The sequence below is a fragment of the Tamandua tetradactyla genome, chromosome 20 (assembly GCF_023851605.1).
Source record: "Tamandua tetradactyla isolate mTamTet1 chromosome 20, mTamTet1.pri, whole genome shotgun sequence".
Taxonomy (NCBI): domain Eukaryota; kingdom Metazoa; phylum Chordata; class Mammalia; order Pilosa; family Myrmecophagidae; genus Tamandua; species Tamandua tetradactyla.
In genome coordinates this window covers 30,695,517-30,979,490 of record NC_135346.1, presented here as the reverse complement: position 1 = coordinate 30,979,490, position 283,974 = coordinate 30,695,517, and the positions used below count along the sequence as shown (strand labels likewise).

The following is a 283,974-nucleotide window of genomic DNA, read 5'->3' as shown; positions in this document are numbered from 1 at the left end:
CGTCTTGTGTACCCAGAGCCAGGTTGGTTTCTTCAGAGCTCCGCAGCGCTCTTGCCCTCACCCACCACAGCCTATTCATCACACACACACACCTGCTATGAGAACCCTCCACTCCCAACCCTGCACCTCTCCCTAGAGTTGATCTGTGGCCTTGCTCTGCTCGGCCCACACCAACCGCATTCTTGGTAAGAATGCGGTTGGCTTCTCCAAGAGGCTAAGGTTCTCAAAGCGGGGTTTAGGCTTCCATGGAACCTGACACTGTATGCAAAACATTATGCTGATATGTATGTTTCTAGTTCACTAGAGGCCACAGCCAAGCTGTAGACCTTCCAGGGCCAAGCCAGGCCAGATTTGATTGTTTTCTGGATCCTCTATCTCCAGCCCCAGCTTGAGGCTTGCCACCCAGCTGGTACCCAGGGAACACATGCTTTCTTGGGACTCAAACCATCTTTGCTTTTGACTCCGTCTGGTTCTGTGATTATGGGGAAAGGAAAGGAGAAGCATAAAATCACTATGGGCAAAGCAGCATTGACTGTTCCTGATAAGAAGCTGGAATACCTCTTAGCATATGGGTGGCAGCAGGGTATGATGGCACCTGAAGGGTCAGTCCATTTCTGAGGCATCACAACATCCCAGCCTTTGGTAAAACTCTTTGGGTGACAGGGAACTCACTACCTCACAAGGCAGTTTATTGCACTGCTTGGAAGTGCCCTTAGGAGTTTCCTTTTTCATGGAGCTCAAACAGCAATTGACAGGTGATCATCAGTTTGATCTGTGGGCGCTATCCAACACCCTGAGCTCAGAGCTCCCACATAGACTGCCCCAGCGACAGCTTACATAGTCAGCCATGCCTGTCCACTGAACCCCTGCCAGGCGGAAGTCTTCTCGCTGGGGACAAGCTTGCCCTGCCTCAGATCTTTGTAGCCACCATCTGTCCTTACCACTGGGTGGGGGGAGTGGTTAGAACATCATTCAGGCCTGCCAGCCTCTCACACTAGGATGCAGCAGCTCTGTGAGCTGCTGGTTACAACACACGCAAGGACTTTGTATGAGGCCCTGTGCTAAGCACAATTCTGAGACAGGTTAGAGTGTTTTATTCCCAGTTGACAAATGAGGAGACTGAAGTTCAGAGCTCAGTCATTTGCCTGAGGTCTTACTGCTTGGAAGTAGTTAAGCTGAAACCCAACTGTCTGAAAACAAAACCTTCTACTAGACCCGAGTCACAGCTGATGGCTGGCCCTCCAGCCCAGAATATTCCAGAGGGTATGTTCAATGGGATGCTAGTAAGGGGTTGCTGGGTAGAGAAATGTGGGGAATGCTAGATTAAAGAAAATTCAAGGGGTTTCTTTGCTCTAGGACTTGTCAGAGCCTTTGATGTGCTAATGTACCACTGTAACTCTCACAGGAGTAGGGTCTGCAGGGTTCTCCAAACTTACTTGATCACAGCTATTTCTTCCTAGTAGGCAAATTCACTAGTTTGCCTGATTGGGAAACAGAGGCCCAGAGGGGTCAAGCAGTTCCTAGGGGTCACACAGCAAATGTGTTTTAAGATTAGAAAACTATATTCACTGGGCATGAGCCACCCTTCCATCAGCCCCTCTCCATCTGCTCTTGTTACCCCGGTCTCTTCCTCTGATATCATCTGGGCCCCATGCCTTAGTGAAGGTAAAGCCACAGGTGTCTCCAGCCACCAGCGGGAGAGAACCACCTGCTCTTCAGGGGCTGACGCTGGGACTGGATCCACCTCGTGTGCTGTTGTCATGTGCCCTAAGAGCAAAGGGCAGTGGCAGGTAGGCTGTGCATACTTTTTATGGCCTGGCCACCTCCCAGAACAGTAAACAGAGGGGCCAAGCAGCTGGCATGGCAGCCCTCCTGGGAGAGAAGGCCCTAGGGCAGACTCCTGCCCACCTCTAGAAGGGAATTAAGGACAGCAGCTTTAAAAAATTGTATTTACGTTCTTGTTGCTCTTTTTTTTTTTTTCCAATTTTTTTTAACCTTTCCTCCGTTCTTGGTTGAGAAGCACCTACCAGTCTTTTAAGTTCCAATTCAAACAGCACCTCCCCCAGGAGGCCTGCTGGACCCTTCAACATGAGCCAGGAGCTGGTTCTGTACTCCCCTGGTGCCCATAGCAGGGCTCTGATTGTCCTTAATCCTGTTGGGTTGGTGTCATCGTGGACAGGAATCTTCTCCACTTTGCCAGGGCTTAGGGGGGACACAGACTGTGTCACATGGGGGTGCCCAGTGAATGTTGTTGGAAGAAAAACCTGAAAATCTATGAAAACTTCAGAGGATTGAGATACATGAAGTCTGCTGACGCCTCTTACAAGATGGATTCAAAATTTTACATAGTCTCAAAGACTTACTCTAACAATATCCTGCTTTAAGCTTTGATCTTTCAAATGCATTTTAAAGATGACCTTGTTGTAGGCCTACAAAGACAGGAAGGGAATGAGCAGTTCTTAGGGCAGGGGGAGGGTGACTTATTCTTCAACATGTTCTTTAATGCTGCAAATAATGATTTTTATACACTTTTTCAAAGAAAGAAAAAAAATTTATTCTTGAAGCTGCATCAGAGAAAATATTCTGCTCTATGTACAATATTTGCCCAGCTGTGAGTTCTACTTGGTCCAGAGAAAGTCCTCCAATGGCCAGCCTGGTGGGAGACAAAGCTGGCAGGGTTGGCTCTGCTCACTTTCCTCCCTCCAGGACCCTCCCTCCCTATCTGGAAGCCCCATTGAGAACACTGGGGAGGGGGAGATGGTTTTGCAACCCAAAGAATGTGGCCCATAGAGCCTCTCCCTCTGGCCCAATCCCGTGGACCTTGTGCTCAGCATCCTGCCTAGAGAGGCTTCAGGGCACGTTAGGATGGGGTGAGTGGAGATGGGGCTGCAGAAAGGGGCAGGTGTGAGCTGACCACTTTCTTCCCCCCTCAGGTGATGGTCTGCAAGCATTCCATCTCCTCTCAGCTCCATCTGATTTCTCCAGGGTCTGTCTGATCCCTTGGGTGGCCTTCTACCCCACCCCTTGAACCTGTGGAGCAGAAAGGAGGGCCTGGGGCCTTGTCTTGGCCCCTCACCCAGCCCTCTGAGGCTTGAGATGTCTTCAGGAGACTGAGGTTCCCTTACCCCTCCCCTCCCACCCACTCCCCTGCCAAGAAGAGCTCCTTATCCAACAGGCTCACTGCACAGATGGGCCTAGGGGAGGCAGGCAGTGGACGGGTGGCTTGTCCTAGGTCATCCAGGAGATCAGAGGCAGGGATGGGACTCAGACCAGGCCTCCTGGACTCCCAACAGGCTGGGCAGAGAGCTATGGTAGATACTCCTCCTTGACAGGCAAAGGCGAGGAGGTGCCCAGAAGGTTGGCAGAGCTGGGACATAGGCCCCCCAGAGGAGGCCCCGCTGAGGCAGGGGTGACGTTGTGGGTTGGCAGTGGTGGCTGCTGCTGCTGCTGCTGCTTCTTCTTGTTCACTTTGCGCTCCTTTGCCCGCCGGTTTTGGAACCAGATCTTCACCTGTTGGATCCGAGAACAGAGATGGAATGGGGAGATGGAGTTCAATTGAAAGAGGAAGGGAAGGAAGTTGTTGAGACTCATATTCTTCGATGTGGCTTTCTAGGCCTCCCTCCTGTTCTATCTCCCCTAACCTCATGGACCCCGAACATGGATTCCCCCTCTGGACCTTTCTCCCCTACCCTTCAGACACCCTTCTCTGTAACCTTCCCTTCTATTTCTATGGCCATGTCCTCCCCATCTTCCAAGGCCATGCTCTAACATCCACTCTTCCAGGAAGCCTTCCCTGTTCTCCTTGTGATCGCCCTGCCCTCCAAATTCAAACAGCACACATACCTCCTACAGCACTCATTATAGTCTACCGTAGCCTAAAGCTTATCAGACCCCCTTATCCTCCTGTTTGTAGGGTAGGGATACTGGGTTTAGTGGGGGAGGGAGGGTGGCTAACAGCCCAGTTTCTGCTGGGCTGTGTGGCCATAGCTAGGAGGCTCAGCCTCTCTGTTCTCCTCCTTTGACACGCCATAATCTGCCTGGGAGTCTGGAAGCCAGATCTCCAAGTGATCCTGTGGCTGGGGTGAGCATCTCACACACCTGCCGTTCAGTGAGCCCCAGATTGGCTGCCAGTTCTGATTTCCGCCGGATGGTGATGTAACGGCTGTAATGGAACTCCTTCTCCAGCTCCAGGCGCTGATGGTCAGTATAGACCACACGGTACTTGTCCTTGGTCCGCGTCTTACCTGAAAAGCAGAGGGGTCCAGGATGGGAGATAAGTGAAGAGGAAGAGGCTGGAAAAACGCCCAGACACGGCTCCTCTTAGGTAAAACAATCCAGGCACCACTGAAGGAGGAACCCAAGGTAGGCAGGGAAATATACCCCAGCCTGGGTCATTTCTCCAGGCTCAGGTCATATAACCTGGGAAGTACCACCCTCGTGCCCATTTTATGGAAGGCGGGGCAGAGGCTCAGAGAGGATAAGGGTAGGTAACTTTGCTCCTAAGTTGCTGATGGAACTGGGCCTTCAGGCCAGTATTCCTGACCCGAAGCCCTGCTCTGCTGCCCAGCTCCACCAGCTTTAAACCAGCAGTTCTCGAAGGCAGTTGCACATTGGCTCCCTTGGGGAACTTGTGAAAAAACACAGCTTCCGGGGCATCCCTGGCCAGATTTTAATTAGAAAGCCTGGGAGAAGAGTTGGGAATCTGCATATTTAGCAAGCTCCCCTCGTGGTTCTGATTTGGGGTTTCTCAGACTACAAGTTTGAACACCAGTGCCGTAGAGGGGACTTCTGGTAGGCAAGGGTAGATTCAGACTAATGAGACATCAGCTGTCCCTTCTCCTGTGCGTGGGGAGAGCAGGGAAGAACGACTGCACACAGAGGTGGAAGTAGAAAGACTGCAGGAACTGTCCTGACAGGGAAGGACTGGGGTTGCTGGTAGATCCCAGGACCTGTTGGGAGCCTCAAGAGGCCCTGGCTCTGGCCATCACCCCCAGAGTTGGGCCTGTACCAGAGGCTGGGGATTAGTCTGCACCCACTTTCTGCCATCAGCCTCTTGCCTAGGTCCTGGGGGAACCCGAGAGTCCCAGAGCAGGAGAAACTCAGTTCATTCTACCAATATTTACTGAGCTCCTACTGTGAGCTAAGTACTGGGGTATGGCAGTGAGCAAAATACAAATCCCTGCCCTTATGAAGCTTAGTTCCAGTGAAGGCAGACCACCACCACCACCACCAATATATATATATATATTTATGTATCTGTGTAAATACATATATATATATGTATGTATGTTCATTGATTAGTATTTCAGAGAAAAATAAAGCAAGGAAGGAGTACTGAAAATTTAGGGAAGGGGTTGCAATTTCAAGTTGAGTGCTCAGTGAAGGCCATACTGAATTGAGCAAAGATCTAAAGGAGGCAAAGGAGACCCATGCGGATATGTGGGAAGGGAATTCCAGGCAGAGGGAACAGTCAGTGCGAAGGCCCCGAGTGTGGGAGCTTGTTTGACATCTGACATGTTTGCAAAACAGCAAGGGGACTGGTGCAGCTGGGGTACAGTGAGCAAGGGGGCCAGAGGGTTAGGTTGTAAAGGGCTTTGCTGACCAACGAGAGGACAGGTTTTGACTCTGGGTTGGGAGTCATTGTAGGGTTCTGAGCAGAGAAGGGAGGAGGTTTTAATATCACTCTGGCTGCTGGGTGGGGAGCAGACTGGCCAGAGGCAGAGCGAAACCCACCGGCAGCAACCCTGGGGAGAGGCGGAGGTTTGGCTTCTCTCTAGGCTTCAGCCTGGGGCCAGGAATTGGGTTTAAGGATCATCTGGGGTTAATGTGAGGGCTTTCTTTGGGGCTGGGATCAGAGGTCTGTCTGGAGAGAATATTAAGAGTCATGCTTGGCCTGGGCCGGTGTGGGGGCCTGGCTGAAAACCAGTTTCCTTTGTAGAAGCTGCGCATGTGGTTATGAATAAGAGGCACCCGCAAGCACTTCCAGACCCACGAAGGCAGGGCGCATCTCAGAGTAACCATCAACCCCGTTCCACCCGGAGAGAGAGAGTTTCCATGGCAGCTTGGCCCTCACCTCCCTGGGCCACGGCTCTGGGCCGGCCTGTCCCTCAGTTCCCCTGTATCAGCCCTCACTCCCCTTTCCCCAATTCTAGTCCCTGCCTATCCCCCAAGCCCACGCAACTTGGCAGGACAGCCACTGGGCTTCCCTGAGCCAAATGGTTTTGTGGAGAGTGGGAGACAGCAGATGTTCTTGGGCTGCTTTTCTCCAGGGTTTCTGCCAGAGTGGCAGAACCAAACTGGACGCTTCTATACCAACTGCCCGCAGCCCAGCTGCCCAGTGCAGCACGGGACAGCCTCAGCCCCTGGCCAGGCCTGGCCCCAGCCAAGGGCCAAGGAAGTGGTTGCCGAGGCCTTTGCTCCACTCTGGGCCCCTCCTTGGCTTAGAAAATTTAACATCAGCTCAAAAATAGTTTTACCTAATGCCACCACCCTCAAAACCCGGAAGGGCTCTGAACCCACAGCTCACTCAGTTCACTAGGCTAGAGCCTTAGGGGTCATGGGAGTTGAATCTCCTTCCTTTTTACAGATGAAGAGACAGTAGTTCAGAATGGTTACATGGCAGCTTGAGGTCCAAATAAGAGATGACCTGTGAGTCCATCTCATTCAGCCTCCTCGGGGTCACTGATGCCCTAGGCAGGACTTGCCCAAGGCTCTGGGATTGGGTCCACAGCTCTTCATCCCATTACGTGTTGGACTCACAGAGCTCACATGGCAGACCCACGTCCCCACTTCTACTTCTGGGAAAGGGGAGCCAGCTTATAGTGAAAGCAGCCTGAGAGCTCCGACTGGAGCTAGGGCTGGATGTCTGGCAGGCTGGAGGAATCCAGGTGGCTCCCTGCCCACCCAAACCTCAGCCTGAGAGTTATAACCAGGGCTGAAGAGACCCCCTTTCTTTCAGGCATTCAGCTTTCACTCCCATCTTTTATGATGCACAAGCATGGCCCCCATGACAGCCATTTCAGGGATGGTGGTCACTTGAGGCTCGGGAAAGATGGGCACTTGCTGAGGGGTCTCCTGCCTGCTGGATGGATGAACAAGAACTCAGGTTTTTCCCCTCCAGCCTGGCTCTTCCCAGAGCAGAGCTGGGATCAACAGAGGAGGTTGGGCTTTCACTGCACAATGACTCCTCTGTCCTAATAACCAGGCCACCAGTGCAGACCCAGCTAGTGGGCCCACCTCCCCTTCTCCAGGCCCTGGGGAGGGATTGGGGGGCTCAGCAACTCACTCTGGTGGAGTTGTTTGAAGCATACAGTTTTATTGCTAAGAAAATGGCACTGCCAAAGAATCAATGTTTGATATTGCATTGCGTGGCCTGGGAACCAGGGAATCCCATATACTGTTCAGGGAGAGATAACTGGTACATCCTTCCTGGAGCGATATTGAGCCCCATTTAAAATGTATATACCCTTCCACCCATGAGTTCCACTCTCAGGAACAGACCGCAAAGATAAATGCCCAGAGCTGTAACTGTTTCAAGACCAAAAACAATGTAAATGTCTACACATAGGGAAGTAGTTAAGGAAGTGACAGCACATCAACGGAGAAAAGCATTATGAAGTGATCATAAAGGAACTAGAAGGCCCTATAGCCACCAATAGGGAGCAACTTCTAAGATATATCAGTAAGTGAAAAAAAAAAAGCAAGAAATAAAATGGTATGAATAGCATGTTACCATTTTTGTGTAAAACCAGGAGGGGGTAGATATGTATACACATGCATTTGTACACCCATAGTGGGTTGTTTTTTTTTTTCCTGACGAAGACGAACCAATAAGATCAGCTGCCTCTGAGGAAGGGAACGGAGCCTGGGGGGCCAGAGGTAGAAGGGGACTGTGGGAGGTTTAAATTTTTATCATATACAGTTGTGACTTTGTATTTTTAATGACTGTCAGGAGCCCTGGACTCCAATCCCGGCCCTGGGCCAGAGCTCCCACCTGCCGCAGGCTGCCCTCCCCTTCCTGTCCCAGGAGCACCCGCTACCTTGGGAGCCAGAGAGGGAGTGGGTAGGGAGGTGCGTGAGATTGTGGGGCAGGGAGAGGGACTGTGATGAATGATTTACAGGCCCCCAGCATGCTGTGGCTAAGGGGGAAGTCCAGGCTCCTGTAAAACAGCTGTGTGATGAGGGGCCAGCCACTCCCAGCTCCTGATGAGTAACCCTCTGGGCCAGGTGCCAGGGCGAGTGGGTGGGAGTGGGAGGGAGTCCCCTAGCTCTTCAGAAAGGAGCTCAGAGTGGAAGAGCCTCGGATAACTCACCCAAAGGAGACACTTTCCTCTGCTCTGGCTTGGGTATGTGTGGAATGGCCCATCTACCTCTATCAGGCTGCATCCCCTAAAACATGCACAGCAGAGGCCCTGGGAAGCCACAGGCTAGAGGCTCCAAAGGCCTTTACCAACAGCCTCAAAACTGCTGGGGGAGTTTTTTTTTAAAGTCCAGATATCTGGCCTCAGAAACTCAGATTCAGTGGTACTAAAATGGGGCTCAGGGATTTGGTATCTGACCGGTTTTCCAGATGACCCTGAGGTGTGGTGATTTGGGCTGGCGGACCTCTGGGATTGTGCAATGCAGCGTCTCACCGACCCGGTGGCCCGGGTCAGTCACCTCACCTCCCTCTTGCCTCATTTTCTCCCATCTATAAAATGAGGATAGTTGTTATTATAATAATGGCTAACAGGCATGCTTCTCTCAACAATCCCTGAGGTTGTGCAACATTTTACAGATGAGGAAACTGAGACAGAGAGTTTCACACATCTGGCAAGTGGGATTCAAATCCAGCCTCAGAAACAGAGGTGAAACCCATCATGTAGCCCTAGGGGTTCAGGGTATCAGTTAAGATAGGTGGGCATGGCCAAGCACTGGGAAAGCAGATCTTCTGCAGTCCCATTTGTGGCAGCATGACCAGCTGGCAAGAATGCTGGGAAATAGATCTGTGCACTGGGGAGTGTGTTGGAAGAGACCGTTTATTTATAAGGGCCTTCCAACTTGGAAACAGAAATCTCCCAATGTTTGTTGATTGTCTGATTGTGTTTGTTATTGTTGCTGAAATAATTCTAAGACCGACATCCCAGTCGGAGAGTCTCAACACAGGGCCTGCCCGGCTGGAGGATGGGGGCCAGGAACCATGGTGGCCGCAGACGGGCCTCCGCATCGGAGTGTGAGGACAGAGAGTGGCCTCTGCCCCGGGGTGCGGTGGCAGCTCCAGGAAAATCAAATGGCCTCTGGGGTCAGCACTTCCTTTGTCCTCTTCCTCCTGGGTTTGTGGCCCGAAGAGATGACACCGCCAGCTGTGGCCCTTAGGACTGGAACATAAATCCAGCTCCAAATCTCCCTGAATTCTCCCTGGGTGGTCCAGCCCCCAATCGGCTGTGTCTCAAAATCCCCCACTCCCTGCCCTCCCAACACGCAAGCATGCATGCACGCACGCATGGGCAAGCTTGTTAAATATGCATATTCCCAGGCTCCACCGAGATGTACCGCAACCTAGCCACCCTGCTGCCTTTAACAAGCCCCCCAGGAGATTCTACTGCACCAGCTGGAGCAGTAGAACTTAGTCCCAGTTCAGTACCATGTAGCTGTGTAGCTCTGACTAAATCCCTTCCTCTCTCTGGGCCTCAGGTTCCCCTTGTGCACCAGGAGTGGGCTGGGGTGCTAGCTCTGAGGGCCCTTTAGTCTCTGATGTTCTGTGCATCTCTTGAGTCTTCTCTTAAGGGACAGACCCCTCGCTGCCCACTGCCCCCCACACAGTGTGGGCCTGTTCCTGCATATCCTCCAGCCCAATATCTCAGAGACCATGTTGGTGGGGCAGGAGGTGATGGGGAGCTCATCCATGGCTATAGTGCCAGACTAGGGGTGACAAAAAGAAGAGCAAGCAATGAGGTCTTTGGCAGGAGGGGGGCCCAAGGAAGGGAACGGAATAGGGTGGCCATAGATTCCTCCTGCAAAGTGCCCCTGCTTTTCCAGAAGAGGAAACAGGTCCAGAGTGGTTGTTATGACACTTACTGAGTATAGCTGAAGAGCCAGTAGGCAAAGGGAAATAGTGGGACAGACACGGGGGGCTTGGGCAGTGCAAGGAGGATGGTCTCCTCCCTCTACCTGGGATGAGGTACATTTTGTCCAGTACCTCCCCAGGGCATGGTAGAGGCTGGAGGAGAGCCCTGGGGGGAAAACACCCCAGCCTTGATTTCTTATCTCAGCCCTGCCCCCCTACCCCCCCACCCCCGGCTCTAGGGTGTAATCTTAGCTAGCCCTTTCCCTGCTCTGGGTGTCTCAGCACCCCACTCCCACCCCCATCCCTACCATTGAATGGAGAACATGACCCCTGTTCTGGCCTGCTGTGAGCAGACAAAAATACAAAGAAATGAGTGGGGAAGGAAATGGAAATGTACGTGATTGAAAGGATGGTGGACTTTTTTTTTTTAGGATATTTAATGATGAAAGAATTGCAGATATGTTGAGCATACAAATAACTTTGATATAAAATACATGAGGAGGGCAGGCCACAGTGGCTCAGCAGGCAGAGTTCTCACCTGCCATGCCGGAGACCTGGGTTTGATTCCCGGTACCTACCCATGCAAAAAAACAGAAACAAAACAAAATAAAATACATGAGGTGTTACCCCATAACATATGTGACAGGGCTGAGGAGTGGCAGCGAGTGGGGCAGTTCTGAGGGGGTAGGACTTCTCATGATGGACTTGAGCCTATCAGCTTGAAACTCTGCTGAGATTTGGAAAAGGTTGGAATGAGTTCTCAGACCTTTCCTGGAAGCAGAGACCTGGTGAATGGTCCATTCTGGCCATTCTTAGCTGGAGAACTTGACTGAACTTCCCTTCCCCCAGTGATCACAATGGATGTGAAAACGATTTGTAAGGGGCAAAGAGCTATAGAGACCCAAAGGAGAACTGAGCTATTTGCAGAAGCGGACGTTGGACGGATCCCTTGGGAGAGGGAGGAATGTCGCCTGATGGGGAGCCACAGAGGAAAGAACACGCTGGCTTGGGAGTGGGGAGATCTGGCCTGGCCACCAGCTGGACATGTGATCTCCAGTCTGGGCCTGTCTCCCCATCTGCACTACCAGGGGTTGGGACCTTGGCTGCAGCAGCCCTGACCTCACCATTCCATGGTGGGTGGATACGCTCTACCCTTCCAGGGCCTGAGGCTTTCTGCAGGGCCCACCAGTGGATCCTCACCCTGGCTGATTCACCCTTCCCTGGGCCCCAACCCAAGCTGCTCAACCTTGGCTCCTCACCTGAGGTCTGGAGCTGGCATGAGGCTGGCATGGGGGGAACGTGGTGGCCCTGTAGCTGCTTCTCCCCACCATCATCCTCAGTCATCGGTGCACCCTCCTCCTCCTCCTGGGTCCCCTTTGTATCATCCCCTGCCCCGTCTTCTTCATCAGGGTCAACAATCTGACCTGCCTTTGGGAGGCGGTGAAGACGAGGATTTTAGAGTCAGATAGCCCTGGTGGTTCTCAGCCAGCCGGGCTGTGTGCCCACCGTGTGACCCTGGCAAGTCACTGAACCTCTATGAACCCCAGATTCTTCATCTGTAAAATGAAGGCATGAATGCTTCCTTTTTATGGTTGTATGGAGATTAGATGAGATCCTCTATTTAACAATAAAAGCTAGCTTGACAAGGAAGAGGATAGTGGTGGTGAAGATGGCTGACGAAAAGAGGGAGCCAAAAGAGGCGGGAGAGATTCCTCGGAGAAGAATAAGGAGCCCATCCAGAATGGACTGACCATCTTAGCAACTCTTGAGCGGGATTTCCTGCACTGTTCCCTCTGATAGCCACCAGCCACATGCGGCTATTGAATTTCAATTAAAATTAAATAAATCTTAAAATTCAGTTATTTGGTTGCGCAAGAGAATGCTGCTAGCAGCTGGCCTGCTGGACAGCTCAGACATAGAGCATTTCCATCGTCAGAGAGTTCTCGTCTCAGTGCTGCTACACCAAACTCCTGCCAAGGCGGGGGCATACCCTACCAGACCGTGCTGGACTATCTTCAAAGCAGACATTTTTGCATCCACCACCCGTTTATATTCTTCCTATGTTTTTCCACAGGGACCCTTGGTCCAGGACAGCATTTCTGAAACTTGTAGATAACAATCGCTCTGAGTCTTCTCCCAAATTGAACAATTCAGGGCTCCTCTGAGCTGTCTCATGGGGGAGCGTCCAGGCCCCTGCTGCATCCTGGTAGAGTCCTCCTCCGATCTGGAAGTGAAGCCCCTGCCTAATCCTCTGCAGTCATGGGTCCTGAAGTCTCACATTCAGAGAGGATGTGCAGGGAGGGGCCCTTTTCTACACCCTAGCCTGCTGTGACCCTGGCCATCACACTCCCCTCAGGCCTGGTTCCTGGTGTGTTCCTGAGGGTGGGGCCCATGCCATTTTGCTTACCACTGTGCCTGGCACACAGTAAGTCCTTGATGAATCCTTGCTGAATACACAACACAAACCTGCAGCTTCCTCGTCTTCCTCATCTCAGTACACAGCACCTCCATCCTCAGCCACTAGGGCTGAAAGCGTAGGTGGCACCACGGAGTCCTCTCTTCCTTGCCCCCCATGACCAATCCATCAGTCTGGTCATTTCCCAACCTCCAAAGGACATCCTGTCCACCTCCACTGCTTCCATAGACTTAATCCAAGCCACTAATCTAATGAGGAAATGCACTAGGGTCAGGTTTTGGTTTAAATGCTGCCTCCTCCAGGAGATTGCCCTAAAGCTAAGTGGATTCCCCTTCCCTTCATACTATGTCTACCGCTCAGCGCCTTGCTCACTTTTCTTCAAATTATTAATCACAATTTTTAATTATTGCATTTGTTTGTTTTAATCTGACCCCCCTCCAGTGAAAAGGGAAATGAACTACCCTAGGGTCGTTCATGGGAGGTTGGGAATCTAGGGTCAGAAATACCTGTATCTGATAAAATGCTGAGCACATGCACATGCTCAGTAGATGTTAGTTCATATTACTATTACTACAGTAGAAGCTCAGTACTTATATGTTAGGGTAGTTCATTTCCCTTTTCACTGGAGGGGGGTCAGATTAAAACAAACAAATGCAATAATTAAAAATTGTGATTAATAATTTGAAGAAAAGTGAGCAAGGCGCTGAGCGGTAGACATAGTATGAAGGGAAGGGGAATCCACTTAGCTTTAGGGCAATCTCCTGGAGGAGGCAGCATTTAAACCAAAACCTGAAGGTTTAGAAGGAAGATTCCATGTCAAGAATTCAGGAGAATATTCTAGAAAGCAAAAATAGTATGTGCAAAGGCCCTGAGGCAGGGAGAAGCATAGAGAGGCAGAGAGTTCCAATTCCCTAGGAGCAGATCTCTTCTGCTTTGTCCAGGCTGTTTCTACAACACCTACAAGAGCATTTGGCATAAAGAGAGACTCAGAGAATATCACTGCCTGCCTGTCTTCCTGCCTGCCTGCCTGCCTGAATGAATGAATGAATGAATGAGAGATACACAAGATGAGGTTAGAGGCCAGGAAGGCCTCGAGTGTTGCAGTGACGAGTTTGGAGTTGACTCCAGGAGCAAAGGGAAATCAGTGGAGGGTGTTGAGCAAGAGCAGCAACCTGGGCTTTCACTAATGCCTGCGCCCTCTCTGCTGATGCAGGGGGATCATGTGGGGTGCCCTCTACAAGCCTGAGAGGTTCAATGTGGTATGGGGAGGGTTTAGCATGTTACCATGGAGATGGACCTCACTCCAGATATAAATGTTGTTTTGAAATCTAAAAAGCAACCAGACATAAACTTGAGAGGCCACCCTATTAAGATAACTTCCCACAGATGAGCCAGTGCTGCTAACAAAGCCATTTTGGACCCTCAAAATTATTCCCTAAGCTCTAAGCAGCAATATCTGCCAAAGCAGAGGAGAGAAAAAAACACCCAACCAAAAAAAGCCTCCTGCCACTTTCTAACTGGGTCATTCTCCTTCCCAGCTACATCTGAGAGATGAGGTGTCAAATGTGTCTTCTGCCTTGAGAGCTCTTTTAAACAACCTGGACCCTGCTGTCTCCCACCCCATCCACCCTTCCCCCTCTCCCAGCCTCTTATAGCCCATCCCTGACTGGCTTCCTTTTCCTCCCCCTCCTGCTGGGATGCACCATGGGGTGGGGGATGGGGGGTCTCAGGTTCCTGTTCCTGAGCATGTTGCTTTTGGGCTGTAGGGTCTGTGTTTGAACCCTGCCCTGTGCTGCCACATCCTAGCTGTGTGTTTAGGCAAGCCACCTTACCCTCTCTGAGCCTCATTAACCTTATCTGTAAAACGAGGCTAATAATAGATGCTAACATTTCTCAGGGTTGTTATGGCACTAAATGAGATCACACATGCAGAGCGCATGGCACAGTACCTGGTAAGGATTCAGCCCATGCCAGTTATTAGCTTTATCCTGAACTCCCACTATGTGCAAAGCATAGTGAGAAAGATGGGACTGATTAAAACTGGTCCTTGAGGGGATAATGGATGGTAGGTGGTGGGGATAAACAGGTGATGAAAGAAGTCAGTCAGTGATCTGTGTCAATAAAACAGTGCTTGGAGGGGAAGGGATCTAGGAGTGCTACCTGGAGGAGGCAGCCTTGGAGAAGGAGCAGCATTTGAATTGGTGAAGATACAGGAGAGGGAAGGGAGGGCAATGCAGACGAGGGACCCACAGTAGAGAGGCAGGGAGTATGGGGGTGCATGCTGGCATGTATTGCCAAGGCCCCAGCAGAAATGGTCATAGGCACCAAAGTGCTGGCCACCTAGGTGTACTGAGTGCTGGGCTGGGCTTTACAGGCACCAATGCTTCAAGGTACAATTCTGTTATGATGAACCTAATGTTACAGTGGCAGAAACGGAGGGTCAGGGAAATGATCCAAGTTAACTTGCCTGGGGCACCACAACTTGAGACAGGAATGCAATTCCAGACCTAAGAATCGGGAGCCTGGGCTCTTAACAGTCCTCAGTGATAAAATCTCTCCATGCAGGCAAACTAGTGGGTGAATGGCTGCAAATAGTGGGCTGTTGACATTCAGAGTCAAAAGGCTCTGAATGCCACAGAAGTGGGACTGGATTTTATTTTACGGCAACAAGGAGTCATGGAATGCTCTTGAACAGAGGGCATGCCTTGACAAGGTAAAACTGGCAGTGGTTTAGAAGACAACTAGGGCAGCAGAAAGAGGTTGAAGGTGAGAGGCCAGATTGGTGACTGCAGCAGTGGGCCAAGGGAAAGGACCTGAGCTGTGGTGGAGAGAGGGTTCAGCTCCTCCTTGGGCCTGTTTCCTGAAGGGGTTGGGCCAACATCTAAACCCTAGTGCAATAGTCTCATCATCTGAGTGAACGTCTCCCTTGTCCTGTGGGACCTCAGCCACCCCAATAGGCACTTAACGGTGAAGCAATGTTTATTCACATGGAATTGGAGGCTGAACCTTTGATAGGATGATTTATAACCCTCCTAGTGAAAATGCTGATATTTATAGATGCAAAAAGGAAAGACTGAAAAAACCAGAATCCCTTGTAGTCATTTCTTATCCTGGTCACAGTCAAATGATACTCACTTGGAACTGATTAATATTTTGTTTATGGATTGTAGCCCAATAGCCTGTCCCTTATTTTCTCCAATTTCATCACCCCCCTCCTTAGAACAGAGCTGGAGTCTTAGTCTTGGGCCTTAGCTTGTGACTAAAGAGATGCTGTATCTCATACAGGGTTATGGTAAGGGTCATATAGGGGGAATTCTACTCCAATTCCCTATATGAGTCCAGAGAATATCCAAATACCGGAGGAGGAGGCAGGTCCCCTCCATTGGCATGAACTGCTTGTCTGGACATTCTTGAGTCCCAGGGCCTCAGAAACTTGGATCAAAGCCTCCCCTCTTCTGCTAGAGTTGTCTTACATCCCAAACACTTCCTCTGTTCATTCCTTCAGTAAAATTTATTGAGCATCTACTAAATGCCATACATTGAGCTATGCTAAGGATGGAGTGATGGATAAAATAGACATGCCTCTGGATTGCATGGGCATTTGCCTCTGGGGATAGGTGGGAATAGACAACAAGTAAGAAAACACACAAGAAAGTAAGTGAGTAAACTGAAATGGAGGTTAGTGCTCTGAAAGAAACAGAGACAATTGTTACCGATGGGTATGGAAGGAGGCCAGTTAGGGAAATCATGGAGGTCTCTCTGAGGAGATGACCATTAAGGTAAGTCCTGAAGGGTAAGAAAGAGCCAGGCTTTCAAAGAGTCAGGGGAAAGAACTTTCGGGAAGAGGGAAAAGCATGTGCACAAGATCTTAAGTAGGATTTGGCAGGGCTGAGGAAGTGAGAGAAGGCTGGAGTAGCTAGAGCTGTGAGGCTAATGGGCAAGGGGAAATCAAAGAGGCAGGCAATGCTCAGATGCTGTTCAGTCTTGTCGAACTCAGGAAGGAGAGTAGATTTTATCCTAAGTGTGATGGAAAACCATAAGAAACATTTAAACAAACTCATCCAGTGTCTATTTCAACTCATGCAAAATTGGAACACTCCTTACTGTCATTAGGTTTCAGTTTTCCCACCTGTATGTCTGGTCTCTAACTATCCAGTTCAGATATTCCTGGAAGGCTGGAGGTTCAAAAGGGAGCAGAAGGGGCTGGCTGAGAAGGGTGTCAAGCTGAATATATCCCATAAGCCTTAGAGGGGTGCAGGCACTGATCTAACCTCTGCTGTCCCAGACAACAGCATTATCAGGAAACACCCTTGGAGATCTGTGCCTTCATTGCTCAGATGGAGAAACTGAGATCAAAAAGGGGAGAGGCTTTGCCTCCCTTTCAAAGAAGGCCCCTACACTCACCCCAAAAGCACGGCTGGTTAGAGTCAATTGCTTCAGCAGATAGGCAGAGGCTTCCAGAAGGCCAAGGCTTCTGCATCCTAGGCAAAACCTGTCTAACCTGGCTACTGGGGTAACCCTCTCTCTGGGGCCTTTGGGACCCCCAAATCTCCCTTGACCTTTCCCTCTTTTTTCTATAGGAAAAGGAGAAAGGATTTTGCCTTTGAGCAGAGTCATTTGGAGGTCCCCTGTCTGTCTGGGGAAAACAGTTTACTAAGGACTTTAGAGACCAGAGGCTGAGCTGGGTTCAGCAGTTCTAGTGCCCAGAGAGGCCAGGTGATTTGCCTGACATCACACAGCTTGGAAACTCCCACAGGGCTGAAGGTAATCCTCTATCCCCATTGGCCCAGCCCTTCCCCTTCACAGTGATGGCCTCTTTCCAAGTCCCTGCCCATAGGGAATGTTCCTATCCACTTCCAAAGCTGAGTGATCAGCACGAAGGAGCACCTGGAATAGAGGAGCAGGAAAAGCAGGCTTCCTTCTCCAGAGCCCCCCCCACATGGAACTATGGGATCCTGAGGGTCAGGGACCCTGGACACCTCCTCTTATATAATCTACTACTGGGCTTTTAACCCAGGGTTTATAGAGAAAGCTTCTGGGAGTCTCCTAAACCCCTGAAACTGTTACCCAATTATGCAGGGTGAAGATGTGTACTTTCCATTAGATTTCTGAATGGGGTCCTTTTGTAACCTAAACAAGGATACAAACCACTTCAAAACTTCCCTCTCCTCTTATTTCACAGATGGTAGAACTGAGACCAGAAAAGATTTAAGAGAAGCTGTTGCATAAGAGGATTAGAGCCCAGGATCTATGTTAAGTCTCGCAGGGTTCAAATCCCAGCCCCACCACTTACCAGATTTGTAGCCTTGGGCAAGTTATTTAACCTCTAACCTCTCTATGCCATAGTTTCATCATCTTAAGTGGATTGTTACAAGCATTTAATAGTTAATACATGCAAGATCTTATATCAGTGCCTGGTCCATAAACGTTAGCTCCTATTATTTTGTCAAGGTCATAAGCAAGTGGCAGAGCTGAGGCATAAACCCTAGTTCTCTGAGATCTGGTCTCTTATATCTTCCTGCAGGCAGATAGGAGTTTTGTGTTCCTGGGACTCCCAAGAAGGGGGTCGATTACAGCCAGTACCTGCAGCTACTGGTCAACCTCTCCCCAGCATCTGACCCAGGGTGGGCTGGGTGGGTGTGGGAGCTGGGGGCTGAAGAGAGAGAGAGGAGGTGGGGGAAGTTCCAGGCTCACTCCCAGCTGGGGGAAGGGGAGGAGGGGCCGGACATCAAAGGGTGGGCAGGCCAGCTTCCCGCCCCCAAGGCCAGGTGGCCTTTGTCAGGACAGGCCAAACACAGTTGGGACAATGGGATGGCGTGTTCACTTTCCGGCCAACAGGAGTCACTATCGAGGCAAAGCACAGTCTGTTACATGACAAAGGGGGTCCCATAAAGGAGGTCAGGCGGCCCCTCATTAAAGCTGGGCCTTTGTCCTGTCCCCTCCCCAGCCTTTGAAGAGGGTGGATCAGAGGCCTGCCTGGGGGCAGGAGGTTCTCAGGCTCAGGAGCCAAACAGTAACCACCTTCCCAACTGCTCCTGCCTTCCCCTCCCCCAGGGTCAAGAGTTCAGGGAGGGCCTGGGGAGGTAAGGTATCTAACCAAAGAAGATTCTTCTTGAATCCAAAGGATATGATGACCCTTCAGTCTCTTCACTGTGCACATGGGGAGACTGAGTTTTGAAAGGAAAGCAACCTGCGGCCTGCCAGTCTTCACACAGGGGCAAAGGATCACCCCTTCTCGGGCAGGTTTGCAGTTTCTGCTTGGAGCAGGGATAAGCAGTGGAAGAAACAACCAAGAGAACCAGGGCCTGAGTTGCTAAAAGAGCCCCAGGATGAAAGTCTGGGGACCTGCATCCTACTTCCGGCTCTGCCACACAACCACAAGATGGGCCTCTTCACTTCTCCAGGTCTCAGTTTCCCTATTTTTACAGAATGCGAGCCCAGGCAGACTGAGATTCGGAAGGGACGGAGCCCCCTGGGAAAGGGGGAAACGGAGAGAACAGTCCTCCAGGGCCAGCGTGGAAAGGAGGGTCCCATCTCAGGAACTGAAATAGGACGAGAGCAGACAGGGGGCGCCCATGGCCGCGCCCTAGCACCTGCCGGTGGCCAGGGGAGCCGTCCGGAGACACAGGGCGAGGGAAGGGTCCTTACCGCTGCCACCGCCGCCTCCGGCCGCCACGCTGCGCCGCATCCACTCGTAAGGCGTCCGCCTTTGCGCTTCGGGCGAGGACGGTGCGCCCGGGCCGCCGAGGGGCTGCGCCAGGAGGCCCGGGCCGGGTCCAGGGGGCGCGGGCACCGGGCTAAAGTCCGGAGGGGGCCCGAATGCCAGCGGTGCTGGGCTGGCGGCGGGGGCCGCGGGGCCCGGGCCATAGGTGGCGGCCCAGTCGTCCTTGGGCGCAGGGAAGGGTGCGCTCCAGGCCGCGGGGGGAGCGGGGACTGGCTCCACGTGAGGATAGCCGGTGAAGTCGGGGTACTGCGGGGGCGCGGGGGGCGGCGGCGGGGGGCCGTAGGCTTGCGGGCCCAGGCCGAGACTCGCGGGCCTGGCGGGGCCGGGGTACATGGGCGAATCCTTGTCCAGCACATAGCCCACGTACATGGTGGCCGCGGGGCCCCCCGCGCATGCTGGGCCCTGGAGCCGCCGCCGCCGGCCGCCCCGACGAGCAACTGCTCACCTGAACCCGCCGGCCGTGCAGCCGCGCCCGCCCCACCCAGGCCTTTTATAGCTCCCGGCCCGCGGCCGCCCCAGCCGAAGCGGGTTTGCATTTCAAAGCGGGGGGAAGCCTCCGGGCCGCGAATCAAAGGGGGAAGCCCGTCGGGGGCGGGGGGTTCAAAAGGAGACAAATTGCTGCCCCAAGCGGGAGGTGGACGCGCCGGGGCCTGGAGGGGGTGGGGGGCGTGGAGGGCGAGGCCCGGGCGAGGGGCGAGGCGCCGCTACGTGAGGGGATCTCCTGGGAGGCGGGCGGCCTGGCAGCCCCAACGTCTCGTCTCTGCCGTGGCGTCGTGGGTAGGCCCGTGACCCCATTTCGCAGGTGGCCGAGAGGACGGGAATCCGAGGCAGCGTGATACAGCCAAACCCGGCCTGTGGCACACGCCGCAGCGACCAGCCTGCGTGCGACAGGGTAACGCTGACTTCAAACAGGGTCCCGTGTGTAGGGTAGCGGTAGCGGGTCCTTAATCTTTAGGGGGGAGGGGGTCACGACCCCACCGTGTCTCTGATGAAAGCTATGGTTGCTTTCCCCGGAAAATGCACATATGCACATACACGAGTCTGCATGCAATTGAGGGGCTCAGGGATGGCCCGAGGTGGCTCTGGAGAAAAAGTTCTTAAAGAGTGGGGTTGGGACATATCCTGGGAATGTTCTGGGAGAACTTTCCTCAAATTCACATAACGACCCCTTAGCCCCCGCCCCCTTTTAATGAGAAGCCTCAAACACACACACACACACACACACACAAATTGTTACTCAGTACCCATCACCCAGCTTGAACAATTACCACACTTGTCTCATCTACTTCCCCTTTTTTTGCTAAAGCATTTAAAACAAATTTCAGACATTGTCACTATATCCCTGCATCCTTCAGCACGCAGCTCTAAAACACATGGACATTTTCTTACATAATATGCCATTATCATATCTTACAAAATTAACACTAATTCTTTGTTATTATCTACCACACAACTCATATTTGAAGTACTCCAATTCAAAAACATCATTTTAACAGTTGGTTCGTTTAACTCAGGATCCCAAGGGCCTGATCCATTTATTATACCTGGGGACTGGCAAATATTTCATAGCTATGCAACGCGGGGTGGGGGGCGGGTGGGGATAGCCAGTTGAGGGGGTCAGTGAACTGGGAGGAGAATTTGAAGAAGCCTTGATGAAGGACGGGCTCTGGGTCAGGAAGCCTGGAGGCCTCGTTCCCTTTACGCCCCCTCCCCCCCCCCCCCCAGTATGCACGAGACGGGGCAGAACCTGCACCGGCCGCCCTCCCTCCCGGGCCACATGAGCAAAGGCAGGCCAGCTGCAGCTCTAGGCTGGAGGCAGCTAGGCAGATGTGTTGGGATCAAATGCGAGGACCCTTGCATAATTCTCAAAAATTATTAAGAATGTCAAGATGGCGACAGCAGAGCACTCATTCTCCAGGGCACAAGGCCCTTCTAAGCACTGACCCCTGTGTGACAGCTGCACAGTCTCCACGCCATGAGGCTGGTCCTTATCACAATCTTGTCCTTCTGGGACACTGATGGAGACTGAAATAGAGCAGGGCAAGCAGTAAGCCCAGGGCTTCCCTTCCTGTCCCAAGGAACCTCTTCCATTGTACAGGTGGAAGCACTGAGACCCAGGAAGGGAAGGGGCTGCACCAGGTTTATGCAGCAAAAAGAGGGCTTTTTCCTTGTAGGAAAGGGCAGAGAAAGGAGGCTGCCCTGGTCTTCAGTGACCCTGATGAGCACATGGCCGCCTTAGCACTTCCTAGGCCAGGAGGTAGACATATTCATAGAATTTTACTTTCTGAGTCACTTGGAGCTCAGGACCTAGCCTTAAAGGGGTCAGTGAAAAACTGGGGAGTGTACAGCAGAGGGATAAGAGGCTCCAGAGGACTGGACTCTACTCTGAGCTGAAGTAACTGGGGCTGCTCAGTGTGGATGGAGAGAAGACCTGGGGTGGGACTTGAAAGTCTGAGTTTGGGGTGTGGGGACAAGGCAGAACTGGGACTTGAGGGAGGTAGCTGCAGACACAGACACAGATTTCAAGCCACCCATACTAACATGCTCTTTAAAGGGACATCCGTCATGAAATGGGCTGTCATGAGAGAGCGTGAGCTCCCCATCACAGGAGATATGCAAGTAGCTGTTGGAGGTCCCTGGGCAGGGATATTGCAAAAAGGACATCTCTCTTGGGAAGTAGGAAGGTAGGTGCCCTCTCACTCCCCCTGAATTCCAAAAGTATGTTCAACAGACCTAAATGATAGATTTAAAGTTTGGAAATCGGTATAGGAATTCATTCATTCATTTGACAAATACGTATTAACGCACCTTCTTTGTGCTAACCCTCTGTTAGGTGCTGGGTGAGGCCCTTCCCTCAAGGTGCTTAAAGTCTGGAGGGGGCAGGAAAAGCAGGTATGAATCAAATAGTCACACAAAGATAAAATTACATCTTGGAGAGGGCAAGGAAGAGGGAGGAGTCAGGGAAGACGTGCAGGAGGAAGTGACTGTGAATCAAGGCCTAGAAGGAGTGAGGAAGGACATTCTGGCACAGGGACAGCATGAACAGAGGCCCCACGGGGACATGCAGGACTTGGAGAACAAAAGACCAGTCTGGAGCTCAGTGATGGGGGCACAGCAGGAGACGTGTCTGGTGAGGGTGGTGGGGCCACCGGCCTGATGAGGGGTTGGGGAAGTTATCAAGGGTTGAGAGCGGTAGAGAGGAGGGCAGTGGACAGATGGCCGTGACTTATGTGGAGAGAATGAGCTGGTGGAAAGGCTGGAGCCCAAAAGCAGAGAGGAAGCTGGGCAAGGGTGCAGGAGGGATGGAGATGGTGAGCAGGACTTGGGTAGTGGCCTGAGATAGGGCCTATCTCAGCTGCAGGAAACTTTTTTGCGCAAAGCAGAGACTGTTTCCCTGACTGGGGAGAAGGCAGAGCCATAGAGGCCTGAAACCCAGGGAAGGCATCCCAGCTGCCCTGTGGCTCCAAGATTCTCCATCCCATGGCCCAGCCCCTCAGCACTGTGCTCTCCCAGGGTAGGAGTTGGATGTGCCTCCCACTCTGCAGACACGGGGTGGCCTCCACCTTTCCTACATTCCCCACCCACCTTGGCCCCCTCTTCCCTGGACCCTGGGTGTGGTGAAGGATGGGTGAACCATCCTCATTTGCTGGATGAAGAAAGGAGACACAGAGGTCAAAGTGCCCGGGCAAGGTCTCACAGGTTCAGGGCTGGGGAGATAAACTGAGTCTCCTGACAGCACTGGCTCTGCTTGTGGCCCTGTCCAAGCCCCAAGGGACCTCAACCCAGCCCTGCTGACCAACTAACTATCACCCCTGGTCCAGCAAGAGTAGAGGATCACAGATTTTGTAGCATCCTGACTACAGAAGACCATTAGTGAGCCAACCTATTCATTTTACAGATAGGGAAACCGAGGTACAGGGGCTTGAGGAAAGAAAGGATTTTCCCAAGTTTCCATAGCAGTTCAGAGTGGCAGCACTGGAAAAAACCCAGGTCTCCTGGCTCCCACCTAAGTGCCCTCTGACTACATCCTTCTGAAGTTGCAAGCCCTGGTCCCTCACTTGGTGCTGGATGGGTAACAATAGCAATATCACTGCTTTTTATTGAATATTTACTAACTTCCAGGCACATGTTAAGCTCTTTTTTTGTTATCTCAGTTTACCCCACAACACCAAAGTGAGGCAATGTCTACTGTTATCCCCTGCAGATGAGGCTGCTGGAGCTCAGAGAGGGAGAGTCACGTGCCTGAAATCACACAGCAAGTCAATGGCCTTTCAGGAAATTTTCTTTCCTCTATAGCTGAGACCTCCTGTTGGGAAAGTGAGCCTGTATGTGCCTCACCTGTTAACTGGGGTTTCACTTAAACAAATAACTGTTCCTCTTCTGCCTTCCTTCCTTTCCTTTATGTAAAAGAGCCTCAGCTCTCCCCTTCACCCTCACCCCTAAGTGGGCCCTCCAAGCAGAGTCCTAAGCCAGCCCTGAAGTGACACTACAACCTACATTAAAAACCCCGGTCCAGGAATCTGAAATTGTAGGTCCTCCCGTACCTCGGCCTCTGACATGCAATGTGACCCTGAGCCTCTGCCTCTCTGTTCTCAGTCTCCCCATCTCCCCACCGCCCACTAGGGACTGGTTGCTCAGACAGCAGTCCAGTGGTGACGCTCTGATGTGTGTGTGTGTGCGCGCGCGCGCGCGTGTGTGTGTGTGTGTGTGTGTGTGCGTGCGTGCGTGTGTGTGTGTGTGTGTGTGTGTGTGTGTGTAGAAGCCCCCATCCAGTGTGGCAGCACAGCCTCTTCCTCTCTCAACAGCCCCTTATCTCTGGGAGTGGTTGTTTATTGGACGCCTCCTTTTCTCCGGCTCTGCGGGTGGGCCCCTTTCCCCCTAGAAGCCCTCCCTCCCCGTAGCTCTCACACACTGGGCTAGGGCCTCCCGGGGTGGGGTACAGAGGGTGATGGCCTCATAAAGATCTTGGTGATAACTTGGTTTTTGAGTCAGGTTTATGGCCCTGGAAGAGAAAGGGTTCTGAGCTCAGCTTTCCATTGGAAATGGTTTGCTTAGGAGAAGCCTGGGGGGGGGCACCAGGGCCAGAATCAGACCTGCGGTGCCCCCACCTTCAGCCCCCTGAATCACCCAGTCCAAGGGTTTTGGATGGGGGCCAGGCCCAGCCGTACCCAATCTTGCTCTTTAACCTTGGGCAGGTAACTCCCCCTCTCTCAGTTCCTGCTTCTGAGGCATGGTAGTTCCTGCCCTGCCCACCTTTAGGGTACAGGCGTGAGGCTTACCTATGGGTGACGCCTCTTTGCCTTCCAGATACCTTGCCCCTCCTCTCATCTCTGCACCCTTCCTTTTCCCCTCCTGCCCCCCTCCAGGAGCAGCGGCGCCACCTGCTGGCATTCAAGGGTACTGGAAGACGCACTGGCGTCCAATGTTGCCTAATCTCAGTAGTCAGGATGCCACCATTCTCCCCATGGGGACACGGAGGCATGCGGAGAGAGTTCCCCAGTACACAGCTCACTTAGGGTGCAGAGGGTATGCTAGAACCAGGGAGCCAGGGACACAGAATGTCCTCATCAGAAGGAGCACTGCATCTGGCCCATTGTGCAGAGGCTAGGGAAGGAATGATCGGTTGCCCTGTGAGTCATTGGGAAGGCCTGGACTGGAACCCAGAAGCCTCAGCTCCCTGTTGGCATGGCGATTCTTCAGCTGCTCAGATGGGTGAAGAGTCAAGGGCAGAGGATGGGGTGGGGGGAGGGCAGTCAGCCACGGTCGACTACAGCCACCTCCATATTAGCCCCCTGGCCCACCACCCACCCCTCCCTGGCCTGTCTTCCATACTGTACTGCAGTGACCTGATCTCATCAACTCCCTGCTTAAAATGCTGCAGTGACCCCTCCTGACCCTCAGGATAAAAGCCAGAATCCTCTCTGGAGTCCACAAGGCCCTGACACCTGGCCCCTGATTGCCTCCATCCAGCTTTCTACTCCACCATGTCCCTTCCCTTCCTTCTTTCCTTTCTGTTCAATACACCAAGCTCTCTCGGGTCTCCGAGCTTTTGCACATGCTGTTCCCTCTGCCTCCGTACCCCACCCCCCACACATGGTGTGTGGCCTCTCGACCTACAGGTTTCAGTGGAAATGTTTCTTCCCCAGAGAAGCCTTTCTCTACCTAGACAGGACCCCTCTCCACCAAGCCCTTATTCCCTATGTCTCATTCCTCACACTTTAATATTACTAATCTCGGTGTTTGTATGTGAGCTCTGTGAGGCAGGGTACAAAGTAGGTGCTCAATTAACTTCTGTTGCCTAGATGAGCTGTTGGGAGTCAGAGGTCCCAGCCCAGCACTGCTATACATCCTCGAGCACGTTCTGGCCCTCCTGGGCCTTAGTGTGTCCAATGAGGAGGAGACGTGTGGCCTCTGGGCCCTGCTGTGCTAAGGATCCTTGAGCCATCTGTGTGTACCAGAAGGACTTGCCCCAGTTCCTTGTGGTCCTGGAGCACCGAAGTGGAGGCCACCTAAGAGGCTGGGGAGAGGCTTAGGTGGGCAGTGTCTCAAAGCCCTTACCTCCTGCAACCCTCGCAGGCCTTGGTGGCTGCCGTCTGTCCACTAAGGGCAGCCCTGGGAACCTAAGGTGGGAATATGGCCTGAGGTCTCCAAGGACTAAGGCCCCATCCAGCCTGCAGTGTCAGTGTCCAGGCAGTGGGCACCGATGCTGTGTGATATATATCCCCATGGAAACTTTTTTCCTGTTTGGAGTCTTTTTGTGCCACAGGTCTTTGTTGTAGACAGTGGACTCTTAAGTTGCTCAATTAAATGACCATTAAAGCTCCGAGTTTTAAAAAAAGAAAAGAAAAGAAAAAGCTGAGTATCCAGGGGATAAGAAGGAGGGTAGCTTCCACTTTGTGCCTTTTGTGGCGGTAGGCTGCAGGCACAGGGGTGTACCTGCACGGGGCATGAAAGGATGAAAAGACATTGAGCTGGAGTCAGGAGTCCTGCATTCCAGGTCTCTTTCTCCCTGCTAATTTCCGGCAGGTTCTTTCCATGCTCGGGACCTCAATGCCCACGCCTGTGCAGTGGCTGTGCTCTTGGAGCACTTGAGGCCCTGGCATCCAAGGTGACGGCACTGATGCCTGGGACATATGTGTTGCTTCCTTGGCCCGTGCCTGGGGAGTGTGGGTGCGGTGGGGGTGGGGCCGCGTCTGGGAGCGTGGGAGAGCCAGATGTGGTGGCCGCTGGCCCTGCCGGAGTGAGCGCTGAGCCGGCCTGGTGGGAATTCTCCCACTCAGGCTCCCTTTCCGGACACCCTCCTCCCCCTGCCCCACTGAGAGCTGTGGCTTCCGGCTCTGACAAGCGTGGGTGGGGGTCTGAGGAGGGGAGTCAGTTGAGCCCTGTTCCCTCCTTCAGGGAAAAGCTTGGGCCTCAGAGTTTAGGCAAAAGCTGTGGTTCCAGGCTCGGTTTTGCCAGTGACACATTGTAGGGCCTTGCAAAATTGCTTCGTTGGGCCTCAGTCATCCTGGCTGTAAAATGAGCGGGTTGAACACGTTCCCCTCCAGCCCTGGTAGTGGACTTCTGTGACAGCCGCTCCTGGTGACCCCTGAGAATCAGGCACCGCTGGTGGAGTTTTCTCACTCTGCTCTAGTCCTCTGTTCACACGCCTTCTGGATGTGGCTTATTCAGGTCTCTTAACAGCCCTGTAAAGTAGGCACATTTATCTCCACTTTACAGGTAAGGAAACTGAGGTTCAGAGAGCTCAGATAATATCAGTGGCCAGGGTCACACAATTAGGAAGTGGCAGAGCTGGGTTGGAACTCAACCTTTGAGCAGTACCAGGGTGCTGCGGGGAGGGGAGATGCTGAACCCAAGGCCCAGGGCTCCTCTCCCCTGTACCTCTCTCCCCATCATGTTCCCAGCATGGAACAGGGTTCCCGTGCTCCACACTCTGCCCACCCACTCTCAGCCCAGCCCTCCCCAGGCCAGTCTTGTCTGAAGCCATCAGCTGGGTGGGCTGGGCTCCCAGCATCTGGGCAGGCAGGGGAATGCTTGTGGCTCGTCCTGTCCGCAATGGGGCTGAGCCTATGCTGACCACCCTGGCATGTCAGTGCTGAGCTCCCCTTGTGGCAACCATGTAGCCCTCTCAGAGTACACAAGGGGAAACTGAGGCCCAGAGAAGAGAGGGCTCAGCCTAGGCACACACAGTAATTGGTGGCAATTCAAATGAGGGAAATTCACTATTTCAATAATTATACTTCCAGGCACTGTACTAAACCCTTTTAAGTGCAGTGCTAATTTGCAAGGGTTTTATGAGTCAGTCCTTGGATTCTCTCCATTTACCAGATAAGGAAACTGAGGCTCAGGAATTTAAGTGATATAGCTCAGATGTGGAGAAGTTGGGATTTGATCCCAGGTCTGTCTCTGGCCCCAAAGCCTGCCTTCTTATGACCCTTCGGCATCAACTGTCCAGCTCTCAGCAAGTGCCCTGTGGTGCTCCATGTGGCTTAGCACCAACCCCTTCTCAGCTGAGAGGAGGCCCCATAGCCCTAGTGCCCACCAAGGGTTAATGGTGGTAGGGGCTAAATGATTCCAGATGGGCCAGCGGAAGGCTGGGCTGGCCGGAAACTGTCGGCCGCCAGCTTCCCTAGGGAGCCACCACCAGCCGCCCCCTCCCCTCTGCGCTACATATCTGGCCCCCAGCTGTCCCCCTGCCCGGGGCTCATCAGCCGCCTCTCCCTAGCCAGAGTCCAGCTCTTAGGGAAATTGCAGCAGAGCAAACCTAGGGCTTTCAGGTATAGCGAGTTCACCTCTGTTATGTACAGATGATGAAATTTAGGCTCAGGAACGACAAGCGACCTCTCCAAGGTCAACTAACAGATACGTGAATGGGTCTCCTGACTCCCAGGCCAGCTTTTATGGGGACTAGGAAGTTGAAATGCCTCCTTAAACCCCCTCAGCTGTCTTGGTCCCAGCAGTTGGGCCAAGGATTCAGAGATGAATGGTTAGGCAAGTTCCAGAAGGGGAGCCGCAAATTCCTCAGAGAGTTTTTGGGCATAAAGAGTCCTGTGTGGGTCTAACACTGTGATCTCTGGGGTCCCCCTACATTCCCCTAAAATTCTGCTGCCACCAAGCCCTGGGCTTTGGGAGGTTCTCATGGCCTCCCCACCCCACGGCATGGGGCCAGCCTGAGGACTCTTCTCTCTCCGTGCAGCCCAGTCCAGATGCTAGGCCAGGCAATCCCTACTGGGATAGGACCAAGAATGATCACAAGACAGATTACCATCATTGGCGTGGAATCCCAGCTCAAACAAAACCCTGCCCTGGGAACAGGGGGCTGGGTGGGAGAAAGGAGGAGAAGGGGGTGGGCAGAGGTACAGAGGGCAGAGGGGAAGGAGCCCTGGGTTATATCAGCTCTACCTGTGTGACCTGGGATTCCTTTCTTCCCTTCTCTGGGACTCAGTTTCCCCATGTGCACAAATAGTGGGGGCAAAAATGGGCTCAATGCAATGCTCTTAAACTGTTAGCCCTTTAGCATCTAAGGGCTAGGAGGGAGTGATTAGAGACATCGTCAGGGCAAGGAGGCCAAGGTAAAAGAAGAGTGTGGGAGGTGAGAGGCCTAGCCAGGGGACCCAGGGAGCCTCAGCAGTCCCTGGTAGGGAAGCTGGAAGTAGAGCATACCAGCTACTTAAAAATATCTGTTAATTTTGACTGAATTAAAGAGAGACAGGGAGGGGGTAACCTAGGAAGAAGGCAGAGCAGGAGAACTGTTCTACTCTGAAATGTATGTTAGGATCAGATAACCTATGCCCCTTCAATCACATGGCTCATCAGACCAGTTCTGCTCCAGTTCTGCTGTTGCTGTGTGAGCTTGGGCAGCTCATTTTCTTCCTCTAGGCTTCAGTTTCCTCATCTGTAAAATGGGACAAATAGTCTTTTACTGCCCCTCCCCCCAGAGGCTTTGAAATGATAGGAAGAATACATCTGGAGATCTGAAGATGTGTGCTTTCCCTCTCTGCTCCAAGTTAGCTCTGGGCCTTGATTTCTTCTTCTGATAAGTGACTTATAATCCAAGCCATCTCTTCTCAGAAGTACTCCCCGATTCCCGGAGGCCCCATTTAGGTGCCCTCTTAGCTCCCTGTCCTCCCGGGGATACCTGCTTGATCACTGTGTGTCTCCCCATCAGCCTGTGTCTTACTTGCAATCTCATCCCTTGCTCCCCGCCTGGCTCATTAGTGCTCAGTAATACTTGTTTGCAGAATCACCCACATGGCTCACCAGAGCTCCGTTTACAGAGGGGGAACTGAGGCACAGAGAATGTGCCTCCCTGCCTCCACGTGCCATGGCAAGAGGAGCCACCACCGTGACAGGCAATAGGCAAGTGGGGCTGGGCCACTCTTTAATAAAAGTGACTCAGCGGCTGGCTGGTGTGGGCTGCGGAATTTCTAAACATCCCTTCACATCCTGAGAGAGAGTGAGATGGGAGGGAGCAAGCAGAGGGGAAAAGAGGAAGAAAAACAAGAAACTTGGGGGAAAAGAAAGAGAGAGAGAAAAAAACGTGAAATTGAAAACAGACGCACGCGTCCGCCCTCCCTGCCCTGCCTCCCCCCTTCTCCCAGCTGGGCCAATCGGAGGCCGCCCTGCAGCCTTTCCCCTAAAGTGGGGGGGCAGGGAAGCCCACAGTGGTGTGAGCTCCTGGGGCTGCCAGTGGCCCGGCAGTCCCTGCCCGCCCTGTCTGGGACGTGGGATTGCTCCGGGAGCAACTTAGAGCCACAGAGGACAACAACGAGAAAGAGTGAGCCTGGCCCCTTCGGACCAGCCGCCAGACAGCAGCCTGCACCGTGCCCAGTGCAAACAGCCAGACCCAGGGCGGCCCCTCTTGGCAGCTCGGCCCCTCCCGAAGGATGCTTTGGGAGTGAGGTGAAGCTGGGCTGCTCTGCACCCCTGCAGCCCTCCCACTCCTTCATTGTCCAGAGGCTCCTGGATCCTGCAGCCGCCCTGCCTGCCTTTCTGCCCACCCATTGCCCTGTCTCCACTCTACCAGTCTTCCTAATAAGAGGGAGAGGGCACTGAGGACTTCCTGGAGGCGGTGGCAGCCCAGAACCTGGGACTCTGTCCACACCAGAAGGCATTGAGAGCCAGGTAAGTGCTGAGACGGGGTAGCCGTAGCCCCTTACCCTGTCCCCTTGCTCCATCCTGCACCTCCTTGTAGGTCAGAAAAAGAAAAATATTTTTAACAAAACCAGATGGGAGGAGGCTGAGAGATTGCAGGTGATGTCAGGGCTGGAGGAGCCCGTTATCTCCTTTCCCGGCTCAGGCCGCTTCCGGGGTGGGCTCTGCCTCCGCAACTCTGCTGCCCCTTCCTCAACAACAACCTCCAGTGGTTTCTGGTGGGATGCAGCTTGGGGCCTCCAAAACACAGCATCATCTGTGGGGGGTAGGGAGAGCTGGGAGGGGCGTGAGAGGGGAATTGGGGGATGGCAAACAGGGTACATGGACCTCAGGCACCCAGCCCCTACCCCCAGGCCCAAGCCTTGTCCCTAAGAATGGGACTGGCTCTCTTCCAGCCGGCCGCCAGGCAACCTCTGGGGATTTAAATGGATTTGCAAATTTTCCGGATTCCTAAGATGTCCTTCCAAACCCCCAGGGGCTGGGAAAGTGCGAGGGCAGGGTAGCAAAGGGGGCCCCAGCCTACTGTTTGCGTGGCTGGGACTGGGGGCTGGGGCTTGGCTGTCGGATCTGGGGGTCCCCGTGTGAAGAGGGGGTTGATTGGCAAAACCCTTCCTCCCGTGCCAGTCGGCTGCTCAGGCCTACTCGCCGTCTGCCTCCTGAGCTCCGCTCCTTCTCCGCTCCGTTCTAAGACATAAATCTGATCCCTCCAGCTTCCTGCTCAGAATCCTTCTGTGGCTCCCCAGGGCCTGTAGAAAACCCCAGCCCCTAATAACAGCTGCCACTGATTGATACTTGGGGTATGCCAGGCACTGTGCTGAGGGCTTTATGAAAATGATCTTGTGCAACACTCAGCCCCCAGAAGCAGGAGCTGTTTTTAAACTCCCCTTTACACATGAGGAAATGAGGCTCACAGCAGCCACATAACTATAGCCACACATGAGCTAGTGATGGTGGAGAGTGGAGAGGTGGTAGCCCCCTCACTACTCTGAATCTGGGCCTTTTGTTCCTGCCAAGCAGATCACAGGCTCCCCAGAAAGAATTTATACCATCCTGCCTGTGGGCATTTGCTCTCCCCTTTCCCCCTACCTGGAAGGCCTTTACTCATCACCTTCACTTTTCCTTCAAGGCCACTCCCTACACCTTCCTCCTCCATGCAGCCTTCCTGGCTTTTTCGGTCCCTGGGTCACTCTCAGCTCTGAACTCCCAAGCAACTGTCTTGTACTTTGTGCTGGAACCCTGTTGCTTGGCTTTCTCTCTCTCTCTTTTATTTTTCTTTAGATGGGCAGGCACTGGGAATCTAACTCGGGTCTCCGGCATGGCAGGCAAGAACTCTGCCGGCTGAGCCACCGTGGACCACCCGCTTGGCCCTCTCTTGTTTGTGTTCAGTTCATAACAAAGAGAAAGTGCCAGCCTCAGGTCTCCCCATCTTGTGCCCAGCCCTGGGCAGAAGTGGGGCTGGGAAAACGTGCTGTTGAAAGAGAGGAGGGACTGGCTGCAGATCTTCTGTTCCCAAGTGGGAGACCAGAACCCAGGCCTCCTGCCTTCCCTTAAGTGTCCAGCACGTAATTCCTATATGCCACATTTCCCCATTGCAAGGAGGGAGGGGTGTCCTTGCCCACGCCTGTGAGCCCCAGAGCGCACAAGGCCTCCCTCCAAAGAGCTCTTCATAGCCCTCCCCTTCCTCGGAGCAGGAGGCAGGAGCATCTGTGGACATATCAGGCGTGTTGGTTTCATCATGGAGCACTCACGCCGTGCCAGGCATAGAGTCTGGTACCTCACAGGCCTCAATCCTCACAGCAGGCCTGTGAGGATTTTGAGATCAGTGTTGATTTTAGCCCTGTTTTGTAGGTAAGGATACCGAGCTCAGAGAAGCTAAGTGACTTGCCCAGGGTCACACACCTAGCAGGGTTGGTATTTAAGCTGTGGTCTACCCGAATCCAAAGCCCCATGCTATGCAGGGAGGCCCCGGCCAGAGGGAGAGAGTCTCCATCCTCCCGCAACTTCAGTCTTGTCTCAGGTCTGACCTTCTGCTCCAAGACCCGCCTGGGCCCTGGCTTGCTCCTGAGTGGGGAAGAAGCCCATCTGGACAGGCCGCTCCTCTCACAACCGTGGTTATCAGGCAGGCCTCCCTCCTCTGGGGATGACAGCCATTTCTTGGGAGGACGAGCTGGGACTTGTAATTACCCACAGATGTAGGGCAGTGGAAAGCACCGCGGATTCAGAGTCAGGAGGCTCGGCTGCTGCCCTGGCTCTGCTTACACCCTCTGTGTGCTCAGCCTCAGGCCCCACGTCTCCGCTCTGGGCTTCCTCCTCTTCTGGGAGCCAGTGGGCAGGGGGTAGAAACCCCAGGCTTGGCTGACTCCCACTTCTACCTCCGTGGAAGACCGACAGTATGACCCTGGGCAATTGCTTTGCCTCTCTGGACCGTGGTCATCTCTTCTGGGCTCAGCAGGGCTGGTATGCGGCCCCGCGATGCGACAGCGGGGAGGGCACCTAGCACAGGCACCTGTGCACTTCTCGGCCCCATACCTGGTGCTGTGGCTGAGAGAGGGCCGCTGTGCTCCTGTCTCCTGCATAGGATGACCAGTCTGTGACATTGGTCTCCACGTGTGTCCTAAAGGCCCACTTTCACCCTCTGTGCACAGTCCACAGTCTGCTTCTGAGAACACCTGCCTTCCTGGCTGAAAGTACAGACTCTGCACATTTTACTCTGGACACCCCAAAATGCCCAGAATCACCCCACCCCATTTCTTGCACTTGGCTTAAAACCCTGTTATGTTAAAAAACAAACAAACCCTGTTGCAGTGGAATTGGAGGAGCTCTTTCTCCAGGCTTTTCTACAATCCCCTCGGGAGGCGGGGACAGGAGGAGTATTGAGTGCCTCCCCAGGGTCAAAGCTTATGGCATTGTAGCTAGAAAGCGGTGTGGGCAGGATAATTGCAACAGTGACTGACAACTTTCTGTGTGCACTTGCATTGTGCTTTGCGTCCCCTGCCTGGTAGTGTGCTCTATTCCGTAGCATGCAGAATGTGCCTGGGATTCTGTAAGTGCTTAATCGATATTTGCTGAATTAATTTAGGCATCACAACAACCTTGAGGAGTAACTATAAACTCTTCCCATTTTATAGACACAGCAGTGCCGGAGAGGTTAAGTCAGTTGCCCAAAGTCCCACCCTAGGAAGTAGTGGAGCTAGGGAGTGAAACGGGTGTTTCTGACTCTAAAGCCAGTGATGAGAGGCTGGATGGGGCTGCGAATATGCCTCAGCTGTGGGGGTCCCTCAGCCAGGCCTTCTCTTGGCCTCAGTTTCCCCCATCAGTGAAAGGAGGAGATGGAGTCAGATGATCTCTAGGCCTCCTCCCAACCCTAAAACAATTCCAGGATTCCAAGCTATGCCAGGTTGGATTGGCAACTGCACAGCCCTGCTGTGTACTCAGGGATCATGCATATTTAACTTCACAATAAAAAGGATTTTTTTTTCCCTACCTTTTAAAATCTGCTACAGAAAGAGGTCAGGATCGATGACCACTAATGGAAAACTTTTGCCTGCAATACCTGGGAGGAGCTTTCTAACAATTAGAGGGGCCTGTTAATGGACTCAGTTCCTCAGCTGAGCCCACATGCCCATTTTCCTGGGATACTGAGGAAGGAAGTTTGGGAGGTGCGCCCGCTGGGTGAGGGAGCATGCAGGGGTGACCCTTTGGGAGCCTCCCAGTGTTAAGTTTTCCACGCCTCATATGCTTGATTTCAAGATGAATGAGCCTAAGAATATATGGGGAAACTGGTCTATGAGGAAGCAAGGCTTTGACCCAATGGTAGATAAATGGTAGGTCCCAAGGCAAGGGGAGGATTGAGCACAGAACCCGCCTCTGGTGGAGGGGTGTGGCATTCATACACTTGGGACTTCCCATGTAGAAGTCCACCTCACACCCCTCCCAAGTCTTCAGGGCCGGAGCTCCCAGGCAGAACAGCTTCCCAAACCCCTTCCTGAGCCTAGTGACTGGGCACCCCCCCTCCCAGATGCATTCTGGAGCATCCAACCCCAGCCTGGGGCAGGCAGTTGAAAATCAAAGTCTACTGCTTTACCTGCAATTAATACCCTCTCTTCTCCTCACTCCAGATCAGGGCTATTTGATGTATCAATTGCCCAGAACCTTTCATCTGCCAGAGATGCCAGCTTCTCCGCCCTGTGATGGAAAGTGCTGTCCCTTGGGAGGTGGGAGTAGCAGGGCCAAGGGGGCCAGAAAGTTCTTGAAGGCTAGAGATGAAAGGCCTTTTGGGATTACCTGGTTCAACCTCCTTATTGTATGGGTGGGAACTGAGGTGCAGAGAAGGGAAGGGGTATTTCCTGGACAGGTGGTCGGTCGGTCGTGAGGGGTCCAGCCTGGGTCACCTTAGCTCTGCACAGGCATTACATCTTCACTGCCTCTTTACAGGCCTGGAGAGGCCCCGTTCCACCTCTGTCCCCCAAGGTTCAGCCTCGAGTCTCTCTGAAAAGTTTTGGCTGATGGGGTGAGGCCAGGGGGCAGGGTATGGACTGATGTGGAGCAGATTCCATCCTAATGAGGGATGGGAAGCCCCCAGGTAGTTTCCTGGACTGTGGAGCCAGTGGTCTGGTCACTTCTCCATCCAGACCACAGTTTCTTCTGTGTGAAAGGCGGGGGAGGCTGAGAGCACACTCAGCGACCTGTAGGTTCCACCCCCCACCTGCCAGACTTCTCCAGACTGTTTCACCATATCCTCCTTCCTGCCCTAGTAACTTCTCTTCCTGGAAAGATGAACCCCAAGCACTGTGACCCCCACCAGCTTCTCCACTCCTGAGGCCGAGCCTTAGTGGACACGAGGGGAGGGGAAGGTGATTTCCAGGGTCAGCGCCAGAGAGGTAGCGCTCAGCTTCATGAACATGTGGCAGAAGCCTTGGCCCCTCCTGACCCAGAGCTTGAGACTAAAGACCCAGGTTTGACCCGGTGGGCTTTACTCTCAAGTAAAGAGGGCTACTCCTATCTTGTGTTTGCGTCCTTGACAGCTCCCAGCCCAGGCCTGCCTGGATAGTCAAACAATGAATAGATGATTACATGGAGAGAAGGACACATGGATTAGTGGGTGGGTGGGTGGACAGATGCCCCACCCCAGCCCGCCTTTAGTCTGGGGAGCACAGATGACTGCATGAGTATGGAACCTGTGCGGTCACAGAGGTCTCCATGCTTAGACCGATGTTGTGCTTGGTTTAATGCTCTGTAGTCACCGTCTTGAAGTTCTTGATGATTTTTGAACAAGCGGCCCTGCATTTACCTGTTCCCTGGTTCTTCCAGGGAGTTCGGGCTGGGTTTGGTAAGGCTTCACTCCCAAAGCTGGTCTTGCTGCCTCCTCCGTCTCCGTCCTAATCCATGCCCTCCCACAGAATGCCAACTGCTGGCATCTCTCTCCTGCGTGGAGCTCCCCATGCCCAATAGTGCTGGGACATAAACCATCATCTGCCCAGCTGGCAGCTGCCCACCATCGCGGTCAACAAACACCCTAAAAAGTTGGCTTCCCAGTGCCTCCAGGACAAAGCTCAAGTCCTCACCAAGTACCCTGAGCCTTTCCCAAAGTGACCTCTGTCTTCCTGCCCATCACCTACCTTTTTGCCGAAAGCCACCATTTCTAGCCCAAAAGATCTCCCTACCATTTCCCTAATATGACTTGTGATCTAATTTTGCTCATGCAGAGCCCCTGCGGATTACCCTTCCCTAGCACTGCTCACCAAGGAACCCAGCTAAACCCTGGTGACCTCCTTCAAGAAGTCCTTCCCCCCAAACCCTGGAATAATCATATAATCAGAATGGTTGGCCTTTACTGAGCATGTGCTATGTATCATGTGCTTTTTATCATCATCTCTACCCTTCAGAGCAATGAAAAGGGAGGCCTCCTGCTGTTTTCCAGGAAATTGTGAACAAAGAAGTAAAGTTCAGAGAAGTCACATAGCTGTGGAAGTAGTAGAAGTGAGACTTGGACCCACATTAAATGGCTTCAAGCTGGCACCACTGCCCCTGGCCTGGCTGGGCTCCCATGTGCTTTCCCGGCCCCGAGTGGCCTCAGACACAACCTGCGGGAGGCAGAGCCCTGTGGGTCTCCTCTGCCCCCCACCAGCCCATCCCCATCGCCAACCTGAACAGAAAGGGTCACGACCACCCGTTCATTCCAGCTTCCCAGCCGAGCGAGCCCTGTGATACTGGGGGCAGCCGAGGACCGGCAGAGTGGACCCTACACAGCCATTTGCTCTCTCAGGCCATCTAAGCATCTACTGAGCACCTAATCCCATATTAGAAATTTGGAGAGATCCCCAATAATTGTTAAATAGGTTTCCTGATCTTGTGGGCAGTCAAATTAAGGGACTAAGACCAAGCAACAGGAAAAGACGAGCTGACAGAAAGTGGACTGGGCATCGTCAGACTTGGCCACTAAGTCCCTCAGAAGGCTGGGATGAGCCATGCCCCTGCCGCAGCCCCCGTGTGCTCATCTCTCAGATGACCGACGCTGATGGCATGAGCTGCTGCCCCTTTCCTGAGGGGCCCTTCGGGGGCGAGGCTCCCTCACGCATTCTCCCTTCCCCAGGCTCCCCTTTGCTGACACAGCCGAGCGCCGCGCAGCGTGGACTCAGAGCTGAGTGAGTGAGTAACGGACTGACTTATTCCCCTGTGAATGGATGAATAATAATAACAACACAGACGCTGACCTCTGCAAAGGGCAGCGCGCCCGGTCCTGTCCTAAGCGTCTGCTTGTACTAACTCATTTGATAGCCTCAGTGACTCCAGATGAGCCCTCATTTACACACGAGGCACAGAGAGGCTCAGCAACAGTGGGAGAAAAGGAGGTGGATGAATGGAGGCAGGGTTGGCAGGCAGATGCTGAGAGTGAGAGGGTGAATGAAACGTGGGAGTTTTCTTCCCTCCTGCTCTGCTGCCCGGGAGGGGTCTGAGGGGAATCTCAATGCCCCGTAATTGGGGTGACTGGTGGGCTCTCTCATTAGCTAGGCTCTGGGCTGGTGGGCGCGGGGGGGGGGGGTGGTGTTTGCGGGGGAAGCTACGGCAACCTGCCTGTCCCCTGCTCACTTGGCTCTAAAGCCCCATTCTATTTGCAGCCTCCACCCCAACCCAGGGCTGATCCTCAGCTGGCAGCAGTCTGGGGAACAGAAGTTTTGCTTGTTTCTGCCGGCGGCACCCCCCACTTCCCCAGCCTCAGCCTGGGACCCCTCTCAGGGGCTCCTTTGGCAGCCAGGGCCTGGCGCTCTCCGTTGCCATGACACTGGCCGGAGATGAGGCTTTGGGGGGGTGGCGTGGGGTGGGAGAGCAGCCACAGCATGGTGGAGGCTGCAGCTGCAGAAGCCCTGGCCCCCTGTGAACAGTGGAAGGGGGTGCTGGGTCTTGGTGGGGCAAGCCTGGTCCCAGGACATGCACTGAGCTCGACTCCATCTCAGAAGCCCTTGGGACAGGTCTCAAGGCAACCCAGAGCCCCTGCTCAGGCACTGCCCCTGCCAGACCCAGGCTTTCCTCAGCAAGGACCCCCTCCCTGACACTTTTTGCAGTGAATTTTCAGAAAGGTTACAAGTTCCATCCTTAGCTTAACTCTCAAATAATGGGGTGACCTGGGGCAGGCCTCCTGCATATTCTGCACCTCTGCAGCCCCTTCCATCCTGAGAGTCTGGATTCTTTATGGACCCTGTGCTGGTTTGAAGCTGTTATGTACCCCAGAAAAGCCATGTTTTAATCCTGATCCAATCTTGAGGGGGCAGCTATTTCTTTTAATCCTGATTCAATAGTGTAGGGTGGAAACTTTTGATTAGATTATCTTCAAGATGTGGTGTCCCCAATTGTGGGTGTGAACTTTTGATTAGATGGAGTTGTGACTCCACCCATCCCAGGTGGATCTTGATTAGTTTACTGGAGTCCTTTGGAAGAGGAGACATTTTGGAGAGAGCAGAGCTGACATAGATGCAGACTCCTGGAACACAGAAGTGACAGATCTGACAGAGCCCAGACAGCGAGAGACTTTTGGAGATGAAGAAAGATAACGCCTCCAGGAAAGCCTTTTGAAATGAGAGGACTGGACAGAAATTTAGCAGACACTGCCATGTGCCATCTCAGCTGATGGAGGTGTTCCAGATGGCATCAGCCTTTCCTGAGTGAAGGTAGCCTCTTGTTAGTGCCTTAATTTGGACATTTTCATGGCCATAGAACTATAAATTTGTAACTATTAAACCCCCTTTTTAAAAGTCATTCCATTTCTGGTATATTGCATTCTGGCAGCTTGACAAACTAAAACAGATTTTGGTACCAGAGAAGTGGGGTGCTGCTGCAGTTTGCAAATACCAAAGCATGTTGGAACAGCTTGTTAAATGGAAAAAGGGAAGATTCTCGAAGAGTTATTAGGATCTTGATAGAGAGGGCCTAGAATGCTTTGAAGAGACTGTTAGTGAAAATTGGACTCTAGTATTGCTTCTGATAAGGCTTTAGACAAAAATGATGAACACGTGGTTGCAACCCGGAAGGAAGGCATTCTTCGTGGGTGGAAGACTTTCTAAAGCCTCGACAGTAAATGACTCTCAGACTCTGAAATCCAGTTGGGTTTGCCCTGCAGATTTTTTGAACTGATTTGGTCTGGTGATCCCTGTTTACCCTTCAGTTTCTTCCTTTGGCAGTGGAAACATGTGTCTTATGACTGTCCCTCCTTTGTATGTTGGCAGCAGATGATTTATTCTGTTTTTCACAGGTCTGGAGCCAGAGGACAATTTTTGCCTTAGAACAGACCACGCCTATAGCTGACTTTGATGATATTTTGTACTGGTTTTGACTTTGTATGGTATTTGTATTGTTACTGAAATAGTTTTGGGTTTTTGTGATATTGTGATGGGGTGAATGTATTTTGTGTATGGAAAAAAACATGTCTTTGAGGAGGTCCAGAGAGTGGAATGTGCCGGTTTGAAGCTGTTATTAAGACAGAAAAGCCATGTCTTAATCCTGATCCTGTTTGGTGGGGGCAGCCATTTCTTTTAATCCTAAGTCAACCTTGTAGGGGGGAATCTTTTGATTATATCATCTCCACAGAGAATGTGGTGCCCCTATTGTAGGTGTGGCCTTTTGATTAGAGGGAGATGTGACTCTGCCCGCTCCAGGTAGGTCTTGATTAGTTTACTGGAGCCCTTTAAAAGAGGAAACCTTTTGGAGAGAGCAGAGCTGACACAGATGCAGAAGCCTGGAACGCAGAAGTGACAGAGCCGACAGAGTCCAGGCAGCCAGACACCTCTGGAGATGAAGATAGATAACGCCCCCCAGGGAAGCCTTTTGAAACGAGAGGACTGGAGAGAAAGCTAGCAGACATTGCCGTGTGCCTTCCCAGCTGACAGAAGTGTTCCAGAAGCCTTTCTTGAGTGAAAGTAACCTCTTGTTGACACCTTAATTTGAACATTTTCACAGCCTTAGAACTGTAAACTTGTAACTATTAAGTCCCCCTTTAAAAAGCCATTCCATTTCTGGTATATTGCATTCTGGCAGCTTAACACACTAATGCAGATCTCATGAAGGTGACTCCGTGTAGGAATGTTTCTCTGTGAACAGACCCGTGTCTCGGTGGTGGCATGGGGGTTAAGGGTACAGGTTTTGGAGTCAGCAGGCCTGAGTTTGTATCCCATTTCCATCACCTGTTGGCTGTGTGACCTTGGGCAAGTTACTAAACCTACCTGAGACTCAGTCTCCTCCTCTGTTTTATAGAAACAATGATTGTACCTCCCACACTGGGGTGTTGTGATAAAACAAAAACTCCTCAGATTGTCTTATTTAGCAGAGTAACTGGTTTACAGCAAGTGCTCCAGATTAGTAAGGGGGCTGGGGGCCTTTGTTTGTTTTCACATTAGGAGGCATCAGAACAATGAATGGGAGGAAAACTGTTTTGAACTCCGGGCAGGGGCAGGGTAGAAGCAGGACCAATGGGTAGAGGATACAATGAGACATCCTTTCATGTAATGACAATTTTTCTAATAGTTTGACCTCTGGGGATCCTGAGCTTTCTAAGAATGGAAGGGTCACCAGGTGGAGGGTGAGATCCTCGACATAGCACATGCTAAGTTGTAGGCTGGATAAACCCTTTGCTTGGAGAGAGGCTGGAGGAGACGGGAATAGGGAATATTTTCATCTATCCAGTAAGATCATAGACTCTGAAAGACGGCACAACTATCCACTCCTGTCAAGCAGTCAGCCTCAGGTTCACCCATCCAAAAAAAGAGCAGAAAAGAATGAAAGAAGTCTGGAAACAGGGCCTGAAGGAAAACCCTGGTAGCTAACTTGTGAATGTGTTTTGAGCTCATCCTGTGTGCCAGGTACCAGGCTGTTGTCGGAGGGTGGGGATTGGGGGGTCATCATTTCCTCTTGACTTACAAAAGCTGTCACATGGGTATTGAGCCAGCCTGCCCAGGACTGAATGCTGGCTCCACCACTGACAAGCTTTGTGACCTTGGGCAAATGTTTTGACCTCTCTGTGCCTCAGTTTCCTCACCTGTAAAAAGAGGGAGTGGCATGAGGTCATTGCTTGTTCTGAGAACTGGGCAAGATCATTCACATAAGGAGTTTAGCCAGGAGATGGGTGAGAAGTACTAAATTGGAGGTGGCTAGAATTATTCTAGTTTTCAAGGCCTTCTGAGTCCCCATTTGTTTTGTTTTGTTTTTTTAAACATTTTTTATTATGAAATATATATATGAAAAAGCAATACATTTCGAAGTATATTGTAACAAGTAGTTATAGGACAGATTTCAGAGTTTGGTATGGGTTACTGTTCTACAATTTTAGGTTGTTCCTTCTAGCTGCTCCAAGACACTTGAAACTAAAAGAAATATCAATATTATGATTCAGCAGGTATACTCATTTGTTAAATCTTTTCTTCTGTTATAGCTTCTCCTTCTCCTTTGATCCTTTTCCTAATCTTTAGGGGTGTTTGGGCTCTGCCCTTTCTAACTTTTTTATGTTGGAACGGGCTGTCAGTAATATGAGATAAGGGGATGGAACTAGTTGATGTTCTGGAGAGGCTGACCCCTCTGGGTTTCAGGACTAACTTGGCTTAGGAACCCATTTGGAGATTGTAGGTTTCTGGAAAGTAATCATAGTGCATGGAACCTTTGTAGAATCTCAGATAGAGCCCCAAGTGTTATGTAGATTTGGAAGGAATGGTTTTGGTTGGGAGTTGGCAAATCATGGTAAATAGCAATATCTAGCTGAAGCTTATGAAAAAACAGCCTCCAGAATTAGTCTCTAGACTCCATTTGAACTCTCCTAGCCACTGATATCTTATTTTGTTACATTTCTCCCCCCACCATTTTTTTTAAGATTTAAAATTCTTTATTCTTTAATGCAGTGCATGATTACATTAATTTTCATCATATAGCTGTGCATTTATCATCACAATCAATTTTTCCCCTTTTTTGTGAAAAATGACATATATACAAAAAAGCAATAAATTTCAAAGCACCTCACAACAATTAGTTGTAGAAGTGATTTCAGAATTTGATTATGGGTTACAATTCCACGATTTTAGGATTTTACTTCCAGTGGCTCTAAGATACTAGAGGCTAAAAGAAATATCAATATAATGATTCAGCAATCATACCAATTTGTTAAACCCTACCTACTCTGTGTAACTCCACCATCACCTTTGATCTTTCTTCCACTCTTTAGGGGTATTTGGGCTATTCTAACTTTTTCATACTGGAAGGGGCTGTCAATAATGTGGGACGGGGGATGGAAATAGTTGATGTTCTAGAAAGGCTGACCTCTCTGCATCTCAGGACTTATCTGGTTCAGGGACCCATCTGGAGGTTGTAGGTTTCTGGAAAGTTACCCTAGTGCATGGAACCTTTGTAGAATCATATATAATGCCCTAGGTGTTCTTTAGGATTGGCAGGAATGATTTTGGTTGGGGGTTGGCAGGCTATGATAGGTAGCAATGTCTAACTGAAGCTTACGTTAACAGTGACCTCCAGAGTAGCCTCTCAACTCTATTTGAACTGTCTCAGCCACTGATGCCTTATTAGTTACACTTCTTTTCCCTCTCTTGGTCAGGATGGCACTGGTGATCCCTCGGTGCCATGACCACGTTCATTGCTGGGAGTCATCTCCCACACTGCCAGGGAGACCTTCACTCCTGGATGTCATGTCCTATGTAGTGGGGAGGGCAATGGCTTCACTTGCAGAGTTTGGGCTTAAGAGAGAGAGAGGCCACATCTGAGCAACAAAAGAGTTACTCCGGAATTAACTCTTAGGCATAACTATAGATGGGTTAAGCTTCTCCACCACATACCCAAGCTCAAGCTCACAAGAGCAAGTCTCAAGATCAAGGGCTCGGCCTATTGATTTGGATGTCCCTAATGTTTGATACAGTATCAGGGGTTTCCCTGGTGGTAAAGTTTAATAGTTCCATATTTTTTCTGTCGTCCCTCAAGGAACTTTGCCATTACTTTTTTCTTTTCTTTTTTTGGCATGGGCAGGCACCAGGAATCGAACCCGGGTCTCTGGCATGGTAGGCTAGAATTTTGCCAATGAGCCGTTGCTCTGCCCTGCCAATACTTTTTGATTATCTGCTTACTATACTCTTGGATTTATCTAGGCTACATTAAGCTATACAGGATTAAATCCTCTCATTCTTATTCTGGGTTCCCTGTGTTTGGATTGTTTAAATGATCTATCCAGAGAAGTTGAGTTATATTATGTGCTACAGAAAATTTAAGTTCTGCACAAAATAAATGTTTCTTCCTTTGGTCTCAAAGAGTAGATGAGGTTCTAAAATACAGACAATGCCTTCCTTACCCCTGTATTCTGAATTACCTTAATTGTGCCCTGATCAGCTTCATTCTTATCTCTAAATACCAGGTTATACATACATAAAACAGCTACAGCTCTCAAAATCCAGAAATAACAATTACTGTTCTGGACTGCATATGACTGCTGTATGAGTTTACAGTCCAGGCCCTTGTTTCCTCACAAGTATTTCCTAAATGAGACCTTGCAATATTTGCTCTTCTGTTTCTGGCCTATTTTGCTTCACCAAAAGTCCTACAGGTTCATTCACGATGTTGCATGCCTCATAACTTCACTCCTTTCTGTAGCAACACCGTATTCAATCATAGGTATACACTATCGCTCACCAATCTCCTTCTCAGTCGGGGCATCCTTTAGCCACCTCCATTCAGTGGGCATCATGCACAATGTCCAAAGTCACCAATCCATCAACACTCTCAATTCCAGACAACTCCATTAGTCCCCAGAGAAGGATAACCAATACACACACCCTCACCAAATAGAAATTCCAAACCTCCCCTTACCGCTTGTCCCTTCCCCCATTATTTACCCCTGGTGTTGCTGTGATATGGTTGATGTTTTCCTGTTAAACATAGCCCATTGCATGCAACAGCAGTTTTCCCCTCTATACCCTGAACTTATACACTCTTTGTACAAGATTCATACCTTTGCAGAAGTTCATGCAAGAACTTATTTCTCTTTGTAGCATTAACCGGTGGGACACGTAGGTCTATACAACCCCTTTCAATCATGTTCACCTTCAATGTGGTAATACTACTTATAAACTCACTAGAGAACGGCCTTTACTTCTGTCTATTCCTTTATGTTTGAGTCTAACCTTGTTAGCTAACCGTTCACCCATCTCTGGTTTCCATGTATCTCTAGGTGCCCTATATTCTGTAGTGTAGGATTTTACCTTCACCATGGTCATAAAAGCGGAATCATACAGTATTTATTCTTTTGTGTCTGGCTTATTCCCATCTGTTTTTGAAGAGGCTGTTGGGGGCCCAGATGGGATCCAGAGGTCCCTCACTCAGGGTCCCGCTGGGCCTGGGCAGCGCCAGGCCATGGGCAGGGAGGGTGGCTGTGGGGCCCAGGCAGGGGAGGCAGGAAGTGCTTGCTCAGCAGGCGAGGGGACAGGGCACGCAGCGGCCTCCCTCTCTCCCTGGCCTCCTTTTCAGGCGGGTTCCCAGCCTGCGTCGGGACCCAGACCCCCTCCCCTGAGCCCCAAGAGCGGCCAGCCGGCCGTGAGGCACACACTGAGTGCTTTCCCACGAACCCTTCCAAGTATCTGGACCCGCCTGGCTCCTCCCGCCCCCCAGCACACACATTCTGGCGGGTGAGGGGGTGTGCGCTGCGGGAGGGGGGCTCAGCTGGGGGGAGCAGGACGTTCTTTATCAACCTGGCTCTAGTCCAGACAGATGTTTCATTTTATTTTGAACTTCCAGAAGATAGGTCATTTCTTTCCATTGCATCCCTGGGGAGGCCGCATGGGGAGCAGAGCTGAGTGAGTGACGAGTTTGAGGGCCCGACTGGACCCTGAGGAGCTGGAAGGCATCGGCCTTCCTGCCTGAGTCACCATGGAGCTGTCAGGGGTGAAGGTTCTTAAAGGTCCAGAATCTAAGAAGCCAGGCTTTATCTAAGGGCGATGCGGAAACACGGAGGGGGTCAGGGGAGGGACATGCCAGCGTTTAGGAAGGTTTCCTTGGCTAGGTGTGGGAACCGGTTGGTGGGGGCAGAGTGGAGGCCAGGAGACCAGAGAGGAGGGGGTGCAGAGGGGCAGGCCAGAGTAAGAAGCTTGTGCCGGAGGGAGCAGGGGTAGGGGGATCAGAGTGACTTTCTATGGGATTGACATTGTTCTCCCACCCACTTAGGCATCCAGAGCCCACACCTGGCTTCAACTTAGTTGATTTCTGCTACTTTGCTCACGGGGGCCTTGTAGGTTTCTGGAAAACACGCTGAGTCTAGAGGCAGCATGGCATAGAGACTTGGGGCTGGACGATCAAGCTCATTACTGTGTGTCTTGAGCCAGGCTGCTTGCCCTCTCTGGTCCTCAGTGTGATCCTCAGGCTGGGGAGAACAGTTGCAAAGGGGTGGAGTGCTGAGCGTTCAGCGACAAGTGGAAGCAGAGTATAGGATTGAGGGGGCAGGTGGAAGCCCCTTAGCCTCAGCTCCTTCCCAGTTTCTCCCTAGTACATCTAGTGACCCCCCTACATTATGGACCCTGTTCCCCTCCCTGGCTTCTAGAATGGGGTTCTGCCATCCGTGCTGCAACATCATATCACTCCCAGCTCTCGTCCCTACAGCCATCTCAGCCCCACCCAGACCCTCTGCCAGGCCTAGCCCGAGCTGCTGTTGCTCTTGCACTCTCCGAGTTGCCAGTGGATCTATCCCTGGATCCAGATGCCTCTTGTCCCCACACACTCCCAAGCCTGGAGCTGGCTGCCTTCTCTGAGCTGAGTCATGACTTCCCAACTGGGGTCCCTCCCCAGCAGCCCAACCTCATCCCAGCATTCCAACTCAGCACAGTTGCCTTCCAGAGCAGGGTCCCAGAGCCATGACGTGTCAGCCCTGTAAGTGCTTCTCGGACAGCCCTGCCCAGCCCATGGTACAGATGGGGAAACTGAGGCCCAGGGAGGGGAACAGGATTGCTCTTCCAGTCTTGGCAAAGCTAGGTCTAGAACCCAGGTCCCCTAACTCCCAGGCAGGGATCTGTTTCCTGCGTTGTGTCCCAGGGGCTGTATAGGGCCCCTGGCACGGAGGAAAGAGCACTGGGCTGTGAGTCAGGAGGCTGGGGTTTGTGCCCACCTCTGCCAGCAACTTAGCAAGTTACCTCTGAGTCTCGGTCCCCAATCCTTACCTGGCTGAGACAAGTACAGGAAAGGTGGTGAGCTTGATACAAAGATCTGTGTGTGCCCGGGAAGGGGGTTGTCCTTTGGGGAGCAAGGGGGTAACAGCTATAGTTTGAAGCCCTGGGGGCTAGAGCCCCTTGCTCAGGAGCCACGCCTGGAGGCACAGGACTGCCCAGTCAGGAGGGCTTTAATTCACAGCTCACTGGTCATCTGAGATCATCTTGCCTAGGCTGAAACAGTGGGACCTGTCCCTCTCTTTTTTAGGCTTCAGTTTCCCCATCTGTACTATGGGGCACAGCAAGGGGGCCAGAGCAGATAAATGGTCCCTGAGAGCTGTGGAGCGCTGACATTCCAAGACTCTGACCTCATGGCCAGCCTCCATCCTCCCTCCCTCAGGCATCTTGTTTATTCAGCACATCTCTGGCCTGAGGCTGCCTGCCCCAAGCACCCCATCTTCCCTGCAGCACGGCTTTCTTCCAGCCTCTTCTGCCCAGGCTCACCCCCATCTCCAGTCTGAGTATCCCACTGTCCACTCAGGGCTCCCATGGAGACCCTCCACATCCCAAAACACACACACACACTCCTGCCCCCCAGTGCCCCAAGCAAAGACCAGAGGTAAAGGTCATCTATGATGCATCCCTCTCCAGCCAACCAACATCCGGTCACCAAGTCCTGTTGCTTCTCGGCCAAAGAAAACTCAAATCCATCTATTTCTATCCATCCCCACCAGCCTCTCTCCCCAGTCCAAACCAAGTGCTGTGTCAATCAGAGAGGTGGTAGAACAGGCTGTGTAGACACAAACGCTAGTAGGGTCACACTGTCTCTGATCGAATCTCTGCTCTGTCCTTACTGACTCTGTGCTCCTAGGCAAGTCATTCAAGTACTCTCTACCTCAGTTTCCCCACCTGAAAATGGGAAAGCTCATGGTCCCTACCTCATACACTTGATGGAGGACAAGTGGGTCAACGCCTGCCAAGTGATCAGAACAGTCCCTGGCGCGTGATAAATGCACATACAACTTGGCTTTATGGCTTGTGTGCACACCTAGGGAGGTGTGTGACAGTGAGCCTGGGGTCCTGTGTGCACCTGCTGTGTGTGTGTCGCATGTGCAGAGCTATGTTTGGGACTGAGTTCACATGAGATTTGTTGTACATGTGGGCAGCTTAGATGGGCACATGGGAGAGCACCCAGGCGGCAGTCTGTGCTGTGTGCACATGCGCTGGGCCCAGGTGGAGGCTGTGTGCATGTGCATTTTGTGTGGGTGTGCTGGGCACACTCATGGCCTGTTGCACATACATGTTGTTTCAAAGGAGCAAGTGAGCGAGTGCGTAGGCAGGAGTCTGGGCTGCTTGCACGTGCTTACTGCGTGCAGGCCCCCCTCTCCAGGCCTGCCTGTGTCGTGGGAGCCTCAGGACCCCGAGGGAAAGAAGCTGCCGCTGCCGGATGTGGCCAAGATGGACCAGATTTATTTAGATTAAGGCGGTGGGAAAGGAGCGGAGATGCGTGTGTATGTGCGGGAAGGAGGGGAGGCTGGGGCTCTAAAAATGACTCCTCAAGCATGCCTGCTGCCTTCCTCTGGGTCCTTCCTCTGCTCCACTAAACTGGCCGAGGTGGGGGGGAGCTCAGGAGGGCTTCCTGGCCCACTGCACTGTCCTCATGAGCAAAGCAAGGGGCTCCCTGGAGCTGCCTTACCTCTCTCTGCTCCAGCAGCCTCCCTGGGAAGGAACGTGTGGCTGGTGGGGGTGGGGGAAGGCTGCTCCCAGACTGTGGTGCCCTCTTGTCCCAGGTGGTTCCTCTCCAGAGCCCAGCCCTTTCCTTGAAAAAGGGAAGATGTCACAGGGAAGTCTACCAACTGCAAGTCAGACACCCGAGCCTCTCTGGGCTTACTGGAAGCTACAGCAGTCTTGGGGAAGTACAAAGAGGCCCATAGGTGCTGGGGCTGAGGGACAGCTGGGGGTGTCAGGGAGTCACTGGAGATGGCCCTGGAGGTCATGCCTGGATGTTCTGAGCCCCCATCTGGTCCTTCCTGGTCTTCGGCTTGTTACCTCCGCCGCCCTTCCCCCTGCCTCCTCCGGGAGCTTCATGCCACCAGTTCATTTGGCTGAAGTCACCTGAAGACCACCGTCTAGCCCCTATGTGTTAGATGGGGAAACTGAGGTCCAGAGAGGAAAAACAGTAGCGGGGAGGCGTAGTCCATTCCTGGGATGATATGCATTATGGCTTCTCATGGGATTCCCACCTGAGGAATGTAACCCTCTCTCCCCAGCACACCCCCACTCCCAAACAACCCCAGTGAGAATAATTGTGACTTAGAACCTTCTTTCTGGCTAGCCAAACAAACAGGGAGAGTTTTAGAACAGGCATGGCTCTTTTGAGATGGCCCATCCAAAACTCTGTGTGTGGATCAGGAAACAGCGTCTCAGAGAGAGCTTAGAGATTTGCTCCGTCTCTCAGTGAGCCAGAGGCCCCTGTGATGGGACAGAAACCCTTGTCTCACAGAGGTGTCTGCACTCTCCCTCAGCTCCTATGCCCAGCTTGGCTTTTCCCCCCTAGGCTGAATCTGCCTTTTTGCTGTGTGACTGGGGCATGATTCTGTCCCTCTCTGGGCTTCTGCTGCCTATTCAAGGAAGGTCCCTCTCAGCACAGAGTCTCAAGGGTTCTAAATCACCGGCAGCCCCAGGCCCAGCAGGAGGGAGTCTGCAGTGAGGACTCGCGCCACACTGGAGCCGGGTCAGGGGCTACCCACCCGGAGGGCCCAGCCCACACAGCCAGGCCTTACAAGCCAGGAGGAGCCCCAGTGGCAGTGACCTCCTGTCTCCTGGCCAGCTGGTCGAATTCCTCCTTTAGAATAATAAACAGTGTAGCCAGCCAGGGCGGCTGGGAGGGGAGGGACAGGGAGGCCCCCTCCCCCAGCCTAGGCTGCTAATGATTTTCCTTGGCTGAGATCTCTGGCAGGAAAGGGGGAGTGAGAAGGGGCACCCATCGAGGGGCAGATGGGCCTCTGTGGGGGCTGCTGGCTCTGTCTTGGCGCTGCTCCCTCCTGCCCGAGGAAGCTTGGTGTCCAGCTGGGCGGGCTGGGGCAGGAGGAATGGGCGTGGAGGCTCCTGTGGAAGGGGCTGTTGGAAAAGCTGGGCTTTGGGTCTGGAGCAATTAAGAGAGGGGAGAGGGGAGAAGTGGGAAGGGACCCTTAGGTGGGTGGGTCTGAAGGAAAGGAGAAAAGAAGGAGGAGAAGAGCAGATTTGTTTAGAAAGCTTCTGGGGGCAGAGGGTTCACAGGTCCGGGGCCTTCCTTCTGTCCCACCACTAATGAGTAAATGTGGTCCGGATGGGGGTACATGCATTAACATTCCATTTTGAGAGAGAGATCGAGGTCACCAAGATAACGATGGCACAGGAGGTAATAGGAGCTCAAACCAGGCCCCCCAGCCCTAGATTGGAAACTAAGAAAGGGTAGAGCACTGGAGGGGGCAATTTTCTAGTGGCCTTAAGATCTGGCTCAGACTGGGGAGCTACTGAGGGATGTCTGCAGCCCCACGGCATCAGGAGGTTCCTTGCTGCCTTATCACGTGGTTACTTCCCACATTTAGTGCTCTGTGACCCCCATGCATTTCTGGGCTCCTTCCTGCTGACACTGCAGAAAGTGTCCTTGGCATATCTGAACTTTTTGGTTAGATGGAGATGTGAGTTCACCCATTCAGGATAGGTCTTGATTCATGTATTGGAGTCTTTTAAAAGTGGAAGCATTTTGGAGAAAGCAGAGAGCAGATGCAGACACTCGGAGAGCAGTTGCTTCAGAGCTGACAGAGGCACGGATGTTTGGAGATGCTTGAAGGCCCACAGACACTTAGAGAAGAAACCACTGGCATCAGAAGCTGGAAGCAACGTAACCGGGAACAAGGACCAGCAGACACCAACCACGTGCCTTCCCAGATTGCCCTTCCTTGAGCCAAGGCATCTTCCTCTGGTTGCCTTAGTTAGAGAGCTGTAAACCTGCAACGTATTAAATTCCCTTTTTAAAGCTGTTCCATTTCTGGTATGTTGCTTTCCGGTAGCATTAACAAACTAATAGAGATTTTGGTACTGGAGAAGTGGAGTGCTGCTGCAGTTTGCAGATGCCAAGCAGGTTGGAATGGCTTTTTAAATGGATAAGGGGAGATTCTGGAAGAGAAGAGTTATGACGAGCTTGACAGAGAAGACCTAGAATACTCTGAAGAGAGTGCTGATAGAAATCTGAACTCTAAGGATGCTTCTGATAAGGTTTTAGACAGAAATGATGAAGACATTATTGCAAACAGGAAGGAAGGCATTCTTTGTGGATGGAAGTTTGAATTTCAGTGTGATGAACTTGGATATTTGTTTTTATTTTTTTTAATTTTTATTAATAAAACCAATCAACATACAATATGAACATTCTTTTTTTTCCCATCACATACTTGTGTATTCATCATCATGATCATTTCTTAAAACATTTGCATCAGTTTAGAAAAAGAAATGAAAACAGGAAAAAATTCATACATACCATACCCCTTACCCATCCCTTTCATTGATCACTAGCATTTCAATCTACTAAATTTATTTTAACATTTGTTCCCCCTATTATTTATTTATTTTTAATCCATATGTTTTACTCATTTGCCCATAAGGTAGATAAAAGAAGCATCAAGCATAAGGTTTTCACAATCACACAGTCACACTGCGAAAGCTATATCATTATAAAATTATCTTCAAGAAACATGACTACTGGAACACCACTCTACATTTTCAGGCATGAACTTGGATATTTAACAGAAGAAATTTCCAAACTAACTGTGGAAAATTCAGTCTGGCTGCTCCTTGCAGCTTATAGTAAAATACAAGAGGAAAGAGATAGATTGAGAACTGAACTCTTGTGTACAAAGAAAACAGAAATTGGTGGTCTGGAAGATTCTGGGCTTCCAGAAAGTGAGACCCCAGTGAATAGTGCCCCACATGAAGATTTATCCAAACTTGGAAGCAGTCAGCCATTACAAGACAAGTGAGGACTAGAGACAGAGTTATCCAGAAAGGATTTGTGGAAAGTCCTACTGTCTAATGGTTATGACCCCAGTATACTACATAGAAAACCAACAAGAGTGTTGTGGGATCTGTATAAATGGAACCACTGCCAGTCTGGAATAAAAGAGACAGCAAAGGGACAAATAGGAAAAATGATTTCAGAGGCAGAGCGATGGAAGCTACCGTCTGGAGCCAGGAAATCTTAGGCCAGGAGAGTGGACCCACCCACACATGTGGAGAGGGTGACTTTGCCCTGGAAGCAAAGGGTGGGACTTCCACCTAGATGTTCTGGAAGAGTTATGGTGCCCCAGACCTCAGAGAGAGTGGAGCACCTTCCCTGGGGTTTGGGGAGAACCTGACTGCCACCCCTTTGCTCTGGAGGGGTTGAGCATATGCCCAGGAGATGTCAGAGATACCGGGTGCTGCCCCAAAGCTTGGAGAGGTGGAACCCAGAAAAAGGTGGTCTCCCCAATGTCCCTCAAGTTTGCAACCAACACCCAAGCATTTCTGGAGAGCCAGGCCATGGCATAGGCCCTTGGAAAGGTTAGGACTGCTGCTTTCTAAAGCCCAAAGGATAAAAGACTCTCAGACTTTGAAATCTAATTGAGTTTACCCTGCTGGTTTTGGAACTGTTTGGGTCCAGTGATCCCTGTTTACCTTTCAATTTCTCCCTATGACAGTGGAAACATATATCCTATGACTCCCTCCTTTGTATATTGGCAGTAGATAACTTGTTCTGAGTGTCACAGGTCCAGAGTCAGAGGACATTTTTTTGCCTTAGAACACACCATTCTTATAGCTGACTTTAAGCTGACTTTTTTGATGAGATTTTCTACTGTTTTGACTTTGACTTTGAAGTGGTTTAAGACTTTTGTGATATTGTGATGGAGTGAATGTACTTTGTATATGGAAGGAACATGTCCTTTTGAGGGTCCAGAGGGTTTGAAAGTGCTGTGTGCCCTAGGAAAGCCAGGTCCTTTAGTCCTGATTCAATATTGTAGGGTGGAAACCCTTTTGATTAGATTAGCTCCATGGAGGCGTAGTGCTCTCAGCTGTGGGTGTGGCCACTTGAAGAGATTATCTCATGAAGATGAGGCATGAACAACTGTGGGTGAAGCCTTTTAGTTAGATGGGGATGTGACTTTACCCATTCAGGGTGTGTCTTGATTAGTTTACCGGAGTCCTTTAAAAGAGGAAACATTTTGGAGAAAGTAGAGGGCAGATAGATGCAGATGCTTAAAGAACAGCTGATTCGGAGCTGACAGAGGCACGGATGTTTGCAGAGGCTTGAAGGCCCACAGACACTTAGAGAGGAAACCACTGGCCTCAGAAGCTGGAAGCAACAGAACTGGAATAAAGGACCAGCAGATGCCAGCCATCTGCCTTCCCAGATTACCCTTACTTGAGCCAAGATATCTTTCTCTGGATGGCCTTAGAAATATAAGCTTCTAACTTATTAAATTCCCTTTTTAAAAAGCCATTCTATTTCTGGTATATTGCTTTCCGTTAGCACTAACAAACGAATAGGAGTGTACTTTGAAAATCACTGCTTTTATTTCTTTTCTTTGTATATATGTTGTATTTAACAATAAAAACGTTAAAACAAAACAAAACAAAAACAAACAAACACACCTGGATACGGGTGGTGGTTTGGAATTCTCCATGGGGCTACCAGGGACAGAGCAAAGACCAACTCCATCGGATCTCCGTCTGTGCCCGCTCCTGTCTCTCTCTGCCTCCATCACTGTGATTCTAGGCATCTCCTCTCTGTCCCTCTGTCTTTGTCTTTCTCTGCCTCTATCATTCCAGGCAGTTTGCCCTTCCAGACAGACTCTGCTGTGTAACTTTGAGCAAACTTCTTTTCCTCTCAGAACCTCAGTTTCCCCATCTGGACCCACCGGGGATGAAGTAGGGGGCTTGGAGTCAATGGTCTCCAAGGAGCTCGGCAGCCTTGCTGTTCCACGGGGCCTCTCCTGGCCCAGCCCCTGGCCCCTCTCCCCCTGAGCCTCTCTGTGCTGCTCTGAGCTAAGTAAAGGGGGCCAGGCATGGGGGTGGCCTCCCCACCACATTCCACAACCCTGACTCCCCCGCTTCCCTTCCCACAGCCGCCTCCATTTCCTGTTGTGCTTTTGGAGCTGTGAGAGTTCTCTGGGTTCTGGCTTACCCCCTCCTTCTCCCCCAGGCCTTTCATCACACTTTCCCAAATATTTGTCCTGGCAGATAAGAGCCTGGTATTGGAAACTGTCACCAGAGGATGGTCTGTCAGAGCTGGCAGGCGCCTGGACAGTGTCCAACCTCAGTTCTCCCAACCCCACCTTACATACAGGGAAATTAAGGCACAGAGAGGGGGGCAAGAAACTCAGCCAAGGTCACATGAGAGTTAGAGACACAGCCGAAGCACGGCACAGGCAGCAGGAGGCTGAGCCCAGCGGGCTGGGGCGGGACCTGTGCTCATGAGTGTCTTTCAGCCTTGGGATCTGGGTGACCTTTGACTCCAGCCCCATGGGAATGGAGACTGGGTGGCCCAGGCTGGGGCTTACTCTCCAGGACCCTGATGCAGAGAAGGCCCCTGATTCCCCATCTGCCTGCTCTGGGCGCTGACACCTGTTTAATTTTGCAGGACACCATGTGGCCTCCAGGTGCGATGCTGGCTCTGGTCCCCAGAGGTAGGTTGGCTGGGGCGAGGGAGGGGCCCCCAGGGCTCGCTAAGCAGGACCCTGGAGCTGGCAGGGGCGGTGCATGCTGGCACCAGGTCATGGGAAGGCAGGAGCACTGCTCTGCTCCTGAGTCTCAGTACCCTGTATTTTGAATGAGTTTCAGCAGGCGTCCTTTAACTGCCCACCCCTCGGCCCCGGGACCTTCAGTGGACTCCTGCGTGTTTAGAGCCATCAGCCTGTCCTTTGTGTGGCCCTCCAGACCCCATGCTCCCTCACCAACTGTCCCCACCCCACCCACTAACTCCAGCTTCTCATCTCCATTCAGCACTCGCTGGCCAGACTGGTCTGGTCCCAGCCTGGTTGTAGACCTCTGCCCCAGCATTCTCCTACACAGACCCCTCCCTAGGCCAGGGGCCTAAGGGCAGCTGCAGAGAAGAGGCTTGAAAGTGACCTGGGAAGTAATGCAGGCCCTAGAGGACGGGGAATTGCTTCCCAAGGATTTCCTGATGCCTTTTCCTGCTCACGGCCCGAACACAGCACTGCTGAAAGATTCAGAGGCTGGGGGTCTGAAAGAACTGAGATCAGGAGGCCAGAAAGATCTCTGGGGGCCTGGCACTGGGAGAAGTTTCCAATTTTTGTGTGGATAAGGGAGGTGTGTTCTTCTAGGAGTGGGGGGCTGTGCATATATGTCCCCTCCCCCAAGGTCAGCTCTGAGGCCCTTGTGCCTTGACCTCTGATCCTGCTTCTCCTAAGGTCCGCTGCTGTTGCTGCTCCTGCTGTTGCTGCTGGGACCACAGGCCCCCCAGGGCCTGGTCATCATTCCCCCGGAGCCGGAGCTGGTCCTCAATGTCTCCAGTACCTTCGTTCTGACCTGCCTGGGTTCAGCTCCGGTGGTGTGGGAACAGATATCCCAGGACCTCGTGCAGGAAATGCAGGAGAACCAGGACGGCACCTTCTCTAGCACGCTGACGCTGACTGATGTCACTGGGCTGGACACAGGCGAGTACTTCTGTACCTACAAGAGCTCCCATGGGCTGGAGCCCAGAGAGCGAAAACGACTCTACATCTTTGTGCCAGGTAAGGTCCTCCAGCCCACTTCCTCACTCCTCTTCTCAATCGCAGGCATCTGGGGGTGGGGAGCACAGAGAGCGATTCTGTGACATGGTGAAATGCAGTGATTTTTTTTTTTTTTTACTGTTAATTACATCCAACAATTTTATGCTACTGTCACCACCATCCATTACCAAAACATTTCCATCATTCTACATAGAAACCCTGTACATTGTAAGCCTTATTTTCCCTTTCCCTACCCCACCCTGTCCCCTTATAACTATATTCTATATTCTGACTCTATGAGTTTGCTTGTACTAATTGTTTCAAATCAGTGAGATAATACAATATTTGTCCTTTGCGTCTAGTTATTTCAGTCAACATAATGTCTTCAAGATTCATCCATGTTGTCACATATGTCTGAACTTCGCTCCTTTGTATGGTGAATAATATTCCATTGTATGCATAACACATTTTATTTGCCCATTCTTCAGTTGATGGACACTTGGATTGATTCCATCTTTCAACAATTGTAACTAATTATTTAAATACCAGGGTAGAAACAACCATTTGAATCCTCCTTTCAATTCTTTGGAATATATATTCCACAGCGGGACTGCCAGGTCATATGGTAGTTGTATACTTAGCTTTCTGAGGAACCAAAAACTGTCTTCCATAGAAGCTACTCCAAATGAAAATTTCAGCATCAATGAATAAATATTTCTGTTAATAATAAATATTTCTGTATCTGCTCCACCATTTGTTTTCTTTTTTTATTAGCAGCCATTCTCATGAGTGTGATATGGTATCTCATTGTGCTTTTGATTTGTGTTTCACACATGGCTAATGAGGTTGAGCATCTTTCCACGGCCATTTGTTTATCTTCTTTGGAGTGATGTCTATTCAAGTCTTTTGCCCATTTTTGTTGAAGGATTTCTTTATATAATTTGGATATATTAAACCTTTATTGGCTAAGTAGTTTCCAAATATTTTTCCCATTGTGTATGTTTGTCATTTCACTTTCATAATAAAGACTTTGAAGAAGAAAGGTTATTAATTTTGACGAGGTCCCCTTTATCAATTTTTTCTTTTATTACTTGTGTTTGGGGTATGAAGTCTGAGAAACCTTTGGCTAACACAGTCCTGAAGATGCTTTCCTACATTTTTATTTTAGGAGTTTGATATTTCAAGCTCTTATATTAAGGTTTTTGATACATTTTGAGTTGGTTTTTGTATATGGTATGAGATAGAGGTCCTAGTTATTTATTTTGCAAATGTAGGTCCAGTTTTCTTAGCAGAATTTTTTTTTGAAGAGACTACTGTTTCCAAATTGAATTGTCCTTGCCACCTTGTTAAAAAATTAGTTGGCTGTAAATGTGAGGGTTGACTTTTGAGCTCTCAATTCTATTCCATTTGTCTATATATCTATCTGTCTGTGTGCAGTAGCATGCTGCTCTGATTACTTTGTGATAAGTTTTTTTTATTAATTAAAAAAAATCTTTTAAATACCAAAAAACACCAAATGCAAACATTTGTAACTTTTGATCATTCCGTTCTACATATATAATCAGTAATTCACAATATCATCACATAGTTGCATATTCATCATCATGATCATTTCTTCGAACATTTGCATCTATTCAGAAAAAGAAATAAAAAGAAAACAGAAAAAAAATTCCCCCCACCCCTCCTCCTCACTGATCACCAGCATTTCACTCTAAATTTATTTTAACATTTGTTCCCCCTATTATTCATCTTTAATCCATGTTTTTCTCATCTGTTGATAAGGTAGATAAAAGGAGCATCAGACACAAGGTTTTCACAATCACACAGTCACATTGTGAAAGCTATATCATTATATAGTCATCTTCAAGAAACATGGCTACTGAAACACAGCTCTACATTTTCAGGCAGTTCCCTCCAGCCTCTCCACTACATCTTGACTAACAAGGTGATACCTACTTAATGTGTAAGAATAACCTCCAGGATAACCTCTCGACTCTGTTTGGGATCTCTCAGCCATTGACACTTTATTTTGTCTCAAAATGCAGTGATCTTAGAAGCACAGATGAATCGTGGCATCCAGCCTGGTTCAGTTGGGAGTGTGCTCGCTCCCACCCCTTGGTCTGGGAACTTGTCTGCATCCCTCCAGCCCACTTCATTCCTTGCTCGCAGGAGATCTATATTCTCACCTGGTTCCTCTCTGCTCCCCTTTGGGCCCACATCCCGCCTTCTCCATTCTCTAAGCACCAGGCACCAGCTACCCTTCAACTTGCAGCCTGTCTTCTTTCTTACCCTGCCATTGTCAACTTCAAAGGCGAGAGGTGGGCGGGACCCCTAAAAGCATCCTTATTCTGTAATGGGGAGGTAGAGGGCCAGAGATGAAGAGGGATCAAGGTCACCCAGTGATTCAGCTTCCCTGACCCTCAGTCTTGGCCTCACCCCGGCAGATCCCACTGTGGGCTTTCTCCCTGCCGACTCCGAGGATCTGTTCATCTTCCTCGCGGAAATAACTGAGGCCACAATTCCATGCCGAGTGACGGACCCGCAGCTGGTGGTGACGCTGCATGAGAAGGAAGTGGACGTCCCGCTGCCCGTCCCCTACGATCCCCAACATGGCTTCTTTGGTATCTTTGAGGACACGTCTTACATCTGCAAAACCACCATTGGGGACAAGGAAGTGGAGTCTGAGCCCTACTACGTGTACATCCTCCAGGGTGAGTCCCCTTTCTGGCCTGATGCTCACCAGGGCCAAGTAGGCCTTTTTACAGAGGTACAGCCTTTTATGGTTTACCAAGTGTGCAAACTCAGGCTTCCTATGATAGCTTTGGAAGGCAGGTTGTGTTTCCCCTATTCTATAGATGAAGAAACTGAGGTTCAGAGAGACAGTGTGTTTCCCAAGGTCATGCATTATGTCTGTGGCAGAACTGGGCTTTACAATGCGGTGGGCAAAGACCCAGGCTCTGGAGCCAGTAGTGTCTGAATCCCAGCTCCTCCATCTGCCATCCGAGTGACTTCACACAAGGCACACAATCTCTGACATTGCTTCTTCCTCTGTAAAATGGGGGATGACCACGGCTGCTTACCTCATGGGATTATTGTGAAGATTAAATAAAACAAAAGACGGGAGGTACCTGGCAATGGTATGTGCTCAAGGAAATTTTCCCGTATTTAGATCTGTAGAGAGTACTCTGATTGTCAGCCATACAAGGGCAGGGATTTTGTTCACTGTGATCACGCTGTAGCCCCAGTGCCTGGAATGGTACTCAACACAGTGTTTACCTAGTCAATATTTGTTGAATGAATGAATGCATCCTCCACATCTGCCGTCCCTTCTCCCCCCACCCCATCCCCAAGCTGGAGGGCTGGTGGCTGGTGGCAACTTCCGCAGCCCTCACCCTGCCTTGTCCTCCCAGTGTCATCCATGAACGTCTCGATGAACGCCGTGCAGACTGTGGTCCGCCAGGGTGAGAACATCACCATCATGTGCATTGTGACTGGGATTGAGGTGGCCAACTTCAAGTGGACGTACCCCCGCATGGAGGTAACGCTGGGCCAGGAGCTGGAGGAGGGGTCTGGCAGGATGGACAGCTGGGCTTACAGCCTGACTTCTCGCCAACCCCTCCTGACTTGGGGGGCCCTGTCCTCCCTGTCCCTGCAGAGCGGGCTACTGGTGGAGCCAGTGACCGACTTCCCTTTCGAAGCGTCCTTCCATATCCGCTCCACCCTGCACATCTCCAGCGCTGAGCTGGGTGACTCAGGGATCTACATCTGCAACGTGACTAATAGTGTGAGCGACCATTGGGATGAAAAGGCCATCAACATCACCGTGGTCGGTGTGTGCCTTGGGCTCAGCCCCAAACCCCATCTGAGGTGGACCCAGTCCCAGTCACAGCCCTGGACTGACGTCAGCCATGCCCCAGTCCAGCCCTGGTCAACCAAAGTCCCATTTCAGGCCTAAGCCCAAACCAAAGCCCAGGGTCTGCACAATCTCCATCCTTAATCCCAACCTAGATGCACCACCTACTCTGAACCCCAGCCCCAGCCCAATTTCCCATTCCAGCCACCAGCACCCTGGCAGCCCCACCCTCAAGTTCAACCTCAGCTGAAATCCCAGGCTCCAACTCACCTCAGCTACAATCCCAAGCTAGAACATGCCCAGGGAGAACTCCAACTCCAGTCCCAACCTCAAACCCAGGACCGCCACCAACATCAGACCCCCAGAGTTGGCCCCACTCTAATCTAGTCCTAACTTCAGCCACAGCTGGTATAACTCCACTGCTGGTTCGGTTCCTAAAGCCCAAAGTCCCACCCCCAGAAGACTGTCTCCTCGGGCAGTTGACGCTACACCTCCAGGAGCCCCAGCCCCCAGAGGCCCTGCCCCGTTGGGTACTGGGCATGGCCCTGCCTCCGAGACCCCCACTTCTGACAGCCACAACCTTGCAGAGAGCGGCTTCGTGCGACTGCTCGAAAGGCTGGACACCAAACAATTTGCTGAGCTGCACCGGAGCCGGACATGGCAGGTGGTGTTTGAGGCGTACCCACCACCCACTGTCACGTGGCTCAAGGACAACCGTAGCCTGGGTGACCCCAATGCTGGCGAGTTCATCCTGTCCACGCGCAATTTGTCTGAGACCCGGTGAGCAGCTGCCTGCCCACTTCTTTCTTGAAACCACCCCTCTTTGTAGCCACTGCACAGCCTGGGGCCTTTAGCCACTGTGAAGTCCTAGGCCCGCCTTTCTTGAGAGCCTCCTGTGTGTCAGGGGCTGGGGGTGCCTCAGAAACTAAAGCAGATACAATTCCATGCCTCCTACAGTTTCCCGTCTAGTGGGGTATGAAATCGGTATGGGTCAGATGGTTGCCCAGCTGTTTGGTTATCCTTGTGATGGGTATAGCCAGCAGCAGGTAGCCAGGGAAGAGGATGCCAGGCAGGCCACCCCTTTCTGAATGGGTGGGGCGAGAGGTGTCGGGGAAGGGAAAGGGTGCCCTCCCACCCTTGGCACAGTGCAGCTGCTGGCGGTTAGGAATTCAGGAGACTGGCTTTGAGTCCTGGCTCTGCTACTGATACCTATGTGACTTTGGCAAGTGCCTTCCCCTTCCTGGGCCTCAGTTTACCTATCTGTGCAATGAGGGTAGGAGGGCTATAAGGGCTCTCCCAGCTCTGATAGCCAGGTCTCCTGGCCTGTCTTGCTCCCCAGGTATGTGTCAGAACTAACACTCGTTCGAGTGAAGGTGGCCGAGGCTGGCAACTACACCATGGTGGCCTTCCATGAGGATGATGAGGACAAGCTCTCCTTCCAGCTGCAGGTCAATGGTGAGGATCCCCCAACCCCACTTCCCTTCCCTTGCCCCTCTCTTTCTGCACAGTCTAGCCTCCTACCCACACCCCCCCCCCACCCGCCCCCATAGGAGGAGCAGGAGAGGGAGCTTGGAACATAGGAGGCTGGGTTCCAAACCAAGTTCTGACACTGACCCACTGCGTGAGAACTTGGCGTGTCCCCTCTCTGAGCCTCAGTGTCCCCACATGTACAAGGAGGCAACTGGACTAGATTGGTGTTTCTAAAACCTCAGGCGTTTTTACCATCCCACATACTACTTACACTACTTCCTATTAATCCAGTAGATGTTTGGAAAGCAACTACAATATTCTAGTCCTGATCAAGTTCTTGAGACCCTGTCCTTGTGCAGCTTGCATCCTAGTGGGGAAAGACAAACTTTGCTTAAAGTTTGTTTAAGGTTTACCTCTACTGTTTAGTAGAGGTAAAAATCAGCAAGTTATATAAAAGATGAGAAAATAGCCAGTGCTGTGAAATGAAATTGAAAAAGCGGGGTGGGGCGGGTTAAAGGTGCTGGGGGCAGGAAGGTGGTGAGGGCTGCAGTTTTAAATAGGGTGGTCAGGACTGGTCTTGTGGAGAAGGTGACACACGAGTGAAGGCCTGACAGGGGAGAGGACATTAGCTAAGTGGGTATTTGGGGCAGGACACCCCAGGGAATGCAAAGGCAGGAGCAACCGAGAAGGGGTGGGGGGGTAGAAGAGCAGAGCTTGTAGGATCTTGTGGGCCATTTTAGGGACTTTGGCTTTTCCTTTGAATGAAATGAGTAAGAGGGTTTTGAGTGGAGGAGGGCCATGATAATGACTTAATATTCTGTCCAATGACTTTCTAAAAATGAATCCATTTTGAAAGAAAACATTGGATCTCTCAATCGTTGATGGAAAATCAGCATCACATGTCCTAAATACGACAAGCACTAAAATAAACACAGAGGAAACAAAGCAATGTTATTAAATGCTAGCTCCAGGCCCTTTCCTGCCCTGGGCTCTGGGTTTGAGGCCTGCTTGCTCTTTGTTAAAAGGGAAGATTAACAAGTCTCAGAGAGGTGTTAAAGACAGACTAGCACCCTACTGAGGCTTTCCCTTTGAAGTAGAGAGAAGAGTTGAAAGAAAGTGAAGAAGGGAATCCATCCGTTTTCGCACTGTGATTCCTGGTATTTAATGTTCACCTGCAGACGGCAGCCCTCTGCCCCCCAGGGGTGACCCTGGGTCAGGTCCTCCGTGAGGGCCTTTCCCACTGACAGTCTACCTCCCCTTCCTCCCTGCCTGACCCTGTGCCCTTTCCATGCAGTCCCTGTCCGTGTGCTGGAGCTCAGCGAGAGCCACCCTGCCAGCGGGGAGCAGACAGTCCGCTGTCGTGGCCGAGGCATGCCCCAGCCGCAGCTCACCTGGTCCACCTGCAGCGACCTCAAGAGGTGAGCAGACCCTGGGCTTCAGTCTCCCAGGCCACCTGCAGCTAGCAGGAAGGACCCAGAGAAGGTCATCTAGTCCAGTCCTTTCCTCTGGGTGCATTCTCCCAGGCTAGACCAAACATCCTAGACCAGCCCATCCCCACCATGGAAAGGCTCTGCATCATCTAAATTCTCCCTTTTCCTGTAAGGAAAAGCCCCCTGGGCTGTCCTCTGTCCAGCACAGTGCAGGGTCTGTGCCTACAGAAACCTCACCAACCCACTTGATCTGCTCAAGTTCTCTGGCCAGGGCTGATTCTAGTGTAGTGGACTAGAATCCTGAGGCTGGGTTGAGTTTGGGTTCTGCCTCTACCCTTAACACACTGCGTGACCCTGAGCAAGATGCTCTGGGTCCCACCCAGTCTCCAAGTCAAGCAAATGAAGGGAGTTGATTTTGAAATCCCGGGTCCTCAGTTGCAGAGTGAGTGCGCCCCCAGCTGGTCAGTCGAGGGACCACGGGAGGAACCAGCTCAGAACCAGGCAGTGGGCAGTAGCAGGGACTGGGCACGCCCTACCTCTTCCAACCACCACCAACCCGCAGTGCTGCCAGCTTTTGGCCCCCCTTTTCCTGGTCTGCCCAGGGAAGGTGCTGGAAGCTGACCAGGCTGGCTTGGCTGGCAGGTGTCCTCGCGAGCTGCCGCCCACGCCGCTGGGGAACAGTTCCGAGGAGAGCCTGCTGGAGACCAACGTGACGTACTGGGCGGAGGAGCAGGAGTTCGAGGTGGTGAGCACGCTGCGCCTGCGCCACATTGAGCAGCCACTGTCGGTGCGCTGCACACTGCGCAACCTGCTGGGCTACGACGCGCAGGAGGTCACTGTGCTGCCACTTTGTGAGTTCCCCAGCCTCAGTGGCCCCGGATGACTCCTCCTCCCCCTTCCTCACCCCCAACCCTTGCCATACCCCTGCATACCTGGGACGTGCCATGTGCCCACAGCAGACTGAGACAGTCAGCTTGTCCATGGGCGCACAGGAGCATGTGAAACCCACCAGAATATGTCTCTGAGCACGTACACAAGCATGCACAATAGTGGCAGAAGTGTCCATTCACGGGTATATGTCTATAAACCACATATAAGAAGAGCACTGCTCCCTTTTGTGTAGTGTTTGCACACTGCATGTATGCTGTAAGCCATGTCCATGAGTGTGCCTGGCCCTTCATACATGCAGAAACTGTCTGTAAGCATGTCCTCAGGGATGCACGATCCCTGTCCATGTGTGTAAACCTGTCACATGTATGTTGTAAATCATGTGCTGAGCAAGCCCAGTTCCCAGACATGTATAAATCCAGAGTGCACGTCTGCATGTAGGTTTGGGTACATTATCCCCAAACGTGTGCAAACAATACTGGGCTCTGTTTGGTTGTATGTGTGCATGTCCAATTCTTATGCATGTATACAAATTGGTACAGTGTGTGTCTGTAAGTATGTGGTTGCAGCACACTTGTCTGTGAAAGTGTGCAAGCACATCCTTATACACATAGGCAATACATGCTTGGTAGTAGGTCTATGTACATGAATAATTCTTGTGCATATGAGCAGTGCCTGCCAGTGCCTACGTGCTTTTGCATCTCTGGTATGCATGTACTAAATTTATTCATCTGTATCTTCATTCAATAAATAGTTACAGGGGCCCAACTTCTCACTGAGGGTACAGAAGCCAAAAGGTCCAGCCCTGCCTGCTTTCCTCGTGCTCACAGTCCACTGAGAGAAAGCAGACAAGGAACCAGGAAATCCCACTCTGGGGATCAGCACCTGTGGGAAAAGCTTGAAGGAAAGAGAGGCTCCTGTATCCAGCTGTAGGATTCAGGATAGTGTCCCAGAAAAAAAAAAGGAGACTTTATGCCAAAATTTGAAAGATAACTAAGAGTTAGCCTGGTAAGGAATAGTGTTCCTGTCAGAGGGGATGGCCCATGCAAAGACGGAAAGGCAAGGCAGGTACAGAGAAATGATTTAGTCTGGCAGAAGCAGAGTCTAAGTGTGTTTTGGCATGTGAAGAAGGGATAAAGGGGACGGGAGGGGTGAGGCATGGGGCCAGACCAAGCAGGGCCCCAAAGCCCTCGTGAATCATTTTGGACACACTTATGTGCACACTCAGGCAGGGCCATGTGCTTATATGCACACATACACACCTATATGCACATCACTGTGCCTGGAGCTCTCTGTACACAGACCTGCCCCCTGCCCTGTGGTGGGATGGGGTGAGGTTTTTAAATACCCTTTTATCACCCATACTCCCACACATACCCGTGAGCAAGTGGGCATCTGGGCAGACACGGGGCAACCTGACCCCCAGTCAGCTCCGACCAAAGGCAGAAATAAAGCTTCCGTATGACACGTGATGGGGAGACCTTGGGGTTGGAGGAGATTCAGAGCTGGGGGCCCTGTGGTTACCCCTTTTCCCTGGAGGATCTACTTTATAACCACCTTTACTATCCCCAGGTGGGGACTTGAGGTGAAACTGGGAAGGAAATGGGCCCCTTTCTGTAGTCAGGAGTCATCACATATTGGGAGGTCTCACTGATTAGTCACTCAGTCCACTGGCCGGTTGGTCAGGCATGGAACAGAGCTCTGTCCTTGCTGGGATAGCCCCAGTGAGGGCATGGATTCAGAGAAGGGACCACAGCATTCTTGACAGCTCCTGGCCTAATGAGGGGTCCAGAGAATGAATAGGAACATAGAAGAAGAATTTTTGCATCTAATCCAAAGCTGGGGCTGATAGGCCACTTCTGACCCTAGCTAGGGCAGAGGGGATATGGAGGTGATCTGAGCCAGGGGGCAGTTGTCAAGGGACACGGGGTACTTGCAGGAGGGGCTGAAGGGGTAGCCCAAAAGGAGAGGCTGAGGGTTTGCAGGGACTGTTTTAGGGTGGCGGATGGGCAGAGAGGGATTTGTGGTGCCAGAGCTGGGGTGGCAGGAGGCAGCTGCCAGTCTGCCCTGTTGGCTGATGCTTGCTCTCGCCCCTGCTTCCAGCCCTGCCCTTCAAGGTGGTGGTGGTCTCGGCCATCCTGGCTCTGGTGGTCCTCACGGTCATCTCCCTCATCATCCTTATCATCCTTTGGCAGAAGGTAAGCCCTGCCCTCACCTGATGGGTGCCTACTGGCACACTGTTTGCAGGGAACCTGAGCCCTTCTCAAAAAACTGCATGCCTGAGCCTGTCACAGAGCTCAGGTATGAACTGATGCAGAGTCATGCGGTGTCCCAGCTTCTCCCACCACCCGAGCCTGGGCTGACAGGGGTCTGGTCCCGCCATCCAGGGTGCCCCCCATCCCCTGCCCAGACATCGTCCTGGCCTTATCCCAGCCACAGGGCACAGGACCTTTTGTGTGGGCTAGGTGGGCTCCAGGATTCTTTCAACTCTTACACACAGGCACTCCTGTGGCGCCACTGAAATGCATTCTGAGCCTATTGATCTGTAATTTCAATGTCCTGTTCTGAGATTTTTCAGTTTTATGATTCCAACATTTTAAGATTACAGACTTGTGATTACAGAACCCCATCATTCTAGGGCTCCAGTCTTGTGATTCCAACCTCCCATGCTTTTAACATTCTTAGGTTACGTCTTTTCTGAGCGTCCTCCAGTGACTCTGCCCCAGCCTGGGGAGGCGCCACCCACACCTGCCATAGTGCCCCTGCCTCGTGTCACTTTCCTGGGCCACCCGTGCCCCTGAGAGGAGGTGGTGAGGAGGTTCTGATGAGCTGTGCTCTCGACCATCAGCTGCTCCTCAGCCCCCAAAGTCCTGAAGGTTCCTCTGCCACCCCCCAGCTGGGACCCCCTTGGTGCCCGTCCCCCCGAGCCCATGAAGGCCTTGGCTCTGTCCTCACTTGCTGTGTGACCTCAGACATGCCCCTTCTGACTCTCCCTCCTTGGTTTGGGGCCTGCAGAAGCCACGTTATGAAATCCGCTGGAAGGTGATTGAGTCCGTGAGCTCTGATGGGCATGAGTACATCTACGTGGACCCCATGCAGCTGCCCTATGACTCCACCTGGGAGCTGCCACGGGACCAGCTCGTGCTCGGTCAGTCCAGGCCCCACGTGGCAGCTGGGGTGGGGAGGCCATCTGGGACCTGGTTCTAGCCTCACCTGTGACCTCAGGCTGGTGACTTGCCTTCTGTGGGCCTCAGACTTCCCACTGGGAGTAGATCCCCCTAGAATCTCTGCATTAAGTTCCCATGATCCTGTGACTCTGTCAGACAGTATCCCTTCGGTGAGAAAAGTAAGAATTAATTGAGGACAGATTGAGTGTCAAGCCTGGGCTTGATCGAGCTGAGGAGCCTGAGGAGCTGCAGAGATGCTGTGCTCTTGTCTGGGGAGAAAGGAAGGCTTTCAGGGACTAATGTTGGGGCAGAAAGCAGGCCAGACTTAAGTGAGACACCAGGAAGGACTGGGAAGCATTATGATTTCAGGAGCTCTCTTGGGCATGTATTTGAAGTCCAGGGTGGTTTGAGAGTTGTCTTGATTGACTTCAGAGAGTGGCTCTTCTTATTCTTGGGTGGGTTGAATAGAGGTTACAGCGTCTTGATGGGCTGGGAGTTGAGATTCCACGTCTACCTTAGGACGCACCCTCGGATCCGGGGCCTTTGGGCAGGTTGTGGAGGCCACAGCACATGGCCTGAGCCATTCCCAGGCCACAATGAAGGTGGCCGTGAAGATGCTGAAATGTGAGTCCTGGGGCACCCCCTCTTTCCTCACTCCCTGGATGCTTTTCCCCGACCCCCACCCCAACCACCAGCTCTGCTTCCCAAACATTCAGGCACTCCCAGAGCAGGCCAGCCTTCCGATATTCCCGGTGCTAGAAGTGCCTTCATGCTGTAGCTGCCACAGGTCCTAATTCTGGTTTGGGAAAGACGATTCCTCACCCTGGCCTCCTCGGCCTCTCCCCCTTTCCCCTGCATGCTTCCCCTCCCCCTTTATCCCATCCTCTTTCCCACACCCCATGCGGGAGTCCTCACTGTCCTAGGCCAGCTGGGCCTTGCAGCATAGGGTGGGGCCAAAGAGCCAGCATAGTGGAGCCTCCCCTCCCCAGCCTGGGACCTCAGTGGCTGGCCTAACCTGAGACCCTCTCTCGCCCCGCCGCTCAGCCACAGCCCGCAGCAGCGAGAAGCAGGCCCTCATGTCGGAGCTGAAGATCATGAGTCACCTCGGGCCCCACCTGAATGTAGTCAACCTGCTGGGGGCCTGCACCAAAGGAGGTACCACACCCCCCACCCTGGGAAAATGTGTGGGGGGTCATGGTGGGCCCCCCCCCCCCCACAGTTCCCTGGACAAAGGGACACTCCAGCTGCAGGCTCTGCACCCATCCGGTCCAGTGCCCTCATTTTGCAGCCGACGCGGATGCAGAATTTAGAAACTAAAAAAATCACAACACCTTAGGGCCAAAAGACTGTTCGGGTCATCAGTCCCAGTGGCTTTTGAATTTTCCTTAGCCAGCGAGCCCCTGATATTTTTTAATTTTTGCGATATATTTAAAAACCTGTAATAAAAGATAGTGCACGGGAACCTGAGCTGACCTGTCCAGCAAGGGCCAGCATGTGGGAACTGCCAGCATGCCAACTTGGGACCTGCTTTTGCTCAGATCACAGAAGATAGTTTCTCCTGCCAACTGTGTATATTCGAAGAGTAACTTGATTGCAAGTCAGACTGCAAGAACTGTTCTTGCCATTTACAGCTGCTTGTTGTGTGATAGGGGATTTTCCTCCGTATTGTGCAACTAAAACAAAATACAGAAGTATATTGCCCATTTGTGACTATGCTGATCCCCGATTTCAAAATTTTTGTTTTCACGCATAACCTTGAGCTCTCACTCACTGAGTTCAAGTAAACACATTGTATTTGAATTTAAACAGTAAACTGCTGATGATAAATTGTTGCCTTTATCTGCTCTATATATTGGACTCCAAAATAAGCTTTAGTTTGAAAAGATATCAGTCACAGCAAAGATTGTGTGCTCGCTGTGTGCCAGGCCCTGGGCTGGGCCGGCAAAGGCGTTTTCTCATTCGTCCTCACGTCCCGGTGAGGTGGGTGTCATCAGCCTACTTATCAGATGGGGAAAGTGAGGCTCAGGGACGAAGTCCTTCGCTGACAGAGGCAAAGACTGGAAAGGAACCCGGGTTTGTCTGGCGCCTCCTTCACTGTCCTACCAAATGGCCTGTTAGGCGCTGTGTGGCCCTGCAGGGTGGCCCGAGGCCTCCCCGGGAGTGTCCCTGAGCCTGTCCCTCTGCAGGGCCCATCTACATCATCACCGAGTACTGCCGCTACGGCGACCTGGTGGACTACCTGCACCGCAACAAGCACACCTTCCTGCAGCACTGCTCCAGCAAGCGCCGCCCTCCCAGCGCCGAGCTCTACAGCAACGCCCTGCCTGCGGGGCTCCCCGCGCCCAGGTACCGGGAGGCAGGCTGGGGCCCTGAAGTGGTGGGGGGCCCAAAGAGCGCCTGCTGCCCCCCACCCCCACCCCGTGGTCCAGGAGAGGAAGCCGAGGCCAGGGAGGGAAGGAGCCGCTCCGCCGGAATCCGACTGCTTCATGAGTCCTCCCACCCCAGGCTAGTGACTGCGCGCTGATAAGGGCAACACCTAGTGGCCGCCTGGTGTGCCAGGCCTGGGCTAAGCACTTTGCAGGCACAGCCTCTTTGAACCCTCACCCCATCCCTGTGTCCCGGATATCACCCTCCCCTTTGCAGTGAGCACCTGAGGCCCTCTTGTCCCCAGGCACGCGGGAGGCAGAAGCAGTGATGGGAGGAGAGCAGGGTCTCCTGACTCCTGTTCCAGTGCTCCATGCTACACTTCTCACTGCACTTCCACCACTCCCTCCCCTCACCAGCCTCTCCAGTGGCCCCCCACCCTGAGCCCCTCTGGCTGCTCAGTTCCTCTCTTCCTCTTTTTCAGAAGAAACATTTCTTACTTCTTTTGCTGGTACAAAAGCAACATGTGTTTATTGCAGAGACAAAAGAAACAATAAAACTCACCCCATCCTCCCCAGTAGTTCAGGCCTATTTCCTTCCAGTCTTTTCTTCTACCCATAGAACCCAAGGGCCACCACGCCACTCTTTGGGGCACTGCTGCTGGGCCAGGGACGTTAAAGCAATTCATTGTTGACCAAGCTGGGTGGTGACTGAGCCCTTGCAGGGCCTCAGAAAGGTGCACTGGTGCACGCCCATCTCACGGCACGCTGTGACGTGGGTGTGAGCTCTCTGGGTCCTACGTCATCCAGGCTGAGCAGGGGGCAGGATGGAGCAGGGAAGGCAGTAACGCTCCTTGATGCCCCTTTCCCCCCAGCCACGTCTCCTTGACCAGGGACAGTGACGGGGGCTACATGGACATGAGCAAGGATGAATCAGTGGACTACGTGCCGATGCTGGACATGAAAGGGGACGTCAAGTATGCAGACATCGAGTCCTCCAGCTACATGGCTCCTTATGATAACTACGTCCCCCCCGGTGGGTGCATATGGTGTCCTCACAGCTGCATGGGCCCCCACACCTGGGTAGTGATGCATTCTTTTCAGAGCCTTTCATGTGCCCAGACTTGAAATAGCCTTGGAGGAAGGTGGCCTTGAGCCTATTTCAGAGATGTGGAAACTGAGGCTAGCACCTGCCCAAAGCTGCTACATAGTAGAGCCCAGATAGGAACCCGTTTATGGGCCTTGGGTCCAGAGGGGTGCACTCAGCCCACAAGGAGGGGAAGAGCTGGGTGGGGGGACCACCCGGCCCCCTGCTTAGAGAAGGCCCAGACTGATCCAGCATCCCTGAGGGACAGGCAGGCCAGGCTAAGCAAAAGGAGCCCCAGGGCTAATTCCAAAAGATTTTCTGGCCATGGAAGGCTCTGATCAAGTAGGAGAATCATTCTCCTTTTTGGGGAGATTTAGAGGATCAGTAGCCACCTGTCTTAGTCATTCAGCTTTCCATGAGCCAAAGGGCAGAGGTCCTGCAGGCCATGGAGAAACACAAGGCTGTGGTGACCCTTGGCTCCCCTCTAGCTCCTGAGAGGATGTGTCGAGCGACTTTGATCAATGAGTCCCCAGTGCTGAGCTACACGGACCTTGTGGGCTTCAGCTACCAGGTGGCCAACGGCATGGAGTTCCTGGCCTCCAAGAACGTAGGTGCTGTCGGCAGGGGGACAGGGTGGAGAGGATGGGGAGGTGGGCCCTCCAAATACCCAGGCCCCATACGATGACCACGTTCCCCCCAGGGCTGGGGACTGTGAGCGCCTTCACTCTGCCCCTCACACCTGTGCAGTGACGCCTTTTTCCCAAAGCCCCTTACACGGACGGTCTTCCTCCCAATTGCTGCCAAACCCTCACCTCCTGTCTCCCACCTGCAGTGCGTCCACCGGGACCTGGCGGCCAGGAACGTGCTGATCTGCGAGGGCAAGCTGGTTAAGATCTGCGACTTTGGCCTGGCCCGGGACATCATGCGGGACTCAAACTACATCTCCAAAGGCAGCGTGAGTACCTTCCCTGGTGCTGCAGGGTGTGGTCCGTGCGTCCAGCCCTGGCCACAGATTCCCTCCTTGTCAGCACGGCTGAAGCTCAGACGACAGGACCGAGCTCCCCTGTGCCCTGACCCACCCGGTGGCGATGGGCTGGGCCTGCCTGGCTGTGTGTGGAGGGGCAGGAGGGAAAGCCCCTGAGCTGTGCATGGAGCGGGAGGAGGCAAAGACACCCAGGCTCGGAAGGGGTGGGCGGCAGGCTCAGATTGTTGGACAGGACAGGGGTCAAGGGACCTGCTGTAATGGGTCTAGGGCTGGGTGGGAAGGGGGAACCAGTCAAATGTGTTCCAGGGAGTGGTGGGGGGCTGCCCCGTGTCTGGGTGTGGCTGAGGGGGAAGCCCGACCACAGGCTCAGACGGATGCGCAGGTCACCAGCAGTAGCTGGGATCGAGGTGGTTATCATGTGGCTATCCTGGCCTCCCACACCTCTCCCCACTTTCTCGATGCAGACTAAACTCAGGGGACCCAGAGATCTACGGCAGCCAGGATGAGAACTGGGCATGTCCCTGGTCCCCCACCCCTCTGCACACCCAACCAGGGGCATGCGATGAGGTTTTGGAAAGGGACCTGCTCCATGAGGAACTTCAGACCCTGGGGCCTTTTCCCAGGGAGCAGGGGCTGCCATATCCCAGCTAGTGAGAAAAGAAGGGCCCTCCTTCCTCTGGCCAGCACTGGGTTGGGTGTGGGAACTGTATGCCAGCAGGGATGGGGTCCTCACAGACACTGGGGAGAGAGAAGAAATGAGAAGTGGGAACTTCCGGGTCCCCTGTGCTGCCCCAGGCGCAGGGTGGGTCTGGGGCCCAGGCTGCCTCCCCTCTCCTTGCACTCAGGCCCCTGTTGACCTCCCCACAGACCTTCCTGCCCCTGAAGTGGATGGCCCCGGAGAGCATCTTCAACAGCCTCTACACCACCCTGAGCGACGTGTGGTCCTTTGGGATCCTACTCTGGGAGATCTTCACCCTGGGTACGTGTGCTTCTTTCCCCAGCCCTCAGTGGCATGGCCTGGGCCCCCCACCCCACCCTGACCACTCACACCTCTGCCCTCCAACCCAGTGGGGCTGTGGAATGGGCGCTGGGACAGGGGTCAGGGTTCTGGTTCAAGTTCCAGCTCTGCTCCTTTCTCACTGCTGTGTGACCTTGGCAAGTCCCTTGCCCTCTCTGGGTCTCTTTTCCCACCTGAGTGCAGAGGGGTTGAACAGTGAAATTAAAAAGCCAGTTTAGCTCTGGTATTGGCTAGTGCTCTGATTCTGGGAAGGACTGAAGTCTCTGTCTGTTGCCCGTGAGGGAACCCACATTTCCCAATGGCCAGGACTACTGCCCCCTCATGCCGTGTCAGGGCTGGGGTACCTCTCCCTGTCCTGAGCCTGTGTATCTTTTGAATCTGCTCCCCCACAGGTGGCACCCCTTACCCAGAGCTGCCCATGAATGAGCAGTTCTACAACGCCATCAAGCGGGGCTACCGCATGGCCCAGCCTGCCCACGCCTCAGACGAGATGTGAGTGAAGCCTCATGTGTTTGGGAGGATTTTAGGGATGCAAACTACAGATATCCAACTCTAACTGGTTTAAACTGAAGATAGAGAGATCTTCAGAGATCTGGAGAAATCTAGGTAGAGCTGTGTCCTGGTATTTAAGTGTCCCCAGAAACCTTTTTTCTACCCCTGGATTCTGCTCTCCTCTGTGCTGACTGCATGTTTAGGCTGGCACTGCTCAGATTCCAGGCTGGCACCATACTCTGGCCTCTTTCACAGTAGTTCCAGCAAAGTCCTAGAGCCAACTTTTATGGGCTCAGCTGAAACCCATGGCCCATCCACAAGCAATCACTGAGCCAAAGGCATTAAATCTCCTGTTGGCTTAACCAGGGTCATGTGCTCACCAAGGTGTGGTCAACCCCAGTGGAGCCATGGGGACTTAGGGTACAGGGAGGAGATGCCTAAGGAAACATTCTGGTGCAATAATAAGAGAAAAAAGCCATACTTTCCCATAACCCCTCCCAATTCCTTCCTGCCACTCACATTGTTCTGATGAAAAGTGACAGCCTCCAGCTCTCCCATCCCAGTCCAGTCCCCTGCACCCTGAAACAGACCGGTTCCCCTCATCCCTCTTCCACCCCTCCCCAGCTATGAGATCATGCAGAAGTGCTGGGAAGAGAAGTTTGAGATTCGACCCCCCTTCTCCCAGCTGGTGCTGCTTCTTGAGAGACTACTGGGGGAGGGTTACAAAAAGGTATGTTGACACAGCATGGGGGCGGGGAACAATTCTGTCCCTGATATGCTGGGTATGGGGGCTGTCCTTTACCCTCTCTGGTCCTCAGTTTCCCTGCTGGTACTAGGAAGAGATAGACTGAGGCTATGCTTTTGTATTACTTGAGCAGCACAGAGCTTCTTTGAAATGAAATGCTAGGTGAGAACAGGGGAGGGGATCCAGCCCGGTCTCTCGGGGATCCTCCCCCATGCCTTTGCACCATATCATGGTCTGGAGCTTCTCAGAAAGTCTGAACAGCTCCAGGCTGATGACCAGTAAGGTCCTGGCCACGTGGCCTCTGTTGCTGGCTCCCACAAGGCAAATGGAGACCTTAAAACCCTCTCCTGTCCAACAGCAGGAGTTAGAGTGAGGAGGAGGGTGCAGACACAGCCCAGCCCAGCTCCATTCCTTACCCCTGCTGCCACCCCCTGTCTGGCTGGGGCTCAGGGACCAACAGATGGAGTCATCACCATTTCATACCAAGGGAAACCGGGGTCCCACCGGAAGGAGTTGAGGCAGGATGAGAGCCCGCGCTTGTCCTCTCTGAAGTGGGGGAAATGTTAGGGTCTCGGGTGCTGGCCGGCCGACCGCCCCCTCCCTGGGTGATCGGAGGGCAGCTCAGCTGTGCGGGCTTGGGCAACTCACCAGGGCCATATTTATACGGGGGCTAGGGCGGGTTTGACTCTAACCGCAAAATGATACCCAAAGGCATTTCTGGTTCTGGCCGTCAATGTTTCTCTGGTTCTCCCTGCCCTGCGGAGCAGAAGTACCAGCAGGTGGACGAGGAGTTTCTGAGGAGCGACCACCCAGCCATCCTTCGGTCCCAAGCCCGCTTGCCCGGGTTCCACGGCCTCCGGTGCCCCCTGGACGCCAGATCTGTCCTCTACACTGCTGTGCAGCCCAACGAGGGTGACAACGACTACATCATCCCCCTGCCTGACCCCAAGCCTGAGGCTGCTGATGAGGGCCCAATGGAAGGTTCGCCCAGCCTGGCCAGGTAGCCCCTGGGGCCTGGGGCCAGGGGATTAGTATGCAGAATATCTGTGTTTCTCTGTGTGCTGTGTCAGGCTCGCCTCAGAACTAACCAGTTACAGTGGGCGAGTACTTATTCCTGCCATAGAAATGATGGGCAAATTCAACTCAGGTGGTCTTTGATGGCTTCAGGTGGAAAGGGCAAGCTGATAAAGGGAAAGAATGGACTGGGATTTGCTTGCAAGGTAACTGTTTCCTTTATGGGAGCTCCCACATCTGTTCTCTCCTCCTGTCTAGGCTCTGTCCTAGCCCAAGGGGAAGGGACAAAATCGACTTAGCAGCCCTACAACCCAGTTGTTACTCTGGGGTCATAGCCAGCCCCAGGCCTGCGGTCTGTCCCTCAGCACCATGTCCCAAAGGCTCCAGGGAGCCTGATGCGGTTAGAGGAGCCAGAGGGTCCTCCAAGAGCTCAGATCCCAATTCAGCCTGGAAAGATTCGTGCTCTTATTTTGCCGTGGGATGTGCTGAAGTTACAGTGTGGAGAGGGCTTTGGAAGAAGGCGTGGCTGGTGTCTGCGCTTGTCTTCTGGCATCTCCCCTCAGCTGGGGAGAAGGGTTCCCGCATGAGGCCAGACCCACTCTCCAAGCAGGACTCGCCCCTCAGTGAAGTAGCAGGAATCCCAGGCTCTTTCTTGTCCCAGCTCTGCCACTAGCTGCTGTGAGTCCTCGGAAGGCAACTTCTCCTCTGTGAGCCTCAGTTTCCCCATATGTGCTAGGAGTGCACGGGACTTAGAAGGCCCCCTGCAGCCCCCCCCCCCGCCTGGCTGCCTCAGACTTCGGGTAGGCAGTGTGCAGGGAAGTTAAGCTCACAGTTCAGACAGCCTGAGGTGAGAATGCTGGCCCTGTCTTGGCCCTTGGCTAAGCTAATTCACCTCTCTGAACCTGTCTCCTTTCGTGTAAAATGGAAACAATTAGTATTTCTATAGGGGATTATTATGAGAATGAAATGAGATGATGCATGCCTTCAGGAGCATGCAGTTGAAAATGCTGGTTAGTGAGGAATGGGCTTTGGATACTGCTGGACCTGCGCTGAAGTCCCAGCCCCTATACAAGTTACCCCCCAGTGATCTGGGGCAGTTATGTAAACTCTCTGTTATGTAAACTCTTGCTTTGCATGGTATTTAAAAGGATTAAATGAGCTCAAGTGTGCATGGTGCAAGGTCAGACACATAGGCAGCTCTTAATTAATGCTAATATTTTATTGTGGTTCCCACCCAGCCCCTCACTCATTTACCTTCTCCCTCCAGCTCCACCTTGAATGAAGTCAACACCTCCTCTACCATCTCCTGTGACAGCCCCATGGAGCCCCAAGAGGAACCAGAGCCTGAGCCCCAGTCCCAGCCCCAGGAGATGCCCGAGATGGAGCTGGAACAGCCGCAGGACCCAGGCTGCCCCGGGCCTCGGGCCGAGATGGAAGACAGCTTCCTGTAGGGAGCTGGCCCCCACCCTGCCCTGCTGGAAGCGCCCCTCAACCTCCTGGCATCCAGTGCCTCCTGGCCTGGCCCCTTGGCCACGCTGTCTCCATCAGCTGTCCCCTTCTGGCAGGCTTCTGCCCCCGGCATGTTGCGTCCCCACCCCTGGGGCTTAGGAAGCCAGAGAACTGCAGGAGTCATGACCAGTCCCCTGCCCCTGAGCAGGCTGTGTGACTCTGAGTGAGGGTCCTCTCCAGGAGACTCAGTTTCCCCATCTCTAAGACGGGAGAGTTGAGCTTGGTGACTCACAGTCTGGGATTCTCTCCCTGGCTGGCAGGTGGGGAGATTGGAATCCCTAGAAATCTCCTTGGGCTTAATGAGGTCAATGAGCCTTTTTCTCTTCAGCCAGACACCTGACAAGGGGCTGCAGCTCTCTCCTTGCACTTTCACCTTCCCCAAGAGCCGAGGAAGAGACCCTGGTATCCCTGGCTCCTGGCTGAGCTGGGGCCGGCCTTGGACAGCGTTGCCTCACCCAGAAGCCACCTCCTACAATGCCAGTCTCCTTTCCCCAAGCCCCAGCTGGCCTGGGGCCCATCCGTGCTTAATGAATGCTGTTGATAACGCTGGGGGGCCTAGACAAGTACAGGACACCTGAGCCCATAGCCCTGCCCAGAGCCTTGGGGCACATGCTTGCCATAGAGAGCGCCTGGACCTTTCTAGCCCCATGTCAGGGGGACTTTCTCCGCATCATCCTCAGTCTTACTCAACCCTCCGATGTCTCCAGGGCTACACGGCCTGCGTCTGTGATGAGCGTGTCGATGTGCTTGCAGAAAGTGTCCACGTGTGGCCAATAGGTGGCCCTGACTCTGCATCAGACCCGCTGAGACCTTGGAAACACCCCTTGCCCTCTGCGGGCCTCATTTCACCCTTTGAAAAATGGGCAAATTGGACTCATTGACTCTCAGTGCCTCGTCGGCACTAACATTCTAGAATATGCCAGGGGGTTGCACACTTGCCCAGATGAAGCAGGTCCAAACACCCTAGATCTCCATCCTGAGGGGGTGGGTGCAGCTGGGGCCTGGGGAGATTGCGGACCACACACCACACTCCAGGGGTTCAGGAACTGCGCCCCCTCCCCAGACCCCCGGCACGTCCTGAGAACTCGGCTGCCCAGGCCTTGACTTGGAGTGACAGCCAGTGTCCTGGAAAGCCCGGGCAGCTGCCCCAGGAGCGTGGGAAGACCATGGGACCCCTGTCAGCACCCACAATGACCTCTGGAGCTATTTGGACAGAGGTGGCAGAAACAGCAACCAGCCCACCTTCTGCAGCCCACCTCCCTAGCACCTGCTGCCCAGGTCTGTGCTGCAGACATTTGGATGGTGAAGGATCCCAGAGGCCCCTCTAAAGGACTGGAAGCCTCGGATGGGCCCCCTGAGAAGGAGTGCAGGAGGCAGGGCAGCATGGATACTCATCAGTCTTGGAGGCTCAGTGTTTCTGGAACTGTTGTCTTAAGCATTTGGGGGGCTGCCTTCTTACCTGCCAGCTTCCCCTACCCAAAGCAGCATCCCATGAGGATATGGCTGTGCTGCCGTCACCTCACTTTCTCTGCCAGCCACACTCCTGGCCCCATGGGCATTTGCAGTGCCCAGCGGAGTGAGGCCAAGACTGCTGGGAAGGGAGAGTTGGGGAAAGCTCAGTCCCTCTGGGTGCCAGCCCCCCCCACCCTGCCGGCTGGTTGCGCTTCCGTTCTCCGAGGCCCCAAAGCATGGTCCGAGATGGGGGGTGGGGGGAGTGGGCTCTCACTACGGTACCAAAGATGTAATCACCTAGGTTTACAAGTATTTTTAGAACTCACTTTAACTCACATTTATACAACAGAAGTGCTATTTTGTATGCTGCCAAGTTTTCATACCTGTATACTTTATTTTAAGGGAAAGATTTTAATATTAAACCTGGTGCTTCTCACTCACAGACTTTGTGTTCTCCAGTGGGTCTGATTCCCTGGGCCTGGCTACGGGGCCATCCCTCAGGGAGGTGGCGGGCAGGGACAGGGCAGACGGGCTGACCCCAGCCGTGGGCACTCAGACAGGTCCCCTGCGCCCTGGGCCTCATTTCCCTCTTCTCTAATACGGGGCTTTTTATACTCCCCACACTCCTGGCTGGAAGCCGGGGGACCTAGGCAAACCTCTTCCTCGCCTGGGGCCTTGGATTCCTGGGTTGCATCGAGAAAGCTTAGCTCTGGGCTGTGGAGTGGAGGCGGGGCTGGGCTGGGTGGGGCGGGGCTCTGGTGTGGATGAGCCTGAGCCCCTCCTGCTGCCCCCACCCCTCAGCATGTGCTTTGGCTTTGGCTTTGGCTATTAAGCTGAGACGTCCTCCCTCCAGGCCACCCTCCGGCCCAGATTGAGGATGGTGTGGCTGGCAGGAGGCATCCGCTTGGACTCGGTTCCTAGACCCAGGTGAGTGGCAGTCAGCTCCCAGGGAGGAGCAGGGCAGAGAGAGAGAGAAGGGGGATTGGAAGTGTGGTCAGGGGAAGGGATGGAGGCCCAGCCTGGGCAGAGGGGTACAGACCTGACAGGCCCCAGGCCCCTTGTGGCTGCAGCAGCTCAGTGGCTGTGGGGCTAGCAGGAGCTGGACGTCCTGGGGCCTGCCGGTGACAGGTCCTCTACCAAGCCCAGGCCTGGGGGACGCTGACAGCAGCGCAGGGCCAAGGGCAGCCGGTGTGAGCAATAGAGATTTCAGGGATGCGGCTGGGGCTCCTGGCCCCCATGTGGCCCCTTTGGGAGGGGCACTTGAGGTGGAACCAGATCCAGCTAGGGACCTGTCACCACCTCGCTGTGTGATCTTGGGACAGTCCCTTGCTTGCTCTGAGCTGGGGAAGGTGTGTCTCACTTTGGATCTGGGGGAGGGACACCTTGTTTGGGAGTCACAGGCCCTCTTGGACTGCATCCAGGAGCCTGGGGCCATGGCCATCGGAGGGGAGAGGAACAGAGCTGCGGGGCAGCACTGACTCACCGGCCCAGCCACCAACTCACGGGCAGCTGAGCCACACCAAGGGAAACCCCCGCCTGCTGCAGGGCCTGGCCTCAAAAAGCCCACCCTCCTGTGGGTCCTGTCTTTAGAGAATATCCCGAGCCCATGGCCCGTTCACTCCTGGCTGTGGCAGGAATTGAATAAGCTAATACCCAGATCTGCCCCTAAACAGAATAAACAACCCACATTCCAGACAGGGATCATCCCTGCTCATGGGAAAAACTACTGTCTGGAGGTCAGGAGACCTCAGCTACCTCCATCGCAAGCCTGCTCCTTGCCTCAGTTTCCCCAACTGTAATTGGGGCAAATGATCCCACAGAGAGATAAAGGGTGATAAAATAGTGGCTTCCATTTATTGAACAGTTCCTGTGTGCCAGGCTGTCCTGCTGCTTCACGTGCATTTTCTCATTTAACAACAAACCCTGTAAACCGGGTGCCACTGTTATTCCTGCAAAGAGGTTGTGAAGTGATGAGGCTGGGCTGACTCCCAAGGCAGCACTCAGGCAGGGAAAAGCTCTGCCCAAGGCTGCAGAGCCAGGGAGCAGGGAAGGTGGGCTCTAGGTCAGCCCGTACAGAGGGTCACCAAAGGAAGTGCTGGGTAGGAGGACAGAGCTAAGTCCATCAGAGGGCGAAATGCAAAGAATAAGGAAGAGTACGGTGGAGAGCTTGGGCGCAGCAGCCCCCCAGCAGGGGCGCGGGAGCCGGGGGGTAACTGTGGGTCAGCCCCCACCAGGCTCCTGCCTCCCAGCCTCTCTGTTCAGCCTGGCCTGGGGAAACAAGTGAGCCAGAATTTTCCTCCCAGACAGATGAGCCACTTGGACTAGACAATTCTTCCACCACACAACTCACAGCCAGGGTCCTTGTTCCTGGAAAATAGGGAAAGACTGAAAGGGGCTGTCCCTGCTGGCCCTGACCTTCGGCTGATGAGCTGCCTCCAGGACCCCTTTAATACCCCTTCTTTGAATTAGGGCACCATCGGTAAAAGGCCTCTGTGATTTTGGTTTATTGTTCAGATTTAAAACACTCAAAAAAAATCTTTCTAAAAGTATTCCATAACATCTGCCTGTATTTTTTAAAATCTATTACGAAAATACACAATATAAAAATAGAAAGTCTTGTAATTCTGCCTCTCACTGTTAATAGTTTAGTCATCTTCTTCTACAGTGTTTTTCTTTCCTAATTGCATCTTACCATTTGTATTTTGTATCTGTACCTGTCTATAAAAACGTATTATTGTAACCTTAAACAAAACTACTGCAGTTACTATTTTGCAACTTTGACTTTTTCACTTAATACATACTGGACATAAAGGTCTGTGGTACATTCAGATCTCATTCATTCATCTTGAGAGCTGCACATGATTTGAAAGTATGCCTGTGCCATAAATTATTTAACCAATCTCTTATTGGTGAACCAAACACCCTATTTGGGGTGTTCCCCGTTTTTCAGAGTTATGAACTGTGCTGCCATGACCACTGTTTGTTAAATATACTCATACACATACATACACATTTTTTTATTTATTAAGTTTTAAAAAATATAACAAACATAAACATTCTTAACATATGATCATTCTGTTCTACATATATAATCAGCAATTCACAATATCATCACATAGTTGTATATTCAACATCATGATCATTTCTTAGAACATTTGCATCAATTTGGAAAAAAGAAATGAAAAGAAAACAGAAAAAAAATGCATACATACCAAATCCCTTACCACTCTGTTTCATTGATCACTAGCATTTCAATCTACTAAATTTATTTTAACATTTGTTCCCCCTATTATTTATTTTTATTCCTTGTGTTTTACTCGTCTGTCGATAAGGTAGATAAAAGGAGCATCAGACACAAGGTTTTCACAATCACACAGTCACATTGTGAAAGCTATATTATTATACAATTATCTTCAAGAAACATGGCTACTGGAACACAGCTCTACATTTTCAGGCAGTTCCCTCCAGCCTCTCCCTTACACCTTAACTAACAAGGTACACACACATTTTTGAAGTATTTGTTTCCATAGAATACATCCCTAGACATGGAGTTGCTGAGTAAAGGGCATAAACATTTGAAGTGTTACTAAGGTCTGAAAGTTCCCTTTAAGACACACAAAATCACAGTGCTTTGGGGAGACTAAGAAAATCAAACATAAAAACAATGAAGATGGCATTACTTAATTTCAGGTGCCCAGGTTGGCTTGGAGAAGCCTGGGCCTTTTGTTGGTTTAAAAGCGTGATAAACAGTGCTGAACAAGTGACAGATGACAGTCACAGCGAGACGTGTTCGGTGTCGCCCCCGGAGGGTTGCGAGGACTCGGCAGGCAGGAACTTCCCCACGATGCCAATGTGGGCCACCTGACGCTGTGTCCGAGGCCCACATCCCATGGCCTGGGAAGCAAAGCCTCCCCTGGCTGCCCTGGCCCAGATCTCCTCATGCAGAGTGTGGTCCCTCCATCCCACAGGTGGTCCCCCATGAGGGTCAGGCCCATCTTACTGATGAGGACGTTGAGGCTCAGAGCCCAGTGTCGCCCACAGGCAGGCCCTTGCTTGGCAGTCTGGTGTCCCTGATACCACCTTCCTTGGGCAATGTTTCAGTCTATCTCCTGGACTTGGACTGAGCAGCGGGATGGGCCCTTCCTTGCATGCTTTGGGGGCACCTCTGGCAGCAGTAGGACTCCCCCAGTCTCATGCCATGACTACCTCAGGGGCCTGGCGAGGAAGCCCCAGCTTAGGGTAGGGCTCTGGCTCTTCTCAGCATCTGGCATGGGATTTGGGGGCATCAGAGAAACCAGACTGTCTCCCTGGGACCTTCTCTGGGTGGCTCGGCCCCGGCCCTTTCCTGTGTGCGCCCGCTGGCCTGCATGCCGGTGCTCCCTGCTCCCTGCATGCCAGTGCCCCGCTCCGGGCTCCTTGTCTTCTGTGACAGGCTCCGGAGCAGCTGCCCGTGCCTGGCTCCCTTTGCTCTGCCATTCCAGTGTCATTTTGGTTTTGTGTTTCTTGGAAAATCACTGCAAGGAACTAGGAAAGTTAGAAACATGGGGAAGTGGTTGAACTTCTGGAAAATCACAGAATTCTCAGTGTCCTTGTTCCCCCTCTGAAGAGACAAAATGGACGCTTCCATGCTTGAAAGTTTCTCTTCCTCATTGTGGACCTTCCTGAAGCACAGCTTTGACTGTGGCTCTCCCCTGCTCAGACACCTTCGATGGCTTCCCTCGGCCCAGCAAACAAACTCCAGACTCCTGAGTGTGGTCTTCAAGGCCTGGCTTGGCCCAGCTCCCGTCTCCCACGGCCTTTCCTCCGTCTCTCCTGGCCCCGTGCAGGTTGCCAGCTTCCCTCCTCCGCGCCTTTGCTGGTGCTGCCCCCCCCACCCGGTGTGCACAGGCTGCTCTCGCTGAAAGTCTGTCTTGCTCAAACTTCCAGCCTAGCCCCAAGCCATTGCCTCCAGGAAGGGATGTCTCTCCCCCTGCTTCCAGTCCAGGCCTGGGCCCCTGTGGGCTCTTACTGTTTACTCAGCACCCTCGGGTCTCCGAGGTGTGCAGTCTGTTGTCTCCAGATCTTTACCTGTGTACTTTCCCCTGCCCTGAACCTTCCCTGCTCCTTTCCATACCTCCCTGCCTGGCCCAACTCCTTCTCATCCTTGGGTCTCAGTTGAAGTGGAGACTTCCTCAGCCCTCCTCTTCTGTGCTCCCAGGATGCCCTGCAGCTCCCCCAATGGCCTGGTTCCTCTCCTGGCTTGGCAGGGGTGATTGATAATGCTCCCATGAGACAACAGGGCAGGGGAAAATGCATTTATCAAGCGTGTGCTCTGCACTAGCACCAGGGACGCAGTGGTGAAGGCGGCGGGCACAGTCCCTCCCTCTGTGAAGTCTGCAAGCTGTTCCCTTCTCCCCTCAACCATATTTGGAGCCCCGATGCTGCGGAAGGCAGTGGCTAAAGACATGGGCTGTGGAGCCAGGTACCTGAGTCCAAATCCCAGCTCTGCCAACTTACCAGCTGTGTGACCCTAGGCAGGTCAGTTAGCATCTCTGAGTCTGCTTTTCCTCATCGTAACATGGGAAAATGATAACTACCTCATAAGGTGTTTGTGAGGATTAAATATGATGATCCGTGCAAAGGGCTTAGTCCAGAGACCGGTATGAGAAAGCGTGCAATAGACAGAGCAACTCAGAACAGCCTGGGTCAGTGTTCCTGCTTTAGTGCAACTCGCTTTCTCTGTCAGAGTGGCCCCAATTGGATGACAAATCATATCAGTATCAACAGACACCAGTTGTTATCACCTGCATTGTAGAAACAGCCCTTGGTACTTGTCTTTCCTCCTGCCAGGTGAGAGCTCTGTGTCTTCCTTCCTCAGCCAGAACCAGGCCTGACACAGGGCGCATTTGCCGGATGGCCTGGCCCTGAGATCACACAGCTCTTCCACTCTCTCTCCCTTCCTCCACTGGTTTGCTCACGTATTCAGGCGTCTGACGTCGACTGAGCACCCACAATCTGCCAGGCCCAGACCAAGTGCAGAGTGTCTAGGGAATACCAAGGAGACACAGGGCCCTGCCAGGGAGTGCGTGCTCGGGGCCAGGGAGGGGACACAGCTATGTGTGTGCGTGTGGGGGAGGGGGTGGATGTACAAGCAAAGATAGGAGGGTACGTGCACGACAGCCAGAGGCAAGAGCGTGGTGAATGGGGAGGAGATGATGGGGAGTTTGAGGGCTGAGAGAAGAGCATTTGGCACAGCCGGGAGGGTGGATGGAGACAGAAGAGCAGGTAGAGTCAGCAGTGAACAGGTTGTCAAGACCTGCTTGGACTTGACATTCACTACTGGGCCGGAGCAGCAGATGGGAACACTACCCCAGGGTGCCCTACTCATCCCATCCTCTGCCTTGGGGGAGGTGTGGTCAGAGCTTTCTGGCCCGGGCTCAAAACTGGACCAGCAGCCAAATCGCCACGCTGCTGGGCCCGGGGCTCCTGGCTTGGCCCCCTCCACTCCCTGGGAGGAACTGCCGGGTCCCCACACCTGCACTGGGTTGGGGTGTGCGGGCAGGACAGTGGGGGCCGGGCTGTCCCTGCTGTGGGGCCTGAGCCAGGTCCCGGGGGGCCAGGCAGGGAGCTAAGAACCAGGGCCCACAGTAAGTGGGGCCGCATGACACGGCACGCACATTCCCCTCAGGATTTCATAATCCCCGGCTGAGACGCAAGCCCTTCTCGAAGTTCCGCTGCCACAGGAAGGGAGCTATTCATCTGGGGTTCCTACTTATCATCCCCCCTGCCAACAGCACTGCAGTGGCCCCAGCTGGGGCTCCCCGACTGAGCCCCAGGCCACTACCGCCCTGTGTCCACCGGCAGAGAGCACACTGTTCACAGGGTCCCCTGCGCACAGAGTGGTCATTAGCACAGGCTCTGCAGCCAGGCTGCCCAGTTCCAATCCCAGCTCTGTCATCCCCTGGCTCTGGGACCCTGGGTAAAGGGCCTCCCATCTCTGAGCCCCAATTTCCTCATCTGCCAAGTGAGGACAATTGGTAAAACCAGCCTTGTGTGTTGAGAGGATTAAATGAGATACATTTGCGAAGAGCTTGGCCTGATGTCTGCCACATAACCAACATCCAGGAAATGGCCCTCCAAATGCCAAATTCCAAGCAGGGTAGAGAACCTTTCTGCTTGTGGGGCTTCTGGACACAACATTCACTCACTGATTCATTCATTCTTTAGATATCTAAAGGCAGTGATGCAGAATGTTTACATATGCCACTGGTTCAGGAAGCAGAAATCTCCTCACCAGCTGTGTGACCTTGGGAAGATGACTCAATTGCTCTGAACCTTGGTTTCCTCTTTGGTAAAATAGGGATAATAACCACACTTACCTCTAAGGCTGAGGATTTAATGAGAAAACCCTAGAGAGCACTGGGCACAGTTCCTGACCCACACTGAGCATCTGGTAAAACTTTGAAGCCTGCTAAATGAGGAAAGTTCTAGAATGTGGTGGCCCAGGAGACTTGGGATGCAAAGGAAGGATACATGCCCATCTGGCCGGGACAGGGAAGGCTTCCTGCGGTAGGAAGTCTGAAGGAGGTGTAGGAGTTTGTAGGGAGGACAGAAATGACCAAGCAATGGTCTCTGATCCTGAGGACAGAGATCAGTTCAGCCAAAATGGCTGGGCCACCTCTCAGGGCTGCCGTGGCCTCTACTCCTTTTGGCAGCTACATCCCTCCTCCACCAAATCACGCTGCAGGTCTCTGCCAGCCTGGCTGAAAGCCGGGCTCCCTGTCCTGAGGTCAGGCACAAGCTTTCTAGATGTGTTAGAGGCTCTCAGGCTGCATGGACACTGTCCATGGGCCTTTGAGGGCAGTGACCTTAAATGTGCACGAGTATCAGAATCCCCCGGAAATCTACAGGTTTCCACCCTCCACCTCAATACAGGCCTGGGATTGCCCTAGAACCTGCATTTTAATAGACACCTCTGCAATTCCGAGACTGGGGTCCCTGAACTGTATTTGGAGGTACAGCCCCCCTCTCCTGAGAGGTCACCAGGCCATTAAGAACCCATATCATACAGGATAAAGCTCAGGCTCCCCGGCCTAGATATCAGGCCCTTTGCACTGGACCTTGTCCCCTTTCCGCTTCTGTCTCTGCGGTGTTCCTTCCACTCTGGTCAGCTGCACAGAGCCTTGAGTTTTCAGCCTCTGTGCCCCACACTATTCCCTCTCCTGGAATTCCCTCTCCGCTTGGTGGACTCCTGCGGTTTCCCCAAGGCCCAGCCCAAACACCACTGTGTCTAGAATCTTCACAGACTCTCCGTCCTGGGTTCCCACTGCGCTTAGGGGCTCACCTCCAAGTGCCTTGGACTTTAAAAAGTTAATGTCACGCCAATAACCCGGCACAGCTGTGGAAGATCTGATGGGCAGGAGCTTGGAGACCACGTCCTAGTAGGAGCCCAAGTAACCAAGTGCCCAACTGAAAAGCAGTGCCTCTGGGGACCACTACTGGAGGCCCACTGGGAGCTGAGGAACAGCTCCCCAGAGGCCAAGATGCAGCACCAGGGGCCTCAGAGAGAACTGCAGGGAGGCAGATGCAGCGACCGCGGCAGTGGCGGTGACCCATCAGGAATGCTGAGGGACGCGGGGATGGCATTGGGCAGACAACCTGTGCAGCAGGGAGTGGTGGTCCAGCTCAGGCCACCTGGGCCTGAGACCCAGGAAAACCCGAATCTGACCCTGAGTCTTCTTCCCAAACTGTGTGACCCGAGATAAGAACTTACCCTCCCCGACCTTCCTGTTCCTTATCTGTAAAGTGGAGATAATATGCACTCCACCGAGTCCCTGTGACCCAGGCCTGTATGAGAAAATGGAAATGAAAGTGCCTTGTAAACAATAAATGGCTCAGTCCTCCTAAGCAAAACATGAAACCCAGAAGCCAGAAATGAAGAGACCATCAGATTTGACAGTAAAAATTTCTGGGTTATTAGAGACAGCAACGGGAAGGTTAAAAGAGAAAAAGCAGAATAATGGGAAACATTTTCAACAAATACAATAACAGAATTAGTACTCATAATGCAGAATACAACAAATTTATAATACACACACACACACACACAAAAAACAAATAGAAAAGTAGAATATCAATTGCAATACACAACTGAAAAAACCAAAAAGGACAACTTCAGTATTCACCAGGGGAATAATATTAAAACTTCAATGAAATAACATTTTTCTGTGTTTTGAAGATCAGTGATATCCAGTGTCATCAAGGAAAGAGCCTTTTCTAGGGAGGCAATTTAACAATATCTCCACATTTTAACGTACATCGTCTTTGACCCAGCAGCCCCTCCCCTGGGAATCCTGCTCCTATCACTGCACACACGCACAGAGACTCCTGTGCAGGGATAGTCACTGCAGCATTGCTCATGACGGAGAATATTCAGTAGAAATCGAAGCGTCTGTCCGTTAAAGGAACAGTGAAAGGCATTATACCCCTTTGATCCCATGGAACACCACACAGCAATTTAAAAACGAGGTCAATCTTTACGTCTCCTCGTGGGAAAATCTCTAAGCCGTGTCGCCACATGATAAAATCCAAGCTCCAGAGCAATAAACAGTGTGTGATGCTCTGAAGTGCAGAGGGCTTCACGGATGAGTGCGTGTGCCTGGGCAAACATCCAAAAGGAAATACGCACAACTCTTACAAGTGGTCGCCTCTGGGAAAGAGACGATTCGGAGGAGGAGGTTTTGGGGGGACCTCCATTTGGGGAGCTATAGTCTTCTTTATGTGTCTCTTACATGTGTATAAGAAAGGTGAGGGAAAGCAAACAGGGCTATGGAATGGGGCTGGAGTGGGGAGTATTTTCCCCAGCACCCTTCTCCCCTCTGTCTGGAACCTGTGACGGTGGCAGCAGCAGACCAGCGGGCTCACTGGCGTCTTTGCTGCTCATTTCTTCCCAGAAGTGCTTCCTCTTCTCCCCTATCTCTGCCTGGCATAATCCGACCTGCCCCAGGCCTGGCACTGACCCCAGCTCACAAAGGGCCATTCATAAGAGCCTGTGTCTGAGAAGCTTTCCTGGCAGCCACACCCTTTGCTCTCACTCCTAGCAGGTCGTGCCCTTTTTGGGTGATGTGCAGCTTTACCTGTCAGTCCACAGGGGTGAAGATCAGGGCCCTGGGAGCAGACAGGTGAGGATTTGAGTTGTGGCCACTCTACCAGGGACTGCTGGTGTGTTCTTGGCTAAGTCACAGTGCCCTGAATCTCTGCTTCCTCCTCTGGAAAACGGGGATGATGCTTGGCCTGACTTTGGGGGTGAATAGACTAAGTATCACTATTGTTATTATTATTATTATCTATCAGTCTCGGAAGCTCCAGCATGGGGCTGGGCTTTACTGAACTTTGCACACCTCGCAGCCCAGGCACCGACAGGAGCAGAGGTAAATGCAGTGGCAGGCAGTGAAGCCGGCAGGCAATGTGGCCTTATTGTTCTCAGACTTTAGCATGCATCAAAATCACCTGATGGGGGTGGGCCACAGTGGCTCAGCAGGTAGAGTCCTCACCTGCTGTGCTGGAGACCTGGTTCAATTCCCAGTGCCTGCCTATGCAAAAGAAAAAAAAAAATCACCTGATGGCTTGTTAAAACACTGATACTGGGCCCTTCCTCAGAGTATCTGATTTAACAGGTGGGGTGGGGGCTCAGGATTTGCATTTCTAATAAGTTCCCAGGTGGGGCTGATACTGCTAAGCCAGGGATCACGTTTTGAGAACCACTGACTGGCGTCCAAACCCAAATGTCCACAGGGGAATGCCCGCAGGGGTGAGGCAGATAATATGCATGTGTGCGATGGAATGGGGTGAATTGTCTACTGCTCAGCATGGAGCAATTATTGGCCCAGGGTTAGGAATTGAGGCAGGCAATTCTCATAGTCACCAAAGCTCAAAGGAATTTGGAGTTTGTGAAACCTGGGCTCCAGTTGCAACAGCACCTTTTAGGAACCTCAGTTCCTTGGACAAATTACTTAAGATCTGGGAGCCTCAGTTTCCTTGTCTGTAAAATGGAGATAATAATGAAGGAGCAGCAAAGGGCTTAAAGTACTTGGCGCACAGTAAGCACTTAATATGTGCCAGTTATTATAATGCATGTTCCAAACGAATGTCAGTCTGCGCTTTCACTGTCTCTGGGCCTGGAGGACGATTGCCAAGATCCTCAGTTCCTGGCTGTCAGGAAACACCACTGATGTTTGTCTACACTAGTTGCTCATGGGTTGGAGGAAGCAAGCGCAGGAGAGGGCAAAGCTCCTCCTGGGCCCTGACCTGCGGATGTGCGCAGCTTCCCCAATGCGGAGGGGCCCTGGGGAGCTTCCTCCTAGTGGGGTCTACAGGAAGCCCCCGGTGGCTGGGAGGAGCCGCAGTGGAGGATGCGGTGCCTGGAGTTCACGTTCGCGTGCCTGTGTCACTGGTCTGCTCTCTTCCGTGGTTCCTGGGGATCAGATCCCTGCTGCCAGACCCCAGCTTCCTGACCCTCCCCCGGGTGATCAGTTCCTGACCCTGGGGAGTGGGTGGCAAAGGTGCCAAGGCACATGAAAGGAAGACCCCTTTCTCACTGTGGATACATTGTCAAAATGCGGTTTGCACTGTGTGATGATACTGTGAGCCGTGATTGTAAACCATGTATGGAATGTTTGTATGTTAAGAATGTTTGTGTTTGTGTGCTGTTTGGCTTGTCAGTTAAAAAAAAATGCAATTTGCTTCTTTCTCCCCCTGATTATACATGCTCATATATCTGCTCAGGCAGGCGATAGTGGCTCGGTGGCAGAGTTCTCACCTGCCATGCCAAAAACCCGGGTTCAGTTCCCAGTGCCTGCCCATGTGGGAAAAAAAAGGGATACATGCTCACTGTATAACGTTTAGAAAATAAAGAAAAAGAACACAGATAAAAACAAAATATGCTCATCAAAGCTAAGCTAAGGGACTTTAAAAACTGGAAGACCGTGGAGTTTTTAGAGAGATTTAGACTGACCTACATGCACTGATATAGAAAGATTTTCAAAAAATAATTTTTGGTGATAAAAGTACAGAACAGCATCTATAGTACGACCCCTTAGTATACATTTGTAAGAATGTATGTATTTTGGGGGCACTGGATGGGGTCACTTAAAAAAAGAGTATAGACAGAGAAGAGGAGACTCGGGACTGAGCCCCCGGCACCCCCAAATTTACAGATGGAACGTTTAGCACAGGATCTTAGGACAAGAAGCCATCAAGATGGGAGGAAAACTAGGAGAGTGTGATAATGATGGAAGGCCAGGGAAGAGAGCATTTTAAGGAGAAAAGAGTGACTAACTATCTTGACTACTGCTGAAATGTCAAAAAAAAATGATGAGAGGAAAGTGTCTATTGGATTCCTTTCTACAATAATAGATGGGAAATACATGACATGATTAGTTTCAAAAGCATGAACTTGGAAGATCAGAAGGAGGAGAGGGCATGATTCAGTGAGAATTGGCTAAGTTATACTGTTAAATAACCCCAAGGCATATGAATGACTTAAAACACCAAAAATTTATTTTGTATTCAAGCTACATAGCTATCATGGGTCAGTTGGAGTCTCTGCTTTGGGACTGTTCCTTCAGGACGCCTGCTGATGGAGCTTCTGTCATCTAGAGCGTCTCAGTTTGTCTTAGCAAGAGGAAGTGACGGAACAAACACACGTTGACTCTTAAGGCAATTCCACGTAGAAATGACCCATTACTTCTGCTTACAATTTCACTGGCTAAAGCGAGTCAGGTGGTCTTGGCTAACTGCTAGGACAAGGGTCCTGTGTTCTGAAGAAGAAACAGGATATTTGTGCATGGTTCTAATCGTCATTACAGGGTACTTCAGACTGATGTTCAGGGACGACTTCCTGGAGGAGGAGACAGGAACTGAGATTTGAATTGTGGACAAGATGGATAGAGATGAAAAGTCATTGGTGGAAGAGAAATAAATAGGGATAGAGGTGGTAGAGTTGTCTTCCTCATTCCTTTCCAGATGGCCTGAACCCATCAGATAAGTTTTGAGTGGCTTTGTGTAGAAAAGCCAGGTCAGGGCTCAAACCTCCCACTATCCCATTCCTCCACCCACAGCGTCATACAGGCCAAAAAACAGCCTGTTCCCATGGATAGCCCTCTATCGATACGTGGAAGACCTGAATGTAAGGCAGTTCAGACCAACTGGCTTCCTATCCCCTCCAAGTTAACTTTCTGCTCCCAAATAGACTTAGTTCTGAAGAATCTCTAACCTCATCATCCAACAGGTCAATTTTCTAGAAATAAATGAATTTTCAAAATTGATCAAGAAGATATTTTAAAAACACTAGACCAATAACCACAAAAGAATTTATGATTCAATGATACCTGCCTAAAAAAGGCAATTGACCTAGTATTTAAGGTGAGTTAAAAAAAATTTTGAAGAGCTGTTCATTTGGATTTATAAAAGCTCCCTAAATTCTCACATTTATGCTTAATTGATTTTCGACAAGGTTGTCAACATAATTCAATGGGGGAAAGAAGAGTCTTTTCAACAAATGGTGGTGGGACAATGGATATCCACATACAAAAGAATGAAGTTGGATTGCTGGAACCAAGAAGTTAGGATTTAAAAAATGATTATGATTACTGAATCATTATGTAGCTATTTATTATTACTTTCTAGTGTATTAGAATAGCCAGAGGGAAATATCTGAAACTGATGAACTGTACTACAGTTGCCTTGATCTCTGATGATTGCCTTTATCTTGTGATTGTAAAAACCTTGTGACACACCCTCACTTGTACCCCCTTATCCTGTCTTTGAACTTTAGAGTTTTATGATCACTAAAGACAGCCCCTAGAAATGAAGGGCCTTGAGTCAGCCCAGAACTAACCCACCCCAATTCCCAGACTATCTTGCTAAACAGGGCTGGAGCTAACCAAATTTGACCCACCTGGCATGCATATAGCTTAAACTTTAACCTATAAGTGCTTTTTAATAATAAAAATCAAATCCACCGTCATACTAAGGATGCCATTTTCTCACATATATCCTGTGACTAATTATGTAATTAATCTGTGCATGCTCAATCATTAGATCATCTCTAACCTTTTTATTTCCAGCCATTGTGCTCATTATCCTAAAACCAGCTTATGTTTTGATGCTATAAAACTATCAGAGTTTCTGTAGTTTCAGGAGACAGATTTTTAGGCCAAGAGGCTAGCTGATCCTCTTTGTGTTTAGCAACAAGCTCCTTCTGTCTTTAGAACCTCAGAGGCTCAGAAATTGGTCATTTGAGTGTGTCAGGTAAAGAACCCACTGCTTTTGATTGGTATCACTTTGGTGACTCGGGTAGGACAAAGTTTTCTGAGAAGTAAGGAGTCGACTGCCTGAGGTTCTAGGGTCCCAGCAGGACAGACAAGCATGGTAATCAAACATTTTCAGCTACTGGACGCTTAGTCTCCAGGCCCAGCAACTGGGTTTTTCTCTGCTCTGCCAGCACTCCAGACCGTCAGCGCCTTATAAAGCTTCAAAGCGAGAAGCAGTTTCCAATTCCAAGTTCAGACATCAGACTGTGTAAGTAGGTCATCTAAGCAAAAGTGGGTCAAGAAGTTAGATGATTCAAGTCTCCTGGACCTGGTTTTGAGACCCAGTCATCACTTCCAGAACGATTCCCCTTTTCTCTGACCTCTATACCTTCCTGTTTTCTGGGTACCATTATGTTTGGGGTGCGAAGCCTTGACCTGACTTTGTCAGTTGAATATACTCCTGGAAAATAAGTAATGGAACAATTAATAGGTATTTAATGAAATTAAGTCAGTGTATGATGCCTGTTTAACTGTTATTTGGTATGTTTGGTCTAGTTATTAATTGGTATATTACTTAAATATAAAATATTAAGTGTCTGTTTAAATTTATTAGTTGGTATGTTACTGTATTTGCATTATTCCAGGGTTTCTAGTAGGTACTGATTGTGTATATTCCTTTGAATGGGAAATTTTAATTCTAAAAACATTCTTGAATATAGATAGCCCTTTGCAATAAATTTTGAAAAATTGGAAAGATTTCAGTTATGCGTCTACTAAAAACAAACAAAAAAATCATTTCTCTCTGCAATGCTGTTTAGCCTCAGTATGATTTAGAATCAGGAAAGAAATGGCTTGAAAATTGTTCTGTAGAAAAGACACTGTATTACAGTTAGAGTTCTTCTGAGAAAGAGAGCAGAAATGGGAAGAGATGATGTATATTCAATCCTTTATTTGTCCCTCTCAAAAGCATATTTCTGTGTGTGTGTTTTTTTTCAGTGTGTGAATAACTTGTTGTGTCTGCTTCTTTAATGTATATTTTCTGGATGGCAATGGCAAATTAACAAAATAATTCTTAAAGAACTCTAGTCTAATCGCTTAAAGATAAGTAAGTATTTCTTTGGAGTCCCTGAAAAAAAGGAAAAAGCCCTCTAGACACCAATGTTCAAGGCCTTAGTTTTTGTAATTACTGTAAACCAACCTGGACAGTAGAAAGAAATCACTGCCTGGAATTTCCCACAGGCAGCAGAGGGCATGTTGTGAAATAGCAAAGATTTTTCCAATTGTCCAGGCCACAGCTTTAAGTATTTAATATTAAGTATTAAATAATAATTGGAAACAACTAAAAGAGGAGCATAGGAATTCTCATCAATGCTAAGGCCACCTTAGGGGTCTTAAATCCCTCCACTTTCATTTAAAACTTTTAAAACCAAGTTCAGTGGGGCAAGATGGAAGCATAGTGAGGTGTGGAATTCAATTCATCCTCCAGAGCAGCTAGTAAATGAAAGGCCAACTCACCAGGAATGAGGTGGGAGCAAAGGCGTTCAGGCAAACGTTTTATTTCAGGAAGAAATAGAACTGCCCAGGCAGTGCTCAAGAAAGGAGCAACCGCTGACCACCCCAAACTGGCAGCGGATAGGGTTTTTATGTCTTGGGGGTAGGGAGCTGGGGGCAGAGGTTAGACAGGTTTTCATTGGTTGGTGTTTAGAAGCAGGGGTTATGTTGGGAGGTGGCAGCTTTCCATTGGTACAGGGTTCTCACTGATGGATGGCAGACATTGAGTAACGGGGATTTATCACATGAGTGCAGCTGCCAGAGTGGGGAGGTTGAATAATGTCAGTTTACCACAAGAATGTTGCTGCTGGAGGGTAAAAAGGCATGGGCTGGGGTGGGAGAAGCCTTTTGAAATATCTGCCAGGGATTGGTGACATCATGGGGGAAGGGGTCTTGTCCTCCAGGCCCAACATTCCAGTCTTTTTGGCAAAGGGAGGAAATAGGAAAGATGGCCAGTTTTCTGTGTCTGCTTCCTGCTGAAACAGGGCACAGTTGTCTTAATGCGGGTAAAGTGGGGTTGACCAGAGGGACTGTGGGATAAGAGTAAAAATTGCTTCTGTTCTGTCTCATATTAGGAGACATCATTCACATATTGTGGAGTTGTTGATCAGATGACTTGGTATATGAACTGGGAGAGGAGCTATAAGAGACAAGAGCTGAAAAGGAGAAATAATAATAATAACAGTAATGGTATTATAAGGTGTTCTAGTCTGTTAGCTGCTGGAATACAATATACCAGAAATGGAATGGCTTTTAAAAAGGGGAATTTAATAAGTTACTACTTTACAGTTCTAAGGCCAAGAAAATGTCCCAATTAAAGCAAAGCTATAAAAATGTCCAAATCAAGTTACCAAGAAGAGGTTACCTTCACTCAAGAAAGGCCGACAGGTTCAGCATTTCTTTCTCAACTGGGAAGGCATGTGGCACACATGGTGACAGTCTGCTAGCTTTCTCTCCCGGCTTCTTGTTTCATGAAGCTCCTGCGGGGATGCTCTCCTTCTCCATCTCCAAAGGTTGCTGGCTGGTGGACTCTGTGATTCTCTCAACCTCGTGGCTCTGTTCAGCTCTACTGTGGCTTTCTTGTGGCTCTAAAAAAGGGGCTCACTCCAAAATGTTTCCTCTTTTAAAGAATTGATGGGTGGAGTCACAACTCCATGGAAGCTATCTGATCAAAAGTTACCACCCACAATTGGGTGGGTCGTATCTCCATAGGAACAATCAAAATGGCTCCCAGCCAGCAATACTGAGTAGGAATTAAAGGACATGACTTTTCTGGGGTCCACCACAGATTCAAACCAGCACATAGGAATAAAAGGATTGATTTCAGAAGTGAATTGAGGTAGGAGAAGAATGAAGATAGCCATGACTGGCTCCCATAATTATCATCTTGGGCTTTTTCAATGATTTCTGCTTTCTTTCAAGATTTTAAGGTTTTCTTCTACCTGTCTAGTAGTTTTGCTAATGTAAAAACAACAGGTTTCATTTATGATTGTACAGGTGCCTCCTGTGAAGGCAGTGAGAACATCTGATGCTCTGCTATTTTGTATGACAATAGAGCTAGGTTATTTATTTCCTGTTGTTGATTATCAATAGCTCATACAGTTGCATTCAGGGATAGTTGTAGTGTGAGGGAGATGTTTAAGATTGCTTGGGCTAACAGTGTGATTCCTGCAAACCAAAACAGGCTGCAAAAAATGGTGTGTCCTATACCAGATTTTTCTATAACAGGATTGTCATGAGCATGAAATCCAAATTCCAGATCTTCTAAGAAATACCTTTTTTCCCATGTGTTTTGTTTTTGAGATTGGAGTGAGGTTTTGAGAAAGGAAACTAGATTAGGTATTTGTCCACAGGAGGCCATTTCTTGGTTTTGTATTGTTTTTTTTTTTCACATGGGCAGGCACCAGGAAACGAACTCGGGTCTCCAGCATGGCAGGAAAGATTTCTGCCAGTGAGCCACTGTCACACCATGCATTTCTTGGGGTTTTAAGATAGTGATGTTTGAGATGGTGGATGATATAGTACAGGCTCCTGTCCATATCCAAGGAAGTACTAAGATTGCAGTGTTACCACATAGGGAAAACCAGTCCCTGTGAGTGTCATGGCTGTTGAAGGTCCAGAGGGGATAAAATATAAATACAGGTGGGTAGAAAAGTTGAATGCTTGGGTTCCGCCATACACTACATTTACACCTAGAGGAGAGTAGTAAGGGTCAGAGGTGTTATAGGTTAGCTTTGTTTGACAGAGGAGATGGCAAAAAAGAAAAGTGAAAAGGTTTTTTGGGTTTTGGTTTGATTAAGTTATACACTTTTCCTGACAGTGTTCCCAGACCAAACAGTTCAGTTCATCAAAGCATAGAATGCTTTCACTGTAACGTTTACTCATTATGTGTATAGGGAGTGTTTTTAAAAAAGTATTTTTATTCAAAAAAACTAGATTACAAACATGGAAACATTCTTAACAGACAAATATCCCATACATGGTGCACAATCAATGGCTTAGAAAATCACCACATAGTTGTGTATTCATCACCATGATCATTTTTTTGAACATTTGCATCACTTCAGAAACAGAAATAAAAAAGAAAATACTCACATATACCATGCCTCCCTCTCATTGACCACTAGTATTTCAATCTGCTCAATTTATTTTGGCCTTTGTTCCCCCATCATTTGTTTATTTTTTATCCATATGCTTTACTCATCTGTCCAACCATAGATAAAAGGAGCATCAGACACAAGGTTTTCACAATCACACAGTCACATTGTAAAAGCTGTATAGTTATATTATCTTCTTCAAGAATCAAGTCTACTGGAACACAGCTCTACATTTCAGGTACTTCTCTCTAGCCACTCCAATATACCATAAACTAAAAGGGATATCTATATAATGTGCAAGAATAACCTCCAGGATAACTTCTCAACTATTTGAAATCACTCAGTCACTGACACTGTATTTTTTCTCATTTCTCTCTTCCCCTTTTTGATTTAGAAGGTTTTCTCAATCCCCTGATGGCTGGGTCCTAGCTTATGCCGGGAGTTCTCTTCCACGTTGCCAGGGAGATAAACACCCCTGGAAGTCATGTCTCACACAGTGGGGAGGGCAGAGAGTTCACTTGCTGTGTCAGCTTAGAGAGAGAGGCATCTGAACAACAAAAGAGGTTCTCTGGAGGTGACTCTTAGACCTGATTTATTTATTTATTTTGATTTTTCATTATCACCTTTAAAAAAATTATTTTTATTGCATAATATAACATATAGACAAAGCTAAGAAAGAAAAAAGCAATAGTTTCCAAAGCACTCTTCAACGAGTAGTTACTGGACAGATCCCAGAGCTTGTCATGGGCTACCCTACCATCATCTCAGATTTATCCTTCTAGCTGGTCCAGAATATAGGAAGCAAGAAGGAATAAATATTTTTTTATCACCACAATTGACTTTTTTGTGTGTGTGAAAAATAACACATACAAAAAAGCGATACATTTCAAAGCACGATTGTTCTACAACAATTAGTTGTAGAAGAGATTTCAGAGTTCATTATGGGTTACAATTCCACAATATTAGGTTTTTACTTCTAGCTGCTCTAATATACTGGAGACTAAAACAAGTATCAACTTAATGATTCAGCAATTACATTTATTAGTTAAACCCTACCGTCTCTGTACAACTAGGGAGGGTTCAGTTAATGCCTGAATCATCCCAAATAAGGGTTGAGTTGAGATTTTTTTTTTGGTATATGTGGACTTGCGTGTCACTGCAAAGTAGCTGGGCTAAAAGTACGATTGCAGGAGGTAGACGGCATATGCCCCGATTTACTTGCATAGGCTCATGAAGACATGTTTAAAACACAAGAAGAGCTTGTCTGTTTTTTTTTTGAGAGCAGAAAAATGTTTATTGAAAAGAAATAAAGTACTCACCCCAGGAGTAGGGGCCAGCATGCTCAAGGGAGCAATGCACATGGGTATTTTGGTACATGGTTTTTTAAAATTTTATTTGTTTTTAACTTTTTTTTGTATAGTATAACATATATACAAAGCAAAGAAATAAAAAAGCAACAGTTTTCAAAGCACTCTTCAAGAAGTGGTTACAGGACAGATCCCAAAGTTTGTCATGGGCTACCATCTGATCCTCTCATACTTTTCCTTCTAGCTGCTCCAGAATATAGGAGGCTAGAGGGCTTAATTTTTTTTATCATCATAATCGACTATTTTTCCTTCTTTTTTTAATGAAAAATGACACATATACAAAAAAGCTATGAATTTCCAAGCACAGCACCACAATTAGTTGTAGAATGTATTTCAGACTTTGACATGAGCTACAATTTCACAATTTTAGATTTCTACTTCTAGCTGCTCTAAAATACTGGAGACTAAAACAGATATCAATTTAATGATTCAGCATTCATATTCACTTGTTAAGTCCTATCTTCTATGTATAACTCCTCATCACCTTTGATCTTTCCATCCCTCCTTTAGGGTTGTTTGGGCTATGGCAATTCTAAATTTTTGCTATTGGAAGGGTCTGTCACTAATATGGGGTAAGGAGATGGAACTATCTGGTGTTCTGGAAAGGCTGGGCCCTCTAGATTTCAAGATTTATCTGGACCAGGGACCCATCTGGAGGTTTGTTCTAGTTTGCTAGCTGCCGGAATGCAATATACCAGAAACAGAACGGCTTTTAAAAAGGGGAATTTAATAAGTTGCTAGCTTACAGTTCTAAGGCCGAGAAAATGTCCCAACTACAACAAGTCTATAGTAATGTCCAATCAAAGGCATCCAGGGAAAGATACCTTGGCTTTAGAAGACTGAAGAAGTTCATGGTTTCTCTCTCAAGTGGAAGGGCACATGGTAAACACAGTCAGAATTTCTCTCTCTTATCTGGAAAGGCATATGGTGAACACGGTCAGGGTTCCTCTCTCATCTGGAAGGGCACATGGAGAACACAGCATCATCTGCTAGTTTCTTCTCGTGGCTTCCTGTTTCATGACGCTCCCCAAGAGGCATGTTCCTTCTTCATCTCCAAAGGTCGCTGGCTGGTGGACTCTGCTTCTCGTGGCTATGTCATTCTGCTCTGCTCTCACTGAATCTCTTTCTCAAAAGTGTTTCCTCTTTTATAGGACTCCAGAAACTTCTGAAGACCCATCCAAATGGGTGAAGACATGTCATCACCTAATCCATCTTAACAACCACTCTTGACTAAATCACATCATCCAGGGAGATGATCCGATTATAGTTTCAAACATACAGTATTGACTAGGGATTATTCTACCTTTATGACATGGGATTTTGATTAAAATATGGCTTTTCTAAGGGACATACATCATTTCAAACCATACAAGGTTGCAGGTCTCTGGAAAGTTACTCCAGTGCCTGGAACCCTTGTGGAATCTTATATATTGCCCTAGGTGTTCTTTAGGATTGGCTGGAATGGTCCTGGTTGGGGGTTGGCAGTTTATGATAGGTAGTAAGGTCTACCTGAAGCTTGCATAAGAGCAACCTCCAGAGTAGCCTCTCGACTCTATTTGAACTCTTTCTGCCAATGATACTTTATTGATTACACTTCTTTTCCCCTTTTTGGTCAGGATGTAATTGTTGACCCCATGGTGCCAGGTCTGGATTCATCACTGGTAGTCATCTCCCACGTTGCCAGGGAGACTTTCACCCCTGGATGTCATATCCCATGTAAGGGGGTGGACAATGATTTCACTTGCAGAGTTGGGCTTAGAGAACTTGAGGCCACATCTGAGCAACAACTGAGGTCCTCCAGAAGTAACTCTTAGGCATGCCTATAGGTAGCTAAGCCTCTGTGCTCCTACATAGGCTTCACAAGAGTAAGCCTCAGGGTCGAGGGCATGGCCTATTGATTTGGGTGTTCCTAAAGTTTGACACAGTATCAGGGGATTCCCTGATGGTAAGATTTAATAGTTCCATATTCTTTCTCCCCTCCTTCAGGGGACTTTGCCAATACATTTTAATTATCTGCTTAAGATACTCTAGGATGTTTCCAGGCATTACAATAATCTATACAGGATTAAAGGACCTCTTTCTTATTCTGGGCCCCCTGTGTTTCAGTTGTTCAAATGAGCTATACAGATAGGCTGAATTAGATTAAGAGCTATAGAAAATTTCAGTTCCAGACCAAATAAACCTTTCTTCCATTGGTCTCAAGGAATATGTGTGGTTCTAAAATATAGACACTGTCTTACTTACCTCTATGTTCTGAATTACTTTAACCCCAACCTGTTTGGCTTCATTCTTATCTCTAAATATCAGGTAATATATATAAAACAGCCTCTCAAAATCCCAAAATATTAATCACCACTCTGGATTCAACATGTCTGCTCTAAAAACTTACAATCTAGGCCCCTGTTTTCTTATAAGCATTTTCTAAAGGTGACCATGCCATTCTTGCTCTTTTCTTTCTGGTTTATTTTGTCTCACCAAATGTCCCACATGTTCATTCACATCATTGAGTGCCTCACAACTTTGTTCCTTTTTGTAGCAGCGAAACCTTTGTTCATAAGTATACACCATCGTTCACCCATCTACTTCTCTGTCGGTGCATCCTTCAGCCACCTGCATTCATCAGGCATCATGTGGAAGACCCAAAGTCCACAGCCCATTAACATTCTCAATTTTAGATCATTTCATTGTTCCCAAGAGACAGAAAACCAATAAACACACCCTTGCCAAAGAGGAAATCTAAACCTCCTCTTAACTCTTATCCCTCCCCGCATCATTTACCTCTGCTGTTGCTATGGTAGCGCTGATGGTTTCCTTTTGTCCATAGCCCATAGCATGCAATAGCAAGAGCTTGTCTATTAAGACTGTAATTATGCCAATAGAGTCTGAATTTTCTATAGGTTGAGAGTTTTCTATTTTGATTATAGTTTGACAGAGAACAGATATGCCTTCGTAGTCTGGTAGATTTGAGGGGAGTTTTCTGACCCATCGGCCACCGAAGCAGGTGTATTGTGGACAGACTTGTAAGAGAATTCCAGGGCTTAAAGGAAAGGCAAACAGGGGCAGGGGGGTCAGTGTGGGTGGATTCAGGGCATATCCAGCAATTAGAATGATTGACTGTGGTTGCTATTGCCTGGATGGGTCCTGTGAGAGGATAGTAAGGAGCTTTTTTGGCATTTAATGTGAGGATGAGCAAGATAGTAAGAGGAAGAGTCAGCAGAAATACCAGGGAGGTTAGTGTCATGGGTTAGGTAGAGGGGTAACATAAGGACCAGATTTGCTCCCACTGGAAGTCCTAGAAGGTGGCTTGAAGGAATTTGTCCAGCAGGAATGTTAGAAGCTGTCGTTTTAAGGGTTCTGGAAGGTAAGGAAGTAGAGAGATGATTTCAGTACACGCTGGAGGGGGTCTGGGGATGAAGTTCCATTGCTGGGCAGTTTGATTGTTGTGAGGGAGGTGGGTCCTGTGGGGTAGACTAGAGACTGGATTAGGAGGGTGATAGAACTTTATCCTGCTTAGGTGGGGCTTTTCAGCTAGTTCAATAGCTGAAGGTGTTGCTAGGACTACTGTGTAGGGTCCTTCCCAAGTGGGTTGGAGGGGCTTTGTGGGTTGCATAGTTTGGAGTATGTCGAGCTCTCCAGGGCTGAGTGTGGATGTGACAGTGGTATCCAGGCTGGGGAACAGAGTGTCTGCGTGTTGGTGGAGAAGGGTTCTTATTTGGTACAGCGTGGGAAGGCGTTCCCCTTTAGGGATTCAGGGGTGGAGGGTGGAGATTACCTAAGAGGAAGGGGCAATTGTATATGAGTTCAGACGGGCTGAGAAAGGAGGGTTGTCGGTGTAGTGCTCTGAGATGAGTGAGAGAGCAAGGGGTAAGAGTTGTGTCCAGGGAGTGTGGAGTTTGCTGCTAGTTTGGTAAGGTGTGTTTGTAGTAGGTGATTAGCTTTTTTCTACTTTTCCCAAAGATTGGGAGTGGAAACAGGACTGCAGATTTGGCATGTTGGTCAGCTAGGTTGTTTCCTTTTGAGATGGGGGGTGGGAGTGATTGGTGGCCTTTGCGGTAGATTAGAATGACTTTGGAAGGGAGGAGGGCAGCTTCAAGAAGTCCTTTTTTTTTAAAATTAGGGGTCCATTTGTCATGGGTGTGTCATTAGCATTGAGAAATCCCCTTTCGGCCCAGATGGCAGCGTGGTGGTGTATTATGTGATATGCATATTTGGAGTTTGTGGATAGGGGTAGACAAGAGGAGAAGGAAATTGGCTTGAGAGGATGGGAGAGCAAAGGAAATAGAATAGTGAAGTTTGGATAAAATGTCAGAGGCTAGGAGTGGGGAGGGACAGGTAGGGGTTAGAAGGAACTGCTGGGAGAATGGGAGATCTTCTATGGGGCATATGATTGGTTCAGTGATTAAAGGGGAAGAAAGGATTCCGTCAACCCCCACAATAGAGATTGAGGGAGTGGATAAAGGTCCTGAATGTTCAAGGAGAACCGAATATGTGGTCCCTGTATCAATTAAAATGGGGATCAGTGTACCTCCAACCTTGATAATGGTACTTGGTTCAGACTTACTGTTGGAGATGTGGGGCCTTTCCGGACCAGGGACCCGGCAGTTTTCTGTCATCAATCCGAGGAGGTCTGGAAAGGAAGATACAGCTCTGGGTCCATAGTATGTTCTGGAGGAACTTTCCTGAATAGAGGTTTTCAGGGCAGCTTGACTTTCAATGACTCTCAGGGCAGCACACCGGGCGCGGTCCGGTGGGGTTAGGATAGCAGAAGAGGCTTAAGTTTCTGAGGGTTGAACCTGAGGGCCGCAGCTAGGAGAGAGGCTTCGGCCTGATCTTGTTTGTGTTTTTCTAACTTGGTTTCTTCCTCTCTATTGTTCAAGATCTTAAAGGCTGTTTTAATTAATTTTTTTGAGGGGTTTGAGGGCCATCCTCTAGTTTTTGTAACTTTTTCCTGATATCAGCATAAGATTGTGCAATGAAGTGAGTGTGTTGCTGCAGTTGGCCAGAGTCTGATTCACTGTCTAAGGTAGTGTATTTGAGGAGAGACGCCATCAATTTATTCAGGAATGTAGCTGGATTTTCATTGGGGTTCTTATTTGACTTAAATCAGAGACTGAAAAAGGAATGTGCATTTTAACTTGTTCAGAGTTAAGAGGTGGGGGATTAGAATCTGCTTTTGTGTCAACAGAGGAGTGGGGCCACAATGGGAAAGGGGAAGGACAAAGTCCTTGTGCGTGTGAGCAGGTGGGAGGAGGGGAGGGAGGGGACAAAGGCGGAGCTGAGGGTGGGAGGAGGCAGTGGGGGTGGAGGGCGTGTCAGGAGGTGAGGGGGGATATGCGGGGAGAAGGTGCAGGAGAAGCACAATCTGAGGATCAAAGTCGAAATTTTCAGGGGACTTAGGGGAGGGGAGAGAGGAAGAGGAAGGTTTCTGAGAGGGTTTTTGATGTAAGAGAAGAATTTGGTAAGAGGAACAAGATTGGCAGAGAGGGATGGTGTTCTAGTTTGCTAGCTGCTGGAATGCAATATGCCAGAAATGGAATGGCTTTTAAAAAGGGGAATTTAATAAGTTGCTAGTTTACAGTTCTAAGGCCGAGAAACTGTCCCAATTTAAACAAGTCTGTGGAAATGTCCAATCAAAGGAAAGATACCTTGGTTCAAGAAGGCTGATGAAGTTCAGAGTTTCTCTCTCAAGTGGAAGGGCACATGGTGAACACAGAGTTTCTCTCTCATCTGGAAGGGCACAGGGCGAACATGGCATCACCTGCTAGCTTTCTCTCCTGGCTTCCTGTTTCATGAAGCTCCCCGGGAGGCGTTTTCCTTCTTCATCTCAAAGCGCTGGCTGATGGACTCTCTGCTTCGTGGTGTTGCAGCATTCTCTGCTCTCTCTGAATCTCCCATTCTCCAAAATGTTTCCTCTTTTATAGGACTCCAGAAATTTATCAAGACCCACACAAATGCGTGGAGACATGTCGTCACCTAATCCAGTTTAACAACCACTCTTGACTAAAGCACATCATCAAGGGAGATGATCTGATTACAGTTTCAAATATACAGTATTGAATAGAGATTATTCTACCTTTATGAAATGGGATTTAGATTAAAACATGGCTTTTCTAGGGGGCACACATCCTTTCAAACTAGTACAGATGGTTATGAAGGAACGTAAGGAATCTCAGACTGCTTGCCACTGCACTGGATGAAGTTTCCTAAGTCTCCAAGAACTTGAAAATTGAAAGTGCTGTTTTCCCACCATTGACTTTCATTATCCAATTTGTATCGTGACCACACAGAGTTCGAATAGAAAATGAGCTTTTAGTAACATCAGACCCCTTGGGGCAAAGCTTTAAAGTTATGGAGGAGACAACCTAAAGGTGTGGGGTTTTTTTGGGGGGGGGATGCTGAAATCGAGTTCCTCATTTTAGGTGGCATCGGTGAGACTAGGGAATTTTAAGGTGGACCACACTTGGAACTGGAGGTACTCTAGAACCAAGGGTTTTTTTCCATGAGGATGTGGATGTCCTGCCCACTGTAGCCCTTGGGGACAGTGAGGACCTGGGCAACAGAGAAAGGAGAGAGAGAGAGAAAGAGTAGGATTCTCTGGCAGAAGAATCCTTAATTCACCCCGCTGTGATTTGTGTCTGCTGTTGGTTCAGCAGTGGCAGGGTGGAGCTGCGTTGGGGCGGGGGAAGGGGTGTGTGTGGGCTATGAGCATGTGGTAGGTTGAGCTGGATATGCAAAGAGAGGGATGAGAGCGAAGGGAAAAGAAGCCTGATCATATGGAACTTCACTCCATTTTCTGGTTTGGTGAATGAAATTGTCAAGGTCTCAGAATATTTTGTAATCAGAGTTTCCATTTTCTGGCCATTGTGAGTTATTGTCTAGTTTGTATTGCATCCAGACAGTGTTGCAATAGAATATGAGATGCTTAGGTCAAATTTGATCTCGGTAACCTAATGTTTTGTTTTATTTAAGTAGGCACCCTACGGGTGTGACCGGTGAGGGACGTTGTCACCAACGTCTGAGAAGAAAGGGTGTCCTCAGAGTTGGGGGGTCCCCAAACTCAAAAGGAACGGACATATTAGAGTGTTCTCTCGAGAGGGGGGCTGGTGTCTCGGGTTCAATCTGGAGACTTGGTGCACCCTCGTCCAGAGGGATTACCAGAGCTGCATCAGAGCCTGGTGCTGGGGCTTTTGAAGATAGATGAGAGTCCAACGAGGAGATGAAGGTTTTTATGGTGACGGGGGTAGGTGACGTGGACTTACGGTTTGGGTTCCAGCAGGCTGGGGTGAAGTTTCCAGTTCCTTTATAAGCAGCAGGGTCATCACCCCAAAGGTGGAGTTTGGGGTGAGCCTGGAGGGGTTCTTAGGGGCTTTGTTCTTGGCCAGACCACTAGGATTGAGGACTAAGCCCAGAATGAGCTGCTGCTGACTATTGCTTCCCCAGTTGCAAGGTCAGGGGCTGAGGGTTACTTCACTCCAGATCCCAGTTTTTGATACCAGCTGAAAGGTAAACTCACCAAGAATGAGGCAGAAACAAAGATGTTCAGGCAAGATTTTATTTCAGGAAGAAACAGGACCACCCGTGCAGTGCTCAAGAGAGGAGCAACCACCCCAAAGTGGCAGGGGACAGGATTTTTATGGCTTGGGGGTAGGGAGTTGGGGGCAGGGGTTAGGCAGGTTTTCACTGGTTGGTTTTTAGAAGCAGGAGGCTAAGTTGGGAATTGGCAGCTTCCCATTGGTGAAATTTAAAATTTAAGTGCTGCCTTAGTCATGCAGGGTTGTCTTGATGATGGACATTAAGTAATAAGAGTTTATCACATGAGCACAGCTGCCAGAGGGGGGAGGTTGAGTAATGGCAGTTTATCACAAGAATGCAGTTGCTGGAAGGTAGAAAGGTGTGGGCTGGGGTGGGGGAAGCCTTATGAAATATTTGCCAGGAGTTGGTCACATCATGGGGGAAGGAGTCCTGTCCTCCAGGCCTAACAGTAAATAGCCAGGAGGTGTACAGAACAATTGCTGCAGGGACATCAGTGACCAGATACACATCCTACCCCAGTCTGGAATGGGTGGAACCTGAGATCCCACACAAAACACTCACTAGATCTGTGAGCACTCTCAGGCTCCAGTACTGCTCCAGGCAAGGGTGGAATTAAGGCATGTCTGAGGGACAAAATACGTAGGTGGATAGGAACACTTCCTTAAAGGGTGTATCTTTGCCAAGAAAAGGGAGGGTGGGGTGGAGCCCAGCTACAAGCAGAGGTCCTCCTTCAGGGAATTCAGACTCAAGGGGCTGGAAAACAAAAGCAATCAGAGCTCCACTACTACTTCAAACTCTGCCTCAACCATACACCTGGCAGGGAAAACCTGCTGACGTTAAAGACACCACACCACTTTATGCTGGTGGGGAGCTGTAGGCAGGCAAGTGCCACATGCTGGGCAGGATAGGAAAAGCACAGAACCTAGAGGCTTCATAGGAAGGTGTGGCAACCTGCTGAGTCTCAATCTCAAGGAAACTTGATACTGGCTACTCTCTCCTCCTGAGGTGTGGACCTGTGGGTTTTGGAAAATCTGACTGGGGTCAGTCATGTCTGAGGAGACCCTCCACAAAAACAAGGCTCCATATAGGCAGGGCAAGAAACAGGAAAACAAGAACTGAAAAATTCTGATCAGTTAAACAGAACCTATGTTAGAGGTTTAGAACAAGTTGAACTGAATTCCAAAGAACAGATAGAGAACAAAGTCATCCAACAAGAACACCCTAGATAAAAGATTGAAAACAACTTCCAGAGTAAACTAATTAAAGAAATCAAAAGCCTACAAGCCAGCAAAAAGTCACGAGTCATGCTAAGAAAATTGAAGATGTGGCCTAGTTAAAGAAACAAATCAAGAATTCAAATGAGATATGGGAGTTGAAACAACTAATTCAGAATGTTCCAACAGACATACAAAATCTCATCGAAAATCAATCAATGAGTTGAGGGAGGATATAAAGAAGACATTGGGTGAACATAGAGAAGAACTTGAAAGTTTGAAAAAACAAATCACAGAATTTCTGGGAATGAAAGGCACAACAGAAGAAATGAAAAAAAAAAAAAAAAACAACCATAGTGGAGACCTACAACAATAGATCTGAAGAGCCAGAAGAAAGGATTAGTGAACTAAAGGACAGGAGATTTGAAATCCAACACACAAAAGAAAATATAGGGAAAAGAATGGAAAAATATTAGCACAGCCTCAGGGAATTGTATGACAATATGAAATGCATGAAGATATGTATAATGGGTGTCCCAGAAGAAGAAGAAAAAGGAAAAGGAGCATAAAGACTAATGGAGGAAATAATCACTGAAAACTTCCCATCTCTTATGAAAGACATAAAGTTACAGATCCAAGAAGTGCAGCGTTTGGGGTACGCTGCACCCCAAACAGAATAGCTCTAAATAGACCTACTTCAAGACACTTACTAATTAGATTGTGAAATGTCAAAGACGAAGAGAATTAGGAAAGCAGCAACAGAAAAGCAATATATCACACACAAGGGAAGCTCGATAAGACTATGTATAGATTTGTCAGCAGAAACCATAGAGGCAAGAAGGCAGTGGTATGATATATTTAAGATTCTGAAAGAGGAAAAATTGCTGAGAAATCTATACCCAGAAAACTGCCGTTCAAAAATGAGGGGGAGATTAGAATATTTTCAGACAAACAGTCACTGAAAGAATTTGCAACTATGAGACCACCTCTGCAAGAAATACTAAAGGAAGCACTACAGGAAGATAGGAAAAGACATGAGAGAGCGGTCTGGAGAAGAGTATAGAAATGAAGACTATCAGTAAAGGTAAAATTGAAAAAAATGAGATATGACCTATAAAATCCAAAAAACAAAATGGTAGAAGAAATTACTGTCTTTACACTAATAACATAAAATGTTAATGGATTAAACTCCCCAATCAAAAGACATAGACTGACAGAATGGATTCAAAAAACAGGACCCATCTATATGCTGTCTATAGGAGACTCACTTTAGATCCAAGGACAAAAACAGGCTGAAAGTGAAAGGTTGGAAAAAGATATTTCAGGCATACAACAACCAGAAAAGAGCAGGAGTAGCTAAACAAATATCCAACAAATTAGACTTCAAATGTAAAACAGTTAAAAGGAGTAAAAATGGACACTATGTTGTAAAAAAAGGAACAATTCAACAAGAAGACATAGCAATCATAAATATTTATCCACCAAGCTAGAGTACTCCAAAATACATGAGGCAAACACTGAAAATACTGAAACAAGAAGTAAATACCTCTACCATAATAGCTGGAGACTTCAATTCCCTGCTGTCATCCATGGATAGAGCATCTAGACAGAGGATCAATTAGGAAACAAGATTTTGAATAATATGATAAATGAACTGGACTTAGTAGACATCTACAGAACACTCCACTCCACAACAGCATGATACACACTTCTCTCAAGTGCTCATGGATCATTCGCAGGGATAGACCATATGCTGGGTCACGAAGTAAGTCTCAATGAATTTTAAGAGATTAAAATTTTACAAAACACTTTTTCAGATCATAATGGAATGAAGTTAGAAATCAATAACGACAGAGGGCCAGAAGATTCACAAATATAGAGAGACTAAACAACACACTCTTAAACAATCAGTGGGTCAAGGAAGAAATTATGAGAAAAATCAGAAAATATCTTGAGGCAAATGAAAATGAAAACACAACATATCAAAATTTATGGGATGCAGCAAAGGCAGTGTTGAAGGTGAAATTTATTGCCTTAAATATATACATTAAAAAAGTAGAAAGAGCAAAAATCAAGGAATTAATTGTTCACCTGGAAGAACTAGAGAAAGAAAAACAAACTAACCTTATAGCAAACAAAAGGAAAGAAATAATGAAGATTAGAGCAGAAAGTTGGGTCTTTGAGAAAATCAATAAATTGGATGGACCCTTAGCTAGGCTGACTAAAGAGAGAGGGAGAGGGAGAGGGAGAGGGAGAGGGAGAGGGAGAGGGGGAGGGGAGAGGGGGAGGGGAGGGGGAGGGGGAGGGAGAGGGGAGAGGGGGAGGGGAGAGGGGGAGGGGAGGGGGAGGGGGAGGGAGAGGGGAGAGGGGGAGGGGAGGGGGAGGGGGAGGGGGAGGGAGAGGGAGAGAGAGAGAGAGAGAGAGAGAGAGAAAGCAAATAATTAAAATCAGAAATGAAAGAGGGGACATGACCACTGACCTTGCAGAAATAAAGGAGATAATGAGAGGATACTATGAGCAACTATATACTAATAAACTAGATAATGTAGATGAAATGGACAACTTCCTAGATTAGCATGAACAACCAACACTGACTTGAGAAGAAATAAATGACCTCAATAATCCAACGACAAATAAAGGGATTGAATCAGTCATCAAGACCCCAAAAAGAAAAGTCCAGGACCAGATAGATGGCTTCACATGTGAATTTTACCCAAGCAGTCAAGAAAGAATTAGTACCAATCCTGCTTAAAAAAATTGAAGATGAGGGAAAGCTACTTTACGCATTTTAAGAAGCCAACATCACCCTAATACCAAAGCCAGACAAAGAAAGCTATTACAAGAAAAGAAAATTACAGACCAATCCCTTAAATGAATAAAGATGCAAACATCCTCAACAAAATACTTGCAAAGTGAATCCAGCAGCACATTAAAACAATTACACACCATGACCAAGTGGAATTTATTCTACGTATGCAAGAATGGTTCAACACAAGAAAATTAATTAATGTAATACAACCTTATCAATAAATCAAAGTGGAAAAATGACAGGATCATCTCAATTGATACAGAAAAGCATTTGACAAAATTCAACATCCTTTCTTGATGCAAACACTTCAAAGGATAGAATAGAAGGGAACATCTTCAACATGATAAAGGTAATATAAGAAAAACCCGCAGCTAAAATCACCCTCAATGGGTAAAGACTGAAAGCTTAACCTCTAAGATTAGAAACAAGACAAGGATGTCCACTCTCACCATTGTATTTCAGCATTGTGCTGGAAGTTCTAGCCAGAGCAATTAAACAATAAAAAGAAATAAAAGACACCCAAACTGGAAAGGAAGAAGTAAAACTGTCACTGTTTGCAAATGACATGAAACTGTATATTGAAAATCCTGAAAGATCTATGGCAAAGCTACTATAGCTAATAAATCAGTACAGCAAAGTGGCAGGGTATGATTAAAACCCACAAATCAGTAGTGTTTCTATGCATTAGTAATGAGGAGGAAATAAAGAAATGAATTCCATTTATAATAGCAACCAAGTGAATAAAATATCTTGAAATAAATTTAAGTAAAGATACAAAAGACCTATACACAGAAAAGTATAAGAAATTGCTAAAAGAAATCACAGAAGTCCTAAATAAATGGAAGAGCATACCATTTTCATCAATTGGAAGACTAAATATAGTCAAGATGTCAGTTGTACCCAAATTGATTTCTGGATAGGATTCAGTGCAATACCAATTAAAATCCAAACAACTTACTTTTCAGAAATAGAAAAACCAATAACCAAATCTATTTGGAAGGGCAGGGTGCCCCCAAATAGCTAAAACTATCTTGAGGAAGAAAAATGAAGTGGGAGGTCTTCTACCTAACTTTAAAGCATATTACAAAGCTACAGTGGTCAATACAGCATGGTACTGGCATAAAGATAGATATACTGGGTAGGCAACAGTGGCTCAGTGGCAAGAGTTCTCACCTGCCATGCCAGAGACCTGGGTTCGAGTCCCGGTACCTGCCCATGTTAAAAAAAAAAAAAGATATACTGATCAATGAAATTGAATTGAGTGTGCAAAAATAGACCTTCTTAGCTATGGACAATTGATCTTTGATGAGGAAGTCAAGCCAACCCAACTGGGGCAGAGCACCTTCTTCAATAAATGGTGTTTGGAGAAGTGGATATCCACATGCAAAAGAATGAAAAGAGGATCCATATCTCACACCCTATACAAAAATGAACTCAAAATGGATCAAAGACCTAAACATTAGAGCTAAGACCATAAACTTTTGAAATAAAATGTAGGGGAATATCTTATAAATCTTGTGATAGGAGGTGGTTTCTTAGACCTTGTACCCAAAGCACAAGCAATGAAAAAAGAAATAGATAAATGAGAGCCCCCCAAAGTAAAAAGTTTCAAGCGTCAAAGAACTTTATCAGGATAGTAAAAAGACAGCCTATGCAATTGGAGACAATCTATGGAAACCGCATATCAGTTAAGCGTTTACTATCCAGAATATATGAAGAGATTCTACAACTCAACAACAAAAAGACACTTTTCAGAATAGACACTTTTTTTTTTTTTTTTTTTGCATGGGCAGGCACCAGGAAATTGAACCCAGGTCTCTGGCATGGCAGGTGAGAACTCTGCCTGCTGAGCCAGTGTGGGCCACCCAAAATAGACACTTTTCAGAAGAGGAAATACAAATGGCTAAAAGGCACATGAAAAATGCTCAACTTCACTGGTTATTAGGGAAATCCAAATCAAAAACACAAAGAGATATTCCTGCAATGGAGAACCTAAGCCCTACTTATAATTATGCCTAAGAGTCACTCCTAGAGAAGCTCTTTTGTTGCTCAGATGTGGCCTCTCTCCCTAAGCCAACTTGGCAAATGAACTCACTGCCCTGAATGGAACATGACTCCCAGGAGTGTAAACCTCCCTGGCAATGTGGGTCAGGACTCCTGGAATGAGCCAGGACCTGGAATCATGGGATCAAGAAAGTCTTCTTGACGAAAAGGGGGAAGAGAGAAATGAGACAAAATAAAGTCTTGTGGTGAGCAATTTCAAACAGAGTTGAGAGGTTATTTGGAGGTTATTCTTATGAATTATATAGATATACATCTTTAGTTTATGATGTACTGGAGTGTCTAGAGGGAAGTACCTGACACTGTTGAACTGCACCAGTAGTGTTCTAGTTTGCAAGCTGCTGGAATGCGATATACCAGAAACAGAATGGCTTTTAAAAAGGGGAATTTATTAAGTTTTAAGGCTGCGGAAATGTCCAAATTAAGGCAAGACTATGAACATGTCCAAATTAAGGCACCAACAAGAGGTTACCTTCATCCGAGAAAGGCCATTGAATTTCAGGGTTTCTCTCTCAGTTGGAAAGTCACATGGTGAGCATGGTGACATCTGCTAGTTTTCTTTCCTGGCTTCTTGGTTCATGAAGCCCCCAGGGGGAATTTTCCTTCTTCATCTCCAAAGGTCTCTAGCTGTGTGATCGCTGTAGCTTTTTCTAAAATGGTTCCCTCTTAAAGGGCTCCAGTAAGCAACCCTACCTTGAGTGGATGAAGACACATTTCCATGGAAACCATCTAATCAAAAGTTACCACCCACAACTGGATGAGTCACATTTCCATGGAAACAGTCAAAAAGCTCCCACCCAGCAATACTGAATGAGGATTAAAGAAGTTTAATCTTTAAATTCTTCTTGGGGAACACAACAGAGTAAACCAGCACAAGTAGCCTTGATTCTGGAAGACAATTGTATAATTATACAGCTTTTACAATATGACTATGTGATTGTGAAAACTTGTGTCTGATGTTCCTTATATCCAGGGTATGGACAGATGAGGGAAAAATAAGGATAAAAAATAAATATATAACAGGGGAGGGAGGTAAGGGATAAAAAAATGGGGAGTTTGAAATACTAATGTTCAATTAGAGGGAGGAGTAAGTGGTATGGAATACATGAGTTTTTGTCTTTTTTCTTTTTATTTCTTTTTCTGGAGTAATGCAGATATTCTAAAAATTATCATGGTGATGAATACACAACTATGTGATGATATTGTGAGTCACTGATTGTATACTATAGATGGACTGTATGTATGTGAAGATTTCTCGATAAAAAATATTTAAAAAAAAAATGAAACCAACCTGGGGAAAAGAAACAAGTTCAGAGAGAAAATATTTGGCAACCATAGGTCAGATAAAGGTTTGATAAAGAAATCATACAACTCAATAACAAAAGAATAAACAACCCAGTTATAAAATGGGCAAAAGACACTTTTCTAAAAAGCAAATGCAAATGGCTAAAAAACACACAAAGAGATGCTTATCTTCTTTAGTTGAAGGGAAATGCAAATCAAAACTACAATAAGATATCCCCTCACACCTATAAGAATGGCTGCTATTAAACAAACATGAAACTACAAATATTGGAGAGGATGTGGAGAAATTGGGACACTTTATTCACTGCTGGTGGGACTGTATAATGGTACAGCTGCTGTGGAAGACAGTTTGGCAGTTCCTTAGAAAACTAAATACTGAGTTGCCTTATGACCCAGCAATACCAATTCTTGGTATATACCTGGAAGAGCTGAAAGCAGTGACACGAACAGACATTTGCATAGTGACGTTCATAGCGGCACTATTCATAACTGCCAGAAGATGGAAACGATCCAAGTGCCCATCAACAGACGAGTGGATAAACAAAATGTGGTATACACATATGATGGAATACCATGCAGCAGTAGGATGAAATGAAGTCCTGAAGCACATGAGAACATGGATTAACCTTGACGACATAATGTGGAATGAAATAGACCAGACAAAAAAAGTTAGTATAGTTTCACTAATATGAACGCCCTGGAAAATATAAACTCAGAGTCTCAAAATGTAGAATATAAAAATGCAGACGACAGGGGACCTAGAGATTGAGAGAAGTTAGAGTACAGGGAATGGTTATCTAATATGCACATACCAACTAAGGAGACTGAACTGTTTAGGCTGAAGTATAGGAATGGATAGAGGTGATACTAGTTCATTAGTGGGTTTATAAGTAGTAATGTCATATTGAAGGTGAATAAGATTGATGGGGGTTATTCAGAGCCATGCACCTCCTTGATTAGTACTACAAATACAAATCAACTCTTGCATAAATAAATACATAAATAAATTGCATTTCCTTAAAAAAAAGAATATTTTTCTCCATATCTGACACATTTCTGACTTATTGAAGAATGAATCTTAAGGAAAGTAAATAATGATTAAAAAAAAAGGTTCAACAGACCAGGCCCCATACCTTCTGTTTCACCTATCCCTGCCCCTAGGGCCTAACCAGCTAAGGCAGCTACTGGGGGTTGGGGAAGGATTGGGTGCAGCAAAATGGGGAGGTGTGGGCTTGGTTTAAAATTCTTTTTACTAGACGTGGAAATTAGGAGTGGGGAGCACAGAATAAATGCTATGGCATAGGCAATGGTTGTTCTGAGAGAATTCCCCAACTTAAAATGATATATTTTAACGTTACCTTTGCAAAGGTAAATAAATCATTATTCAAACATAAATAGCCTTGGGATAGGGAGTAATTGAATAAGATCTGTGTGGGTTTGAAAGGATTTATGTACCCTAGAAAAACCATGTTTTAATCCTGGTCCAATCTTGTGGGAGCAATGTTTCTTTTAATCCTTATTCAATAATATGTGTTGGGTTCTTCTGATTAGGTTATCTCCATGGAGATGTGAGTCACCCAATTGTGGGCATTAATCTTGGATTACAGGGAGATGTGACTCCCTCTAGAGCCACCATTCCAGGTAGGTCTTGATTGGTTTGCTGGAATCCTTTAAAAGAAGCAAGCATATTCAAAAGAGCCATGAAGCAGAGAGCCGATGCACCCGAGACCTTTGGAGATAAAGAAGGAATACGTCCCTGGGGGAGGTTGATGAAACAGAAAGCCTGGCAAGAAAGCCAGCAGACAAAATCATGTTCACGTGTGACCTTCCAGTTGCGAGAGAAACCCTGAACTTCATTGGCCTTTCTTTTTTTTTTTTTTTTTAAATACATGGTCAGGCACTGGGAACCGAACCTGGGTCCCCAGCACAGCAGGTGAGAATTCTGCCACTGTGCCACCACTGCACCACATTAGCCTTTCTCGAGTGAAGGTAACCTCTTTGTTGGTGCCTTAATTTGGATATTTTTATAGACTTGCTTTAACTGGGACATTTTCATGACCTTAGAACTGTAAACTAGAAACTTAATAAATTCCCCCTTTTAAAAGCTGTTCCATTTCTGATATATTGCATTTTGGCAGTTAGCAAATGAGAACAAGATCTAATTGCTAAATTTCAATAAATAAAAGAAAATGTCCTTGAGTCTGTGGAAAAATTTTCCTGGATTTATGCTCAGGACAATTTAAACAATTGTAGTATATTTTTCAGAGCTTGATGGTGGTTTTAGTTTGTTAATGCTGCCAGAATGCAATATACTAGAAATGGATTGGCTTTTGCAAAGGGGATTTATTAGGTTACAAATTTACAGTTCTAAGGCCATAAAAATGCCCAAACTAAGGCATCAACAAGAGGATACCTTCACTCAAGACAGGCCAATTATGTCCAGGGTTTCTCTTTCACATGGGAAGGCACAGGGGAATGTCTGCTGACCCTTTGCTCCCGGATTTGTTGCTTTCGGCTCCTTTTCCAGTGGCTTCCTCTCTGAGCTTCTGTCTGTCTCCGTCCATCTCCGAGTGTCTGTGTCCTGGCTTCATTTTTCTGCTCTCTGTGTCAGCTCTCATCTTTCTAATAAAGGTCTCCCGTAAAGGATTAAGACCCACCTTGAATGGGTGTGTAGATCACACCTCCATCTAATCAAAGGCCCCACCCACAATTGGGTGTGTTACATCTTCATGGAAACAACCTAATTCAAAAGGTCTCACCCAACGATAGGCCTGCTCCCACAACATTGGATGAAAAGAACATGGCTTTTCTGGGGCTACATAACAGATTCAAACCAACACAATAATCAATATACTTTAGAAGTTGTTCATAATTTTAGGATATTATGAAAATAAAGAGATTTTTTAAAACTCCAATAGTGAGAATAATTTTTAAAAAAGCAAATAAAGCTGCAAAAAAATGCAGTGACAAACTCTAGTCCAATTCTTGTTTTTATGATGATTTTTTGAATCAACAAATGCATTTTTTTTCTACTTAGGTATATTCTCCCTAAATTTACATACATTTATTGATTATATCTCTTAGATATTTATCATAGTTATAAAATGTAAGTTTATGTTTAATGAAATTAAGTTATTATTTTTATAAACTTTATTTTAAAAAAATTATGTTTTGTAAGATGTTTGAAAACAGAATCAAATATCTTTTTGGTAACTTGAAGTTCACAGATATTTAAAATGTACAAGTTATGCTGTGTTAAAAGATGTGTGTAGTTTTATCTTTTAAGAATGTTTAGGACAAAGCCTGGGTGAATACGCAAGACTGTAGGTTTGTGAAAGTAAACTTTGTTTGTTGACCTGAATGGATATGAAAAGTTGTAGAACGTTTGTGACGGTGAATTTTTTTCCATTGTAGTCAACACTGACTAAAATTCAGTAAAGCCTATTTAAGGGAGTATGGTTTGTCCTAAAGTAAAATGTCTAATGTTAATATTCGAGACAAGATTAAATGGATATGGAAACTTATAGGTTTGTAAAAGTGAATTCTGTCATAGTCAATGCTTACTGAAAAATCGATAGGCTTGTTTATAATATTTTTAAGGAGACTTTGTGTCAAACTGTGTATTCATATAAAACTGGAGTTTAGTTTTCTCCCTGTTAAAATAATGTGGTTTGTTGCTCTGCTCTTAATGAAAGGTTATGAAAAGTTTTTCTTAACCATCTGAGTACTCTGTCTACAAGATAAAGATTGTATATCATATCAGAATAATATCTTTGCTGATGTTTATGTTGACCTTATCCTTTATTTCAGAAGACAAGTCTCACTTTTAAAGGAAAACTGTTGCAATGTATTTGTTCTTTCACCTTGTAAAAGTGAGGTGCTTAAATAGTTTGTCATATTATATAGGAAGTGTTTGGGAAATATTACAATAATTAAAAGAGATTTTTCTGCCCTTCTGTTAGCTAAATGTGTATGAGTGAGATGCTAGTCATATATTTAGAGATTGTGTAAAATTCCTAAAGACTTGACAGTGTCCTCACTGTCCATGTGATATCCTGACACTGATCTGGATCAGTATCTTTGGTTCTGAGCAGCCTGAGTCCATTTGGACATCTCCCTTGGCAGGAAGTAACAAACACTGGGCATCTGCTGAATCCGTCAGTCTTTCTCCATGGTTTAGCTGACAAGAAGCATAATACAGGAACTAGTTGACAGAATTCTATTTCCCTTTCCTTCCCTCTCTAACTGTTCATAAATGTTTACTTAAGGTGATGATATTAAAAATCTTGGAACCTTACCGTTCTTGCGTCCATTCTCTAAGAACTTAAGCACCTTATGAAAACATACAAAAAATGGCCAAGTGTATGTTCGCATGGTAACATGGCCCTCAGTTAACTCTGTTGCAGATACACTGTCCAGAGAGACCACTGTGTGTTCCAGTGGTTTGTAAGTATATTGTTAAGATCTGTGTTCAGTTTTTCTCTCCCAGTATTTTGAAGCAAAATTTAAAGAAAACGGCATTCTAAATTGTATTTATTAAACGTGTTTTTCCTTATTTCTGTGTGCTGCTACTTTGCTAGTCTTATACCTTAGCTGCGTTTGTGTATAGGCTGTAATTTGGTAATATGTTTCTAGAGTATGAAAAAAAAATGAAACCAAAAGCACAACCAATCAAAGTAAAACTTCATTAAAATTAAAAATTCCGTGTTTCAAAAGACATCAGGAAAAGGTGAAAAGACAGCCCAAAAAGGTGGAAGAAACTTTTTACAAATCATACTTGAAGAGGGACTTATATATAGAAAATATAAAGAATATGTAAATCTCAATAATAAAGAGTCAAATAACCCAATTTAAAAATGGGCAAGACATCTGAACAGATAGTTCTCCAAAGAAAATACACAAGTGCCAATAAGCATGTGAAAATATTTCAAATCATTAGTCATTAGGGAAATGCAAATCAAAACCAATGAGACCCCACTCCGTACTCTATAGAATGGTCATAATAAGACAGAAATAACAAATGTTGGTAAGGAGGCGGAGAAATTGAAACCCTCATACACCATTTTGCTAATGGGAATGTGAAATGGTGCAGTCACTTTGGAAACAGTCTGGCAGTTCTTCAATAGGTTAAAGATAGAGTTACTATATTACCCAACAATTCCCCATCTAGGAATATACTCAAGAGAAATGAAAGCATTTGCCAAAATAGAAACTTATGACAAATGTTTATAGCAGCATTATTCACTAGCTAAAAGTAGAAACCACCCAAATAACCATCAATTGATGAATGGATAAATAAAATACGGTATCCATATGATAAACTATCATTCAGCAATAAAAAGGAATGAAGTCCTGGTATATGCTACAGCATGAAGGGATCTTGAAAATATTATGCAAAGTAAAAGAAGCCAGGCATAAAAGGTGTGATTCCAATGATTCCAAATGTCTCAGAATAGGTTAATCTATAGAGACAGAAAGTAGATTAGTAGCTCTCTACAGCTGGCAGGGATGAGGAGATTGGTGGTGATGGCTAAGGGTAAGGGGTTTCTTTTGGGGATGATGGTAATGTTCTAAATTTGACAGTAATAATGGACACACAACTCAATATATCAAAACACGTTGAATTGTACACTTTCAATGGGTAAATTGTATGGTACATGATATATCTTGTTAAAGCTGTTAACAAAAACAAACAAAAAATCCAAAGCATAGAGAAACAAGAGAGATTCCACATGGAAAAAAGTAAAACTCAGCCCCTTCTTTAAATTATGCTCAAAATCAAGTTCAACGGTTTATAGACTAAAATATTAAAATAAAAGCAATGGTTTTACAACATAACATGGAAGATATTTTCGTGGCCTCAGAGTAGGGAAAGATTTCTCAAACAAGACACAAAGGAGAAATAACTATAAGTAAAAACTGCTCAGTTCAAATAAGAATTTTAATTCATCAAAGGAAAGTTATATTGGTTCACTTTTGTTGCATAATAAACAAAATCTACAAAACTGCAATAAACATTTATTTCCCATTTGTCCGTAGCATTCAGTTGATCTGGCTGGGCCAGTATGGCTGCCTTGCACATCTCAGGGCGGCTTGGGACTCTGCTCTAGCCTGGGCTTGGCCTGGGCACCTCGGCTGGTGCAGCTCAACTCCACATGTTCTCATCCTCCTCCTAGGACCAATGAGCCAGCCAGGGCATGTCTTTCTCATAGTGACATTAGAGACACAAAAAAGCAAGGGAAAACATAAGCTGCTTTTGAGGCCTAGATGCAAACTGGCACATCCTCACTTCCATCTACTGGCCAAAGCAAGTTACATGGCCAAAGCCAGATTAAAGGGTAGAGAAATAGATGCCACATTTTTTTCTGCGAGGAATTGTCAAGGCACATGGCAAAGGCTTGGGTACTGGGAGGAGTGAAGGGGTAAGGTCATTAATACCATCTCCTTTAGATGCCTCAGAGGAGGCATATAAATGGAATCATATGTGTGTAGCCTTTTTTCAGGGGGGTAGAGCAGGGTAAATTTTTTTTAACATTTTTTTTATTGTGACATATAACATGTAGAAAAGTGATAAATTTCAAAGTACAGTTTAACAAGTAGTTATACAGCAAATTTCAAAGTATGGTTTCGGTTCCACAACTTCAGGTATTTCCTTCTAACTGCTTCAATACACCTTCTAACTGCTTTCAATAACAAGAAATATCAGTATAGTGGTTTAGTAGTCACAGTCATTTGTGTTTTGGTATGTTAATGCTGCCAGAATGCATTATACCAGAAATAGGTTGGCTTTTAAAAAGGGAATTTGTTAAGCTGCAAGTTTATAGTTCTAAGCCTATAAAAATGTCCAAACTAAGTTATACAGGAAAAGAAACCTTGACTCAAGAAAGGCTGATGGGTCCAGACACCTTTGTCAGTTGGGAAAGCACATGGCTGGCATCTGCTAGGGTCTTTGGCTTCTGGTTTCAAACAGTTTCCCTGGGGGCCTTTATTTTCTGCATCTCCAAATGTCTGGGTGTCATGTTGGCTCTGTCAGCTGTTTCCAAAACCGTTCCCTCTTAAAGGGCTCCAGTAGGCAGATTAAGACTCACCTTAAATGGGTGATAACACATCTCCGTGGAAACCACCTAATCAAAAGTTCCTACCCTCTCGCCTGCCAAGTGGGAGACCTGGGTTTGATTCCCAGTCCATGTACTTCCCCCCAAAAATGAACAAACAAACAAAAATTCAACAAATGGTGCTGCAATAACAGGATACTCACATGGAAAAATAATGAAATATGACCCCGCCATACAGTATACCAAAAAAAAAAAAAGTTCCCACCACACCATCATGATCAGATTCATGTGTCAACTGGGTCAGTAGGTGGTGCCCAGTTGTCCGGTTGGCCAGCGCTGGCCTGTCTGTTGCTATGCAGACATTTCATGGACTTAAATCATGATTACTTTGGCTGCATCCACAGCTGATTGCAGTTGTAATCAGCTAAGGGATGTGTCTACTGCAATGAGTGATGCTTAATCTAATCACTGGAAGGCTTTTAAGGAGGATTCAGAAGACACAGTTAGTTTTCCTGCTTTAGCCAGAGAGCCTCTCTTGTGGAGTTTGTCCAGACCCTTTGTTAGAGTTGCCAGCTTCACAGCCTGCCCTACAAACCTTGGACCATTACATTCCCATGGTTGTTCAGCCAGCCTCTCTTGAGAGCTAGTTGAGGACCTTCATTGGTTGCTGCCTGTCCTACAGACCCTGGACTCTGCATTCCCATGGTTGCGTGAGACACTTTTAAAAATTTTGAATCTACAGATATCTCCTGCTGATTCTGTTTCTCTAGAGAACCCTAGCTAATACACACACCAATATAATAGGTCAACAATGGGGGTATAAGGGGTATGGGAATTTGGGTTTCCTTTATTTTTATTTCTTTTTTTGAGTAATGAAAATGTTCTAAATTGATCATGGGGATGTATGCACAACTATGTGATGATACTGTGAACCAGTGATTGTATACTTCAGAAGGTTTGCATAGTGTGTGAATATAGCTCAATAAAATTGCATTAAAAATAAATTTAAAACAATCTATTGACCATTGCACCAGTTTGAAACTGATGTGTACTCCAGAAAAGCCATGTTCCTTAATCCTGATGCAATATTTTTGGGTGGGATCATTTTTATTAAGTTGTTTTCATGAAGATGTGACCCATACACTGCTGTGAGTGGGAACTTTTGATTAGGTGGTTTCCGTGGAAATGAGTCTCAACCATTTCAAGGTGGGTCACTTACTAAAGTCCTTTAGGAGGGAACATTTTGGAAAAAGCTTCAGAACCAATCCAGACAGAGACCTTTGAAGATGCAGAAAGAAAATGCCCCTGGGGACCCTGTTTAGAACCAGAAGCCAAAAGACCAGCAGACGCCAGCCACATGCCTTTCCAGATTGGCCTTTCCTGAGTCAAGGTATCTTTCTCCCAGTGTCTTAGTTTGGACATTTTTATGGCTTTAGAACTGTAAACTTGTAACTTAATAAATTCCCATTATAAAAGTCAACCCATTTCTGGTTGCAAACTAAAACAGTCATAGAATTATGAACTTATTTCAGTACTCTTAATTCATCTTTGTTGATCTAAATTTCTATCCTTATGCCAATACCACACTTTTGATTTCTGTAGCCTTGTAGTAAGTTGTGAAATCAGGAAGTGTGAGTCCTCAGACTTGGTTCTTCATTTTCAGGATTGTTTTGGCTATTCAAGAACACTTACAATTCCATATCAATTTCAGGATAAATTTTTCCATTTCTGAAAAAAAAATGGCTGTTGGAATTTTGATAGGGACTGCATTAAATCTATAAATCACTTCAGGGAGGATGGCCATCTTTACAGAATTAAATTTTCTAATTTATACACACAGTATGTATTTTCATTTATTTGGGTCTTCTTTACTTTCTTTCAGCAGTGTTTTGTAATTTTCAGTGCATAAGTCCTGTACCTTGTGTAAACTTATTCCTGAATATTTTATTGTTTTTAATGCTCTTGTAATGGAACTGTTTTCTTAATTTCCTTTTTTGGATTGTTCCTTGATGGTGTATAGAAATGCAACAGATTTTTTCATTTATATATAGCCTGGAATTTTGCTGAATTTATTAGTTCTAATAGTTTCTGTGGGTTCTTTAGGATTTTTTATATATTAAATTACGTTATCTGCAAAAAGAGACAGCTTTACCTCTTCCTTTCCTATGTGAATGCCTCTTATTATTGTTTTTTTTATTGTCTGATTGCTCTGGCTAGAATTCCAGTACAATGCTGAACATAAGTGGTGCGAGCAGGCTTCCTCATCTTTTTTTCTGCTCTAAGAAGGGAAACTTTGAGTTCTTTACCATTGAGTGTGATGTTAACTGTGGGTTTTTCATATATGGTGACGAAGTTTCTGTTTATTCCTAGTTTGTTGGGTGGTTTTTTTGTTTGTTTGTTTTATCATAGAAGAGCATTGGTTTTTGTTAAAGGCTTTTTCTATGTCCATTGAGATGATCATGCATTTTTCCCCTTTATTCTATTAATGTGGCATATATTACACTGATTGATTTTCATATACAAAACTACCCTTGCATTCCCAAGATAAATTCCACTTAGTCATATTGTAATCCCTATATTGTTGGATTTGGTTTGCTAGTATTCTATTTTAAAGGATATTTTTCTGTAGCTTTCCTTTCTTATGATGTCATTGTCCAGTTTTGATATAGGGATAATGCAGCCTTATAGAACGAGGCTCTTCTATTTTTTTTAAAGACTTTGAGAAAGACTTGTCATAATTATCTTTAAATGTTTGATAGAATTTGTTGTCAGTAAAGCTATCTAATCCTGGGCTCTTCTTTTTTGGGGAGGCTTTTGGTTACTGGTTCCATTTCTTTAATTGTTACAGGTCTGTTCAGGTTTTCTATTTCTTCTTGAGTCAGTTATGACTGGCATCAAAATAGTAGATGTTTTACTGAAATAGATTATATACATGCCTGAGTACATGGAAAGAATGATCATTTTCCTGGGCCTAAAGACAATATTGTATTTTTTTAGTTTCAAGAAGTAACTTTACAACTACATTGTTTAGAGAAAAGAAGGAAAATGACAAGAGAAGAAGTAATTGCCTCCAAGAAAGGAAGGGGCAGAGGAGTGCTATTTTTCTTAAGAAATATGAAGAAACTATTAGACTTTTTATAAAAATTAATAAATAATATACTTAGTTAATCCATGAAGAGACAGTTATATAACCCAGTTGCCTGGGTCCAAATCCCACCTCCCCCATTTGGGAGCTGTGTGATCATGGGCAAATTCAAATTGTCTGACCTCTCTGAGCTTTAGTTTTCTCACCTGTGAAATGGGACTAATAATAGCACCTATCATATAACATTTTTGTGGGAAATAAATGATACAATGGATGTAAAGGACTGGTGAGTGTCCCATAAATTGAAGATTCTTTTTGCTATTACAAGGCTCTCCCAAACCAACCTAACTTCCCTTTTGGCTAAGATAAAGCCACCTGGCCACCCGGAGACCCCCATTTGTGCCTCTGACTGTGACTGCCTGAGCTTGGCTGTGCCTCTTCTCTCAAGGTCCCTTGGAGGTGGTTTCAGAAGGGTCCCAAACTCACCCAGCTCTCTCCTGGGTTCAGGCTGGCCCCGCCCCACACTCCAGCTCCACCCCCTAGGGTTCATGGCTCTGTTTTCTTCTAAAGACCCAAGATTTCCAAACTCTGTGGTTGTCTTGCCCTAGCTAAAAAGGGAAGCAGGGGATCAGCCCAAGGAGGAGGAAAAGGAGAAGAAGACAACAGCCAGTGCAGCAGCGAGGAACCTTGCATCTGGCAGTCTTGATCCCCACAGAGCCAGTGTCCTGTCCACTTTCCAGTCCTGCATCAGCCTGGCTACTTCTCTACTGAGGCCATGGGCCCAAGGGCACTGCTGGTCCTGCTGGTGGCTTGGTATGGTAAGAGCAAAACTGGGGACTTGGCAGAGGGAATGTGGCAGGGAAGCTTCTATGGAAGAACTTTTTGAGTCCCTGACCTCACTGGATGGCCTCACTCTGTTTTTCCGTCTGCCCAGCACTGAGCTGCAGATTTCTGTGTCTGCTTTAGAGGTGGTGAAGAGAAAATAGGGTGTGGGTGGGTGGAACTAGCCTGACCCATGGCTAGGGAATTGGTCCAGCTCAGGTGTTGACAAGCCATGTGTCCTGATCACGTCCCTGCTACTTCGGGTCCCTCTGTGTCCACAGCTATTAGTGGCAGGCAGGGCATGGTGGGGTGGGGTGTGTGTTTGATGGACCAGACTAGGGCAATGCTTTTCATACTTTATTGCGGATACACCCCACCTAGGGATCTTGCTACAGTGCAGATCCTGACTCAGTAGTTCTCAGGTGGGCCCTGAGACCTCTCAAGTGATGCTGATGGCCCGTCCAGCCCCAACAGCCCATGAGGTGCTGATTCTAAGCAGCACTTAACACCTAAAGGCCTGAAGGGGCAAGTGAGTGGGCCAATGGTCTTTCATTGGGAGGCTTTGTTAAGCGGTCAGAGGGAGAGACAAGTGGTTGGCCCTTCTGTCCCAGGGCTGGGGAGAAGAGAGAGATGGAGGGCTGGAGTAGGGCCTCGGGGAAAAGTCAGTGGGCAGCAAGGGTCTCCTGGGCCAGAGCCCTCCCAGACCCAGGCTGCCTGGCCCCCACCCCACCCCCACCCAGGCAGCAGTGGTGATGAAGAATTTCCGTCTCGGAGAGGCCCGGATTGGAAGTGAGGGGCTGGCATACTTGGCTTGGAGCTACATTTGGCCCGACAAACACAGACTATATTAAACCATATGGATTATTTTATGGGACCTTGGAGGATTATGGAGATTGATGGGCTACTTGGGGGGTTAAAGCCCACAAGCCATCCTTGGGAAATGTCACAGCCAGCATCCTTGGCTCTGGCCTCCCAACAGCCCCAGGGCTGTAGGACCATGGGGAGTTGGCATGTCTAGTCCCTGGTGAGGAAATGGTCCACTGAAAATTTTTGTCTGGCCCAGCTAATCTTATTGGGCTTGGGTATTTATTCCTTTTATTGGAGGTATAACGAAAGCACAGATTCTCAACTTTATTGTTTGATGAATTTTGACAAATGCGTACCCTTATGCAGCCAGCATCCCAATCACCCCAGAAAGTTCCATGGTTGGATTACACTGCTTTGTCCTGCCCTTAGCTCTGGAATGTGCCTGCGGGCACTGTGGGGGGTTGTCCAACGCCCAGCCCCCAGGGGAGAGAAGAGATGGGGGATGGGGCTGGACGTGTAAACCTTCGGTCTTACAGACCGGTGATGAGTGGGGCTAGGGGGTGGGTGCTGCTGTGAAGGGGTCGGGGTGCCCTAGAGAAGGGGAGATCCTGAGGCTGAGGAGGGGTCCGACTGGCAGGCCTTGGGGTGCAGTGCGAGCGTGCGGTGGATGGGAGGGAGCTGACATGTGCTGGGAGCTGAGGATGGGGGGGGGTCTGGTCTGGTCAGCGCGGGTCGGGGGAGGAGATTCGGGGAGCTAAGAGGAGAAAGATGAAGATTACGCAGGTGTAGAAGGTGCACTTGGCCAGCGTTTAGCCCCTGCCCCCACCCCAGGGAGGAGAGGGGCTGAGCAGGCTTTCCCTTCCCGCCAGCCAGCAGGGGGAAGTTGGGTGTGGAAGTCGAGGGGGTCAGTCGTGTCCTGCGTGCAGATCCGGGACAACAGCCTAGGACAAAACAAGACAGATGTCTCTCTCTGACCGCACTTCCAAGAGGGGCGGGCCGGGGGGTGGGGGGCAGGGAGAAGGCGCCGGTGAGACCAGGCGGGCACGGAAGTGGGACGGGCTACAGAACCTCAGAACCCGAGATCACAGGGTGCCATGGCCAGAGACTGTGACCTTTTAGGGTGACAATCTTCAGAGAGCAGAGGAGCAGGGCCGGACGGACCTCAGACATGTAGCAAGTGAAGCAGCAGCCCGAGGAGCAGGCACAGCGGGTGCTTCACAGGAACTCTCAGAGGTGGGAACTGGGTTTACTCCCACAGGATAGAGCTGTCACCTGAGGGTTGGAGAGGTTAAGCAGCCTACCCAGCTAGTAAGGAGAGGACCAAGTTTCAAACCCCACAGTCCAAGCCTTTTCTGCAGTAAAATCCAGCCTGGGGGGCCTGGACTGCTACAGTGAAAAAAAATGGGGCAGCACCAGCCGAGTTCAGATTTTCCAAAAGCCCACCAGAAATGACCCTTGTCCATTTCCCTGGTGGTCACACCACACAGAGGGCTACACCCAACCTCAAGTATTCTAATTTGTAAGCTGATGGAATGTGATACATCAGAAACAGAATGGCTTTTAAAAAGGAGAATTTATTAAGTTGCAAGTTTACAGTTCTAAGGCCATGAAAAATGTCCCAATTAAAGCAAGGCTATAGAAATGTCCAATCTAAGGCATCCAAGATTTTAAGAAGGCCGATGACGTTCAGAGTTTCTGTCTCAGCTGGAAAGGCACATGGCGAACATGGCAGCATCTCCTAGCTTTCTCTCCAGGCTTCTTGTTTCATGAAGCTTCCCTAGGGGCATTTTCCTTCTTTATCTCCAAAGGTCTCTGGCTGTGCAGGCTCTATAGCTTTTCCCAAAATGGTCTCCTCTTAGAGGGCTCCAGCAAGCAACCCTACCTTGAGTGGGTAGAGACACATCTCTATGGAAACCATGTAATCAAAAGTTAGCACCTGCAATTGGGTGGGTCACATCTCCATGGATAATCAAAAAGCTCCCACCCAGCAGTACTGACTGAGGATTAAAGAATTTAGCTGTTCTAGGGGATACAAGATCCAAACTGGCACACCAGGTGTTGGTACTGATGATATTTATCAGCTTATCCTATCACTCATGCTATCGGAAGCTTGACTAGAAAGGCTGCACATCTCTGATGGATAAAAAATCAAAACATGAATTAAGTCATCAGGAAATTGGCAGGGAAGATCTTTCTGTTTCAGTTTGCTAAAGCTGCTGGAATGTAATATATTAGAAATGGGTTTGCTTTTCAAAGGGGATTTGTTGGGTTATAAATTTACAGCTCTAAGGCCCTGAAAATGTCTGAATTAAGGCATCAGCATGAGGTACCTTTACAGAAGAAAGGCCGGAGGCGTCTGGGCTTCCTCTGTCACATGGGGTGGCACACGGCAGCATCCACTGGCCTTTCTCCTGGGTTGGTTTCAAAGGGGCTCTCTCAGCTTCTGTGGGTCCTTCTGGCCTTACCTGAAGCATTTTCTTTCTGAGTTCTCTCTCTCTCCATGAGCTTTGTCAAAGGAGTCCAGTAAAGGATTAAGACCCACCTTGAATGGGCGGGGTCATATCTCCATGGAAACAACCAAATCAAAAAGCCCTGCAAAATAAGAAATCTGCCCCCACAATATCGGATTAGAAGAACGTGGCTTTTCTGGGGTAGGAAACAGTTTCAAACCGGCATACCTTCCAAATCTGGGGTCTGAGATGGGATGGTGGAGCACCCGTCTAAAGAACTTTTGTAGAAGAAGCAGCTCCAAATTCACTGGATGCCCTTGAGCTCAGGAAACATCACTGCATCCCCATCACCAAGAATAGAAGGGACGAGAGCAGAGGGAGCTGGACATGCCAGGGCCACCCCGGAGACAGGAGCAAAACCAGGCCTGCATCCCGGGGCACTTTGATGCCCACAGGTACACCTCCTCTCCTGGGGGTCTGTCACCTGGAGAGGGGACAGTGGCCAGGAGCACCAGAAAGCAGAAGTGAGAACATCCCTGGGAGAAGGACTGTAGGCCTAGTGGAAACGGGGGGTGGGCCAGGGGTGTCAGCAATGTGTTTCCGCCCGCGCAGCCTGGGGGGCGCCTGGCAGCCCCTCTGAGGCCTTGAATCAGCTCTCACTTCCCTCCTCGGGCCCTATTTTAGGCCCTGGAAAACTGCTGACACTGCAGAGGCAACGGGCCTTCTTCCCGGAGGCCCTGATATGGGTTACAAGTTCTCTTTTCTCCTTAAAAAAATTATCCTTAAAAGAGATTGGCTCTCCAATAACCCCAGCAGGGCGGACTAGATAATAAAGATAATGGCTAACCTTCACTGAGTCCTCACTTAGCGGTAGGCAAACCTCCTAACATCTGAAAGAAGGGGCACAATGGCTGTCTCCATTTTATGGCTGGAGAAATGCGGCACAGAGAGGTGAGGAAACTTTCCCAAGGCATGTAGGGGATACTGAAGGCATGTAGCAGATACTGAAATCCAGGCAGTTAGACTCCAGAACCCATACTCTGCTACAGGTCAGATGTCCAGTGGTAGCACAACAAGTTCTTAGAAGCTTCCCCACTCTGCTGGGTTAAGAGCTGCCATTCCTTCTCTTCTCCTATGAATGAAGCCAGAGGCCTTGGTCCCAACCCCTCCATTCATTCGTTTCTTCATTTTCTGGTCTGAGCTCCCTTTTAGGCCCTGGGCTGTGTGTTGGGGATACCAAAGGGCCTGCTCTGGAGACATGGCTGAAGGAGTCTACTCCTGGAGAAAGGAAGGGTGCAGTCACAGCTGGGAAGACTGAAGCAGCAGGCTGGGGGGACCCCAGAGGGGGAAGCTCCCAACCCTCCTTTCTCAGAGGAGCCGCCTGCTGGACACCAGGAATGTCAGTCCATTCCTGAGAAGGTTGGGTTTGGGATGGGGTAAATGACCAGGGGAGACCAGGGCCTTGCTCAAGGTCATCCTGAGAGTCACAGCAGAGCCCAGGCCAGAGCCTCGACGCAGCATCACCCCTGCCAGGGCACCTTCCAGCTCCAGGCAGGGACAGCCTGAGGCTGGCACCTCCGAACTCACTTGTCTCCCCCACCGCCCACCAGGTCAGGCAGTCCCAGTGATAGAGCCCAGTGGCCCTGAGTTGGTTGTGGAGCCGGGAACAACGGTGACCTTGAGATGTGTGGGCAATGGCAGCGTGGAGTGGGATGGCCCCATCTCACCCCACTGGACCCTGGTGCCTGAGGCCCCTGGCAGCATCCTGACCACGACCAACGCTACCTTCCAAAACACGGGGACCTACCGTTGCACTGAGTCCGGAGACCCGCTGGGGGGCAGTGCCACCATCCACCTCTACGTGAAAGGTGAGGACTCTGCCCCCACTCCCACGAGGCCTGGCTCAGCTGGCCCACCAGGAGCGGGCAGAGGACCTGATATTAACAATCCTAATAACGCCAGCTCCCCATTTGTTGCGCATCTACCATTGTATAAGGCCATCACATCTAATTTGATACAGTTCTTACCATAACCCTGTGAGGCAGGTCCTAGGAGTATTCACACCCTACAGAAGCTCAGCAGGGTCAAGTGATTTGTCTAGGCTCACACGGCATCGGGGAGCAGGGCTGGAACTGGAGCCCAGAACCCCCGCCCTGAAGCCCAGGCTGAGCTGCCCCCGTATTGCGTGACCGGCCCCGAGCCAACCATCAGCCCCTGGGCACCTCGCTTCACCCGTGCCCAGGGATGGCTTGGCCTGGTGGAGGGAGGGCAGCTGCTACCCAGTGCTCCCCTCTCCCCCAGACCCTGTCCGCCCCTGGCGCTTGCTAGCCGAGAAGGTGGAGGTGTCTGAGGGTCAGGACGCGCTGCTGCCCTGCCTGCTCACCGACCCTGCGCTGGAGGCGGGCGCCTCGCTGGTGCGCGTGCGCGGCCGGCCCGTGGCGCGCTACACCAACTACACCTTCTCGCCGCGGCGCGGCTTCACCATCCACAAGGCCAAGTACATCGAGAGCCAGGACTACCAGTGCAGCGCCCGGGCGGGCGGCAGGACAGCGCTGTCGCTCGGCATCCGGCTCACAGTGCACAAAGGTGTGGGAGCCCGGGGCGGGGGTGGGAACGGAGCCCTGGCAGCCACGTGGGGGGCAGGAGGGGGGGGCTGGGGACCAGGCCTGCGGGGAGCTAGTGGGACACGCGCCTCCTTCCGCGTCTTCCTTCCGATCATCCCACAAGCAGCTATGGGGCACCCACCTGGGCAGACGGGCAAGGTTTGTCGGGGGCAGGGGCACAGATGACATGCAAGTAAACAACTCAATGGACAAGACTCTCTCAGATAGGGAGACGTGCCATGAAAAAAATAGAGCGAGATAATCAAGTAGAGAGTGTGCGGGGGGAGAGGGTGCCTCTCTGACGAGTGGTGTTTTATTTGGGCTGGAATGGGAGCGAAGCCAAGGAGGTAGGTGGTCGTGCAGGGGGAACAGCAGGTACAAAGCTGGGAGGTGGGACAAGGCGCCGAGTGCTCCGGAACGGAGGGAGGGCCTGAAGCCCAACTGCACCCTCAGACGTGGGCTTCCTGCTTGGTGCCACCTGGTGCTGGGCACTGGGCACATGGGTGGGGAGGAGGCTGAGCCAAGACAGGGGAGGTGGTGGCGCCACGGGAGACAGCGGTCTCTGCGGGCAGGAGGGGCCACATCCACGGGCCTGCCCTGGAGGCTGGGCTGGGATGGCGGATGGAACTGGGGGCCCTGGGAGGACTGCTGAGAGCAAGTAGTGCCCCAGGCATGGGACTGAGACTTCAGGCAGGAATTAGTTCCCTGTAACGAGCTGGGAGTAGGATCAGGGTCTAAGTGGGCAGCTGGCCTGATGCCCCTGGAGTCAGAGGCAGCTAATTCGCTCAGAAGGTCAGAGGGCCCCAGACTGGGGACAGAGGAGGACGTTAGACCTCTTTCCTGGGACCCTCGTCCAGCAGAGCCTTGGGCTGGCTAGGAGCCAAGAGTCCTGGGTACTAGTCCTGCCATGACCCCCTCAGTGACCTGGGGCAAGTCCCTTGATATCTCTGGGCTTCAGGAAACTGGACTAGGTCATCTGTCAACAATAACTACAGCCACGGATGTTAACTCAGTGCCTAGTGTGCGTCAGGTACTGCGCTGACGGCTGGAGTCGTTGCCTTCGTGGACTCGGTCTTCTACTGGGGGAGACAGACCATAAAGAAAATAAATGCGATTTGTGATAAACAAGAAACCAAGCCAGAGAAAGCTCTCTCTCTCTCTCTCTCTCTCTCTCTCTCTCTCTCTCTCTGTGTGTGGAGTGGGATGGGGAATGGCTAATTCAGCTAAGCGAGTCACGAAGCCTTCTCTGAGGGATTTTTTCACTAGAGACCTGAAGGATGAGGTTCACGTGGGAAGCAAAGCATTCCAGGGGGGAGTGGCATGTGGCCGCAGACCAGTGAACCAAAGGGGCAGGGGTGGGAGGTCAGTGACAGGGGCTGGCCTGTGGGAAGGACTTTGGCCTTTATCTTAAGAGTAGTGAGAAGCCCCCGGTGTCTCAAACAGGAAAGCGATCCGCTCTGATCTCTGTTTTTAAGAGCTCACTTTGGCTGTTGTGAGGAGTTGAGGTTGTCGGGGGTCAGAGGGGAGGCAGGGGGGCAGTTATTAACAGGAGTCTGGGGCAGAGAACGGGGGCGAGGACTGGGAAAGGGGAGGCGGTGGTGGAGGAAAGTGGGCATTTTCAAGGCCCATCTTGGTGACAGGACTGGACAGAGTGGCTGTGGGGGAAGCTGCGGCATCGAGGCTGCCTCCCAGGAGCTGGGGCTGAGGCAGTGGCCGGGCCCACGGCCGGGTGCTCATGGGTCCTTCCCCCGGCTTCAGTCCTGCCAGGGCCCCCGGAGCTGACGCTGCAGCCTGTGGAGTTGGTGCGGATTCGAGGGGAGGCCGCCCAGGTCGTGTGCTCGGCCAGTGATGTGGACGTCAGCTTTGACTTTTTCCTCTACCATGGAGACACCGAGGTCCGTGTCTGGGGGGACAGCAGGATGATATCTGTCCACCCCCCCAGCACACTGGGCCCTGCTGCAAACTGGCTCTCTGGGTTGAGGGTACAGCCCAGATGGAGAGAGGGGAGCGGATCTGCCCCCTGGATGATCCGGAGTAGGGCCTGGGCTCTGGGTACTGAATGCTCTGGGAGTGGGCTGGGGGAGGGCTGGGGGTTGGGCTGGGGGTGATGCTCGAGCCCTTGACCTAGCCTGTAGACAAGGGGCCAGGAGTCAGCTCATTTCTGACTAAGCAGGGAGTTCCTAGGCCCCTTTGACGCCCAGGTAGACAACAGCCTGGGAGAGCAGGAGGAGTGAGGAGTATTCTTGGGAGAGGATAGCGCTTGGCTGCTTCTAAGGAGCCCCCTCCCACCTGCCTCCTGAGCGCCGGGCTCCCCTGCACCCCTGCGCGGCGTTTGCTTTGCTGCTCACTGTGCCCCAGGAGCAGGGGGCCGGAGGCGGAAACGGACGCTCAGAATTCAGTCCCTCGGCCAAGGCCGCAGGGGCGGAGGGTTTGAACCCAGCTCTTGCTAATTCCTGAGCAGCTTCAATATACATCTCCGTTCCTTCTGGCTGCAGCTCCCAGTCCCTCCGCAAACTGACTTCCACGACAACCGCTACCGAAAAGTCCTGACCCTTGTCCTCCGTCACGTGGACTTCCAAGATGCCGGCAACTACTCCTGCGTGGCCTCCAACGCCCGCGGCAGCCGCTCTGCCTCCATGGTCCTTCGGGTGGTGGGTGAGCATCGGGCCGGGAGAGGGGTGGGTAGGGAGCCTCGGGTATGGGGGTGTCAGGGGTTTGGGAAGGTGGGAGCTGGTGGCCGACAAGGAGACCCTGGTAAGAATACCTCCGTTAGAATCTCTCTGTCCTGGGTCTGGTAGGCAGCCCACCCCCTGTGAGCCTTCCCAGATGCTCTGCAAGACTCTGTCTGCCTCCTAGGAGTTCCTCTCGTGCAGTGCTGCATTTTGGTTTAGCACCATTTTTTCTCTGCTCACTACTGGACTTGGTTTGTTCACTCATTCATTCAGTCCGTCATGCCTGGTGCTGTTCTGGGTGCTGGCACTCACATCACACGAACGAGTGACTAGGCAGTGGTCACTCAGTGTGACCACGGGGGAGTCACGGGGTGTCGTGGGAACCCTGAGGGGGCCCCCAGCTCAGGCCTGGACAAAGGTGGCTGGAATGGAAAGGACGAATAGGAGTTTTGCTATGGGAAAAAAAGTGGGGGTAGTGCTTTTGGCAGAGGGAACAGCATATGCGAGGCCCAAAGTAAAAAAGAACATAGGGTATTTGAGACTCTGGAAGAAGCTGACAGCAGCAGGGATGTGGAGTGGTGTGGAGTGACCCCAGGGGATGCAGAAGCCAGAGGGGAAGGGGCCTGTAATGTAAATGGGGAGTTTGTCCTGTCCTGTGGGCAGTGGGGGGTCACCAAAGGTTTTAAAGAGAGAACAATGGGATTGGATTGCACAGAAGCGGCAAAGGATGGTGGCCAGGAGCACACACTCAGGAGCTCCCAGGTGGCAGTCCAACCCTGCTCACCAAGGGTGAGCAGATGGTTTAACCACTCTGTGCCTCAGTTTTACCATCTGTAAAATGGGGGTAGTGGCAAGAATCACCTCATAAGTTTGTCATAAGAATTAAACAAGTATTTATGCAGGTAGGTAGATAGATGGGCTGATACGTGATAGAGATAGAGATGACAGTGATAGCACCTAGAACAGGGCCTGACAGAGTAAACGTGGTCTGAGTGTGTGCTGAGATGTGATCTGAGAAGGGTCAGTCTGATCTGCATGGATTGCATAGAGATGGGAGGCTGGAGAAGAGTCAGAGCAGTGGTCCAGTCTGGAGGTGGTGAGGGTGCTGCACCATGGCTGGACCATGGACAGATATTACAAGACTTGCTGACTGCTGGGGTGGAGTGGTGAAGAAGAGGGAAGCGCTCAGGATGACTTCCAGGTCCCTGATTAGAGTGTTTGAGTGGTGGACAGTGCCAGTCACTAGACGGAGAATCTGGAAGCAGAACAGGAGCTGCTTAAGGGTGGGGACAAGCTCTGAGTTGTTTTGGCCTGGCCACGCCTTGCATGAGCCTGAGTAGGGGATGAGGAGGAGAGTCGCTGCCTCCATGCACTGGTCTTGCAGACTGAGCTCTGCTGTGGACCTCACCCTGACCTGGGAGCTTTGGGAGGTAAAAGGAAAGGGGCGGGGCGGTGTACTGGTGGTGCAGTTGCAGAGTTCTCACCTGCCGTGCTGGAGACCCAGGTTCATTTCCCCGCACCTGCCCATACAAAAAAAAAAAGAAAGGGGCAAAAGTACATAGAGTCGTGCCCAGTTATGGGCTCTAATCCTAGGGCAGGTGCACAGTAATCACCCAATAAATATTTCCATTCATTCACACTGTTTGCCAAATACTGTTCTAAATGCTAACTCTATAGCCATGAATGAAACAGGAAAAAAAAAAAAAGTCCTGCCCTCGAGCAAGTTGTGTTCTAGTTGGGAAGACACAAGAAATGAGCAAAGTAAATTATAAAAAAACAAATTATATAGGGTTTGCGGTTTAAAATGGTGTGGTCATCAAGGAAGATGTCACTGGAAGCTGGCATTTGAGCAGAGACCTGAAGGAGGTGAAGGAACAGACCATGCAGGGTGTCTTGGAAGAGAGAGCTCCAGGCAGAGGGACAGCAGGCGTCCTGAGGCAGGACTGTGCTTACCGCGTTCAAGGAGCAGGTTAGCCGATGTGGCCCGTGTGGGGTGAGCAAGAGAGCAAGATGAGATCAGAGACACAGAAGGGATGGTAACAGGTCACTGAGAGCCTTGTAGACCAATAGAAGAACTCCAGCTTTTCTATTTAAGGGCGATAGGGAACCATTGGATGATTTTAGACAAAGGAATGACAGGATATGACTTAGGTTGGACCAAGATTTAAGGGGACTCAGTGATTCGTGGAGGACTCTATGTCGGGGACATGGAGAGAATCAGGAGACTACTGCAATAGTGCAGGCAAGAGGTGATGGTATTTTGGCCAGCATGGTAATGGTGGAGGTGGTAGGAAGTGGTTGAAGTCTGGAGTTTGGATGGGTGGATGATTAGATTGATGGGTAACTAAGAGAGAGAAAAAACAAAAGCCTGGCCCTAAAAGCCCACAGACTAGTTGGAAAGGAAAGATAGTGACCTGAAGGGAGAATGGAGTTGGATGTGTGAATAGTACAAGCATGGTGCCTAATGAGTGTTTGGTCCAGAGTGGGGAGAGCTCCCTGTGGCCTGCAGTGGCCGGTGGAGATTCCCTGGGGTGGGGGTAAGTCTTGAAGGATGAAAAGGATCTAAACAGAAGAGCGGAGGAGGATGAGCTTACTGGCAGGGGAAATGGCTCAAGCAAAACCTCCAAGGTTGGAATGACCGCGGAGTGTTCAGAAGATGTTAGGAGACCCAGATGGGAGGAGTATGGAGTGTATATGTGTGTGTCCAGGAAAATGGGGAGATGACTGGCTAGGCAGAGTGAGACCTAGCTGAAGAGACCCTTGAATAACTCAGCAGTGGAGGTGATGGGAAGCCATAGGGGGCTTTCGCATAGGCATGTGCCAGGATAAAAGGGCAAATTTTAGATTCATAGAATTCAGTAAGGAGAGAGTCCTTTGCCGTTTGCAAAACCCTGGTCTTTTTTTTTTTTTTTAATATAATTTATTTTATTTATTAAACATCCGAGCATACAAACACAAACATTCTTACCATATGATCCTTCCATTCTACATATGTAATCAGTAATTCACAATATCATCGCATAGTTGTACATTCATCATCATAATCATTTCTTAGAACATTTGCCTCAATTCAGAAAAAGGAATGAAAAGAAAACTGAAAAAATATATACATACTATACCCCTGACCCCTCCCTTTCATTGATCACTAGCATTTCAATCTACTAAATTTATTTTAACATTTGCTCCCCCTATTGTTTACTTTTTTTTTTTTTTTTGCATGGGCAGGCACTGGGAATCAAACCCAGGTCTCCTGCACGGCAGGCGAGAACTCTACCTGCTGAGCCACTGTGGCCCACCGTATTTACTTTTAATCCATATAAAACTCTGGGCTTTTGAGGAGACATCTCAGGGGCTTCCATGAGAGGCATGGAAGGGCTGAGCAAGTGGGGGTTCCTGCCACATCTCCCTTGCCTGTAATTCAACCAAAGCAGGAAGATTTTAATTCATACAAGATTTCATTAGAAGAAACCTGTCAGGACTCTTTCAGGTACAGGCCTGACCCATCTCGAACTGGCCTAATCAGAAGAGTAACATCATTGGACAAGAAGCTTAAATTGTGCCAGCTTCAGGCATAGTTGGACTGAGGTGTTCAGAGCCCAACTTTCGCTCTACATTTTTCTTTTTAGCCTAGCCCTCTGACAGACTTTTCCCTTGTGGCAACAGGACCCCTAGCTACTCCAGGCTTGGCAGCCTCAGGGGATTGAGAGCTTCTCTGTCCCCAGAGTTGCAACAAAAATCCTGGAATTAAGTTTCATTAAGGACTCATGTGGCTGCCCTGAGCCCGTCACTGGGTGCAGAGGGGACAGATTACTTCGATTGTCTGGTCAGGGTCACATGCCACTCCTAAGCTGGATGTGGAAGCCACATCGACTGAAGTGTCACCCAAAGAAGGGGGAATGGATGAGAACATGTAAAAAGACAGCAGATCTGGTGGTGTAACAGTGGCTCATTGGCAGAGTTCTCGCCGACCATGCCAGAGAACTGGGTTTGATTCCCAGTGCCTGCCCATGCTAAAAAAATAAAAACAAACAAACAGAAAAACTCCAGATCTTTTCACTGCTAAAAATGTCTTCAGAAAGTTAAATATCACAGATATATTCAAACTCTGCATTATACAAATGAGAAGATGGAGGCTCAGAGGGGGCTAGGAATCTGCCCACATTTTCCAGAGACTCAGTGAAGAGAAGCGTTTTGAGCCCTGGGCTTCTGGGGCGGGTAGCGGGGCTGTGAGAGGGCGAGTCTTGGCCAGCAGTGGGAACCATGGGCCCGGCACACAGTAGGTGTCATGGAGGGTGAATGAATGGCCCAATGGGTGGATGAATGAATGAGCAAACACACCAGGACATCTTTCTGCTAACGCCATATCTCTGTGTGTTCTGCCTTACAGAGAGTGCCTACTTGAACTTGACCTCTGAGCAGAACCTCCTCCAGGAGGTGACTGTGGGTGAGAAGGTCAACCTCGAAGTCAAGGTGGAGACGTACCCGGTCCTGCAAAGCCTTAACTGGACCTACCTGGGACCCTTCTCAGACCCCCACCCCAAGCTCGAATTTGTCACCGACAATTATACATACAGGTAGCACCTATCAGCTCCCATCAGCACAGCCCCAAGGTAGATAGGGAGCTTCTTCCAGGAGTCAGGACACTTGGGTCATGTCTCAACCTTGCTGTGTGACCTTAAATGAGTTCCTCCTCCTTTCTGGTTCTCACTTTCTCTGGCTATGTATAATCTCATTATCAGTCATCCTGTGTGTGGAGATTTGAGTCACATTGGCTTACCTGTCTGTCCCATATCCTGGGAAATCTAATGTCCTTCTCAAGAATTCTACCATTTCTTGGGGGATATGAATTCTCCTGGCTACTCAAAAACCCAATTTCATTCATCCTCCTCTTCCGTGACCAACCCAGACATAGAAAACAACTCCCTGTGGCTTACTCAGAGACACGCTCCCAATAACGATGGCACACGGTATCTGTGTATGTGGCAGACTTTACTAAAGGTTTGGCAGTAGATGAAATTGGCACCACACAATCACAGATATTCAAAAAGTTCTTTAAAGGCCACCCTTGAGGATTTTTCACTGGCTACTCTTTTCTGCAGGCTCAAAGCCCTCTCAAAGTACAGCCTGACTCCATATCCTCTCTTTTCTCTTTCTTATCTCTCCACCCAAGAAGTCTGGCTATTCCAAATGTACAACATTTGAGAAATCCTTTTCCTACTTCCTTTTGGACTAGGTCCTCAGGATCTTACCGTCCCACCCAAAAGGGACGTTTGTAAAATAGTTTCATAAACTATTTATAAATAGTTAGTTTTATAAACTGTATAAACTATAAATAGTTTTATAAATGAGAAAGTTTCCTTCCTAAGAGAAATATTGATACCAGGTTCCAATAATTTCTTTAATCTATTAGAATGAGAAGACACAGCTCCCTCAAGGAAAGCAAATATTGTGGTGTGAAAACCATGACTTCCCCTCCCACGCTCATGATAATCATCCCTAATGCATTTTTTTAAAACTTTTCTACAGAGTCTAGGTGCAGCCTCAGAGTCCTTCTCAACACAGCCCCCCAAGCAGTATTTCTATATAGCGAGCTCATGAGAGGAGACCTGTTTGCCATCTCTGGGCTGAATAATTCCTTGGGCGTCTTCCAACTCTAAAACTCTCTAGGGGTTCTCTTAATAGCTCTCCAGTCCAGATCTCACTGATTCTTGGACCCTTGTTTGTTGACTGTCAGAAGCAACAAGGATGTTCCCTTGCTCTCATCTTCCTCCTCTCAGTTCCTTCTGGTCCTTTCTGACCAGGGCTTCTGCCTTCCTTTAGTCTAAAGCAGAAGTTCTGAATCTGGAGTCTGTAGTGCCCTGGGTTGGCGGGTGGGGAGGGGGCTGGTGCATGGACAGGCTTCGGGGCTCATAAGCAGCAGAGACCCTGGGAAGGAAACTAGGGTTTCCACAGCAGACTGAGCCATTCGGAGGAGGGCAGGGAAGCCCAGGCACCAGCAGCCATTGTGAACACCTCCAAGTTCAGTACATGCGCTGGTTGTGTTCATAACAGTGACTCAGAGTCATTAAAAGAGTTAAATGCTTTTTGGTGTAAGGGGTAAATGTTAGTTATCTCAAGAATTAACCTGTAGAGGGGTGCTGTACCCCTGAGGTCTGGCTGAGTGATACCACCCTTTCAATAGCATGGGTTTTTGTCTAAGTGTTGGCTGCAGATATTTTACAAGCAAGAGCTGGTGATTTGCTCTAACATTTTATTTTAAGCTTATTGATTACCAAAGTAATATGTATTGATTAAGGACAAATGATAAAATAGAGATTGAGGAAAGAATAAAATTAAAATTACCTGTAATTCCGGTCGGCCAAGTTTTGTTGTTAGCATTGGTTTTTGTGGCTTTTCTATAATAAAGGGTGATGTTAAATTGAGTACCCTAGTCAGGCTCTAAGTCAAATACTTTTAATATGCATCCCTTTAGTCCTTGGACCAACTCTGTGAATTACTTATTATCAGTATTGCCTAATTCTGTGAATTAATTATTATTAGTACTGCTCATCCAGAAAAAGAAGTGGAAGAGCAGAGAGGTTAAGTAACTTGCTTAGGGTCACACAGCAAAGAAATGACGGCACTGGGACTTGAACTCTGGTGTCTCCAGCCCCCTGTGCAGCCAGGGATGTGCATCCTGCCTCTTGTTCCTCTACAGTCCCTGTCAGCAGAGTTGGTGTTTTAGGGATGGCAGTTGACCTGAGCCTGGCAATTGCTCTCTCATGAGAGCTTAGCCCAGCAATGGAGCAAAAAGTTGATTCATTCAGTAGAGACCCGTCATATGCCTCCCAATACTATCAGTCAGAATGAAACCACTCTACAGATAAGAAAGTCAATTAAGGAGATAGGGTTGGTAGTTTTCCCATGTCTCAGTGGCCCCCAGCCTGGATACCCGGGTCAACTGAGGCCTCTGTGCCCTGGACACTTTACCAAAATTAAGGCAGACCCCTTGGAGTTGGTGTGTGAGCTCCGATGTGCTGGCCGGGGCCGGGTCAGGGCAGGGGTCAGCCCTGACCACCTGCTCCTGACCTGCAGGTCCACGTCCACCCTCTCCCTGCCCCGCCTGAAGCCCTCCGAGGCCGGCCGCTACTCTTGCGTGGCCAGAAACGCAGGAGGCTGGAGCACCCTGACCTTTGAGCTCACCCTTCTGTGTGAGTGATGGGGCGGGCAGGGGCCGGGGGCCTGGCGGGGCGTGATCGACCTGGGGCCTCCGGGGCTGATCCTTACTGCTGCTGCTCCCCCTCTCCTCCTCAGACCCCCCTGAGGTCAAGGTCACCTGGAACCCCATCAACGGCTCCGACGCTCTGCTCTGTGAAGCCTCCGGGTACCCCCAGCCCACCGTGACGTGGCTGCAGTGCAGGGGCCACACCGACAGGTGACGGGCTCGCGCGCTGTCCTCACCCGGCTCGAGGGGAGAGGCTGGGCGCCCCGTCCGAGGACGGGTTGTGCAGGGCCTCCTGCCCTTGGTGCTGAGCTGCCCCCCACTCTTCCCAGGTGCCACGGGGCCCAGGAGGTGATCTTGGAGGGCCTGCACCCCACGGTCCTGAGCCACGAGCCCTTCCACAAGGTGACGGTCCGGAGCCTGCTGGCCCCTGAGGCCCTGGAACACAACAGGACCTATGAGTGCAGGGCCCACAACGCGGTGGGCAACGGCTCCCATGCCTTCTGGCCCGTCTCCGTCGGTGAGCCTTCGCCTGCTCTCCCCTCCAGGCGGGGGGCCGCGGGGCCCGGGCGCTGCCCCCACCCCAGGGAGCCAGGGCTGGATCCCGGCCATACCGAGGACCCCCTCTCCGGGCCCCTCTCCCGGCCCTGGGGCAAGGTGGCTGTGGTAGCTTCCTCCGCTGCTCAAAGCACATGCCAGGACATGGGTCGGCTCAGATGATGGGAATTCATTCACTTCCAGTTTGAGGCCAGAAAATGCCCAAACCAAGGCGTGGCCTTCTTCCCCCATGACGGGCTGTGATCCTCGGCTCCCCTGCCATATGCCGGCGTCTGTGGTCTCTCTCCCTCCCCTTCCAGGTTTCATTGCTTTCAGCTTTTTGCTTCCATGGCTTTCTCTCTCTGTCTGTCTCTGCATTCATTCTGTTTATAAAGAATGTCCTGAGTGAGGTGTCCACGCCTTAACCGAAGTAACCTCATCAAGAGACCCCACACACAACGGGCTCATCCCCACGGGAGCCGAGTAGATTTTAAGAACACGTTTTTTCTGGGGCATATACAGTCTCAAAGCACCACAGCAGCTAAGGCTCAAGCACTGAGGAGGTGGCATTTGTCCTCAGACCCAAGCTTTTGACCTGGGTAAAGGGATGGAAGTATCTTTAAACCATATCAGGAGTTCTAGGGAAGGGAGAGCCAGGCTTCCAGACTCTGCAGGCTGTGTGGTTCCAAGGAGCATGTGGGGAACCAGCGGGAGAATCCGAGGAGGCAGATTTCAGTCCAGACTCCACGAAGTCTGCCCAGGGCCTAGGTAGTGAGACCCCCATCACTAGAGGAGTATGGGCAAGCAATGGCTGGGCCCTAGGCCAGGCTGCGATCAGGGGGCTGGGACGACGTGACCTCAGGTCCTGTGCAACATTCGGGATGGGGGTGAGCAGAACTGGGGGTGTCCTCACGGCCCCTGGCTCAGGGAGCGTCTGCGGGAGAGGCTCACTTCATTCGTCAACAGACATTTATTGAGCACCTGCTATGTTCCAGCAGTGCCCTGGCCTGATGTGGGTGGGGGTGGGCTTCAGAGGCCCACTTGACCGACTCATTGCCCTGTCCCCCACCCTACTTCCAGGAGCTGGCGTGCAGCCCCCCGAGGAGTCCCTCTTCACCCCGGTGCTGGCCGCCTGCCTGTCCGTCATGGCCTTGCTGCTCCTGCTGCTCCTGCTGCTCCTGTACAAGTACAAGCAGGTGAGCCGGGGCGGGAGGGGGCCGGGCCCCAGGACAGGCTGCCAGGCATCCAGCCAGCCACTCTCCAGTAGGCACCTACTGTATGCCAGTGTGGTGCTGGGTGAGCCGGAACACGCGGCCGGGGGTTTGCCGTCTGACGCAGGAGTTGATCACTCGTCAAATAACCGCGCCTGGGGGCGCGGGGCCCGGCCAGAGTGAGAGGTGCTACGCGGAGAGGAGCGGGATTGGGGGGGAGAGTAAACAAGTGTCCTGTCCCAGCCAGGGCTGGGGTCCCCCAGCCAGCACAGACCATGCGGGCCGACACGGACACGATGTCCACGGGCCAGGCCCGGGTCTCACCCTCGAGGAGCGCAAGGCCGAGGGGAGGAGGGAGACCGTGGCCGTCCTCCTGTGCCCTCTTCCATCTCATTCATTTACTGCCATTTATTGCACGTGGCGCGTTTAACCCGCTGCCTGCCACTTTGCTCGTAAGTGACAATGGCGTTAGGGGTATTTTTATGAAACTTGTTCCTTGCATCGTCTCAGATAATTCCCTCAACAAGCAGAAACTGTAGATAGTATTACTTTTAGCAGAGTAGGAAGCTACAGAGTAGATTTGAGCAGTGGAGATGGTTGCCCTGATACGACCAGCAGTGTGTAAATGGCAGAATCAGGTCTTAACCCTGAGGGGAAGGACTCCAAAGCTGGGCTTTGAACCATTACGTGAAACAGCCTCCCATGGAATGTGCTGGTTTTACCCTCACAACAATCCAGGGGTGGGGACCCTAATTGCATTTTTACCAGTAAGGAAACTGAGTCTTGGCAAGGCTAAGGAATCGGCCCCACGGACTCAGGGGTGGTGCTGGGACTGCTTCCTGGTACCTCTCAGGTTGGAGCTCTGAGCTCTCAGCCTCAGGGCCCAGCTGCGTCCTTACACAAAAGACAATGCCCAGAGGGGTCAGCTCCTGAGGAAGCCCGGCTGAGGGCTGTGGGAGGCCCGGGCCAGTTCTCAGGCCGGTGGGGCGGGGAGACTGCCCGGGGCGGGGCCTGGCCTCGGGTACTGAAAGACGGCGGGATGCGGTAGCGGATGAGTCTTGGAAAAAGGCATTTCTGCGGAAGAGGGCAGTGTGTGAAAAGGGGCAGGCAAGGGTTAGACTCAGGGATGAGTTCTGGAAATGTTGGTACCTGGAAGAGAAGGTAGAAGGGGTGGAGCAAGGTTGGGGACCTGAGGGGCTAGCCTCCCTCCTGCAGGCCCAGGGCCATTAATGGGCCGGAACAAGGGAGTGATGTGACGTAGAGGTGAGAATCCACTGTGGGCCCCCTTTGCTGCCTTTTCTTCCCAACATCTGCCTTAGGGGGTTGTTGTGGGCTTGGGATGAGCAGGGTAGATGGGATGGGGGTGGGGAGTGGGGGTGGGGGACGGAATCCCAGGGGTCCATGGAGATGGGTTCCCTGTGCTCAGGGCTGCACCCAGAAGGAGGAGGCAGCTCCGAACACAGCCCCCAAAATTCAGGGTCTCAGGTCAAGACTTCTAGCACCGTTTCACCATATGACTTTGCCCTCTTTGGGCCTCAGTTTCCCCTCCTTAGGGGAGTGGGTGACTCTAATAGTCCGTCCTCCTCTGATATGCCAAATGTCTACTGATAGTTTAAGAGCCTGGGGTTGGAAGTTAGATCAGGGTCCAAGTTCTGCCTCTGCTGGTCTCTGGCTCAGGGACCTGGGGAAGCTGATGTCTCTAAACCTCTGTTTCTCTATCTGTAAAATGGGACTGAAAACGGCAGCCACCAGATCTTCATGAGGATTCAATGACATGGTGTGCATAGAGGACTCAGCCTGGTGTGGGGCACAGACATGCTTAGTAATGGGAGCCCCACACCCTTGGCCCAGGAGGGAAGTCGACTGGGGAACCAAAGTTAGGTCATGTATCTTGGAATTGGAGGATGTCTGGGGCTGGGCAACTCCTTGACAACACGCAAAAGTGGTTGCTGGGTCTGCCTGTCCACCTCCAGGGACAGGGCCAACCTCACTTGTGGCCACTTGTTCCTTCTTTGAGCAGCTACGACTGTTGGAAAGTTTTGCCTTATATGAAGCAGAAAACTGCCTCCCACTCACCCCAGAGAGCTGCCTTCTGGGTCAGGGATGGCCCAACAGAGGTTCCAGAGAAGGGCCCAGTCCGTCTTTGAGCCCTTTCTGCCTTAGGCTGAGCAGCCTCCAGCTGTGGTTTAGGAACACCTTACCCTCTCTCCCTGGGTCCATTTCGTAGCATGTACTCAGGAAATTCAGCTGCCCCCTTAGCCTACCTGAAGGCCAAGAGACAGGGCATGCTATGGGACAAGACCTTGAGGAGTCAAGATGGTCATTCTCCTGCCTCAGGGCTCTGTCCTATCCTCCTGCCTTATGGCTTCACTGTGGATTCAGCCTGGCCAGTCCTACTGCCTGTCTGTGGGAAGGGTTGTTTGTGGCCTCAGGGCTGAGTCACTGGCTTTCTGGCCCCCAGAGAGACCACAAGGTGGGGGGGGGGCATGGGGGAAGAGAAGAGGGCACGAGTTAGCAGGCTGGAGGCTAGGAGGAGGAGGGGAGGAAGGCCAGGGTGCAGGGAGGCCACCGGAGAGGCCCAGATTCTGGGGGCCAGAGCTGAGCACTGAGGACTGGGGGCGGGCACATTAAAATGGACAGGAAGGACCCCAAAGTTTTTAGCCGGAGTTGTTGAGGTCTCCACCTACCTGGGACAGAGCACATCCACCCACTGGGATCCAGCAGGCCTAGAGGGGGTGGGGTGGGGGGTTGCTGGGGCTTTGATGCCCCCATGCCCACCTCGGGCCCCAGGGGTGTATGGGGTGGGAATGGAGCCTGGGCTTGTCAGGAGGAATAAATGAGATGATGCACGTTGATGACGCACATTGAGCGTCAACACAGTGTCCCCCTCAGAGGAAGTACTCATAGGCTAAAGATTACTGTTCCCGTTATTGGGAAATCTGGCCTGAGGCCTCCTATCCTGACCTCTCTAGAATGGCTCTTCTCTGAGTAGAAGGCTCCGGAAGTCACACATGAGCTGAGTCTCGGGGAGCTCTTTCCAGTGATGCCTGGGCACCCTGGGGCGGGGCGGGGGGGCGGGATGCAAGCAGAACAGGGTGGTCACTTCACATGAACTGGCAGGGATTCCTGCGGCAGTCCCCTTCTGGGTACCGATGTCCAAGATTTGGAAATCTGAGATTCGAGCCAAATGACTTCTTCCCGCTTTGATCCCCACCACACCCCAACTTTCTCCATCTCCCCTGCCTGGCAAGGGGCAAGGAGGGGCCTGACTCAGGCCCAGCTGCAGAGGAACAAAGGAAGGAGAAGTGGTGAGGGAAGCAAACAGCCTTGGCCACAGAGGCTGCTGGAAATGGAACTGACCAGGAGAAGTCAAAGTTTTCCCTCCTTGCTCTCAGTCCCTATCTCAGAGGGTTGGAAAGGTACCTCCAGGCAGGATGTAAATCCTCTGAGACTCCAGAAGTTCTTCCTTAAGTCCCATTTCAGATTCTCCTCCCAAGCCATAACATGGGTGTTCTTAAGTTTACCGCAGTCTCCCTTCCTGAATCAGACGTTCCTTACGTCTAACTGCAGTCTTTTCTTCCAAACTACCATTTGGAACTTCCTTCCTATGGCTGCCTGCCATCTCTCCCCCTGATCAGTGTAAGATTTGCAGCCACGTGCCAGCCTCCTCCCTAACCCCCGCTCATATTCTCTCTGTCTCCCAGAGTGGGGAGCCCAGGGAAGAAGCCCAGCTGCTAAGCTTAGGCAAGCTGGTCCCTGTCCCCGAGGCCTGACCGGAAAGAGAGTTGGTCTGCTGAACCAAGGCCCCGATGTCCTCCACTGCCCTGACACAGCTTCCACTTTCCCGCTAAACTCGGTCTTCCATCAGCATTTCTCCAGGCATCCCCTGGCGTGGTCCCCGCACAGCTGCTGCCCTGGGCAGGAAAGAGAGAGGCAGCTGCTCTGTGTCCCCAGATCTGGACTCTGCCTCCTTGCACGTGAAGCCTCAGAAGGAATTCTGCTCTTTCAATGGCCCTGGCCAGCCAGACACTTAGTGTATAACAGGTGGAATCTCTCTCTGCAGTTTAAAATCTGATCTGAAGTCAGATCGGGTTTCTCCCCGGAGTTAGATGGGAACCCACAGTCTCGTCGTGGCCCACCACACCCTTCTGCCTCTGGAACCTCCTCTCCCTCCCCTCGAGTCACACCGGTCATCTTCTTGACCCTCACACGTGCCAGAATCTTTCCCACCTCATGCCATTTGCTGCTCGCTGTGCCTGGAAGCCTCCTCCTGGTCATCACAAGGCTGCTCCCTCTGTTGTTGAACTAAAAAGTCACCTCCCCAGAGGCTTTCCCAGACTTAAATTGTATCTCCCTGCCCCCTGCCTTGTCTATCCCATTTCCAGGCTTTATTTTCTTCACAGCACCAGTGGAAAATGTTCTACAAGTATGTTGTTTGAGCTTAATGCTTGTCTTGGTCATAGAATGTGAATTCCATGGGGACAGGGACTTTGTTTTAGTAGAGTCTGAATCAGCAGTGCCTGACAGAAGATAGGTGCTCAGTAAAACACTTGGATATGAGGATGGATGAAAGCATGGATGGATGGGAGGAAGGATGAATGTTTGGATGTTTGGCTGGATGGTTGGTTGGTTCCCAATTTCCACCTTCCCTTCTGGCTTAGGAATTACCACATTATCAGAACTCTCAAGGCCCTCCGTTTATCCTGTCCAACTCCTTCAATACATGGGGAGGGGAACTTGAAGGCTTGCAGAAAGGAAGGCCACACAATAAAGTGGAGTCAGAGCCGGGGCTGGGTTCTCAGTGCCATGCTTATAAGATGATGTGGCCCCTCTTATCACGCTACCAGGCTTCACCCTGCCTTCTCTGAGTGCCATGGGGCTGCCCACACACTGAGACCCAGGATCCGCCCGCCAGGCCTTCTGACCTCTGCCTTCCTCCCTCTCCTGCAGAAGCCCAAGTACCAGGTACGCTGGAAGATCATTGAGAGCTACGAGGGCAACAGCTACACCTTCATCGACCCCACCCAGCTGCCCTACAATGAGAAGTGGGAGTTCCCCCGAAACAACTTGCAGTTTGGTGAGATGGGACCTCAACAGCATCTGTGCCCTTCCTCCTGTCACAGAGCTAGCAGGGGTGCAGGGAACCTGTGTGCCCTTAGAGAGAGGCCCTAAGGCACTTGTGTGTGTGTGTGTGGCAGGTAAGACCCTGGGAGCTGGTGCCTTTGGGAAGGTGGTAGAGGCCACAGCCTTTGGTCTGGGCAAGGAAGATGCTGTCCTGAAGGTGGCTGTGAAGATGCTGAAATGTGAGTGAGGGGAAGGGCTTGGAAGTATTGGGAAGGAGATGGGGAGTGCTGTATGTTAGAGGAGAGCTGGCCCTGTTGTCACAGGAGGCACTGCCCACCGTTTCAGCCTGTCTGGAGCCTGGGGCAGAGCCTGGGGTTAGGGACAAGGACTCGTACTTCCCTTGTGAGAAGCATCTGGCTCTAAGGAGGCCAAGGTCAACATTTGGGTGCAGAGAAGTTTCTGACCAAGCCCAGTGGAACCGGGGCTGCATACAGGCCACCCGACAATGGCCTGGTCTCCGTGTGGCTTCCTGCATCCTGAGACCAACTCAGTGATGGGCCATCTCTTTTCTCACCCCCACTCCCTAACTTCCACCTGTGTGCCTGCATTTCTCCTTCTCTGCCTTTTGGACTTTGTACCCCCTGCCTCCTCCCCTGGGTTTCTGCATGTTGGTCCCTTCTCTCTCTGTGTGGTTCACTGCGACTTTCCCTCTCCCCTCCGTGGGATCCACGGCCCCGCCCCCAGCCACGGCTCACACGGACGAGAAGGAGGCCCTCATGTCTGAACTGAAGATCATGAGTCACCTGGGCCAGCACGAGAACATCGTCAACCTTCTAGGAGCATGCACCCATGGAGGTGAGGGTGCTGGCAGAGAAGGGGGGCCCAGGGCCACCTCACCCCAAATTCCCATCTCCTCCAAATGCCAGTCAGATACCCTGCCCCAACATCCCTTAAATCCCTAAGCCAGACTCTCAGACTAATCTGAAGCCTCCCTTGGGTCTCACAGTCTGTGGAGCCCTAATCAGCCCTCAGATAGCAGTGAGCATTGGAATCACCTGGAGAGGGAGAAAAACTTGCAGGCTTCTGAGTCCTGCCCCCAGGGAGTCTAGTTGGGTCTAGTGAAGCCCTCATCCAAAAGTGCTTGATAAACACTCATCCCAGGGTCCACACAGGGTGGTTGGGACTCCAAGCCCACCCCCATCCTCTTCAACTAGAACAGATTTCTTTTATATGTCCGATATTTAGTCACCATGGATTTACTCTGAAGAAAGAATTCTTTGGCTTAAAACATGTTCAGAGCTCCCCTGCTTTAGATGGATGGGGTGACTGAGGCAGAGAAGCTTGTTCAGTCAGGATTAGAAGTCAAGTACCTTGAGTCCCAGTCCAGGGTACCTCACTGTCCCAGCCCTGTGTTCCTGTTCACATGGGGGAGCGGAGTTTGAGGGTGCAGGCCCACTCCCCCCCACTCTCTTGGCTGCTCTAGGCCCTGTCCTGGTCATCACTGAGTACTGCTGCCACGGCGACCTGCTCAACTTTCTGCGACGTAAGGCTGAGGCCATGCTGGGACCCAGCCTGAGTGCCAACCAAGGTGCTGACGGGGGCACTAGCTACAAGAACATTCACCTGGAGAAGAAATATGTTCGCAGGTAGTGCCTGGCAAAGGGTAGTGTGTGGGGGCAGGATGGGGAGCTGGGACCCTGGGGTCTGTCCCCTCAGCTGGCTTAGGGTTGGGTGGTGATACGGCCCTCACGCTCCCATCTGCACCACAAGAGTAGCCACCCCAGGTAATATAGCCTTACTGTTTATTACCATCATTCAGCAAATACTGTGTGCTGGGAGTATGGAGGGAAAAAGATGGGCAGCTCATAGTCTGGTGGGGACAGGCATTAATCAGACCATCACCTTCATGCAGGATTGGAAGATCCACCAGGATCCAAGCCTGGTGCCGTGGTCAGAGACCTGCAGATCTTGGGGTCAATTGCCCTACTTCTCACATAGCGTGTGCTGTGGGGGCTGCAGGGCACCCATTCCACTGGGGTGTAGCCAGTAACAGTGCCCTGCTCTTCCATGCAGAAATGGAGATGGAATCTGAGAGCTTGTTGGGTGAGAGGGGGTGAAATGGCAGGATAAACTATGTGACTGTGGCCAGGCCCAAGCCTTAGTTTCTCCAGGCAATCCACCAGGGGATTGAGTTTGATGGCCTCCCAGGGCCTTTCCGGCTCTGTTGTTCTGTAATGCTGATTCCTGGAAGCCACCCAGAGGCAGATGGACAGAGCCACATGGGGAACCAGAGAAGGGAAGTGGTGAGTTTTGTGTCACTCATGAGTCAAGGGCAGAGGCAGAGCGTGGGCTAGAATTCTGCTGTCTTGAGTCCTGGTCTAGGGCTCACCCACCTGAACCATCTGCTCTCTCAGAGGTCTCAGTTTGGGGGGCTTGTGAGGACTGAGCCAGGTTGCTGAGGCCTGGACAGGATCGGGATGCAAAGGGTGCATGAGGGACTCCTATCCTAGCCGCTGTCAGCTGCCGAGCCTGGGGAGGCAAAAGGGGAAGGAGGTCATCCCTCTCCATCCGGTGTCCTTGAAAATGGAGGCCTGACAGGGTCCACTTCCTCTTCTGATTCTGACACCCTCTGAGTGGGTGGCTCACACTGGGCCTCTGCAGGTTGGAACCTCAGGCCAGATAATATAAAAATGAGAACCAAAGCAAAGTTTTGGTTTTCATTGTAGAATTGGCAGGTAGGGAAGGGATTCAAGGGGTGGGGTGATTTCAAGCTCGATGGTATGTGAAACAATCCTGCCAGCGGCATCCTAGGCTACTTTAATATAAGTGTCATTTCTAGAACTAGAGAGGGGATGACCTTGCCATGGTCACACCATACATAAAGCCTAGGTTGTGTTTCTGGGAACAGTAGGGTGTGGATATTATCAAGGTGCACATCTCTACAGGGGAGGAGATAGGAAGGGGAGGGGATTGGAAATCAAAAAGTTGTTGGAATGTTAGTAGTAGTAGCTGTTTACTGCAGAGCAGTGTTTCTCAAAGCCACCTGCTACCCAAAGTGTGGCAGCATATGCCAATAGAAGTGCAGAATCTTGGGCCCACCCAAACCTGCTGATTCAGAATCGTCATTCTAATGCGCTCCCAATGTCATTCACATGCACATTAGTTACAGTTTCAGATGCACATTTAGACCAGCGGGTCTAAACTTGGGCTGCATGTTGGAATCACCTGGAGAGATTTAAACATGCAAATGAATGGATTTCTCTGCTTGATATTATCAAGTAACTGGTCTGGTGGCCAGACCTGGGGATTGTTAAAAACTCCACGATGGTTTTCACATGAATCCAGGGGTGAGAACCACTGGTCGAGAAGAGAGGGCTCAAAGAAGGAGCCCTAGAATATGTTCAATCCCTGCAGGGCTATTATGGGGAAAAGGGAGCCAAATTCTCTGTGGCCCTTGAGGGTAGAGCAGGGACCAGGAGGAAAATCCTAAAACAGATTTGCTGAAGGAACAATGAAGAACTTTCTAACAGGCATAACTGCCTGAAGATAGAATTGGTTTGGAGCTCCTCATTACCAGGGATGGCTAAGCAGAGATCAAGGATTACTTGAACAGAATGTGGCAGTGGGGGTTCCTTGTCAGGAAGGGGTGTTCACACTGACCCCAGGTCCCTTCTGTGGGAGCAGCTGGGGGCAAAGCTCTGACTGGACCCTTTCCTCTGTAGGGACAGTGGCTTCTCCAGCCAGGGTGTGGACACCTACATGGAGATGAGGCCCGTCTCCACTTCTTCTTCAAATGACTCTTTCTCTGAACAAGGTAGGGAGGTGACAGGGCCAGGGGAGAGGTGAAGGGCTGCTGGGGGGTGGGGCTGAAAGGTGGCAGGACTGCCACGAAGCCTCTTTCCACCCTAGATCTGAATAAGGAGGATGGGCGGCCACTGGAGCTCGGAGACTTGCTCAGCTTCTGCAGCCAAGTGGCCCAGGGCATGGCCTTCCTTGCTTCCAAGAATGTGAGTTGATAAGTAGGTCCCAGCATGCGGCCACCAGGTCCCTGAAGGAGGGAAGCTGAAGCCCTGTGAGGCTGGAGAGTGAGGATGAGGAGGAGGGAAGAGAAGCCGAAGCAGGGGAGGAGGTAGAGTGCTAGAGGGCAAATGGACATAGGCCACAAAGGGCTGCAGGAGCAAGTAGGATAAAGGTGTACCCTGGAGGAGTCCCTGCGGCAGGGGTAGTGCCTCCAGCCTGAGCAGCTGTGCTTCCCGAGTGTGCAGAAGCTGGGGGGTGTAGTAGTTTCAAGGACAGACTCTGTTTTCTCATTTTTACTCAGCAATATGATAACTGTTGTCTCCCCTCATGGTCTTGTGGGCTTTAAACATTTTGGCTCTGCTATTTACTCACAGGGAATGTCTGAGACTTTCTAACTGTAAAATGAGAACAAAGGAACCTTCTTCTTGGAGTTGTGACAGATGATGTATAAAATACACTCAGTCCAGAAATCAGTGCCTGGGAAATGGTAGCATTTTCCATCATCCTTAGGACACAGGCGTAGGAATAATGGGTTTGATTGCTGGCTGTGCTCCCTGTGTGACTGAGCAGCACTTTGACCTACGCCTCTGTTTCCGCATCTATAAAAATGGGCACAAAAACCGAAACCCTGCATTAAACAAGGTTACAGTGTGTACCAGTGCTTAGGAGAGGGCCTGTTCCAGGGTAAGGCCCTGAGAAGGGACTCAATGCTTCTAGGATTCTAGCTCTAAGCTAGCTCCTGCTGCTCAAAGTAGAAGAGTCATGACTGCTTAGGGAGCTGGCAGTTTTTAAACATTGTCTCAGACCTGGGCCTTGGAGAAGGTAGGGACCAGAGCTTAGTGTTAAGAGCCGCAACTTTTGCCCACTCTCCTCAGGCTCCTGAGGCCTTCTGGGACTCTCCTTGCTCCTCCCCAATCTTAGACTCAGGGAGGGGATGAAGCTGAGACTGACCTTGCACTTCTCCTTCAGTGCATCCACCGGGATGTGGCAGCCCGGAATGTGCTGTTGACCAGTGGACGTGTGGCCAAGATTGGGGACTTTGGGCTAGCTAGGGACATCATGAATGACTCCAACTACATCGTCAAGGGCAATGTGAGTGCTGGGAAGGGGTGGGCTGAGCTGGGGAGGGGGCAGTGGCCAGAGTTGAAAGGTAACCAAGGACTGCCATGCCAGGCCCGCCTGCCTGTGAAGTGGATGGCTCCGGAGAGCATCTTTGACTGCGTCTACACAGTTCAGAGTGATGTCTGGTCCTACGGCATTCTCCTCTGGGAGATCTTCTCACTCGGTAAGCCACTGGGCTCAGTCAGGGCTCCATCTGAGGCAGATCCCACTTTGATTACCCCCGCCATGTCCTGTACATGGAGGATGCTAGTCAAGGTTGCCTGTGGCCAGGACAGACCAGGGGCTGGTTGGAATGAAGGGATGGGCAAGGGCTACCATAACCAAGCGTTCCAGCACCAGGTGGGCTGGACTCTCCACCTGACATCTATTCCCTCAGGGATATTCCCACATTTGTGCAATTCTTGTTACCTAGAATGCTGTTTCCCCACTCTGCCTGAAATCTGATATCTTACTAGCTTTCAATTCCTTTGCATGCACTCCTCTAACAATCTTATGAGGTGTAGGTACGTTATTGCTTCTATTACTGATAAACAACTAAAGTTTTGGTCTGACTCTGAAGCCTGTGCTGGAGTTCTTTGTATGACATGGGATAGGCCAGGGTGAAGACTCTGATCTTCCTATAACCCTAAAGCCTTGGCATGGTGCCTGGCACATAGTAAATGCTATAAAAGAGTAGCTGCTGTTCTATGATCATTACAGTCCAGGTGGGACTTGTTGTACCTCAACTTCATGGGGACAGGTGAAAGGTGAGCACCTGAGTGTGGCCTTTTATAGGATCTTGGCCTTTGCAGGGCTGAACCCCTACCCTGGAATCCTGGTGAACAGCAAGTTCTACAAACTGGTGAAGGACGGATACCAAATGGCTCAGCCTGCATTTGCACCAAAGAACATGTAAGTGAAGGGGCCCAGAGGGAGGAGGCCCATTTCGGATTTGGTTGGAAGAAGAAGTGGTCCTGGTCTTCCTCTGGCCAAAACGTTCCAGGATCAGGCTTCGCATCTCTGATGGCAGACTCTACAAACAAGCCCCTTTTATGTGTCCAGGTGTGAGGGAGAAGACTCAGTGCAGCACCCATAAGGACTCACTTGTTCCCTGCCCATGACCAGCAAGACTGCCCTCACCACAGTTTTACCACTGGCCACCTGGCCAGTCCACCCATGGCATCTTTCCTCCAGCCATCTCCTCACAGCCAAGCCCTTCACCCAATGTCAGTCACTGCTTAGGTGGAATCCACCCAGCCAGCCACAGAACTGCTTCCCCACTCTTTCTAGCTGGTAACCCTCACCGGCCCCTATTCCCCCAGCCACTTTATTGTCTTGCTATAGCCAGCCAGCCACTTATTCCCTCCAACTAGCCTCTGAAACCCATCTAAGACTACAGGACTGCTCCTTCTTCATCCAATGGACCTGGGCAAAATACTTAGCATCTCTGAACTTTCTTCCCTCATTTGACAAAATGGGAGGGATGAGAGTACCTTCCTGCAAGAGTTACTATGAGGCTTAAATGAGATAATGCATGCCAAGGACTTTAGCACATGTCTGTACTAAGCTCATTTTTGACTAGATTTGGAGATATCTTCTCTTGGTATGACTCTATGGGGCAGGGGGTATGGAGAGGACAGAAAGGGATGATGATCCCTGGGGAGCCATTCATGGGCAGCTTCTGTTCCATCTCCAGATATGCTATCATGCAGGCCTGCTGGGACCTAGAACCTACCCACAGACCCACCTTCCAGCAAATCTGCTCCCTCCTTCAGGAGCAGGCCAAAGTGGACAGGAAAGAGCAGGTAAGGTGGGACAGGCTGAGGGCAGCTAGTTGGTTAAAGCACGCAGGATTGGGAGCAGACTCTTGACCTCTCCTGACCTCTCCTACTCTCAGGACTATGCTAATATGCCAAGCAGCAGCAGCAGCAGCAGCAGCAGCAGCAGCAGCAGCAGCAGCAGCAACAGTGAGCCGGAGGAGGAGAGCTCCAATGAGCACCTGGCCTGCTGTGAGCAAGGGGATAGTTCCCAGCCCCTGCTGCAGCCCAACAACTACCAGTTCTGCTAAGGAGGTGATGACAGGGAAGCACTGCCTCTCCCCTCTTCCAAGCTTCAACTCCTCTATGGATGGGGCAACGTGGAGAGAACATAAAAACACTGCCCTTGGTTAACAGCCGGGCCCAGCTCTGAAACTCAGGAATGTGAGGGACTCATGGAGGTCAGAGAGGACCCTACTTCCAGAGCCTGGGCCTTCACTGCCAGGCAGGGGCTGGGGGCTGAGCCCCCAATCCCCCCGCCCCCACAACGTTCTCAATGCTGTCAGCTTCAGGTTCACTATGCCAACTGGTAGAACCCTCACTCAGTCTCTTAATCCACTTCCAGGAACCCCCTTGTGTCTCAATGGAAATGGATTGTTTTTGTGTCCAGGTCCTCAGGAGCTGCCCTTGTTCTGAGAAAATAAGGGTCCTCAGGGCTAGACAGATTGGCAGAGTAGATGGATCTCTCTCATTGACCACATGGACCATCAAGAATGGGCCTGGTGCTGAGATTGTGCTCAGCTCAGTTCCTTGGAACTGGGTAGCTCCTTTTTAAGAATCTAACAGTACCTCCTGGTGTCTGTACCCTGCAGCCTTCTTCAGCTACCACCCCCACCCTGCAAGGAATCTGGTACTGTTGTAATGAGCCAAGTGGCAGCTAAAAGTTAGGGTGTTCTGCCTAGTCCCCCATCATTCTGGGCCGGAGGGCAGTCTTGGGGCCCTGACGTGTGGCTGGCCACAGCAAGCAAGAAGCACGCACTCTCCCAAGTTGACTCATCATAACTAACAGTCATGCTGCGGGATGTCTCTGTCAATATTAAACTAACAGCATTAACACAGCCAGCCTCTCTGGTTCTTTGTACCACACAAGTATCTATCAATTCCCTGGGACCTCCTTCCCGTCTTCATGTGTAGTGACAACCTCAGCAGCTCTGAGCTCACACATGCTGTGCCCCTCACAATAACCATGGAAGTGACTCTTGTATCACCCAAACCAGATAATTTAATAAACTTTATTCTCATCAGGGAAGAGGAAGGAGAAAAAAGCCACCTACTCCACTCCTCTTAATAAATTAAATAACACACAGCCAATTCCCATACCCTAAGCAAACCTTGGCACTTGAGCTAGTACCACTGTTTCCTTAGGGCCCAGTATGCTTCCCCTTCACAGAAGGGAGTTTTTCCTACTGCTGCCACGTTATGTCATGACCATGGGCCAAATCCCCTCCGTGGCGAGGGTCCCATAGCCTAGACAGGATGTAGAGTGCAGCAGCAGTGGCCAGAGAAAGGAGGAAGGAGGTCCTCTTCCTTACAGCTGGGGCAGGGAGCTGTGGCTGGCTATTTTTCCCTCCTCAGCTTTTCCCACATTCGGAGGCAGTGAGAATAGGCTCTGGCCAGAAAGGATCCCTCCTCTGGGGAGAATCAAGTGCCCAAAGACCCCTAGAGCTAATGAGGCCCTCAAGGCCCCTAGTCAAAGGCAACAGGCTAAGGAACTCAAGAGGCTGCAGGGGAATCGAAATGGGGTTCCTCAGTGGTGGGAAGAGATGCCTCACAGCCTTCCCATCTTGTTCTGGGATTCCTGCTCTCCGCCCCCACCCACAGCGAGTTCCAGGAAGTCACCATGTACCAGCCTTTTCCTCTACCTCCCAACTGTGTCCCCCAAGTGCTCTCTCAGGGCCAGCAAGGGGATCCCTGATGCCCATCCTGACCCCCAAAAGGTGAGGCAACTGGTTAGGTTGAGGACCAAGGACCCTAGGCCCCACTGTGTTCAGAAATGGAAGCTCTTTGGTCAGTCCCAGCAGTCAGAGGCCCTACCCACAGGTGAACACTCCCACCAGTCCCCTGGATAGATCTGCTTCAGGCAAGGCCCTTATTATGGCTTCATAGGGGTGGTGAATCCCTGTACAATAGCCTGGCTTATTCTGCCATTGAAGCCACCTCCTCTTCCTCACCCTCCTCCACTGTCTCTGTCTTGATCTGAGCAACCCCAAGGCGGTAGAGGGTGTCACGAATGACCACCTCACCAGGCTGGCAACTCTGCACAATGTCATGGATCTGCCGGTTGACGATCTCACGGCTGGTGAGGAAGTCTATGAGGCGGTTATAGAGGTAATAGTGGGTGGCATTGTCAAAGGCGATGGGCCGCTGACGGACAGTGTTGGGTTTGCTGTCTGCGATGGATGCCAGGATGGTTGCATAGGGTGCCAGCTCAGGGCACAGGGCCAGGGAGTGATGCCCAGTGCTGGGGTCACCTGGACTGGGCTGTGTGCCTGCGTGGACAATGCGGCGTGTGGCAGTCTTGGTGACAGGGTGCTGGACAGAGTGCTCAGCTTCTATCATGTCCACGGTATAATGCTGGTCCAAGAGCTCTGGGCAGGACACGCTCTAGAAGAGACATAAGAAGCTACTTTCACATAAGGGATGACTAAGGTGTGGTGGGTGGGAGCAAAAGAGTCAGATGCTATGGATAGAACCCTAGCTTCTCCACTCACTGTCTCCTGGGGCAAGTCCCCTCTCCTGCTCTTCTCTGTGCCACCATAGCCTCATGTGAGGGCAGAGACAGTAACAGTGTCTACCTCCTGGAGCAGGTATTGAGAGAATAAGGAAAAGGTGAGTGATGGCAATGATGTCCCCTCCAAGGCAAAGCCGGGAAGGCCAAAGCCTCCCACAATGCATCCCAGCAGGGGTACCTATCTCACTTCTGTTCTTTCCCTTCCTTCTAATAGTCTGAATGTCTCTTTTAGCAAAGGGGATGGCTGGTCTTGGATAGCCAGTGCTTCTCTGTTAAGAACAATTGTCTGCCATAATGTATCAAGACACAATGACAAGGGTTCCGCCAACAGACTGTTGTGTGAACAAGTCCAACTCTCTTCTGGGCCTTAGTTTCCCCTTTAATAGAAGAGAGTGTTGGGTAAGGTGAGTGTTCATTTAAATTACGTGTCTCTAAATCATAATAGGTACAATAGGCATGCCACATGGTCATTCACGGTCACAGCCATTTAAGCTGTGGGGAGTTCCAGGGGCACCCCGAGGCGGGCTGGGGCCTTTCACAGGTCAATATGTATAATACTCTCAAAAACAGCAATTTTCTAGGCTTATCTGGAAGGCAATCTCTTTTTACCCCAAGACTCCTGTGTTCAGGATTCCATGGGCACACTAAATGACATGCTATGGCCCCATACACAGGTGTTGGCCAGTAAATTTTTGTGAAACTCCTGGCTTCAAAGCATCAAAACAATTAGTGAAGAAAAAGGATTCTGAAATGGTTCCCTGAAGGCCTTCCTAAAGCACCAGGGGGGTGAGACACGTTCAGCCTGAAAGATTTCTTCAAGTTTTTCAGGCAGTAACTTACCACAGGTGGCTCTGTGGGGCTAGAGAAACAGCCCTGGTTCCTTCCCCACATTTGGCTGGTCAGCTCTGGGTAGGAGAGGTCAGCACACAGGGCCACCGGTGTGGCTATATCTACCACATAGACAGGCGGCCAGTGGCGGGAAGAGGCAAGGAGATCCACATGGTCACGAGCACTCTCACCTCGCACGAGGTATTTGGAGCCACAGACCACCTAGAGTAGGGAAGAAGGCCACAGAATAGTGTTGAGAAGCCAACCTGCAGACAGCCTTGGCACAGTTTTCACTTGCAGCTTCCCAGGAAGAGGAACAAATAATTTTCATGATTGAAGCCATAGCCATCTTGCCAGAGCTGATGACATTCTGCTCCCCTCTTACTTTTGCCCCTAAATAAAGTCACCAGTTCATCCTTACCCACCTGAGAGGAGTGAGGAAACCATCCTCAACTGACACAGAAAGGCACCTCAGAGGGCACCTGCTTTAAATCCCAACCTGTCCTCATCACCCTATCAAAGAATCATCAAGGCCAATGGTTCCAATCTTGGCTACACAGCACCATTTCCTAAGAGCTAGTTAGAAAATGTAGATTGCTGGGCCCTAACCCAAACCTAAGGAACTCTAGTCTCTGGGGTGAGGTTTAAGCATCTGTATTTTCAGCAAGCTCCCAACAAGACCTGATGTGTTGTCCATATAGGAGCCCTCACATAGTCTAGTGAACACCTACCTCCACTGATGGGGTCCCTCAAGCACCATCCCATGGCTGGACAGTTCTGCATACACTGGTGAATTCTGCCTCTGCCTCAATCTCCCTACCTTCATACCCACTAGCCCCGGCTGCTGATTACAAGGGACACCACTCTCCTTTCACAGCCTGGTGATCTGTAGCTCATGTGTTTCTATGAGTCTTCAAGTGCTTCTCCTAAGATGTCCCCCATCACATGGACACAATTCTTTGAGCATTCGCTGACCTGCCTAGGGTACAGGCAGTATCTTCCAGAACATAAGCTTTCATATAAGTACAGAGGGTTTTCTGCCCCTGAAATCTTCCTGGGCGTACTCTGTGGCATAGTACTCAATCTGTCCCAGAGCTATACTGCTGCCTAGTCTGCCACACTCTCCTAGAGGCATACAGAGTGATCTTCCTAAAACCCGAATTGGACCATGCCCTCACAGCCATTTCCTGTTCAAAACTGTTCAATGGTTCCCTTATCACTTAGAATAAAACCCAAATTGTTACTATGATCTATAAGGCTCTATGTGATCTGGCCTCTGCTAATACTTCCAACTTCCCTCCATGTAGTTCACTGTGTTTTCCCACACAGGGCCCTTACTGGTCACACTTCCCTTTATCCAGAACTTCCTTCCTTGGCTCAGCAGTAGGGCCCCTCCCCAACCTTCAGGTCTCAGACTTCTCTACCTGCCCCACAGAGAGCAGGTACCTTAGTGTTACTATCTCAGGCCTTGTCAAGTTCCTTCAGAGCCATCGCCACAGGCTGTATTAACTTTACTGCCCCACCAAAATATGACATCTCTGTTGCTCACTCCGGTACATGTAACAGCTGGCACAGTGCCTGGCATCTGGTTGGGTGCTAAATACTCATTCACCAATGACCTAGGCTGCCTCCCTAGCCCATAGGCAGCCCAGTGACCTAGGTCCTAGCCCCAAGGATGAGCTAGCTCAATCAGATTCTCTGTGCAGACAGGTTTGACCTGGGAAATCCTGAGAACCTTGTTGGCAGTCAGCAGCAAGGTCTGCTAGACTAGTTGGTAGAAAATGCTGTGAGCCGGAGCTTGCCACAATGAATCGAGCCAAGGAATAAGGGAGAGAAAAAGAATATGGACTCTGACATGGTAAGAGAACAGTCCCACAAGAACCCTTGGCTCCTGGCATTCCTACACCTACAAACAGTCCCAGGGTCCTTCTGTAATAAGTCTTCCTGTAAAAACAACAAGACAAAACAATATCCTCTCTTTTCTGAAGATAATCTCACATCTGTCTATTGCAGTGGTTTTCAACCAGGGGTAATTTTGATACCCGGGGGTTACACCTGGTAAAATTTGGGGACAGTTTTGGTTGTCAAAACTAGAGAGAAAGGATGCATGGGGGAAAAGGGAAGAGTTACCGGCATCTAATGGATAGAGGCCATGGTTGCTGATAAATATTCTATAATGCACAGAACAGTCCCTCAAAACAAAGAATCATCTGGCTCAAGATGTCCATGTGTACTCAGGCAAAGAAACCCTGGCCTACTCCTTGCAATTACACTCAAACCCCACTTTCTCATCTCATGTCACTTCATCTGATCAGTCTGCCTTCCTTATGAATGAAGAGCAGGAGAAACCTCTCATAGTTATCTCTGTTCTCAGGGCAACAGGTAAACCTAACATTAACAAATTTACCAAGTTCCCCATTTTTATCCTCTTACCTGATGGGGACACACTTTGTAGATTTTGCCCCCTGTGAGATGAGGTGGGGGCTGTCTAGCCCTGGCTCCATTCTGTACAGATTCATAGAGGGCCAACAAGGAGAAGCAAAGCTGGTCCTGGAGCAGAAGAAGATAATAAACACAGGGGTGAATGCTAAAAGGATCAGGCCCAATGCTCAGTATCAACTGTTCACTTCAGTATCTAAAGCAGAAGAATAAACTGTCGGGGCCAGAGCAGGCCTTGCATTACTAGCTCAATCTCCTCTAGGTACAAATGGGTGCCCCGAGGCCCAAAAAGGCTCAGCTGACAGACAAAGCCAGCCTGGTAACCAAGCTACCAGACACTGAGGCCTGGGTTCTTCCTACTTTTTAAAGTAAAGGGCAAAGCAAGCCTCAAAGAGGGGTTAACATTTGAATTTAAGTGCAGGACTTGCCTCCATTGCTTCACTGCTTGAAGGAAGCATATAATTTTCAGCAACACACAGACATGAAGGAAGGTAAATTATGAATAAAACACACATTTTCTCTATGTATGTAATAGCACCATTTTTCTAGGAACTTGGCTAGCTGGTAACCAGATACTGTATAAAATATGTTCCCAACAACCTCATGAGTCAAATATTTGTGGTTATTTCCATTTTACAAATGAGAATGAGAATGAGGCTCAGAAAGGTAAAGCAGCTTATCTGAACACAGTGAGAAAGGCAAAATCCCTGACTCCAGAGGCTTGGTCTTACCACCTTCAATAAGAGAAACCAAACGGAGGGGAAGGCCTTGCATGCTTGTCAAGTCTGGCCCCTGACAATCTCCCAAGCTCCCTGCCTGCCAGCACTCTCTGTCCAACATAGGTGCCCTATAACAGAGGTTCACATCCTTGCCCATAAAGTAAACAAACCAGTCTGCTCCCAAAGCCCCTTTCTTCCCTGCTACTCCCCAGAGACTCCCATGCCCACCTTGAACACTTACCTTGGAGTCTCCTGCTCCAAAGGGGATGCCACATTGGCCCAGCAAGTGCTGCAGGTGCTCCTCACTGTAAGAGCCAATCTGCTCGAGCTTGCAGGTACCCTCCTGGAGCAGTCTCACCAAGGAACTGCCACTGCCTACAAGAGATGGTCATGGGAAGTCTCTCCTGCGTGAGGATGAAAACAGGGGGCAAGGCCTCCAGAACATCAAGCAGTGGAGGCAAGTCCTGCACTGATCACTTTCTCTCTGGGGATTTTGTCATAGGTTTATCCTTCAGAAGGAGCCCTGAAGAAGAGCCAGACCCTTTCTACATGTGCTGTATGGGTTGTCTTACTGTGACTATTTTCCCAGACTCTTGTACAGCCCCTTCCCTGACCCTGTCAGCTACCAGGTGGTCTTACCAGGTACTGGCTGCACATCCAGGTTTTTGTCTTTCTCAGTGTTGACGACCACAGCTCCTCTCATGAGTGGTGGGAAGAAGGGGGCAATAACAGAGGCATCAAACTTGGTGATAGGGATGCTGGCAGGGAACGCCACCTGCTCAATCACCTCTGTCTCCATCGTGGCCCAAAAGTCCTCCACGTTTACCTCACTAGAGCCCAAGAATTCAGGCCAGGTGAACTAAAAGGTCGGGATAAAAAAAGGTCAAACTATAGGAGCCACAGAACATTAATACCAATTTACCACTTCTTTACACACCCAGAGAAGCCAAGGTTCAGTGAAAGGAAGGAGTGCACACCCATGCATTGCTAGGGTACCCCAAAATCTGATAGTAGTGCCCAACTGTCTTTTATCCATATTTCTCTGTCCCATACCACATTAACCCTAGGCCTGAACAGTCCTGAAGCACCCTCCTTCTCTCTAGATCCTTATTCATATTATTTTTCCTGCCTTGTGAAGAAAGGAGAGTTCCAATGGAGTACTTACTGTATTGTAGGTACTTTTTTAAAAAATTTTTTTAATTTTAATTTTAATTTTATTTATTTATTTATTTTATTAATTAACGGGAAAAAAAGAAATTAACCCAACATTTAGAAATCATACCATTCTACATATGCAATCAGTAATTCTTAACATCATCACAGATGCATGATCATTGTTTCTTAGTACATTTGCATCGGTTTAGAAGAACTAGCAACACAACAGAAAAAGATATAGAATGTTAATATAGAGAAAAAAAATAAAAGTAATAATAATGGTAAAAAAAAAAGACAAACAAACAACCAGACAGACAAAAACAAAAAACAAAAAAACAACAAAAAAAAACCTATAGCTCAGATGCAGCTTCATTCAGTGTTTTAACATGATTACTTTACAATTAGGTATTATTGTGCTGTCCATTTTTGAGTTTTTGTGTCTAGTCCTGTTGCACAGTCTGTATCCCTTCAGCTCCAATTACCCATTATCTTACCCTGTTTCTAACTCCTGCTGGTCTCTGTTACCAATGACATATTCCAAGTTTATTCTCGAATGTCGGTTCACATCAGTGGAACCATACAGTATTTGTCCTTTAGTTTTTGGCTAGACTCACTCAGCATAATGTTCTCTAGGTCCATCCATGTTATTACATGTTTCATAAGTTTATCCTGTCTTAAAGCTGAATAATATTCCATCGTATGTATATACCACAGTTTGTTTAGCCATTCTTCTGTTGATGGACATTTTGGCTGTTTCCATCTCTTTGCAATTGTAAATAACGCTGCTATAAACATTGGTGTGCAAATGTCTGTTTGTGTCTTTGCCCTTAAGTCCTTTGAGTAGATACCCAGCAATGGTATTGCTGGGTCGTATGGCAATTCTATATTCAGCTTTTTGAGGAACCGCCAAACTGCCTTCCACAGTGGTTGCACCATTTGACATTCCCACCAACAGTGGATAAGTGTGCCTCTTTCTCCGCGTCTTCTCCAGCACTTGTCATTTTCTGTTTTGTTGATAATGGCCATTCTGGTGGGTGTGAGATGATATCTCATTGTGGTTTTGATTTGCATTTCTCTAATGGCCAGGGACATTGAGCATCTCTTCATGTGCCTTTTGGCCATTTGTATTTCCTCTTCTGAGAAGTGTCTGTTCAAGTCTTTTTCCCATTTTGTAATTGGGTTGGCTGTCTTTTTGTTGTTGAGTTGAACAATCTCTTTATAAATTCTGGATACTAGACCTTTATCTGATATATCATTTCCAAATATTGTCTCCCATTGTGTAGGCTGTCTTTCTACTTTCTTGATGAAGTTCTTTGATGCACAAAAGTGTTTAATTTTGAGGAGCTCCCATTTATTTCTTTCCTTCTTCAGTGCTCTTGCTTTAGGTTTAAGGTCCATAAAACCGCCTCCAATTGTAAGTTTCATAAGATATCTCCCTACATTTTCCTCTAACTGTTTTATGGTCTTAGACCTAATGTTTAGATCTTTGATCCATTTTGAGTTAACTTTTGTATAGGGCGTGAGATATGGGTCTTCTTTCATTCTTTTGCATATGGATATCCAGTTCTCTAGGCACCATTTATTGAAGAGACTGTTCTGTCCCAGGTGAGTTGGCTTGACTGCCTTATCAAAGATCAAATGTCCATAGATGAGAGGGTCTATATCTGAGCACTCTATTCGATTCCATTGGTCGATATATCTATCTTTATGCCAATACCATGCTGTTTTGACCACTGTGGCTTCATAATATGCCTTAAAGTCAGGCAGTGCAAGACCTCCAGCTTCGTTTTTTTTCCTCAAGATGTTTTTAGCAATTCGGGGCACCCTGCCCTTCCAGATAAATTTGCTTATTGGTTTTTCTATTTCTGAAAAATAAGTTGTTGGGATTTTGATTGGTATTGCATTGAATCTGTAAATCAATTTAGGTAGGATTGACATCTTAACTATATTTAGTCTTCCAATCCATGAACACGGTATGCCCTTCCATCTATTTAGGTCTTCTCTGATTTCTTTTAGCAGTTTTTTGTAGTTTTCTTTATATAGGTTTTTTGTCTCTTTAGTTAAATTTATTCCTAGGTATTTTATTCTTTTAGTTGCAATTGTAAATGGGATTCGTTTCTTGATTTCCCCCTCCGCTTGTTCATTGCTAGTGTATAGAAATGCTACAGATTTTTGAATGTTGATCTTGTAACCTGCTACTTTGCTGTACTCATTTATTAGCGCTAGTAGTTTTGTTGTGGATTTTTCCGGGTTTTCGATGTATAGTATCATATCATCTGCAAACAGTGATAGTTTTACTTCTTCCTTTCCAATTTTGATGGTTTGTATTTCTTTTTCTTGTCTAATTGCTCTGGCTAGAACCTCCAACACGATGTTGAATAATAGTGGTGATAGTGGACATCCTTGTCTTGTTCCTGATCTTAGGGGGAAAGTTTTCAATTTTTTCCCATTGAGGATGATATTAGCTGTGGGTTTTTCATATATTCCCTCTATCATTTTAAGGAAGTTCCCTTGTATTCCTATCTTTTGAAGTGTTTTCAACAGGAAAGGATGTTGAATCTTGTCAAATGCCTTCTCTGCATCAATTGAGATGATCATGTGATTTTTCTGCTTTGATTTGCTGATATGGTGTATTACATTAATTGATTTTCTTATGTTGAACCATCCTTGCATACCTGGGATATGTAGGTACTTTTTACTTACCTTTTACTACATAAGCCTAGGAAGTATCTGAGGTGAAACTACCAGAGTAAGGGACATAGCAAAAAAGTGAACACAGGTCTAGCTCAAAAGCCCAAGCCTAATCCCTATACCATGCTGGCAGAAATACTTTCCAGAATTCTATTTAATGAAATCCCATCCATCTTCCAAGGCTCTGCCAATCCCTCGCCTCCTCCAGAAAATCCTCCCAGACTTGTCAGCACATAGCCATTTTCTCGACCCTATGCAGCATTTACTTATCCACTGTAACCATCTAGCACCTGTGCTACTAGATTCTTCTTGTATGCCCTCTTATGTGGTCCTCATAGTGTGACCTGATCATACACCTCCATCAGTCATTTCAGTTATTAATTAACAATGCAGACACCTGAGCTGCCCTCCTCCATCTGTAAGAATTAAGTCTCTAAGATTGTGACTGGGAATCTGCATTTAAACAAGATGGCCTAATTGAGTGGTTCTCAAAGTATGGGCCCTGGACTCAGAGCATCAACATCACCAGAAGCGTGTTATAAAAACAAATTCTTGGCCCTTATCCCAGACCTACTGAACCAGAAACTGAGTGGGGCTATGCTGGTTTGAAGTTATTATGTACCTGAGAAAAGCCATGTCCTTTAATCCTCATTCAATACTGCTGGGTAGGATCTTTTTGACTATCTCCATGGAGATATTTCCCACCTAATTGGGGGTGGTAACTTTTGATTAGATGGCTTTAGACAGACATGCATCTCCACCATTCAAGGTGGGGTTGCTTACTGGAGCCCTTTAAGAGGGAAACACTTTGGAAAAATCTCAGAGCAACCAGGGCAACCAGAATTGACAGAACCAACAGAATGGATAGAGCCCCAGGGAACCTGTTGAAGATTCCTGGAAAGAAAGCTAGCAGACATCACTATGTGCCTTTCCTGCTGAGAGAGAAACCATGAACTTCATTGGCCCTTTCTTTGAGTTAAGATGTCTTTCCCTTGATACCTTAATTTGGACATTTTCATGGCCTCAGAACTGTGAAGTTGCAGCTTAATAAATCACCTTTAAAAAAAAAAGCCATTGTTTCTGGTATATTGCATTCCAACAGTTTACAAACCAAAACAGGGGCCCTACAAGCTCTCCATGTTAAAAAGTTTGGGAACCATTGCCCTAGGTAATTCTTTTGCCCACTAAAATCTGACAACCACTGCTGTACCCATACATCCACTCCCCCCGCCGTCTTACTCCTCTTTGTTCCCCTCCTCATAGGTGTGCTATGAGTAAATGACACAACTCTCCCACCACAATTTCTCAAGGTACCTGGCTTGAAGAATGTGGCCAAATGAGCCTACCCAGTCCATAAAGAGAAAGGGAACAGAAAATGCCAAATGAGTTGCTATGTGCATGAATTAACATGGTTACTGTCATCAGTACAGAGGATCTCCTTCTACCAGTCCCTCAGAGGAGGGGCTACCCAGATAGTCTCCCATAGACAACTGTATATTTATTTTGTAAAAAAACTTCCTTTTACCACATAGACTTCAGAATACTTCCTCTCTTCCCCACACCCATCACAATGTTCTCTATACACAAAAGAAAAGCAAACCTGGCCTCTAAGAAAGAAGTCTCTGGTACCATAGAAGGGAAAGACATGCATATTGAGAGTGAATAGAATGCTACTCCACTCTGTGAGGAAGGAACCTTCACTAGGAAGAGCAGGTGCCAGGCAGGACTAGAGGTGAATTTGGCAGGTTGGGTGGGCTTCCATTTATTCTAAAAACCAAAAAGTTTTTCTGAGGCCAGATATGCTTAGAAAAACTAAAGCTCAGAGCCCCAGGAGGTACTGGTGAGCATGACAGTGCTCAAGAACTCAGGCTCTGAAGTCAAACAGCCAGACCAAGGTCAAATCTCAGCTCTACCCCTTTTTGTCTGGGTGGGCCTTGGGCAAGCCCATCTGGGCTTCGGTTTCTTTATCTTACAAAACTTCACAGATTTGTGGTGAGAATTAAGTCATATCGTAAAGCACGTAGCGTGGATTAAGAACTGGTCATCTATAATAAATGCTTAATAAATCTTAGCAGCATTACTATTATTGTTATCACTAGGCAAGCAGATTTGAATGAGTCTAGAAAAAGCTGCTCAGTGAAATTTATAAGCAAATCTTTTTAAACCAGTTCATTTTATCCACAAGGAAACTTAAAAGCTCCAGGAAATATCATGCTTGTTTTTATGTCTTGCTATACACCATCCTGCTTCAAACATAAATTAGTATGTGATCAAAATATGTGCTTTTTTATTCTAAATGGGAAGAACAAGAGGAACATGCATTATATCCCTAATTGTTCAGCTGACCATGCCAAAGTACACCAAAGCTCTTCTCCAGAGGTCCCATGCCTCCTTTGGTGGTTAGCACATGAGATGCAGGTCTGATGACTCAAAAGTCACTTCATGCCAGTCCTCTTGCTCATTGTGGCATAATTGAAACGAAACCCTGCACCCCAACACAACTACTACAGAGTATCCGTGGGACACTCAACCAACATCTATATAATACAGACTAGATCTCTCAGCATGAACATGGGAGAAGATTAATGAATCCACGGAATTTTCTTAACCCTGTACCAGGCTAAGGAAGATTTCTTACTATTCCCAATTTGCTAAGTTTTATCACAAACGGATGCTGAATCATATTGAAAGTCTTTTTTTCTTTACATCTAATGAGATAATCATATGGGTTTTCTCCTTTAATCTGTTAAGTACTGAATTATATTAATGTATTTTCTAATGCTGAAACAAACTGGCTTTCCTGAGACAAATTCATTTTGGTCATGATACATTACTTCATTCATTATTGGGTTTGGTTTACTACTATTTTTGTTCAGAAGTTTTACATCTATATTCATAAGTATAATGAGCCCCAATTTAGTGTTATATTCAATCTGTTGTATTGTTTTCAAGGTCAGATTGGTCCTATAAACGAGTTGGGGAAATATACGTGCTTTTGCTACACTTAATCTATCATTAGAATCATATTATTTCTTGAATATTTGTTAGAATTAATCCATAAAGCTATGTGAGTTTGGTTTTTCTTGTTGGAAAATTTTGTAGTTAAAACCCTAAGTCAGGGGCAGTGTAACAGTGGCTCAGTGGCAGAATTCTCATCTGCCATGCCGGGGACCAGGGTTTGATTCCCAGTACCAAACCAAACCAAACCAAACCCTAAGTCAAATCGAGTTATGTTTTTCCTCAAAACTCTTCCATGACTCCCCATTTCACTTAGCATAAGTCTTTAAAATGGCCCACAAGACCCTCTCTATAGGATCTGGTCTCCTACAGCCTCTTTGACCTTAAGTATTCTCCCACTCCCTCCCCCAAACACTCTAGCCCCACCGGCCTCCTTAATGTTCCTCAATCATACCCAGCAAGCTCCCACCTCAGATCTTGTTTATGCTGCTCCCTCTGCCTGGAATGTTCTTCCCCCTGAGAGTTAGATGGGCTTTGGATCTCTATTCAAATGTCTTCATCTTGGAGAGGATATCCCTGATTGCCCTACATAAAACAAGAATTTGCTATTCCACTACAGGGCTCTTTTCCCCTTCTCCTGCTAAATTGTGCTACATAGCACTCATCATTGCCTCACATATATTTGTTTCTTGTCTAAACCAGAATGTGAACTTCATGAGGGCAGAAACTTCATTCCTTATTTATTGCTATCTTTCCTAGTATCTAAAAAGTACAGCTAGTACATGTGCAATAAATTTGTTGCATGAATAACTGAAGAAACAACTGCTTCTGTTTTCATCTGGTTTCCCTAGATAAAATCCCGGGCAGTATTCAGGAAAAAAGCCACTTGCTTCATATGGGACTAGATCCCCAGCATCTTGCATGTGGCATCATATAGGAAGGTAGGCTGCCAAAGGACATTTCTTCTGAAGGTGGACCCACGGTATCCAACAGGCACTTACCTCTACACTCTTCAGTGCCAACACATTATCTTCACTTCTCTGGGCCATTTCCACTTTGGGGGCCACACCACAGATGCCACAAATCATATCATTGTAGTCTCGGACAGTGAGGCACTCAAAAGCCCAATAGCCATTGCACAGCAGTTCCTGCATCTGGTTTAGCTCCTCTGAGGTCAAAGTTTTTTCTGGAAGGAGAACAAGAGGAATTGAGAATGTCACAAGAAAAGATCCTAAGGCCACTAGGAATAAATCAGTGGCCAGTAAGAACAGCAGTTCTGTAAGACTGCTTCTCCCCTAAGAATCTCCAAGTATACTAACAATTCTGAAGGTTAGGGACCCTGCCCTTCAAGTGCTCAGCTGGCAACCCAAAGAGCAAGTGCCATGTACTAAGCACCTAGAAACTTTGCTGAAAGCTATGAATACATTAACTCATTTAACACACTCTTTATGAACCAGGGACTATTATTATCCTCATTTTAATTGGAGAAACTTGCTCAAGATCACACTGTCACCAGGTAGCAGAGCTAAGACTCAAACATAGACCTGTCTGACTCTAGAACCTGTGTTCTACTCCACCTGTCCTCACATCAGACAAGCTACAGGGAGATTAGAGTCTATAGAATGGGATGGAAAAAATCACAGACTAAAGTAAGGAGAGTCAGGGGGAAAAAAGTTTGGACCTGAGAGAATGGAACATCCTTCCAATCCAACCTGCTCAGCAACTAGCTGAGGAGACCTCCACACACAGCTCCGTATCCAACAGCACCTGTAGGGATCCCAGAGGTATTCCTAGCTGCCCACTGAGGCAAATTGGTTGCTCTGCTGGGCACTGTGAGTGGCGGTTCCGCCGGGTGCTATGATCAGTTGCCTCATCCTGTGTGCTGGGACTGGCCACTCCAGCCACTCATGTCATCCTGGCCAGTTGGCCACCGTGGTGTGGGAAAGGTGGGCCTGAGGGGAGGAGGTGGCTAAGAGCACCATCTGCTGGAAATAAGCAGTAAGTGCAGTCTAGCAAACTCCCTATCTGCCTAGTTTTTTATATTTTTAATTTTCGTTATGTATTTTTTATTTTTATTTTTTTTTGTTTCTCTTCTGTGAGCAAAAGTCTGAGTTCATTCTCAGTATATCTCAGGATATTTCCCTCAGGCTTTGGGGCCTACTACTGTGGAGGTGTTTTGTTTTGTTTTTCTGAGGTGCATGGGCCAGGGTCTCCTGTGAGGCAGATAGGCATTCTGCCATGAACTACTTGTGCACCCTGCCTAGCTTTTAATAGACCCTCAAGTAGAATTACACCCTCTATATGAGATAAGGGCCTTGGCTCAGTAGGGAATTAGTGACAAATCAAGTACAAAAGGGGGACCTTCAACGTAAACCCAAGTAAACCAAATTCAAGACAACTGAAGGAAACCAATCTGCAAAATAACCTTATTAAGATAGTCAAATGCCCCAAACACAACAGAAAATTATAAAGCAAGTGAAGATCCAGGCAGAAATGGACCAGCTAAATGATCAAATCAAAACACCAAGGGATCACAGAATTGGGACAAACTACTCAAGGATATTTATAAAGAAATAAAGGATATATAAAGACACTTTATATAGTGCATAAAAAAAGAGCATAAAAAAGAATTTGAGAGATTAAACAAAAAATAGATCTAACAGAGATGAAAGATACTGTAGACCAAATTAGAACTATACTATAGACACACGATAACAGATCTGAAGAAGTGGAGGGAAGAATAAGTGAGCTAGAAGAGAGAACAATTGAACTAGAGTACACAAAAGAACAAACAGCAGGAAAGATGGACAAGATGGAACTGGATCTCTGGGAAATGATGGACAACAAAAGGCATGCAAATATAAGAATCATTGGTGTCCAAGAAAGAGAAGAGAAGAGTAAAGGCCTGGGAAGGTTAAAGATTTAACTGGAGAAAACTTTGACTCTTATTAAAGACATAAATATGCAAATCAAAGAAGCCCAATGAACACCAAATAGAATGAATCCAAATAGGCCTACTCAAAGACACATACTAATCTGACTGTCAAATTAGAGAAGCAGAAAGTCCTGAAAGCAGCACAAGAAAAGCAATCTACTATATACAAGGGAAACCACATAAGGCTCAGTTCAGACTATTCAACAGTCACCATGGAGGCGATAAGGCAGTGGTACAAAACTGAACGAGAACGGCTTCCAGCCAAGAAATCTGTACTCAGCTAAGTTGTCCTTTAAAGTTGACAGAGAGATTAAAATCTTCAAAGACAAACAAAGACTGAGAGGACTACTCAACAAGAGACCTGCCCTATAAGAAATACTTAAGGGAGCACTGTCAGCTGAAGAAAAAAGCAGGAGAGGGAGGTCTGGAGGAGGGCACAGAATTGAAGAGTATAAGTAAGGGTTATTTAAAGGATAAAAAGAGAGAGTGTGAAAAGAATATATAGACCTGACTAATAAAAACTAAAGGATAAGATGGTAGATTCAAGAACTGCTTTTGCAGTAGTAACTTTGAACATTAAAAGACTTAACTCACCAATTAAAAGATACAGATTGGCAGGGTGGATTAGAAAATATAATCCATCTATATGTGGTTTACAAGAGATACATCTGAGACCCAAGGACACAAATTGATTGAAAATGAAAGGATGGAAAATGATGTCCTATGCAAGTTAACCAAAAAAAAGCAGGAGTACCCATACAAATACCAGATAAAATAGACTTTAAATGTAAAGATGCCATAAGAGATAAAGAGCAACACGAGATATTATTAAAAGGAAGAATTCACCAAGAAGAAATAACAATCATAAATGTTTATGCTTCTAATCAAGGAGCTACAAAGTACATGAGGCCAACACTGGTAAAACTTAGGGAGCAACAGACATTTCAACAATAATAGTAGAGAGTTCAATACATCACATCCACTATAAATAGAAGAACCAGACAAAGGATCGACACAGAAATAGAGAACGTAAACAATGTGATAAATGAATTAAGACTTAACAGACATACGCAGATCATTACAACCCCAAATCATTACAACCCAGGTTATACATTCTTCTTGGAACATCCTTCAAGACAGAACAGAACTGGGACACAAAACAGGTCTTTGTAAATTTAATAATATTGGAATTATCCAAAGCATTTTTTTCTGACCACAACGGAATGAAGCCGTAAATTAATAAATACCAAAGAACCAGAACATCCACAAATATATAGAGATTAAACAATACACTCTTAAAAAGTCAGTGGGTCAGAGAAGAATTTGCTAGAGAAATGGGTAAATATCTGGAGACAAATGATAATGAGAACACAACATATCAGAACTTACGAAATGTGGCAAAAGCAGTGCCAAGAGGGAAACTTATTGCCCTAAATGACTATATTAAAAAACAAAACCAAGCAAAAATGGAGGACCTAACCGCTAACATGGAGAAATTAGAGAAAGAACAGCAAACTAACTCCAAAGTATGTAGATAAAGGGAAATAACAAAGATTAAAGCAGAAATAAATGAATTGGGGAACAAAAAAACTATACGGTCAACAAAACCAAAAGTTGGTTCTTTGAGAAAAATCAATAAAATTGATGGACCCCTAGCTAGGCTGACAAAGAAAGAAAGAGAAAGGATGCAAATAAAATCAGAAATGAGATGGGGTCATTACCATAAATCTTAAAGAAATTTTAAAAATCATGACAATATAATGAACATATACACAAATAAACTAGACAACTTAGATGAAATGGAAACATTCCTAGAAACACATGAATTATCTATGCTGACTCAAGAGGAAATAGAAGATCTCAACAAACCAATTACAAGGAAAGAGATTCAATCAGTCATCAAAAAAACTTTCTACAGCTGAAGGGAAGTACCTGTAATTGTTGAGCTGTATTCTAGTAGCCTTGATTCTTGAAGACAATGGTAGAAAGATAAAACTTTTACAATGTGACTGTGTGATTGTGAAAACCTTGTGTCTGATGCTTCTTTTATCTAGGGTATGGACAAATGAGTGAAGAAGTATGTATAAAAATAAATAAACAATAGGGGGATAAAAGGTAAAATAAATTGGGTAAACAGAAATACTAGTGATCAATGAGAGGGAGGGGTAAGAGGTATGGGATGTATGAGTTTTTCCTTTTTGTTTCTTTTTCTGGAGTGATGCAAATGTTCCAAAAATTGATCATGGTGATGAATACACAACTATGTGATGATATTGTGAGCCACTGATTGTACACTGTGTACAGATGTATCTATGTGAAGATGTGTCAATAAAAATATATAAAAAAACAAAACTTCCTACAAAGGAAAGCCCAGGACCAGAAGGCTTCACAGAGGAATTTTATCAAACATTCCAAAAAGAACTAACACCAACAACAAAAAAAAACTAACACCAATCCCGCTCAAACTCTTCCAAAAATTGAGTAAGTAGGAATACTACGTAACTCATTCTATGAAGCTAACATCACTCTGATACCAAAACTGGATAAAGACACTCAAAAAGGAAAACTACACATCAATCTCCCCAATGAACAGAGATGTAAAAATTCTTAACAAAATACTAGCAAATCGAATCCAACACATTAAAAGAAGTTTATGTCACGACCATGTGAGGTTTATACCAAGAATGCAAGGGTAGTTTAACATAAGAAAATCAAGCACCCCAATACAGCACATTAACAAACGGAAAGGGAAAAATCACATGATCATATTGACTGATGCTGAAAAAGTATTCGCCAATATTCAGCATCCTTTCCTGATAAAAACACTTCAAAAGGTAGGAATCGATGGAAACTTTCTCAATATCATAAAAGACAAAAATGAAAAACCCATAGCCAGTATCATACTTAATGGTGACAGATTGAAAAGCATTCCCTGTAAGAGTGGGAACAAGATAAGGATGACTATTTTCACCACTATTATTCAACATTGTATTAGAAGTCCTAGCTGGAGGGATTAAACAGCAGAAAGAAAGAAAAGGCATTCAAATAGGAAAGGAAGAAGTAAAACTTTGATTATCTGCAGATGACATGATCCTATACTTATAAAACCTTGTGGAATCAACAACAAAGCTACTTGAGCTAATTAACAAACTCAGCAAAGTGGCAGGATACAAAATTAATGTACAAAAACCAGTAATATTTCTATACATAGGTAATGACCCAATTGAGGAGACAATTAAGGAAAAACTGTCATTCAAAATAGCAACCAAAAGAATCAAGTACCTACAAATAAGCTTAACCAGGGATGTCAAGGGCTTGTACTAGAAAACTATAAAACACTGCTAAAAGAAATCAAAGAAGACCTAAATAGATGGAAAGACATTGTGTGTTCATGGATTGGATGGTTGAATGTCATTAAGGTGCCAATTCTACCCAGCTGATCCACAGATTCAATGTAATACCAATCAAAATTCTATCAACCTACTTTGAAGACTTGGAAAAGCTAATTAACAAATTTATTTGGAAGGGAAAAGAGACCTCAAATAGCTAAAGATTTCCTAAGAAAGAAGAGTGAAGTGTGAGAACTAATACTTCCTGACTTGAAAGTTTGCTATAAAGCCACAGCAGTACTGGCGCAAAGACAGAAGTACTGACCACTGGAATCAAATTGACAGTATGGAGATAGACCACTAAATCTATGGTCAACTGATCTTCATTGAGGCCCCAAATCCACTGAACTGGGACAGAAATGTCTTTCAATAAACAGGCATGGAAGAACTGGATATTAATATCTAAAAGAATGAAAGAGGACTTCTATCTTATACCCTATACAAAAATTAATTCAAAATGGATTAAAGACCTAAATATGAGAGCCAGTACCACAAAACTCTAGAAGAAAATATAGGGAAACATCTTCAAGATCTAGTAATAGGAGGTATCTTCTTAAACTTTACACCCAAAGCACAAAGAAAGAAAAAAATTGATAAATGGGAACTCCTTAAAATCAAAAGCTTCTGTGTCTCAAAGGACTTTGTTAAAAAGGTGAAAAGGCAGCCAACCCAAAGGGAGAAAATATTTGAAAATCGTGTATCAGATAAAGGTTTGATATCCTCTGTAAATGAAGAAACTACACAACTCAACCAAAGAGTAAACTACCCAATTATAAAATGTGCAAGGGATATGAACAGACATTCTTCTGAAGAGCAAATACAAATGGCTAAAAAGCACATGAAGGGATGTTCATTTTCATTAGCTGTAAGGGAAATGTAAATTAAGACAATAATGAGATATCAGCTTATAGCTGTTAAGAATGGCCTCTATTAAATAAAGAAAACTATAAATGTTGGAAAGAATGTGGGGGAAATTGGAGCACTTATCCACTGTTTGTGGGAATGTTTAATGGTACAGCCACTGCAGAAGACAGCTTGCTAGTTCCTCGGAAAGCTAAATATTAAGTTACCCTATGACCCGGTAATACCAATACTTGATATATACCCAAAGAAGAGCTGAAAGCAGTGATACAAACAGACATCTTTACACCGATGCTCACAGCAGCATTACTCACAATTGCCAAAAGATGGAAACAATTTAAGAGCCCATCAATGGACCAGTGGATAAACAAAAGGTAGTATTTACATATATACATATTATGCAGCAGTAAGACGAAATGAGGTCCTGAAGCACATGACAACACAGATGAATCTTGAGGACATAAGGCTGAGTGAAATAAGACAGAACTAAAAGGACTGGTCTGTGCTCACACTTGGCTCAAGTGCCTGTGCTATATAAGGGCTGCAGTGGCAGCCCAGGCACCTGCACCATGCTGTCCCAGGAAGCATGTAGCATGAGCAGGAAGCTGGTACCAGCTTGCAGAATTTGGGGTTTCAGGAAAAAGCACAGCCTCCCCAACTTGCCTTATGATTAAGGCGCCCTGGAGCCCCATATCAATGCCCAGATGATGCAGCTGCACCACAGCAAATACACCACCTATGTGAATAACTTGAATGTTACAGAGAAGTATAAAGAGGCACTGGCAAAGGGTTATGTTACAACTCAGGTAGCTCTTCAGTCTGCACTGAAGTTCAGTGGTGGAGGCCATATCAATCTGGACAAACCAGAGTACTAATGGTGGTGGAGAACCCAAAGGGGAGTTGCTGGAAGCAAATCAAGTGTGACTTTGTAACCATTGATAGAATTAAGGAAAAGTTGACAGCTATATCTGCTAGTGTTCAAGGTTCAGGCTGGGGTTGGCATGGCTTCAATAAGGAACAGGGACACTTACTGATTGTTGTTTATTCTAATAAGTATCCACTGTAAGGAACAACAGGGTCTTATACCACTGCTGGGAACTGATGTATGGGAGCATGTTTTTTTCTTCAGTATAAAAATGTCAGACCTGATTATCTAAAAGCTATTTGAAATGTTATTAATTGGGAGACTGCAACTGAAAGATATGACTGGCAAGAAATGAAACGTTAACCACTGCATTGAGTATGTAAAGTTCTTTAGGTTTCTGTACCTGTAGAATCTACAGCATACTAAAAAGCCTATTATAGCATTTCTAAATATTGCTTACTGATATATTTTATAAACAGAATTCAATAAAACGATTTCATATTCTAAAAGTGATTGGGCAACTGTTTGAAAATATTGAGTGCTTTGATTTAGCCTTTTAATGGACATTTTCTTTAGAGTTAAAATAACCCAGGAGGTCATAACTGTCATCATAAAAACCATAAAAAATATTCCATCTCTATATTCTTGGAGCCTGTAGGAAAACTTGTATAATTCTGTTTTAATGCCGGTATAGGATTCCAGTCTTTGCCCAGTTATTTAACTGTAAAACCTGATGGAAATATCCAACTTTCAATTAAAAAATGCTTTTTCTTCTAAGTAATCATCTGTTCAATATTATTTCTGGTAGAATTCACCCAATAATTGTCTCTAATTATTGATGGTCCCTGTTAATACCATTTTATCAATTTTAAAAAACATAATTTGATTGCTAATTGAAACTTGCTTTATTATGAGGCAGTTACGTATCTGAATTTGTATGAAGGCAGAAATATAAAGATTCCAATGTGAAATTTTGTCTTCAAACATAGATATAGATAAATATATACAGTATACAAGTATTAAAATGGACAAATTAGGGCCTAGTTGATGAAATTAAAGACAGGTAATAAACCATCATTTTTCTGGGTCGCTAGCTGCCCCCAACCTCACTTCTTTTGGTCCTATTCATGAGCAACCCTCTCAAGGCAACTGGGCCGCTGGTCAGAGAACTACCTTCCCAAGTATAGACAAAGTGATCTCAGGACAAGGCCAGATGTGCCTCTCTCAGGAACATAAATTATTTTCCTTTTTTCAAATGTATTGCCACAATAAAAACTTCACATTGTTTTGCTTCTTCAACAAAGGAAAAAATATATTCATCATACAGTGAGATAGTATGTCAGATCATGTTTCTGGGTGGTGTTTGAAAATAGACTTGGGGATTATTTAAATGTAGCAGGGATACTTTCTGTATTTGGTTTAATGTTATCAAGCATTTTCCCATATTGTTTAAGCATTGTTCTAATAATTTTTAATGGTTGTATATTTTATCAACTGGACATTTTCTAGTCTATTTTTGAGCTCTATTATTGGATATTTAATTTGATCTCAATTACTATCTATTATCAAAAATGCTTTGGTGGGTAACTTCATGCACACAGATACTCCTTCAACTGGAATAATCTCTATGTGTTTTTCTCTGTAGCATTTTTCTTAAACCTATTTAGTAATAAAATTGTTTTCCAACTTATTTTTTCATTATTCATTTATGCCTCAAATTTTATTTTTCTATTTTCTTAATGGAAAAATTGAGTAATTCGGTAGCTCCAATACTGAACACTGAAGTTAAAAAAAATTAAATTCTAGGTACTTTTCTCTTGGAATTCAATTAGGAAAGTATTTAGGCTTTCTGAATTGCCAAAAGCGTTGATGAGAGAATTGGTAACTGTTTATGTTTGTGTGTGTGCCTGTGGACTGAAAAAACTTGGAGATTCTGATGTTCATTCTTTATATACCACAGTAAAGTGACTTTCATGAAGCTCAAATGGGAATCATCTGTTTACTGCCTGCCTGTATATACAAGGCAGGGGAACTAGTTCTAAACAGACATTCTGGAAAAGTAGGACCTTTTTGAAAGATGGGCTTTTATTTATTTATTATTATTATTTTTTAATTATTTTTTTTATTAATTAAAAAAATTAGCTAACACAACATTTAGAAATCATTCCATTCTACATATGCAATCAGTAATTCTTAATATCATCACATAGATGTATGGTCATCATTTCTTAGTACATATGCATCGATTTAGAAAAAGAAATAGCAAGACAACAGAAAACGAAATAAAATGATAATATAGAGAAAAAATAAAAATAAAAAATACAAAAATATATAAGAAAAAAAACTATAGCTCAGATGCAGCTTCATTCAGTGTTTTAACATAATTACATTACAATTAGGTAGTATTGTGCTGTCCATTTTTTTTTTTTTTTTTTAGAAATCATACCATTCTACATATGCAATCAGTAATTCTTAACATCATCACATAGATGCATGATCATCGTTTCTTAGTACATTTGCATCGGTTTAGAAGAACTAGCAATACAACCGAAAAAGATATAGAATGTTAATATAGAGAAAAAAAATAAAAGTAATAATAGTAAGAACAAAACAAAACAAAAACCTATAGCTCGGATGCAGCTTCATTCAGTGTTTTAACATGATTACTTTACAATTAGGTATTATTGTGCTGTCCATGTTTGAGTTTTTGTATCTAGTCCTATTGCACAGTCTGTATCCCATCAGCTCCAATTACCCATTATCTTACCCTGTTTCTAACTCCTGCTGAACTCTGTTACCAATGACATATTCCAAGTTTATTCTCGAGTGTCAATTCACATCATTGGGACCATACAGTATTTGTCTTTTAGTTTTTGGCTAGACTCACTCAGCATAATGTTCTCTAGGTCCATCCATGTTATTACATGCTTCATAAGTTTATCCTGTCTTAAAGCTGCATAATACTCCATCATATGTATATACCACAGTTTGTTTAGCCACTCGTCTGTTGATGGACATTTTGGCTGTTTCCATCTCTTCGCAATTGTAAATAACGCTGCTATAAACACTGGTGTGCAAATGTCCGTTTGAGTTTTTGCCCTTAATTCCTTTGAGCAGATTCCCAGCAATGGTATTGCTGGGTCGTATGGCAATTCTAAATTCAGCTTTTTGAGGAACCACCAAACTGCCTTCCACAGTGGTTGCACCATTTGACATTCCCACCAACAGTGGATAAGTGTGCCTCTTTCACCGCATCCTCTCCAGCACTTGTCATTTTCTGTTTTGTTGATAATGGCCATTCTGGTGGGTGTGAGATGATATCTCATTGTGGTTTTGATTTGCATTTCTCTAATGGCCAGGGACATTGAGCATCTCTTCATGTGCCTTTTGGCCATTTGTATTTCCTCCTCTGAGAGGTGTCTATTCAAGTCTTTTTCCCATTTTGTAATTGGGTTGGCTGTCTTTTTGTTGTTGAGTTGAACAATCTCATTATAAATTCTGGATACTAGACCTTTATCTGATATGTCGTTTCCAAATATTGATTCCCATTGTGTAGGCTGTCTTTCTACTTTCTTGATGAAGTTCTTTGATGCACAAAAGTGTTTAATTTTGAGGAGCTCCCATTTATTTCTTTCCTTCTTCAGTGCTCTTGCTTTAGGTTTAAGGTCCATAAAACTGCCTCCAATTGTAAGTTTCATAAGATATCTCTCTACATTTTCCTCTAACTGTTTTATGGTCTTAGACCTAATGTTTAGATCTTTGATCCATTTTGAGTTAACTTTTGTGTAGGGTGTGAGATATGGGTCCTCTTTCATTCTTTTGCATATGGATATCCAGTTCTCTAGGCACCATTTATTGAAGAGACTGTTCTGTCCCAGGTGAGTTGGCTTGACTGCCTTATCAAAGATCAAATGTCCATAGATGAGAGGGTCTATATCTGAGCACTCTATTCGATTCCATTGGTCGATATATCTATCTTTATGCCAATACCATGCTGTTTTGACCACTGTGGCTTCATAATATGCCTTAAAGTCAGGCAGTGCAAGACCTCCAGCTTCGTTTTTTTTCCTCAAGATGTTTTTAGCAATTCGGGGCACCCTGCCCTTCCAGATAAATTTGCTTATTGGTTTTTCTATTTCTGAAAAATAAGTTGTTGGGATTTTTTTTTTTTTTTATTAAAAAAAGAATTAACAAAACAATTAGAAATCATTCCAATCTACATGTACAATCAGTAATTCTTAATAACATCACATAGTTGCATATTCATCATTTCTTAGTACATTTGCATCGATTTAGAAAAAGAAATAAAAAGACAACAGAATAAGAATTAAAACAATAATAGAAAGAAAAAAAAACAAAAAAAACAAAAACAAAAAACCTATACCTCACATGCAGCTTCATTCAGTGTTTTAACATAATTGCATTACAATTGGGTAGTATTGTGCTGTCCATTTCTGAGTTTTTATATCCAGTCCCGTTGTACAGTCTGTATCCCTTCATCTCCAATTATCCCTTTTCTTTTTTTTTTTTTTTTTTAATTAACGGAAAAAAAGAAATTAACCCAACATTTAGAGATCATACCGTTCTACACATGCAATCATTAATTCTTAACATCATCACATAGATGCATGATCATCATTTCTTAGTACATTTGCATTGGTTTAGAAGAACTAGCAACATAACCGAAAAAGATATAGAATGTTAATATAGAGAAAAAAATAAAAGTAATAATAGTAAAATCAAAACAAAACAAAACAAAACAAAACAAAAACCTATAGCTCAGATGCAGCTTCATTCAGTGTTTTAACATGATTACTTTACAATTAGGTATTATTGTGCTGTCCATTTTTGAGTTTTTGTATCTAGTCCTGTTGCACAGTCTGTATCCCTTCAGCTTCAATTACCCATTGTCTTACCCTGTTTCTAACTCCTGCTGAACTCTGTTACCAATGACATATTTCAAGTTTATTCTCGAATGTCTGTTCACATCAGTGGGACCATACAGTATTTGTCCTTTAGTTTTTGGCTGGACTCACTCAGCATAATATTCTCTAGGTCCATCCATGTTATTACATAGTTCATAAGTTTATCTTGTCTTAAAGCTGCATAATATTCCATCGTATGTATATACCACAGTTTGTTTAGCCACTCTTCTGTTGATGGAGATTTTGGCTGTTTCCATCTCTTTGCAATTGTAAATAATGCTGCTATAAACATTGGTGTGCAAATGTCCGTTTGTGTCTTTGCCCTTAAGTCCTTTGAGTAGATACCTAGCAATGGTATTGCTGGGTCGTATGGCAATTCTATATTCAGCTTTTTGAGGAACCGCCAAACTGCCTTCCACAGTGGTTGCACCCTTTGACATTCCCACCAACAGTGGATAAGTGTGCCTCTTTCTCCGCATCCTCTCCAGCACTTGTCATTTTCTGTTTTGTTGATAATGGCCATTCTGGTGGGTGTGAGATGATATCTCATTGTGGTTTTGATTTGCATTTCTCTAATGGCCAGGGACATTGAGCATCTCTTCATGTGCCTCTTGGCCATCCGTATTTCCTCTTCTGAGAGGTGTCTGTTCAAGTCTTTTTCCCATTTTGTAATTGGGTTGGCTGTCTTTTTGTTGTTGAGATGAACAATCTCTTTATAAATTCTGGATACTAGACCTTTATCTGATATATCATTTCCAAATATTGTCTCCCATTGTGAAGGCTGTCTTTCTACTTTCTTGATGAAGTTCTTTGATGCACAAAAGTGTTTAATTTTGAGGAGCTCCCATTTATTTCTTTCCTTCTTCAGTGCTCTTGCTTTAGGTTTAAGGTCCATAAAACCGCCTCCAGTTGTAAGATCCATAAGATATCTCCCAACATTTTCCTCTAACTGTTTTATGGTCTTAGACCTAATGTTTAGATCTTTGATCCATTTTGAGTTAACTTTTGTATAGGGTGTGAGAGATGGGTCTTCTTTCATTCTTTTGCATATGGATATCCAGTTCTCTAGGCACCATTTATTGAAGAGACTGCTCTGTCCCAGGTGAGTTGGCTTGACTGCCTTATCAAAGATCAAATGTCCACAGATGAGAGGGTCTATATCTGAGCACTCTATTCGATTCCATTGGTCGATATATCTATCTTTATGCCAATACCATGCTGTTTTGACCACTGTGGCTTCATAATATGCCTTAAAGTCAGTCAGCGCGAGACCTCCAGCTTCGTTTTTTTTCCTCAAGATGTTTTTAGCAATTCGGGGCACCCTGCCCTTCCAGATAAATTTGCTTATTGGTTTTTCTATTTCTGAAAAATAAGTTGTTGGGATTTTGATTGGTATTGCATTGAATCTGTAAATCAATTTAGGTAGGATTGACATCTTAACTATATTTAGTCTTCCAATCCATGAACACGGTATGCCCTTCCATCTATTTAGGTCTTCTGTGATTTCTTTTAGCAGTTTTTTTGTAGTTTTCTTTATATAGGTTTTTTGTCTCTTTAGTTAAATTTATTCCTAGGTATTTTATTCTTTTAGTTGCAATTGTAAATGGGATTCGTTTCTTGATTTCCCCCTCCGCTTGTTCATTGCTAGTGTATAGAAATGCTACAGATTTTTGAATGTTGATCTTGTAACATGCTACTTTGCTGTACTCATTTATTAGCTCTAGTAGTTTTGTTGTGGATTTTTCCGGGTTTTCGATGTATAGTATCATATCGTCTGCAAACAGTGATAGTTTTACTTCTTCCTTTCCAATTTTGATGCCTTGTATTTCTTTTTCTTGTCTAATTGCTCTGGCTAGAACCTCCAACACGATGTTGAATAATAGTGGTGATAGTGGACATCTTTGTCTTGTTCCTGATCTTAGGGGGAAAGTTTTCAATTTTTCCCCATTGAGGATGATATTAGCTGCGGGTTTTTCATATATTCCCTCTATCATTTTAAGGAAGTTCTCTTGTATTCCTATCTTTTGAAGTGTTTTCAACAGGAAAGGATGTTGAATCTTGTCAAATGCCTTCTCTGCATCAATTGAGATGATCATGTGGGTTTTCTGCTTTGATTTGTTGATATGGTGTATTACATTAATTGATTTTCTTATGTTGAACCATCCTTGCATACCTGGGATGAATTCTACTTGGTCATGATGTATAATTCTTTTAATGTGTTGTTGGATACGATTTGCTAGAATTTTATTGAGGATTTTTGCTTCTATATTCATTAGAGAGATTGGTCTGTAGTTTTCTTTTTTTGTAATATCTTTGCCTGGTTTTGGTATGAGGGTGATGTTGGCTTCATAGAATGAATTAGGTAGTTTTCCCTCCACTTCGATTTTTTTGAAGAGTTTGAGGAGAGTTGGTACTAATTCTTTCTGGAATGTCTGATAGAATTCACATGTGAAGCCGTCTGGTCCTGGACTTTTCTTTTTAGGAAGCTTTTGAATGAATGATTCAATTTCTTTACTTGTGATTGGTTTGTTGAGGTCATCTGTGTCTTCTTGAGTCAAAGTTGGTTGTTCATGTCTTTCCAGGAACCCGTCCATTTCCTCTAAATTGTTGTATTTATTAGCGTAAAGTTGTTCATAGTATCCTGTTATTACCTCCTTTATTTCTGTGAGGTCAGTAGTTATGTCTCCTCTTCCATTTCTGATCTTATTTATTTGCATCCTCTCTCTTCTTCTTTTTGTCAATCTTGCTAAGGGCCCATCAATCTTATTGATTTTCTCATAAACCAACTTCTGGGCTTATTGATTTTCTCTATTGTTTTCATGTTTTCAATTTCATTTATTTCTGCTCTAATCTTTGTTATTTCTTTCCTTTTGCTTGCTTTGGGATTAGTTTGCTATTCTTTCTCCAGTTCTTCCAAGTGGACAGTTAATTCCTGCATTTTTGCCTTTTCTTCTTTTCTGATATAGGCATTTAGGGCAATAAATTTCCCTCTTAGTACTGCCTTTGCTGCGTCCCATAAGTTTTGATATGTTGTGTTTTCATTTTTATTCGCCTCGAGGTATTTGCTAATTTCTCTAGCAATTTCTTCCTTGACCCACTCGTTGTTTAGGAGTGTGTTGTTGAGCCTCCATGTATTTGTGAATTTTCTGGCACTCCGCCTATTATTGATTTCCAACTTCATTCCTTTATGATCCGAGAAAGTGCTGTGTATGATTTCAATCTTTTTAAATTTGTTAAGACTTGCTTTGTGACCCAGCATATGGTCTATCTTTGAGAATGACCCATGAGCCCTTGAGAAAAAGGTGTATCCTGCTGTTGTGGGATGTAATGTCCTATAAATGTCTGTTAAGTCTAGCTCATTTATAGTAATATTCAGATTCTCTATTTCTTTATTGATCCTCTGTCTAGATGTTCTGTCCATTGATGAGAGTGGTGAATTGAAGTCTCCAACTATTATGGTATATGAGTCTATTTCCCTTTTCAGTGTTTGCAGTGTATTCCTCATGTATTTTGGGGCATTCTGGTTCGGTGCGAAAATATTTATGACTGTTATGTCTTCTTGTTTAATTGTTCCTTTTATTAGTATATAGTGTCCTTCTTTGTCTCTTTTAACTGTTTTACATTTGAAGTCTAATTTGTTGGATATTAGTATAGCCACTCCTGCTCTTTTCTGGTTGTTATTTGCATGAAATATCTTTTCCCAACCTTTCACTTTCAACCTATGTTTATTTTTGGGTCTAAGATGTGTTTCTTGTAGACAGCATATAGAAGGATCCTGTTTTTTAATCCATTCTGCCAATCTGTGTCTTTTGATTGGGGAATTCAGTCCATTGACATTTAGTGTTATTACTGTTTGGATAATATTTTCCTCTAACATTTTGGCTTTTGTATTATATATATCATATCTGATTTTCCTTCTTTCTACACTCTTCTCCATACCTCTCTCTTCTGTCTTTTTGTATCTGACTCTAGTGCTCCCTTTAGTATTTCTTGCAGAGCTGGTCTCTTGGTCACAAATTCTCTCAGTGACTTTTTGTCTGAGAATGTTTTAATTTCTCCCTCATTTTTGAAGGATAACTTTGCTGGATATAGGAGTCTTGGTTGGCAGTTTTTCTCTTTTAGTAATTTAAATATATCATCCCACTCTCTTCTAGCTTCCATGGTTTCTGCTGAGAAATCTACACATAATCTTATTGGGTTTCCCTTGTATGTGATGGATTGTTTTTCTCTTGCTGCTTTCAAGATCCTCTCTTTCTCTTTGACCTCTAACATTCTAACTAGTAAGTGTCTTGGAGAACGCCTATTTGGGTCTAATCTCTTTGGGGTGCGCTGCACTTCTTGGATCTGTAATTTTAGGTCTTTCATAAGAGTTGGGAAATTTTCAGTGATAATTTCTTCCATTAGTTTTTCTCCTTCTTTTCCCTTCTCTTCTCCTTCTGGGACACCCACAACACATATATTTGTGTGGTTCATATTGTCCTTGAGTTCCCTGATACCCTGTTCAAATTTTTCCATTCTTTTCCCGATAGTTTCGGTTTCTTTTTGGAATTCAGATGTTCCATCCTCCAAATCACTAATTCTATCTTCTGTCTCTTTAAATGTACCACTGTAGGTATCCATTGTGTTTTCCATCTTTTCTACTTCATCCTTCACTTCCATAAGTTCTGTGATTTGTTTTTTCAGTTTTTCTATTTCTTCTTTATGTTCAGCCCATGTCCTCTTCATGTCCTCCCTCAATTTATCGATTTCATTTTTGAAGAGGTTTTCCATTTCTGTTCGTATATTCAGCATTAGTTGTCTCAGCTCTTGTATCTCATTTGAACTATTGGTTTGTTCCTTTGATTGGGCCATATTCTCAATCTTCTGAGCGTGGACCGTTATCTTCTGCTGCTGGCGTCTGGGCATTTAGTCAGATTTCCATGGGTGTCGGACCCAACAAGGTTGTAAGATTTTTCTGTGAAATCTCTGGTTTCTGTTTTTCTTATCCTGCCCAGTAGGTGGCGCTCGTGGCACACGTTTGTCTCATGTGTTTGGAATGGATCCCCCCGGTCACCGATCTCCGCGGCCTGGGGATTTCCGATCCAATTCTCTCCGTTGGTTCAGGGGCCGCGTGTGGTGGGGGCGTCAGCCGCCGCAGCTAAGGGGACTCTGTGGCTGGTCGCCGGTCGCAGCGGGCCCGGGGAATTCCCCACCGGACCAGGAAACCGCCCGCGGGGGGTCTCACCGCGGCTTGGATAGCCCTCTGATCCGAGACTCGTAGCCGCGGACTCGAAGCCGAGACTCGAAGTCGCCTGCAAAAGTGGGGCGCCGGCTGCCTCGGCTTGGGAAACTTGCCTCTCTGAGACTCTCAGCCGGCCCGGGAAGGAGGGAGGGAGAAGCTCCGGCCGCCGCAGCTGCCGCTGCTCGGGAAATCGCGCGCCGCTTGGGGATCTCACCGCAGCCGAGTCTCACAGTCAGACTAGCCAGTCCAGACTGGGGTATGCTGTGTGTCCATTCCCTGCCGTAGCCCCGGGAGCTGTTCTGCACTGTTTCAGTTCACCTAGTAGTTGCTTTGGAGGAGGAGGAACTAAGACGCACGTACGTTACTAAGCCGCCATCGAAAGATGGGCTTTTAAATACAAGTAGTCTGCTAGATTACAGTTTCTACTAAGCTAATACACGCAGACACTAGTGATTTATATAAAGCTTTTTGACTCCTACTCATCTCTTTTAAAATTTTAATTACATATATTTTAAATTATTTTAAATTGATAAATAGTACATATTCACATACCACGTAATCATCTAAAGTGTCAATCTTAGTTATGTTTAAGAGTCTAAAAAAAAATTCACTGTTGAAATTTCTAGGGGGCTCTACTTCTGCCTTGACTTCATGTTGAGAGAATGGAGGAAAGAATGGGGGGAAAAATACTTCAGTAAGATTTTTGTTTTTTCCTCCATGTGAAAGATTTTAAGAGAGTAAAATACTTTAAAAACTAAAAATTTTAGTCATCCAGAAGAAAATGAGACTTTAAGATGCTTTTTAGCCCTGTTTTCATAATAGAAAAGAAACAGAAGAACATAAAGTTGCAGTTTCTTCCATTAAGAAAAAGTACTACTCCTTCAAGAGGGATTTTCATGACCAAATCAGCAGTCCCTCCTCTACTCTTAGACACGCTTACACTATCTTAGAAAGATTAGTGCTGGAAAGAAACAAGGAAGCTAAACTAATACTGTTTTTGAAAAAGTATTGCTTGATTGTTGTAATAAACCTTAATTTTGAGAGATTACAACTTTATTGCAAACACATATATTCAAATTCTTGATCTTAAAATGAGCTTTTTTTTCTTTTTGCATGGGCAGACACTGGAAATTGAACCCGGGTCTCTGGCATGACAGGCGAGAACTCTGCCTGCTGAGCCACTGTGGCCCACCCTTAAAATGAGTTTTGAAAAAAAAAAAGAGCCTTGAATTTCTGTTGAACACTTTTTAAAAAGTAACATCAAAACCATAAAATTTCAAGTAAGATTGGTGTGTATTGTGATTTATAGCTAAATTTAGTTTCATTTTCTGTTTTAATTTCAGGGGGAAATTACTGTTTGAGAAAGCTCTTCAGAGAATGTTTTATAAATTACTGTTTCTCATTATCAGTCATGCCCTATTGATCCAGGAGGCTGATGTCCTGTTTCTAAGCTATGCATCAAACCAGGACATACTAAAAATCCTATAAAGCCCTGGATAGTTTGTGTATAATTAATCATCAGAGATAATTATTTTCCTCTGATAATAATGCAGAGTTCAGATTGTTAATTAAATTGTTAATTAAAAAATCTATTAATCATTAAAAAAAGTGTGTGATTTCACTATTATGACTCTGGTAATCTCAAGGTTAACACTGTAAAATAGGGGACCTAGAGGCAATAGAAATTAGAGACAGGGGAAAGATTACCCAATGAGGTTGAACTTAAAGGTATGGGGACAGATAGAAATGATGGTAACTAATTAGTGGGGTTATACATAACACTGCCATATTGAAGGTGAATACGATTGAAAGGTGTATAGTGTCATTATCCCACTGATTAATTCTATAATTATAAATAAGTTATTGTATGAACTCCTCCAAAGGTTTGATCTTGTAAAAAGAGTCAGTAATAGAGGGATATAGGGAGAAAACTAGTATTACACGCTATGGCCTACAGTTAACAGGAAGACAGCAACAGTAACACAGCAATATCGGGGGTAAATAATTGGGAAAGGGGGAGGGAGGAAGAAGAGATTAGGGGGAGTTTAGATTTGATATCTGATGAGGCTGTGTTTATCAGCTCTTTGTCTCTTTGGACCATAAAAACTGTCTAAAATTGAGAGCGCTGCTGAGTGAACAACCAAGTGAGGACACTGTAAGACATGATTTGTTTATTTTAGACATTATCCATGACGCCCAATGGATGGAGGGGACTGAAGAGCATAAAGATTTAGAAGCCAAAAGGCAAACCCTCATATACATATACATACAGTAAGTTAAAGTAACCAAAAAAGAGATGACGCTTCAATTAGAGATAAAAAAAAATGAAGCCAACTGGTTGGGACGAAGGTAAATCAGAATACAAGGGTAAGAAGGACACTGTATTTTAGAACTTCACCTATAGTCTGGGAACAAAGGGAGAGAGGTTTAGTTCGTCCAAAACCTAAATTTACTGTAGCATGTAATCTAACTCAAACTGTCTGGACAGATCATTTAAACAACCCAAATACATAGAGCCCAGAATGGGTATGAGGGCTTGTAATTCTGTATAGTCTAATATAATGCCTGGATACATCACAGAGTATGTTGAGCAGATAATTATAAAGTACTGGCAAAGTCCCCTGAGAGATGGGAGAGAAAATATGGAACAATGAAGATTTATCACCAGGGAAACCCCTGATACTGTCTGAAACATTAGAAACTCTCAAGTCAACTGGCCAAGCCCTTGAGTATTTTTTTCTTCAATAACGTTTTTATATTTGTACATTTAATCACCATCATTGTCCACTCTAGGCATTCCTAAGTTATACTGTCTCAGTTTTTATCCTCTATATATCTTTCCTTCTGGTTTTATACATGCCTCCAGCCCTTCTCATTCAACCATACCCACATTCAGCTTCAGTGTACTTGTACTATTGTGCTACCATCAGGTAGTACTGCGCTACTCATTTCTAAATTTTTACTAATCAGTCCTGTAGCATAATCTGTATTCCAAATGTCTAATCTCGACCCTCTTCTATTTCCTGATAACCTATGTTCTTAATTTTAACTCTCAAAGTACACTTATTTATATGAGTTCATATTAGTGAGACCATACATATTTGTCCTTTTGTTTCTGGCTAATTTCACTCAGCATAATGTCCTCAAGGTTCATCCACTTTGTTACATGCATCAAGACTTACAGCTAGTCTCACAGCTGCATAGTATTCCATTGTATGTATATACCACGGCTTGTTTAGCCATTTGTCTGTTGACGGACATTTGGGCTGTTTTCATCTCTGGGCAGTCATAAACAATATTGCTATAAACATTGGCGGGCAGATGTACATTTGTGTTCTTATCTTCAGTTCCTCTGAATCTATACCTAGTAATGGGGTTGCTGGATCATATGGCAATTCTATATTTAGAGCTTCCTGAGGAACCACCAAACTGCCTTTCAAAGCTGTTGTACCATTGTACATTCCTACCAACAGTGGATAGGTGTGCCTCTTTCTCCACATCCTCTCCAGCACTTGTCATTTTCTGTTTTTCTGATAATGGCCATTCTAGTGGGTGTAAGGTGACATCTCATTGTGGTTTATATTTGCATTTCCCTGACAGCAAGTGAAGTTGAGCACATTTTCATGTGGTTTTTGCCATCTGTATTTCCTCTTATGAAGTGTTCCTGTCTTTTGCCTATTTTTTAATTGGGTTGTTTGCCTTTGTGTTGTTGAGTTGAAGAATCTCATTATATATCCTGGATATTAAACCCTTATTTGATATGTGGTTTCCAAATATTATCTCCTATTGTGTAGGCTGCCTTTTTACTTTCCTAACAAAGTAAAAAGTGTTCGATGCACAAAAGTGTTTAATTTTGAGACAATCCCATTTATCTTTCCTTTTTTCAAGCCCCGGGTCTTGAGGCTTGCGCTTGTGAAGCCTATTTATATAGCAGAGAAGCTAAGACTACCTATAGCTATACTTAAGAGTTACTTCCAAAGAATCTCTTTTGTTGTTTAGATATGGCCTCTCCCTCTCTAAGCACAACTCTGCAAGTAAAATCATTATCCTTCCCCCTACATGGGACATGACATACAGGGATGAAAGTCTCCCTGGCAACATGGGACATTATTTTCAGGGATGAGCCTGGCCCTGGCACCATGGCATCAATAATGCCTTCCAGAACAAAAAGGGGAAAAGAAAGGAAACAAAACAAGATTATCGGTGGCTAAGAGAGTTCAAATAGAGTTGACAGGCTACTCTGGAGGCTACTCTTATGCAAACTGGCAAGAAGATTAAGTTAAGCTTTCACACAAGATGGTGCAGGAAAGGGCTGCAGAATAACTCAAATCGGTTTTGCAGGCAGGGAAGGAGAGCACCTCTGATGTAAGCCTAGAACTGGCACCAAACAGGTAGAAACACGTTTAAATAAGTAAAGGTCAGGGTCACTGAAACATAAAGCGTAACCAAAAACAGGAACCTCCTGCCAGTAATTTGAATTAATTAGACTATCCGTATACAGGAACCTCCTGCCAGTAATTTGAATTAATTAGACTATCCGTATAGCCTGTAACCTCTGGAGTATCCAATCATCAAAGAAACAGGGGATGGTTTGCAAGCTAGGCAGTTATAATTGTTCTGGCATTCTATTGCTTGGCGTGCCAGCCACCATTTTGTGTTTGGCTGGGCGCCCACTCTCGCAAGATCATAAATAAATTCTTTTCTCTTCCACAATCGGATAAGCGTTTGTCTCCTTCAGGTACGTGGTCTTTCTAAAAATTTGGGGCTTGTCTGGAACCCGAGGCTTCAGAGGGGGAGTCCCGGGGAGCATGAAGGGAAGGCATGCCCCACTGATTGAGCGGTCTCAGATTCCGCTGTTGGGAGCCCACCTCTGGCAGCCAGAAGGACCTAAGACCAGATGCTTGGATCTGCCAATTGTGAACGAGAAAAGGGAAAGGCTGCCTCACAGTGACTAGGCAACTCTGTGAACAGACCAAGGTAAGAAAAGACTATTAAGTATTGCCTTAGTGGTTGGGATGAATTCTGATGAGCCTGGTAGTGAGTAAGTGCATGCAGCGTCCCAATCCGCATTTCCCTCCTTCCGCAAGAAAGGAGAAACGGACTCCGTCAGGGTCGGATGAAGTCAAAGAGCGTTGAGACAAAGGAACCTAGGCAAGACTCAGAATGGGTAGAGGTAGTTGGCTGGCTAGGGAAAAAGGGAGGGGGTACCTATAAGTTCCCCTCCAGGAACATTCCTCTGGATAATCCATAGGTAGAAAGTTGGAACACTGGCAGACTAAAGGAAAGAAAAATGTATATTTGGACAAAAGAAAGCATTGTGCTGCTCGATGTATTCTGCCCAAAATACAGGGCAGATGAGGATGGGCTTTGTGTGAGATCTTTATGGCTTCACTATACAGGGAATAAAATCGGCTGTACTCAAATCTCAGAACTTAAATAATGCCTTTGAGAAGGCTCAAGGAAAAGACAGCTTAAACTATCCACTAATTTTTAGCCCTTAAAAGGGACTTGAAGAAGTTACTGATATTCTGGTAATTTTCTAGTTTTGCCTCTTCGGTTCAACAGAATATTTCAAAGTGCTATGTAACCACTTGATGCCGGGTCTGGATTTTTCTGTAATAAATCCCTTTGCCAAATGCAGGAATTGCAGACTGACTACTAATAAGAGTGAAACAAATGGTTGAATAAAATCATCTTGATGTGGGAGCATTTTCCTGTAGGAATTCAGTCTTGATGAAAGACTGAACTGAACTGATTGTCAATGCAGGAATTGGACTCCAAGGAGAGTTATGGTGTCTTCTGATAGGACCTGCCAACTACTTCTGAGCAATAATGTTGGCATTATTTGAGGTGGCGAAAAGATGCCTGCTTTCTGATTTATTTAGGCAAGGAGCTAAGCCAAGGAGGGGTTGGATGATTAAACAGACACAAGGAATTCCTGGTTAAACTAAAGGTGCATCTTTTCCAGCTAAATCTTGTTGGGTAGGACAGAGCCAAGATGGTGGCTTAGCAAGGTGTGGGATTTAGTTCATCCTCCAGAACAGCTACTAAATAACCAGGAACAGTACAGAACAACTCCTGGGAACACACCAGTGACCAGACACACAGCGTACTCCAGTCTGGACCAGCTGGACCAGCTGTAAGCCCCCCCCCCCCCCCAGAACTGTGAGTTACCCAACCTATGGCAGCCAACGCCCCTCCCCGACGGGCTACTTCCCAGAGGGGAAAGGAAAGAGACTTTAACAGCAGCAGGAGCTGAGCACAACTAAGCTTCAAGCATGGAATTAATTCACAAATTCTGACTACTAAAAATAGGCCCCCAGCTCATGCAAACCTGGTCAAGGTGGAGGTCGCTTATTGGGCTAACTGAAAAAGAGGAAAGGGGAGGAAATGGAGGTTTTTGTGGCTGTTTCTACAGAGGCTTGGCTGCCTCTGGATTCAGCAGCGGGACTACTCAGGCTGCAACTGCCCCAGGCATAGGCAGAAACGGACTGCTTTCAGGGCTGTCTCCCACCTGTGCCTTCCCCAGGGGAAGGGTGAAGCCCAACTCAGGTGGAATCCCTCTCTCAAGGAATTCAGAACCCAGGGCTTGGCAATTTGAAGCCATTAAAACAAGCCTACAACCTCTCCTCTGTCTCCACCATGCCCCCAGCAGGGAGAGCCTTCCAAAGTTAAAGGAGCCACAACATCTTTTGCTGGTGGGACCCACAGACAGACAAGTGCCACATACAGGGCAGGATAAGAAAAACAGAGACTTCACAGGAAAGTCTTTTAACCTGCTGGGTCTCACCCTCAGGGAAAACTGATGCAGGTGACTCCTTCCCCCTGATAGGAGGTCAGTTTAGTCCGGGAAAACCCGGCTGGAGTCTATAATACCTATGTAGACCCTCCTAAGGGCAGGGAGGGAAAAGGCACCTTACAAGCAAGGCAAGAAACAAGAAAACAAGAACTGAAAAATTATCCTCTGTTAAACAAAACCTAAGCTAGAGGCCCAGAAAAAGCTGAACTGAAGGTCAAAGAACAGAGAGACAACAAACTCATCTAGCAAGAAAACCTTAGGTAAGATAAGTGAAAGCAATCTCCAGAATAAACTAATTAAGGTAATTAAATGTCTAGACACCAGCAAAAAATAACAAATCACACCAGGAAAATCGAAGATATGGCCCAGTCAGAGGAACAAACCAATGGTTCAAATGAGATACAGGAGCTGAAACAATTAATTCAGAATATACGAACAGACATGGAAAACCTCATCAAAAACCAAATCAATGAATTGAGGGAGGATATAAAAAAGGTAAGGAATGAACAAAAAGAAGAAATCAAAAGTCTTAAAAAACAAATCACAGAACTTATGGGAATGAAAAGCAAGGTAGAAGAGATGAAAAAAACAATGGAAACCTACAATGGTAGATTTCAAGAGACAGAGGTTAGGATTAGTGAACTGGAGGATGGAACATCCGAAATCCAAAAAGAAACAGAAACTATAGGGAAAAGATTGGAAAAATATGAGCAGGGACTCAGGGAATTGAATGATAATATGAAGTACACAAATATACATGTTGTCGGTGTCCCGAAAGGAGAAGAGAAGGGAAAAGGAGGAGAAAAATTAATGGAAGAAATTATCACTGAAAATTTCCCAACTCTTATGAAAGACCTAAAATTACAGATCCAAGAAGTGCAGAGCACCCCAAAGAGAATAGATCCAGATAGACGTTCTCCAAGACACTTACTAGTCAGAATGTCAGAGGTCAAAGAGAAAGACAGGATCTTGAAAGCAGCAAGAGAAAAGCAATCCATCACATACAAGGGAAACCCAATAAGATTATGTGTAGATTTCTCAGCAGAAACCATGGAGGCGAGAAGAGAGTGGGATGATATATTTAAATACTAAAAGAGAAAAACTGCCAACCAAGAATTCTATACCCAGCAAAATTGTCCTTCAAAAATGAGGGAGAAATTAAAACATTTTCAGACAAAAAAATCACTGAGAGAATTTGTGACCAAGAGACCAGCTCTGCAAGAAACACTAAAGGGAGCACTAGAGACAGATACGAAAAGGCAGAAGAGAAAAGTGTGGAGAAGAGTGTAGAAAGAAGGAAAATTAGATATGACATATAAAATACAGAAGGCAAAATGGTAGAAGAAAGTACTACCCGTACAGTAATAACACTAAATGTTAATGGGTTGAACCTCCCAATTAAAAGATAGACTGGCAGAATGGATTAAAAAACAGGATAATTCTATATGCTGTCAACAGGAAACACATCTTAGACCCAAAGATAAACATAGGTTGAAAGTGAAAGGTTGGGAAAAGATATTTCATGCAAATAACAACCAGAAAAGAGCAGGAGTAGCTATATTAATATCCAACAAATTAGACTTCAAATGTAAAACAGGTAAAAGAGACAAAGAAGGATACTATGTACTAATAAAAGGAACAATTCAACAAGAAGATATAACAATCATAAATATTTATGCACCGAACCAGAATGCCCCAAAATACATGAGGCAAACACTGTAAACACTGAAAAGGGAAATAGACACATCTACCATAATAGTTGGAGACTTCAATTCCCCACTCTCATCAATGGATAGAACATCTAGACAGAGGACCAATAAAGAAACAGAGAATTTGAATATTACAATAAATGAGCTAGACTTAACAGACATTTATAGGACATTACACCCCACAACAGCAGGATACATCTTTTTCTCAAGTGCTCATGGATCATTCTCAAAGATAGACCATATATGCTGGGTCACAAAGCAAGTCTCAACAAATTTAAAAAGATTGAAATCATACACAACACTTTCTCAGATCATAAAGGAATGAAGTTGGAAATCAATAATAGGCAGAGCGTCAAAAAATTCACAAATACGTGGAGGCTCAACAACACACTCTTAAACAACCAATGGGTCAAGGAAGAAATTAGAAGAGAAATCAGTAAATATCTCCAGGCGAATGAAAATGAAAACACAACATATCAAAACTTATGGGATGCAGCAAAGGCAGTGCTAAGAGGGAAAGTTATTGTCCTAAATGCCTATATCAAAAAAGAAGAAAGGGCAAAAGTTTGGGAATTAACTGTCCACTTGGAAGAACTGGAGAAAGAACAGCAAACTAACCCCAAAGCAAGCAAAAGGAAAGAAATGACAAAGATTAGAGCAGAAATAAATGAAATTGAGAACATGAAAACAATAGAGAAAATCAATAAAACCAGAAGTTGGTTCTATGAGAAAATCAATAAGATTGATGGGCCCTTAGCAAGATTGACAAAAAGAGGAAGAGAGAGGACGCAAATAAATAAGATCAGAAATGGAAGAGGAGACATAACAACTGACCTCACAGAAATAAAGGAGGTAATAACAGGATACTATGAACAACTTTATGCCAATACACACAACAATGTAGATGAAATGGACAACTTCCTAGAAAGGCATGAACAACCAACTTTGACTCAAGAAGAAATAGATGACCTCAACAAACCAATCACAAGTAAAGAAATTGAATCAGTCATTCAAAAGCTTCCCAAAAAGAAAAGTCCAGGAACAGACGGCTTCACATGTGAATTCTATCAAACATTCCAGAAAGAATTAGTACCAACCCTGCTCAAACTCTTCAAAACAACTGAAGTGGAGGGAAAGCTACCTAATTCATTCTCTGAAGCCAACATCACCCTCATACCAAAACCAGGCAAAGATATTACAAAAAAAGAAAACTACAGACCAATCTCTCTAATGAATATAGATACAAAAATCCTCAACAAAATTCTATCAAATCTAATCCAGCAACACGTTAAAAGAATTATACATCATGACCAAGTAGGATTCATCTCAGGTATGCAAGGATGGTTCAACATAAGAAAATCAATTAATGTAATACACCATATCAACAAATCAAAGCAGAAAAACCACATGATCATCTCAATTGATGCAGAAAAGGTATTTGACAAAATTCAACATCCTTCCCTGTTGAAAACACTTCAAAGGATAGGAATAGAAGGGAACTTCCTCAAAATGATAAAGGGAATATATGAAAAAACCACAGCTAATATCGTCCTCAATGGGGAAAAACTGAAAACTTTCCCCCTAAGATCAGGAATAAGACAAGGATGTCCACTATCACCATCGTTATTCAACATTGTGTTGGAAGTTCTAGCCAGAGCAATTAGACAAGAAAAAGAAATACAAGGCATCAAAACTGGAAAGGAAGAAGTAAAACTCTCACTGTTTGCAGATGATGATGATACTATATGTCGAAAAATCCACAGCAAAACTACTAGAGCTAATAAATGAGTACAGCAAAGTGGCAGGTTACAAGAACAACACTCAAAAATCTGTAGTGTTTCTATACACTACTAATGAACAATCTGAGGGGGAAATCAAAAAACAAATTCCATTTACAATTGCAACCAAAAGAATAAAATATTTAGGAATAAATTTAACTAAAGAGACAAAAGACTTAGACAAAGAAAACTACAAAAAATTGTTAAAAGAAATCACAGAAGACCTAAATAGATGCAAGGGCATACCGTGCTCATGAATTGGAAGACTAAATATAGTTAAGATGTCAATTCTATCTAAACTGATTTACAGATTCAATGCAATATCAATTAAAATCCCAACAACTTACTTTTCAGAAATAGAAAAACTAATAACCTAATTTATCTGGAAGGGCAGGGTGCCCAGAATAGCTAAAAGCATCCTGAGAAAAAACAAATGAAGTCAGAGGTCTCACGCTATCTGACCTTAAGGTGTATTAAGAAGCTACAGTGGTCAAAACAGCATGGTATGGGGCTAAAGATAGATATACTGACCAATGGAACAGAATAGAGTGTTCAGATATAGACCCTTTCATCTATGGACAATTGATCTTTGATAAGGCAGTCAAGCCAACTCACCTGGGACAGAACAGTCTCTTCAATAAATGGTGCCTAGAGAACTGGATATCCATAAGCAAAAGAATAAAAGAGGTCCCATATCTCACACCCTGTACAAAAATTAACTCAAAATGGATCAAAGACCTAAACATTAGATCTAAGACCATAAAACTGTTAGAAGAAAATGTAGGGAAATATCTTATAAATCTTATACTAGGAGGCAGTTTCCTAGACTTTACACCCAAAGCAAGAGCACTGAAGAAAGAAAGAAATGGGAACTTCTCAAAATTAAACACTTTTGCGCATCAAAGAACTTTGTCAAGAAAGTAAAAAGACAGCCTACACAATGGGAAACAGTATTTGGAAATGATTTATCAGATAAAGGTCTAGTATCCAGAATTTATAAAGAGATTGTTCAACTCAACAACAAAAAGACAGTCAACCCAATTGCAAAATAAGCAAAAGACTTGAACAGACACTTCTCCGAAGAGGAAATACAAATGGTCAAAAGGCACATGAAGAGATGCTCAACTTCCCTGGCTGTTAGAGAAATGCAAATCAAAACCACAATGAGATATCATCTCACACCGCCCAGAATGGCCATTATCAATAAAACAGAAAATGACAAATGCTGGAGAGGATGTGGAGAAAGAGGCACACTTATCCACCGTTGGTGGGAGTGTCAAATGGTATAACTGCTGTGGAAGGCAGTTTAGCGGTTCCTCAAAAAGCTAAATACAGAATTGCCAAATGACCCGGTAATACCATTGCTAGGTATCTACTCAGAGGACATGAGGGCAAGGACACAAACAGACATTTGCACACCAATATTTATAGCAGCATTATTTACAACTGCAAAGGGATGGAAACAGCCAAAATGTCCATCAACAGACAAGTGGCTAAACAAGCTGTGGTATGTACATACGATGGAATATTATGCAGCCGTAAGACAGAATAAAGTCATGAAGCATGTAACAATATGGATGGACCTTAAGGACATTATGCTGAGTGACATTAGCCAGAAACAAAAGGACAAATACTGTCTGGCTTCACGGATATGAGCTGACATTAATGAATTAAAAATGCAGCCGTAAGACAGAATAAAGTCATGAAGCATGTAACAACATGGATGGACCTTAAGGACATTATGCTGAGTGAGATTAGCCAGCAACAAAAGGACAAATAGTGTCTGGTTTCATGGATATGAACTGACATTAATGAATAAACTTGGAGAATTTCATTGGTAACAGAGACCATCAGGAGGCAGAAATAGGGTAAGATATTGGGTAATTGGAACTGAAGGGATACAGATTGTGCAACAGGACTGAATGTAAAAACTCACAAATGGATAGCACAATACTACCTAACTCTAATACAATTATGTTAAAACACTGAATGAAGCTGAATGTGAGAATGATAGAGGGAGGAGGGCTGGGGGCACAAATGAAATCAGAAAGAAAGACGATAAAGACTGAGATGGTATAATCTAGGAATGCCTAGCACATATGATAGTGCCTAAATGTACAAATTTTAAAATGTTTTTGTGTGAGGAAGAACAAAGGAATGTCATTACTGCAGGGTGCTGAAAATAGATGGTAATTAGTATTTTAAAATTTTACCTTATGTATGAGACTAAAGCAAAAAATGTTCATTTGGTACAAAATTTATATGTTGACTAGTGCATTTCCTAATATAACTTATGCAGACAGCTTATCTGAACACCATAAGTACATGGAACCTTGGGTAGGACATGAGATTTTGTTGATTTGTCCAGAGTGATGCCCCAATAAATCCCAGAGTGATTTAAACAATGAATAAAACAGTACTTGCAAAGACCCTTTGGGGAATGGTGAGAAAGAGTGAAAATTCAATTTCCCCAAGTTGAATTGTTGATATTCTCATAAGCAGTGGGGACAATCAAAGCTATAGGTTGAGCCCCCAATCTTGGGGTTTGTTCATATGAAACTTAATCCCACAAAGGATAGGCCAAGCCTACTTAAAATTAGGCCTAAGATCACCCCCAAGAGAACCTCTTTTGCTGCTCAGATGTGGTCTCTTTCTCCAGCCAACCCAACAAGCAAACTCACCATCTCCCCCTGTCTACACAGGACATGACTCACAGGTGCAGACCTTCCTGGCAACGTGGGACAGAAATCCTGGAATGAGCTGAGACTCAGCATCAAGGGATTGAGAAAACCCCTAGAATGAGCTGAGACTCAGCATCAGGGGATTCAGAAAACCTCGACCAAAAGGGGGAAGAACGAAATGCGAAATGAGAGAAAATAAAGTGTCAATGGCTGAGAGATTTCAGGTAGAGTGGAGAGGTTATCCTGGAGGTTATTCTTATGCATTAAGTAGATATCACCTTGTTATCCAAGATGTAATGGAGACGCTGGAGGGAACTGCCTGAAAATATAGAGCTGTGTTCCAGTAGCCATGTTTCTTGAAGATGATTGTATAATGATACAGCTTTTGCAATGTGACCGTGTGATTGCGAAAACCTTGTGCCTGATGCTCCTTTTATCTACCTTATGGACAGACGAGTAAAACATATAGATTAAAAATAAATAAATACTAGGGAAACAAATGTTAAAATAAATTTAGTAGACTGAAATGCTAGTGATCAAAGAAAGGGAGAGGTAAGGGGTATGGTATGTATGAATTTTTTCTGTTTTCGTTCTATTTCTTTTTCTGAATAGATGCAAATGTTTGAAGAAATGATCATGATGATGACTACTCAACTATATGATGATATTGTGAATTATTGATTACATATGTAGAAAGAAATGATAAAAAGTTACAAATGCCTGCGTTTGGTGTTTTTTTGGTATTTAAAAAAATTTTTTAATTAATTAAAAAAATTTTGTTGGGTATTATATTTTTCAAAGGAATGAAATTAAACAAATCTCCCTCTGCTTACCTACAAAAGTTGAGGGACCAAGTAAGGAAATATTCAGGGATGGACCCTGAGAGTCCTGTGGCCCAAGGATGTAAAGGGGTCTTAGGATGATATTCAGAAAAAGATCCAGAAAATAGATAAGTGGAAGGAGAAACCTTTAGCAGAGTTATTAAGAAAGTCTCAAAGTATATTTTAGTTGTGATGTTTTGCTGTATTCAAGTTTACTGGTGATGGTGGCCCTTAAGACGGATCAGGCTCCTTTCTTTGCTTCCACATTTTATTTTAGAAGCAGGATCAGCTGTTCCTTCTGTGGCACATGTGTGGGCTTTTGTTTGTTGCTAGTCTGCTCTGAGGTACTGTATGAGAGGGAGGTGGGGAGCAGTTAAGAAGCAGGTGTTCAGAACTGCTCAGTGTCAGGGCTGTGAAAGGACACGCTGGAGCTCTTGGCTTCAAATCTGCTCTAGAGAAGCAGTGTGAGGGGATCAAATAGTCACTGGGTATCTCCTAGGTGCCAGTCACCGGGGGTCTTGTTTACTCAAGGATGAAGCAGAAAAGATGCGCTGAGAACAGGCCCTGCCTGCAGTGGCTGTGGGGCACATGTCAGTCCTAGCAGCTCTATAGCCATTAACTACATGCTGGTCACTACTACATGGAAGGACCCATGGTCTCTGCTGAGCCCAGGAATGCTGGCAAACCAGAGCCACAGGCAGACCAGGGAAGGCAGAGGTACCAGGGCTGAGAGCATAGGCTCAGAACCTGCCCAGTTCTCTCCTCAAAGCCCCAACCCCCTCCACCATGCCTGGCCCACTCCAGGGTTCCCAGGACTGCACAACTGCTGGCCCCTCTGAGGGTGGGTACCAGTGCCAGTGACAGGCAATGGATGGGTTTGGCTGAGGGGCCAGTGCAAATGATGGCTGGGTGTTCCCCAGACTGCCCGCTAAGTGCAGAAACCAAGTTACTTGGCTGTACGGCCTTCCCTGCCATGCCATTGGTTATAGTGAATTGTAAAAAGGTAAGAGGAAAGCAAAAGCACAAATAACATGGAAGAATAGGATGGCCCTAGAAATGATATTAGCTGAAAAGAGAGGCATTTGTGTTACAGTTGGAGGTAGCTGTACATTTTTCCCCAATAATTCAGCCCCAAATGGAACTATCACCAAAGCTTTACAAGGTCTGAGGGCCTTATCTGAAGAATTGGTGAAAAATTCAGGCACTGATGACACCCCTCACAAGATGGTTACAAAACTGGTTAGGGGGATGGAAAGGGATGGCACTGTCCATGCTAACCATCATAGCTGGGGTACTTACAGCACTCAGGTGCTACATTATCCCATGTGTCCAAGGGTTAGTTCAGAGACTCATCAAGAACCCCCTTAGAGAGGAAGATCCCTATGATGAAGAATGTGAAAAGGCTCTTATCAAGTTTGAAGAAAGACTAAATTGTGAAAACTAAAGAAAGAAAGGGGATTTGTAAGAAAATTAAGTATAACTTTCATATAAGATAGCAAAGGAAAGGGCTGCAGAATAACTCAAACTGGTTTTGCAGGCAGAGGAAAGCACCTGTAACATAATCCTAGAATTGGTGCCAAACAGGTAGAAACAAGTCTAAATAAGTAATTGCCAGGGTCACTGAAACATAAAGCATAATCAAAAGTGGGAATCTCCTGTGGGCAATTTGAGTTAGTTAGACTATCCGGATAGGCTGTAACCTCTGGAGTGTCCAATCAGCAGAGAAACAGGGGAGGGTCTGTGAGCGAGGCACAGGCGTAACCATTTTGGCGTTCTATTGTTTGGCACAACAGCCACCATTTTGTGTTCAACTTGGCAACAGCTCTTGCAAGTTTGTGAATAAATTCTTTTCTCCTCCACAATCAGAGGAGTGTTTATTCTTCTTGAGGTATGGCATTCTTTCTAACAAGCTTCAGCTAGATATTGCTAACTGCCAAGGTTTGCCAAACCTCAACCAACATCATTCTTATTAACCCTAAAGAACACCAGGGCTCTGAGACTCCATAAATAAAGGTTCACACGCTAAGATTAGACAGCCCTGAAACCCAGAGGGGCCTGTCTTTCCAAGAATATTGACTAATTGTATCTCCCTATCCTATATTATTAACACCCCTTTCCAACATTAAAAAGTTAGAAAGGGCATAGTCCAAATACCCCTAAGGATTGGGAAAAAGATTAAAGGAGAAGGATTTATAACAGAGAAGACAGGGTTTAACAAATGAGTATAACTGTTGAATTACTATAATGCTATTTCTTTTTGCCTCTAGTGTTTTGGAGCAGCTAGAAGGCAAAACCTGAAACTGTGGAATGGTGACCCATACCAAACTATGAAATCTGTTCTGTAGCTGCTTATTGGAGTATACTTTGAAAAGTATTGCTTTTTCTTTTTTTTCTTTGTATATATGTTTCACAGTAGAAAAGCTGAAAAAACAAAGACTCACCAAAACTTGAAAGATCAAAATGTCTCTTTTTCAAAATAACAGACTCTCCTGAAAATGACTCTTTCAATCACAGCCCATTACTCAGCCCATTCCTGAGAAGCTGAGGCCTAACCTTGGTACAGGAAGGAAGCCAACTTTTACTTTTACCTGTTTGCTCCTGCACCGATTTCAGAACAATGTTGATAGACACTCTGGGGTCTTCTCCCAGCTTGATTTGGTTGCGAATTGCAAAGAGCAAGTCCAGGCTCACTAGCAGCTTGTTCCCCACATTAAAGAGTCCTGAAAGGTTAAAAAGAGGCAACAACTTGATCTTTGATAATGACTGTATAACTATATAGCTTTTATTGTTTGACCATTTGATTGTAGAAACACACTCTCCTTATCCAATATAAGGGTAGGTAAGCAATAAAATTAAAATATGCAGGAAAAAACATTAATAATAGGTCAGGAATATGGGGGAAACAACCCTTTGTAAAGTATGGACAATAGTTATAGTATTACTTTAACAATCTTTCATCAACTGTAACACATGTAACTACCTTTAAGAAACAGTAAAATTACAGGGGGTTCACGGGTGGTTCAGTGGTAGAATGCTTACCTTACATGCAGGAGACCGGGGTTCGATTCCCAGACTAGGTACCCGCCCCCCACCAAAAACAGCAGAATTATCAAAAAAGTGTTATCATCAAGTGTAACAAATTTTCCACACCAATGCAAGTGTTGGTAGTGGGAGGGTGTATGGGAATCCTGTATTTTATGCACAATTGTTCAAGAAACCCACAACTTTTCTAATAAAAAAAATTTCCAAAAAAAAAAAAAAATGGAACAAGGAAATTCACTGAGATATCAACCACAATGGCAAAAAATTAGAATCAGGGCGGGCCGCGGTGGCTCAGCGGGCAAGAGTGCTTGCCTGCCATGCCGGAGGACCTCGGTTCGATTCCCGGCCCCAGCCCATGTAAAAAACAAACAAACAAACAAAATATAATAAAACAAGAAAATGTTTAAAGATGTTTCCCTTTCTTCCTCCCTTCCTTCCTTCCTTCTCTCTGTCTTTCCTTCCCTTCCTCCCTCTCTCTTAAAAAAAAAAAAAAAAAAAAAAAAGAAAAAAAAGAAAAAATTAGAATCAAACTAATGCCCATCAATGAAGAATAGCTAAATAAATTATGGTGCATTCATAGCATAGGAAACTTTGCATCATTTAGAAGAAAAAGGTAGACCTTGAATGCTCTGTCATGTTGCCATGATACATTATTAAATGAAAAAAAGCAAGTAATGAAATAATATAAAATGCTGACTCTTATATTTTTAAATACAAAAAACTACATATTTCCCTACCACCCAGCTCAGTCTTCCAGACCAAAGGTGTCACATCACTCTTATGCAACTGCTCTATGAGGAAAAGCCAGGAGCATGCTTTAGGTCAGGGATGTGTAGGGAATGTAAGAAAGGTTATAAAATCAGCCCTACATCCAATCCTGGAATAAAAGAGTCAGAGGAATTTAAATGCAGTCAGTTTAATTGCAATTTAAATGCAATTTAAATTAAATGCAATTTAAATGCAATCACAAATAAGAAGGGGTGATTTTACATGGCACATAAGCAGATTTTGGAATATGTATACCAACTAAAGAGTATAGTGAAATGGGGAAGGCCTTTCTAAGCACAATACTAAAGGATGAAATCATAAGGAAGACGATCAAAACTGACTACATTAAAAAAAAAAAAAGTAAAAAACCCATTGTGTCCAAAAGAGCACATAACAAATTTAAAAGGCAAGTGATAAATTGGGGAAAAATTGTCAGAAAATCTCATATTTTTACAGAATAGAAACATTTACAAAGAGAAAATATAAAGAGTCATGAAAAAGATATTCACACTCTAGTAATCAAAGAAATACAACAAATTAAGAAGGAATATACCTGTTTTCACCTGTCAAATTGACAAACTTGAAAAAATTACAATACTGATTTACAGAAAAGCTCCTAGAGATAAAAAAGTTGAGTTTAGCAAGGTCCTTGATATATGGTCAATATATAAAAACAAACTATAGTTTAATAGTATCGCAACAAACAGTTAAAACATTGTCATTCAGCACTGAAAAAAAATGAAATATTCAGGTCTAAATCTAAGGAAATACATGCAAGAACTGTATGCGAAATGAACAAAATACTGGTGGAAAAGAAATAAAAAGAAACTCCAATAAAATGGAGATAGACCATGATCATGGGTTGGAAGACTGAGTATTGTTAAACCCAATAAATTTTTGCTAATTGATCTACAGATTCAACACAATTCCAATTAAAATTCTAGCAGGATTTTTTATAGATATCAATAAGGTGATTCCAAAATGTATTATGAAACACAAAGGAATTAAAATAACCAAAACAATTTTGAAAATGAACAAGGTTGGAGAACTCACAAATTCTGTAATCAAGACAAAAGGAGAGTAACATAGATTAATGGAACAGAACAGAAAGTCCAGAAACAGATCTACATATGTATGGTCAAGTGATTTTCAACAAAACAGCAAAGCCAATTCAATTGAGAAAGGATTTTTAACAAATGGTTCAGCACAACTAGACATCCACATGCCAAAAAATTAATCTCACACTTCATGCAAAAATCAATTCAAAATGGATCACAGACCTAAACATAAACCATAAAACTATAATACTTCCAGAAAAAACCATGAGAAGTAGTTGTGATCTTTGGTTAGGTGAAAAGATCTTAAATAAACCACCAACAGCCCCATCCCTAAAAGAAAAAAAAATCAATGAACTGGTTTTTATCATAATTTAAAGCTTTTGCTTTGTGAAAGATTCTTCAAGAAAATGAAAAACCATACATGAAGACAAAATATTTGAAAATCACTTATCTGACAAAGAACTTGCATTCAGAATATCTACAAAAACTCAACAGTAAGAAAACAAACAATCCCATTAAATGGGCCAAAGATATTACTGAAGAAGATATAGATAGCAGATACACTTACGAAAAGTTGCTCAACATCATTACGTACTAGGCAAATACATATTAAAGCCATAAGATATCAACATTACCTATTTGATGACTCAGGAACAAAACAAACAAAAAAAAAACAGACAGTACCAAGTGCTGGTAGATGGAGTAAACTGGAGCTTTCATACACTGCCATTAGGAGTGCAAAATGGTGCAACCACTTTCATAGATAGTGTGGCAGTTTCTTATATAATTAAACATACACTTACCATATGACCCAGCAATCCAACTCCTAAGTATTTACCCAAGAGAAACACAAAAACCTGTACATGAATCTTTATAGTAGCTCTATTCATAACTGCCAAAACTTGGAAACAACCCAAACATGTTGAATGAGTGAATGGATAAACAAACTGCAGTACATCTACAAATGGCAAACAATTTCAAGAATAAAAAGGAACACACTACTGATACACCTAGCAGTATGGATGAATAGCAAAACCATTATGCTTTGTGAAAGCTACACAATAAAAATAAAAAGAAAGAGCTATACATTATACAATTTTATTTACATGACATACTGGAAATGAGAGAACTATAGGGACGGAGAGCAGATCAAAGAGTTGACAGGGTTAAGAGTTGAGCTTGGCTATAAAGGGATGGTATTTAAAAGAAACATTTGGGGTGACGGAACTGTTCTGGATATTGATTGTGGTGGCAGTTATGTGACTCTATGCTTTTGTCAGAACTCCTAGAACTGTACAACTGAAAAGCAAATTTTACTGTATACATATTAAAATGGAAGGACCCCCAAAATTATAATCCTTAGAACTTGTCTAGACTGTAGGAAAATGGGCACTCATTAACTGCTCACAAAAGTGTAAATTAGTGCAAACTCAGTCTGATAATACACAGAAATATTAAAAGCATGAATTTAAAATAAGGTACCATAAGATTCTGAAAACAAAGAGAATAAATAACTAACACGCTTTAATCTTCAGCACTCAAGTCTCCATACAAAATTTAGGATTCAATCAAACTCTCTCAATGGCTGGTACACGTTGAGTGTTTAATAAATGTTTGATGTTGATGAATGAATAGGGGAGAAAAAGGTGAATATGTAGTATTACCAAAGGAAATAATTGAGGGTGCATACAAGATTCAATTATAAACAGAAATATACAATGGAGTATATAAACCCCTTAAAAATGGTAACACATTTCTCCATTTGTTGGCATAGGAAAATGTCCATCATGATGTTCTGCTAAAATTAAAGGGCAGGTTCCAAAACAATGTCCAGCACAAAACTACTTTTGTCCAAAGAAAAAACTAAAAACATACAAATCCTTTCATATTTTCCTGTTTTCTGCACCAATTTTATGTATGGAGTCAACACATCTGAAAGGTTAGAGAGCAAAATGGTAAGTGTTTATCTCCTGGCAGTAGGACTACTAATTTTCATTTTCACTTGTCTTATCTTCTACAATGAAAATGTTATTCTTTAGATTAAATTTTGTTTTAAAGATCCCTGATAATAGTGTTCTAAATTCAAAGATAAATGTAACCTTCTGGGGCTGAGATTCTGGGAGGAAAATCCCATTTCTTGGAAGCCCCATCTGAGACAAGGGTCAGTGTTTCAAGGACTAGAGGTGTGACCCATGGAAACTGCTCTCAAGCCTGCTTTAAAGAAAAGGCTGGCACTCACCTGTGTAGATGTCCATGAAGCTGTGCAGGGCTAGACAGTGCGGGTTTAGACACATCTTCACCTGGGCAGTCACCATCTGCAGCCGGCTGGCTGTCAGCAGCCAGCACTCCTGGGGCCCAGCCAGGGAGCTAGTAACAAAAACATCACCACCACCAACAACGATAAAAAAACCAAAAGGGAAATCAACCTGTTAATGCAGTTTCAGAGCTCAATAATGAATGGCAAAATTCTCAAGACTTTAATGCAATTGGCAAATGAAGGCAGTGTGGGGCTTGGGTTCTAAAATTTTTTAGGTAGGTGCTTCCATTTTGGTTAAATCTGGTCTGTGGAATCACCCCGAAAGTTAACATAACTCTCAATTTATTACATAATTTAATCAATCCCACTCAACTCCCAAACCCAAACGTTATGCTGGGTGGTCCAGGTGTAAACTGAATTCTAAATGCTTACAGGCATTTTCTACAGACATACAGATAATTAATTATTATCTCGTTACATTTCGTAAGTAGAAAGGTAAGGGAAACCTAAGGAAAGCAGAGAATAACACCTTCAAAGGTTATAGCTTCCGAGGTGTCTAAAGAAAGGGGCAATATGGGTCAATGAGATGGGGCAGCTAGGGGCAGGATAAATCTGAAAGGGGTGCTTACTTTTGTCCTCCTTTGAATAATGGACTGCTACAGAGAAGGCACTGCGTGGATGGAGATTCATAATAATTTGACCAAGAGGTTTGCTCGATGGTGACTGTCTCCTCACTCACGTTGGACAGAATGAGTCGAGAGCTGTTGAGTTCATGAATCAAGGTGAAGACCTCGGCCAGCTCTGACTCATTTTCTGGAATCTGCAGGACTTTGCGCAGCAACTGCAGTGTGGACTGTCGCTGGATCTCCCTCTGTGCTGCACTCAGGGGTTCCATGGTACTTAGCACATCTGAGAGTGGTGAGTTTGCCTCCTGAGAAGAAAAGGGATTGATCACCAAACCCCCAGGGCAAGAAAGGCCAACCTAGGACAAAATAACACAAATCTACAAGCGGCAGAGGGTGGGCCCATGACCGAGAGGTAGGAAACCTAAGATTCTGTCCAGCTCAGTTAATAACTCAATGTATGACTTAAGGTTAAGTGTTTTCTCTCTGGGCCTCAGTTTATTTTTCAGTAAAATGAGAGGATTATATACACATCTTGATAAGAGATTCATACCTAATAGCTCCCATGCACTAGGTATGGGCTTTGGGGATATCACACCTGGGTTGAGTTCTGGATATGACACTTAACACCGGTACATGTGTGACCCAAGGCACTTTAATCTTTTTCAATTTCTTTACCTGTGAAATGGGGACAAACATACTATCACTAATTTTGAGTTGTTATATGGATTAAATGAGATACTGCATGTAGCACATGGTGCTTCTGATTATAAACAAGTACTACTTAAAGTATTTTATCCTTAATTCTTTGTAGCTTCTGGTATAAAGTAACTTTATACACAACTCAGAGGCTTCCAGGAACAATCTCTGTCTCGGATCTTGACCTGTTCCATGGGCCTCTCCCTACCCCCAACAAAGATCAGGGACATGTTTCTTTTTACCCCCATCCTAGCCATTTCACTCACTGCCTTAGTACCCCTGAAAATGCCCATATTCCCTAGTTCTAAATTTTTTTTTTTTAAAGGAGGCCCAAGATACCAAATGGAGCATGTTTCACTATCCATATACTTTGGTTCAACTTTAGTGAGTAGGTCTGCCATTTTGGTTAGTAAGAAAGAAACAATGATTTAATCTACAAAGTCTTAGGATTAGCATTCTCTATTTACTAAAAGAATAAATCAACTTACAATTTCTCCACTAGGCTTCATAGCCAAGAAAAGATTGCATCTTTTCATCCCTCACTTCTTTCGAACTGTATTTTAAACCCTGTGCTGTCATTCTCTTTGGTAAATAAACTCTTGGTCTACTGGGTTAGAAGGTTCTCAGAGATCAGGTACTTGGCCAATCTCTTAACCTTACAATGAGCACAAGGAGGCCAAGAGAGAAAAAGGTACTCGTCCAGGTTCAAAACATATAACCTGGTTCCAGTTCTGGGGCTCTAACTAAGAGATGCACTAAGATACCCCTTTATATATACTATAGCAGCTCTTCCAAGAAAGTCCAACCTAAAGCTAAGAGATGTGCTTGGGAAGGAACTCACGATAGACTTGGTGGTTTTCTCAGTCCGGTCTTTAGCAAGGTTAAAACCACAGCTGGGACAAATACGTGGTTTGTGCCGGTTGGTGTAGACATAGCTACATGAGGGATTCTTGCACTTTCCCCGGCCTCTTGATGTAGCCAGGCCCAAATCCTAAAAAAATAAGACTAACATTCAATTCTATAAAAATTAAATTACACCTAGACAGAGCCAAAAACCAGCCTGGCCAGTCATTAGTAAATCAATGAAGAGTGGCAGCTTCAAAACCAGACTTAGCCCAACTCACAAAGAACCTTAAAGCAAGATACCTTTTCTGGAGTTATCCCCCTTAAATTTTAATGTAGGTCATATAATTTTTGCAGGTCTTTTTTCCATCTGTAAATAAATTAGTTGACTTTTACGGGTCAGAAATTCAAATGCCTTCAGAGTCTTGGCAGCTGGCAGAGTGAAGCAGGCCTGCTGTGAATCCAAGAGACTGTAGTGAACTAAAGATTTCCAGCCCTGTCCAAAAACAAATTGTAACTTCTGGATTATTTAACCTCAAACCTCTGACATTTAGGTTCCTATGACAAGTTACTGTCCTAGTTAGCTAAAGAGAGGGTCCTGGGCAGTTCTCACCAGATGGTATATCACAAATAGTGGCCACAATAAAAGAAGACAAGATAGTGTCTTTCTATGGCCAAGGAGTGTAGGGAGTGGGGATGTAGAGAAGTAGTAATTAGGTTGAGAGTATTCAATGATTAATTAGGTCATTGGAAAAGGAAATATGAGATCTCTAAAAGAGGCACATTCCCTTTAGGATTCAGGCCAGAACTATGCATTACCCCAGCATACTGTGCTGCTGTGTTCACTACTAAAATTCCCAGCACAGGGCATGGTACATAGTAGGTTTTCAATAGTTTCTAAATGAATGAATGACCCACTCTGAATCTACCTGCCTTTATCAGGTGAGAGTTTTAAAAATCTAGCTGCTCTCTTAGTATCTGTGCATCGTGCTCAAATCAACCAGAGAAATTGCCAGAAGGTATATGGCTGGCTGATTCCTTAAAGACCACCAGAATTATAGAACAAGAGCAAGAGAAGCCCTAGGAGACCATTTAAACCAATGCAGCATTTCATAGACGGTGAAACTGAAGACCAGAGAAGGAAAGAGCCTTGTCTAAGGTCATATGGCACACTAATTGCCAAGTCAGAAAACTTCTGGACTAGGTCTTTCTTTTTGTTTTTGGAATGAGCAGGCTCCGGGAATCAAACCTTGGTCTCCAGTATGGCAGGCAAGATTTCTGCCACTAAGCCACCGTTGTACTGTCTTGGACTAGGTGTTTTTATTGTCTAGTGTTCATTACGCTGTTCCATGATGCTTACCTTGCAAAAGGAAGAACTCAGAGCCACCCATTCATTTATGAGTACATTAATGTGTGTCATGTTAAAAAAGAAAAGGAGAAGGGGGCAGAAATGCTAGGCTAAACAAAGAAAATAAGCTGCTTTACTAAAAAATTTCTCAAATGTTTTAAGGTACTAGTATTGAATATGACTGTTTTAAGGTGGAAAAAACCCAGCATTCCCCTAACTCATCTATGAAACACACTTTCTAGGCTAAAAGGTTTAAAAAGTGCTACATATTAAAGCTGGATGGGATTCTATTTCTGACTACTCTCAATAAAAACACCTTAATCTCACTGGCCTGTACTTAACAGATCTCACCTAGAAAAAAAGCAATAATAACAATTTCACAGATTCATCCACTAGTTGTTACTTGTATCAGTGCTGGGCCCTTCAGCATCAGTGTTCTAAATCTCACCCTACTCTCACCCTTCCTTAACTACCCTTGCCCCTACTCATTCTCAACTACAAAAATCAAAGCCGCCTCATGTCAACCCACCACGCGCCACAAACATACCAATGTGACAGTGCAGCTGTATTTATACGGAGGAAACATATCAGGCTTGACCTCTACAACTTTCACTTGAGACATCCTATTGGCCGGGCCATTTGGTAGCTGTGGATCAGAACAAACTATTTAGTGCTTTTGAACCTCAGCCAAACTCCTGAGGTTCTGTGTCCTAAAACAGCTTTAAGAAATAGTTTCCTGGAAAATTTGACAGATATGCTCCCAATGGGCCCTCCTGGCTGCCAATCAGCAGTTACCCAGCCAACCAAAGGTTGAATATTACTTTCAAGTCCTGGGCTGCAACACTCTTCTGTGCAGTATCTAACACTGTATGGCAGAAACAGATTTAAATAGATTTGCAAACTATTGTTAAGTGATAAAAGCATACAATAGATACACACATGATACATGGTTGAATAGTGATGGCACAGAAAAAGCTCTGAGAGACTATTCACTAAAATATCACGGGTGACAGGAAGATTATGGTTATTTTCTCCCCTCTTACCACTACCAGTAAAATTTTCAAATGTCCTATAAGGAATATAGATATTATTTATATAATTTAAAACATAAAATACATATTCCAAATTAAAAATTATTCTGTAATACCGAATTTAGGTTGATCTTCAGAAAATAAGACTCATATAACTTACTGGGTTAAGACTAGCAAAAGGACTGTAACTTTTAACAAATATCTAATGTAGTTAGTCAAAAGGGGGCTATTTACAGAGAAGATTAGGAGTTTACACCAGTGACAGAGTACACATGAAGGGAATCTAGGGGGCTGGAAATCTACAAAGCTACTGAACTTTATGCTCCATACCATAAGAGCTGCCACCACATGTGGGTGACAAACTGAGTGGCCCTCAAAGTAAAAGTCAGTTGATGCTGTCAGAATCAATTTAGAATTGTCAAATGAAGTCACCTGACAAAGAGAGCATAAGGGAGATGGAAGACTGATTCTTCTGTTCCAACGTGGTCTATGGCAGTGTTATTCAAACTGCAGGTCATAACCCACTGAGGGGTCTTGAAATTAATTTAATGGATCGAAATCAACATTTTGCAAACAGAAATGGAAACTTGCATGTACTAAAGATATAACTTCATTAAGCTTTTAATGTGTATATATATGCACATGTTTTCTGAGCTATGATGTAAAAACAGACAAACTGAATGAAAAATACAGTCTACAAAGCAGTATGTGAAGAGCCCACATTTTTTAAAAACTATATTAAAAAATAAATATACACAAATGCAGGAAAAGCCTTTAAAGCTGAAAGAGTGCATACCACGTTGTTATGGAAGGACTTATTTCAGCTTTGCCTGAATTTTCTAAACCTTCTACAAAAATCATACATATTTTTAAAAGGAGGTTAAAAAGACATGACAACTAAATGCAATATCTGATCTTAGACAAAATTCTACTCTGGAGAGAAAAATGCTATAAAAGGACATAAGTGGGTAAAACTGAAAAAAAAAAAGGGATACCAACAGTAGATTAACATATTGTGTCAATGTCCTACTAACAGAATAAAGCATAAGTAGAAAACAGTCACATAACTTACCCGTAAATTACATATATTTTATACATACACACAGGGAGGGGGGAGAGCATAGCACAATAAAAGCAAAATGGGTTAATATGTTACTAAGAGTTGACTATGGGTAAAGTGTATATAGGTGTTCTTTGAACTATTTTATTCTTGCAATGTTTTTGGTAAGTTTTTAATTATTTCTAAATAAAAAGTTTAAAAACATGCACACACACACAAAAAAAGAAATTTTTAAAATTACATATGCATTCATTTTACAATAAGAGAAAGAAATTACTAAAAAAATAGACAAATCATTCATGTTAAAACTTCCTCCAGAGGTCTACCAGTATAAAAATTAAGGTCTACCCCTTGCCTATGACTTTGTCACACTAAATGGAAGTCTTATCTTCTAAGAATAGCTCAGACCCCCAGGGTAGCCTCTACTCTGGGGAATGATGGGTCTTACCTTCATCTCACCGGTGCTAGATGGCTGCTGGATGCTCTGGCCCAGCTGTTTCAGTGTACTGGGCTTCAGGCCACAAGTCCTCACAGAGGGAGTCTTATCTAAGAGAACCAGGAGCAAACTGGTGACTTAAGTGCATTCAGATGTCTCCCCAAGTCACCCCATTCTCAACCCCCCCCTTTGTTCCCTCCCCATAAGACAGCCCCTCCTTCTGGGTCTGACCCAGCCCTTACCGCTCAGGGGAAAGGCCTGCCTGGCCCTGGGCATTCCCATGGTGCTGCCTCGCCCCACACTAGCTGGGGCTGGGAGAATTGCTCTCATGGGTCTTGCTGCAGCCAGTAACGAGGGCTTGCCCCGTGCTCTGCCTTTAAGCTCTGGGGCTCTGGGCCCAGGGGTGAGCAGGTCAACTCTGAGAAAAAAGAACAAGGAAAGTCTCCTAGATACTCTGGGTCAAAGGGAAGAAACCCAAAGTACAATCTCCAAATAGCACTTTGTGAAAGAATGGTGTCATGGTTAAATGGCCTGGCTTTGGAGTTAGACAGACTGGGTTTAAATACAATTACTAAGTAGCTGTGTGGCCTAAGGCAAGTAATTTCACTCTTCGGTTAACTTCAAGTTCCTAATATGTGAAGTGGAATATTAATAACCTATAATCATTATGAAGATAAAACAGAAGTACAAAACAGTCCTATAGTGATACCAACAGCTGTTGTTGTCATTTATAACATTTAATCTGCCTCTAATCAGAGTACTTACATATATAAAATTACATATGAAGTTTATCTTCCACATGAGGGTGGCTTAGAAAACCTGGAGGATGGGATCCTTGTTTTCTTCCTCTTTGCCCTCCAATGCTGAGCACAGGGCCTGAACCACTGAAAGCGTCAATCAACACCTGCTAAAGTGACTTGTCTGCTCCAGACTAAAAGGTTTGGAAAGTGCATACTTTATCCTTTAAGGATACAGAATCACTGCCAAAATATATTATTAAATAATAAAAAAAAAAACTGTATGATGCCACACAGAACCTTGAGAATGACCCTACCAACAACTGAATGCTTTGGCAACTGGTGGAACCTCTCCTACATTCAACCATGGAGCTCCAAACAAATGTCGCTGATACTAATAAAGTTGCAGTATCTTGTTCCCAAAAACCTTAAAAGAAGGACCCTTTTGGGACTCATCAGAATTCTTCCCTGGATGACTGTTAAGGATTCTTCCCAATAGTTAGGTTTCCCCTCTCTGAACTACTCTAGGGAGACCTAGGGCAAGGGAGAGAGGTATTTAGCAAATCAATTTAGTATGGCATATTATTTTATTTATTTATTTTTTTCACATGGGCAGGCACTGGAAATTGAACCTGGGTCTCTGGCATGGTAGGGGGAAATTCTGCCATTGAGCCACAATGGCATCACCCTAGTATGGTATATTATTTAACAAATCAATTTTGTGTGGTGCATTCCTGAAGTCTCAAATGTTATTGATGTCGAAGACCTGGGGGACCATGGCAAAAATGGATCCATTTAGAGCCCCATTAGTCCTGATCATTCCATTCTTTGTCCATGTGTTCTGTTTGCTTTTTCATTCTTACACTCCCTGTTCCCCAACCTAAGGCACTGCCATATATGCCACAAAAACCAAACATTACCCAGCAACCTTAGCCCCATTACTTCATTTATTCCCAGGTCAGAATTCAGGCAAATGCCCAGAGTCATAGAGAGCATACATGTGGTTCTGTAACATCCCATTTATTATACCTTCATGTTCTAAAGAAGTTTTCTCATAGGTTTTCATACTAGTCTATCTTTAAAAATGTCTTGTGGTAACTTGCATCCATCTTTTCCTTGGGTGAGGACTGCTTAGGAATGGCCCTTTCTGTGTCTATGATGTTGCTGTTCACAGCTTTTCTTGATAGGATTGGTACAATCTTGGGAACAGGGTTGCTGTAAAGCTGAAGATCTGACAGTAGCTCTGAGCCTTACCTATCTTAGGTAGTTATGCTGTGCATTTCTTATTGGTGTACCATGTTTGTCTCTGATACCTGAAATTTGGAGTTTTTCTTAGAAATGGAGCAGTTACACAGCATCAACTTATTAAACTACATTTTAAGCCTTTTTTTAAAAAAAAAGCAAAATGCTGAATTATGTATATTATGCTGTCATTTATATTTAAAAAGTGGGAAAAATGCATACACTTATTTGTATACACTCAGAATTACCTTTTTTTCAATTTTTGTTGTTTATTGTGAAAAATAAGATACACAAAAAAGCAAATTTTAAAGCAAACTGCAATATTTAGTTGCAGAACAGATTTCAGAGTTTAGTATGCGTTATAATTCCACACTTTCAGGTTTTTATTTTTAGAGGCTTCAAGACACTAGACTAAGAGAAATATCAATATAATGATTCAGCAATCACAACTTGTTTGTTAATCCTATCTTCTGTTATAACTCCACCATCTCCTTTGATCTTTCTCCCAATCTTTAGAGGTACTGGGGCTATGCTCATTCTACTTTTTTCATGCTGGAAAGGGCTGTTGATAATCCGGAATAGGGAATGGAACTAGTTGATATTCTAGAGAGGCTGGCCCCTCTGGATTTCAGGACTTAATCTGGCCTAGGAACCCATGTGGAGAGTGTAGGTTTCTGGAAAGTAATCATAGTGCATGGAAGCTTCGTAGAATATCAGATAAAGGCCTAGGTGTTCTTTAGGGTTGGCAGGAATCATTTTGGTTGGGGTTTGGCAAACTTAATAAGCAGCCTAACTGAAGCTTGGTAAGAGAGCCTCCAGAATAGCCTTTTGACTCTATTTTGAACTCTCTAAGCCACTGATATCTTATTTGTTACAATTTTTTCCCCACTTTTGGTCAGGAAGGCATTGTTGATCCCATGGTGCCAGGGTCAGATTCATCTCTGGGAGTTACGTTCCACATTGCAAGGGAGACCTTCACCCCGGTGTCATGTCCCACGTAGGGGCACCTGGAATTATTCCTAAAAACATACACAAAGTTGGGTATATTGACTGTCTCTGGGAAATGGAAAAGGGTATCTGAAGGACAGGAAGGAGGGAGATTTTTTCAGGGTATATCTCTTGTACTTTTTAAGTTTTGAATCATGTGAATGCATTATCTATTCAATAATAAATTTTAAAAACTAGGATTTCTAAACCTTGGCACCATTAACGTTTGGGGCTGGATAATCTGTGTCATAGAGGCCATCCTGTGAATTATAGGATATTTAGGAGCATCCGTGGCCTCTACACTAGATGCCAGGAGCACCAGCCCTCTCCTCCAGTGTGACAAACTAAAATTCTCCAAACATTGCTAAATGTTCTCTGGGAAGGGAGGGGGTCATTTTTGGTTGATAACAACTGCCATGAAACTAAAGACCTTCAAACTAAAAGCAGGGACTCAAACAGATATTTGCACAGTGATATTCATAGCAGCATTATTCACAATTGCCAAAAGATGGAAGCAACCCAACTATCCATCAACAAATGAATGGATATATAAAATGTGGTATATACATACAATGAAATATTATTTTTCAGTCATAAAAAGGAATGAAGCTCTGATACACGTGACAACATGGATGAACCCTGAACACATCAAGTTGAGTGAAATAAGCCAGAGCCAAAAGGACAAATATTATCCAATATCACTGATTTGAAACAATTAGAATAAGCAAACTCACAGAGTCAGAATCTAGAATACAGATTACCAGATGACAGGATGGCGCTAGGGAATGGGAAGTCAAGGCTTAAAATGTACAAGATTCCTATTTGGAATGATCAAAATGTTTTGGCAATGGATGGTGGTGACTGCAGCACAATGTTGTGAAAGCAATTAGCAGGACTGAAAGATATGTCTGAATATGATTAAAAGGAGAAACATCACATTGCATACGTGATAGAAAAATTTTTTTAAAAAATCTATGAAACTACATATACTATACAAACAGTGAACGCTAAGTTAAATCATGGACTTTAATTAATAGTACAATTATAAAAACATGCTATCATCAATTGTACAAATGTTTCCCAGCTATGCAAGGTGCTGGTGGTGGGATGGTATATGGGACTCCTGTATTTTTTGTATGATTGTTCTTAAACCTACAAATTCTCTAACAAAGAAGAAAAAAATAAATAAGGGACTTCAGTTTTAAGTTGAGCCTCAAAGGAGGGAAAGGGGCGGAGTGGGGTAGCCCACATTTACTTATCTCCTCCTATTTGCAAGGCTCTGGGCTGTGTGCTTTATACACGATCTTTTTCAGTCTGTACAGTCAGCCTTTCTTTTTTTTTTTAATTTCAATTTCAAGATTTTTCAGAGGAGAGAACTGAAGTCAAAGGCATGAAGTAAACAAGGTCACTCAGAGTCATATCTAGAATGAGTTCTCTGCCCACCAGGCCAGGATTTTTTCTTTAGGGTGCCTTAATGAATCGTCTCTTTCCAAATCCAGTGTCCAGAATTGAGAACTCATAGTTTATAACACTGCCCATTGTTCGTACCAGCATAAACTTGATAAAAACTTTAGGGAGAGTGGCAAGAAAAGATGTACAGGGAACCTGACAGCAGTGCATGGATAGCAAAATGTGAGACGGAAGGCAAATCATTCCCCGTTTCTAGGTCTTAGTTTCTTTATCTCTAAAATAGGAACCATTCATTATCTGTAAAGATAGTGGCTAAAACAATTATAGGGCACTTCCAAAGCTGCTATTCTAAAATATTCCTATAACAAATAAATGCATTGGCTTACCCTGTAGGTTTTTTAGAAGCAGGGAGTGGACTGGGAGTGCTGGTCTCATCAGCTGATGGTGGTATGTCTTGCCCAGGACTGACATTCTCAGCTGTCCCCAAGGTGACCTCAGGTTGCACACCCCTCTTGACGACTGGTGCCTTAGTGACCACTGTACCACGATTTTCAGGAGTTTCCTTGACCAAAACATGGGCATCTGAGATGATCACTTCCTCCCACTCATTCTCCTCACTTGCTTCTCTTGGAGGGGCTACACTTAGGAGCTGGCTTACAGCTTCTAAGTTCTCCAAAGTCAGTGTAGAGGCATTTTCCTTAAAGGAATTCTGCTCAGAGGTAACAGGCTGTTGATTTCTTTTAACCACAGAGCCTTTGGAAGAGACACCAGAAGCCAACTCCACTTTGACTTTAGCTGGCTTTTCCTAGGAAAAATAAGAATACCTTGTATGCATATGGCATTTTACATTTAACAAGTTCACAAATATGCTCTCATTCAATCCTCATAACAATAATGAGCAATAGATAACGAAACTGAGGGCCAAGAAAGGAAAAGGCTAACTTAAGGTTCCAGGTACTAAAACTGGCCTGACTCTAGGTCTTCTGACTTAGAGTTTATACTAAATGAAAGGGACCTGAATTTAGTACTTAGTATTAAACACCTGAGTTAGGATAAAGCTCTTTCTCCCTCTAACAAATTTCTTACCAACATGCTTCTTTCTGTTTCACCAAACAAATGCTGTCAATTTTTAGTTTTACTTTTAACTGTTCAAAGCCTAACTTCTCAGTATCAAGAAAGAAGTTGACATAAACCATAGCGGGCCTAAAAAGCCTAGGTTATTTCTCTTAGTGGTCCCTCTACGCGATTCAGTGAATCCCACTGTGATCACAATTTCATGGGAATAAACTCAAAGCTTACAATCCCCTTGGAAAAATTGCTATCATGTGTGCCAAAAACTTTCAGGTGAGTCTTAAGACTGACATATTGTGCCATAAACTTCTCATTGGATGAAATTAACTCATACATGTTAACCACAAGCTAGAAAATATTCGAATTTACTAAAAACAGCAGCTGCTATCTTGGACAGATATACTTCTAAAAAAAATTTATATCGTGGTCAAAGATAGATAACTTGAGATTTTTCATTTTAACCATTTTTAAATGTACAGTTCACGGCACTAAGTACATTCACAGGATGTGTGACCATTTCCACCATTCCCAGAACTTTCTTATCATTCCAAACAGTAACTTTGTATCTATTAAGCAATAAGTCCCCATTTCTTCCCTCCCTCCCTCCAGTCCTGGGTAAACTCTATTCAACTTTTTCTCTATATGAATTTGCCTATTCCAGGTACCTCATATAAGGGGAATTATACAATACTCATCCTTTTATGTCTGGCTTATTTCACTTAGCATAATCTTTTCAGGGTTCATCCACATTGCAGTATGTATCAGAACTTCATCTTTATGGCTGAATAATATTCCATTGTATGTATATACTATTTTGTTTATTCACTATTCACCTGTTGATGGACATGTGGGTTAATTCCACTTTTTGCTATTGTGAATAATGCTGCTATGAACTCTGATGTCCAAATATCTCTCGGTGTTTGTTTTCAATTCTTTGGGACACATATCTAGATGGGAACTGCTGATTCAAATGGTAAGTCTATGTTTTACATTTTGAGGACCTATCATACCATTTTTCACGATGGCAGCACCAATTTACATTCCTAGCAGCAATGCATATGGGTTCCAAATTATCCATATCATCATCAACACTTGTTATTTTCCATTTTTAATTCTAGCCATCTTTGTGGGTAGGAAGTGGTATTTTATTGTGGTTTTGCATTTCCTTAATGATCAAGACAGACCTACTTTAAAAAATTTCTTTATCTAGTGAGCACTATTTCACTATTATGTGAAAATAATAGTACATATAAATATTTATGTACATATATATGATTTCTTTTAAACACTGTCTCTAGGTAGGTGAACAGTATATAATGAACAGTGTAAAGCACTGTAAATTAGGAGGCATAAAATATAAAAGCTAGATTACATCTAGACTTCGCTCCACTCCTAATTAGTTATGTAATCTTAGGCAAATTTCATCTGAATCCCCATTTCCCCATTATCAAATAAGAGAGGGTTAGACTCTGTTATTTGTCAACTGGAGGACTACAGCATTTTGGATGGTCCAATTCCTCGCTGTGCGGGAATAACTGTCCATAGTATCTCCCAGTCTTGACTACCAAAACCCCTACATATACCCAAAGACCCCTGGGCAGTGTACCACCCCTAGTCAAGAACCAATTACAGATGACCTCTAAAAATTTCCAGTAAAACAGCCTCATGTTCTAAAACATGAAAGCCTATGAAGACATGAGTAAATACAGAGAAAATTCCATCAAACTGCACAGAGTTGATTTACTGCAGAATAGGAAAAAGTCAGCAGAAAAGTAGGGAATGAGTAAACTAAATGCCTGAGATGAGATCTTTGCAAAAAACACTGCCCAATAAATAGGGTATTATAGATAAAAATCATTTGCAGGAAGACTGGATAATTTAAGCACTTAGAGCAGAAAATTCTACCTAGGGATTTTACATTTCCTTAAATCAGCCTATCCTTCTAGATGTCACCTTCTTTTAATACAGAAGGCAAATACAACCAGGCTCTTCCCACTCAAAGAGATCTCAAACACTGTCATTAAAGAGCCCATAAATGTGAAGCCTTGAACTAAAGAGTCCTCAACACCACTTTTTGTTCCATTCAACTCCTTGGGAACTGTGCCATACATTTCTTGAGCTAATTTTAGCCAGTATGAACTCTAGAACAATATAAGAAAAGGTGAGTCATTTCCTGACCAGCATGGCACATTTGGAAGTTTTAAAAACTATTTATACTTGCTTCCTCAAAAATCAGAATTCAAAAAATCTTGGATTCTGCAGCTAAACTATACAGCAATACATGGAAAGTATAGTTTGGTAGAAATGGCACTGGCATAAATATTTGTGAACACAACAAGTTACTTCTCTTGAATTTATTTTTTTTCAGCTGTAAACTGAAAGAGCTGAACTAAATGACAACCAAGGTTACTTTTATTTCTAAAATTCTAAGTGCATTGATGCTAAAGCATTAACCTCTTTTCTTATGTATTTACTCTGTTCCTATGACATCTAAAAAGCACGTTATTTACTCTTTACATGGTGGTTTTTTAAAAAAAATTTTTGGCAAAAATAAAAATCTGGCTTAGCAATGTCAAATGCAGGATCGGGTAATGGAGCAAGCAGCTAAAAATAAAAATTGTTATCATGCCATGAGCTTGATTCTCAGAAAGAAAACCATGGCTCAAAGGTCATTTTGATCAAAGGAAAAATAAAAGAAAGACATGAAATGAAAAACAGGAAACTAAAGCAAAATCAGAACTAGAAGGAAAAGACAAGCCCACCACAATCACTTAGACCCTTCCATGCAAAAGCACAGGAAATAAGGTCATTTAACAAACCTTCTGTGCATCAGTGAGAAGGGGGCCTTGAAGGGTTTCAATTATTATCCAATTCAATTACCCTACTGCAGCTGGGAAGTGCATTTGGGGGGAACAGAGTAAAAATAAACTGAATGGCTTCAGAGGCATACTAGAGAAGATGAGCATAACAATCTCAACAAAACTCCCCCTAAGAGACACAAGTCCTCCCTGACCTTTGATGTAGTAGCATTAATACTAACAGTAGATACAGTAATTATATTGCTGCCAATAAGGATGGTAACAGCAAATATTTATTGAGGATTTAATACTTATCAAGAATCGTGCCATCCACTTTACATGCACAATCTCATTTGACCCCTCCAACAACTCTAATGAAGTGGACACCATTATTACTTTTCTATTTATGGCTGAGAGAAAACCTAAACCAAGGAATACATATGTAAAATGACTTAGTCAAGATTACACAGCTATAAACCTGAGAAGCAAAAATGTGAACTGCAGAAGCTGAGTCCAGAATTGTATTCTTAATTATTACCCTATTCCATCTTCTAGAATTGATGCCACCCCTGAACTCTAACACTAATCCAGAGGGCAAAAGTCACCACCGGTATTTCTCAAAGAGATCTTCTGGAAACTGCCTCAGAGGAATTTTATAGGTACGCTGCTCTGTAAGTTTTCTCTATATAAGTCTGAACTATGTTGAGTTAAACCCGTAATAAACTCATTCCTAGCCAAAGCTATTGTCATGAAAATAGCTCACCTTCCTTTCCTACCTACCCAAATTCTACTGATACTTCAAGACCCATCTCCTCTACAAGATCTTACCTGACCATCTCAGTCCCTACAAACATAATTCTTCGTCAACTACTTTAAAATTTACTCAAAAATGAGTCTATTTCACTCATTTTGGCCCTAAGTAATTTACAGTCTTACAGAAAATGTGGATAGTATGTATGTTTTATCTAGTCAGTGCCAAGCACACAACAGGTAACAAAACACATGCTGAACTGAACTTAACAGGGACATGGTTATGATGCTCATTTATTTATTGAGCATCTCCTGTGGGCAAGGACCACAGAGCTGCAAAGGAAATTAAGGAGCTAATAATGTGACACAAAACCGAAATTATTGTTAAATGGTGATAAACTGCTGAATAAAGGCACATGCCTTTACTGGCATATGTACAGGCAAAGTCATTCATTCTGTCCCAAAGGAACACAGAAATGTTTCATGGAAGAAGTAATATTTACAATAAGCCATGAACCATGTTTATATATTCACATCAGAAACAAAGGGGACCAACTGACTACTTCGGCTATAAGAGAGGGGAAGAGGGAGGGCCAGTGTGATGTAATTTTGGAAAGTTAGAGACAGATTATGGAAGGCCTTGAATATTAGTTTAAGGACTTCCATTCTTCATAGGAGCTAAAGGAAATGAGAAGAATTTTAAGCTAAGGATTGAGAAGATGTGAGCTACACATCTGAATAATAAGCAGTGTGGTGGGTGGATTGTTAAAATTCAACCTTAACAGGAAATAAATTAACATACAGTGATCAGTCATGGGAAATTATGAAGCCATTACAGACAAATTTTGTAAATATTTATGGTCATGACACAATAAATGAAAATAAGCAAGAAAAGAGAACTGTATATTCACAGAAATAAGACTGGAAGAAAATACACTGAAAAGTTAACTAATAATGGCTGTTTTTTGGATAGATTATTAATGACATTTCACTTTGTTTTTTTTTTCTTTTTCACACAAATTGTCTACAGTGAAAATGATTTAATTGTATAGTAAAAAAAAAAAACAAAAGTGAATACTAATTTTGTTTCAAGTCACCTATTTCTAAGAGCAAGAAGAAGAGTACTATGTAGAGCTTCCACGGCACCAATGGTGGCTGGATCTTACCTTTGGGATCCACTTCCCTCCTAAGAAGTTACCGCAGGTAGGGCATTTAGGTGGTTTGTGCCTGGTGACATACGTAAAGGAGCAACCTGGGCTGGTACATGTCCCATGGCCCCGGCGGGTGTAGGTTGTGGTCTGTAAGGAGAAGGTCCAAGTCAGTACCACAGTCTAACCTCTCTCAGACTCTGACAATCATTATAATCACATTATAAACAATGTGAGGAAAATACAAGCTTATAGTACAGTCAAATCATGTTATCATAAAAGGTCCTAAGATACAACAAGTGCACTTTTTAGAAATGAAAAAATTGAATTCCAATGGGGGAAGAGAACTGCCCAAGGTTACATGTTTAGGAACCGGAAGAATCCAAACAATAATAGTGGCTATTAATTGAGATGAAGTACCATACAGTGCTAAGCACTTGGCCATGTCTCATTTAGTGCTCTTAGCAATGCTATGAAGTAGATATTTTTACTACTGGGGTTCAGAGCAGTTAAATATTTTGTTTTAATTCAAACAGCAACTCAAGGGCAAAGCTAGACTGAGAGCCCAGAGCTCTCTTATTCTTAGTCCAAGATTTCTTCTAAGCACCTAAGTGTACCCTCTGGCTCTGAATACTTCAAAAGACTTGTTTTACCTTCATTCTTGTTGGTTAGAAATGAGAGAACTTAGGGCACAGGTTCAGAAATAAAAAAACAGACTCATGAAAAAGTGAGAGGAAAATCCAGGAATTAAAAAACAAGCCCTTTGACATTCAACAGAATTTAATTACTTGCATATAAGCAATATATCTGGCCACTAGCGCTCATCATTTCTGCTGATCTCCCTTTGAGCAGAATGTATTACAACAGGTTATTATACTTCAGCTACAAATAGAAACTACTCATTCATTTGCTATGCTTCATTTCAAGATTAATACTGGAAGGAAAACATTTCCCTGTCAGATTTGTTTTGTCACTTGTGAATGTTTACTCAACTCTTAATCCTAGCTTCCCTAACTTGTTTTAAAAAAAAAACCCTCTGTTGGGGAAATAGCAAACTGCCACAAATCAAGGATGAATGTAAAGTAGTCAGGCACCAAAGAAAGAGACCAGGCATTGATTTCCAACTTTGTCACAATTCGCTGAATGGCCCAGGGGTACTTAAGCTCTTAGGCCCTGGGATTCCTCCTCTCTAGCATGGATGTACCATCTGTTCTATACCATGTTGCAAAGCAAATGAGGTAAGGAACGAGGAAATACATTACTTGGAAAATTGTGTTCTACAGTCTCCAGTGTCTATATTATTGGGATATAAAATGTCTCTAGATCTTCTCTCAGACATTGGCACAATACATAATCTAAGCTATTTAAGTTCTTTCTATAAGCAATTACTTACTGTGAACCTGGAAATATTCCTAAATAGTAGCTTATAGAAGTGACTTTAGAAAAAAATGCTTTAGTGCTCAAGGCTGATGTTCAGTCCTAAGTATCATTCATAAGACACTTTTGTATAAGAATTTGGCTATCATTTATTAGAGCATGAAAGAGCAGTAATTTCTAGAAGAACAAAGACTCAGGAAAAATAAGCAGTTTCTCCATGATTCAGGTTGCAGCGGCTATTTTTGGTTAAAATACTGCAATTTTCTTGTCCAAGAATATATTGTTTATCCACAGCAAGGGTTTTAGAAGGTAAGACTATGATAAGATGTACACTATTAACCCTAAAGAAACTATTAAAATAATCAAAACAAATAGCTAATAAGCCAATAAAGGAGATAAAATGGAATCATAAAAAAATAATTCAAAGGAAGGCAGAACAAAGCAAATGGAAACAAATAAGATGCTAGCTCTAAATCTAACCATATCAATAATCACATTAAATAAAAATGGTCTAAATACTACAAATTAAAAGGCAGAGAGTGTTGGATGGGTCTCACTTTTATATCCAAACAATATACTGCCTACCAAAAAAAAAAAAAAAAAAAAACTCTAAATACAAAGAGATAAATAGGACAAATATAAAAGGATAGAAGATATGCCTTGCTAATACCAATAATCAAAAGAAAGCTGGAGAAGCTATATTAATATCAAAGTAGATTTTAGAGCAAAGAATATTACCAAAGCTAAAGAAGATTATTTCATAATAGAAAGGGGTCAATTCATCAAGAGATATAACAGTCCTAAACATTTATGGCATTTAATAACAAAGCTTCAAAAATTAAATTGCAAAAAAAAATAGACAAATTCATAATTTTGCAGACAAACTCACAAAAAGTTGTAGATTTTAATACCCTTCTTACTCAATAACTTACTCAATAACAAGGAGGCAGAAAACTAGTAAGGATATAAAGGAGTTGAACAATACTATGAACTAACTACCTAACTGACAATTATAGAATACTCCACACAACAGCAGAATATACAAAAATAAGTACAATAAACTTAAAGGGATTCAGGTGTTAATAAACTGCAAAGTTCTGACCACAATGGAATTAAATTAGAAATCAGTAACAAAAAAATACCTAGAAAGTCCCCTAATATTTGGAAAGCAAATAGAATATTTTTTAATAACTTGTGGGTCAGAGAAGAAATAAAAAAGAAAACTAGAAAGTATTTTGAACTGAGTGAAAAAGAAAACATATCAGAATTTGTGGTTGCCACTAAAGCAGAGTGTAGAGGGAAATTTATAGTGCTAAGTGTCCATATTAAAAAGAATGTTTCATATCAATGATTCAACTTTTGACCTTAAGAAACCAGAAAAAGAAGAACGAATTAAACCCAAAGGAAGCAAAAGAAAGACATTAAAGATCAGAGTGAAATTAATAAAATAGAAAACAGAAAAACAATAGAGGAAAAAAATCAACAAAACAGAAAGCTGTTTCTTTGAGAAGATCATTAAAATTGATAAACCTCTAGCCAGGCTTATCAAGAAAAGATCCAAATTGTCAATATCAGAAATGAGAGAAAAGAAATCACTACAGATCCTATGGATATTACAAAGATAATAAGGTATAATCAATGAACAACTTTACGTCAATAATTTCAACTTTTTAGATGAAATGGGCAAATTTGTTGAAAGACGACTACTAAAACCCATTTGGAAATAAATAATGTGAACACCCTTTATCTCTTTGAATTTGCAGCTGGAACATTCCCACGAAGAAAACTCCAGGCCCTGATGATTTTATATATAATCCTACCACACATGTAAGAAATAATGACAATTCTATCCAAACTCTTACAGAAAACTGAAAAGAGGGAAATACTTTCCATCTCATTATGTATTATTCTATAATAAAGCCAGACAAAGACAGCACAAGAAAATAAAAATTAAAGACCAATATACCTCATGAACACAGATACAAAACTTCTAAACAAAATTTTTGCACACCAAATCCAACAATGTATAAGAAGGTTAAATCCTGACCAGATGGGGTTTATCAAAGAATGCAAGATTGATTTAACATTTAAAAAACAATAAATGAAATTTACATTAATATATTAATAAAGGAAAGCGATGCAATCATCTCAATAGACAAAGAGAAAGCATTTGACAAAGTCCAACATCCATTCCAGATAAAAACTTCCAGCAAACTAGGAATAGAAGGGAACTTCCTTATGGTAGTTTGAAGTTGAAAAGCATGCTCTTAAATCTAATACATTCCTGTGGGTGTAGGATCTTTCAATGAGGCTACTTCTACTTATTGAGATTAACTGCCGCCTCATTTAGGATGGCACTTAATCCTATTATGGGAGTACTTTATAAACAAAATGAATAGAGACAGAGATAGAGAGCTATGGAAGCAAGAAGCTGAAAGCAATGAAACCTGGAAGAGAAAGGCAAGACCAGCAGATGCCATCATATGCCTTGTCATGTAACAGAGAATCCAAGGATTGAGGGCAGCTGGTCTTCATGAAGAAAGCATCACCTTCATGGTATATTGATTGTGACATTCTCACAGCTTAAAACTGTAAGCTAATGAATTCTGATTATTTAAAGCCAACTAATTTCATGGTACCTGTTTTGAGTCACTTAGGAAAATAAACATTCCTAAACCTGATAAAGGGAATCTAGGAAAAAACCTACAGCTAACTTCATACTTTAAAATGGTAAAATGCTAAATGCTTTCTACCTAAAATGAGAGACAAGATAAAGATGTTTGCCCTTACCACTTCTACTCAACATTATACTGGAGGACCTAAACAGTGTAATAAGTGAAGAAAAAAATAAATAAATAAAAGGAATCCAGACCTTTGATAAAAGCCCTGGAACCCATCCCAGAAAAATGCTTTCAAGGAGAAAAGTTGGCATATAATTTGAGGAAAGTTCATGGATCTTATGGAGCCCAATCTACAGACTCCTAGTTAAGAACACCTGGATCAGATAATTGCTGAGAACTTTGCTAGTGTCCTATGTTTCTAAAATACTCAGAAAACTACTTGGAAGGGAATTCTTACAGGGCTTTAAATGCCCTCAACTCCCCTAATACTAACCAGTTTGATGGAGGTGGGGTTCTCCACAACTGAGTAGGCAGGCAGAGGCAACATGATGAACTGTGTGGCTGGTGCAGAGGAGCTACTCTCACTGGAGTCCTGTGGGCACACAGAAAAGGACAGTTTCATTGAAATGAAGAATATTCAGGGTTATTCAAAACACTGGAAGACTGGATCAAGTCCAACAATCATACACAACGTGCTTATCCAATGTGCTTATCAAGAGAGAAAAAAGAATCTACAATGATCTAAAAAAGTTTAAGAAATAAGATAAACCTATTTTCACAGGGAGGTACTATTTTCATTTTAAAGAGGAGAAAAAAACTGAGATTCTAAGAAACCTAAGACCCTCAAAATCACATAAGCAGTAAGTAAGAACTCAATTCTTCTGACTCTGTCAGATGCTCTTAGCACCCTATCCATCTACCCTAAGCAGGCTAGTGGTAAGCTTTATTATAAACAGCATAGAGGAAACAAACAATAAAAGGATTCATATCTGGGACAGATTTCTTTGCAGAGGTACCTGCTCTCATTCCTCCAGGCCACAGGGGATGCAGCATGCTGGGTCCTCTCAGCCTGAGAAGTGGGATTCCTACCTCTCAGGTGTCATCTCACCCAGGGGAACATAGTTGAGATTATACACTGGGGCATGGTATTAGCAACCCCACTCCAAGGAGACTAGGCTGTTGGGTCACTGAAACTACTATCCTCCCCTACACTAAAACTTAGGCATAAAACCAGGCCATTAGAGAGAGACTCACCTTATCTTTCTCAGGTTTTAGCCTAACAACTGGGCCTTGAAAAGAACTTCTTTCCCCCTAGCCCCTTTGTGCCTAGGAAGACCTTTTAAAAATTCTCAGATATAATGGTCAAGGTACGACTATCTTCCTCAAAAAAGACTTCTGGAACATAAAATCCGGATTGATGTTAACAGCCTGAAAGACACTGGGGCTTTGACTCACAGAAGGCTCGAATAACATATCTCTCTCTCCTCTTAATGTACTTTATGTACCATCATATGTGGACAAAATTCTGACTAGAGGCAAAGGTAGTTAAAGTACCTGAGAAACTGAAGAGAACTTGGGAGCAAGCCTAGGGGCAAAAAAGGCTTAGGAGGCCTGCAGTCCCATTACAAGTACCATACCAGCCTTCTTAGTTTATCACTGCTCCAGAATCAGACTACACAGTGCCAGCTGCCTTTATATTAACTCCAGATAAGAGAAAACAATATCAGTCGCAAACTACTTACCCTCATGACTGTTACCACTGACACGCTCTCCCCTATATGGGGGTGGGGCAGAGCCAGGCTTCCTGTGCGGAGGTCTGGTGAGCCATTCACTAAGGTCTCTTCAATGACCAGACTTGTCTGGTAAGGTTGGTGGCTCTCCCCTACCTCAAGAGAAGCCTCCTCTAGGAGCATGTCCTGGCTAAGGATCTCTGAGGTGGTGATCTCCTGAATGGCACCTGGCTGGGCAAGGGTTCCCACCTCCTCAGTCAGGGCCTCCACAGCTAGGCAGTGTTCTGCCATGCCTGCATGGCTGGGCATTGTCTCAGGGCCAGTGCTGGACACAAGAGGCCCTCCTTTAGGGGACATCTGGTTCTGGGCCACACACAGCTCTAGCTGAGGGCAGCTTCGGTCCTCCGGTAGGCTGCTCTTGGGGATGATGATATAATCTGAACGGGGGAGGATCTTGCGGAAACCTGGGATGTCCGGCACCACAGCAGTCAGTGCAGAGAGCTTAGAGTTCTAGGGATGAAAAAGTCAGGAAGGGAGAGACAAGCAGAGATAAATGGCTAGAACCAAATCGATATACACTTATTACCTCTTTTTTTTTTTCTGTAGGAGAGATGAGAAAGATTCCGCTCTTAACCTAAGACTCAAATAGGGTCAGCCTTGGTCAATAACAATGTCATCTTCATATGAATCACACTTTAAGCAATATAGCTTACTTACTCATAACATAGGAAGCAGATAACATGGACTGGAGTCTGGAAATGGCACTGAGCTTGGCATGCAAAATCCTGAGCTGGAACCCCAGATATGGCAGTCTTGAGTAAATCCTTTCCCCTCTTTAGGCTTCAGCTGCCTTGACTTTAAAACGAGAGGTGACCCTGGCTATTTATGAGTTCCTTTTCAGCTTTGATCCTTTAGGATCTAAAGTAGCAGAATATTTAAACACTAGAATGCATAACACTCAATAAAAAGCCAAGAAGCATAAAATACAAATCAACAGGCCAAGTTAGAACTCAAGGGCAGCAAGCAAGAATCCTGACATTACTGTTTTCTTTCAAGATAAAAAGGAAGAGGATCAACAGATTACAAAGCTAAGAAGGCTTTGTGAGAAACCATCCATATCAAAGGGGTTATCTTAAGGGACTAAATATATTATGGGATAAAAATAATATGAATATTAATATTGACCAAGGCCTTCAGGTCTAGAAAATGCTTTCAAATCCAATTTTTACCTTTAAAACACACTATTAAATAGGTTGGATTTTTTTTTTAATGTTTTCTAAACATAACAACATACAAAAACAAAATTCCTACCATATGATCATTCCATTCTTGGTACATAATCAATAACTCACAATATCATCACATAGTTGTATATTCATTACCATGATCATTTCTCAGAACATTTGCATCAATTCAGAAAAAGAAATAAAAAGAAAAAAAACTCATACATACCATACTCCTTACCCTTCTCTCTCATTGATTGCTAGTATTTCCACCTACCCAACACATTTTAGTTTTTGTTTCCACTTTTTTTCTAGACCTCTTATCACTCTCTTTCATTGATCACTAGCATTTTAATCTACTAAATTCATTTTAACATTTGTTCCCCCTTTTTAATTCCTATGTTTTACTCATTTGTCCATACCACAGATAAAAGGAACATCACACACAAGATTTTCACAATCACACAGTCACATTGCAAAAGCTATATCATTATACAATCTTCCTCAAGAAACATGGCTACTGGAACACAGCCGTACACTTTCAGGCACTTCCCTCCAGCCTCTCCAATATACCTTAACTAAAAAGGTGATATCTATATAATGCGTAAGAATAACCTTCAGGATAACCTAACGACTCTGTTTGAAATCTCTCAGCCTTGACACTTTATTTTGTCTCATTTCTAGAAGGTTTTCTCAATCCCTTGATGCTGAGTCCCAGCTCATTCTAGGATTTCTGTCCCATGTTGCCAGGAACGTTTACACTCCTGGGACTCATGTCTCATGTAGAGACGGAGAGGGCAGTGAGTTTGCTTGTCGTGTTAGCTGAGAGAGAGAGGCAACATCTGAGCAACAAAAAAAGGTTCTCTGGGGGTGACTCTTAGGCCTAACTTTAAGTAGGGATTTTAAATCCCTTTGCAGGGATAAGTTTCATATGAACAAACCCCAAGATTGAGGGCTCGTCCTATTGCTTGGTTGTCCCCACTGCTTGTGAGAACACCAGGAATTCTCCACATGGGGAGGTTGAATTTTCCCCCTTTCTTGCCATCCCCCGAAGGGGACTTTGCAAATACTTTTGTATTCACTGTTGAAATCACTCTGGGATTCATCGGGCATCACTCTGAACAAACCTACACACTCTCATGCCCTACTCTAGGTTCCATGCACTTATGGTGTTCAATTAAATGATCCACATAAATTACATTAGGAAATGCACTAGTAAAATTATAAATTTTGCACCAATTAAACATTTTTTTGTTTTAGTCTTACATATAAGAAGTCTTAAAATATGAACTACCATCTATTCTCAATACCCCGTGACACTGATATTCCTTTGTTCTTCCTCATGCAAAAATATTTTAAATTCATATATTTAGTCGCTATCATTGTACACTCTAGGAATTCCTAGATTATACCATCTCAGTCTTTATCGCCTAATCTTCCTTCTGATTTCATTTATGCCCCAGCCTCATCCTTCTATCATTCTCACATTCAGCTTCATTCAGTGTATTAATATTATTGTATTACAGTTAGATAGTATTGTGCTATCCATTTCTGAATTTTTACAATCAGCCCTGTTGCACAACCTGTATCCCTTCAGCTCCAATTACCCAGTATCTATCCTATTTCTATCTCTTGATGGTCTCTGCTCTTAACTGAAATTCTACAAGTTTATTCACTAAAGTTAATTCACATCAGTGAGACCATACAGTATTTGTCCTTTTGTTTCTGGCTAATCTCACTCAGCATAATGTCCTCAAGGTCCAGTCATGTTGTTACATACTTCATCACTTTATTCTGTCTTACAGCTACATAATATTCCATCATATGTATATACTACAGCTTATTTAGCCACTCATCTGTTGAGGGACATTTGGGCTATTTCCATTTCTTGGCAATTGTAAATAATGCTGCTATAAACATTGGAGTGCAAATGTCCATTTCTGTCCTTGTCCTCATGTTCTCTGAGTAGATACTTAGCAATGGTATTGCCGGATCATAGGGCAATTCTATACTTAGCTTCCTGAGGAACCGCCAAACTGCCTTCCACAGCAGTTGTACCATTTGACATTCCCACCAAAGTGGATAAGTGTCTCTTTCTCCACATCCTCTCCAGCACTTGTTGTTTTCTGTTTTATTGATAACGGCCATTCTAGTGGGTGTGAGATGATATCTCATTGTGGTTTTGATTTGCATTTCCCTAATAGCCAAAAAATTGAACATCTTTTCATGTGCCTTTTGGCCATTTGTATTTCCTCTTCTGAGAAGTGTCTACTCATGTCTTTTGCCCTAAATAGGTAGGATTATTATTCCCATTTAACAAATGAGGAAATTGAGGCTGAGGCTCAGGGAGGTTATATGACTACCAAAAACACACAATTAGTGTGCAGTAGAGCTGGGACTCCAGGCCACATCTTTCAAGGATCAAGAAGATCAGGCAACTAGAAGCATAAGCATGCATGGCTAATTGACACAATAAACAGAAATAGACACGGGAATCAAAAGGCGTTTTTGTTTTTTAAATTTAAACTGAAATTCACCCAATAAGGAAAATTCAAAGGTTCAAAGTCAACAGCTAAGTGAGAATTTAAATTACATGGAACAAAAAATTATTCCAGAGGTATCTTCTAAAAGTATCTTCTAAAGGAACACTGAAGTCAATTACAAAAGGATCTTTAAATAAGTCAAAATAGTCAACTAAATACGGTAGTCTATGAGACTATTTAGGGCACTCAGAGATTGAAAGTTAAAAGCACTCAGACGAAGCATGAAATCAGACAAACAGAATCCTTTATGGAGATTTATTAGAAAGAGAATGCGGAAAGGACATTCTCAAGTTACCTTTTGAAGCAGACAGGCCTAGACTAAACTAAACAAGATTAAATGGTGGTAAATATACAGGATGGCCTGGACTTCAATCACAGATAAATCAGGATGGCACAGATAACATTAATCTTAGGGCCTGGAAGGAATAACATGCTGGAACTGTGCAACTTGCCATTTAGCAGGCCACGTGAAGGACTGCTTAAGGAGACAGCCTACCACAAGGCCCCTGACAGGTTCCCAAGGTATGCATGCAGGAGGGTCTTACCTCCACACCAGGCAATTTGGGAGAAGCCAAATATAGCACAAAGCTTTGCTTAGTTGTGGAAAATTGCAGATGCTCAACGAATGTGACCTTTTCTCCTTTTTTGGTCACTGAGTATTTAATCTACTAAAGACTAATCTTTATTAACCAAGCACTCAGCTGAGTGCTTTACAAGATCTATTTTAATGCTTTTATTCTATTATTATTTAAATACTATTATTATTTCCATTTTACAAATGAGAAAACCAAAGCTCAAATGTTAACTGAGTCTTTCAAGGTCACTCAGCTGGCTAGCATCAGAGCTAGAGCTAATCTATTCACACCGTCAGTGGTAGAGGAAGAGATGGTGGTGGACAGGAATAAACAGAAGGCTAAAGAAGAATCATTGTAGACTTTGTTTTTAATTTTCAAAAACATCCTGACAAGGACCTACATTAGAGTCTAGCTTTAAAAATCAAGGTACTTCAGGATTAGGTAACATTTTCTTGTATAATGGACAAAAAGATACTGCTGACTTAAGAATGGAGAAAGCAAACAGATTATGTATACTTTTCTCCCAGATTCACTGTTTATAAACAAATAATCTAGAGGACTACAGAGTGGCATCTGTGGACATCTCTAAGACTTGATAGGAAATGGAATGCCATGCCAAAAAGGACAAAATAATCTAAATGGCTGTGGTGGATCAGCTTCATTAAGGGCAAATGTAGTCTGTTTTATCTAACATAGTTGTTGTACCCCTGAGAAACCTTTCCTCTGTGTTATCAAAAAAGGAATTAGAGGCAATTGTTTCAATTGAAAAAAAGGAGTTAAGGTTAAATGTTTCAACTTGCAATGACCAGGGTATTTTTCCAACAGGAACTGTAATTTAAGAAAATAGCAGTTTTAATGGTTAATCAGTGCATTTTGTTATTGTAAACTAGAAATAACAAAATGGCTGACATATACAAACCTAAATACTTTTTGCTTGTTCTTTAATCCGAGTGCTCAAAAGCCTCAGCTTCCACCAATCATTTTTGGCCTTAACCTTGCATATTTGCTTCTATCACAATCGGTGGTAATAAAAGAATGTGTTATCACACAAAGCAGCTGAATCTTTCTCTAAACACAGAAGCCTAATTCTTGATTATGCTATAACTAACAGTGGTCCATACACTACAAATCAATTACAGTAAAAATGCCTGTATAAGCTAATATATTAAAGGAAAGTAATGCTAGCTACCCACGAGGATAAAGAGCTCAATTCAGAAAAGAAGCTTAAGTTTCTCTGCAGATATCTTTCAGAAAATGTCAACTCCGTGTACTACTGCAACGACAGGGGACAAGGGAGTATGGAGTATCACTGAAACAGAAACACAATATCAAATTCAAGAAAGATAAAATTATTCAACTCCAAATTTTAAGAAAAAGAGACAGAACAGGAGGTGGGTCTCCCCAAACCCAACCAGTGGAGAAATCAGTGGGGAAAAAATTACTTACAGGATCCAAACCTTCTTTCTCTAATTTGGCTTTCTCCAAGTAGTAGCTCCTCTCGGCCACGCTGAGAAGCCTCCAACTCTCACTAATCTTCTTATTGATTTCAGATTGAGGGAGGTGAGGGAGCTCCTGTTGTACTTTCAGGTAGATGTCATAATAGTATAGGAGGTAAGCAGACCTGAGGAAGCAATGACTTCTTAAGGCTTTCCCTCATTCAACCAGGAAATAGTACAGTTAGATTTTGGGTTGTGAAGAGGCCCAGTTTCTCATATCAAAGTATTTATATAAATAGGAACTGAAGTAAAAGAAACATTTAAATAACACCCTTAAATGGTATATAGGAGGAGGGCAAAAAAAATAGTAAGTGCTTGGTCTTTCTTCAGAATCCTGGAAACAAAGCAAAGTCTCATCTAGTTTACCTTTCCACAGACCACTTTTTCTGCAGGGACCACTAGTTTTTAAAACCCATTATGAGCAAAAAAAAAGATACAGGTGTCCCATCACTGCACTCTCAGGGAAGGGTTACTTAAGGGACTGATTACCCAGCCTGATTATCACTCACACTCTTAACTTCTCGACAGAGACTTTGGTCTCTCGCTGTTAGCAGCACCCCTTGCAAGGCTAAGAGTAGAAAGAAGCAGAACCATCAAAGTGGCCCAAAGCTGGTAGCCTCAGCAAGAAGTCTGCAGTGTCGGCGGGGGTAGATGAGAGCTACAATCTGCATACTCTCTACTGATGTCATTGGACTACTTACAATTGAATATTTTTATTAATGTTCTGTTTTAAATATTTAAACAATAATAATAGTAATAAGTAATGTACTTCTTTTGTACATAGCTTCTACCATCTGATGGTGCGATTTCTTGTGACATAGAAATATGACCAAGGTTGGGCCAGGAACGGCAGGCTGGCATGCATAAATTTGGCCACTGCCAACCACCTTCCTTATCCTAGCCTACCATTCTGAGATTTCAGTGACTGATGTGGCATTCTTCCTCAATGAATCTGGATGCAGGATTAAAGTTCTCAAACAATTCTCCAGTTTCTGCTTATAAGCATTGCAAATTCCAAAAAATCACTTAGCATTTTGCTTGACTTTTTAAATGCCAGCAGCAACCAAAAAGTTTTGGCTAACCTGGGTTTCTTGGCCTTTTCTCCATGTATTTTATACTTTTTCTTCTTCTTGGGTGGCCCAGGGGAAGTATAACAGTAGGCTTCCTCAATTTCCTCCATCACGACAGTTACCTCAGTACCATCATATGATGCATCCATGGCTACAGGTGAGGGAAGTCAAACACAAAGTTTCAAAAATCTACCCTAAAGGAGGCAGCAGCCTTCTACTCAAACAATCCTTACCTTTGATGGGGCATTAAGGCTTAGCCATTTTCTAAATTCAGCAGATCTAAGAAGCATTTGAAACATATAAGAATCTAAAGCTCCAATTCAGCCCTTCTGAATCTGAATCTCTAGATAGTTTGGATATCTATACGCTTAACAAATGACCCAAATCGTTCTTCAATCAGGCAAATCTGGGACCACTGTCTTGCCCAGTCCTTTCACTTTTAGTCACTTATGGGGTACCTATAGCAATCCTTCAACTGACAAGTTTATAAGACCCACATTACAAGGATTCCATATGTTAACAGTTAAAAAGAATATCTGGCCAGGAGTCAGTTCTGGCCCCTTCCTTCCTCATAATTCTCATCACCTTAAGCAAATTGCTTCAATAGTCATTTGGCCATTCATTCAAACATGAGGTAAGTGCTTACACATAGGAAATTTCTTTACACTCTGTCAGCCTGTATGATTTGGGGCAGGCCCCTTAGCTGCTTTAGGTTCAGTTCTGTCTCTCACGTATAAAAAGAGAAGTCTTACCCACCCCTACCAGAGACTTATGGTAATGAGGCCCCCAAAATACAAAACATGTAACTCGATGTGAGAATAGTTAAGTGCTATACAAATGAAAGGACTCATTTTTAAAGATGAATAATCTACGGCAGAGATGTTTAACGATCTGCCCAAAGTCACCAGGCCAACGTAAGGACTGAAAGACAGCTTTTTGACATAAAAATCTAACTCTGTAGGTCCCCTTTCTTTATGTGACACTGTTACTCATTTTCACTGGCAACCCTCTAAACCAGTGCTTTTCATAAAACTTTCTGCCATGATGGAAATTGTTCTATATCTCTGTTGTCCAATATGGGTAGCCTCTAGCCAGATGCGGCTACCCAACACATGAAATATGGCTAGTGTAACTGAGAAACTAAACTGATTTCTCAATGCAGAGACTCTGTTTTGCCCTTAATTACTGACTTCTCAGCCCTTGAGGATTTGAGAAGATCTGGAGAACATCTGTAAAGATTTCAGTATCCTACAAAGTTAGGAAGCAAAATCATTTCAACAACGTTGAAGTGGGGGTAAGAAGGGACCATCCTATGGTTTTTGTTTGTTTTTTACTATGCTGTTTTAAACCGGGGTCTAAGCTTGTTTTCCTACCCCAGGCTTCAGCACAGCAATGCAAAAGGATAGCATAAAGGCTAAAAACCAAGAGCTCTGGAGGGCAAAAAGAGCTGGATCTAATTTAGGTTACACCATTTAATAGTACTAAAACGGAGCCCTATGACCGTGGGCAATCTACTTAACCTCTCTAAGCCTCAGTTTTCTCAGCTGTAAAACTGGATTAAAGACCGTAAGTGAAATTTGCAAAACACTTTCACTATTCCGTCAGCTCATCCTCGGAACCTCACGAGACAACGTGTGACGACTCAGCTCTGAACTCTCAGACTCAGCTTTGACTCTGGGCTAGTTACTTCCCCTCTCTAGGTCTCAGATGTCTCAAAGGTACGTACTGTGGGGGGAAGACACTACAGCTCACTAGTTCTACTTCGTGGAAGCAAAAGGGGCTCGGAGAGCCCAGCCCGAGGTTGGCCGGCTGGTTGGTCGCGCGACGCAGACTTCGAAGGCGGGACTTACCCAGAGCAGCGTGCAGGACGCACGGCTCACATTCCCGGAGGCACCCAACCGAGGGGCTCGACGAGAGGGCTGGCCCGCACACTCGCGCTCTCCGGTGTCTGCGAGAGGCGGCTCCAGTCGTGACAGCGGCAAGAAGAAAGTGGAGGCGTGGGCTCGCGCGCGCATCCCGGGGTCTGAAGGAGCCCCAGCCCCGCGGCCCCGCCCGGCGACACACGGCGCGGAGTCGCGACAGCCCCTCTCGCTTTCCCTACTTGGAGTCACGATATGGGGTCGTGGAGGACGGGTGTGAGAGCACAAATTTGTTTCGCAGGCCCTTCACCGACGCCTGCCAACGGCCCCGGGGGGCCAAACCCCGGGAAGCCCGAAGAAAACTGCAGAGACAGAGGCGTCGCCGCGATACCGGCTCAGCGATGGAGACGACGGCTGTGGCGACGGCGGCGGCAGCAGCACACCTCCGATCGCCAGGGAGATCCGTCCCGGCGGCCCTCGCGGCACACCGGAAGCGGCCGGCGGCGCGTGACTGTGTGTGGCTCGTCGCGCAAGCGCAACAGTCCAGCCCTAGGCAGGGGGAAGGTCCATAGGAACTGCTTATAGTCATCGAGGGGGGCTGCTAAGGCGGACGGACTGCTTCCGGCCAGAAGTATCGGGCAGAGGAGTAAGCGGTGGCCGCTGGCGGTGGAACGCCCCGGCCGCTCAGTCCCTGGGCACTGCCGTGGAGCGTTCAGGTAACAGGGGCGGGACTGCTCCAGACGTGGGGGTCGAGGCCCCGCCTCACCTCTCAGAGCCGCGTTGGGCCCGGGGGGACCCCCAGCACCACTCTTCCCCTCAACGCGGCATTCAAGGCCTGACCCCTGTCCCCGCTCATTCAGGATAAGGTTCATACATCTTAGTTGCAGCATCACACCTCCCTCTTTACTCCGGTGATCAGTCCCGCAGAACGTCTTTCCCCCGGTCCAATTTATGGTAATGGTAGCGAGTAACTGGAGTTACTGGAATGATTCAAGTAGAGCTGAATGACGGGGAATCGGACAAGGATTGTATTTTATGGTCCTCTTCCGCCGTTGTTCCACATTTATACAAGTTCCCACACAACCCTTACTGTCTTGCAAATATATTCCCAGTCTGCCTACTTCTCTCCATCTCCCACTATCACCAGTCTAGCCACCATCGTCTCCTGTCTGGACTTAAACTTGTTTTCCCCATCTCCACTCTTGTGTCTCTACGATCTTTTCTCCAAATTGATATCCTTGCGCTGTAAGTCTGACCAGGTCACTCCCCTGATAAAACTCTCCAGTGTCTTCTTGTTCATTAGAATAAAATTCAGACTTCTTAGCTTGGCCTCCCTATTTTGTCTGGTTTGGCTTTTGCCTAGTTCTCTTTCCATATGTCTTCTCAATACTTATATTTCCCAGAACAAACTATAGCACTCTATAGTGTTCACAACACTGGCTTTGTGGTAAGCCTCCCTGGGTTTGAATCTGACTCCTACCAAGTAGTGTAAGCTATATTAACTACGCTAAGTGTTCAAGAAATTAAATTCACTCAGTGGATCCTCAGTAATTGGTTCCCATCTCAGTCAAGGGGACCACCATCTACAGGTTGCTTGGTGTTAAAGCCAGAAATCTGGGACTTCCCCTTCACTCCTCTGTACACCAGCAAGACCTCCAAAAACACTTAACTACTTCTTGCGAGCTCCACTATTACTACCCTAATGTTTGCCTTGGCCACCATTATCTCTCGTCTGGACTCCTGCAGGAATTTTCTTACTGGTCTCCTGCATTTCTTCTGACACCCTTCATTTCCATTCTCCACATTGCTTAAAATCCTTCGGTAACTTCTGTTGCACTCAAATTAACATCCAGATTGTATAAAGCCTATTAGACTAGTCTGCTTTTATCTTCACATTTAGGGCCACCTCAGAAGAATGGACTTCTCCCATTAAGTGCACCACCCTGCAACCAAACTTCTCTTTCCAAAGTGCAAATCTGATCATGTCAATTCTAAACGACAACAACAACAACAAAACCTGTAAAGACCTTTCATTGCCTCCAGGATCGAGCTAGACCCCTTCATGGACCTTTCTGTGATCTGACCATTGATTTATTCTCTACAGACTTTTATTTTCCTGATCATGACATTTTATTTGCTATACAATTTCATTGCCTTTATACATATTTCCCTCTATTGCATGAATACCTGTTTGTTTATGCTTTAAGGCCTGGCATAAATATTGTTTCCTCTTTGAAGTGCACTGTCTACCCATACCCTACCCCAGTTGACTACCTCAACTTCTGTGTTCCCCAAGTACTGTGTAACCTCTATTATAGTATTTCACATACTAGTGTTTGTCTTTACTGCCTAGATGGTAAGCACCTAAAGTGTGATCCATTCATTTCTGTGTGATCAGTATTTAACACAGTGCTTGGCAATAAAGAGTGCCATGAATGAATGGCACCCATATCTATGTGGAGGTGGTCACAGAAACTTGCCCTATCTGGAAGGGACCTTAGGGATCAGTATCTAATCCTGTGGTTTGCAACCATTGGGCAAATCAGAATCACTGGGAGTTTTTCAAAAATTTTATATTTCCTCAGAGATTTTCATTCAGTAGGTCATAGTAGGGTCTCAGATTCTGAGAAAGATATCAGATTCTGATATGCTTTCCGTGGTTGAGTCTAACCTCTTTATTTTAAAATAGAAAAACAGCTCAGAGAGGCATGTAACCTGTCCATCACTTTTGCTACCATCTCTCCCCTTGAGTATCAGCAATAGCATCCTAATATCCTAACTGTTCTCCTTGCCTCTTTGATTCATATTCCACAAAACAACCAGAGTGATTCTTTTAAAATGTGAAGCAGATCATCATTCCTTTGCCTGAAAATCTTCAGTGGATTTCTTCTGCATTCAAAATAAAATGTCAGTTCACAATAATGTCTTTGAATGGTCTTGCCTTCTACCTTAGTCAAGCACTTGGGGTCATGAGATTCTTTCAGATCCCTAAATACTTCATGCTCTTACTTGCCTTGAACTTTTGTTAGTGTTATGTCCTTAGCTATACTGTCCTTCATGTTCCCCCACCCTTCATGAAGGTCTAAACTTAAATGCCATCTCAGTGAGGCCACTGTTGGCCACAGTTTGTTCATAGATCTTGCTTTTTTATTCTCTATCACAATCTTTATTTCCTTCATAGCACATGCCACACTATAAGTATCTTATTTATCTGTTTACTTATTGTTTACCTTCTCTGCCAAATTGTAAATCATCATAAGGGGAGGGATCTTGACTCTGTCTATCACTGTATTCTTACTGCGTGGCATCCATAAATATTCATTATATAAATGTATAGCTACCAGAAACATCATCTCACAATGAAAATTCTTTCCAGGCCAGATGATGATAGAGATTCGAAGATCTCATTTTGGTGGAATTTAAAGTAGAAGCATGGGGGTGGGCCATGGTGGCTCAGCAGGCAGAGTTCTCGCCTGCCGTTCCAGAGACCTGGGTTTGATTCCCAGTGCCTGACCATGCAAAAAAATAAGAAATAAAGTAGAAGCATGGAGTGACAGAAATAGCACTAATCTAAGCCAAGAAATATAAGCTGCATGAACCTGGGTAAGCCCCTTCCACATGCCTCAGTTTCTGCATACATAAAACAAGCTGGGTAATAATCCCTTGATTTATATAGTGCATTGCTCTTTGCAAAGCTCTTTCATCAACTATTAATTTCATCTATTCTCAGAGTAGACAGAGCAGACATTGTTATCCCCATTTTTATGGAGGCTCAGAAAACTTAAGCCTAGATTACCTGTAAGGTCCCTTCTATTTCAAACATTCTACTACTTGCAGAAACAAGTAGTTTCTACAAAAAATTAATAGCACAATCCTATCTTCTCTTGACTTTGACTTTATATTATCATTTCTTAATACAGTTAAAAAAATCTAAATCCATCTTTTAGGGGGAATCCATTCTTTTGTTCCTGATAGGTACTCCATTTTGTCTTCTCAGTTTTCCATACTTGTGGCAAAACAAGCCGCGAGGAGGAACGGACACAACCCTCTAATTGTGGCCCAGCCCTCATTTCATAGATATGGCAAACAAGGGGAACAAGAAACGCCGGCAGTTCTCCCTGGAGGAGAAAATGAAAGTGGTGGAAGCTGTGGACTCGGGCAAGAGGAAAGGAGATGTGGCAAAAGAATTTGGTATCACTCCTTCTACTTTGTCTACATTCTTAAAGGATCGTGCCAAATTTGAAGAAAAGGTGCGGGAAGCATCTGTAGGGCCACAGCGAAAAAGGATGAGAAATGCTCTCTACGACGACATTGATAAGGCTGTTTTTGCTTGGTTTCAAGAAATCCATGCCAAGAACATTCTCGTGACCGGTTCTATCATTCGGAAAAAAGCACTAAACTTAGCCAACATGCTTGGCTATGACAATTTTCAAGCAAGTGTGGGCTGGCTGAACAGATTTAGGGATCGCCATGGAATTGCTTTGAAAGCAGTCTGTAGAGAGGATAGTGACAGGTTAATGAATGGTCTAGGAATAGATAAGGTTAATGAGTGGCATGCAGGGGAAATTATAAAACTGATTGCTGACTACAGCCCAGATGATATCTTTAATGCGGATGAGACCGGAGTGTTTTTCCAGTTGCTTCCCCAGCATACACTTGCTGCTAAAGGGGATCATTGTAGAGGGGGCAAGAAAGCGAAGCAGCGGTTAACAGCACTCTTTTGTTGCAATGCCTCAGGGACTGAAAAAATGAGGCCATTGATTGTTGGTAGGTCAGCTAGCCCACACTGCCTCAAGAATGTCCATTCCCTTCCTTGTGATTACCGAGCCAATCAGCGAGCATGGATGACACGGGATCTTTTTAATGAGTGGCTTATGCAAGTGGATGCCAGGATGAAGCAGGCAGAACGCCGGATCCTTCTGCTGATTGACAACTGCTCTGCTCACAACATGCTCCCGCATTTGGAAAGGATTCAGGTGGGCTATCTGCCCTCAAACTGTACTGCTGTCCTGCAGCCACTGAATCTTGGCATAATTCATACCATGAAAGTGCTGTACAGGGGCCACTTTCTAAAGCAGATCCTCCTCAAACTCAACAGCAGTGAGGATCAAGAAAAGGTAGACATCAAGCAGGCCATTGACATGATTACAGCAGCATGGTGGTCAGTCAAGCAGTCCACAGTGGTGAGATGTTGGCAGAGGGCAGGCATCATCCCAATGGAATTTAAAGATTCTGATGCAGAAGAAATAGTCAGTGAGCCAGACACAGCCATTGAAAAGTTGTGGCACTCAGTGGCTATTGCCACCTGTGTCCCAAATGAGGTAAATTTCCAAGACTTTGTCACAGCAGATAATGATCTCATCATCTCCCAGGAGCTGATGGACACAGAGATCATCCAGGGCCTGGTGGCTGGTGAGAATACAGATGATGCTGGAAGTGAAGATGAAGGGGACATACCTTTACCAGAGCAGCCAAAAATCACTGTCATAGAGGCCATCACAAGTGTACAGAAACTTAGACAGTTTCTTTCCACTTGTGTAGGTGTTCCTGATGCAGTTTTTGGACAGCTAAGTGGCATAGATGAATATTTAATGAGAAGAGTGACACAAATGCTTGTAGATTCCAAAGTCACAGATTTTCCCCAAACAAAATAATGGATCACTATACTGCCTCTATTACTTTAGAAGATGTAGTTTATAAGAATAAAGATATTTTTTAGAGAGGATACTGAACTTGAAGCTTATTATTATAACTTTGCAGTACTCTGAAATAATCAGGAAACCTCTGTGACCTGTGTTCTCTTTATATTAGCCCAATAGTTCCTAAATTAGCCTTCACATTAGAATTACATGAGGATCTTTTAAAATTCCAAAGCCTAAGCCATATCTCAGACCAATTAAGTCACAATCTCTGGAAATGGGACGCAGGCCTTAGTATGGAAGGTCCCCAGGTGATATCAATGTGCAGAGAAACTTGGGAACTACAGGATTAGCCACAGGAAAATCAAGCACACTGTGGGCATGGAGCCAGCTTCTTCCTAATAGGTCTAGCTCAGTGGTTTTCAAATTTTCTCTCATATCTCAGTCACTTGGAAGGCTTTTTGAAACCCAGACTGCTGGACTGCACCTCCAGAGCCTCTGATTTAGTAGGTCTCGGTGGGGCCCCAAATTTACATTTCTAACCAAAGTTCCCAGGTTTTGCTAATACTGATGTGGTCCAGGGTTCATACTTTGAGAACTGGATTCTAGCACTTCTCTGTTCAGCTAGGTATCTGAATATTCCCCATCACTTTGTGGAAAAAAAAAATTGTAAGGTGTTCTTACTTCAGAGCTGTTGACTCCTTTCTGCTGATTTGGTAACTCTAGAGCCTTCTTAGCTACTTGAATGTCCCACCAGTTAGCGGAGCTTTGGTGGAAGTACATCATTCTGTGCCCAAGAAGTTAATAGGAGCCGTCTAGCCTGTTAAAACATCCTGCAGTTCTTCAGGCTTATAATTAATAGGGAGTGGGGTACAGGGAAATAAAGTACATTATAGAGGAGAGAGAAGTACAAACTGGGAGGCAGGATATAAGAACAGAGAAACCTGTTATATCAGAATTGTGGTGGAGAATATATAGCTCAATGTGCTTCTCATTTTCCAGACAGGGTGAGAGGAAAGTTCATGAGATAGTTAACATGTGTCAGAATGTTTGGATTCTTACCTGACTTGTATCATTCACACAGTTTTCCATACCTGTGGGTAATGCAGCCTGTACCTTGTAATCAAGATTTACCCTCTTCTAAAATGACTTAATTTTTTTCCCTTTATATTTGTTCTTCAGAGAGATCTGCAAGAGACTTGATTTTGTTTGGATTTAAAACCATAAATTTCTAATCAGATTTTAATGTTAAACAATTTTTCCTCTATAGAGAAAGCAGTCTTAATATCCTTTATAACCCTAGTATCTGTTCTGAGTAAGTCACATAAATGTCAGTTTCATTTTTTGAAGGTACACATAGTATCTGTTAATGTTGTAGTGCAGAGTTTTTTTTTTTCCTTCAGGTTAATTTGTGGATATTTCAGAAACAATTCAGTTACTTTTGTTTCTGTAGTTATGTAATTGAAGCAGATGTGTAAATACATTAATCATAGAAGGAGTTGCATCCAAATAGAGCAAAACAACAGTCATAAAAAATGTTTAAGTAGATTTTTTTAAGCTTATTTTGGATATTTTTCCTTTTAACAAACTAATATAACAATTTGAATTAAAAATACTATACATATTTTAAGTTCTTAACACTTAGGAGAAGAAAACAATGTCTTATGATTAAGTTCTGTGGAGGTATCTCATTACCAAGCAACTTGATCATCATCATCATCATCATCTAATTTCCTCCAGCACATTTCTTCAAAATCCCTTCTGCACACATTCTTAGATCTGTTGGCATCTTGCCACTTCCCCTGTCCAAGTGTCTTTAGTGGCTCCCAAATGTCTACAAAATAAGAGACTAGCTCAATCAGGAAGGATTTTGTATCCTCTACAGTCTGACAGCAACTTGCATTTCCAGTTGGGTTACTCGGTACGGGTCAGTTGTGCATGATGCTTCCCAAATAGGCCACTGTCTTCTTTCACTCTGTACCCATTTCTATTTGTGTGCATTTGCCCAAATGCCTCATTCACCCTGCTGTCTAGCTAGACCATATACATCCTTCAAAAACTAATGATTCCTCCTTCTTCCAGCCTTTCTTAAACCCCCAGAACTCACTTCCCCCTTCTTTCCCTCATTTCCTGAGAATCTTGTCTCTGTCACTCAGTTTAGCACTTAAAGGTCTTCCATATTCTATGCCTCTTCAACTAGACTGAGAGCAAGGAGTATTCAGCCTTTTATAATCTTTTTTATTTTTTTTAGCTTTTATAATCTTAATGATACCTAGCACTGTGTGGCACACCATAAGCACTTCAATAAATATTTGTGAATAAACTAGTACACATGTAATTGCCAAAGCCACTTTATTTTTAGAGCTGTGTCAGGCATTTTTATCCTACTCAAAAGTGGCTTACAGAGAGAGTTGAGCTCTATTTAAAAGGGTTTGCGGAATTTTTCCATGAATATCATTGCCTCAAATATTATTCCAATCAAGAATGTAATCTGTTCTTTGATAATGAAGAACTCTAAAGTATAGAGTTAATTGTGTTTACCTCCACCAAAAGTCATTGTGCTCTGTTTTTTCCATTTATACATGCAGGACTTCAGTATGAAAGGCTTTGTGTAAGTGCCTTGCACATAGTAGGTGTTGAGTAAATATGTACTTAAACTTGCTTTTAAGAAATGAGAAATCTAATGTTCTTTATTCATTTAAATAACATGTTTAGATCCTGAGAGATAAATCATACTCGAAAAAGCTTTGCAGTCTAGTTTACATTGGTTAAACCTTTGACTCTATTGGACGTCAGGGATTTTGTTTGATGCTTTTTTTTTTTTTTAACTAAAAATAAGTTAAAATTTATTGGTTGCCTATTAGGTCAGGCACTGTTTCATTTAGTACTTAATAGTCTCAGCAAGTTATATTACAAAAAGACAGCTAGACTCAGATCATTTAAATGATCTCTTAAACAGCTCTGGAACCAGAGCTAGTCACACTACTTGAGGCCATATATAATTATCTTAGAAATGGAACATGTAGCATATTCCAGTCACCTGAGTGTACAGGTGGAGTCTGAAGGGGCTTCTAAAAGAGAGAAGAGGAAAAGTTGCCAAGACAAAGGGACTTTTGATAAGTACCTGTAAGGAGAAGAGAGTTAGGCAACTGGGGCTGGGAGGCAACTTCTGGCAGAGGGAACAGCATATATAAACTCATGGAGTTATTTTTTTTAATTGCCCATTTGGGAATATCTAAGATCAGAGTTGCTATGTCAAGTAAAGGGTGTGTGGCACGACAAGAGGCTAGAGGTAAGCAAGGGCAAAATTTTTTAAGTTTTTGTAGCCTAGATCATTAATTTTGAACTTATCCTGAAAGCACTGGTAAGCCACTAACAGAATAGTGGGGTAAAAATAAATAGTATGGAGGCTAGGTTGTAAAGCAGCAGAAAAATTAGGTTATGCTATTGCATAGACCATCTCTATAAAGAAATGGTGAACATTGAAGGCAGGAAAAAGATGTTGGATTTAGAGACACTGGATTTATCGTGAAAGTTGAGCAAGATTCTAGAAATTCCCAGATTCTTGGCTTAAATGGCAGGTCACATCATGATCAGCACAGTTAACAGGAAGGGGAGATGAGTTTGTTTGGGGGGGTGTTGCACATAAGGTACCTATGAGCATCCAATTGGAGATTTACACAAAGACAAATATGCTGGTTGATGTTAAAGAAAGACGAGGCTGGAGACCATGTTTGGCTGTTATTTGTATGTACATAGTAAGGCAGTCAAAGCCGCAGATTTGTATGTAGATAGTAAGGCAGCAAAGCACTTGGAGAGAGCCTATAATACAAGGAGATCACAATATGGTATCCACGGACCAACCCTTTTATAATTGTGTGTGTATATCCATGTACATGTGGATATTTTCCTAAGAAAAAGTACTTTTATCAGAATTCCAACTGTATCTAAAAATTACAAACAAGCCTCATTGCTAAATGAGGAGAGATGACGCCAAGAGCACCAGCATTGGAGTGATGCAAATGTTTTAAAAAATGGTCATAGTGATGAATACACAACTATGTGAAGATATGGTGAGCCACTGATTGTACATCATATATGGACTCTGTGTATGAAAATTTGTCAATAAAAATATGAAAACAAAACAAAACACTACCATTGAAAGGACAGATGGAGAAAGCAAAGCCCTCAGAAGGCTGAAGGAGATACTAGAGAACAACTATTGAGTACACTGCACAGGGCCCTGGATACCAGGTGTTGTGTATGCAGACAGGGTGTGTGCACAGAATGCTAAGGCTGGAAAGGCCTTAGAAGACTGTTCAGTCCAACTCCTTCACTCTGTAGGACAGGCTGGGGACAGAATGTCCAGTGTTATAGAGATACTGCAGAAAGAATACTGAAAACTGACCTTTGCTCTATACCAGGTCCCTACTTCTTACACAGAGGTAATGAGAGAGGCAAAAGGAAGAAGACATTCCAGGAGAGGCTACATGGTAGGTATGGAAGGAGGTTGGTGATATAGAGAATTCCTTACAAAGTATTAAGCTCTAGAGTTAGGAATTCCATCCCCAAATCTCTCATTTATTCATCATTATTCACCCTCAATTCACAGATGGGGAAAATGTGGTTCAAAGGTCACTTACAAAATTCAGAGCTTAAGATAATAGTAAAACATGAGCCAGATTTGAGATTTCTGATTCCAACATGGTATGGAATAGGAACCATGCGAAGTGAGAACTGGAAGGGTCCTCAAGCAATCTAATCTTCCTCCCTTCTTCACTGATAGAAATATTGAGTCCCCAAAGGGTTAAATGACTTATTCTGGGCCACAAAGCAAAAAGAATGAGGGCAGATCTTTTTGTTAGAGATGGGAAAAATTAATGACTGAATCACTCTCCAAATGTAAAGAGCTACTATTCTAAAACTTACTGGTAATCTAATGCATTCTTAGAACCCTCTTGCATTCAAATACTTTAGACACAGAAAATGGAGAATGTAAAAATATAGTAACATTTTATTAGAAGATAAAAGAAATGACACTTTTAGATCTCAATACATATACAGGAATCTTATATAATAAACATCACAAATGGATTCTGTCATGAGAAAAAGATCTGCTATTAACCCTCCACCCTTTCCAATAAGCTTCTATTAATAACTCATCTTCGTCCCATTGAGAATTAAGCATAATTTATGTAGAATACCAAGGCACTTGCTTTAATTTAAAAAAGGCATGTAGTATAAAACATGTTCCTAAAAGTCATCACCTTTGAATAATAATAATAAAAAGGCAATATACATTTTTGGTGAATAGATAAGACTGAGAATTTAGGTTCATTCATCTGTCACCCTGATACTGTCTTGATTTGTATATAAAGTTGCAAAGGAGACAAAAAAAAAAGGTAGAACATATAGACTTGTATGTTCACAAACATTCATATATGAGGAATGGAAGCCATGTCAGCTCAGACCACAATTTTCAACTGATTTGGACTGCAAAACCAAGAGGTTTGATTCCAGGTATCTTATTTTAGGGATGGGTGATGGAATGAGGATGTAGAGCCTCCCCAAAATAAGTTTATTAAAGCTTCAGTTTAAAAGACCTTCTGGCTTAAGTTGCGTGTCTATTTGTCAACTAAAAATCCTTCCGTTAGAAATTTTGTTATTTGTATTTTTTATTAAGACAGTAATTACTTGCTTTTGCCACAACCATTATTCAAGCCCAACAAATATTATACAAGGTTCCAGTGTAGACTTACAAGCATAGTATCTCCAGTATAACTATGTCCTTCATTATTTCAATTTTCAGAAGTCAATATGTTCTCCTGATTTTATACTACTAAGATAAAATAAAATGCACATCAAATAATCCACTGTTTAGAATACTTATCTTACTTTCTAACTGTATTTAAATATGTTTAAAGTTTCAGTTGCAAAACATTTTTTGAAAAATAGTTGTTCTAAGGATAAAAATTACCTTATAAAAATAAATTTCCCCTACTTCCCATCTAAATTCTGTTCTTAAAATTGCTAAAATTAAATTTTTAAAACACTGAAAATTTACCTTCTTCTTACAGTACTTGTACAGTATTTTACTTTAATATATAGGCTAGCAAATCAGCTGTGTCTTCAAACCTGTTCCATTTTATTTTTTATCCTTGTAATTAGCACTCAAATTAGTGATTCCATTCATGACTATATAGAAACTTTATATATATATAAAAAAAAAGACAGAAAGAAAGTCAGTCAAATTAGTTCAGAGCCTAAATGCCTTCTGGATCCTTTTCATCCTCATGGGAGTTTTTAAAGCCCAATTTCAAATAAGGCATCTTGAGAACTGATGAAGTATTAGCAAGAGGGAAAAGACATTGAAGAACAGAAAAATTAAGCAAAGTCTAAATCCTGGCCAACAGATTTTTATCATTTCACTATGGAATCTTTCCCTGAAGAGACTGCCTCCTTCCAGATCTCAGTCAAGGCTTGGCTCAGCTCAACTCTCTTCACAAAGCACCTCTCTCATTGCCCAAGTATGTTATCTCGTTGAGTTACCATATAACCCATCTACTAGATTTAGTACCATAGTCCCAGCATCTGCCCAGGGCCCCAGTGTCCTAGATAAGTCTTCAGGTAGTATTTGAAGTAATGCAAACATTGATGCAAAAAGAATTTAAGGCTCATCTATAACAATACATTTCAAAATTAATATGTAGGAAAGCAACATATTAAGCATGTTAATAAGGATCACAAAGCTTGAATGTGTCATAATTTTAAGACTCAATATCAGTTCCTAGGAAATTTACTGAAGCCTGACAATGACAGATTACTAAGAGAATACTAAAGAATAATTACTGTTCTTGTTCAAATGTAGTCATTAGTATTAGAATAGTACAATGAATTTACATAACACCCCTATACAAATTTTTTAAAGATCATCATTAACCATACTAGTAAACTGACTAATAAATTCTGGCTTCAGTGTCTATTATTGTTCAAAAGCTAAGTCTGTCTAAATCTGATCTAGCTTTCCTTGGGGCCTTTTTTTTATTTTTCTTTTAAAGCCATTATCAACTAGACACCTGGCAGGTAAGATACAGATAATAAATACCACAGTCATTCAGTTTAGATGAAACACACAAAGCTCAGAAGTAGATCAATCCAGGCTTTTGCCAGAACCCTGGGTACCATGTACTCCTCACCTCTTTTAGCTTTGGTGAATCTGTGACACTTAGTTTCTAGAAACAGAACTCAGTTTGACCTCACTTCCCCAAATCAGATGTGGTTCCTAATCCCAATCTCCCTACTACGGTGGAGCTAACCAATGATTGGATCCGATTCAAATGGGTCCCTCTTTTCCAGTTCTAATGATCAGATGTAGTCATTTCAACTGTCTATTTCCTTCATCCTTCTCTAAAATGTTAACTTTAGTCTACCTGTACATTGGCACACTGTATCCTTTTGGTTGTTACAAACTTAAAAATAAATAAGCTTGTAGAGGAGTTTCAACCATCATGAGTGTACAGACCATATTTCAATTAAATGATAATCATTTTAAGATATTCAGAATCTTGGGCATTTGTCAATAAGCAACGAGAAAATGCTTCATTTAGACTAAAGTTTAGAGTAAGCAAGGAGTTTTTTTTTTAATTAACATAGGGTATAAAATATCATTTAAAGAACTAAAGTCCAAGCCCTTTAGCAAGAAAGCAAATGAAAACTTTAGATTTTGTTGGCGAATTAGACTTTCGTTCCACGTTTGAATGTTTTAAATACCAGCAGTCAAAAAAGTTTAACAACATATAAGTCTAGGCAGATCTTCACCCAAGCAGAGAGGATAAAATGTAAATTCTAGTGAAATCTTAAATCTTTTTGCAAATAACTATTAATGAACTACTAAATCAAAATCTCGTTTGTTTGGATGGGAGAGTTACAAACCTGAACACAATTTAAGAATTTGCAAATTGCATAAAGCTCCAGAACTGTTTATATCCCTACATGAACAAAAATAAGGTAAAGGTCAGATCATGTTACTTCATCCTTCTAAGGGATTTTCCAAATTCTTTTTTACTGGACTGAAATTTTTTTGTTGTGCTGGTGTTTGCCAAATTATAGAATTTCCTTATACATGTACTCCTTACCCTATCATAGGGCATCTGACATATATAATAGCCCCACTTCAAACCTGGCTTGAAGGAGAGGCAAGAGGGATTAAAAACAAACAACCGACCAAGATACTGTGATTTTACTATTCACAAGGCTTAATAGAAAGAACAAACATTGGCTAGAAACAAACAAAAAACACAAATAACAAGTATCAGTAATTAATGTTTTTGAAATTCTAGACCTAAAAATTCTAAAGGATATCAAAATTCAGAGCACTATTACATTTAATTACAAAGTCCAGAAATCCAATTTTTCTATTAAGAAACTGCTTTGATGTGAAAATAGAAACGTATTTATTCTAAGTAAACAGATGGGCAGAACTCTACCAGTAGAAAAGCAACACTGGCATTTTATGGGGCCAAAAGAAAGCTGAATTGCCAGTTTATCTATATACAGTTACTACAGATTCAATACACATCAGATTTACCTCTTATATTTAAAATTGCTCTGAGTGTAGAAGGTAGTTAAAGTGATTTTGCATTTTTGCAATTTGTATTTTGTTCATTTTAAAAGATAGGGCTAAATGTTTCAATCTCACATAAATCAGTCCCCTATTCCTGACTTTGGAGAACCTGCTTTTTTCTCACTTGTCCAGTTCCAGATACAGAACTTTAAGCTTTCAATGTCAGACACTGAAACACATCATTAACTAGTTACAAAGTTAACTATTCCTCAATTCATAACCTGTGGTCAGCTATCATAAATAATACACCCATGTAATGTGGGTTTTATGAAGGTGATTCTTTTCAATTCTCTTGCATAATGGTTTTAGGTGGCCTGAGAGGTTAAAAGTTGTCATTGTCATCACTATTGTACATCAGTAGGGTGCATGGCAGAAACCATTAGCTTTGTTTTCACTAAAACATCTATAAATTAATTATTGATGTCCTTTTGGGAAGCACTCTAACTCTTCTGTGCATTCTCTTCCATCAGCTACAATGAATTTTTCTTGGTAAGTAAAGTTGAACAGCACCTTCTATTTGCAAAAGGCTATAATCCTCTGAACCCTTTCTGAAATATGAGAGAAAAAAATCCACTGCTAAGTAAACCAATTCTTAAGGACCAGTCTTCCTTGACAGTTTGCCTCAAGCTCATTTAAAATGATGTAGAGAACTGCTGAGACTGTATTCTGCCTTTTATTGGCAAAGTTGTCACTAGCAATTAGACATCACAGTTAAGGACAGATTCTATAGGAAATACAATAGATAACTGAAAGTTAAAATAGAGCGTAATGGCAGAGAAATTCTCAGAATTAGAGATAGAAATAACCTAAAAAAACGGACAACTCCCATTATTTTTGCTGGTTTTGAAGAATTCTTTGCTTACCTAGTTACCTAAACACAAAGGAATGCCTTAAAAAGTCAAATATATTACAAGAAGTATTCTGTATTAATGTCAGGCTGGCTATCAGAATGTCAGAAAATAATTCTCTGCCTTGAGGACAGGCATGGTACTTTCCTACTAAAAGCCAGAATCCTACAGCCATCTGGGTGATGGAGAAGTACAAGAACAAAGCTGCCCAGGAATAACCTTGTGCTCCAAAATCCTCCTAACCTGCAGGTACAAGAAGAGGCACACTGTTCTTCCCCTCCCTCTCCACAGAGCCACACAAAGAAGACTCCTGCATTTCTAATGCAAATTCAAACTTACCCCTTTCCCTCCTAGAGAAAGCATATCCCCTAAAGGCATATCCTTAAAACAGGATGGTAGTTGAGTTTTCGTGCCACTTTATTGTTCAATTCAATAGATATTTGTTGTATCGCAGGAATACCTCATCTCTACTTGAAATCACAGTATTTTCTTCTCTTTGATTCTGCCTAACCATAAGTTTTGCATCATTTATGTATATACAAAAACCATTAAAAGGAAAAATAAAATCTGGCCAATATATTAAAATTTCAAGTATGCAACATTTCCTGCGGAAGTGAAAAACGTCACTTAAAATTTTAACCTATCAGCTAGGCATTATTCTTCCATCTACTTTCTCAATCACTGGCAAGGCTCACACCATTGGGAACACATATTCCTTTCTGAATTTGAGATTCCACTGCAAAAGCCATCGCCTCAGGCAAACTATAGAAAAGAAGGTTTTCTTCTCCCTTTTTGCAATACTCTCCCCTAGCCAGGGAATCCCTCACAGAGGGATTGCATTGAGCCAGCAGAACCTGGATGCCAATGGCGTCATAATCTCTGCGAACTTCTTTCAGTGTATGGATCCCTGCTATATCTAAAAATTGTATTGCACTGCAGTCAATCACTATTGTATGAAGCTCCACTTGATCACGGGAAAGATGCACTGTAACTTCATCCTGGATTCCACTGAAAGTTACTATTTCCTCTTTGATCTTTCTCTTTGCTGCCTTCTTCTGAGCTGCCTTTACTAAGATTGGGTTGAGAGTCTTTTTATATAAAGCAGATTTAAAACATTCTTTGTTAATATAGTAGAGAGGGGCTACAAAGCGGAAAATCTTGATGCCTGGCTTAGTCCGAAGGTTCTTGTAAGCAGATGTAGATTCAAAGACTTCAGATTCTTCCACCATACCAAGCAATGAAACCTTTGGCTTTTGAGTGCGGAGGATGACACAAAACATAGAAAAACAAACCCCAACAAGCAAGCCTATTTCAGTACTTATCAGTGCAGAGGATAGCATAGTAACAAACCAGATAACTGTATCCATCCTGCTAAGCCTCCACATCTTGGGCAGATCCCTAAATTTACGTAGGGCTCCCCGGAGGTTTACAATAGTGATCACACCAAGGACACTTTTCTGAAGAGAATAGAATAAAGGAGCTATTACTAGGAGGACCAACAGAAGAACTAGGGCTGTCACCACACTAGAAAATTGAGATTGGCAGCCAGTTGATTCTTTAACCAATGTCTTTGCAAGAGCTGCACTAGTAGCAAAGCAGTGGAAGAAGGAAGGAATGATATTGCAAAAGCCAATGGCATACATTTCCTGATTTGCTTTGACTGTGTAGCCATGTTTCTTGGCAAACATCTCAGAAAGTGATACAGTGATAGCAAAACCAATGATTGAAATAGCTATTGCATCTACAGCTACACTAGGAATTAGATTCCAGTCTGGTGCTCTGGGTGGCATAAAGCCAGTGGGAATATGCCCAGAAATACTAGAGTTGTATTTCTCCTTTAGTTTTCCAAAATGAGAGGCTAATGTGGCTGCCACGACTACAATGAGTTCAGTAGGAATTGGTGCCTTAAGCTTGGACTTGAAGTGCTCGTTGAGTTCTTTGGTTGGCAAAAGAACCAAAAGGCACAAAAGGCTGGTGATGAGATCACAGACATTGGCCTTATGGATATTTCTGAAGATATGTATCCAAGTAGTGATGAGTGAGCCCATACCATTACTCCGAGGAATGCTGAGCCCAAGGAGATACTTGGCCTGAGATGTAAGAATAGTGAAGGAAGCACCGGTGACAAATCCACTCAGCAAGGCATCTGAGAGGTAGACAGACACAAAGCCCACTTGAAAGAAGCCCATCGCTACCTGGAAGGAAGGATATATAAGTGTTAAATATAAATGGAAAAGAACATCTAAATCTTGTGCAACCCTGGCATTTCTTTGCACAAAGACATACTATCAGATGATCACAGAGTATCAGAGTTAGATAAAAGGCAAGCATACCTGAATCCTCCATTTTACAAAGAGAGGAAACTGAGGCTCAGAGAGCTATGCAACTTATCCAAGGTCACAACAGCCCAGTTTAGATAGGAACCTAGAATTCCTATCTTCTAGTACAGTATTTCTTAAATTTGAATAAGGAAGAGTCAGATTTCTTTTTAAAAAGAAAACAATTCTCAAGAACATATGAGAAAACATCTAAACATTCAAACTGGAAAATTCTTATTAGGAAACAATGTATTTTCTTTACATTACAAATCATTAATGTAAACATGAAGTTTTTACCGTTAAAACTAAGAATCAGATTCACATCAAAATAGATTTACACTTTAAATTTATTGTAGAACTTTCTCTAATCTAACCTTTTATTGAAAAACTATTCTCATGCAGTATATATACATATATATATATATACACCTATGCCATACTGTCTCCTTTATTAATAATTTTGCATCTTCAAAGATGAAACTGTTTTATTTCTATTTTTCTCTTCCCAATAATTCCTCAGTATTCTATTACTCCTTTCATCATTCTTGGTGAGGCACATTAAAGAAAAAGCAAACTGGAGTCTAAGGAGCACAAGTCTTCTTTACACCATCTTCCCTTCTCCCTTTCCTCATCCAAGCATCAAATAAATTACTGTTCCTCTTTCCTTGTTGGTACCAAATACCTGTAATAGAGAAGAGGCTGTTTTAATGCTGGCATAGATTCCTAGATGCCAAAAGGCAGGGGTAGGATGATAATGCCAAATTAGTGGGATCTATGGTAGACCCAAGAAGAATTTCTTTTCTAATCCTTTCTCTTGGCTAACAATATAAAATAGTGGTTGGTCCTCAACTTTTTCCCTTCCTAACAACCCAAGAGAACTACTATGATCATTCACCAGAGCAGCAATTCTAAATGAAGGGGTAAATTCTGCATTCATCTCCCCACCCCATTCTGTTACCCTCCTGCCTGATTTCTAATGCTGACTAAACCAAAACCAACCACATGTAATCTCAGACAAAGCCAACATTTCCTGACATGTAAAATTAAAGAGTTGTAGTAGGTGGGTCTGAGGTCCCTTTCTGGTCTAAATTTCTACAACCAAAGAATTAAAATATGGCTGACTGAAATCCACTGGGTAAGTATGAGGCAGCCTTACACTACCTGTGGAGTAAACAGACCAGGGTTTGAATCCTGACTCAACCACTCACATACTCTAAACGTTCAATAAATGATAACTTTAATTATGATCTCTAAGATCCTGCACAGCTCTGAAATTTCAGGTATCACAATTACCTTTGCCAGAAATAAACACTTGTTCCACTGTTTCTTACCTGATAAACTCCAGCCATAAAGGTTACTGTGCTGCCAACTCTAATTGCATAGCAATTTTTGTCACATATCCCATCTATCCCATCTAATGTTGGGTTTAACAGTGCGCTCCCATTTGAATCCATTCCTAAAGAAGGAGCAATACGGGCAGTCTCATAGCCAGCTTTGTGTAGTTCTCGGTCAACTACCTCACCAATCATAAGGCACAGTATTCCAAAAATGCCCACAGAGATATGACGGGAGGTACCCAATAGGAAATAGATGATGCTAGCGAAAAAGGATGTGTATAGACCATAGATGGGTTCCTGGCCAGCCAACAGGGAATAAGCAATGGACTGGGGCACCAATAAAATGCCCACAATCAAACCAGACATCATATCTCCTAAAATGTTTTTCTTCAGATCATATTTGGGGAGCCACTGCAAAACAGGAAAGAAACCAAAAATTATATTTTTGGCTTTGGTTGGGCTGCACTGGCACCTCTTCTGTAGTTTTTTGATGACAAATTGCTTGAAGTTAGTATGTAATTGCTCTTGAGACTCGATATGGATCCTATATTGAGGTCTGTACTGATCACTGGCCACAAATTGCTTGAAGTCAGTAGGTGGTTCTTTTTGAAGCTCTGGATGAATCCTAGACTGAAGACTGTATTGGTCATTTTCTTCAGATGAGTCCTCGGGTGAAAGGTCACATTGCTCTTTACTTTCCGAGGACATTTCCAGAGATAGGCGCTTCAGCTTCCTACCCCAGAGAAAACACCAGTAGTTAACTGATTAAAGTAATTAACAGTCCTACGTGTCATTCATGAGAGTCAAAAGGAGTTAAGTTTTGGGGTGGGTGTCTTATATCTACTTTCCTTAGTTAAGACCCATTTGTCTTAGGGGGAAAAAAGACAAGAACCAGACATAGCAAAAAGTTAAAGCAAATAATTAATTGGGTACATGGCTTCCCAAGATATAAACCATCAGGGATTCTTCTCCATTTCTGCTTGCTTCCTTGCACTTTTGTTTTTTATTTTTTCCAAAAAGGTGTCAGGGTAGCCTGTGTCCTCCCTTTCATACGCTATCAACTGCCTACTCCCCAGGTTTTTTGTTTTGTTTTGTTTTGGTGAAATAATATATTAAAAAGCAATAAATTTCAAAGTACATTTTAGCAATTAGTTATGGAACAGATTTCAAAGTTTGGTATGAGCTGCAGTTCCACAATTTCAGGTTTTTCTTTATAGCTGCTCCAAGACATTAGAGATTAAAAAGAAACATCAATAAAATGTTCAGGAGTCATACTCATTTCTTAAATCCTAACTTCTCTATTATAATTCCTCTTTCTCCTTTGATCCTTCTCCCAATCTTTAGGGGTATTTGGGTTATACCCATTCTAACTTTTTCTTGTTTAAAAGAAGTGTCAACAATATGGGATAGGGGATGGAACTGCCTGAGGTTCTTGGAGAGGATGGCCCCTCTGGGTTTCAGGACTTACCTGGCTTAGGAACCATCTGAGGTTTTAGGTTTCTGAAAAGTAAACTTAGTGCATGCAACTTTTGTAGGTCTCAGATAGAGCCCTGGGTGCTCTTTAGGGTTAACAGGAATGATGATGGTTAGGGGTGGGCAAACCTTGGCAATTAGCAATATCTAGCTGAAGCTTGCATAAGAGTAGCCTCCAGAATAGCCCCTTGACTCTATTTGGACTCTCTTAGCCACAGATACCTTATTTCGTTACATTTCTTAACCCCTTTTGGCAGGAAGGCCTTGGCAATCCCACAGAGCCAGGGCCAGGCTCATCCCTGGGAGTCATGTACTGTGTTGCCAGGGAAACTCACACCCTTGGACGTCATGCCCCACATGGTGTGGAGGGAAATTATTTTATTTGTAGAGTTGGGCTTAAAGAGAGAGAGGCCACATCTGAGCAACAAAAAAGGTTCTCTGGAAGTAACTCTTAGGCATAACTATGGGTAGGCTTAGCTTCTTGGCTACTAAAATAAGTTTTATAACAGCAAGCCTCAAAATCAAAGGCTTAACCTAGTAACATGGTCTCCCCAGGTTTTTCACCTTCCTGGTCTACTGCAAGATAGATTCTGGTCTCAAACACTCACCTTTACCTGCCAGTCCTGAAGCAAGGAACATGATCATTCTCTTTTTTGGGGGGGAGTGGGTGGGTGAGGTAGGGAGGGAGGGAGGGGCTTTTTAAACAACCCACTAATTGTTGAGAATATAGAGAATAAAAGGTGGAGTAGATGACAAAGTAGAGATAAATTCTGTGGCAGTAAAAAGAAAACAGAAAGTATGAATTTAAATCTTTGAAAAGCACCTCTTTACTTGATAGGAAAAGGACAGAGAAATTGATGGGATGATATTAAAGTGTAAAAATGTCAAGAACAAGGGCAAGCACCTAATATGTGCTCTGGAAGGTTCTGGTCTATTCCACATGATGACATCTAATATGACATCATCGGCCCTTTCAGCAGGGTCCACAGGCCTACATGGAAGGATCTGCTTTACTTTTCTAAGGATACACTCTGAAACACAGGCTAGATGGAGGATAATGTTGCCCTGAACTTCTATTTGAAGGGTTTTTTGCATATCTGAGTGCTTAACCACAGAACTAGTGTAGTAAGACCTATAACTAGGAACTATAGGGGAAAAAAGGAGATAAAAATTACTCAAAAGACAGAAGGAACAACAAAAAAGGAAGACTTGTAATGGGAGTAAATGGCGAGGAAAAAGAACGAGGGTCTCAAAGTAGTACAGTATAAATTGCCAAATACTTCAAGAATCAGTACCTTTTTAGCTTAGAATGGCCACCCTCCTCTCTGCTTGTCAAGATCCTAATCATTTTTAAAAACTTAGTTAAAATGCTACCTCTTTCACAAAGCACTAGCCCAAGCAAATCATTATGCTCTGTGTCCGATAGCATTCTGTACCATTATGGTGCTAACCACACTCTCGTGTGCTCCTGGAGAAAACATCTTGTTCAGCTTTGTAATTAATCCTCACCGAATGTAATACAGTAACTCTGAGATAGCAGGTTTACAAAAGGTTTGAATGAATGAAAGGACAAATGAGTGAACAAATTCATGACTGTGGCCAGACACAGATAAACCATATTCATTAGATGAGGACTCAGGAAGCTTCCTATTTTGGAACTGTCAGGAAAAAAATGGGTCTTTATAGGATTCTATAAACCTAACATTACCAAGACGTCAATTCTAGGATTCATGACCCTTTCAAGAATGCGATACATACATACATATATAAATATGTATACATATATATATATAAGTAACCCACATTTATTTTGTTTAGATTGAAGGGGCTATAACTAGTCATGCCATTGAGCAAGAGAAAAATAATAGTCAATTATCTGATGGTCTGGTGAAGTAGATAAGGAGGAAAAGAATAAATTTAGGTAACTACTGACCCCAAGGAAATCAATCACATTGGTGGGTACACAGCAGCTCTTCGTTCTTCAATGGAACTGGTCTGTAACTTCCTGCTTTCAAACCAAGCTGACTTGAATACACTTCTTATGTCCTTCTATGTTGGAGCAGATCTTGGTGATTTCTGGGTCAAAATGTTTTTTCTAACCTAAGATATGTAAAAGAGGCATAAAAAACACCAAACTCAAATCTTGTTCTAAATGGCTGCTTTCTGGGAAAGAAAAAGATAAAAACGAATGTTGGAAAGTACAGTAGAGAAAATGGAAACTATTAAGAATCAAATAGAAATGCTAAAAATGAAAACAGTTACAAAGATGAAGAATGCCTTCAATAAGCTCATCTCTATTCTTGACACAATCAAAGAAAAAATTAATGAATTTTAAAGTAGGTCTAGAGAAATTAGCTAAAATGAAGCATAAAGAAAAATAGAATAGAAAAAAACAACAGTGTAATAGAATATTCCAGAGCTGTGGGACAAATCAAATAATCTAACATGCACATAATTTGAATCCCAAAAGTGGAAGACAGAAAGAACAGGACAGAAGAAATATTTGAAGCTATTGTGGCCAAGAAGTTTCCAAAATTAACGATAGAGACAAATTACAGATCCAAGCAGTTCAGAGGATACCAAGCAAGATAACACAAACAAACCCATAGCTAGGCAAATCTTATTCAAGTTGCTGAAAACAAAAGACAAAAAAAGCCCTGAAGGTAACCAAAGAAAAAACACACATTATATTCCCCAGAACAAAGATAAGAATTATAGCAAGCTTCTTACTGGAAACCACGCAAGGTAGATGATTATGGAGTGACATCTTTTGCACAGAAAAATAACTGTCAACCAGAATTCTATACCCAGAAAAAAATATCTTTTAAAAGATGAAGGGCCAGGGGTGTAAATCTCCCTGACAACGTGGGACAGAAATCCCGGGATAAGCCGTATCCTGGTATCATGGAATTGAGAAAGCCTTTTTGACCAAGAGGAGGAAGAGAAAAATGAGACAAAATAAAGTTTCAGTGGCTGAGAGATTTCAAACAGAGTTGGGAGATTTTCCTAGAGGTTATTATTATACATTATATAGATACCCCTTTTAGTTTATGGTGTATTGGAGTGGCTAGAGGGAAGTACCTGAAACTGTTGAGCTGTGCTTCAGGAGGCTTGATTCTTGAAGATGACTGTGTAACGATATAGCTTTATAATGTGACTATGTGATTATGAAAACCTTGTGTCTGAGGCTCCTTATTTCTAGGGTATAGACAGATAAGTAAAAAATACGGATAAAAAATAAATAAAGGGGGGACAAAGTTTAAAATAAATTCAGTAGATGAAAATGCTAGTGGTCAATGAGCAGGATGGGTAAGGGGTATGGGATATATGAGCTTTTTCTTTTTATTTCTTTTTCTGGAGTGATACAAAAGTTCTAAAAAATGATTGTGCTGATGATATACAACTATGTGATGATGCTGTTTATTGTACACCATGTATGGATTATTTGTATGTTAAGATCTAGCAATAAATAAATCAAAAAAAAAAAAATGAAGGGGCCCCACTGCGAATGAAATGGCAGAGTGAGGCATTTTAAGGTTCCTTACCCCAAGAGAACTTTTGAATAATCAATCAGCAAGAACTGGCAGAAACATTTTTCTAAAAACCCTAGAAGCAGTTAAAAGATTGCAGTAACAGGGAAAGCACTGAATCAAGAAAATGGCACTTAAAAATGGCAGGATCTCATGGCATCCTGGGTAGCCCCTCTCCATCCCTTCTCTGGCTCAGAGTAGAGCTAGACCACATTCCCAGTGCAGATCCCTGGTCCCAGTTTCAGAGGGAGCAAAGTAAGTTTCAGGCACATACTGGAGCACGTATATCTGGCCCAATCTGTCTGGTGGTGGCCTGAGGGCCTCAGGGTTGAGAACTTGCCCTGCATGTAGAAAGCAGCCCACCAAGCTCTCCTACAGAATACTATGGGAGAGTAGTCAAAATGTGCTGTCTGGGGCAAGAAATCTCTGGCTGAAGAGCATTTGGTAAAGTTCCCAGGACCATGACGACAATGTTTCCTAGGGAAGAGAGGATATTCATATTGTTGTAAATGGGTAAATTCCTCTTACAGGTTATGCTGGTTTGAAAGGATTATGTACACTAGAAAAGCCATGTTTTAATCCTGATCCATTTTGTGGAGGCAGCTGTTTCTTTTCATCCCTATTCAGCACTGTAGCTTGGAAACCTGATTAGGTTATCTCCACGGAGATGTGGTGCCCCAGGTGGGTCTTGATTAGTTTACTGAAAGCCTTTAAGAAGGAACCATTTTTGGAAAAAGCTTTAGAACCATGAGAACCAGTGAGACACCACGCAGCCAGAGATCATTGGAGATGAAAAAGGAAAACACCCCCAGGGGAGCTTCATGAAACAAGAAGCCTGGAGAGAAAGCTAGCAGACATAACCATTTCTGCCATGTGCCTTTCCAGTTAAGAAATATATCCTGAACGTTACCAGCCTTCTGGAACCAAAGGTATCTTTCCCTGGATACCTTAAATTGGACATTTCTGTAGACTTGCTTTATTTTGGATATTTTCATAGCCTTAGACATGTAAACTTGCAACTTAATAAATTTTCCTTTTAAAAGCCATTCCATTTTGGCATATTGCGTTCCTCCTCCCTCTCCCATCCCCTCCACCCTCCCTTTGCTGATACTTTGACTTGGACATTTTCTAATCTCAAAATCATGAGCCAATAAATTCCACTGTTTAAGTCAACACATTGTATGGTATTTGTCACAGCAGACTGACTAACTAAAACAGGCAGTTTAGGCACCCAAAAAGGAAAGACGTTTCTGTATTTCTAAATTTAATTAGACATATACATCTGTGACTACCTAGAAAGCAGTCTTATCTTGATGTGTTATTTAGTCACAAGAACCCTGACATGTTCTCCCATGTGAAATACTGAGAGTCCAAGAGCACTGGACTAGATGAGAGGGGCATCCTTTCTACCTTAGTTTGATAAGTGGTCAGCCAATTTCTATTCTAAAAGTTACAGAAGGAAAAACATCACTCTCTCACAAATAAGAGGAAAGCTAAAAGAGCAACAGTAATACTAAGAGTGGGTGAAATAAGAATAGGGATGAAGAGTCAGAAGCAGAATAAAAGAAATAAAGAAAACTGCCTACCCACCCTTCCCATAATCAGGAGGAAGAAGTCAAATTATCAAAGGACCTCCCCTGATAATTGTTATACATGGCAAATGTTGGATCTAAAATAATAATTCAATTTATGGAAAAATGCATAGAAAGGCATGTTTAGTAAGAGACCTCAAGGTAACTGTTCCCCAGGAACGGGAGCAAAAGAATGGGAAATGCCACAAGACTGGGAGCAACATGGTATCTCATGGTATTTGCTTTAAGCAGCTTAGGAAACTAAGACAAGATGTTTTACACTTTTGAGTACACTCACAATCCCTAGTACAGAATTAGACACACAGGAGCCACTTTAAGAAACATGTTTTGATGGACGGATTGGTTTTTATTGTTAAAAATTTTAACAAAAAAATCTTCAAAAAGAATTAATTCTGACTTTTAAAACATAATGTTTATTCTTTAATGATAATTGACTGTATAACAAAAACAGTAACAATGTATTGTGAGTCTTATAAATTATGTAAAAGTAAAGTATATGATAACAATAGTATAAAAGCCAGGAGAGAATTCAAGGTATACTATTATAAGGCTCTTACACTATACATGAATGTTATAATATCACTTGAAGGTAGGTGGTGATAAGTTAAAAACGCACATTACAAATCCTGAAGCAACCACTAATAAGAAAACAGAGTTATGGCTAATAAGCCAACAAAAGAGATAAAATAGAACCATAAAAATTGTTAAATAATCCAAAAGAAGACAGGAAGAGAAGAAAAGCAGAAATAAATAGCAAAACCCTAACCAAATCAATAGTCAAATTAAATGTAAATAAACAGTCTCAACACCTCATAAAGACAGTGATTGTCAAATTGGATTAAAAAAACAAGACCCAACTACATGCTGCCTACAAGAAACAGATTTTAAGTATAAGGACACAAATAGTTTAAAAGTAAAGGATAAGATCTCCACATGGGACTTGAGTCCCAGGGATGTGAACCTTCCTGGCAATGTGGGAATGAGCTGAGACTCAGTATCAGAGGAGTGAGAAGGCCTTCTCGACCAAAAGGCGGAAGAGAGAGATGAGACAAAATAAAGTGTCAATGGCTGAGGGATTTCAAACTGAGTTGAGAGGTTAACCTGGATGCATTGTACAGATTTGAAAACCAAAAAAAAAAAAAAAAAAAAAAAAGTAATGGATAAGACATCCAGTCAACCAAGATGGTGTAAGAGTTCCAAGCTGACATTCCCCCACAGAATCTTTGAACAACTAGCAAAAAGCGGCAGAGCCACTCCAGAAAAGAGCTCCAGAAAGAGTTAAAGCGTCATGGCAACTGTGTGTTGATTGAAGACAACATAGGTTTAAATATGGTAAGGTGTCGCTTGTGGTGCCCTTGCTGGCCCCGCCCCTACTCCAACCCAGTGCCTGCCTGCCTGCACTCCTAATGTGGGTCCCTGGTCCTTTTCCAGAATGACCAGATAACCCCTGTGAGCATACTGGGATATTGTGTCAATCTATTGCATAGCAGCCTGAAAGACTATACCAGGAAACTTGTCTCAGGCTTGCCCTCCCAGCACATTCCCTGCAGACAAAAGCAGCTTGCACACAGCCAATGCAATATAAGAAAGAATTAAGTCAAAGTGGCCTGGGCAAAGGATTACCGACTTTAAGACATAAAATAGAGCATCCACGAGTAGGAGAAAGTATACTTCACAAGAAGTCAAGGGAGCATTAATAGTCCTGTACACAGGGGAATTTCTAAGGTCATGAGCAAGCTCAAGCCCAGACAAGACACAGGCTTGGAAAAGACAGAGGTCCCTTAATGTCACATATACCTCAAGCTGACCTTGATAAGAAGGCTAAACCCTAAAGGAGAGCAACAGCCAATTCAGAGCCAATTTGTAGGTGTTCTACATTGGTTGGTTGGTTTTTATTAGCTCCTGGAACTCAAGGAAATATCTGTCATTTAATCAATTGGATATAAACTTAAAAGAGAGAGCACACGACTAACACTTTAAGATATTAAAGTATACAGTGTGCAACAAAAGATTACAAGATGAACAGGAAATGATGGCCCATCCAAAGAAACAAGATAAAAATCCAAAAACGATCAACAAAGAGGACCAGACTTTGGATATCCTGGACAAAACCTTTAAAAACTGATCCTCAAAATGCTCAAGGAAAATACAGAGAAAGAACTAAAGGATATAAGGAAAACAATGAACGAAAATTAGAATCTCAAAAAAAAAGTATTAGAATCTCAATAGATAAAAATTTTTAACAGAATCAAACAAATTCTGGAGTTGAAGATCATGATAATTGAAACAAAAAATTACTTAAACTTCCCAAATTTAATGAAAGACATAAATATACACATTCAAGAAGCGCAACAAACCCCAAAAAGGATAAATGCAAAGAAAACCATGCCCAGACACATAGTATTCAAACTGTGAAATGGCAAGGACAAGAGGAAAATTCTGAAAGCTCTAAGAAAAAAGCAGTAAGTATATACTTAATATCTCTATTAAGTATAAGGGAGTACCAATAAGATTAAGTGCCAATTTCTCATAAAAAACCAAGGAGGCAAGAGGCAGTGCGACAACATATTTAAAGTGCTAAAAGAAAACAACTGCCAGCCAAGAATTATTTATCTGGTGAGACTGTCTATCACTTAGTGGTATAATCTTCAACACTCTCAATTTTAGACAATTTTCATTGCTCCCCCGCCACCCCATATTTCTGCTACAGAAAGGAACAAAGTCATAAGGCATGCAATGTTGTGAATGAACCTGTGGGATGTTATGTGATGTAAAATAAGCCAGGAACAAAACAGCAAATATTGTATGGTCTCATTTAGAAAATACTTTAAGAAAATTGGGGCCTAGACTGTAAGCTCTTAAAACAGTCACATTTAGTCCAGAGTTGTAATTTTGAGAGGCTATGCTATATATGTATAACTGGGTTTTTCTATGGAATTTTGGGTACCTGTGTGACACCTAAGACTCAGAATAGGAGTTTTCCAAGTCTGCATTGCCACATACATCAACTGTTTAAAAAACTGAAAAAGCAATCAGGTTTTACTTAGAGATAAGAACAAAGCTGATCAAGTTGGGACTAAGGTAAATCACAATACAGGGGTAAGGAGAACATTATCTGTATTTTAGAATCTCACCTACTATCTGAGACCAAAGGAAGAGAGGTTTATTTAGTCCAAAACCGAAATTTTCTACAGCATATAATCTAACTCAACCTGTCTGGACAGATCACTTAAACCACCAAACACATGGAGCCCAGAAGGGGAATGAGGGCCTGTAATTCTGTATAGCTTAATGTAATGCCCAGATACATCCCAGAGTATGAGCAGTTAATTAAAAAGTATGGCAAGTTAAGCTTTATCAATAAAAATATTTAAAGCAAAACAAAAGCATCGGCAAAGTCTCTCTTTTTTTTTGGTTTACAACAGCAAGAGTTTATTTTTTGTTTATGCTACATGTTGTTAGCTGTGGGTCATCTATGGCTCTTCCCTGCATATCTTCTCATTACAGGACCCAGGCTGAAGGATCAGTCCCCAACAGGTACATATTATTCTTACAATAGAGGGAAAGATCAGAGCAGTGGCAGGAAACAACGGTTCTTTAAGCTTCTACTCAAACCTGGCATATCCCTTGTACACTCAGACACCATTGGCCAAAACAAGTCACATATCCAAGCCTGATATCTCTGGGGCAGGAAATTATATTCCCCTCAGAGGGAGTCACTACAGATCACGTGACATTCTGATTATCTATGTATCGGCAAAGTCTCTTGAAGGATGGGAGAAAAAATATGGAACTATTAAACTTTACCATTGGGGGTGGCCACAGTGGCTCAGCAGGCAGAGTTCTCACCTGCCATGCCGGAGACCTGGGTTCAATTCCCAGTGCCTGCCCATACCAAAAAAGAAAAAACTTTACCATTGGGGAAAATCCCTGAAACTGTCTCAAACATTAGGAATTCCCAAGTCAACAGGTCAATTCCTTGATTCTGAGGTTTGCTCTTATGAAGTTTGTTTATATAGGGGAGAAGCTAAACCTACCTAATAGTTATGCGTAAGACTGTTTTGTTGCTCAGATATGGCTTCTCTCTCTCTAAGCCCAACCCTGCAAGAAAAATCATCACTCTCTTTCCTATGTGGGACATGACAACCAGGGGTGAAAGTCTTCCTTGCAATGTGGATATGACTCCCAGGGATGAGCCTGGCCCTGGTACCATGGAATGGACAATGCCTTCCTGACCAAAAGGGGGAAAAGAATTGTAACAAATAAGGTTTCAGTAACTGAGAGAGTTTAAGTAGAGTTGAGAGGCTACGCTGGAGACTACTTTTACGCAAGCTTCAGCTAGATACTGCTATTTATCATGGTTTGCCAAACTCCAACCAAAACCATTCCTGCCAATGCTAATGAATATCTTGGGCTTTATCTGATGCTCTATAAAGGTACCATGCACAATTATTACTTTCCAGAAACCTACAATCTCCAGATGGTTCTTAGGCCAGTTATGTCCTGAAACCCAGAGGGGCGGGCCTCTCTAGGACATTAACTAGTTCCATCCCCCATCCCATATTATCTAACAGCCCTTTCCAAAATGAAAAATTTAGAATGGGCATAGCTCAAAAACCCCTAAAGATTGGGAAAAAGATCAAAGGAGAAAGTGGAGTTATAACAGAGAAGACAGAAATCAACAAATGAGTAAGACTGCTGGATCATTAAATAGATACTTCTTTTAGTCTCTGGTGTCTTGGAGCAGGTAGAAGTAAAAACCCAAAATCGTGGAATTGCAACCCATACCAAACTCTGAAATAATCTTTATAACTAATTGCTGTGGTATGCTTTGAAATGTATTGTTTTTTGTTTATATACTATTTTTCACAATAAAAATTTAAAATATATGGGGGGAGGTATAGGACAGAAGGGTATGCTACTGAAGTTAAGCTGACATCAAATCAAACATTATTGTTACAGACTTAGGATGCTAAATTTAAGTTTGATCATGACCACAAGGAAAATATACGTAAAGTATATACAGAAAGAAATGAAAAGGGGCTCAAAATAGTGCAGTACAAAAAAAATCAAATAAATATTAAGTAGTCATTAAGAGAAGAATTGAGGGACAAAAAGATACAACACTTACAAAAACTAAATAGCAAAATGGCAGAAGAAAGATTAACATTAATTACTTTGAGTATAAATGTATTAAACTATCCAGTCAAAAGGCAGAGATTGGCAGAATGGATAAAAAAGCATGATCCAACTATATGTTGTTTACAAAAATTCACTTTAAATTCAAAGATAGAAGTTGATTGAAAATAAATGAATGGAAAAGATATACCATTCAAATAGTAACCATAAGAGAGCTAAGGTAGCTAGACTAAGATCAGATAAAATAGACTTTAAGTAAAAAACTGTTATGATGTACAAAGAAGGCTACTATATAATTCATCAAGAAGACATAAATATATATATTCATCTAATGGCAGAGCCCCAAAATATATGAAATGAATAATCACAGATTTGAAGGGAGAAATAAATGGTTATACATTATTGGTAAGAGACATCAATATATCACTTTCAATAATAGACCAAACGCCTAGACGGAAGATCAATAAGAGGATACTCTAATGATACCATAAACCAACTAGACCTAACAGATATATATATAGAACATTTCACCCAACAGCAGCAGAATATAGATACATTCTTCTCTAGTGTACATAGCTCATTCTGTAGGACAGGCCACATGTTAGGTCACAAAACAAGTTCAAAAATACTAAAAACATATAATGTATCTTCTCCAGCCACAACAGAATAAAGCTAGAAATTAATAATGGAGAATTGGAAAATTTACAAATACGTGGAAACTAAAAAACGCACTCTTAAACAGCCAATGGGTTTGAGATTTCAAAGAAGAAATCTCAAAGGAAATTAGGAAATATCTGAAGAAAATGAAAATGAACACATCAGAACTAATGGAATGCAGTACAGGCTATGTGGAGAGGGGAATTTATAGCTCTAAATGCTTACTAAGAAAGAAGCAAGATCTCTAGTCAAAGATCCAATCTCACAACTGACGATCTAGAAAAAGAAGAGCAAACTAAAGCCAAAAGTGAGGGGAAGGAAGGAAATAACAAAGATTAAAGCAGAGATAAATGAAATGGAGAGTAAAAAATTGAGAGAATCACCAGAGTCAAGAGTTTATCCTGGAAGTTATTCTTACGCATTAAATAGGTATCACCTTGTTGTTCAAGATGTAGTGGAGAAGCTGGAGGGAACTGCCTGAAAATGTAGAGCTGTGTTCCAGTAGCCATGTTTCTTGATGATGATTGAACAATGATATAGCTTTCACAATGTGACTCTGTGAATGTGAAAATCTTGTGTCTGATGCTCCTTTTATCTACCATATCAACAGATGAGTAGAACATATGGAATAAAAATAAATAATAGGGGGAACAAATGTTAAAATAAATTTAGTTTGAAATGCTAGTGGTAAATGAAAGCAAGGGGTAAGGGGTATGGTATGTATAATCTTTTTTTTCTCTGTTATCGTTTTATTTCTTTTTCTGTTGTCTTTTTATTTTTTTCTAAATCGATACAAATGTTCTAAGAAATGATGAATATGCAACTGTGATGATATTAAGAATTGATTGTATATGTAGAATAGAAGGATATCTTAATGCTTTGTTTGTTGTTAATTTTTTTAATTAATAAAAAAAGTTAAAAAAAATTGAGAGAATCAACTAAAATCAAAAGTTGGTTCTCTGAAAAGATGAGTAAGATTGACATTTAGCCAACCAACAAAGAGAAAAAGAGAGAGGATGCAAATAACTAAAATCAGAAATGAAGGGGGGCATTACTACTGATGCCACAGAAATAAAATGGATTATAAGAGGATACTTTGAATTATATGTCAACAAATCAGATAACCTAGACGAAACGGACAAATTCTCGGACAAAGCCAATCAGGTCCCAATTAAGGTAATTCAGAACACAGGGTAAGGAAGACATTGTCTATATTTTAGAACTGTACCTACTCTTTGAGACCAAAGGAAGAAAGGTTTGTTTTGTCTGGAACCTAAATTTTCTGTAGCACACAATCTAACTCAACTTGTCTGGATAGCTCATCTGAATAACTGAAACACAGGGAGCCCAGAATAAGAATGAGGGACTTTAATCCTGTATAGCTTAATGTAATACCTGGATGCATCCTAGAATATACTAAGCAGATAATAAAAACATATTGGCAAAGATCCTTGAGGGACTAGAGGAAAAACATGGAACTATTAAATTTTACCATCAGGGAATCCCCTGATACTGGGTCAAACATTAGGGACACCTAAATCACAGACCAAGCGCTTGATCTTGAAGCTTACTCTTGTGAAGTATGTGGGTAGCGGAGAAGCTTAACCTACCTATAGGCATGCCTAACAGTTACTTCTGGAGGACCTCTTTTGTTGCTCAGATGTGGCCTCACTCTCTCTAAAACCAATTCTGCAAGTGAAATCATTGCCCTCCCCCCTACATGAGACATCCAGGGGCGAAAGCCTCCCTGGTGGGGTGGGAGATGATTCCCAGGGATGAGTCCAGCCCTGGCACCATAGGATTAACAATTCCACCCTGACCAAAAGGGGGAAAAGAAGTGTAACTAATAAAGAATCAGTGGCTGAGAGTTTAAATAGAGTCAAGAGGCTACTCTGGAGGTCACCGTAACGCAAGTTTCAGTTAGATATTGCTACCTATCATGACTTGCCAAACCCCAACCAAAACCACTCCTGCCAAGTCTAACGAACACCTAAGGCAATATATAAGATTCTATAAAGGTTCCATGCATGCGGCTAACTTTCCAGAAACTTACAACTTACAGATAGGTCCTTGGACCAGATAAGTCCTGAAACCTAGAGGGCCCAGTCTCTCCAGAACATCAACTAGTTTCATCTCCCTACCCCATATCACTGACAGCCCCTTTCAACACAAAAAAGTTAGAATAGTCATAGCCCAAATACCTCTAAATGTGGGAGAAATTTCAAAGGTGATGGTGGAGTTATACAGAGAAGGTAGGGTTTAACAAACAAATGTGATTGCTGAATCATTAAATTGATATCACTTTTAGTCTCCAGTATCTTAGTGAAGCCAGAAGTAAAAACTTAAAACTGTGGAACTGTAACCCATACCACATTCTGAAATCTGTCCTACAACTAATTGTTGTGCTGTGCTTTAAAATTTATTGCTTTTTTATATATATGCTATTTTTCATGAAAAATTTTTTAAAAAGTCAGTTATGATGATAAAAAAATATTTAAGCCTTCTAGCCTCCTATATTCTGGAGTAGCCAGAAGGAAAAATCTGAGAGGATGGTATTGTAGCCCATGACAGACTCTGGGATCTGTCCTGTAACTACTTGTTGAAGAGTGCTTTGAAAACTATTGCTTTTTTTCTTTCTTTGCTTTGTATATATTACACAATAAAAAAGTTAAAAAAAAAAAAAAAAAGGAAATTCCCTTAATATAATAAAAAGCATATATGAGGGGTGCATGGGTAGTTCAGTGGTAGAATTCTCACCTGCCATGCAGGAGACCTGGGTTCGATTCCTGGCCTATGAACCAAAAAAATCCCCAAAATAACAAAAAAGCATTGTGAACAGAATTCCCTATAATATACATTTCACATATCTGCCTGTGAGTGTGTATATGTACAGACATAGAAATACATACTAATAACGAGACACATTTTTTAAAAAGCATATATGAAAAACCCACAACTAACATCATATTCAATCGTGAAAGACTGGAAGCTTTCTCTCTAAAGTCAGGAATAAGACAAAGATGTACACTGTCAACACTATTATTCAGCATTGTACTGGATGTTCTTGCCAGGGCGATTAGGTAAGAAAAAGAAATAAAAGGCATATCAATTGGGAAGGAAGAAGTAAAACTTGCCCTATTTGCAGATGACATGAAAATCCTGAAAAAAAAAAATCCAAAACAAAGATATTAGAGCTAATAAATAAATTCAACAGAGTGCTATGGTACATGACCAACACGCAAAACTCAGTAGCGTTTCTATGTACTTGTAATGAACAATCTGAAGAGGAAATAAAGCAAAAATTCCAGTTACAATAGCAACTAAAGAATCTAATATCCAAGAATAAATTTTTTTTTATTATTTCTTAGTACATTTGCATCGATTTAGGAAAAGAACTAGCAAAACAACAGAAAAAGATATAGAATGTTAATATAGAGAAAAAAATAAAAATAATAATAATAAAAAAAAGAAAAGGAAAAAGAAAAAAAAACAAAAGACACAAACAAACAAACAAAAAAAACTTTTTTTTTTTTTACTGGTTAAATTTACCAAGAGTAAATTTACCAAGAGTAAATTTAACCAAGGATATAAAGAACTTGAACACAGAAAACTACTAAACACTGCTAAAAGAAATCGAAGATTTAAATAAATGGAAGAACATTCTGATCATAGATTGGAAGACTAAATATTGTTAAGATGTCAATTCTACGCAAAGCAATTTACAGAGTTAACACAATCCCAATTAAAATTCCAACAGCCTACTCTGCATAAATGGAAACGCCAATTATCAAATTAGTTTGGAAGGATAAAGGGCCCATTTTATGATGATAGAAAAGTTTTTGGTAATGGATGGTTGTGATGTTAGTACAACATTGTGATTGTGAATATAATTAACCTATTAAATTACATGCTTGAATGTGGTTAAAAGGGAAAATTTGAGGACATATATATATATATATATGTTACTTAAATAAATTAAAATTAAAAAAAGGATTTTACAACACAGTGAACCATAATGTAAACTATGAAGTACAGTTAACAGTATAATTATAATAATATCATTTCGTCAATTGCAACAAAGGTACCACACTAATGCAAAGTGTTAATAATAGGGAAAACTGTATGTGGGGGAGGGAATATATGGGAACTATATTTTCTGTATGATTTGTCTGTAAACCTACAAGTTTTCTAATAAAAAATAAATTAAAAAGTAAGAGGATGAGAAAAAATACGCCATGCTGACACCAATCAAAAGAAAAGTGAAGTGGCTACCTTAATATCAGATGAAGTAGGTCTTGGAGAAAATAATATTACCAGGGATAAAAAAGATAATTTCATAATACCAAAGGGGTCATTCATCAAGGAGACTTAATAAAATTCTAGTTGTCTATGCACCTATTAACACAACTCCAAAGTAATATGAAACAAAAACTGACAGAAATGCAAGGGAAAAATAGAGGTAACCATGATGGTTATCAGAAAGTTCAAAGCTTCTCTCTCAATACTGACAGAATAAGACAGAAAATCTGTTAAGGATTTAGGAGATCTGAACAACATTATCACCCAACTTCACCTAATTGACATTTATAGAACACTGCACCCAATACAAGAATACACATTTTTTTCCAGTGCACATGGAACATTTACCAAGGTCAACCATAAATTCTCGATAAATATAAAAGAATCTAATTCATAAAAATTACCTAACCTCAGTGGAATCAAATTAGAAGTCACTCAACCAAAGCAACAGGCTGAGCCCCCAATCTTGGGGTTTGTTCACATGAAACTTAACCCTACCAAGGATAGGCTAAGCCTACTTAAAATCCGGCCTAAGAGTCACCCCCAAGAGAATCTCTTTTGTTGCTCAGATGTGGCCTCTCTCTCTCAGCCAACAGGACAAGCAAACTCACCACCCTCCCCGTCTCTGCATATGGTATGACTCCCAGGGGTGTGGACCTTCCTGGAGGCATGGCACAGAAATCCTAGATGAGCTGGGACTCAGCATTAAGGGATTGAGAAAATCTTCTCGACTAAAAGGGGGAAGAGCGAAATGAGACAAAATAAAGTGTCAGTGGCTGAGATTCCAAACAGAGTCAAGAGGTTATCCTGGAGGTTATTCTTATGCATTAAACAGATATTATTTCTTTAGTTAAGGTGTAATGGAGAGGCTGGAGGGAACTGCCTGAAAATGTAGAGCTGTGTTCCAGCAGCCATGTTTCTTGAAGATGATTGTATAATGATATAGCTTTTGCAATGTGACTGGTGTGATCGTGAAAACCTTGTGTCTGATACTCCTTTTATCTACCTTTTCGACAGATGAGTAAAACATACGGATTAAAAATAAATAATAGGGGGAACAAATGTTAAAATAAATTTAGTAGATTGAAATACTAGTGATCAATGAAAGGGAGGGGTAAGGAGTATGGTATGTATGAATTTTTTTGTTTTCTTTTTATTTCTTTTTCTGAATTGATACAAATGTTCTAAGAAATGATCATGATGATGAATATACAACTATATGATGAAAAAAAGTAATTTAATTTTGTATTCATCTATCACTCACATTGCTATTTGAATAAAGAACTATATTTTTAAAAATAAATAAATTAGAAGTCACTAACAGAAAGATACATGGAAAATCCCCCAGTTTTTAAAAAGTAAATAACACACTTCTAAATAATCCACAAATCAAAGAAGACATAAAAAAGGAAATTACCTTTGTTAGTTACAGCCCCAAATTGAAACCCAAATATTCATCAACAGGTGGATGGATAAACAAATTGTGTTACAATCATACAATGACCTACTAGAAAGGAATAAACTATTGATACAACATGGATGGACCTCAAAATATGTTTTCTGAAGCCAGATAAAATAACATACTGTATAATTCCATTTATATAAAATTTTACAAAATGCAAACTAATCTACACTGACAAAAGCACATTAGTGGTTGTTTAGGAATAGTGATAGTTCCTTATGCAAGGGGCATGAGGAAACTTTTGGCAGTGGTTGATAACTTAATTACCTTGATGGTGGTGATAATACATATATTGTACACTTTAAAATATAGTTTATAATATGTACAATTTATGATACCTATTATACTGTAATAAAGTTGTATAAAGAAAAACTAATTCTTGTCTGAGGGAAGAAAAGACTAGTTTGAATCTTTCCTATTACATAATGATTTTGTTTTCAATTAGTTCATATTTCATTTCCCAAGAAAATCTTCACATAATATCCCCATATTTTGGATACATGACCTTGGTAAATGTATCTTATAAGGCCCCCAAAATACACAGTTAGCCTTGGGAGAAACTATCTGAGCCAATGTTTTACTTCTTTTTACTTTTCTAATAGCTATATGTGGTTTTAAAATGTGATCGCTTTGGCAGGTACATCTGATGACAGAATATAAATCAAGTAATAAGATTTTCCTAAGAAATCTAGGCCATTCTACAACTGAATTTGACATCCTATTGTGAATATGGTGTATGTATGCATGTTTATGTGTATTTAAGTAACCTGCTTTTTTTTTTTTTTTTTTTTTTTTTTACAGGGGCAGGCACAGGGAATCAAACCCAGGTTTCCGGCACGGCAGGCGAGAATTCTGCCAAATTCTATCACTATCGCACCACCCTTAAATAACCTGCTTTTAATACATAACACAATCTAAAATCATATTCAGTGTGGGTTAGCAGAAAAATCAACCTGGTTATCAGGAGTCCTGCATTCAGTCAGCCACAGCTTTCTGTCCTGACCATGGGTTCTATATCTCACTGAGACAAAGTTCACACTTACTGATCAAGTCATTAAATGACTGTTTTCCTGGATTACTGGACTTCAGAGCTAGGTAGGGCTTTAAAGATCATGACACCCAATTTTTTTTAAACATTTTAAAATTGTGAAATATAACACATATACAAAAAAAGCAATAAATTTAAAAGTACACATTAAAAGTAGTTATAGAACAGATTTTAAAGTTTGGTATGGGTTACAGTTCTATGATTTTTCTTTTTTTCTTCTAGCTACTCCAAGACACTCGAGACCAAAACAAATATCAATATAATGATTTAGCAGTCATACTCATTTGTTAAATCCTGTCTCCTCTGTTATACTACTCCTTGTCTTTTTTTTGTGTGTGTGAAAATAACATATATACAAAAAAGCAATAAATTTCAAAGCATAGAACAATTAGTTGTAGAACAGACTTCAGAGTTTAGTCTGGTTTATACTTCCACAATTTTAGGTTTTCGCTTCTAGTTGCTCTAAGGTATGGAGATTTAAAGAAATATCAATATAATGATTCAGTCTTCATACTCTTGTTAAGCCCTATCTTCTCAGTATAACTCTACCATCACCTTTGATCTTTCTTCCACTCTTTAGGGGTATTTGGGCTATGACCATTCTAATTTTTTCACTTTGGAACGGAACAGCAATAATATGGGATAGGAAGATGGAACTAGTTGATGTTCTGGAGAGGTTGGTCCCCCTGCATTTCAGGACTTAATCTGTTTCAGGGACCCATCTGGAGGTTGTAGGTTTCTGAAAGCTACCCTAGCGCATGCAACCTTTGTAGACTCTTATGTAATGCCCTACATATTCTTTAGGCTTGGCAGGAATGGTTTTGGTTGTGGTTTGGCAAGTTATGATAGGTAGCAATGTCTAACTGAAGCTTGCATAAAAATGAACTCCAGAGTAAAAAACCCCTATATTTTTAAAATATAAGAATAAATGCCCAGAATAGTGAAATCAGTTGTTAATTTAAGGCAAAACTGGAACTATAACCCAAGTATCCTGACTCCCAACTTTTTTCCTCTATGCCACTCTATGTATATATATATATCATCAGATAATTACTGGAAAACTAGAGTCTATGCATGTATATATCATCAGATAATTATAAGAAAACTAGAGTCAACCTATAAAATAATATAGAGATCTGAAGTTTGTGAAAATTTTATTTGAAGTCTTAACAGTAACGTAATATTAATGTGAACAAATCATCTACCAAAAATTAAGTTTTTTCTTTTACATAGAATGATTTCAGTTAAACCAGGTTGAAATAGGTATTACCTGTATAGTGCGGGAATAATTTTTCTTTACTATGTTTTTGTTCTTTGCAAGTTTACATTTCAACCTTTTCAGTAATTCCTTTGCCAGTGAGGGCATTGAGAAATACACTGACGCTCTATACTCATTACTACTGAGTAAAAGAGGGGAAAAAAGAAGGGAAGGGTGAAGGGAAGGAGGGCAGGCAGGTGAAAGAATTAAAAAGACATAAGCAATCTGAAAAACACTGAGAAGCGGCCCAGAGTGAGTATATTGTTTTTGTTTGGGATGAAAACATTTTGGTAATGATAGCACAACATTGTGAATATAATTAACACCACTGAACTGTACACTTTAAAAAGTTAATATGGGAAGTTCTGTGTTAAATATATGTTACCACAATAAAAATTAAAAAGAAAAAAAAAACAATTGATGTTTGAAGATGACCAATGAACTGACCTGCTTTTTTACTTTTTTATTTTGTATTATTTTACAAAATTTCAGAGAATGACAATATAACCTCTATCCCAGATATGCTAATTTTTAACATTTTGCCACTTATGTTGTATCATTTTTCTATCTATCTATCCATTTTTCTGTCCATCTACCTTCTAAACATTTAAGGGTAGATTGCATACATTATGCAACTTGAACCCTTAATATATCATGGACATTTCCTAATAAGGATATTAACTTATATAACCACCTTAAGTACAGTTATCAAGTTCAAGAAATTTAGCATTGATATAACACATACAGTCTATATTCCAATTTTTTTTTAATTATCCCAATCATGTCCTCTCAGGCATTTTCTCCTCCATTCTTAGATCCAATCCAAGATCATGTATTGCATTTAATCGTTATTGTCTCTTTAGACTTTCTCTTTCTTTTTTAAAATTGTGGTGACATATACACAAGATAAAATTTCCCATCAACCACTCCTGGGAGCTTTTAATTCAGTGGCACTGATCATTCACAATGTTGTGCTACACCACTAACATTCATTATCAGAACTTTCCCACCATCCCAAAGAGAAATCCTAAAGCCATTATGCATTAACTCCCCATTCCTACCCCTGTTGTCCTGCTTACCTTAATCTACTTCCCACCTCAATGAATTTGCTTATTCTAGATCATTTCATATGAGTGGAATCAGACGATATCTGTCCTTTTGTGCCTGGTTTCTTTCACTCAACATATCTTCAAGGTTCATCCATGTTGTACCAGGTACAGGAGCTTCATTCTTTTTTGCAACTGAGTAATTTTCCACTGTATGTATATACCACATTTGTTTATCCATTCCACTGTTGATAGACATTTGGTCACTTTTACCTTTTGGTTACTGTGAATAATGCTGCTATGAACATTAGTGCACAGATATCTGCTTGAGTCCGTTTTCAATTCTTTTGGGTATATACCTATGATTGGGATTGCTGGTTCATAAGGTAGTGCTATGTTTAATTTTCTCAGGTACTGCCAACCTGTTTTCCACAAAGTCTGCACTATTTTACATTCCCACCAATAAATGTATGAGTGTTCTGATTTCTCCACATGCCCACCAGCACTTGTTACTTTACTTTTTTAAATATATAGCCATTCTAGTAGGTGTGAGATGGTATCTCATTGTGGTTTTATTTGCATTTTACTAATGATGTTGAGCATATTTTCATGTGCTTGTTGGCCATTTTTATATCTTATCTGGATAAATGTCTATTCAAGCCCTTTACTTATTTTTAAATGAACTGCTGTTTGTCTGTTGTGGAAATCCTTAATGTATTCTGAATATTAAACCCTTATCAGATATGTGATTTCCAAATATTTTCTCCCATTCTGTTGTCTTTTCACTTTCTTGGTAAATGTCTTTTGATGGACAAAAACTTTTTAATTTTGATTAAGTCCAATTTATCTATTTCTTATTTTGTTGTGTTTTTGGTATCTTATCTCAGAATCATTGTCAAATCCATATTTATTTCTAAGGATTTTATGTTTTATCTCTTATATTTAGGTGTTTGATCCATTTTGAGTGAACAATTATATATATTATGAGATAGAAGTCTACTTCATTCATTGCATATGCACATACAATTTTCCCAGCACTATTTGAGTGGACTTGACATCTTTTTCAAATACCAATTAGCCATACAACGGATGATAGCGATGGAGGTACAACTTTGTGATTGTAATTAAACCACTAAGTTCTATATCTGAAAATAAGTGAAATGGGAAATTAAAGGTTATATATAAGTTATCAGGGAAAAACAAACAACATAGAACTGTATAACACACAGTGGACCCTAATATAAACTATGGGCTATAGTTATAGTGTAAATTTAATAATATTCTTACTTCAATCATAACAAAGGTATCACACTAATAAAAATGTTAATTAGAGGGAAATTGTAGGGGGAGGGGTATATTAGAACTCTGTGTTTTCTGCATGAGTTTTCTATAAATCTAAAATTACTTTACTAATTTTTAAAAAATCAACTGGCCATAGATATGAGGGCTTACTTCTGGACTCTCAATTTGATTCCATTGGTCTATATGTCTGCCCTTGTACCAGTATCACATTGTTTTGATTACTGTAGCTTTGTAATAAGTTTTGAAATCCAGAAGCTGTGTGCCCTCCAGCTTAACTCTTCTTTTTCAAGGACAGTCTCTTGTCCTTCCGTATGAATTTGATGATTAGCTTTTCCATTTCTGCAAAGAAGGCTGTTGGAATTCTGATTGGGATTGCACTGACTGAAAATCACTTTGGGTAATATTAACATTTTAACAATATCGAGTCTTCTAATTCACGAACACGGAATGTCCTTCCATTTATTTAGGCCTCCTGTAATTTCTTTCAGTAATTTATAGTTTTCCATGTACAAGACCTTTACATTCCTAACTAAACTTATTTCTAGACATTTTATTATTTTAGTTGTTATTGTAAATGGAATTGTTTTCTTGATTTCCTTCTCAGATTTCTTCATTACTGGTGTACAGAAACCTCACTGATTTTTGTGTACTCATCTTACTAAACTGATCTACTTTAATTATAACCAAAGGACAGCTTTTTGGGCCCTCAAGAATTAGGTCATCATCTCAAATATTCGTAGAATTCAATGTTTATTTGAACCTTGAAAATAAAAAAATAACTACCAATTGTTAAGCACTCACTATATATCAAGCACTGTGCTATGGAGTTTACATCGATTACCTCACATAATCCTCACAAACAACCATACAAGATGGGTTATTATTATGCTCATTTCACAGCTAGGAAAATAAACTCAGGGAATTACATAGTTTGCCTAAGATAACACCACTGTAAGCAGAAGAGCCATAACTTGAACCCAAGCCTGCCTGATTCAAATATACACTTTCTGTCTCTCAGAGCTTTATTTTTCATACTTTCAAACTTTCAGAAAAGTTAAAAGAATGGTACACTGAGTATACTCTCTACCAATTTTTAAATTTTAACCAATGTTAAAATGTAAAAAGTGTTACATGTGCACTTTTGCACTCTTTATATACACAGTCTTTTTTCTGAATTATTTGAAAGTTGCACGCACACTTCAGTCTTGTAAGTTTAACTGAACTTGTATTTTTAAACTATTATATCATGCTGTCTCTTCTTCTAAAGACACATTCTTCTTCATGGATACATTCTTCAAAAATCTACAATGATTTCCCCCTCCTATTGAATACTGTCCAAAAATTTTAGTATGGTCTTCAAGTCCCCTATGAATGAGTCCAAAATTGCTTTCTTTTGCATCCTTTCATGCACCAGTGTTCCAGTCACTAGCCCATGAAAATACTAAGCCTCCTTTGCTTCTCTGGGCCTTTGCTCATGTTCTTCCTTCAGTCAGCAATGTCTATTCATTCCATCTCTATATATCTTGGTTCTTTTTCAATCCTACAAGGCTTATTTCAAATGCAATAGAATAAGAGCAACAAACTTCTCAGGCTATAGTTTCCCCAATATGTTACACATAACTATTTAGCACATTGCAACATGTCTCTCAACTAGAGTATGTTTAAGGACAGGCACCAAATACTCTTCATTTCTACATACCCTACCACCTAACACAGTTCCTCATACTTGGTATATATGGCTAAATCAATATTTATTTATATGATAGGTGAAGTTTCAGGTAAATGTAATGAAAACAAAAAAAAAGTCCTTATTTTTCAGTCATCACAAAAGATTAACAACACTCATTTATGTCTGGGATTAAAAAAAAGATAAAAAAAGGAATGATCCCAGGCTTCTATTAGCATTACAAAAACAACGACATATAGTTTCTAGTACAAAGCCCAATGAAAGACAAAATAATAAAATACCCAAGAGTAAAATAACTTACCGTAAAACAATCAATAGTTCTTTGAACAGTAAGTCACTGTGTTCAAAAAGATTTCATATATATTTCCCATTTGCCTCCTCAATAAATCTGAGAACAGAGTATGAATTCCTGTTCTCCAGTGTAAGAAAAATCACTTTATTCACTTGCTCAACTGGTAGGACCACATTCTCAAACCTCATCTTTCAATTTTCAAGCTTAGCTCTCCATACAATACCACATCACTCAAATTTGTTTCTTTGCTAAGAACTGTCATAGAAGCTAGTTCAAAGTAATACTCTGCGGCCAACTACTCAACTCATTTCTAAGTCTATTAGTAATTTTAAAGGCAAACTGCTTGAAGCAGGTTTGGGAAAAGGATTAAGAATGAGACTACTTTTATCTTTCATATATTATACATATGCCTTGGTAACATTTTGATTTTTTTAATATTAGGGGCAACAACATAAAATTTACCTTTGTAACTACATTGTGGTTAGAATAATTAGTATTACAGACAAGAGTCAACAGCCAACCAAATTCCTACCTCCTCCATGTTTTCGCTGGCCCTTCTAATTAGAATGTTCGTCCCTAGCTATCTTCATGGTTTGTTCCTTTTCGATTTTCGCTCAAATGCCACCTTATCAATCAGCTCCTTCCTGACACAATATATTAAACAGCACTGTCATCGTCTTGTCTTCTTCCTGGGTCCATCTCTGCTTTGCATTCCCAACCCCTTACTTGATTTTTCTCCATGGCACTTCTCACTACCCCACAGTATACATTTACTTTTTTTGTTTGTTTCTTTGTTTTGTTTTGTTTTGTCTTTACATTTACTTTTTTGTTAATTGACTTTCCAATTCAGTAACTTATGTTTCGCTTGGAGCTTGTATCCCAGTGAATTGAACTGTATGGTACCTAATAAGCATTTAACAAATCTTTGTTGAGTAAATCTTTGTTGAGTAAATGATGACTTACTAGCTTTGGTGGGAGGGAAAAAGGAGTTATCTTCCTCGTTCTTATTTCCCTCACCATACTCCCCTCCAACTCCATACACTATAACCAAGCTTATGTCAAGAAATTACAGTTTGGCAAGCATATACCTATTGATTTACTTTCACTAAAAGTGTGATTTTTTTTTTTCTCAAAACTCACCCATACAAATCACCCATGGTAAATCAGATCTGGAGCTCTCCAAAGCCCTGAATATGTCATCTTCAGATCTTCCCATAGGAGGCAGCATAGCACAGTACAAAATTTTTCAAACACTGCGTGATTCAAATGCAACTTCTTAGGCCCACCCCTGCAAGTCCAGATTCTGCATAATGATTCTAAACCAGTGAGCTGAGGACTTCGGAAAATCACGCTTGGAAAACCATCAGGTATGTTCTGGAGTCAGATCAATCTCTATTCAGATTTCAACTACACTGTTAACTGTATGGCACAGGGTGGGAAATTTCATTTTACTCAGCATCAACTTCTCACTTGTTAAATGGAGATAACATTAACTTATTTGCAGGATTGTTCAAGACTAATACAAGTAAAGTACCTAGCACAGTGTCTAGGACACAGCGTTTGCTCAATAATATCTTTTAGTCTCTGTTCCTTACTATCTCCCACTTTGCGATTCTTGAAGAAAAAATATGAACTCATTTCTTTCCAACTGGTCTGGCCCTCCGTTTCTGATTCTCCCAGTTTTCAAAAATAAGAACTTCTGCTTAACCCAAACTTGGAAATGATATTAGTTTCAGATTTCACATAAAAAGTACTAGGGGCAAGGGGGAAATAAAAGGTTCTAGGATGGGTGCCAGAAAGTGGGTGTTTAAGTCCTGACTGCTTTTAGCCCACTGTGTTTCCAATATGCACAAGGAAAGGGCCCAGCCTGGCACTCTGTGTTTGGGAGACTAGATTCAAGACTTTGGATACCATTCTTGGCCTTGCAAATGACTCACTGTGTAATATTAGCTAAGGCCCTAGGCCTGTGTCATCTCAGTCTTCCCATCTACCCAATGAAAGAATGCCAACTTGGAAAGCATATGAGTCTAGAAGAAATGCAGTTCCTGATTTTGTACTTATTCAGGTGTTTTAAGTTTCCTTAGCTACCCAAGCGAATACGATGCAATGGGGTGGCTTAAACAGTGGGAATTTATTAGCTCACAGTTTTGAAGCCATAGAAGTCCGACTCAAGGCATCATCAAGGCTATGCTTTCTTCGCCAAAAACTGCTGCTCTTGGGCTGGCTGCCAGTGATCCTTGGTCCTGTCATCCTCTGTTATATGGCAATGCACATGGCCACCCTTCCCTTCTCCTTCAAATTTCTTTGATACTGAGCTGCTGGCTGTTCCCTCTGTGACTTTCTCTCTGTCTGAATTTCATTCTGCTTAAAAGGGGCTCCAGTAACAGGATTAACACCCATCCTGATTAAGATGGGTCACATCCAAACTGAAGGAGCCGCATCAAAAGGTCCTACTTACGATGGGTTCACACCCACAGGAGTGGATTAAATTTAAGAACATGTTTTCCTGGAGTACATAGCTACAACCCACCACACCAAGTGTGTGACTTTTATAACTAAGATAACCAAGCCCCTTCTCCTCCACAGGCCTGTTGCCCCTGTGTTCAAGGGAGCAGGGGCGGGGTTATCTCGGATCTCCTCGGTGCTGCTTACAGATATCTGGGTTCTAGAAAGCTCAACCTACACTCTAATCGACTGAAGCACGCAATCTCCAAGGTGCCTATCACCGGGGCCAACGTGGGGTATGGAGGATAGGCAGCTCTCAGCTGGAGGGACCGGGTCGGATCTTGGGGATGGGGCGTTGACCTGCGCCCTGCCCGGATCCCTCCGACTCCGCGGAATAACCCAGACACACTCCAACCTCCGCATTAAGGCCAGAAAGCCCGCGGAGACCGTAGGACTGGGCTTCCTCCTACAATTCCTGGGCCACACAGCAGGACGACCATAAGAGGGGCCCGCCGGCAGCGCGGAGGTCCGCCCCGACCCCCTCCCCTGCGTCCGGCCCCACCCTCCTCTCACCTCTCAGGTCCGGACCGCCTCAAGCGACAATGCCCCGCGGCACGTACTACGGAGCGGCCAGACTGAGAGCAGAACCGCGGCGCCGCGGGACGTATCCCGGCGCCGCGCGGGCCTCCCTAGAGCCGGCCCGGCCTCTTCCCCGCCCATCGCCCGGCCCCCGAGGAGGCGGGATCCAGCAAGACTGGACCCATAGGCCCGGCGAGCCGGCACAGGCCGAGAAACGCCGGAGCAGGCCCGACGCGAACGCCCGCGGTCGCGATAGTCACGTGGCACCGCCCGCCAGAGACGCGGCCGCTAGCCAATGGCACCGTCTGGATCGGCGGGGGTGCCGCCCCCTCAATCGCTTTCCTCCTCGTGATTGGCTCTGGAGGAGCCAGACGGCCCGATCCTTAGGGAGACTCCTCCCCGGCCTCATCTGCAACGTTGGCGGGCTACGCCTTTCGAGAATGGAGCGCTCGCGCCCGCAGCTGTGAAGTTCGCTGTTTGTGAGGAGGCATGGCCTTTATTCCTGAGTCCTTGAGCGCTGGAAAATCATCTACTGCCTGATCCTGTTTCCAGCCATCTCCGTGTGTAGATGGGGAAATTGAGGTCCTGAATGGGGAAAGGTCAGCTGGAAAATTATGCTGGCTCCTGCCCCGTGTGACTCGTGCTCCACCCAAGGTCGTAATGGCCAGAAGGCTCTTTTTAAAACGTTTGACTTCAATCCTTGTTTAAAATTCACAGTGGGCACAGTGAACCCTAATGTAAATTATGGACCACAGTTAATAATGGGATTATAATAATCTGGTTCATCAGTTGAAACAAAGTACCACAGTAATGAAAAAAATGTCAATATTGGGGAAAACTGGGTCGGTGGGTGGGGTGCTAATATAGGAACTTTGTACTTTCTGCATGGTTTTTCTGTAAACCTGAAAAAAACTGAACTGCTCCAGTAAAAGAAATAATTCTTGGTGGCTTGAGTGACACAAAGATAAAAATCAGCCCCCTCCCTCTCCTCTTGAGAGTAGAGCCTTGGTCTGGTCTCCCTCCTCAGCGCCCATCTTTCCCTCCTTCACTGCTCTACACCCACACTGGCCTCCTTTGCCGGCAAATCTCATTCCAGACCTGAGTCCTGGTTCCGGCTACCTGATTTCTTCTCTCTCAGGTCTGAGCCTAAAACATCCTCTCCTCAGCTAGGCAGATCCCTGGCAGCTTGATGTAAAATAGCCAGCCAGTCACACCTTATCTTCTTGATTTAATATTCTGCCCTGCACTGGCCATTATCTGATTTTGAGTGTGTATTTGTCCATTCCTCGGCCCACTAGAAGGAAGTCAAAGGGATCCCTTTCCAGTAGACCTTTGCACAGCCAGCCATTTAAGGTATTCCCTTTCTAATCTAGAGCGGACCTCCCAAATTTCTGTCACCCACCAGATTCAAAGCTTCCAAAGGTGATCACAAGCCATATCACAAATAAGAACAATTAGATTGTACTCCTGAAGCTACCCCTTGTGGCTGGGGACAACTCACTTCACCTCAATGTGCATAAAGTTTCTCGCCTCTGAAAGTGTTGGTAAGAAACGGTCAAGTAAGATAATGGGTGTAAACTACTCCACCAATTCCCTAGAGGCTGCGGAACAAACAGAATAACAGCAGTTGCCAATTTTAATGATGCTTACCATGTACCTGCACGAAATTCTCCACATTCATTATTTTATTTGCTCCTCAGAGCAAACCTTTCAGGAGGTACTGTATTATGATTCTCATTTTATAAGCAAGGAAATGAGACTCAGAGATGTTGGGTGACTTGCCCAAGTTCCCACAGTGTGTGATTGGAGCATGATTTTAATCCAGTTATATCTGACTGAAAAGCCCTTTATCTTATCCACTGCACTATACTACTTCTCCCTGAGCTATTCAAATAGAATAGCTCTACTATAGAAATAGAATCTACTCTCATCCTTGCATGTAATAGCCACCAATAAAGACTAGTTGAATTTAATAACAGCTATTATTTTCTTTCTCTTATTCTGTAAGATTTCCTGTATATTACAGATGAGGAAACTGAGGCTCAGAATGTTAAGTTACTTACAAAGATTGTGCAACTGATGAGTTGCAGAGGTAGATTTTGAACTGAGAGCTGTCAGATGTCAAAATGCAAGCTAGGCTTTGCTCTGCCTACCTTACTTACCTCTATTGATGCTCCAATAAATTCTCTGCAGTAGGAATCTGTTTAACAGGTTATTCCTGGTTTTCTATTCATGATTCTTTCTCAGGGCTATAGGAGTTTTTTCTTTTAAAAAAAAATATGTAACTTGTTTATTCTTGGAAAAATGTAACACATACATAGAGTAAACAGATAAGGAAGGTCAAGGAGTTTATAAAGAAAAATAAGCCTCCCTCCCACCTTCTCTGCTCTTACCCCACTGTACCTCCTTAGAGACAAACACAGCATCAATTTCCTGTGCTGCCTTCCAGGTTTATTCTATACCAGCAGTTCTCAATTCTGGCAGTATATTAGAATCTTGTAGGGAACTTTTAAAAGATACCCCTGTTCAGGCTCCATCCCCGGATATTATGATTTTACTAATGTAGGGTGGGTCCAGGCATTGAAAAAGTTTTAAAGCCTTCCAGGAGATTCTAATACACACCTAGGGTTGGCAAACCACTGGTCTATGCATACATCAGAATGTATTTACAAAAGGGGCATACAATATGCTCT

At 44.6% G+C, this 283,974-nt stretch overlaps 5 protein-coding genes, 1 long non-coding RNA gene and 1 pseudogene across 13 annotated transcripts; 4 read left to right on the top strand and 3 right to left on the bottom strand.

Annotated features, from left to right (window-relative positions):
- Positions 1–2,562: 2,562 nt before the first annotated feature.
- CDX1 (caudal type homeobox 1) lies at positions 2,563–19,554 on the bottom strand. Its single transcript, XM_077138075.1, has 3 exons — positions 19,110–19,554; positions 4,099–4,244; positions 2,563–3,510 (listed from the first exon to the last, which is right to left on the bottom strand). Exons 1-3 carry the CDS (start codon positions 19,552–19,554, stop codon positions 3,307–3,309), a joined length of 795 nt encoding a protein of 264 aa, XP_076994190.1. The 3' UTR covers positions 2,563–3,306.
- A 2,064-nt stretch (positions 19,555–21,618) lies between these two features.
- LOC143664526 (uncharacterized) lies at positions 21,619–23,564 on the top strand. The gene is made up of 3 exons (XR_013166458.1): positions 21,619–21,869; positions 22,019–22,077; positions 23,390–23,564. It is a non-coding gene; the product is annotated as an uncharacterized LOC143664526 (long non-coding RNA).
- A 6,058-nt stretch (positions 23,565–29,622) lies between these two features.
- PDGFRB (platelet derived growth factor receptor beta) lies at positions 29,623–76,671 on the top strand. 3 transcript variants are annotated; one of them, XM_077137400.1, is made up of 23 exons: positions 29,623–30,309; positions 53,662–53,707; positions 54,452–54,775; positions 57,199–57,465; positions 58,165–58,292; positions 58,410–58,584; positions 59,195–59,387; positions 59,947–60,062; positions 61,372–61,495; positions 62,150–62,358; positions 64,499–64,593; positions 65,411–65,543; positions 66,082–66,186; positions 66,607–66,717; positions 67,749–67,908; positions 68,801–68,961; positions 69,501–69,619; positions 69,845–69,967; positions 70,865–70,976; positions 71,408–71,507; positions 72,132–72,237; positions 73,020–73,252; positions 74,534–76,671. In XM_077137400.1, the coding sequence occupies exons 2-23, from the start codon at positions 53,668–53,670 to the stop codon at positions 74,715–74,717; spliced, it is 3,318 nt and encodes a 1,105-aa protein (XP_076993515.1). In that variant the 5' UTR covers positions 29,623–30,309; positions 53,662–53,667; the 3' UTR covers positions 74,718–76,671. The 3 variants fall into 3 exon arrangements, with proteins under 3 accessions (XP_076993515.1, XP_076993516.1, XP_076993517.1); XM_077137401.1 differs by lacking the exon at positions 29,623–30,309 and adding an exon at positions 35,818–36,987; XM_077137402.1 differs by lacking the exons at positions 29,623–30,309; positions 53,662–53,707; positions 54,452–54,775 and having other exon boundaries at positions 57,208–57,497; positions 58,163–58,292.
- A 45,003-nt stretch (positions 76,672–121,674) lies between these two features.
- CSF1R (colony stimulating factor 1 receptor) lies at positions 121,675–152,458 on the top strand. The gene is made up of 21 exons (XM_077137393.1): positions 121,675–121,913; positions 126,785–127,042; positions 127,476–127,760; positions 129,536–129,672; positions 130,273–130,432; positions 134,837–135,023; positions 137,524–137,639; positions 137,743–137,863; positions 137,983–138,170; positions 139,268–139,383; positions 144,349–144,475; positions 144,597–144,701; positions 145,207–145,317; positions 145,946–146,108; positions 148,185–148,276; positions 148,372–148,469; positions 149,452–149,574; positions 149,656–149,767; positions 150,396–150,495; positions 151,280–151,388; positions 151,481–152,458. The coding sequence occupies exons 1-21, from the start codon at positions 121,871–121,873 to the stop codon at positions 151,649–151,651; spliced, it is 2,922 nt and encodes a 973-aa protein (XP_076993508.1). The 5' UTR covers positions 121,675–121,870; the 3' UTR covers positions 151,652–152,458.
- Positions 149,416–234,928, bottom strand: HMGXB3 (HMG-box containing 3). The gene is made up of 20 exons (XM_077137392.1): positions 234,699–234,928; positions 232,861–232,999; positions 231,729–231,903; positions 225,954–226,451; positions 224,705–224,803; positions 220,232–220,363; positions 214,833–215,251; positions 210,313–210,488; positions 210,083–210,180; positions 208,091–208,189; positions 206,194–206,343; positions 204,660–204,961; positions 204,013–204,140; positions 199,494–199,625; positions 165,923–166,107; positions 158,757–158,976; positions 158,359–158,492; positions 157,393–157,509; positions 154,972–155,181; positions 149,416–154,004 (listed from the first exon to the last, which is right to left on the bottom strand). The coding sequence occupies exons 2-20, from the start codon at positions 232,995–232,997 to the stop codon at positions 153,537–153,539; spliced, it is 3,879 nt and encodes a 1,292-aa protein (XP_076993507.1). The 5' UTR covers positions 232,998–232,999; positions 234,699–234,928; the 3' UTR covers positions 149,416–153,536.
- Positions 172,676–173,334, top strand: LOC143664725 (superoxide dismutase [Mn], mitochondrial pseudogene; annotated as a pseudogene).
- A 10,411-nt stretch (positions 234,929–245,339) lies between the features above and the next one.
- SLC26A2 (solute carrier family 26 member 2) lies at positions 245,340–281,524 on the bottom strand. Of its 6 annotated transcripts, none has more exons than XM_077137396.1 (5): positions 281,276–281,524; positions 270,774–270,893; positions 256,879–257,045; positions 253,467–254,205; positions 245,340–252,012 (listed from the first exon to the last, which is right to left on the bottom strand). In XM_077137396.1, exons 4-5 carry the CDS (start codon positions 254,178–254,180, stop codon positions 250,492–250,494), a joined length of 2,235 nt encoding a protein of 744 aa, XP_076993511.1. In that variant the 5' UTR covers positions 254,181–254,205; positions 256,879–257,045; positions 270,774–270,893; positions 281,276–281,524; the 3' UTR covers positions 245,340–250,491. The 6 variants fall into 6 exon arrangements, with proteins under 6 accessions (XP_076993511.1, XP_076993510.1, XP_076993509.1 ...); XM_077137395.1 differs by lacking the exon at positions 270,774–270,893 and adding an exon at positions 266,300–266,458; XM_077137394.1 differs by lacking the exon at positions 270,774–270,893.
- Positions 281,525–283,974: the final 2,450 nt, after the last annotated feature.

Coding starts and splice junctions, on each gene's coding strand:
- CSF1R (XM_077137393.1), top strand. CDS start 121,871: ATGGGCCCAAGGGCACTGCTGGTCCTGCTGGTGGCTTGGTATG. Junction 144,702..145,206: donor GGCTGTGAAGATGCTGAAAT/GTGAGTGAGGGG, acceptor CCCCGCCCCCAG/CCACGGCTCACACGGACGAG. Junction 150,496..151,279: donor GCATTTGCACCAAAGAACAT/GTAAGTGAAGGG, acceptor TTCCATCTCCAG/ATATGCTATCATGCAGGCCT.
- PDGFRB (XM_077137400.1), top strand. CDS start 53,668: ATGTGGCCTCCAGGTGCGATGCTGGCTCTGGTCCCCAGAG. Junction 69,968..70,864: donor ACTACATCTCCAAAGGCAGC/GTGAGTACCTTC, acceptor ACCTCCCCACAG/ACCTTCCTGCCCCTGAAGTG. Junction 72,238..73,019: donor TGGGGGAGGGTTACAAAAAG/GTATGTTGACAC, acceptor CCTGCGGAGCAG/AAGTACCAGCAGGTGGACGA.
- HMGXB3 (XM_077137392.1), bottom strand. CDS start 232,997: ATGGATGCATCATATGATGGTACTGAGGTAACTGTCGTGATGGAGGAA. Junction 210,181..210,312: donor GCAGGCCTTTCCCCTGAGCG/GTAAGGGCTGGG, acceptor TGGTTCTCTTAG/ATAAGACTCCCTCTGTGAGG. Junction 155,182..157,392: donor ACAAAGTGTGTCCCCATCAG/GTAAGAGGATAA, acceptor TCCCTACTCTAG/GTGGTCTGTGGCTCCAAATA.
- CDX1 (XM_077138075.1), bottom strand. CDS start 19,554: ATGTACGTGGGCTATGTGCTGGACAAGGATTCGCCCATGTACCCCGGC. Junction 4,245..19,109: donor CGGAGGCGGCGGTGGCAGCG/GTAAGGACCCTT, acceptor TCTGCTTTTCAG/GTAAGACGCGGACCAAGGAC. Junction 3,511..4,098: donor TGGGGCTCACTGAACGGCAG/GTGTGTGAGATG, acceptor CGGATCCAACAG/GTGAAGATCTGGTTCCAAAA.
- SLC26A2 (XM_077137396.1), bottom strand. CDS start 254,180: ATGTCCTCGGAAAGTAAAGAGCAATGTGACCTTTCACCCGAGGACTCA. Junction 252,013..253,466: donor TTATGGCTGGAGTTTATCAG/GTAAGAAACAGT, acceptor CCTTCCTTCCAG/GTAGCGATGGGCTTCTTTCA.